The sequence below is a fragment of the Lacerta agilis genome, chromosome 4 (assembly GCF_009819535.1).
Source record: "Lacerta agilis isolate rLacAgi1 chromosome 4, rLacAgi1.pri, whole genome shotgun sequence".
NCBI lineage: Eukaryota > Metazoa > Chordata > Lepidosauria > Squamata > Lacertidae > Lacerta > Lacerta agilis.
In genome coordinates, this window is record NC_046315.1 from 7161097 (window position 1) to 7449454 (window position 288358).

General features: G+C 45.5%; 4 protein-coding genes and 2 non-coding genes across 11 annotated transcripts; 4 read left to right on the forward strand and 2 right to left on the reverse strand.

Annotated features, from left to right (window-relative positions):
- Nucleotides 1–34397: 34397 nt before the first annotated feature.
- P2RY2 (purinergic receptor P2Y2) lies at nucleotides 34398–65575 on the reverse strand. The gene is made up of 2 exons (XM_033145969.1): nucleotides 65384–65575; nucleotides 34398–36072 (listed from the first exon to the last, which is right to left on the reverse strand). Exon 2 carries the CDS (start codon nucleotides 36066–36068, stop codon nucleotides 34986–34988), a length of 1083 nt encoding a protein of 360 aa, XP_033001860.1. The 5' UTR covers nucleotides 36069–36072; nucleotides 65384–65575; the 3' UTR covers nucleotides 34398–34985.
- A 33017-nt stretch (nucleotides 65576–98592) lies between these two features.
- FCHSD2 (FCH and double SH3 domains 2) lies at nucleotides 98593–230872 on the forward strand. Of its 6 annotated transcripts, none has more exons than XM_033145973.1 (21): nucleotides 98593–98748; nucleotides 103802–103899; nucleotides 126474–126519; nucleotides 155936–156012; nucleotides 158214–158358; nucleotides 161427–161560; nucleotides 161851–161905; nucleotides 162974–163102; nucleotides 182324–182446; nucleotides 184469–184564; nucleotides 186815–186886; nucleotides 195513–195629; nucleotides 196105–196209; nucleotides 207550–207711; nucleotides 214294–214428; nucleotides 216652–216729; nucleotides 216901–217078; nucleotides 223759–223979; nucleotides 226460–226589; nucleotides 227920–228011; nucleotides 230248–230872. In XM_033145973.1, exons 1-21 carry the CDS (start codon nucleotides 98728–98730, stop codon nucleotides 230326–230328), a joined length of 2295 nt encoding a protein of 764 aa, XP_033001864.1. In that variant the 5' UTR covers nucleotides 98593–98727; the 3' UTR covers nucleotides 230329–230872. The 6 variants fall into 6 exon arrangements, with proteins under 6 accessions (XP_033001864.1, XP_033001862.1, XP_033001863.1 ...); XM_033145971.1 differs by having other exon boundaries at nucleotides 98594–98748; nucleotides 216652–216735; XM_033145972.1 differs by having other exon boundaries at nucleotides 98594–98748; nucleotides 216652–216735; nucleotides 227926–228011.
- Nucleotides 230873–255551: 24679 nt separating this feature from the next.
- On the forward strand, nucleotides 255552–263311 carry RPS3 (ribosomal protein S3). The gene is made up of 7 exons (XM_033145977.1): nucleotides 255552–255684; nucleotides 257140–257270; nucleotides 258652–258745; nucleotides 260019–260113; nucleotides 260844–261031; nucleotides 262683–262879; nucleotides 263237–263311. Exons 1-6 carry the CDS (start codon nucleotides 255655–255657, stop codon nucleotides 262874–262876), a joined length of 732 nt encoding a protein of 243 aa, XP_033001868.1. The 5' UTR covers nucleotides 255552–255654; the 3' UTR covers nucleotides 262877–262879; nucleotides 263237–263311.
- LOC117046167 lies at nucleotides 258797–258945 on the forward strand. Its single transcript, XR_004426531.1, has one exon. It is a non-coding gene; the product is annotated as a small nucleolar RNA SNORD15 (small nucleolar RNA).
- Nucleotides 260550–260699, forward strand: LOC117046166. The gene has a single exon (XR_004426530.1). It is a non-coding gene; the product is annotated as a small nucleolar RNA SNORD15 (small nucleolar RNA).
- Nucleotides 263312–266708: 3397 nt separating the features above from the next.
- SERPINH1 (serpin family H member 1) lies at nucleotides 266709–282765 on the reverse strand. Its single transcript, XM_033145978.1, has 6 exons — nucleotides 282631–282765; nucleotides 278783–278826; nucleotides 271869–272521; nucleotides 269848–269946; nucleotides 268643–268875; nucleotides 266709–267060 (listed from the first exon to the last, which is right to left on the reverse strand). Exons 3-6 carry the CDS (start codon nucleotides 272497–272499, stop codon nucleotides 266758–266760), a joined length of 1266 nt encoding a protein of 421 aa, XP_033001869.1. The 5' UTR covers nucleotides 272500–272521; nucleotides 278783–278826; nucleotides 282631–282765; the 3' UTR covers nucleotides 266709–266757.
- Between the last annotated feature and the right edge of the window lie 5593 nt (nucleotides 282766–288358).

Consider the following 288358-nt stretch of genomic DNA (forward strand, 5'->3'; position numbering starts at 1 on the left):
CAAAACAAAATAAAAAATTCCTTCCAGTAGCACCTTGGAGACCAATTAAGTTTGTTCTAGGTATGAGCGTGTGCATGCACGAAATTTCGTGTGCATGCATGTGTATTTGAAGAAGTGTGCATGCACACGAAAGCTCATACCTAAAACAAACTTAGTTGGTCTCTAAGGTGCTACTGGAAGGAATTTTTTATTTTGTCTTGTTTTAAAAATCCTAATAACAGTCTCACACTTCTAGAAGGCCATAGATTGTTTAATGGCCAAAGTCCTGGCTTTAATCGTCGACCGGTTTGATAGGCACGCTAATTGCAAAAATGAATCCGTCAACCACTGTTGCGAGACGATGGAATTAACTTTGAAATAAAAACCTGCAAGGAATGACTAGCCCTTACAAACACTGGCAGGTGAGTTTTCTTTCAAATGGGAAAGAATCACCAGACAGTTTTTAATATAGACAATAATATAGACAAGTGGCAAAAAGAAATTTCCAAATTTATCTGGAATGGCAAAAGACCTCGAATAAAACACAAGATATTGATAAATACTGTAGAAAAAGGAGGACTGGGCCTTCCGGACCTTAAGATCTATTATGAAGCTGCCTGTTTTATGTGGCTTAAAGAATGGTGTATACTCTGTAATTGGAGAACTTTAGACTTGGAGGGCCACGATTTGCGCTTCGGGTGGCATGCGTACTTAAACTATGGCAAAGCAAAAGTACATAGAGGCTTCTCTAATCATATAATAAGGAACGCGATATATACGGTATGGGATAAATATAAAAGATATATTGAGACAAAAGTACCTAGGTGGATCTCCCCCTTTGAGGCAGTGGCAATGAAACGAAAGAACAATGGAAAAAAAGAGTGGATTACGTACAATCTTTTGCTAACAGAAAGAGGAGATGAATTGGTAGTGAAAAAATATGAGGAGATTAAAGAATACTTATCAAGTTGGCTGGATTATTTTCAAATTAACGAAATATACAAACAAGACAAGAGGATTGGATTTGGGAAAGAGCCTTCAAAATTTGAAAAAGAATGTTTAAATACCAACTATAAAATAATCTCCCATATGTATAAGATGCTGGTAGAATATGTAGTAATGGATGAAATGGTAACTGTCTCAATGACAAAGTGGGCGCAATATCTGGGCCACCCAATTATGTTTGAAGACTGGGAGAAATTTTGGCAGGTTAACTTAAAATTTACTGCAAACCAGAATATAAGAGAAAACATGTTGAAAATGGCCCATAGGTGGTACCTCACACCGGCTAGACTCTCAAAAATGCATAAATGCGTTGCAAATGTTTGTTGGAGGTGCGGAGTGGAAAACGGAGATCTTATACATATGTGGTGGAGGTGCCGAAAAATTAAAGCATTTTGGGGGGAGATATATGACGAATTGAGAAAAATGATGCCAATCGCTTTCCCTAAAAAACCGGAGATGTTTCTATTGAGTATAATAGATAAAGAGATACCGAACAAATTTAAGGAAGTCTTCTTATATGCAACTGCAGCGGCCCGATTAGTAGTGGCAAAAGTTTGGAAACAGCAGGATGTACCAAATGTCGTTGACTGGCAAGTTAAGCTACAAGAACTGGCCGAGATGGCTCTACTTACGAACAATATTAGAGGAAAGTCTAAGCAGAGATTCATTGAAAAATGGGAAAGTTACAAAAATTATGTGTTGAAATATAACAAAAGTTTTGTTAGTATGCCAGCTTTTGAGGAATAAGGGAAGGGAGGTAGGATAAAGGAAGACGGTGGAGTAAATATATTTTAGAGAATGCATGGGACAGTAAACATACGATAAAGTGCTATGTCGTAAGCACTCAAACTGAAACCTAGTTGAAGCGAGGGGATTTGCCAGGAGGTCGGACACAAGGGTTGATGTGTATATATGTATATATATGTGTGTGTGTGTGTGTGTGTGTGTGTGTGTGTGTGTGTGTGTGTATATATATATATATATATATATATATATATATATATATATATGCTGTCTTGGTTTTTTTTGTTATTGTTTTTTTATCGTCTTTTTTTTTCTTTCTTCTTTTTCTTTTTCTTTTCTCTTTTCTCTTTTTTCTTTTTTGCTGTTTATTACAACTTTTTATTACGGTCACTACTAAATAGTTTTTTTTTTCCCTCTTCCTTGTTCACTTTTTCTTCTTCCTCTTCTTTCTCTTTTTCTTTCTTTTCCTTTTTTCTCTCTCTCTTTTTTTTTCTTTTCTTCCTTTTTATTTCCTTTCCCCCCCTTTAATATAAAAGGATGTGGCAAAAGGGAAAAGGTACAGAAGGATGAAAAAGAGACATAAACAATCACTAAGTAGGGTTTCAAACTTTATTAAAATCTTGTATTTGATGGAGCCGGCTTGGTAAATCAATGAATAAGATTCATATGTATAGGCGATAAGGACTGGTCACTTTGTTATTTGGAAACTTATGGGGGAACAAGTTATGCTTTCGTTGTTTGTTAATATGAATTTTCTTTTTTGTATAATAAAATTATGCAAATAATAATAATAATAATAATAATAATAATAATAATAATAATAAAAGAATCACCAGACAGTTTTTTTCTTTAGCTCACGATTAGGGAAACCTTTATATTCTGAGGGCCGCATTCCCTTTTGGGCAATTTTCCAGGGGCCACATGCTGGTGGTGGGGACAAAGGGAAGAGGGAGCAGAGTAATTAATGCAAATTATAGCTTTGTACAGTAGGGTAGTTTCTATGTAGACTTATGCGCCCTTCTCTGCCCTCCAGAGAAGCAAACGGTATATTCAGGATTTAAGGGCAAATTCTAGCTAGGCAAAAACTATCAAGGAGGGTGCAAAGCAAATCCCTGGGGTGTGTGGCCTGGGGAGCAACCCAAGGGCCAAAAAGAGAAGCATGGAGGGCCACATTTGCCCCATAGACCTGAGCTTCCCCTCCCATGTTTTTATCTTGCGACACCAGTGTCTACCTAAAGTTAATTTTTCTTTAATAGGAACGGAAACAGAAATAAAGCTAAGTAATATTTCAAAGCTGGTTTTTCATCGTAAACGAAAGCTTCCACCTGACCCAGCAGCATTCTTGGTTTCATAGCTCATTTGACAATTTACCTCAGCCAAATAATTGGTAGGCAGCTGACCACATTTGATCAGTGCGCCAACCCTCGCGTTTAAAAACATGTCATTATTTCCACCGGTGAAAATGGTTACGGTGTCTCTCTCTCTCTCTCTCTCTCTCTCTCTCTCTCTCTCTCTCTCTGTGTGTGTGTGTGTGTGTGTGTGTGGTGTGGCGTTAAGAGGACTCAAACCCAGCTCTTTCCATTCTGGGGACTCGACCATGACCTTCCAGATTGTTTTTGGCAAAACAGGGGCTTTCATGGCAACACTCGGCACGTTCCAGATTTGGCGTGGCAGCTTGGAGGGTGCCGCTGCTGCACACTAAGCAGGCGTACGGCGGCTGGGCAGATCACATCTGCAGAATTTCCTCCCAAGTGGCTATTTAGAGAGCTTTCGTTTCCTCCTCATGCCCCAGCTAGCAGGGAAGAGAGGCCCGGGTTCCGCTTTCATTGATGCCAAGGCTGTTGCACCTGACCGTCCAACAGAACACGGCAAGCGTGTTTATTCATCGATACTGCCACTGTTGCCGGTGTGCACTTCGGTGCAACACCATTCCCTCCAACATTTCTCTGATGGAAACAGGGATGTCCTATTCCATCGATCGTCATCATCATTTTATTATTTATACCCCGCCCATCAGACTGGGCTGCCCCAACAAATATAAAAAACGTAATAAAACATTAAACCAAAAACTTCCCTATCCAGGGCTGCCTTCACATGTATTCTAAAGGTTGCACGGTTACTTATCTCCCTGGCTCAGGTGTTGCTTAACTCCATACCTTCCGACAGGAAGTAAGAGCTGGACCATAAAGAAGGCCGATCGCCGAAGAATTGATGCTTCTGAATTGTGGTGCTGGAGGAGACTCTTGACTGCAAAAAGATCAAACCTATCCATTCTGAAGGAAATTAGCCCTAAGTGCTCACTGGAAGGACAGATCCTGAAGCTGAGGCTCCGATACTTTGGCCACCTCATGAGAAGAGAAGACTCCCTGGAAAAGACCCTGATGTTGGGAAAGATGGAGGGCACAAGGAGAAGGGGACGACAGAGGACAAGGTGGTTGGACAGTGTTCTCGAAGCGACTGGCATGAGTCTAACCAAACGTCAGGAGGCAGTGGAAGACAGGAGTGCCTGGCGTGCTCTGGTCCATGGGGTCACGAAGAGTCGGACACGACTAAATGACTAAACAAAGGGAAAGTGGGGAAACCCAGGATCAAATCAGAAACCGGGATGGCTACTGTAAATCTGGGATTGTCCCTGTTGAAGTTATTCTTTATTCAAGGCAATGCCTTGGATATAACTCAGCAACCCTTGTTCCATGCTTGCAACTGTTGTATTTGTTCTAACATTGGATATGCTGTTGCTGAAACCTGCCCAGGAAAGATAGCTAAGAAAATGAATGAATGTATGAATGAATGAATCCACAGCTGCGTTACACTACAATTTTTGTGTGTGTGTGTGTGTGTGTGTGTGTGTGAAGCAAACAGCTCCATAATCACTGCTTTATGAAAGGTCAGAGTTTAATGTTAGATGCAGCCTCAAGAGTGAAACTGTGCCACGAAAAAGCCAGCACAACCACAACAAATATGCCAGTGGTTCAAGTTTTGCATGTTTTGTGGAAGAGGGTGCGCTATTGCCTCTGTGCGCTGCTTGCGGGCTTATGGGGGACACCTGTCCTGGGAGTGCCACTTCTGAAAACAGGCTGCTGGACTGACAAGACGAGCCTCACATCACGATCTGTCCCCGAACGGCTCATTTTTCGTTCTTAAAACTCCCCACACATTCCTAAGCCACGTGTGAAAAGTCTGAAGCCGTTTGTCCTTGTGACATAACCATTTTTTTTTTTTTTGCTGCTACCAACAAAAACATAATTAAGACCTTTACTGGCTAAATTGACGTTATCGTTTTATGTTCCTGTGTCCTCGTTGTTTATCTCTTCCTCCCGGAGGAATTTGGGCTTCCTCGGAACAAGATGTGCCGAAGGGCTGGAGGGCTTGTGATTCTAGGTAACTTTTCCAGAGAAACTTGTCCGAGAATTGCTGCTTCTCTTTACGGAGATGAATGATTACTTTACATCTCGCTTGCCACCGCCTACACACGAAAACACACCCTTGGTTGTACTGACAACGACCTGAGTCACATGCAATGATTCCTCTCCCGACTTATCCAGCAGGCGTTCCCACCGAACCAACACCTTTTCTCTTTTCCTTTGATGATGTGCCGCTGATGTGGAAATTCACTACGGTCCAAAGTCAACACAAAACCTCGTTTTCAAGATTTCTTGGGAAACGGTTTCTCCAGACAGCTTCCCAGCAGGGCCGAGATTGATCATGCACAGAATCATAGAATTGTACAGTTAGAAGGGACCCCAAGGGTCATCTAAGCCAACCCGCTGCAATACAGGAATTTTTCCTCCCAACATGGGTCTTTTTTCCTTTTTATTGGCTTCTCACAATTTTATACATTTTAACTTTAACCATTTCAAAATAAAAGGTTCTTTTGGACCTTTGGACCTCCTTCCCTCCCTCTGTGGGTTCCATATTTAAGATTGCTGCTCAGAAGGTCAGCAGTTCGAAGCCCTGCGACTGCGTGAGCTCCCGTTGCTCGGTCCCTGCTCCTGCCAACCTAGCAGTTCGAAAGCATGAAGTGCAAGTAGATAAATAGGTACCGCTCCGGCGGGAAGGTAAACGGGGTTTCCTTGCGCTGCTCTGGTTCGCCAGAAGCGGCTTAGTCATGCTGGCCACATGACCCGGAAGCTGTACGCCGGCTCCCTCAGCCAATAAAGCGAGATGAGCGCCACAACCCCAGAGTCGTCTGCAACTGGACCTAACGGTCAGGGGTCCCTTTACTTTTGTTGTTGTTGTTCAGTCGTTTAGTTGTGTCTGACTCTTCATGACCCCATGGACCAGAGCACACCAGGCACTCCTGTCTTCCGCTGCCTCCCGCAGTTTGGTGAAACTCATGTTGGTAGCTTCAAGAACACTGTCCAACCATCTCGTCCTCTGTCATCCCCTTCTCCTTGTGCCCTCCATCTTTCCCAACATCAGGGTCTTTTCTAGGGAGTCTTCTCTTCTCATGAGGTGGCCAAAGTATTGGAGTCTCAGTTTCAGGATCTGTCCTTCCAGTGAGCACTCTGGGCTGATTTCCTTCAGAATGGATCATCGGTTTGATCTTCTTGCAGTCCATGGGACTCTCAAGAGTCTCCTCCAGCACCAGAATTCAAAAGCATCAATTTTTTGGCGATCAGCCTTCTTGATGGTCCAGCTCTCACTTCCATACATCACTACTGGGAAAACCATAGCTTTCACTATATGGACCTTTGTTGGCAAGGTGATGTCTCTGCTTTTTACCTTGTAGCGATCTTTAAATATTTTCGTTATCTTTTCTGCATCATATATTATTCATTTCTGTAATTGATTTTGAAATGATTTCCGATTTCCTTGAAGGACAGACTATGAGTGTTCAAAGCATGTTGGATCAATAACAGCTTTTTCATCTGCTCTACTGCTTTTTGCTTTTGTTTCCCCACTTTTACAGGACTTTCCTCACTGCTGATGTTCAAATTTCAGTTTCCCTGTTCTCTATTTCTGGGCTTCTTCATCTCCAAACCAGACTTGGACTGGACCATCCTACAAACAGAGAACACATATTCAATAATGGACTATCCTCGGTAATGGCCCTGTTAGATGTAAGAAATGGATCTCTTAGTGAGGCAGCAGGCACACTTTGGAACTCCCTGCCTATTGAGACCAGGCAAGCACCTTTGCTGTACTCTTTGCAGTGTCCGCTAAAAGCATTTTCATTTAGGCAAGCGTCTCCAGACATGCAGAATGTCGGCGTGTGCTTTAATCTGCTTTTCAGCCTATTGTTGATTTTAATTGTTTTCTGAACGTTTTAAATAGCTGTTTTTAATGGTTTTTACTGAATCATAGAGTCATAGAGTTGGAAGAGACCACAAGGGCCATCCTGTTCAACAATCAAAGCATTCCTGACAGATGGCTGTCAAGCCTCTGCTTAAAGACCTCCAAAGAAGGAGACTCCACCACACTCCTTGGTAGCAAATTCCACTGTCAGGAAGTTCTTCCTAATGTTTAGGTGGAATCTTCTTTCTTGTAGTTTGAATCCATTGCTTCATGCCGGCTTCTCTGGAGCAGCAGAAAACAACCTTTCACCCTCCTCTATATGACATCCTTTTATAATTTGAACATGGCTAGCATATCACCCCTTAACCTTCTCTTCTCCAGGCCAAACATACCCAGCTCCCTAAGCCGTTCCTCATAAGGCATCGTTTCCAGGCCTTGGACCATTTTGGTTGCCCTCTTCTGGACACGTTCCAGCTTGTCAGTATCCTTCTTGAACTGTGGTGCCCAGAACTGGACACAGTATTCCAGGTGAGGTCTGACCAGAGCAGAATATAGTGGTACTATTACTTCCCTTGATCTAGACGCTATACTCCTATTGATGCAGCCCACAATTGCATTGGCTTTTTTAGCTGCTGCATCACACTGTTGACTCATGTCAAGTTTATGGTCTACCAAGACTCCTAGATCCTTTTCACATGTACTGCTCTCAAGCCTGGTGTCACCCATCCTGTATTTGTGCCTTTCATTTTTTTTTGCCCTAGTGTAGTACTTTACATTTCTCCTTGTTAAAATTCATCTTGATGTCATTGACTAATTATTTCTGTAAACCACACTGAGGTTTGTATGTTTTTAACAATCAAGCAGTATATACATTCTTTGAAAAATGTAACAAAGACCTACATCGGCTCCTGGTACGTTTCCGAGACCATTTTTGCCTGTCGCCTAAAGCTGTATAATGAAGGCGCCAGGCGAACTTCCCTGGAGAGTGTTCCGCCAACGGGGAGCCACTGCAGAGAAGGCCCCATTCTCGTGTTGCCACCCTCTGGACCTCTCGAGGAGGAGGCACACAAAGGAGGGCCTCAGAAGATGATCTCGGGGTCCAGGTAGGTTCGTATGGAAAGAGGCGGTCCTTGAGGTATTGCGGTCCTGAGCAGTTTAAGGCTTTATAGGTCAAAACCAGCACTTTGAATTGGGCCCAGAAACTAATAATGGTAGCCAGTGCAGTCGGACCAGGATCGGTGTAATAGGCTGGGACCCTCTTGAGCAACCTGGCCGCTGAATTCTGCACCAGCGGAAGTTTCCGAACCGTCTTCAGAGGCAGCCCTACGTAGAATGCTTTGCAGTACAGTGGTACCTCTGGTTACGTACTTAATTCGTTCCGGAGGTCCGTTCTTAACCTGTAACTGTTCTTAACCTGAAGCACCACTTTAGCTAATGGGGCCTCCCGCTGCCGCTGAGCTGCCGTTCTTATCGATTTCTGTTCTTATCCTGAAGCAAAGTTCTTAACTTGAAGCGCTATTTCTGGGTTAGCGGAGTCTGTAACCTGAAGCGTATGTAACCCGAGGAACCACTGTAATCTAACCTTGAAGTTGGGACGCGGGTGGCGCTGTGGGTTAAACCATAGAGCCTAGGGCTTGCCGATCAGAAGGTCGGCGGATCGAATCCCCGCGACAGGGTGAGCTCCCGTTGCTCGGTCCCTGCTCCTGCCCACCTAGCAGTTCGAAAGCACAAAGTGCAAGTAGATAAATAGGTACCGCTCTGGCGGGAAGGTAAATGGCCTTTCTGTGCACTGCTCTGGTTCACCAGAAGTGGCTTAGTCATGCTGGCCACATGACCCGGAAGCTGTACGCCGGCTCCCTCGGCCAGTAAAGCAAGATGAGCGCCGCAACCCCAGAGTCGTCCGCAACTGGACGTAACGGCCAGGGGTCCCTTTACCTTTAACCTTAAAGTTAACAGAGCATAGACAACAGTAACTAGGCTATCCCTATTCTGATAGGGGCATAGCTAGGCCACCAGCTGAAGCTGATGGAAAGCACTCCAGTGTTGGTGCTGACCTTTAAAGCCCTAAATAGCCTCGGCCCTGTATACCTGAAGCAGCGTCTCCACCCCCATCATTCAGCCCGGACCCTGAGGTCCAGCGCCAAGGGCCTTCTGGCAGTTCACTCCCAGCGAGGAGGGAGCTTACATGGGAACCAGGCAGAGGGCCTTCTCGGCAGTGGAGCTCTTCCTGTTGAACGCCCTCCCTTCAGATGTCAAGGAAATAAACAACTATCTGACTTTTAGAAGGCAGCCCTGTTTCGGGAAGCTTTTCGTGTTTGATGTTTTGTTTTGTCCTTTTGTATCTTGTTGGAAGCTGCCCAGATTGGCCGGGGCGGCAGAATCAGTTTGTGGTATCAGAAATATTCTATTATTGTTATTAAGAATGTAGTCCAGCAGTCCACTTTTGAAAAGGGCCTTCTCCAGAAAGGGGAGTTATCTGAAGGAGACGTTGTTTATCAGAGGCAGGATTTCAGGGAATAGCTTCTTCTCTATCTGTGAGTCCATAATTCTTGCCATAAAGGCTCTGTTCTGCCTCCGCAGTTGGAAGCAGCAACGTTCCTGAAAGTCAGTTGCTAGAAACAGCAGGAGGGGAGAGTGATCTTGTGCTCATATCCTGTTCCTGGTCTCCCACAGGCATCTGGTTGGCCTCTATGAGGACGCTGGAGGAGATGGGGCATCGGCCTGATCCAGCAGGCTCTTTTTTCATACGCTCTTGCCATTGCAGTTTGACTAGCATCTGGTGTGGGCTGGCCAAGCAAACCATGGTTGAGGAATGGTACTGGCTTCACACATTACGCCAAGGCGTGGGTAAAGCAAACCGAGGTTCATGAGCCAAGAAAACACACCATGGCTTCTAATTCAGAATGCGGCAGCTAGGCTGGTGACTGGGAGTGGTTGCCGAGACCATATAACACCGGGCCTGAAAGACCTACATTGGCTCCCAGGACGTTTCCAAGCACAATTCAAAGTGTTGGTGCTGACCTTGAAAGCCCTAAACGGCCTTGGCCCAGTATACCTGAAGGAGCATCTCCACCCCCATTGTCCAGCCCGGACACTGAGGTCCAGCTCCGAGGGCCTTCTGGCGGTTCCCTCTGTGTGAGAAGCAAAGCTACAGGGAACCAGGCAGAGGGCCTTCTCAGTAGTGGCTCCCTCCCTGTGGAACGCCCTCCCATCAGATGTCAAGGAAATAAACAACTACCTGACTTTTAGAAGATATCTGAAGCAGGGGCGGAGGAAGGCTCTGCGCTGCCTGGGGTGGCAGCGTGGAGGAGGCGCCACCTGGGGGCGGGGCGTCCTGACGTTGCGTCGTGTCGTCATGACGCAATGTCAGGACGGAGTGCGCATGTGCAAAATGTCACGCGTGAACACTCCATCGCTGGGCCCCCGCCGCCGCTTCTGTGGCGACGTTGTGAGCCCGCCAGGTGAAAAGGTGGCTTGTGGGGCTGCTGCGCGCGATCGGCAGCTCCGCACAAGCCACCTTTTCACCCGGCAGGCTCGCAACGTCACCGCGGAAGCGGCTGCGCCGGTCCAGATGGAGTGAGTACGCGCGAAATGTGCTGGCAGGCGGGCCCCGCACGAGCCGCGGGGCGGAATGGCCTCGCTCCGCAGCTTGCTTGGGGGCCACCAGTGGGGTAGGGCGGCCCAAGTGTCACCCCCCTGGGAAACCCCCCCCTCCGCACCCCCAGCGATGCCGCTGATCTGAACGCAGCTCTGTTTAGGGGAGTTTTTAATGATTGATGTTTTATCGCTTCGTTATTATTATTATTATTATTATTATTATTATTATTATTATTATTATTATTATGTTGGTTGGCCACTGTGAGCACTGACGGACAAAGGGGGGCAGAGGAAACGACCCACCCCAGGTGCCATCCCTGGCAGGGTGCCATCGCAGCTGCCCCCGGGACGTGCGCCAGCCAAACCCCCGCCTGTTCTCTGCTCCCGGTGCCAGAGCATGTAGCTCCGCCACTGACTGTGAGAACAGGATTTGACAGGCCCCTGGCCTGAATCCAGCAGGCTCTTGTTGTGCTCTACTTGTCCTTCTCGTTGAAATGAATAACATGATGACAATATATCTCGCATGCTTCATTACACAAATTATGTAGGTTACATAGTTTTGCCACAGCAAACAGCAATAAGAATAGCATCGTTTTGGGTGGAGGGTGAACTGCAGCAGAACGGAAGCCTATACCGAGTAGAGAGTAAAAGAAAATGATGCCTTTGTAAATCCATAGAGTTCTCCTGTTCCAGCTTCCAGCCAGCCCTGCCCTTTTACAGGATACTCCATTCCACCTGCTCTCTGCCCCAAGGCCCATCCATACACTGACCAGGTCCAGAACTTCTGAGCTCCGCGATAGTGGAGTCTTGTCCCTGGCAGGTTTTCGGTAGGGTAATTCAACGACGAGAAGGTAGAAGAGCCCAGCTGCCTTCCTTTGCCCTCCCGCTGTGGCTAGCGGTCCCGCTCCATGGTCTTGGGTGAGTTTGCGCCAGAGTACTGGGCAAGATCCAGCTCTTTTCCAGGAAGGAGGACGGACTGGGAACCGTCGTTGAGATGGTATCAAATCAGAGTACAGTTCAGAGAGAAGGCATTTGCTAAACTTGGTGAAGAAGACGTGACCTCAGAAACGAACCCTTCTCTCCGAGAGAGAGACAAATCAGCCGGTTGAGAAGTGACCTCATCTTCAAATCCTTTCCCACTGGACCCTGGCCTGCTTTCCGTAAGCCTCCTTGAATAACAATGGATGTTTTTGTGTGTGGCTGGATCAGGCAAGCCAACACCGCACTGGCAGGAAGAAGGAAGGCAAGCAGAAATAACATCCAGGGAAGTGAAATATACTCGGAGTCAAGTGTGAATTTCATGCTCTTTATTCAGCTCATAGTAGCAAGGAATGAGTCTTTCCCCCAAAACATCTGCTATATATACTTTATTTACACAATGGGCCCCACGTGATTGGCTAATTCCGGGCTACTCCTTTAGGCCAATCAGGTTGTGGATTCACTTTCTCCAGGAGCCTGATTGGCTGCTCTTGCAGGCCAATCAGGTCGCTGATTCACTTCCACCTGGAGCAGGATTGGGTGGCTCCTGCTTTTGGGAATGCTTAGGAGTGTGGATGATGATATATTATTTTATATATCTCATCCAAGCTTGTGTTAACAAGCTCCAAACTTAGCAGAGTTCCATTCCCTTTCTAAAACACAGCAGAAAACAGTTGCACAGGCTTGCTAAAGCCTCAGAATAACATATGTATTCCAGGTATATTCCCCTTCTTCCCTCTTAAAAGTAAAGACACAACACTTCTCTTTAAAAGTATAAAAAATAGCCGGTGCCGGTCAGGAGGGGGGGGCTGTCTGATCGCGCCCGCCCACCCAAGGTGGCGGGCGCGATCCCACGGCCTCCTCCCGACCGGCACCGGAGCCGCGTTTTAAGGCTGCAGCGAGTGAACAGCAGACATGCGCAGTTGATCCAAGATGGCGGACGCGGACGACACCCCTCCCGACCGGAGCCAAAAGGTAAGCCTTTACAGCACATCTATGGCGCGCGGCTACTGTTCGCTCACTGCGGCCTTAAAACGCGGCACCGCGCGGCTCCGGTGCCGGTCGGGAGGGGGCCGTGGGATCGCGCCCGCCATCTTTGGTGGGCGGGTGCGATCCGACGGCCCCCCTCCCGACCGGCACCGGCACCGGAGCCGTCTTTATGGTCCAGCTCTCACTTCCGTACATTACTACTGGGAAAACCATAGCTTTAACTATACGGACCTTTGTCGGCAAGGTGATGTCTCTGCTTTTTAATATGCTGTCTAGGTTTGTCATTGCTTTTCTCCCAAGAAGCAGGCGTCTTCTAATTTCGTGACTGCTGTCACCATCTGCAGTGATCATGGAACCCAAGAAAGTGAAATCTCTCACTGCCTCCATTTCTTCCCCTTCTATTTGCCAGGAGGTGATGGGACCAGTGGCCATGATCTTTTTTTGATGTTGAGCTGCAGACCATATTTTGCGCTTTCCTCTTTCACCCTTATTAAAAGGTTCTTTAATTCCTCCTCACTTTCTGCCATCAAGGTTGTGTCATCAGTATATCTGAGGTTGTTGGTATTTCTTACCTTGCCTCTAAAAAGTCTCCAGATTTCGCAGTGCTGTTCTCCAACCAAAATAATGTACGCAAAAGATGTATATATTAGGGAAACGTTGTTGTTTATTTATTTATTAAATTTGCCTACCTCCCTCCCATCTGAAGATCACAGGGCGGTGCACAACATGAAAATACAAAATGAAAGCACAAAACACGTAATTAAACAAAAGCAAAACAAACCAGTAACCCCCCCCCCTCCGACAGACTCATTTAAAAGGCCGTAGAATGTTAGGTGCATAAAATGTTAATGGAAATAACATAGAAAACTGCATTAGATTAGGGCAATTTGCTTGCAAAAATGTGCACATTCATGAAAACTGCATGCAAAAATATGCCTACTGGGATGAATTTGCAGAATTCTCTCTCTCACACACAAATATTAATTTATTTTAAAAAATGGTTATAGAGGTTTCTGCAAAATAGAATGTTAACAAACAAGATCTGGTGACAATATACATAGTCCACATACAATGATAGACCACTACCAAAGAAATACAGACATAAAATACGGTAACACCAAAATAAATAAACGAAAGGTACGTGAGTGCATGGAAGGTAGTAACTGGAACTATTTATAACATAGACACCTAATGGTTAAACAAGACAAAGTAATAATAATAATAATAATAATAATAATAATTTATTTGTACCCCGCCCATCTGGCTGGGTTTCCCCGGCCACTCTGGGCATCTTCCAACAAAGATTAAAAATACATTAAAATGTCACACATTAAAAACTTCCCCAAACAGTAGTAAAAAACAAGAAGCCTTTTTACTGGGCTTTGTAAACCAAGAAATTTCAAGAGAAGATAGAATAGTCTTTATGTACGCCGCAACAGCAGCAAGGATTTTACTGGCAAAGAATTGGAAGACAGAAGAAATACTTTCGATTCAAGACTGGCAGATGAAAATGATGGACTATATGGAGCTCACTGAACTGACCGTGAAAATCCGAAACCAGATGGACGACGCGGTGGAGAAAGATTGGACTAAAGTTAAAGTATATTTGAAAAAATATGCCAAAATAAGTATTTAAATGCAGACAGGTAGAAATAGGTAGGCTCCAGATATAGAAGTTAGATTAGATTTAGTAATAGAGGAAGTAATGATGAGGCAGTTAAAATAAGGTAAGTTGATTAGAGTTTTAAGTCAGAATATAAAAAGGTAAGGAAATTACTGAAGATGATTTACAAGGAAAGCAGCCAAAGAGGATGAGAGGAAGTCAACCTACAATGTTATATAGAAGATTAGATAGGTTTAAATAGGTATTTTTGTTCTTTGTTTGGTCATATTGTTTTTTATTGTTTCTCTTTTGTGTATGTAGTTTTTGTGTAGTGTTTTTGGTATGTGTTATGTTAAAAATCAATAACATTTTTTATGGGGGGGAACTTCCCTAAACAGGGCTGCCTTGTTACAAAACATCAACCCTATTATATTATATCGGCCATATTCATTCATAGGCTGAGAGGGTCCTTGGACACGTCCCCCCGAACAAATGTATGAATGAATTTTTCACGAGCAATTTCACCAATCGCTGCAGAAACTGGAAGGACAGAACTGGAGAGAAACGGAGAGAACCCAGACTGACAGATTCCCCCCATCCCTAACCATGCTATTCACCAGGGGTCAGCAACCTTTTTCAGCAGGGGGCCGGTCCACCATCCATCAGACCATGTGGGGGGCCGGACTATATTTTGAAAAAAAATATATGAAGGAATTCCTATGCCCTCCCCAAATAACCCAGAGATGCATTTTAAATAAAAGGACACGTTCTACTCATGTAGAAACACGCCGATTCCTGGACCATCCACGGGCCGGAATGAGAAGGCGATTGGGCCGCATCCGGACCCCGGGTCTTAGTTTGGGGACCCCTGCTGTTCATTCTTTGTTCATCAGTCTCTGGAAAAGTCTTTGCTAAAACTGGAATTGCTCTAAGCAAGTTGGAGGCGAGAGTTGGCAGCCGGGTCCTTCTCATCACCCCACGCAGAGCTGTCCATCACTCAGGACAAATGTCCCATTTGTTCAGTTTTGAAGCCGGCCTCGGGCAGAAAGAGGGTCTGCGTGTTCTCTTTGGAGACAGGGCTTTCTGTTCCTTACAAATGCCCAGGGAAGATAGAATTCTGGAGTGGCGGTGGCGGGGGGAGAGAGAACAAAGAGCCTTTTGTGGCGCTTTTTAAAAAAAACACCCAAATGAGCAAATTTATTGTGGCAAGAGCTTTCGTAGGCTCCCTTCTTCAGCTGTGTGAAAGCTTGCGCCGTAATAAATCCATTCCGCCAGACTCTTTGTGTTTGTTTTCCTTGCTGCAAGAGACTAAAATGGCAGCAGGGCTCCAGAGGAAGGACTTTTCCCGGGTGTGGGTCACACAGATCTACAGACATTGCTTGAGTTCTCTGCCTCTGACTGCTGCACATTTGTGTGAAGTGACTCTCACCATCCTTTCCCCTTGGACACTGGGAATACACACACACACACACACACACACACACACACACACACACTCTACCTGGAGAAAAGACTGAGAGGTGATATGATGTTGTTTAGTCGTGTCCGACTCTTCGTGACCCCATGGACCACAGCACACCAGGCACTCCTGTCTTCCACTGCCTCCCACAGTTTGGTCAGACTCATCTTAGTAGCTTTGAGAACACTGTCCAACCATCTCATCCTCTGTCGTCCCCTTCTCCTTGTGCCCTCCATCTTTCCCAACATCAGGGTCTTTTCCAGGGTGTCTTCTCTTCTCACGAGGTGGCCAAAGTATTGGAGCCTCAGCTTCAGGATCTGTCCTTCCAGTGAGCACTCAGGGCTGATTTCCTTCAGAATGGATAGGTTTGATCTTCTTGCAGTCCATGGGACTCTCAAGAGTCTCCTCCAGCACCATAATTCAAAAGCATCAATTCTTCGGCGATCAGCCTTCTTGATGGTCCAGCTCTCACTTCCATACATCACCACTGGGGAAACCATAGCTTTAACTATACGGACCTTTGTCGGCAAGGTGATATCTCTGCTTTTTAAGATGCTGCCTAGGTTTCTCATTGCTTTTCTCCCAAGAAGCAGGCGTCTTCTAATTTCGTGACTGCTGTCACCATCTGCAGTGATCATGGAACCCAAGAAAGCAAAATCTCTCACTGCCTCCATTTCTTCCCCTTCTATTTGCGAAGAGGTGATATGTTAACCGTTTTCAAATATCTGAAGGGCTGTCCCATGGACGATGGAGCGAGCTTGTTTTCCGCTGCAGGGAGGACCCAAACCAATGGGTTCAGATTGCAGAAAAGAAGATTCCAGCTAAACATTTGGAAGAACCTTCTGATGGGAATAGCTGTTCCACAGTGGAATGGATTACCTTGGAAAACGCTGGGCTGCCCTTCATTGCAGGTTTTTAAATAGAGTTTGGGTGGTCAAGGATTCTTCAGCTGTGGTCCTTGCTTTGCAAAGGGGTTGGGCTAGATGACCCTCGGGACCCCTACATTTCCGCGATATTATGATTCTACCTTTAGGTCAGCGATGGGGAACCTCTGGCGCTTCAGATGTTGCTGGACTACAACTCCCATCATCCTTGGCAGGTGCCTCTCTCCAAAGGCAGAGGGAACAAGGTCAGGGCTGTGGCAGAGCTTCAAGTTTCTCGACTTTACTTATACATGGGCATTCACACCTTCCTCCTTTCTCAAGACCATTAAAACGATGGCCCTATGATCCAGATTTGTCCTCACCTCCTATTACCTGCAGAAATGAAAGCGTGTTTGATCCCCCGGATCAGGCCTAGGTTAAACTCTGGCCCTCCAGATATTTGGGACTACAATTCCCATCATCCTTGACCACTGGTCCTGTTAGCTAGGGATGATGGGAATTGTAGTCCCAAAACATCTGGAGGGCCGGAGTTTGCCTAGGCCTGCCCCAGATGTTCTGCCCCCCAGCTAATAGCAGCTCCGGGAGTGTGGGGACAAGGGAGGAGAAATCAGGACCCACAGCAGAGGATGCAGAGCATCAAATCTCCTCTGCACATCCAAATTAGGCTGCTTTTGCAAAAATAAAACTATGCTGGGAGCTCTGAGAAAGAACGCAGCTTGGCCCTAACGTCTGTCGTCCTTGAGACAATTACAGCTAGTGAAGGAACTTTGGATACATCTAGTTATTATGTGGTTATTCCAAAGGAACCACAAGAAATGCTCTTAAAATATTCTCTCTCCCTCTCTCTCTCTCTCTCTCTCTCTCTCTCTCTCTCTCTCTCTCTCTCTCAAATTTAACTTTGACTTTCTCCCAGGAAAGCCTATAGAGCAGAGCTTGCTGATAATCTTGGGTGAAATCTCTAGCCATGGTTGCTGTGAGTTGTCGTTCAGCAACATCTTGAGGGCCAAGTGTTCCCCATAGCTGATACAGTTGCCTGCATTTTTGGATTCTTCTTCGGAGTGTGGCTGTGGACTCTCTGTGGGGTGTGCAGCAATGGGAGGCAGTGTGGTGTAATGGTTAGAGCATTGGACTATGACCTGGGACAACGGAGGAAGTCAAAGAGAGAGAGATGGCTGTGTGCCTTGTCCTTTAGTTACCTGGACAGGTATGGTCACGGCCAGTAATGCGAGATGAGCGCCGCAACCCCAGAGTCGTCCGCGACTGGACCTAATGGCCAGGGGTCCCCTTTACCTGATTGTATTTCTGTTCAACAAGTACTTTGATAAAATACATATTTTGTTATGTGCAAATGGCTTTAGATACCTGTTAGGTCCATAAATTACCATATAGCGTATATTCAACTCAAAAAACCCCCGACAATTTCTTGTTGACAAAGGACAGCTGGACATATAAAGGACCCCATTACCTTCAGTAGCCTGGGGCCTCATCAAACCTAAATCCGGCCCTGGGGATGTGTGTAGAAGAAGAAGAAGAAGAAGAGTTTGGATTTGATATCCCGCTTTTCACTACCCGAAGGAGTCTCAAAGTGGCTAACATTCTCCTTTCCCTTCCTCCCCCACAACAAACACTATATTAGAAGGCATGTTCTCAAAAATGCTGATGAATTTCCTGGTGGATTTTCAAAAATAATTTACAGTCTGATGCGTCGAATGGAATTTAAGACTGAAAAAAATGAGAAACCCAAGACTGACTGATTCGCCCAGCGCTCATTCCCATGGAGTGATCTACCAGCCATGACCTCTATGCTCTGTCTCCACAGTTGGAGGAAACAATGCTTCTGAAAGCCAGTTGCTGGAGATCACGAGAGGGGAGAGGAGCTCTTGTGTTCGAATCCTGCTTGCAGGCTTTCCCATTGCAGCATCTGCCTGCCCACTGTGGGAACAGGATGCTGGACTAGACGAGTCGCCGGCCTGGTCCAGCAGAAGAAGAGAAGAAGAGTTTGGATTTGATATCCCGCTTTATCACTACCCGAAGGAGTCTCAAAGTGGCTGACATTCCCCCATTCCTTCCTCCCCCACAACAAACACTCTGTGAGGTGAGTGGGGCTGAGAGACTTCAGAGAAGGGTGACTAGCCCAGCAGCTGCATGTGGAGGAGTGGGGAAGCGAACCCGGTTCACCAGATTACAAGTCCACGGCTCTTAACCACTACACTACACTGGCTCTTCTTATGGAATGCTTTGATGGTGTTTCCTGCTTGGCAGGGGGTTGGACTGGATGGCCCTTGTGGTCTCTTCCAACTCTAGGATTCTATGATTCTATGTTCAGGAAGCATCTTGCTGCTCTCTGCTGGCGACAGAATCCTGCCAGCACCTCCCGCCTGATCCAGAGAGGCGATTCTTGCGTCCTTACGATCTTCAGAACGGGATCAGATATCACAGAGCTGAGCCCAAGCATGCCACTAAGTGACACATCGCCGGGGCAGGAGGTCAAACGCAGGGCGCGCCGGGGCTCTCTCCACCCCACCCCAGGGCCTTTCCCCGGGGGACAAGGCTTGTGGCAAAAGGCAACAGGACCACACATCTTCTCCACTCTAATTTCTGAACAGCGCAGCTGAGCCTGTCATTCTTCAGCCACCGCAAGGAGGGAGAGAGACCTTTTGATACAACACAGCCACGGCCATGCTGCCAAGGCTGTGGTTATCTGACGGGATGTGGCTGTGCTCTTTGCTCAAGCAGAATCAAGCTCTATGTCTGGAGAGGCTCAATTTTCTCTTTTTTTTCCCTGCCCAGAAGGGGATGGAATGAAAGGAGAGAGGGCTAACTTCAAAGAATCCGTGTTTTTTCTTGGAGGTAGATGGTTTGCGAACTGTTTCTGTTTCTGCAGAGACCAAGGGCTGGTTGACGCAATCTGGGTTTTTCTTCTTTCTTTCTTTCTTTCTTTCTCTCTCTCTCTCCACAAAAGCACAGCCTATTTTCCTGGGGCAAGCGCTTGTGCAAACAAGCATTGTGCCTGGAAATGTGCAGTTGCAGGTACAACCCACAGCAGTTCCTGTGACTGCCTGTACAGGCCAGGAAATATATTGGCCCTCGGTTATATGCAGGCAAACAGAAGCAGTTCTTCACACGCTGCGTGTTGCCAATTTGTGCGATTCATTATCACAAGATCTGGTGACGCTCAGAAGCTCATGTCCACCCTAGATGTTATGCGAAAGCAAACATAGGAATAGAGAAAGCTGCCTTCTGCCGTCTCAGAACCTTAGTCCATCTACTTCAATAATGTCTGCACGGACCGGCAGTAGTTCTCCGGGATTTTTCGGGCAGGGATCTCCCCCAGCCCTACCCAGGGTAGCTGGGGAATAAAGTTAGTACCTTCCGCACGCCACTAGCGATGGGTGAGTCATTTGATTCAGTTCACTATTCAAGGCGAACCTCCCTAATTCTCACGTTTTTAAACAATACACGAATCGAACCATGGCCATTCTTCGAAATTCACACATCTCCAAATTTTGCGACGCAGTTCTCCAGCCCAGTGATGTGTACAAAATTGCATATAGCAGGGTAAGGAGTGCAGGTAAACACCCCCAAATTACATTATATTAGGGGGAAAGTGCTTTGCAAAAATAAAAATAAAAAATAAAAATGTGTAGATTAGCCCAAGTAGCATACAAACAAAAAAAAGTAAATTAGGTTAAATCCGCATTAAAATGCTGATTGGCCACTGTGTCCGGTTAGCCACTGTGAGAACAAGATGAAGGATTTATATGTGCCATGGGCCTGATCCTGCAGGGCTCTTCTTATGGCTTTGTTTGTTCTGAGTTGGTGTAGCTGCCTGGATACATGCCATAAACCTACCCAGAATGATCTCCTCTCCCCCATCAGAATCTGACATAAACCAGCCTGGTTCAAATGCTGCACTGGTACCATACACTGAGAGGGTGACATCTTGGCCCAGTGCCAGATTTACATATAAGCTAAACAAGCTATAGCTTAGGGCCCCACTCTCTTGGGGGCACCAAAAAAAAAAATCAAAGGGGGAAAAAACTGGATGTACATTTCCAAAATATAAGATAAAAAAACAAATAAAATAAAACCTACATACAGCAACAGTGTTTTGTGTTGTGTAGGCTCCTATGATGTAAGTCATGGGCCCCGCCTGCTAGCCTGCTCCCTAAAATATCACTGGTTTGTTCCTTTCTATACACAGGTAAAACTCAAAAAAATAGAATATCATGGAAAGGTTCATTTCTTTCAGTAATTCAACTTAAGAAGTGAAACTAATACAGGTGAAACTCGAAAAATTAGAATATTGTGGGAAAGCCCATTTATGTAAGCAATTGTTTTCATTAGCTACTGGAGTTTAATATATGAGATAGACTCATGACATGCAAAGCGAGATATGTCAAGCTTTTGCTTGTTATAATTGTGATGATTATGGCGTACAGCTGATGAAAACCCCAGATTAACTATTTCAACTTTGGGGTTATCATCAGCTGTACGCCACAATCATCACAAAGGCTTGACATATCTCTCTTTGCATGCCATGAGTCTGTCTCATATATTAAACTCCAGTAGCTAATGAAAACAATTGCTTGCATAAATGGACTTTTCCACAATATTCTAATTTTTTGAGTTTCACCAGTATAGGGTGCCTACATTCTGCATCGACTGGTTGCATGGCAACATGGGCAAATGGCTTGAGATACCTATTAGGTCCATAAATTACCATATAACATATATTCAACACAAAAAACAGGGACGATTTGTTGTTGACAAAGGACAGCTGGACATATAAAGGGCCCCATTACCTTCAGTACCTTAGGGCCTCATCAAACCTAAATCCGGCCCTATCTTGGCCTGACATCATCAGGGCTGTATCTAACACACACACACACACACACACACACGAATAGTATATTTGTCACCCTCAAAGAAAAGGGAAGCGACACCCACCACTGCCTGCTCTGCCTCTTTGTGTTCATAGCTGAGGTGCAAAGGGAAAACGATAATACTGCTATCAGTGTGCCAGAGGCCATGGAGTTTGGACCTGCTGGAGCTTGGGCCAGAGATGTTGTTGGGGTGTCGCCCAGGAACCCCGAGTCCCTGGTCTTTTGCACCAGGCCGTAAATCTCCTCCTCTTCCTCATCCTTAAAAACAAAAACAAAAAATAGGGCAATAACCAACTAAGCATATTTGCCAGTGCAGAAATCAGCCCTGAGTGTCCACTGGAAGGACAGATCCTGAAGCTGAGGCTCCAATACTTCGGCCACCTCATGAGAAGAGAAGACTCCCTGGAAAAGACCCTGATGTTGGGAAGGATGGAGGGCACAAGGAGAAGGGGACGGCAGAGGACGAGATGGTTGGACAGTGTTCTCGAAGCTACCAACATGAGTTTGGCCAAACTGTGAGAGGCAGTGAAAGATTGGCAGGCCTGGCGTGCTCTGGTCCATGGGGTCACAAAGAGTTGGACACGACTAAACGACTAAACAACAATAACAAGCTTTTAGCAGCACAATGGAATTTCCCTGCCCTCTCCTCTCCCCACACATCTCCTGTGTGCCCCATAAAACTGGGGTTATGGGGTGCAGGGGGGTGTCACAGGGTGAGAGGGAAGTTCACAGAAGTTACATCATGCAACCAAAACTAATTGCACAAACATAACTGTTTGGTTGGCTATGGCCATAAAATGTCGAAGCGATGATTCTTCAACATAAACTTTGTTGGGCTGGTCATGTTGTGCAGATGCCAGATTATCGTCTCCCAAAGCAACTACTCTATTCCAAACTTAAAAATGGAAAGCTTAATGCCGGTGGTCAACAAAAGAGGTTAAAAGACTCTCTCTCAAGAGAAATCTTTTAAAAATGTAGCATAAACACAGACAACTGGGAAACACTGGCCTGCGAGTGCTCCAATTGGAGAACAGCCTTTACCAAAGGCGTCATGGGCTTTGAAGACACTCGAACTCAGGACGCAAGGGAGAAACGTGCTAAGAGGAAGGCACGCTTGGCAAACCCTCACCGTGATCAACTCCCGCCCGGAAACTTATGTCCCCACTGTGGAAGGACGTGTGGATCCAGAATTGGCTTCTACAGTCACTTACAGACTCACTGTTAAGACCATGTTCATGGAAGATAATCGTACTCAGCCATGACTAAGGAAGAAAGAAGAATATTTTCCTTTGCTCACAAGTCAGCTTTCCCTCCAAAGGCTAGCCAAAGTTTGCATTTCTACCAATGAATTATTAGCACATGCAACTTTTGTGCAAATTAGTTTCATCTTAAAGGAAATGATCTTAGAGGAGATTCTGACTAAACATCAGGAAGAACTTTCTGGTGGTAAGAGCTGTTTGACAGTGGGATGGTCTCCCCCGAGGGATGGTGGACTCTCCTTCCTTGGAGGTTTTTAAGTAGAGGTTAGATGCCTATCTGTCATGGATGTTTTAGCTGAGATTCCTGCCTTGCAGTGGGTTGGACTAGATGACCCTTGGGGGTCCCTTCCAACTCTACAATCCTACGATTCACTTCTTCACATTGCTACATCAGTTTGTAGTTTGGTTTTGTTTATTTAAAAAGTCCCCATGAAAATTTGTCCGTATTTGTCAGCGTTTCACCTACTATACAAAATTCATATGTGACTTCCCCTGATACACACATTTTTTGCAAAGCAGATTTCCTTGATGGAACATATTTTTGCATGTTGTTTTCACCAGCTATGCAGCAATATGGACACTTTTACCCTAGTGCATGCATTCTGGTACACATCACTTGGCTGGAGAATTTTATCGCAAAATTCAGAGAAGCATACATTTCCAGATACGGCTGTGTTTTGGTTTGTTTATTGTTCCAGAAAGTGTGAGTTGGTTAGACCCATCTCTAAGTGTGACCTGAATTGAAGTCTACACTGTCACTGTTGGGAATGCATAAGTGGCTGCAGCAGATTCCTGCCTTGCAGTGGGTTGGACTAGATGACCCTTGGGGGTCCCTTCCAACTCTACCATTCTATGATTCTATGCTCCTGTCTCCACAAAGAGAGCTGAAGATGGCCCAGATTCTTTCCAATTCTGCACGACTTGCTGTTGACCTACCACAAGCAAGAGTGCAATTGTCAAGGAGAAGTGGGGAACTTTGTATTACTCACCCCAGATTCTGCTTGCTTCAAATGTTGGTGGGAAAACCCACGACAGATTTCGAAGTCCTGGGCCTGTGCCTCTGAAATTGGATGGTGAGCAAAAGGATGAGTGGTTTGCTCTGCAAGGAGAACTTTCTCCTTTTCCCTTTCCCCCCTTTCCAGAAGTTCAGGTTGCTCAGAGAACAGCCTGCAAGCTCAGGGAACAAGCTGACCAAACAGGAAGGGGAGGCTGATTTGGGGATCATGGCCGTGAAGGTTGTTCGAGGTTTATTGACATGAGTCAAGATCTGCTTGTCTTAACCAGCTTCTTATTTCCCAACAGTGATGAGTATGTATCTGCCACAGTGGTCCTTGAATTCTGGTGGCAGCAACCAGCACTCTGATACTAAGACCCTCGTGGTAGAGACACTGGAACTACAGGCCACATGAAAACATCCAAGACCTTCAGCTTAAGTCAGCCTGCAGGCTCAGACCAACGGCCCATCTAGTTCATCGTCACGTTCTCAACATGCCCGTATGAAACCCACAAACAGGTCCTGAGCATGTAATAGTAATAATAATAATAACAACAACAACAACAACAATAATAATATATTTATATCCCACACATCTGGCTGGGTTTCCCCAGCCACTCTGGGCGGCTTCCAACAGAATATTAAAAACAATAAAACAGCAAACATTAAAAACTAAACAGGGTTGCCTTCAGATGTCATGCACACAAAAGCATTTGGAGGGCACCGGGTTGGGGAAGCCTGCTTTAAGATTCCAGGCAATGGCTGAGACCACCTGGGGATTTAGCTGGCGATTCCAAGGAGACTGAAGCTGAGACTTTGCTGGGCATCCATTCTGCCGCTAAGATACTCCTGTGCCTTCCAGTCGAAGCTCCCCACGTGCTCCTTCAACATCTGGGCTGCATGTGGGATCTTGGTTTCACGCCCCGGGGACTCGCTGTGAGCTAACAAGCGAGGCCGTCCAAAACCAACATTAGGGAACAGCCGCAAGCGACTCAGAGAGACTTCATTCACAAAAGCACGCACTGCGCCTAGCTCAACTTCCTCTCGGCTTCCTTGCAAAGCTTGGATTTCGGCATCTTTGCAAACTCGGACCATGATTAAGATCGCTCTGGTTTGTGAGTGCCACTCCTCTCTGCCCCACTGCCAAGTTGCTCCTCCAAATTCATTCTTCTGCTGTTGGAGGCCAATAATCCTGGACAAGCCCTGGAGATAAAGTAGGACGTTAACGTCCAAGGGCGCTGCTATTCTGCCAAGCTTTCGACGAAACTCGGGGGAAAAGGGGGGGGGCTTTCTGGCAACGGTGCAAGCAGGGTCTGTTATGGTTTCAAATGGTATAGGGGTCCGCGTGGTCAGATTCCTGCATTGTATGGGGTTGGACTAGATGACTTTTGGGGGTCCCACAAGCTCTATGATCCTATGGTTCTATGATAGAATTCTCCGTGAAATCGGTTCCAGGGAACCTTGCGCTGGCTGTGATTCGAGGCGATTTGGTGCACTAAGGAAACTGTTATGTACTGAGTTGAATAGGATCCAAAATGCAGCAGTCTGATTGGTCCTAGAACAATAGGATTGAGATTGCAGCAGTCTGATTGGTCTGCAGGAGCCACCCAATCCAGCTCCAGGTGGAAGTGAATCCGCACTCTGATTGGCATACAGGAGTATCCCAGAATTAGCCAATCACGTGGGGCCCATTGTGTAAATAGTGTATATAAAGCAAACGTTTTGGGGGAACTGCATTCCTCACTACTATGAGCTGAATAAAGAGCATGAAATTCACACTTGACTCCGAGTATATTTCAGAAACAGTTTCTTGCAGAATGAAAATATAGTTGTTTTATACAGAAGATTTGTCCAAGTTCGTCTTTGAACGTTGAAAAAGAAACCCAATGCCGCAAAACTCTTTCTGTTATTTACTTCTCATTTTCCTGCCGGAATGGTTTTGTCGCTTTTTGGTGCTGCCACCAAGTGGCATGCCTGTGTTTCAACACCCTAAATTTAAGAATATAGGTACCTAAATATACTCGTGAGCATTCTGAGTTGGATGAATAGGTCTCTGCCCAAGGTACCCATTTTGTATCACTTCAAAACTCATCTTACTTTTGCAACTGTTTTAGCTTTTTTAAAGTTATATTTTGCACAAAGCTTTGGGAGCTGAGCAGAAGGCAATGGACAAATAACCACAGCAATGAACTGTGAACAATGGTATTTTACATCACTTTGGATTTGATTGCTGCTGCGGCGGGTTCTTTTTGACGTTTCTAACGAATGTCAGCTTGTGTGTGCGAATGGGAGGTTTGGAACGTTGTCGAGACAAACTGTGCATGGATGTGGATGGATGAATGGAGACTGGCGGATATTTGTGAATGGATGGAACTCGTGGAAGTTGTCAGGCTGAGGTTTGAGAATGAAATCACCGGGCTGAAGCCAGTGAAGGGGCTTGGGTGGTGCTGCCAAATGGTAACCATGCTTCTCATTGTCTCTGCTCCCCCCCCCCGCTCCCCCCCCAACCGAGGGTGTCTGAAACTGGTGGGGTTTTTCTCAAGACCACTCCTGAAAGCACTAAAGAGAGCTGCCACGTCGAAGCAAAACAATATATGTTTCCAAACAGATGTCTTTCCGAGTACAGTGGAACCTCGGTTTATGAACTTAATCCATTCCAGAAGTCTGTTCTTAAACCGAAACTGTTCTTAAACCGAGGTGTGCTTTCCCTAATGAGGCCTCCCGCCACCGGGGCCCTTCCACCGTTTGGCTTCCATTCTTAGACCGAGGTAAAGTTCGCAAACCGGGACGCTACTTCTGGTTTTGCGGAGTTCGTAAACCGAATCGTTCATAAACAGGACTGTTCTTAAACCGAGGTACCACTGTACATCTAGCTATAGTGTCTATCCTATCTCTTTCTTCAAAGACAGATAATGGAGGATCTCTTTCCATATGAACCTACCCAGACCCTGAGATAATCTTCTGAGGCCCTCCTTTGTGTGCCTCCTCCTCGAGAGGTGCGGAGGGTGGCAACACGAGAACAGGGCCTTCTCTGCAGTGGCTCCCCGTCTCTGGAATGCTCTCGCCAGGGAAGTTCGCCTGGCGCCTTCATTATAAACCTTTAGGCGCCAGGCAAAAAGGTCCCTTTTTAACCAGGCCTTTGGTTGACCTGATCAACATCCTATACCCTTTTTAAATGTGGCTCTTTTCTGGGAGGGGGGGGTGTTATCAGGTTGTTGTTTTTAATAATAATAAATAATAATAATATTTATTATTTGTACCCCGCCCATCTGGCTGGATTTCCCCAGCCACTCTGGGCGGCTTCCAAAAAAAAAAAATCAAATACATTAAAATATCACACATTAAAAGCTTCCTTAAACAGGAATTATTCTGCTTATACATGTTGTGATCTTTCCTGTGAACCGCCCTGTGACCTCCGGGTATAGGGCAGTATATAAATTCAATAATAATAATAATAATAATAATAATAATAATAATAATAATAATATATTTTAAAAATCTGAGCCTTATGGTGTCCTCCCTGCCCCATATCAGGACACACAAAGGGGGGGGGCCTGGCTGAGAAATAATCAATTCATTAATCAATTCATTAATTCATTAATTCATTAATCGCTGCTGAGGTGTCCCACAATTGTCAGTCCCCGGAAGATGGTGTTGATGCCTCTCCAGCTGCTGCCATTGGCCGGGGACCACCTTGTGATGTCACAAAACAACATGGCGGCTGAGGGCAAAGAAGCTCCTCCCCCTGTGACATCACTGTCTCAGGCTTGGGCCCTGAAATCTCTGGTTCTGGGAGTGGCTGGTTTAGACGAAGATGATGGAATATGCTGAACTTGCAAAACTGACTGGCAGGGTCCGAAACCAGGATGAATCAAAATTCCAAAGGGACCGGAGTCAATTTGTGGAATATATAAGATCTAACCGTGGAAGTTTGAAGACACTAGCGGGATTGGAATGACCCTACGACATTGTTGGAAGGATTAAAGCAAGAAACTGCGTGATAAGATTGGACTAGAAAACCTGCTGATGTGACGGAGGGAAGTCATAGCTCGGCAGAGCGAGGATTTGTGTGTATTTGTATGTTTATGATTTGTTTAATTTAATTGGAAAATTTAATAAAAAAGAAAAAAAGAAAGAAAAGAAAGAAATCTCAGGTTCTGGGGTGCTCCCAACCTGACAACCCTAACCCAGGGCTGGATTTAGGTTCGATGAGACCCTCAGCTACTGAAGGGAATGGGGCCCTTTATATGTCCAGCTGTCCTTTGTCAATAACAAATGGTCGCTGTTTTTTGTGTAGAATATATGCTATATGGTAATTTATGGACCTAATCGGTATCTAAAGCCATTTGCACAAATTTGCCGTGCAACCAGTCCATGCAGAATGTCGGCACCCTATATATAGAAAGGAGCAAACCAGTGATATTTTAGGGAGCAGGCTAGCAGGCGGGGCCCATGACTTACATCACAGGAGCCTACACAACACAAACCACTGTTGCTGTATGTAGGTTTTATTTTATTTGTTTTTAATCTTATATTTTGGAAATGCACATCCAGGTTTTTTCCCCCTTTAATTTTTTTGGGGGCCCCCAAGAGAGTGGGGCCCTAAGCTATAGCTTGTTCAGCTTATACGTAAATCCGCCTGGTATAATACCAGCCGTCTGCCTGCTCAGGTGCAGAATGGGCGACTGGGTCGGAAGGCAGAGGAACGTTAGAATGGGCTGAAATTCAATGTAAGCAAAGGTCCCAGGAGGCAGAGTTGCAATGGAACTAGGTCTCGCCCAGACATTGTGACATGGTGTCTGGCCCTTCCCTATGGGCAGGGATGAATCTGGGTCAGCTCCAGAGAGGTGCGTCTGGGAGCTTTGCCAAGTGAGCACAGCGGTAAGCAGAGAAACATCTGCACGTTCTAGATGAGTGACATTCTTAGAGGCGTATGGTCTTGACTGGACGACAGAAGAGGCCGGCCTCTTTCTCACATTGTTATGTGATATGGCACACTAGGGGAAGAGTGAATTTGTCCGTTTTGGTCTCTCAGTTTTCCTAACCTACGTTCCGTTCTCCACATATCCACATGAGTTTGCGGCTTGCTTGTTTTTTAAATCCCTCGTGAAAATTCACCAGCATTTCAGTGTGAATTTCTTGCCATGGACTAATTTCTGTACGCGATTTCGCCTTACGTGCATTTTTTGCAAAGCAAAGTTATTTTCATTAACGCACGAATTTTTATGCACACTCTGTCCTAGTACACACATTCTTCTGCGCATTCCTTGACTGCAGGACTGCATTGCAAAATTCAGAAAAGTGCGGATTTCAAAGGTCAGCTGTGGTTTGCGTTGTGTAAAATGCATATACTAGTCAGAATGACCTACAGGAATTCATTATTAGAAGGGAAATTGCGTAGCAGAATTGTGCATATTAGGCAAACTTGCATTGAAACAAATGCCTGTTTGGAGAAATTTACATTAAAATGAAGTGTGTTTTCATGGGGACTTTAAAAAGAAAAAAGGTAACTGCTGTGGAAATGGGAAGAACTAAACTTAGAGGCTTTTGAGGGGGGGAAGTAAACTGTGGAAATTTCCCCTGTTAGGTTAACAATCAATGCCTCTTCTTCACAGGGAATTTTGAAAACTGTAGCTGAGGGGGATAGGGAGGTTTCCTAGACACCTCTCAGCACCCTTAACAAACTACAGTTCCCAGGGATTATTTGGGGGGAAGCCATGACTGTTTAAAGTGCTATTTAGTGCTTTTAATTTCTGGCATGAATGCCGCCTTGCTTGCATATAATGCCTCTATTAAAACACACCCTCAAAAGACATATAAAATCCTGGACACTGAGGTGCCCAGGAAATAGTCCATTTCTTCTTCTCTTGCTGAGCTGTCGAGACAGAGCAATCCAGGACAGCGCCAAAAAGACAGAGGGAGATTAGCGACGAAAATCTGCAAACTCCGGCTCAGCAAGTTGTATCCATCACGCCTCGGGTGACAGTTGCCTTGGAGAGAAACCCGGCGGCACAAACAGCAACACAACCTCCGAAATATATACTGGCACTGACCCAATGAGGAGGCAGCAGATCCAGGCTAGCCAATCAGCAACGGCGGACGGGAGAAGCGGAAGCTTGATGGACGCAGGCCGGGGGCTCCGGTTACGATCTGCTGTGGTTGCTATGGAGACGGTTGGCAGGCTTCGGCCTTCTGACCCAACAGGCCAATTTGGGGTTGGATGGGGGCTGCACGTTCCCACATCCCTCCTTCCTTGGTTCCTGTGTAAGATACAGCCTCTGCCATTGCCTTAAAAGCATGACACACACACACACCCGGGGTACCTCATTTTGGGCCGTGCAAAAGTGACGGCCAGTTTTTCTCCTTAGTGTATTCCCACACACACACCTCCGCAGCAAATTCCAGCCCGGACAGGATGTGTTGAAACTTCATTCACTCATGCCAAAGCAGTGATCTCTCAAAGACTGAAGGACATTGCTAGACAAGAGGACATTGCTTGTGTGAAACCAGGGATGTTTTGGGGGCAGCAGATCTTCCAGAATTCACCAGCCCCTTACCTGGTGGAAATCCAATATGTGGAATACCGCAGACTCCTCACAGCAGCAAGGTTAAACGTCCTGGAAACAGAGGTCTTGTTGGGAAGATACAAGGGAGTCCCATAGGCACTGAGAGTCTGTCCCCGTGCCTTGGGAATGGTTGAGTCAACCGAACACATTCTCCTGACCTGTCCATTTTATGTAGACCTTAGACAAAAACTGATAGCTCCACTCTTAGGCCACCTTAGCCTGGTAGATAGAGAATGTCAGGTTTCGTTTTTGGTGAATAATTTTACTGGTACCACAACCTTTGAGGTGGCCAAATTTCTTTTTTTGGCCCTTAAACGACATAAGGTTAAAATCGATAGTATCGATATGGGTCTTTATGTATAATCTACTTTTAGTGTTTGTTTTAGTGTAAACCCCTCTGAGTTGTCTCAGGTGTTTTAAAATTTGTATGGATAATGATTGTGTTCTGGCTGACGGTCGAATAAATTGTTGTTGTTGTTGAAACCTTGACTCTCCCCGTTGTGTTAGGCGGAAGAACTCGGCGTTTCCATCCACGCCAAACCCAGCTAATGGCATATTTGAGGCCCTGTGCCATCGATCTTACTAACAAAAGGAGCATCTGTTGTTTTGCTTAAGAAGAGGCCTGTGTTCTCCCGCAAGAGAGGTCTTTAAAGTTCGAAACATCCTCAGGGGGTCTTTAAGGGACTTAGGTTCCTACGCAAAGGTTCATAGCTCGGTCGAGTTTTCTCCTTGTGATGGATCGGAATTAGCCAGCCGTGCCTCCGGTTTGAAATGCACCCCCCTAAAAAAAATCTATTAATCGATTGCACTGGTTTTGTTTCTGCGACATTCTTCAAGGGCAGGTGGCAAAGGCTGCAATCCTAACCCAACTTACCTGGGAATAGAATCGATGCTCTAGATGCCCCCCCACCCCCCCGGTTAGAAAAGGAAGGTGAAGGTGAAATGCAGTGGAGAAAAGTGTGGAATAAACATCACTTGGCACGATGTTGTACCACCTCCGTACAAGCAAATCGGGATGAATGCTCAATAAACGCCGTATAACGTCCACACAAACTTTGTGAAGACAAATAGGGATGGATGCTCTCAGTAAACGGGCTGTCTAGGATGAGAAAAGGCACAGCAGTATTCCCTCCACCCTCCTTTTCACATACACATCGCAGAGATTTGGAGCAGTAGAGGACTACAGGAAGGAATCATAGAACTGGAGAGTCAGAAGGGACACCAAGGGTCATCTAGTCCAACCCCCTTATCCTAATGGTTCCATTTAAAATGGGGCTACACACGAGGCTTCCCAAACACTCACTGCAAGGGGTGCCATTTTGTGAGGGCTGCAAGAAGCTTCAGACTGAATCCTAGGGACCCTTCAGAGAACTGCAGTCTCACAGGGTTCTTGCGACGACAGCCAATACAGTTAAATTTGTGGGATGTGATCCATAGGGAACAGTCAAATACAGCATTCCTTGTTTTCCTAGAGTGGACATGCAAGGGGGTGTTTGGTCCAGCCAGTCGGAACTTCCTGTTTCCTCCTGGGCTGGGACATACTTCCTCTTGCTTGTGACTAGTGGTGGGCGTGACCTTACCTGCTCAGGTAACAAAAGCACAAGGCACGCAGCCCTCCTCTCTCTTTTTCTATCTTCCTTTCGTTGTGTGAACTGCGGTGACTGTCAGTCTGCAGTCCCTGGGATTAACCCCCCATATGGAGTAGATCCACATGTATATACTTTGTAACTAAGTCTGCCTTCAGGGATCCAACTGTGAACTGATGATGTGAGTAAACTTCTTTTATATACTTTAAACATGATTCTGGCGTGTTAATTATTTTAAGAGGTATATAAGGGAACTTACCAGCAATCTAATATGGAGAGGCTTAAACAAGCCTGCAACCAGCTATCTGCCGTGCGTTTAAAAGGGGAATGTAAAAGTCTGCTAAGTAAAAGAACTTTCTAGCGCAAGTTAGGAAGGATATTAATAAACAACATATCCTCTCCTTCCTCCCTGAACATTCCCACAAAATTGGTTTAAATGTGTAGTGAAGACATTCCCCCAAAGACCCAGAGACTGCACTTCTCTAGCTATGAGGTACCCACTGGGATGCCAACCCTTCTCCATGCAGGTGAATGCATCCTGGATTTCACCCTCAGATGCCACCACAACACTTTTGTTTGGGTTTCCCAAAATAGCTGAGATTTTATTCTTTCTTTATTTTTTTTACAAAAAAAAGGTGTCAGTCACATTTTCAGTCAACTGAATTGTCCCGGGCTTTTAGGGCACAGTTCCACCCCTCCTGCCACCCTACTCCTGTTGCCAACTTTGTTTCTTGCCCATGCCTTTTAAGCAGTTGCACAACCCACAGGAACTTAGAAGGCGACGTTTTTCTCCACCTGCATGCCAGGAGTCTCCTCATGCTCAATCCCTGCCAGTCGTGAAGGTGCGAAGGGCACAGGAGCAGGGCCGGTAGAAAAAAAAGATGGCAACCCAGAACCTTCCCCGCCCAGCTTAGTCTAAAACTCAGTTATGCAAAATGGTCAGCTATCTGTCTTACATGGGAAGGCTCTCCCCGCCATGCCTGTATAACCTTCCCTCACTATATTTGTTAATGCTAATAATAATAAATTTATTTAACCTCGTTATAGGCCACTTTTCCTTTCCAAGCAGCATACAATATTGAAAAAACAACACCACAGTAGGATCATAAAATCAGATGAAAAGACATCAACAACAGCAAAACAGACTGAAACTACTGATTCAATTAAATGCCTGATGAAACAGGTGCTGCAGCCTTTGTGGAGTTTTAGGCAGACGCAGAGGGAGAAGAGGAAGAGGAGTAGGAGGAGGGGGAGGAGGAGGAGTTTGGATTTGATATCCCGCTTTATCACTACCCGAAGGAGTTTCAAAGCGGCTAACATTCTCCTTTCCCTTCCTCCTCCACAACAAACACTCTGTGAGGTGAGTGGGGCTGAGAGACTTCAGAGAAGTGTGACTAGCCCAAGGTCACCCAGCAGCTGCATGTGGAGGAGCGGAGACGCGAACCCGGTTCACCAGATTACGAGTCTACCGCTCTTAACCACTACACCACACTGGCTCTCACCACACTCTCATAACACTGGGAGAGTGTTATGCAGAAGACAGTCAGGGGTGGACACTTTCTTGTGTCAAAGAGGCAGGTCACTCCAATATTTTGGAGCCACTGCAGTATGAAGGCTCGGGAACCGGGGCTTCCACACTTGCCTGCTGCTGATTCGGAGAGGGGTGTTCCTTCAAACCCACAAAGGGCTTTGCAGGTTAAAAACTAGCCCATTGAATCGGGCCCGGGAGGTGGAGCAATTTGTAAAGAGACAGCCAGCAGCATCCTGCACCAGTGGCGGTTCCCAAATTACCTTCAAGGGCAGCCCCACGTAAAGTGCATCGCAGTAGTCAAGCCTGGAGGTTATGGGGGGGAAACATGGGTGAGCCTGGGAAGGTTTCACCCAGAAAGGCACGCAGCATTGGGTTTAAATGAGAGAAAGTGCAACCAGCCAGGGCAGAAAGCACGGGACTCATTTTATCCTCACGACAACCCTGCGAGGTGGGACAGGGTGAGAGGCAAAAGCTTGCTCAAGGATACTGAGCGGGGGATCTCACCAAATGGTTGCCTGCATGAGGGTTGCCACTGGCTGGGACTGGCCTAGAGTAAGTGGGGCTCATGGGAGGCTGGTCTGAGGTTACTCTTGCATCTATAATATTAATAAAAATAATATAGCCACCATAAGCCACCTGCTGGGAAGTTAGTGTAGCAGCTTTCTAGGAAAGTGAGCCCTTTCTAGGAAACAAGGAAGTGGGCAACTGTGGTCTGACTGAACCGTAAATGAAATGATGAAACCATTTCTGGACTGTATGGCTTCAAGCTGCAGATGTTTTGGTGTGTGTGTGCATGTGTGCAATGCTGAATGTTCATCTAAATAAAAATTTCCCCTTGTATTGAGAACTAGATGCCAGAGGTTCTTTCAAGGACCATAGAGCCCATGGTTTGCATGCAAAAGGTCCCAAGTTCAAGCCTTGGCATCTCCAAGTAGGCTTGGGGAAAGCTCTCTACCTGAAATCCCAGGGTGAATCTACACACGTCATTTATAACGTTAAAATACGTTATTAAAATTTGACCCCAGAGGGTGCTGCAGAGCAGAGAGCCACCAGCAATGGAAAACTGCTATTCAGCATTCTAGAACATTGTTTTTTTTATAAAAAGGGTTTAGCAGATCAATGTCGATCCAGCCCCAGTAAAACTTACTGATACTGGGTTAGATAGACCAGTGGTCTGACTCTGTATGTAGCAGTTCTGTAGGTTCCGTTGGTTGTGGAAGAGTAATGTTTTAGCATTCAGACTTGTGACCCCCACTCCACACACACCCCCGCCAATGCAAACTGAAGTGGTGCAGTCTAGAAACAATTTCCCCATGTGATACACTGTTTGTATTCAGTGGGTCTAGACCCAATCCTTCGTCCATTATGCTACATTGCCTCTCACTACACACCTTATGTAGGATTCCCTATTCACACAACCCAGTGTCTATTGTGCCGTTGTCAGATTAGACAACACGCTTAATATAGTACCTAGCTCCCAAAACAACAACAAGTGTTGGGGAAAGAAAAAAGTGACGTGTCCATCACTTTTCGAACCGTTTCTTGCAGATGCAGGTTGAAAATACACTTCCGGCGTCTCACAGGTCGAGAACAAAACCCTTCTCCCTGCAACATGGGACTTTTTCCAACCGACACAGACAGGTAAGTAATACTTTGCAGACGGGCGAAGGCAAAAATGTCAAGTGCCTAAGACACAATGCGTTTTGCTTTCATCGCTAACTGGTCTCTGGCCCGCAGGCGGCAATTGACGGTGGTGTTCGAGGTCGTCTGGTTCTCGCCCGGCGCCGGCGTTTTGGGGCAGGCAAATTTCACAAACTTCTGCCCTGCCAAAAAGTACAAGATAGGGTCCAGGCAGCTGTTGGTGCTAGCCAGGGGCCGGGTGAGCTTGTACGCCAAGTTGATGGCGTCGAGAGTGGCGCAGCTGAGGTCCCAGTCGCGGAAGTAATAGTATAAGGTCCGAGTGATGTGGAAGGGCAAGAAGCAGATGATGAAGACCGCCAGGACGACGGCGATCATCTTGACCGACTTCTTCTTGGAGCTGGACATTCGGGTGGTGCCGCGGGTTGGCTGGAGCAGCCGGCGAGCCATCAGGGAGTAGCAGACGATGATGACCAGGAATGGGATGCAGAAGAGGAAGACCAGCATCACGGTGCTGTAGACGATGAAGTCCCCGAAGAGGTCCTTCGCCGACGTGTCGTGGCAGGTGATCTTGTCGCACCGGGGGCTCGTGGTGACAAAGTAGAGCACGGGCGACTGGCAGGCGATGACGACCGCCCAGACGGTGCCCGAGACCCAGCGGGCGTAGCGGACTTGTCCCCACTCCAGGGACTTCAGAGGGAAGCAGATGCCCATGAAGCGGTGGATGCTGATGCAGAGCAAGAAGAGGATGCTGCAGTAGAGGTTGGTATAGAAGAGGAAGCGCACGATCTTGCACAAGCCCACGCTGAAGGGCCAGTGGTTCCTCTTGGCGTAGTAGTAGACCAGGAGCGGCAGCGAGATCACGTACAAGGTGTCCGACACGGCCAGGTTGAACATGTAGGTGGTGGAGGCATTCCAGGTCTTGATGCGGAAGAGGAAGATGTAAAGGGCCAGCAAGTTGAGGCAGAGGCCCACCACGAACACGAGGCTGTAGGAGACGGGCAGGAGGATGTACTTGAACTCCTCGTTGAAGGTGCACCTGTAGGGGTCTTCCTCCTCGCAGTCGGCGTCGGAGGAGTTGGCGCTCGAGTTCAAGGAGCGCAGCAGGAGCAGCAGGGACGCATTCGCCATAGCCCTGGGGGGGAACCAAAAGAGGGAAGGTCAGAAAGGAGTATGAAGGTGTGCCAGTCATTGCTGGACTCCTAATATTATTATTTATTATTATTATTATTATTATTATTATTATTATTATTCTGAACTTAAAAATGGAAAGCGTAATGCTGGTGGTCAACAAAAGAGGTTCAAAGACTCTCTCGAGGCAAATCTTTAAAAAAATGTAGTATGAACACCGACAATTGGGAAACACTGGCCTGTGAGTGCTCCAGTTGGAGAACAGCCTTGACCAAAGGTGCCATGGACTTTGAAGACACTCGAACTCAGGACGCAAGGGAGAAACGCACTAAGAGGAAGGCATGCTTGGCAAACCCTCACCGCGATCAATTCCTGCCCGGAAACCAATGTCCCCACTGTGGAAGGACGTGTGGATCCAGAATTGACCTCCACAGTCACTTACGGACTGATGGTTAAAACCGTGTTTATCGAAGGCAATCTTACTCAGCCATGAGTGATCACCAAGGAAGATGGTGATGACGATGGCGATTAAAATAAGGATCACAGGATGGTTTACAACATAAAAAACACAAATTCATAATTACAAGCCAAACAATAAACCCGCCCGACAGTTTACTGTTGATTATTTAATCAGACGTATTTCAAGGAAGTCTTTAAGCGCAACATCCTAAAAATACCACAAATAAAAGTCAAATGCAAAAAAGCCATAAAAGAACAGCATAGATGATTGCTTGACAATATTTCTACACCACTTTTCATTCGAATGAACCCCAAAGCGGCTTACAAACAATAAATAACAGGATCAGTCTTCTGGTAAAGAGTTTGGCAACTCATTACCAAACTCAAAACCACAGAGAGACCTGGTCCGAACAAAGACATTGGATTCTTATCTCATTATACACGACAAAGCTATCTTTAGCCATCTCACCCCTTGCTTTTTCCTGTAAGACCAATTGCAGTTGTCAACAGTCGTCAACAGGTTTTCCACACCTATCAGCCAATCCCCCATTCCCACCACCCTTCTGAATAATACCCCTCCTCACTCTCTCACTATGTATAAGGGTCTGGTGACTTCTGTTTCAGTGTATTTGAAGAAGTGTGCATGCACACGAAAGCTCATGCCAAGAACAAACTTAGTTGGTCTCTAAGGTGCTACTGGAAGGATTTTTTAAATTTTGTTTCGACTATGGCAGACTACCTGTAACTAAAAATGGATGCGTTAGGGAACAGCACCCATCAAAAAGCGTATGTTAGTGAAAACGAAATACAGTGGTGCCCCGCTAGACAAATGCCTCGCTAGACGAAAAACTCGCTAGACGAACGGCATTCGCTAGCAGAAGGCTGCCCCGCAAGACGAAATGTCAGTGGGGCTGCCTCGCATTGCCGCTTCGCTAGACGAAAAATTCGCTCTATGAAGACACTCGTAGAACGAATTATTTTCGTCTAGCGGGGCACCACTGTACAAAGATGCATTGTGTCAGGCGAACTTGTTTTGCCAAAATGTGCCTTTTGTTAGAAGGAAATTCGAAGTAAAACGCTAGCAGATTTCCACGAGGGTTTTTAAAAGCAAATTGCATTGTCAAATGTTGCGGGAATGCGGAGATTCCCAACACGATCGGTGTAGCTCTCTTACAGGGATTGGCAAAACACCAGGAATCTCCGGATTAAGAGGAAATCCAGAGATTTATGGGGAATGGGGAATTAACGGAGTTCACAATCCACATTAAGATGAGATGAGGATGCGTTCAAGTAACCAAGGCAAAAGCAAGGGGTTGGGGTGGAAATTCCACTGTCATCACCCTTTTAACCCGAATTGCCAGTCCAATAAATGCTTGATGGCAGTTTATTGCCCCCCGCACCACTCATGACACTACAAATAATAATTTTTAAAAAAAATCTCTTTCTATTCTGGGAGTTGCACAAACAACATTCTTTCATTGTGCAAGAAAAAAATTCTTTCATTGCTCCCCATCCTTCCTATTAAATGGCTCTTTCCGGGTTCAGGAGCAAAGTTTGCTCTTTAATTATTAACTCCCAGAAGGTGCCGACCAGCTGTCATGCAGAGTGGGAAGATGAGAAAGCAAACAGGCTGGTTTTGCTGCATAAGCGGAAAGCTTTGCTCTGATTTCTAGAAGCAGCAGCCTAACCAGTTAAGGAGCCTCTGACTAGGCCAAAATGGACCAGGGTGGCCATATATGGACCACACTCCACGCCCCCCCCCCAAAAGAGAGGTTAAAAAAAAGACACAGATTCTTTTTGTGCATAGATACAAATTTGGAATTGACAACAATTTAAATAGAAATGTAGTTCTCAGTACAGTGGCAACAAAACTGTCAATAGCAGACCCTCCACGTGTCCCTATTTTCCAGGGACAGCCCCGGATTTACAGAAGACGTCCTGGTTTCTGATTTGACCCCGCTTTTCCTTAGCACATCCCTATTTTCATCAGTGAAATGTTGGAGGGTATGGAAAGAAACCCCTATTTCCGTCGGCGACCCCCGAGCCAAGGAGATAAGTAACTATACAACCTTTAGAAGACATGTGTACGTTTCCGGGCACAGTTCAAAGTGTTGGTGCTGACCTTGAAAGCCCTAAACAGCCTCGGTCCAGTATACCTGAAGGAGCGTCTCCACCCCCATCATTCTGCCCGGACACTGAGGTCCACCTCCGAGGGCCTTCTGGCGGTTCCCTCCCTGTGAGAAGCCACGTTACAGGGAACCAGGCAGAGGGCCTTCTCGGTGGTGGCGCCCACCCTGTGAAGTACCCCCCCATCAGATGTCAAGGAAATAAACAACTGTCTGAATTTTAGAAGACATCTGAAGGCAGCCCTGTTTAGGGAAGCTTTTAATGTTTAATAGATTATTGCATTTTAATATTCTGTTGGAAATGGGCGGAGTATAAATAATAAATTACTGATCGCCGAAGAATTGATGCTTTTGAATTATGGTGCTGGAGGAGACTCTTGAGAGTCCCATGGACTGCAAGAAGATCAGACCTATCCATTCTGAAGGAAATCAGCCCTGAGTGCTCACTGGAAGGACAGATCCTGAAGTTGAGGCTCCAATACTTTGGCCACCTCATGAGAAGAGAAGACTCCCTGGAAAAGACCCTGATGCTGGGAAAGATGGGGGGCACAAGGAGAAGGGGACGACCGAGGACGAGATGGTTGGACAGTGTCCTCGAAGCTACTAACATGAGTTTGGCCAAACTGCGCGAGGCAGTGGAGGATAGGGGTGCCTGGCGTGCTCTGGTCCATGGGGTCACGAAGAGTCGGACACGACTGAACGACTGAACAACAACAACATTATTCTTATTCTTATTATTGCTCTTAGAAAGCGAGTCACTTTGCCTACTTTGCCTTCTCCCAAGAAAACATTGCTGATTGCAGGTTGATGAGAAGACAGACGGATGTAAATTTCAGTAAAATAAGCAGGTACCTGTTGAGTTTATTCTTCTGCTTTGCCATATCAGCCTTCGTTCAGAACGGGAGCTGTGTGCACTGTCTCCGCTACCCGGAAATATGGATATCTCAGCTTTGCCTGCCAAATGGACACCAGGCAGGCAGATGAGGCCTCTGGAGACCTCCGCAGACCTTAAACACTTTAGTTTGGGTGAGGTTTTCGATGAGCCCACTCACGCGACAGTTCGCCTCGGTCTCGATTACGATCAGGCTGAATTCATCCTATGACTAGCGGAAATTGTTTATTTTTATGGATCAGGTTTTGAGCGTTTTTGGCGTAAGGTTGTTGGGGGATTATTTTGGTTGAAGTTGACCTCATTAGACGTCCAGGCTGGAGGGGGAAGCATGCGGGGAAACGTTATTATTATATAAACAAACCCTTTTATTTATTCATAGCGCTTTGGAGTGGCCTGGCTGCATTATGCAAATCAGGCATGTGCTTTGCATAATTTATTCTAAGCGGGAGAGGAGGCCCAAGGAGGGGTGCCGAGCGTAGGAAACTTTGTCTCCCATTTCTCCCATCCATCCTCCAACCACTTCCAGACTTGTTAGGTCCATAAATGACCATATAGCATATATTCAACACGAAAAGAGTGACAATTTGTTGTTAACAAAGGACAGCTGGACATATAAAGGGTCCAATTAACCTTCAGTAACTTAGGGCCTCATCAAACCTAAATCCGGCCCTGCTCGGCTTCTCCCAAGCACTGTTTTTCCACGAGGAAAGTCGGGGTAAGGATTAGGCACACCTAGAAGGCCAGTGAACAGATGTGTTGAGTTCTTTGCCAGGGAACATTCTGCATCCCCTTGACTTGGCAGGCAAAAAGAGAAAGGATCCATTGACCTGCCTCTTCCTGGAACGTCAAGAACATATGAGGAGCCTGCTGGATCAGGCCAGTGGCCCCCCTTTAGCCCAGCATCATCTTCTCACAGTGGCCAACCAGATGCCGGTGAGAAACCCACAAAAAGGATTCGAACACAAGAGCAGCATTCTCCCCTCCTGCGGTTTCCAGGAACTGGCATTCAGAAGCATCGTAGAGGCAGAATCCCACCATGGTGACCACAACCTAGTGGCGCGGCAATAAAACGACTGGCACATTTGCAAAGCTAAGCAGGGTCTGGTGTGGTTTCAAATTGGATGGGAGACCGTGTATGGAGATTCCTGCATCTGGATGACCCTCGGGGTCCCTTCCAACTCTAGAATTCTACGATTCTATGGCTAGCCGCCCTCGCCTTGTTGTATTCCGTGCTTCCTCCCATCCGCCAACGCAAGTGAGAGAACCATGGGGACACAGCGAGCGAGTTGCCTTCTGCTAAATCAGACCATTGCTCCAACAAGCTCGGTATTGTCTACACTGACAGGCAGCAGGTCTCCAGAATTTCAACCCTGCCCTCCCTCGAGATGGCAAGGATTGGACCTGGGAGCTTATGCCTGCAAAGCAGGGGCTGTTCCCCTGGGCCTTCTTGTGCTGCAGGCTGCCTGCACGTTTCTGAGGCTTTCTCTAGCACCACGAAGGCTAGGGACTCCAAAGAACGAGACGAAAGCCAAGATGACACCAAATTGGGAGGGGCGGCTAATACCCCAGAGGACAGGATCACACTTCAAAATGACCTTAACAGATTAGAGAACTGGGCCAAAGCAAACAAGATGAATTTTAACAGGGAGAAATGTAAAGTACTACACTTGGGCAAAAAAAATGAAAGGCACAAATACAGGATGGGTGACACCTGGCTTGAGAGCAGTACATGTGAAAAGGATCTAGGAGTCCTGGTAGACCATAAACTTGACATGAGTCAACAGTGTGATGCAGCAGCTAAAAAAGCCAATGCAATTCTGGGCTGCATCAATAGGAGTATAGCGTCTAGATCAAGGAAGGTAATAGTACCACTGTATTCCGCTCTGGTCAGACCTCACCTGGAATACTGTGTCCAGTTCTGGGCACCACAGTTCAAGAAGGATACTGACAAGCTGGAACGTGTCCAGAAGAGGGCAACCAAAATGGTCAAAGGCCTGGAAACGATGCCTTATGAGGAACGGCTTAGGGAGCTGGGTATGTTTAGCCTGGAGAAGAGAAGGTTGAGGGGTGATATGATAGCCATGTTCAAATATAGAAAAGGATGTCATATAGAGGAGGGGGAAAGGTTGTTTTCTGCTGCTCCAGAGAAGCAGACACGGGGCAATGGATTCAAACTACAAGAAAGAAGATTCCACCTAAACATTAGGAAGAACTTCCTGACAGTGAGAGCTGTTTGGCAGTGGAATTTGCTGCCAAGGAGTGTGGTGGAGTCTCCTTCTTTGGAGGTCTTGAAGCGGAGGCTTGACAGCCATCTGCCAGGAATGCTTTGATGGTGTTTCCTGTTTGGCAGGGGGTTGGACTGGATGGCCCTTGGGGTCTCTTCCAACTCTAGGATTCTATGATTCTATGTAGAGACTCTGGGCGCTGGGTCTCTTTGCCAGCCTCCGCATCCCATGTTTGTGCTGACAGCAACAAAGCCAGCATTGTTTCCCTGCCGCTCGAAATGCCACCCGATTGTTGACTCCCTTTGGCAGGGAGAAGCTCTCGGTTCCGAGAACCGGCCTTCCCTCTCGCCTTTCTCCAAATGCCTCGGAGGAGACCAGCTCCCTTTGTGAGCGGGTGCTGCGTGCCCAGGCATGGGATTCTTGAAATCCTGCCAGTCTCAAATAACATGCGAGGCGGAGAGGAAGAAGCCCGTGTCAGGCCAGGCCAGGCCGGTGGCTGCTCGCTACCCCACCATGGGCGCTAAGGGAACCTTCCCCAAACCTGGTGTCCTCAAGACGTATTTTGACTACAAGTCCCATCACTCCTAGCCAATGCTTGGGGGGATGATGGGAGTTGTAGTCCAATAAAGGGGCCTATATTGCATTTTGGTCCCACAGTGGCCAGTCAGAGAATCCCACAAGGCATGCAAAGGCAGTGGCCTTTTCCCAGTCACGATCCCCACATACATAGAGAATCTGCAGAATACGTTTAAGGCAGAATCATACCACTTTAAGGGATGCGGGTGGCCCACAGAGCTTAGGGCTTGCCGATCAGAAGGTCGGCGGTTCGAATCCCCGCCATGGGGTGAGCTCCCGTTGCTCGGTCCCAGCTCCTGCCAACCTAGCAGTTTGAAAGCATGTCAGAGTGCAAGTAGATAAATAGGGACCGCTCCGGCGGGAAGGTAAACGGCGTTTCCGTGCGCTGCTCTGGTTCGCCAGAAGCGGCTTTGTCATGCTGGCCACGTGACCTGGAAGTTGTCTGCAGACAAACGCTGGCTCCCTCGGCCTATAGAGCGAGATGAGCGCCGCAACCCCAGAGTCGTCCGCAACCTGACCCAACAGTCAGGGGTCCCTTTACCACTTTATACCACTTTAAACCAGTACTATTTTTTTCTGGGGAAAGAGGTGCTGGAACTCACCACAAACCTCTCCCTTGTTCTCATAGAATGGCAATGGCGCCCACCGAAAAAGTGCATCCTTTGGGCCTGGGGAGAGTTCTGGGGGTCAGAAAGAGAGATCTTGAGGGCCGCATGTGGCCCTCACAAGCAGGAAGAGCGCAGTTGCCCTCGGGTCCTGCTTGCGGGCTTCCCTGTTCTCACAGCGGCCAACCAGATGCCCTAGTGGGAATCCCATAAGTAGGATTCGAACACAAGACCAACTCTCCCCTCCTGTGGTTTCCAGCAACTGGCATTCAGAAGTATTGCTGCTTCCTGGCTAGTAACCACTGAGAGCCTTTGCCCTCCGTGAATTTATCCAATTCTCGTTTAAAGATTTCCAACATTCATTGGATTCCTAAGTATTATGAGAGAGGGAGGAAAAACTTTTCTCTGCCCCCTTTATCCAGGCTGTTCCTAAATTTATTCTATCATGTTACCACTTACTCGCCTCTCCTCTAAATTAGAAAGCACCAAAATGCTGCAATCTTTCCTCATAGGGGAATTGCTCCATCCCTTTGATCATTTCTTGCCTGTTTCCGAAACTTCCAACTCTGCAATATCCCTTTTTGAGGTGAGGCAACCAGAACTCTACAGAGCACTCCAAATGTGGTCACACCACAGCATCATGATATTATCAGCTTCATCTCCCTTTCCTTTCCTAATGTTCCCTAGCGCGGAATCTGCCTTTCTCATAGCTGCCGCACATCTTCATGCTACGACCCCAAGGTTTCGTTCCTAGTTGTTCACAGCCAGTTCAAACCCCATGAGCATATATGTTGTTGTTGTCGTTTAGTTGTGTCCGACTCTTCGTGACCCCATGGACCAGAGCACGCCCATTACATTTGATTGCATTCAACCTTCAAACTTTCCAGACACATAGAACCAAGGATAGCTCAGTCGCTTTGTTGTTGTTCAGTCGTTCAGTCTTGTCCGACTCTTCGTGACCCCATGGACCAGAGCACGCCAGGCACGCCTATCTTCCACTGCCTCCCGCAGTTTGGTCAGACTCATGTCGGTAGCTTCGAGAACACTGTCCAACCATCTCATCCTCTGTCGTCCCCTTCTCCTTGTGCCCTCCATCTTTCCCAACATCAGGGTCTTTTCCAGGGAGTCTCCTCTTCTCATGAGGAGGCCAACGTACTGGAGCCTCAACTTCAGGATCTGTCCTTCCAATGAGCACTCAGGACTGATTTCTTTAAGGATGGATAAGTTTGATCTTTTTGCAGTCCATGGGACTCTCAAGAGTCTCCTGCAGTACCAGCTCAGTCACTAGAGCTATCTTAATCTCCAGCTCAGTCGCTAGAGCTATCTCAATCTCAGGGCCGTGGGTCTGAGCCCCACATTGGGCAAAAGGTTCCTGTGTGGCATGGGGCCAGGCTAGATGACACTCGTGTTCCCTTCCAGCTCTACAATTCTATGATTCTGGGGTTGCAGAAGTTTATGTTTTGTTCCAAATGAATCGCCTGCTGGTTTCTGCAGATCAAGTAGCTGTTAAATGCACAGTATGAGGTTAGAGTGTGTTAGTTATCTGCCCAGCATGTCACGAAAGACTCAGGTTGCCAGACATCCAGCCTTGACCTGAAATTTCCAGGTTTGCCTGGTTCCCTTCCAGCTGGCAGAGGGAGGGCTGTGGGAATGCTCAGGGAGGCAGAAGAGGATATATTGTTTATTAATATCCTTCCTTTACTTAGCAGAGTGCATTCCTCTTTTCACAGCACAGCAGATAGCTTGTGTAATAATAATAATAATAATAATAATAATAATAATAATAATAATAATACTGGTAAATTTTTATTTATACCCGCTGTCCCTGGCCAGGGCTGGGCTCAGTGTGGCTAATACCAAATATGAATTACAATAAAACGTAACAGAAGAAAAACATCATGAACAACAACAACAACAACCAAACAATTAAATAGAATACAGCTTAAAATACAGCTTAAAATGCAGCCTCATTTTAGTAGTAGCCATTAAATCAAGACCATAAAGGGAGGGAATATCAGATATTCACCCGAGCCAGCAATCCATGCTGGTCCTACATGGGCCAGCAAAAAAGCCAAGGGAAAATTTATATACCAAATGCCATATAAGGGGCACAGCTGTCAACTTTTTCCTTTTTTTAAGGGAAATTCCCTTATTCTGAATAGGATTCCTCACAAGAGAATGGAAACGTTGACAGCTATGATAAGGGGTCAGAGTGAGTCTAAGCCGGAGGCCAGGCGGAACAGTTCCGTCTTGCAGGCCCTGCGGAAAGATGTCAAATCCCGCAGGGCCCTGGTCCCTTGTGAGTAAAGTATTGAATTGTATGTTCCTGGTAAGTCCCCTTTTAATCCCTTTTAAAAGAATTAACACACCTTGTGGGGGAGGAAGGGAAAGGAGAGTGTTAGCCGCTTTGAGACTCCTTTGGGTAGTGATAAAGCGGGATATCAAATCCAAACTCTTCTTCTTCTTCTCTTCTTCTTCCAAGATATTCCATCATGTTCCCCTCTCCCCGTTTTCCACACCTCCCTCCAAAAAGAGAAATTCAGTATTCCGTGACCAGTGAGCATGGGCTGCTTTGGGTATCCTTTGCCCTCTTTTCGGTTTGCTTTCCCCCTAAAGATTTTGTGAACTCCTGCAAACTTTGGGGTCCCCCCTCCCCACCTGCAGACAGCTCCCTCTTGTGGGTGGTGCATTTGGGGCACCCAAGTACAGGCGTTCATGAGAACCGGGAGAGTTATTAGTTTAGATATGATGATAAGAAGATAAGAGAATGGAAAAGCGAAGGAGAAAAAGGACCGGAGCCATAAATTGCAAACCCTAACAAGAAGAAGAGAGTGGAAAGAGCAAAGGACATGAGGTTAAGTGTATAGCAGATGAAAACTTAAAAGAACAAAGATAAGAAACTGATTTGCTGTGTCATCATGATATTCCTCTCTATTGTATACCAATCTCCCACAAAACTGTGTCCACAATTGTGGCTCGTGGCAGATCAAATGAGCAATAGCAATCCAGAAAAACGCATCTGAAACCATTTGTTGTTGTTGTTTAGTTGTTCAGTCATGTCTGACTCTTCGTGACACCATGGACCAGAGCACGCCAGGCACCCCTATCCTCCACTGCCTCCCGCAGTTTGGCCAAACTCATGTCGGTAGCTTCGAGAACACTGTCCAACCAGCTATCACTGTCCAGCTATCTCGTCCTCTGTCATTCGATTCTCCTTGTGCCCTCCATCTTTCCCAACATCAGGGTCTTTTCCAGGGAGTCTTCTCTTCCCATGAGGTGGCCAAAGTATTGGAGCCTCAGCTTCAGGATCTGTCCTTCCAGTGAGCACCCAGGGCTGATTTCCTTCAGAATGGATATATTTGGTCTTCTTGCAGTCCATGGGACTCTCAAGAGTCTCCTCCAGCACCATAATTCAAAAGCATCAATTCTTCGGCGATCAGCCTTCTTTATGGTCCAGCTCTCACTTCCATACATCACTACTGGGAAAACCATAGCTTTAACTATATGGACATTTATTGGCAAGGTAATGTCTCTGCTTTTTAAGATGCTGTCTAGGTTTGTCATTGCTTTCATCCCAAGAAGCAGGCGTCTTCTAATTTCGTGACTGCTGTCACCATCTCCAGTGATCATGGAACCCAATAAAGTGAAATCTCTCACTGCCTCCATTTCTTCCCCTTCTATTTGCCAGGAGGTGATGGGACCAGTGGCCATGATCTTAGTTTTTTTTTATGTCAAGCTTCAGACCATATTTTGCGCTCTCCTCTTTCACCCTCATTAAAAGGTTCTTTAATTCCTCCTCACTTTCTGCCATCAAGGTTGTGTCATCAGCATATCTGAGGTTGTTGATATTTCTTCCGGCAATCTTAATCCCGGTTTGGGATTCATCCAGTCCAGCCTTTCGCAGAAACCATTAGGAATAACCATAATGTTAATAAGCTAATGCAAGCCATCAAGCCGCACTGTAGCAAAAGAAACTAGCCTAATTTGACAGCTTAAGAGTAAACGGAATAATGCAAAACACAGACATGAAATAGGGGCATACTAACTTTACCATGTTGCAGAGGACGTATCCAAAAATTTGGATTGGAGACTCAGTCGTCAAACATCCAGGCACCCCACCCCATACCCCACCTGGAGGAGGGCAGACACTCCCATTCTGGCTCCCCTTCAAAGGCAGTGCTGGATTTACGTATAAGCTAAACAAGCTGTAGCTTAGGGCCCCACTCTCTTGCCCCCCCCCCACCAATTTCACTATTAATATATTCCTTCTTAATTGTTTTTCAGTTCAACAGTTACTTTGATAAAATACTTATTTTGTTATGTGCAAATGGCTTTAGATACCTATTACCGGTAGGTCCATAAATTACAACAGAGCAGGCACGTCCAACAACAGGTAGATCGTGATCTACCAGTAGATCACTGGACGCCTGTGGTAGATCACTGGTAGATCACTGGCTCCCCCCAAAGAAGCTCAAAAACTGGTTCACCCCAAAAAATCTCAACAACATCACCCTGCACCCCTAAAAACATGGCTTTCCTTCTCCCTGAAAAAAGCTCAAGTTGACTGAACCCCAAAAGGGAGTAGATCCCTGCCCGTTTTTAAGGCTGTGAGTAGATTGCATTCTCTTGGTAGTTGGCCACCCCTGCCATAGAGCGTATATTCAACGCAAAAAACAGCAACAATTTGTTGTTGACGAAGGGCAGCTGGACATATAAAGGGCCCCATTACCTTCAGTAGCTTAAATGTAAAGGTAAAGGGACCCCTGACCATTAGCTCCAGTCACGGACAACTCTGGGGTTGCGGCGCTCATCTCGCTTTATTGGCCGAGGGAGCTGGCGTTTGTCTGCAGGTAGTTTTTCCCGGTCATGTGGCCAGCATGACTAAGCCGCTTTTGGCGATCCAGAGCAGCGCACAGAAACGCCGTTTACCTTCCCGCCGGAGCGGTACCTATTTATCTACTTGCACTTTGATGTGCTTTTGAGCTGCTAGGTTGGCAGGAGCAGGGACCGAGCAACGGGAGCTCACCCCGTCATGGGGATACGAACTGCCGACCTTCTGATCGGCAAGCCCTAGGGTTAGGGCCTCATGAAACCTAAATCTGGCCCTGCTCAGTGGGGCCTTGCGCCCACCATTATTGGGGTCTTTCACCCCACACGGCAGCCATAACATTCCTTCCCCCCCTCTTCCACTAAGCAACATGTATTCCTCCTGCCCAGAGCCACGCGCAAAGCCTCAGAGCCACACTCTGAAAGTGCTGACTCCCAGCTCCCCAAAGGAGCAACTTTGCAAGCAGGGCCTCTGCTGTTTGCTCTCCACATCTGGCACTCAGAGGCAGACAATCTGTGTACATGGGTGTTCCTCTTAGTTTATTATATTTGATATATCGCATCACACACCCCAAAGTGATTTGCAGGACAGTAAAATATGGAGATACGCCATGCAGTGGGAAGTTCACACACCTATAGACATACAAAAAGCGCTCATCCCAAAATAAATATACCAATCTCCCACAAAACTGTGTCCACAATTGTGGCTCGTGGCAGATCAAATGAGCAATAGCAATCCAGAAAAACGCATCTGAAACCATTTGTTGTTGTTGTTTAGTTGTTCAGTCATGTCCGACTCTTCATGACCCCATGGACCAGAGCACGCCAGGCACGCCTATCCTCCACTGCCTCTCGCAGTTTGGCCAAACTCATGCCAGTCGCTTCGAGAACACTGTCCAACCATCTCGTCCTCTGTCGTCCCCTTCTCCTTGTGCCCTCCATCTTTCCCAACATCAAGGTCTTTTCCAGGGAGTCTTCTCTTCTCATGAGGTGGCCAAAGTACTGGAGCCTCAACTTCAGGATCTGTCCTTGTAGTTAGCACTCAGGGCCGATTTCTTTGAGAATGGATAGGTTTGATCTTCTTGCAGTCCATGGGACTCTCAAGAGTCTCCTCCAGCACCATAATTCAAAAGCACCATAATTTAGGGAAGGATTTAGGGAATCCTGAATGTTGGTGATTATTATTGTCTGAATTTAAATGTATAGAGTAAAAAAAGGTAAAGGTAAAGGGACCCCTGACCATTAGGTCCAGTCGCGGACGACTCTGGGGTTGTGGCGCTCATCTCGCTTTACTAGCCGAGGGAGCCGGCGTACAGCTTCCGGGTCATGTGGCCAGCATGACTAAGCTGCTTCTGGCGAACCAGAGCAGCGCACGGAAACACCGTTTACCATACCATAAAACTGAATAAAAAAGATTTATAAAGGGGGGAGGTGGAGAAGAAGAAACAGTGAACAGAAGCATTTCATACCACAACATTTTGCTCCAGTTTTATACATGGGGTGTCCAGCATGTTCCCTTCCTTCATTAAAAAAACAAAACAAAGGGCACTACTGCCATTTTGGAGCGGAATAACTCTACATTAAATGCTCATTTATGTCATTTTAAGAGCCATGGCTTCTTGCAATGAACCTCGGGAATTATAGTTCACCCATCACAGAACTAATTCCTAGCACCCTTAACTGACTTACAGTCCCCAGGATTCTTTGGGTGAAGTCATAAGCTTTAAATTCATGGTGTGGGTGTGACCTCAATCCCATAATGGCAAGTTCAGGTTGTGTAATTAAGAGTTTATTGGGAGGTCATGTGCCGCAAACCCACTTCCCACCCGAAGAGCTGGCTTTTAGCAATAAGGAAGGTGGCAGAAAACACACTGGAAAGTGTGAATCAATATTTGCTTTGACACAGGAGCATGTAACCTAAATCGGAACGCTCATTGAATAGCCAAATAGTCTAATCTCCCCACAAATAAGTTGGGATACTCACTAAATAGCCAACCTTTTCTAACCTCCCTGCAAACAAACAACAACAAAAAAACCAGAACAAATTCTCGTCTAATCTCCCTGAACACAAAGCAGAACTAATTCTCATTAAAGAGCCAACTTTGTCTCATTTCCCTGCAAAGGAATCAGGATGAATTCCTCAAGAAACAGGTAACCTGGAAGTGCCCCCTCCAAAACAAACAAACAAACAAACAAAATCCTTAAGTGCATCTTTTTCATTTGGTCTTCCTCCTTTCAACATCCTGTCTAAATTGGCCTCTTATCTTTGAAAAGTTCCTTCCCATCATTAAAACGCAAAACCCTTTGTCTTTCTCGGTGTTCCTCCCACATACCTGAGCGGCCTATAAAATCACCCCCACGCTTCGACAGCATGATGACTTTGACCTATTAAAGTAGTGAGTCACTCGACTTGAGACACAGGAGGGCAGAGAGAGAGAGAGAGAGCGCCTAGGAAGACATCTCTTCCAGCAGAGCCACAACACTTCTCAGATGACTGATAGTTGGGGTTGGGGTTGGGATTAGGGTTGGGGTTAGGCTTTTGGTTAGGGTTAGGGTTGGGGTTGGGGTTGGGGTTAGGGTTGGGATTAGGGTTGGGGTTATGGTTATGGTTGGGGTTGGGATTAGGGTTGGGGTTAGATTTTTGGTTAGGGTTAGGGTTGGGGTTGGGATTAGGGTTGGGGTTAGGGTTAGGGTTGGGGTTGGGATTAGGGTTGGGGTTAGGCTTTTGGTTAGGGTTAGGGTTGGGGTTATGGTTAGGGTTGGGATTAGGGTTGGGGTTATGGTTATGGTTAGGGTTGGGGTTGGGATTAGGGTTGGGGTTGGGGTTGGGGTTGGGGTTAGGGTTGGGGTTAGGGTTGGGATTCGGGTTGGGGTTAGGGTTGGGGTTGGGGTTGTGGTTAGGGTTGGGGTTGGGATTGGGGTTGGGGTTAGGCTTGGGGTTGGGGTTAGGGTTGGGGTTAGGGTTGGGATTAGGGTTGGGATTCGGGTTGGGGTTAGGGTTAGGGTTAGGGTTGGGGTTGGGATTAGGGTTGGGTTTGGGGATGGGGTTGGGGTTGGGGTTGGGGTTAGGCTTGGGGTTGGGGTTAGGCTTGGGGTTGGGGTTAGGCTTGGGATTAGGGTTGGGATTCGGGTTGGGGTTAGGGTTAGGGTTAGGGTTAGGGTTGGGGTTGTGGTTAGGGTTGGGGTTGGGGTTGGGGTTGGGGTTAGGGTTGGGGTTAGGCTTGGGGTTGGGGTTAGGTTTGGGATTGGGGTTGGGGTTGGGGTTGGGGTTGGGGTTAGGCTTAGGGTTGGGGTTAGGTTTGGGATTGGGGTTGGGGTTGGGGTTGGGGTTAACTGGTACCTGCTAGATGTTTCAGAGTGTTTTTGTTTACCTGATATATTTCAAACTGTTCAAAGCAGCCAGTACGCATGGATGTCTTTGAGCAACAGGAAAAAAGAGGTGCTTTTCAGTTTACTAATATGCTTTCTTTTAATAAAGGCTTTCAGAAACATTTTGATTTAGCAGACATTTGTGGATTTTGTAAGTGATACGGGCAGCTTAGAACAGCTGACCACATAAAGAAGTGGTTTCGGCTTGCGGGGAAACGTTGGAAAGGAAGCTTTCTATTTCTTTCATTTCCCTAATAAGGTCGTTAATATGGGCTGAGAAGCAGAATATCTGTGTGAAGTGGTTGGCCACTGTGAGTACAGGATGCTGGAAGCGATGGGCCCCTGGCCTGATCCAGCTGCAGCACTCCCCTTATGTACTTAAGGTCTCAGCTCATTCCTTGGCGTCTCCAGGTGGGGCTGGAAGAGACCCTCTGCCGGAGACCCTGGAGAACTGCTGCCAGTCAGTGGAGACAATATTGAGTTAGATGGACCAATTCACTCAATATAAGGCAGCTTTGCATGATCCTATGTTTATCATGCAAAAGGCCCCGGGTTCAGTCTCCAACATATCCATTCGGGGATGGGACAGATTCCTATCCTAAACCCTGGACAGCCACTGCTCAAACAGCAGACCCTACAAGTATCCCTATTTTCCAGGGATAGTCCTTGATTTACAGAAGGCGTCCCGGTTTCTGATTTGATCCCAGAATGTCCTGCTTTTCCTTAAAACATAAAGGGACCCCTGACCGTTAGGTCCAGTCACAGACGACTCTGGGGTTGCGGCGCTCATCTCGCTTTACTGACTGAGGGAGCCGGCGTTTATCCGCAGACAGCTTCCGGGTCATGTGGCCAGCATGACTAAGCTGCTTCTGGCGAACCAGAGCAGCACACGGAAACGCCGTTTACCTTCCCGCCGGAGCGGTACCTATTTATCTACTTGCACTTTGATGTGCTTTCGACTGCTAGGTTGGTAGGAGCAGGGACCGAGCAACGGGAGCTCACCCCATCGCGGGGATTCGAACCGCCGACCTTCTGATCGGCAAGCCCTAGGCTCTGTGGTTTAACCCACAGCGCCACCCTTAGGATGTCCCTATTTTCACTGGAGAAATGTTGGAGGGTATGAGACAATGGGGAGCTGACTGGACCAGGAGTCTGGCTCAGGGCAAGTCAGCTTGCTATGAGAGAGAAGCTGGCAGTAGAGTCTCGGAAAAGGACACTCTTGCCGTAAGATCTGAACATGCGCGGTAAGCAGAGTCTCTCCAGGAGCTGCTGAGGACACCTGGATTTGGGCCAACAGAAGAGAGTCAAGACCAGGCCACTTATTAACAGCCTGGGACAAACAAAGTTCATTTCTACACAAACCAAATCTTGTTTATGAACTGTAGTTTGCCAAGGCAACTTGTTGTTGTTCAGTCGTTCAGTCGTGTCCGACTCTTCGTGACCCCATGGACCAGAGCACGCCAGGCACGCCTATCCATCACTGCCTCTCGCAGTTTGGCCAAACTCATGCCAGTCGCTTCGAGAACACTGTCCAACCATCTCATCCTCTGTCGTCCCCTTCTCCTTGTGCCCTCCATCTTTCCCAACATCAGGGTCTTTTCTAGGGAGTCTTCTCTTCTCATGAGGTGGCCAAAGTACTGGAGCCTCAACTTCAGGATCTGTCCTTCTAGTAAGCACTCAGGGCTGATTTCTTTGAGAATGGATAGGTTTGATCTTCTTGCAGTCCATGGGACTCTCAAGAGTCTCCTCCAGCACCATAATTCAAAAGCATCAATTCTACGGCGATCAGCCTTTTTGATGGTCCAGCTCTCACTTCCGTACATTACTACTGGGAAAACCATAGCTTTAACTATACGGACCTTTGTCGGCAAGATGATGTCTTTGCTTTTTAAGATGCTGTCTAGGTTTGTCATTGCCGCTGCTGCTGCTGCAGAAAGCGGATGCACATACAGGCAACTAGAGGCCCTAAAATCATCAGGCAAGGCCTTGGTGGCGGTGGTGACACGACTGTGGGCTGCCTGGTTGGCACTCAGCAATGACAGGGTCTTTTCGCTGGTGGCTCCTTGTTTCCTGAATGCCTTCCCTTGTGAGGTGTGTCTGCCTCCTTCTTTGCTGTCTCACAGAAGGGATTTTAAAACATTCCTGTTACAGGTAAGTAGCCGTGTTGGTCTGCCATAGTCAAAACAAAATAAAAAATAAAAAATTCCTTCCAGTAGCACCTTAGAGGCCAACTAAGTTTGTTCTTGGTATGAGCTTTCGTGTGCATGCACACTTCTTCAGCAGTGTGCATGCACATGAAAGCTCATACCAAGAACAAACTTAGTTGGTCTCAGGTATCTGAATTTTGTGTGCAAGCACACGAAAGCTCATACCAAGAACAAACTTAGTTGGTCTCTAAGGTGCTACTGGAAGGAATTTTTTATTTTTTTATTTTGTTTTAAAACATTCCTGTTTACCCAGACATTTGTAAGGCTGAAATGTACTGTTCCTGGCAACTCTGAAACCACTGGGTGAATGTTTTTAAACTGTGTTTGGAATGTTTTTAGGTTCTTTTGATAATTTTGTTTAAATTATTGGTATTTGGGAGAAAGAGGGATATAAACTGAAATCATCATTATCCTCAGCTCTGAGAGAAAATCCTCAGTGTCCCTATAGGAGCAGGGTATGGGTCTGAAGCTACATAAAGCAGGTCTGAGTCTGTTAAGTAGGAGGCGGCAACCCGACCTGAAATCCTGGGGAGCTGCTGCCCGTCAGTGCAGACAATATGCAGCTAGATAGACCAGTTTAAGGCAGCTTCCCTATGTAGCCTGCCAGGAAGGGCCAGTTCCCACCACTAACAGATATATAATATATTCTGATTTTCACCCTTTGTCCTCCCGGAGGTTTTAACAAGATCGTAAAGACTCCTTGAAAACTAGAAATGTTTCGAGTCCTTGATGTTCGCCAGCTCCTCCTTCAATGCACACATGCGGAGACCTCTGCTCTGATTCCTGCTAAAGTTCCAGGGGTCAGCAAACTTTTTCAGCAGGGGGCCGGTCCACTGTCCCTCAGACCTTGTGGGGGGCCGGACTATACTGTATTTTGAAAAAAAAATAAAAATGAACAAATTCCTATGTCCCACAAATAACCCAGAGGTGCATTTTAAATAAAAGGACACATTCTACTCATGTAAAAACACGCTGATTCCCGGGCCGTCTGCGGGCCGCATTTAGAAGGCGATTGGGCCGCATCCAGCCCCCCGGGCCTTAGTTTGGGGACCCCTGTGCTAAACCATCTGCAAAACAGACTCTTAAATAGCTGCCGAGCCGAGGAGAAGAGTTGAGATATGGAAGTGGGCCAGGCCTTGTAGATACCACCGGCCGCTGCTGCAGAAAGCGGACGCACATACAGACACCCTAAGGGGTGAAGGACAGAGTCATGGGCCGGGGGTCAGCTTCACCTGCTGAACAGCAGCCTGAAGGGGGAGATGGCAGAGTGACTCCACCTGCAGCTTTACCCTCCAGAGGTTGTGGACTCTCCTTCCTTGGAGGTTTTTAAGCAGAGGCCGGATGGCCGTCTGTCATGGATGCCTTTTAGACAAGTTTCTTGCATTGCCTTTTAGACAAGTTTCTTGCATTGCAGGGGGTTGGACTAGATGACCCTTGGGGGTCCCCTTCCAACTCTACAATTCTATGAGATGGGAATTAGCTGGCTCCGTCTGAAAACAGAGCTCGCAGCAGCAGCAGTCAGATGCTGGAAACGACGCCTGTGAATCCTGGCCCAACCTTGCTGCTTCCCAGGTGTAGGGGGTGGTCCTCCCCAGGTGTCACCCTGACGGAGGTGACAAAGTGGCGGGCGGCACTCACCGCAGGGCCTGCAGCGTGCCCGAGCCACACATCTCGGGTGCCTGCAGGCTCCGTGCTGTCCGCTCACTGCCTCCCCCCCCCCGCAACTGTACCGGCGGCTGAGGCCCTGCGGCACACCCTGTCCCTATGGGTGCCACACGCCCTGTGCCATCGCTCCCTAAGGGTGCCACATGCCCTGCTCCATCCCTATGGGCGCCGCGTGCCCCGCCCCATGGGCAGTTCGCCCCAGGTGCCTGAGAGGCTTCCTGGACTCCTTCTGTACCCTTGGCTCTGTGATAATCTGAATTCCCTGCTGTGATCATCTGGAGTCCCTGACCTCTGGACTGTCGGACGTCGTATGCGAATTCTGGTCTCAGGCAAGTGTTCCTTGGGGACTCCTGGTCCCTGCTTGCTTGACAGCAGGACTCGGACGGGGCTACGAGATACGCCAGCTCTAAAACCAGTGAAGTCCAGTCCCTTTTACAGAACATATGAACATGGGAAGAGACCAGTGCATAAAAAACTGAAGTACGCAAATCTGTACCGAAGAATAAAAAAAGCTCCGTAACTGGATCAGGCCAAAGGCCCCATCTATCCCAGAATCCTGTTCTCACAGTGGCCATCCTTCGTTTGCAATGAATGGGAAGCAGCTTGTGGGGGAGAGGGGTCTGGAAGAATAGTGGGGTGCTGGCCCTCCACCCTCATTACTGCCCTGCAGGCAAGTGTTGTCCCCCACCACCACCACCCCCGCCAGGGATTGCAGCCAAAAGCCCTGCCATACTTCTGTGCAGACAAAGCAAACAAACTCACTCTGCGGGTGAACGACTTGTTTTGCCGTCCGGCTAAACGGAACATTTTGTTCAGGTTGTCCCACCCCCCCCCAAGGGTCGTCCCCCGAATCTCTGGGTATCGGAGGGATTTCTGCCAGCTCAGCTTGCCAGATCATTCTCTAGGGGGCCAGTTCACACATGACTTGAGTTGTCACAGTTTGGTTGCTAAGTGCTTGGGCCTTTTCCAAATGATGTTAGGCCTTTGGGCGGCAGGAAAGGGCATTAGCACAGCAGGCTTCCTGCCTCGCCCCCCCAAAAAATATTCACTGCAAATTGTGTGAAGCCTTCCCCCCCCCCCCCGCATCTGAGGTCTCCTCCAGAAAACCTGGTTTTTGAGCATTAATGATCATAGAATTTCAGAAGATAATAATAATAATAATTATTATTATTATTATTATTATTATTATTATTATTATTTGTACCCCGCCCATGTGGCTGGATTTCCCCAGCCACTCTGGGCGGCTTCCAACAGAAAACAAATACAGAAATATCAAACATTAAAAACTTCCCTGAAAGATACACTACACCCACAGCGTTCCCCTGATCCACCAAGCTTGTAACTCTGTCAAGAGAGAGAGAGAGAGAGAAAGAGAGGAGGTTCGTCTGGCATGACTTGCTTTTGAGAAATCCATGCTGGGTCTCAGATGATAACGATAATCCCACCTCCTTGCCTAGAGCAAAGACACCTTTCTGAGTTGGGCCCCATTACTTAACTGGAGCCATCCTTAAAGAAATCAGCCCTGAGTGCTCACTGGAAGGGCAGATCCTGAAGTTGAGGCTCCAGTAATTTGGCCACCTCATGAGAAGAGAAGGTTCCCTAGAAAAGACCCTAATGCTGGGAAAGATGGAGGGCACAAGGAGAAGGGGACGACAGAGGATGAGATGGTTGGACAGTGTTCTCGAAGCGACTGGCATGAGTTTGGCCAAACTGCGGGAGGCAGTGGAAGACAGGAGTGCCTGGCATGCTCTGGTCCATGGGGTCACGAAGAGTCGGACACGACTGAACGACAACAACAAAAATGCACTTGTGGGGGACGCGGGTTGCACTGTGGGTTAAACCACAGAGCCTAGGGCTTGCCGATCAGAAGGTTGGCAGTTCGAATCCCTGTGATGGGGTGAGCTCCCATTGTTCGGTCCTTGCTCCTGCCCACCTAGCAGTTCAAAAGCACATCAAAGTGCAAGTAGATAAATAGGTACCGCTCTGGCGGGAAGGTAAACAGCGTTTCCGTGCGCTGCTGTGGTTCGCCAGAAGCGGCTTAGTCCTGCTGGCCACATGACCCGGAAGCTGCACGCCAGCTCCCTCGGCCAGTAAAGCAAGATGAGTGCCGCAACCCCAGAGTCGTTCGCGACTGGATCTAACGGTCAGGGGTCCTTTTACCTTTACGCATTTGTGAACGGAGAGCGGGATTTTAATCCCGAGCCGTTGAGAAAGGGCAGGGGGGCCCCCAACTCACCCGCCTCACCCAGGGAAGAGGAACAATGAATGTCTTCTCTTCCTCGATCTCTCACTCTTTTTTCTCCAACAGTCTGGCCAGGCTGAAAGAGGAGCTGTTCGGTCTGAGAGAGGAACTATTAAACCTTCCTCATCCTGGCAAAGCAACTTCAAGGGGAAACAGCTAGGGAGGAAGACGGCATCAACGGAAATTAGCTTAGCGTGGAATTAATGGTGGGGTTATATAAGGGGAAATGAAATTGCATTTCCTTTTATTTCTAGCCTGTTCCAATCTGAAGACTAGGATAGGCATATCTATCTATCTATCTATCTATCTATCTATCTATCTATCCAGTGTGCTATTTTTCTATATATAAAAAGGTGCCAGAATGCACCATGAACCATACAATTGGAAGGGACCACGAGAGTCATCCAGTCCAACCGCCTGAAATGCAGGAACCTTTTGCCCAACGTGGGGCTCGAACCCGCAACCCTGAGATTCAGAGCCTCAGGCTATGAGCTATGTCTACCAACTATGTCTATCCCAGGTCTTCAATGTGTAATTCTCTGGATTTTGCAGAAGGTCCCATGTCCAATTGTCCAACCAAAAAAAGAAGAGAAATGAACATTATATGAGTGGTTATAACATGCAGAAATGCACTATGTTGTTGAGGATCGCTTGCAAAAGATGTGTCTTGGGAGAAACGGAAGGGATTCCTTGCTATTTTCTAATAGCAATGGCGCCCACCTGAGAGGTACTAGAACTGAGTTCCGGCTGGAAAAATAACCCTGTTTATCTATGTATCTATGTACAGTCGTACCTCAGAAGCCACTTTCTTGGGTTCCATGATCACTGCAGATGGTGACAGCAGTCACGAAATTAGAAGACGCCTGCTTCTTGGGAGGAAAGCAATGACAAACCTAGACGGCATCTTAAAAAGCAAAGACATCACCTTGCCGACAAAGGTCCGTATAGTTAAAGCTATGGTTTTCCCAGTAGTAATGTATGGAAGTGAGAGCTGGACCATCAAGAAGGCTGATCGCCGAAGAATTGATGCTTTTGAATTATGGTGCTGGAGGAGACTCTTGAGAGTCCCATGGACTGCAAGAAGATCAAACCTATCCATTCTCAAAGAAATCAGCCCTGAGTGCTCACTAGAAGGACAGATCCTGAAGTTGAGGCTCCAAGACTTTGGCCACCTCATGAGAAGAGAAGACTCCCCGGAAAAGACCCTGATATTGGGAAAGATGGAGGGCACAAGGAGAAGGGGACGACAGAGGATGAGATGGTTGGACAGTGTTCTCGAAGCTATTGACATGAGTCTGACCAAACTGCGAGAGGCAGTGAAGGATAGGCGTGCCTGGCGTGCTCTGGTCCATGGGGTCACGAAGAGTCGGAAACGACTGAACGACTGAACAACAACAACCTCAAAAGCTAAACGCCTTGGGAGTTGATCATTTTGGCTCCTGAATGCTGCAAACCCGAATGCTGTAGATACATACATTTAAAAAGGCCTGTTTATCTATGTATCTATGTACAGTCGTACCTCAGAAGCCGAACGCCTTGGGAGTTGAACGTTTCGGCTCCCGAATGCTGCAAACCCAGAAGTGAGTGTTCCGTTTTGCAAACGTTCTTTGGAAGCTGAATGTCCAGCGCTGCTTCCGCGGGTTCCAGTTGTGTGCAGGATGCTCCTGCAGCTAATTGAAAGCCGCACCTTGGTTGTCGAACGTTTTCGGAAGGCGGACGGACATTCGGAACAGATTCTGTCCAACAACCAAGGTACGACTGTATCTATCTATCGATCCCTTTACCCTAAGGTCCCAGGGCAGGTTAGGGTAAAACAAGTACAATATTTTTTTAAAAAAAACAATTTAAAACAACTTACAACCATTAAAATCAGGTGAGTCTTAAAAACGTAGACCACAAACGTCAAAAGCCAGGTGTGTCTTCAGCATCCTCCGAAAGCTGTACAATGAAGGTGCCCAGTGCCCCTTTGTGGGGGGGAGTCCCACTGCTTAGGGGCCACAGAGGAGGAGGAGAAGAGGAGGAGGAGGAGGAGGAGGAGGAGGAGGAGGAGGAGGAGGAATCCTAGAGTTGGAAGAGACCGCAAGGGCCATCCAGTCCAACCCCCTGCCAAGCAGAAAACACCATCAAAGCATTCCTGAAAGATGGCTGTCAAGCCTCTGCTTAAAGACCTCCAAAGAAGGAGACTCCACCACACTCCTTGGCAGCAAATTCCACTGTCGAACAGCTCTTACCGTCAGGAAGTTCTTCCAAATGTTTAGGTGGAATCTTCTTTCTTGTAGTTTGAATCCATTGCCCCGTGTCCTCTTCTCTGGAGCAGCAGAAAACAACCTTTCACCCTCCTCTATATGACATCCTTTTATATATTTGAACATGGCTATCCTATCACCCCTTAACCTTCTGTTCTCCAGGCTAAACATACCCAGCTCCCTAAGCCATTTCTAATAAGACATCGTTTCCAGGCCTTTGACCATTTTGGTTGCCCTCTTCTGGACTTGTTCCAGCTTGAGGAGTTGGAGTTTGGATTTGATATCCTGCTTTATCCCAAAGGAGTCTCAAAGCAGCTAACATTCTCCTTTCCCTTTCTGCCCCACAACAAACACTCTGTGAGGTGAGTGGGGCTGAGAGACTTCAAAGAAGTGTGACTAGCCCAAGGTCACCCAGGAGCTGCATGTGGAGGAGCGGAGACGCGTACCCGGTTCACCACATTACGAGTCTACCGCTCTTAACCACCACACCACACTGGCTCTCAGAGGAGACTCTCTCCTGGGCTGCCACCACAACTTTGGGCCTCTGAGGGTGGGGGAACTACCAAGAGGGCCCCCTCAGCCGATCTTGGCACACGAGAGGGTCTGTAGGCAAGCATGGCAAGCATCGCACACTGAAAGGCATGCTGCTACCTAGTGAATTGGGGTCATTAGTGCCAATGGGGCACTGCCCCACTAACCTGAGTCTGCCCTCTCGGACGCTGTGCTCCAATAAGCAGCTGAAGTGTGTCTTGCTTCAGATTACGATGCTGCTGGTTGCCAGGGGGGCAAAGTCCCTTTCAAGCTGGGGCTGCCCAGAGCTGCTTAGAGAGCAAAGGGACCAGGAGAGCAGTGTCTTGGGTGCAAAGGTCTCCCCCGCTTTGCAACATCTACACATCACTGTTATTATGACTCACATGTTACTGGAGTGGACTGGGAAAGGATTTCAGGACTGGCACCAGGTGGGAGTTGTGGTCCAAAACTTCACCATGTGGGTGAAAGCTATTGTAGGGACTGTGGCATGAATCCCATCAGTTTCAGGCAGTGCTGAAATAGGCAGGTAAAGGTAAGGTAAAGGACCCCTGGATGGTTAAGTCCAGTCAAAGGCGACTATGGGGTTGCGGCGCTCGTCTCGCTTCCAGGCGGAGGGAGCCGGCGTTTGTCCGTAGACAGCTTTCCGGGTCATGTGGCCAGCAGGACTAAACCGCTTCTGGTGCAACGGGACTCCGTGAGGAAACCAGAGCGCACGGAAATGCTGTTTACCTTCCTGCCACTGCAGTACCTATTTATCTACTTGCACCGGTGTGCTTTCGAACTGCTAGGTTGGCAGGAGCTGGGACAGAGCAATGTGAGCTCACCCCGTTGTGGGGATTCGAACTTCTGACCTTCCGATCGGCAAGCCCAAGAGGCTCAGTGGTTTAAACCCCAGCGCCACTCACATCCCTACCAAATATGTAGAGAAGGCACTGCACTGACCTATGGGCCCCATGTCCTTTAGGGGTCCTGTGGCAACAGATCAGAGTAATATTGATTTGATCTTGAAAGCTCAAACAAAAAAACGTATTAGCGGATCATTTGCGAGGGGCGCTCCGAGATTTCAATTGCCTAGAGGCCTCCACAGGGGTTAATCCAGCACTGACTGCAGGGCCAGGAAAGAATTTAAAGGGGGGTGGGTGGGATTAAGACAGGCATGGCCTTGTGCCCTGCTGGGGGCACTGGAGGCCCCAACCCCTGACCATTAGGTCCAGTCATGTCCGACTCTGGGGTTGTGGCGCTCATCTCGCGTTACTGGCCGAGGGAGCCAGCGTACAGCTTCCGGGTCATGTGGCCAGCATGACTAAGCTGCTTCTGGCGAACCAGAGCAGTGCACGTAAACACCATTTACCTTTCCGCCGGAGCGGTACCTATTTATCTACTTGCACTTTTGACGTGATTTCAAACTGCTAGGTGGGCAGGAGCAGGGACCGAGCCACGGGAGCTCACCCCGTCGCGGAGATTCAAACCGCCGACCTTCTGATCGGCAAGCCCTAGGCTCTGTGGTTTAACCCACAGCACCACCTGCGTCCAGAGGCCCCAACAGCTGCCCCCAAATGCCAGGCGTTGGTGCCACCTCTGGCCATATCTGAGCAACAGCCAGCGTAGAATTTGCTTTGGAGTTTGCAAGAAGTGAATCATAGAATCATAGAGTTGGAAGAGACCACAAGGGCCATCCAGTCCAACCCCCTGCCAAGCAGGAAACACCATCAAAGCATTCCTGACAGATGGCTGTCAAGCCTCCACTTAAAGACCTCCAAAGAAGGAGACTCCACCACACTCCTTGGTAGCAAATTCCACTGCTGAACAGCTCTCACTGTCAGTAAGTTCTTCCTAATGTTTAGGTGGAATCTTCTTTCTTGTAGTTTGAATCCATTGCCCCGTGTCCACTTCTCTGGAGCAGCAGAAAACAACCTTTCACCCTCCTCTATATGACATCCTTTTATATATTTGAACATGGCTATCCTATCACCCCTTAACCTTCTCTTCTCCAGGCTAAACATACCCAGCTCCCGAAGCCGTTCCTCATAAGGCATCGTTTCCAGGCCTTGGACCATTTTGGTTGCCCTCCTCTGGACACGTTCCAGCTTGTCAGTATCCTTCTTGAACTGTGGTGCCCAGAACTGGACACAGTATTCCAGGTGAGGTCTGACCAGAGCGGAATACAGTGGTACTATTACCTCCCTTGATCTAGATGCTATACTCCTATTGATGCAGCCCAGAATCGCATTGGCTTTTTTAGCTGCTGCATCACACTGTTGACTCATGTCAAGTTTATGGTCTACCAAGACTCCTAGATCCTTTTCACATGTACTGCTCTCAAGCCAGGTGTCACCCATCCTGTATTTGTGCCTTTCATTTTTTTTTGCCCAAGTGTAGTACTTTAAAGTGAATTCAGTTCCTGCGGGTATCCTCGTTTCTGCGCAAACCTTCCCCTCGCCCTCGCCGCAAACAAATTAAGAGATTGACGGCACCGTGACAACTCCAAGCAAATCCACGTCTCGCAAGAACAAAACCAGGTTTGGCTTCAATGATAAACAAATGAAAAGACAAGGTGGGGGGGGGGGTCAAGCCAAGGTTTCCAAAGCAAGGGATGTTTTTGTGTTTGTGTGTTGATGTGTTCTATGGAGTCACCTGATCCTTCCTTTCATCCTTCTATGAAAGCAAGCAAAGTAACTATTTCCTGCACGTATAACAATGAGGACGAGGTTTGTTCCCAGTCCTGTAGCTAACATGCCACCTGCGCCTATTTTGATTGCCCGCTGGGCGTTAAGACTCGCTCGAAACTGGATCGGATCATTTTGCAAGCACAGAGCCAATTGCTTTTGACATTCCAAAACACAATTGTGCTTTAAATACATAGGAAGCTCCATTTGAAAAGGAGCCGGGGCTGTTGCTCCACCCAGCTCGGCATTGTCTACCCAGACTGGCAGAGGTTTTCCAGGGTTTCATGGGCAGGGGGGGCCTCACCCAGCCCTACCCGGAAGTTTTAGAAGCTAGATGCTGCTGTGTGGCATCGTTTCATTCTGGCTTTCTGGGATGCAGGGAAACATGTGCTTAATAGTTCAAGTTGTGCCTCCAGCAGCGCATGCTACAAGGGAATTAAAGGAGACTGGCTCCCATTGAACACCTTGTACTACACTAAGTAAATAAGAGCTTAGCTCGAATTCCTTCTGTCTGGTGCAGGATGCATGCTTGTTGTTGTTCAGTCGTTCAGTCGTGTCCGACTCTTCGTGACCCCATGGACCAGAGCACGCCAAGCACGCCTATCCTTCACTGCCTCTCGTAGTTTGGCCAAACTCATGTTAGTAGCTTCAAGAACACTGTCCAACCATCTCATCCTCTGTCGTCCCCTTCTCCTTGTGCCCTCCATCTTTCCCACCATCAGGGTCTTTTCCAGGGAGTCTTCTCTTCTCATGAGGTGGCCAAAGTACTGGAGCCTCAACTTCAGGATCTGTCCTTCCAGTGAGCACTCAGGGCTGATTTCTTTAAGAATGGATAAATTTGATCTTCTTGCAGTCCATGGGACTCTCAAGAGTCTCCTCCAGCACCAGAATTCAAAAGCATCAATTCTTCGGCGATCAGCCTTCTTGATGGTCCAGCTCTCGCTTCCGTACATCACTACTGGGAAAACCTACTAATTTGCGGAGACGTCTATGTGCAGTTTGTGACAAACCTGTGGTCGAGCGTGTCATCCTTGAATTTATTTATTTGTTCGTTTGATCAAATTTATACATCCCTCAGCTGTAAAACGAAAACAAAAGACCCTCAAAGCCTTAACCAACCCGGTGCCCCCCAGATGTTTTGTGCTGGCTGAGGCTGATGGGTCCAAAACGTCTGGAGGAGACTGAGTTGGCAGAGCCTGCCCTATTCTATAGGGGCTGTGTGCTGCGTGTTTGACGGAATGCTGCAATATTATTTCTGTGCCTGGATCTTAGACCATCCTTAGAACCATGGGTGTCGCCAGGAATTATTATTTTGGGGGGAAACCAAACACTGAAAGTGAGGAGTAAGCTAGTTTTTCCACACACACACAAATGATCGTAACAGCGTCAGCACATTTTGCCTCAAATCTCAGGCTCACAAATACTAGGAAGTTTTTTTGTTTAAAGAAAGCTGGGAATCTGGGGAATTAGGGTTCATACAGAAAGAGGAAATCCCTGACTCCTGCAAACTATGGGTGTCCGTGTCACTTGAGCAGGTCAAGTAAATATATTTTAAACTCTCAGCCTGGACAAAAATCCCAATACAGTAAAAATGAAGAAACAACATCTCCTCGCAAACCCAAACACCCTGAGCTGAACAGGGAGGTAGCACAATAAGAAATCACAAAATACTCTTCCGAAACGTGTTTTTCCAAGGTCCGCCTGTGCCCTCACAGTGGCTCCACAGAGATTAGTAAAGGATTTGATTTGACTCATCAAATAGCTAACAGCTGAATAACTTTTTGTTCGGATTTATTGATGTCCAGATCTTTCCAACTAATCTCCACCCACACCTCTGCTTCCTAGCCCACCCACACTTGACAACCAATACAACACTGGGCTCAGAAGCACCGGGTTCAAATCCTGGTCAGACATGCAGGCTATTTATTGGGAAGCCTCGGGCAAGTCAACCTGTCAAGCCTACCTCACAGGGTTGTGGTGAGCGGGGAGTGCAATGGTGTAACAACCCCCCCCCCACCCCATTGCAAGAACCTAACGCCAGAGTTTATTCATGCTTACTCAAAAGGAAGCAGCCAGCAACATTAAAAAAGGGGGGGGGAACCCACACTTGTGCATCATAAATAAACCATGAATCATCATGAAATAAATCACGTTATCGTGCAAAATGTGACCTATGTTGCAATTACCCAAAAGGCTTTTTTTCTAAATCTGTTCATATACCACTTTGAACCCGCAAGGGCTGATGGCATGACCTTATTTTCAAAAAGATATTTTTTTTTTAATGGCCCTTTAATTGTTTGCTTTTTTTAAGTGTCCAGGCTGCAAACCGATCTAGGTGTTGGGTCCCATCTCCCGAGCAGGTCACAACCTATTTAAAACCGGCGGTGGACAAAACAGGAAACTAAAAATAGCGCAAGAGGGGGAGATCAACATCCCAGGAGGGATTAAGTTATCACAAACATGGGGGGGGGGGAGAGAGAGAGAGAAAGAGAGAGAGAGAGAGAAGGAAAAGACCCCAGATAGGATCAAGGGGAGCACTTCTGTGTGAGGAGGGTGGAAGTTTTTCACGGAGTGCCTGACCTCTGGAACTCCTTGCTGCTGGAGTGTGTCAGAAATGCACCGAGAGACGTTTCCCGCGAGCTATTCCGCAAACTGCAAACACACCCACCCGCAACTTACAGTTTCTGCTTTTCCCGGGGAGAATCTCACGATGCCGGGTCTCTTTCGTTTTCCATGCTCAGTTCCTTTCCCTGATAAAAGCAGGAGGAGGAGGAGGAATCGCCGGGAAATACAACACCCCAACCCCCTCTACCCGCCTCTCCTTGGCTTGCTTCTCTCTCTTTCTCCCTCGCGCTTGTCTCTTTCCAACCCTTCGCTTGTTTCTGTCTCGGTTTGCAAAAGAGACGCAGAAGCAACCGGAGTGGAGGCAGAGAGGGCGTGCCTGGTGCTGCGAACTGGCCTGCCCAGACTGGCCCCTGGGTGGGGAAGAGTACAGAAGAGGCTGCCCTCTCTCTCTCTCTCTCTCTCTCTCTGCAAAGATGAAGTTGCCGCCAGCTGTGTCAGAGTAGAGCCAAACGGCTCTGGGTCAAACGCCTTCGTAGGAAACAAGCCGGATTTCCCAGCCCATATTTCACAAAGGTCCGTATGTTGTTGTTCAGTCATGTCCGACTCTTTGTAACCCCATGGACCAGAGCATGCCAGGCACTCCTGTCTTCCACAGCCTCCCACAGTTTGGCCAAACTCATGCCAGTTGCTTCGGGAACACTGTCCAACCATCTCATCTTCTGTCTTCCCCTTCTCCTTGTGCCCTCCATCTTTCCCAACATCAGGGTCTTTTCCAGGGAGTCTTCTCTTCTCCTGAGGTGGCCAAAGTACTGGAGCCTCAGCTTCAGGATCTGCCCTTCCAGTGAGCACTCAGGGCTGATTTCTTTAAGGATGGATAAGTAAAGCTATGGTTTTCCCAGTAGTGATGTATGGAAGTGAGAGCTGGACCATAAAGAAGGCTGATCGCTAAAGAATTGATGCTTTTGAATTATGGTGCTGGAAGAGACTCTTGCTCGCTGGCATATATCAGAGGCTGTGAAAGTATTGGACTGTGAATGCAGCTGGAAGAGATGTGAAGATCGCTCCGGAGTCCGAGACATGGGAAGTCCGAAAATTATAAAAATTTGGTATAATTGGAATTGTTTTAATTGGGAATTGTATAATTAATTTGGATTTTAATTTGATTGGTAATTGGAGATCTATATTGGAAAATCAATAAATATGATTTTTAAAAAAGAGTATGTATACAAACTCAATCACAGAATTGCAGAGTTGGAAGGGACCCCAAGGGTCATCTAGTCAAACCCCCTGCAATGCAGGGATCTCAACCAAAGCATCCATGACAGATGACCACCCAGCTTCTGTTTGGAAATCTACAAGGAAGGAGAGTTCACGACCTTCCAAGGTAGTCCATTCCACTGTTGAATGGCTCTCCCCATCCCACCCACCTCTCTCCCCCTTTTCTTCCTAATGTCTCAACAACAAAAACTGATTTCTAAAAATGTTAAATGGAAAAATACGAGAGAGACATTGCACTACCTTTGTAAATCAAGAAAATCTTTAATAAAAATATTTTTTAAAAACATCAAACATTAAAAACTTCCCTAAACAGGGCTGCCTTCAGATGTCTTCTAAAAGTCAGATGGTTGTTTATCTCCTTGACATCTGATGGGAGGGCATTCCACAGGGCGGGCGCCACCACCGAGAAGGCCCTCTGCCTGCTTCCCTGTAACTTTGCTTCTCGCAGGGAGGGAACCACCAGAAGGCCCTCGGTGCTGGACCTCAGTGTCTGGGTGTCTGGGCTGAACGATGGGGGTGGAGGCACTTCCTCAGGTATACTGGGCTGAGACAGAATCCTTCAACAATTAGTGTTAGCCGCCCTGAGCCCGGTTTTTGGCTGGGAAGGGCGGGGTATAAATAAAAATTTATTATTATTATTATATTATTATAACCGTTCCTCATAAGGCTTGGTTTCTAGACCATTGATCATCTCGGTCACCCTCCTCTGCACACCTTCCAGCTTGTCAACATCCTTCTTAAATGGTGGTGCGTCTAAAAGCAATCCGCTCACACGTTGCAAGAGTTGCCACATCTTCTATCCATTGATCAAAGGGGGTGGGCAATGGTATTGCCTTTCCAGGGAATCAATCTCAGTCTTTTGCCGGAAGTAAAGGCTCGAAGAGTCCATCTACATCGACCGGCTGTTGAACCCCATATAATTGGCGTGTGGTTTAGGATGTGACATTATTTCGACATTAATAATGTAACCCTTTTAATGTGCAACGGGCTTTCTATTCTTTGGACACCATCCAGGGATCGTTTATCACAGGAACAGGCAGTTTTAATTTCCCAGGAGCCTCTCCAGAAAGCTTCCCAGCATCTCCCACCACGCTGGCAGGGGTCTCTGCAGGAAGCGAGGGGCTTCCCACTCCCTAAATGTACTGCTGTGGGTTGAGGGGGGGGAGGGTCAGTCTGGATGACGTCCTGAGTCCCTTCCAATCCTTGGAATCCTGTCCCCAGCAAGGGTTAAAATCTAACAGAGGAGGTTGCTGAACTGCTCAGACAAGTTTCTGGCCAGGTCAATGACCTCTTAGCTGGCCGCTCAAGTATCCTCCTCAGCATCCCAAAAGAATGAGCTTGGAGACCTAAAAGCAAGTGATGGTGCTGTGCTGGCCAGAGGGTATCCGGGAAGCGAGGTCCAAGTCCGGTCCAGAGTTTGGAGAGTCGGCGAGAAGTCTGTCCAAAAGGAGTTGTTATGTAATAAGTTGAATATGATCCAAAATGCAGCAGTCTGATTGGTCCTAGAACGATAGGATTCAGAATGCAGCAAGCTCGACTGAGCGAGCCGGTTGCGCCAGACCAAACGGCCCCATCGCATCCGGCAGCCTCGGAACACGAGCCAGAACCCGAACCCCTGACCAGGGAACACCCCAGGCCGCAACGCATACGTAGGCAGCCGGCGTACCTTGAGGACTATGAATGCAACCTCCCGGGCAGGACTGGAACTTAGAGGGGAGGGGTGTTATGTACTGAGTTGAATAGGATTCAGAATGCAGCAGTCTGATTGGTCCTAGAACAATAAGATCCAGAATGCAGCAGTCCGATTGGTCCTAGAACAATAGGATCCAGAATGCAGCAGTCTGATTGGTCCTAGAACAATAGGATCCAGAATGAAGCAGTCTGATTGGTCCGCAGGAGCCACCCAATCCAGCTCCAGGTGGAAGTGAATCCGCAACCCGATTGGCATACAGGAGTATCCCGGAATTAGCCAATCACGTGGGGCCCATTGTGTAAATAGTGTATATAAAGCAGACGTTTTGGGGGAACTGCATTCCTCACTACTTTGAGCTGAATAAAGAGCATGAAATCCACACTTGACTCCGAGTATATTTCACGAGTCAAGGCAGGAAACCAAGCAAGGTCAAGTACAGGAACACAGGCAGAATCTGGCAAACAGCAATGTTGCTCCCGCAACCTGGGGCGGGGTCCGACAGCCTTTTATCTCTGACGAGGTAATGGCCGGTCCCGATCCCCCGACGACTCACCACCCTGTCTCACCCGAAGGTGAGCCCTCCTCCTGCGAGTACTCAGGTCTCTCCTCCTCTCAGACCCGAGTCTCTGCAGCTCAGAGACGCTGGTGGGTTACTAGACCCAGGGGCCGCCTCATCCTCTCCTGACCCAGCCGGTAGTGGAGCAGCTGTCAGTGATGACCCAGCCGACGGCAACGAGGTATTCCCCGCACCTGGAGCCAGGGCAGGCTCAGGGCAGGCCCCTGACTTGGCCCAGCTGGTGCTTGTTGCAGGGAACCTGTGTGCAGACTGGGGCTCTTCAGGATCAGGCCCTAGACTTTGTTCAGATGATGTCTGGGGAAGAGGACCCTGCGCAGACTGAGACTCCTCTGGGTCCGAGTCCGAGTCCGAGTCCCAGGCCATCACAGGTGCTCATAACGAGTGAGTCCTCTCACCTGTCTGCTGGGTAGAAGAACAAGGGCCAGAGTTGGATGTCTGGGCTGAGCTGGAAGCCGGAGGCATAGAGACCTGCTTGCTCTGTGCTGGATCCAAAGTTGTGTTTTTAAATATTTTTCTGGGAGCCGTCCAGAGTGGCAGGGGCCACGCTGTAAGAGGGGCAGCCTATAAATACAGCGTCACCTCGGTTTCTGAACATATTCTGTTCCGGAAGACCACCCGGGTTCCGAAACGTTCAAAAACCAAGGGCCTGCAAATTTAATTGAGAAAATTGAGAAGAAGAGTTTGGATTTGATATCCTGCTTTATCGCTACCCGAAGGAGTCTCAAAGCGGCTAACATTCTCCTTTCCCTTCCTCCCCCATAACAAACACTGTGTGAGGTGAGTGGGGCTGAGAGACTTCAGAGAAGTGTGACTAGCCCAAGGTCACCCAGCAGCTGCATGTGGAGGAGTGGAGACGCGAACCCGGTTCACCAGATTATGAGTCTACCGCTCTTAACCACTACACCACACTGAGAAACACTCAGCGGAAGCCATTTGACTTCCGAGGCACGTTCAAAAACGGAAGCATTTACTTCTGGGTTTTCGGCGTTCGAGTTCCGAAACGTTTGTCAACGGAGATGTTCAAAAACGGAGGTACCACTGTATCATCATCATCATTGGTGAGGGGCCACCTCAGAGAGACCCCCTTCTGGGGGACAGATATGGAGAGAGACAGACAGACAGACGGGGGAGCAAGGAGAGAAAGTGGGGTAGCTCCGCCCATCTTTGGTTTTGCTCCACCCACTTTTGACCCCGCCTCTGCTGGCAGTGCTGCCCTCTACAGGCCACCCTGATGGAATGCAGCCCCCAACAGAGAAATAGGTCCCCACTTCTGCTTCACACAAAGGTTACGGGGAGAGAAAACGCCTTCTCCCTTTTCTGACAAGTGGTCCGAAAGTGGGGGGGGGATAAGAATTAGAAACTAAAACGGGCTAGTTGTGGGTTTCCCCCACTCGTACTTCCTGGTCAACCAGCAATCCAAGGAGGATAGAGTTTGTTTTTTGTTTTCATTTTTCTTTTAGGGGCTTTTCTCAGGAAACTACAAATCAGGTAGCCATCCTGTTTTGCTGGTTTCACGATTGTGGCAGTTCCTGTTTCTGTATCTACGGGAGTCCTACGCTGGCAATGAATTTGAGGTTGTGCACTGCGAGCTGGGGAAGAAGGACTGCGCCAACAGAGCCTGCTCCTCAACCAGGCCGAGCTCAGCTCACCCAGAGTTGCAAAATGAGCAGCACGCGTCATGTGCTTTGCCGGGGGTTGGACTAGATGACCCCTTGGGGGCCCTTCCAACTCTATAATTTGATGGATACCCATGCATTCCTCTTCACCTGACTGAGATGTGCCCTTGGACTCGTGCCTCTTGCTCGTCTGGCTGTGGAACAGAGAGGGGTTGTGTGCAGAAACTAAATTCCAATGGAAATCCTCATTGCATATTTTACATGGCTGTTTATTTGCATGCATTTCAGGTCCTGTATACCGGAAGGAGCGTCTCCACCCCCATCGTTCAGCCCAGACACTGAGGTCCAGCTCCGAGGGCCTTCTGGCGGTTCCGTCGCTGCGAGAAGGGAGGTTACAGGGAACCAGGCAGAGGGCCTTCTCGGTGGTGGCGCCCGCCCCTGTGGAACGCCCTCCCACCAGAGGTCAAGGAAATAAGCAGCTATCCTATATTTAAAAGACATCTGAAGGCAGCCCCGTTTAGGGAAATTTTTAATATTTAGTGCTGTATTGTTTTTAACACTCGATTGGGAGCCGCCCAGAGTGGCTGGGGAAACTCAGCCAGATGGGCGGGGTACAAATAAATTGTTGTTGTTGTTGTTGTTGTTGTTGTTAACAACCAGTGTGCTGTGGCACCCGGGGGTGCCTTGAAGGATGGTCAGGGGTACCACAGACAACCCTGGCCTCTGTCCCTCTTTCCTTCCCTCTCTCCTTTGATGGCCTCTCGCGTCTCTGCCTCACAAAGGCTTGCACAGCTGTTTTGTTGCAGCAGCCCTGGCTATAAGCCCTGCAGGTGAATGGTGCCTCTGGGGCTGGCCAGGGGGTGTTTCCCAGGTCCCTGTGGGGCAGTGTGACAAGGCATCTCTCTTTGGGACGGGAGCAACAGCTGCGGCTGCCCAGAGGACACCTAGGAGAGGGGAGAGGAGGCTGAGGGAACCCTCCCCAGGGTAGGGTGTACGAAAAGGGGTGAGGGGCTGCCAGCTCTGCAGGCAAGGGGGGACATAACTGGGCTCCTGAGCCCCATGGGGGTGCCGCAGAAGGAATGAAGGTGGCCAAGGGAACCGTGGACCCAGGGCCGTCTTAAGTAAATCCGGCGCCCTGGAGCGGAGATCCCTCCGGCGCCCATCGCGCTCCGCCAGGCAGGGCCAGGCGCAGCGGGCAGCCGGAGGGCACGGAGGGGCGGGTGGGGACACTGCCAGCTGTGCTCCACCTCTGCCTGCTTGGCCAAAGTGGCGGCGCAGTGCTGCCGTCCAGGGAGCCCTGGCTGCAGCGCCGACGGGAGGCTCGCCAACGGCCTCCCTGTGTCCGCAGCCCGAGAGGAGGTGGGCGAGAGTGGCGCTGCCGGCGGGGCTGGAGGGTGCAGGCCGTGGCCCCTGCGTGGACCCGAAAAGGTTGAAAACCTCTGGCTTAAGGAGGCAAATTGGTAGGTGGTTCCCCACTTCATTCCCCAGCCAAAAGCAGATTTGCAGAGATATGTCAGCGAGCAAAGGGCTCGGTTTTGTGGCTCCGGGTGTGGTTTCTTTCATCCTGCCTTCAAACTTTTGTTTCCCTAATTTGGGTTTGATGCAAGAAGAAAAACCCAGAGCATGAGGTTTTTAGAGGAAGCGTCTCCCAGCAGAAAACACCGGCGGTCAAGGGGGCGGCGGAGAAAGGAGTTCCACTTCTTCTTTCCACCAGCTGCCAGGGAGAGAAGAGGAGCCGGAAAGGAGAAATTGGAGGGGGGAATTCAGAGGAACGTTCCCAAGTCTTGTTATTAGCAGCCTCGTGCCAACCTCCAGAAAGCTAGGCAGCTGCCTTCTGCTGAGTTAAATCTTTTCTCCATCTAGCTCAGTGTCGTTTAGGGCTTTCAAGGTCAGCACCAACACTTTGAATTGTGCTCGGAAACGTACTGGGAACCAATGTAGGTTTTTCAAGACCGGTGTTTTGTGGTCCCGGCGGCCACTCCCAGTCACCGGTCTAGCTGCCACATTCTGGATTAGTTGCAGTTTCTGGGTTACCTTCAAAGGTAGCCCCACGTAGAGCACATGGCAGTAGTCTAAGCGGGAGATAACCAGAGCATGCACCACTCTGGCGAGACAGCATGCGGGCAGGTAGGGTCTCATCCTGCGTACCAGATGAAACTTGCAGATAGCTGCCCTGGACACAGAATTGACCTGTGCCTCCATGGACAGCTGGGAGTCCAAAATGACCCCCAGGCTGCACTCCTGGTCCTTCAGGGGCACAGTTACCCCCATTCATTCAGTAGTGGCTGCCGACAGTCCATAGCTATCAACCTTTCCCTTTTCTTTTAAGGGAAATCCCCTTATTCCGAATAGGATTCCTCGCAAGAAAAGGGAAAAGTTGACAGCTATGACAGTCTTATTCTTCGTGAATTTGCCTTATACCTGAAGGAGCGTCTCCACCCCCATCGTTCTGCCCAGACACTGAGGTCCAGCTCCGAGGGCCTTCTGGCAGTTCCCTCACTGCGAGAAGCCAAGTTACAGGGAACCAGGCAGAGGACCTTCTTGGTGGTGGCGCCCGCCCTGTGGCACGCCCTCCCACCAGATGTCAAAGAAAAAAACAACTACGAGACCTTTAGAAGACATCTGAAGGCAGCCCTGTTTAGGGAGGCCTTTAATGTTTAATAGATTATTGCATTTTAATGTTCTGTTGGAAGCCGCCCAGAGTGGCTGGGGAAACCCAGCCAGATGGGTGGGGTATTATTATTATTATTATTATTATTATTATTATTATTATCCTCTTAAAACCATACAGGTAGGCAGCCATCACCGCCTTAGATTACTTTCCACTTTGTGAAGAAGTTCTTTCTGTCGTCCGTCCTGAATTGTTAGTTTCCCTGGATGTCCCCAAGTTCTGAGAGAAGTGCGGCCGCTAGAATGTTAATAGGAGAACACTGAAAAGGAGAGGATGTTCCAAAACTACAGGAATGGCATGTAAAGCTTGGTAGAGTTAATGAACTTGGCAAGAATGACAGCAGCAATTAGAGATATCTCAAATCAAAAAGTGACAGGAGAATGGAAATATGTAGAGGAATATTTGAAAAAAAGGAGTTGAAACAAAATTGGTGATCTGTCTGGAGTGACTCACGCACAGGAATAAGGTAAATATAGTTATAAATAAAAAAAATTTTTGAGGAAACATATGTATAAAACAGCATTGACATAAGTATTTGTAAGGAACATGAAGTAGAACTTTAGGAAGTCTTTTAATTTGTAATTTTTACTTCTATTTATATCTTATTTCTATTTTGGGCAAATGGATGTGAGCAGTGTGATGAAGTAGGGTAGCCTACTTTTGCTTTTGTATTTTTTGTGATTTCTCTTTTGCACTTCTGTAACTTTTTTCTGTTTTCCTGATTTTTTTTGTAATTTCCTAATTTCATTTGTAACAATGTATTAATGTGTGTATGATTATTTGACTATACTTTGGATTATATTTTTAAGAACATCTCAATAAAACTTATTTTTAACTAAAAAAAAAAAGAGAAGGAGGAAAACGTCTTGCTGTCCACGTCCTTCTTGTCATTCCACTTTACCCTACTATTTTTCCTAAACCAAAGAAACCTCAAATGTCATAACCTTCCCTCACCCCCCCCACCCCCAAAGCGGGATTCTTCCAGCCCCGTGGTTGTTTTTGTTGCCTTTTTCTGCCCGGCCCAGGAGAGAGAAAAATGTGAGTACATGCTTACAAAACAGTAGAGGGGCCATTGGACTACAACCTTAAAATAACCATAATTGGCCCCTGCGAAATGATGCTTTTGTTTGTACTCAGCCACCGCAGGCATTCATTCGCGTTGGTAAGTCTGTTTGTCGGCCTGTTTGCTTGTAATGTGCAACAACGCCTGGAACGTCGAGGTGCAGGATTAAAGTCAGGTGACACATTTCTACATGTCAGGACTGAATGCCAACACATTCTCCACACCAGTGCCGGATTTACTTATAAACTAAACAGGCTATAGCTTAGGGGCCCACTCTCTTGGGGAGGCCCCCCCAAAAAATTAAAGGAAAAAACAACTGGATGTACATTTCCAAAATATAAGATAAAAAACATTTTGTTATGTGCAAATGGCTTGAGATACCTATTAGGTCCATAAATTACCATATCAAATATATTCAACACAAAAAAAACAGTGACAATTTGTTGTTGACAAAGGACAGCTGGACATATAAAGGGCCCCATTACCTTCAGTAGCTTAGGGCCTCATCAGACCTAAATCCAGCCCTGCCCCACACCCCCATTTCCAAAGGAGCAGGGGAAATTCAGCCCCGCAGAGTGAGGCTTCCGAAGAAAAACTGATGTCCCCTTTCAGCCTTCCATATTTCATGTACAAATCCCAGCTCAAGACTTGTTGTTGTTCAGTCGTTCAGTCATGTCCGAGTCTTCGTGACCCCATGGACCAGAGCACGCCAGGCACACCTATCCTTCACTGCCTCCAGCAGTTTGGCCAGACTCATGTTGGTAGCTTCGAGAACACTTTCTAACCATCTTGTCCTCTGTCATCCCCTTCTCCTTGTGCCCTCCATCTTTCCCAACATCAGGGTCTTTTCCAGGGAGTCTTCTCATGTGGTAGCCAAAGTATTGGAGCCTCAGCTTCAGGATCTGTCCTTCCAGTGAGCACTCAGGGCTGATTTCTTTAAGGATGGATAAGTTTGATCGTTTTGCAGTCCATGGGACTCTCAAGAGTCTCCTCCAGCTCAAGACATCCACTCTCAAATTCGAGGTGTGATTCTCTTGCATTGTTTTTGACCTATCTTAGTAGAAGAAGAGTTTGGATTTGATATCCCGCTTTATCACTACCCGAAGGAGTCTCCAAGCGGCTCACATTCTCCTTTCCCTTCCTCCCCCACAACAAACACTCTGTGAGGTGAGTGGGGCTGAGAGACTTCAGAGAAGTGTGACTAGCCCAAGGTCACCCAGCAACTGCATGTGGAGGAGCAGGGACGCGAACCCGGTTCACCGGATTACGAGTCCACCGCTCTTAACCACTACACCACACTGGCTCCCCTGGCTTAGGTGGGAGTAAGTAATTTAAAAGTCCTGCTCGTGACCCTGGAGAGCTGCTGCCTGTCAGTGTAGACAATGTTGGACTAGACGGACAAATAGTCTGGCCTGCGACAATAGATGTTCCCATGTTGGGGAGGGAACCGCTTTGGTTGCAGAAGGCTCCTGGCTGGATGCCTAACCTCCCCCCCCCCCCCAGTTTAAAGCATCAGGTTGCAGGCAGGGGTGGAGGAGAAATCTGACTCGTTTCACATTTAAAGGTGAATCCTAAGCACTTCCCGAAAAAAGAGGTGAGCCGAAACACAGGAACCCTCACTTCTCTGATTTTTGCATGGCAGCTCGACAGCCAAGTGATGTGTGCAAAAATGCATATGTGCCAGGGTAAGGCATGCATGCAAATAATAGAATCACAGAATCTATCAGGTGCTTAATCTCGGGGTTGTGAGTTCGAGTCCCACGCTGGGCAAAATGAGAGCCTGCGAGAAACCAAAACTGACAAATTTGTACATCCTTAGCCATGTGACGGCTTCCACTATGGCAATCAATCAATCAATCAATCAATCAATCGTCCTCCTGTTCCCCATTTTGAGCCTGGCAACCCCTCAAGACTCATGCATGAGGCTCTTAATCTCATATTGTCTCTACACCTTTTCACATGCAATCTCGCCTAAGATGCACATTTTTTCAACAAAGAAATACAACACATTATTAAATGCCATTTTCGCAGGTGCAGAACTGAATTTGAGGTCGGAAGAACGAAAAATGGAGAGAGAGGCTGCATTCCCTCCAACATTTCTCTGATGAAAATAGGGACATCCTATTCCATTATTATTATTATTATTATTATTATTATTATTATTATTATTATTATTTATTATTATTATTATTTTATTTATACCCTGCCCATCTGACTGGGTTGCCCCAGCCATTGCAGCCGACTTCCAACATACATAAAAACACAATAAAACATTAAATATTTTAAAACTTCCCTACGCAGGGCTTCTAACGGTTGCATAGCTACTTATCTCCTTGACTTGGGGGGTCGTATAACCACACCCTCCAACATTTCTCCGGTGAAAATAGGGACGTACTACCATACTTTCCAACATTTCTTTGATAAAAGTCGGGACATCCTAAGGAAAAGCGGGACACTCCGGGATCAAATCAGAAACTGGGACAGCTTCTGTAAACCCAGGACCGTCCCTGGAAATTAGGGACACTTGGAGGGTCTGAGACTGACCGGTTTGCTCATTCCTGATTGCAGGGAAAGGCCTTCCCTGCTTGGGAACCTAGAAAGCGAATGTCGGAGAGCAGAGTATCCAGGTGGGGTGGCCTGTCTGCAGCCTATTTTGCTTCCTAATGCGATTGTCCTTCCCTGTGGTCCAAGCGAGAGCCATTCCCATGCAGAGCCGCCTTTCCCATAGGGCTTAGCGGTGTGTCACGCCAGGGCACCAGCCTCTCAGGGGTGCCCCAGCAAGTGGGGGAGCTGCGCAGCTTTGCCGGCGGCCTCCCCTTACCCTACACGCTTGCCAGCTGCGCCCCACCAACCATAAGGCTGGCAGGCATGTAGCTTTCCTCCCAAGCCTCTGCTGGGATCGCTCTCCTCCCGAGGAGGGAAGCCAGTGTGGTGTAGTGGTTAAGAGTGGTAGACTCATAATCTGGTGAACCGGGTTGGCGTCTCCGCTCCTCCACATGCAGCTGCTGGGTGACCTTGGGCTAGTCACACTTCTCTGAAGTCTCTCAGCCCCACTCACCTCACAGAGTGTTTGTTGTGGGGGAGGAAGGGAAAGGAGAATGTGAGCCGCTTTGAGACTCCTTCGGGTAGTGAAAAGCGGGATATCAAATCCAAACTCTTCTTCTTCTTCTTCCTCCCGCGGAGGCTTGGGAGGGGCGCAACTTCCCTCCCAAGCCTCTGCGGGGATCGCTCTCCCGCAGCGGCATGGGGGAGAGTTATGCCACGCCACCGGATGGCTGGCAGTGCGCAGCCACGGCCACCCCAACACTATCCGTGGTACTTTGGGGGCGCTGCGTGGATCTTTGCACTCTGGCGCCGCATCTGCTAAAGACGGCCCTGTCCCCATGTTTTCTGCCGGCTGCTGCTGCCTTGTCAGCAACGCAGGGGAAACAGGAAAGCTGTACTGCTTAGTAAGGGATGAAATCTGAGCCTTCTGCACACAGATTAAATCCACCAGGAGGCTGCAGAATGCTGTTGCGTCATACCATTGACTGGCAGGGCCTGATGGTTCCATGCCCTGCGTTGGGGTCACTATTGTTTGTCATAGCTGTCAACTCTTCCCTTCCCTTGCGAGGAATCCTATTCGGAATAAGGGAATTTCCCTTTAAAAGGGGGGGGGGGGAAAGTTTGCAGCTATGTTTGCTGGAGCAGAGGGGCCGAATCGCTTCGCATTTTCACATCCTCGTTCGTTTCGTTCCCTCCGGCGTTTTGCCGTCGTCCGGCATGCCCCCCCCAAGCCACAATTAACTAAATGATGAACCCAAATATACAAGTGGTACAAGTTGGTTCACTTTTAAACCTGTACAAGGATTGTACAAAGGGAAGAAATCACACTCTGGGGAAAAATTCTGGGAAAGGGACTTGAAGTTTACCGTATGTTATTCTTTGAAGGAGAACTACGTGATTCACGGACAGGGCCGGCGCGTCCATTTAGGCAAACTAGGCAATTGCCTAGGGTGCCAAAATGGAGGGGGCGCTGGCCAGGCTTGGGCGGGATGGGCTAGCCAGCCCCGTCTCGTCCATTGGGGCTGGTGGCGTGGCACGCCAGGGCGCCGCCCCCCCCAGGGGCGCCCCCGCCACCCCGCCGGCATACCGGGCGGCCACTCCCCAACCTGCCCCCACGGGCGAGGGGGTGGTCGGGCACTCGTGCAGCGGCGGCACAGCCACTGCCACCCATGCTGCTCCCGGGCGGGCTGCGAGCCAGCTGCCCAGCCCCGTCTTCGAGCACAGCGAGCGAGGGGAGTCGCGTGGCCCCACGGGCGGGCGGGCGGGTGCTTGCGCCACCCATGCTCTCCCCTGGACGCCCCGGACGCAGAGGGGCGCCGGAAGGATCGCTGCACCACGGCGGCAGATGTGCCTGAGACGGCCCTAGGGCTAGCAGCAGCTTCTCCGCTGTAGCGGAGAGGTGCTGCTTGCCCCCTACACCACCCCCCAGCTCCCGCTAAAGCAGGATTTGGCAGGGGTAAGCGGCAGGATGGGCGAGCTACAGCGGAGAAACTGCTGCTTGCCTCTCCACCACCCCCAGGCTCTGGCGGGGAGGGGGGGGCAGAAGGTGGTTCGCCTAGGGTGCAAGAAGCCCTAGCGCCGGTCCTGTTCACGGATGGTATTTAACTCCGAGGAGGCTTGCTCAGATGTATAAGACTGGGGGAAATATTTCATACAGAACTACGAGGGCGAAAGTTGAACAGACCAGTGGTTGTAAAAATAAATGAAAATTAAATAATGAAGGATTAACATGGGAATGGTTTATTAACTAATTAAGAAATGCAATGTGATATTAGACGATCAGCACTTCGCGAAATTCAAAGCATGGGAAGTCACCCAAAGATATATAATTTGGCATTTATATTTGGCTTTTTGGATTGTGTTGTAATTTGGAATGTTTTGATGTGGTTTTTATTGGATTGTTAAAATGGAAAACGTAATGAATATTATTATTTTTTTTAAAAAAAGACGTATAAAACTGAATCAGATTAGTGCTGGAGATGCAAAGAGGTGGAGGGTATGTTCTTTCATATGTGGTGGACCTGTAAAAGGGTAAAAGAGTATTGGGAAATGATCTATAATGAATTGAAAAAAATATGTTTAAAGTACTTTCCCCAAAAAACCAAAGTGCTTTCTGTTGGAGGTAATTCAGACTGAAATTCCCAGGTGTCAAAAAAGGTTATTTATGTATGCCACTACTGTGGACTATGTTTTGTTAGCCCAAAAATGGAAAATGAGTGAGGTCCCAACCAAAGAAGAATGGCAACTTAAGTTGACAGAATATGCACGATTTGCAGACTTAATATAAAGTGTAAGAGAACAAGGAGGACACACGTTCAAAGAAGATTGGAAAACGTATATTGAGTACATGGGAAATAATTGTGTAGCACTGAAAACGCTGGCAGCGTTAAGATAAATTCAGCAGTGCAAATAAGTTTTGATGGGTGCAATGATGGAATACTGAATGGTTTACTTTTTGTAAAATATGCAGGGATTTATGATGTGTAAAATGAACCATGGAAAGAGAAGAAGGGAAGTCACTGATATCTTAAGGATGCATAAATGAGTATTTGAAATTGTAAAACAGAAAATTATACAAACAAAAATTATATAAAACAAAATGAATAAAACGGGCGAAATCACAAAGTTCCGGGCTGCTTGAAAGTTGGCACACGACCTCGATGGTTTCCTGCTGGCCCAAATAAAGATCTTGTTTTGCTATTAGCAGGAGGAAGGATGATTTAGCCACCACCAGAGATGCACTCAAGCAATTTCCTGATGTGCAACTTGGGAATCTTTCTGGGACTTGGCAAGGATTGCGGTAATGGTGAAGATTTCAGCAACACCTGTGGGAAGGAGTTCCATAGTTTAATTACGTGACCTTTCTTTTATCTTTCCTGAATCTTCCAACCTTCAGCTTCATGGCGTGTCCAGGAATTCTAGCGTTATGAGAGAGGAATAAAAAAAAAAATGCTTTCTCTGCCCATTTTCTCCATACCATGTGTAATTTTATAAACTTCTATCTTATAGGCTGTTACTCGCCTTTTCTCTAAAGTAAAAAGTCCCAGGCGTGGACCAGAACATTACACAGGATTGCAAATGCAGTTGCGGCACAGATTTTCATAACGGAAATGCGATATTGAGAGAGCGAGTTCTCCATCATGGAGAGCACGTGTTGCGGAAGGGTTAACAAGAAGGGCTAGACAATGCTACCATTCAGTGGATTTGTAACTGGCTGACTGACTGAAGCAACATCAACATCTCCCTAGCAACCAGAGGGGCCCAATCACATCTGTGGCCATCCAAACTAACCCGCCCAGCAACAAGGGGTTAGAATCATAGAATCATAGAGTTGGAAGAGACCCCAAGGGCCATCCAGTCCAACCCCCTGCCAAGCAGGAAACACCATCAAAGCATTCCTGGCAGATGGCTGTCAAGCCTCCGCTTAAAGACCTCCAAAGAAGGAGACTCCACCACACTCCTTGGCAGCAAATTCCACTGCCGAACAGCTCTCACTGTCAGGAAGTTCTTCCTAATGTTTAGCTGGTATCTTCTTTCTTGTAGTTTGAATCCATTGCCCCGTGTCCGCTTCTCTGGAGCAGCAGAAAACAACCTTTCTCCCTCCTCTAGATGACATCCTTTTATATATTTGAACATGGCTATCCTATCACCCCTTAAACTTCTCTTCTCCAGGCTAAACATACCCAGCTCCCTAAGCCGTTCCTCATAAGGCACCGTTTCCAGGCCTTTGACCATTTTGGTTGCCCTCCTCTGGACATGTTTGTATATTTAGCACTTTGTGGCTAAATATACCAACAACCATACGCCATCGATAATTGCAGACTTCTTTTGTCCCATTCTGGGAAGGGGAGCAGCAATGCAAATCCTCCTTTTGTGACAATGCACCCCCAGCCTCCCTGGCCCCACCTCAAGTAAACATGACTTGATAGGTCCATGAGAGACTTAGTGGGGCAACTCCCAGGACTGGAATGTAGCAGTTGAAGGACAGAACCTCTTCAGAAAAAGAAAAGGAAGGGGCAGCACTACTTGTCAAAAATGCATATACACCTGCGCAGAAATCCCAGAGTCCTGCAATGAGCACCTGGGTAAATACTACACATGGTAAAAGGTAAAGGGACCCCTGACCGTTAGGTCCAGTCGCAGACGACTCTGGGGTGGCGGCGCTCATCTCGCGTTACTGGCCGAGGGAGCCGGCGTACAGCTTCCGGGTTGTGTGGCCAGCATGACTAAGCAGCTTCTGGCGAACCAGAGCAGCGCACGGAAACGCCATTTACCTTCCCGCCAGAGTGGTGCCTATATATCTACTTGCACTCTGACGTGCTTTCGAACTGCTAGGTGTGCAGGAGCTGGGACCGAGCAACGGGAGCTCACCCCGTCGCAGGGATTTGAACCGCCAACCTTCTGAACAGCAAGCCCTAGGCTCTGTGGTTTAACCCACAGCGCCACCCGCGTCCCTACTGCACATGGAGGGAGAAATAAAAGCATTGGGTATCATTTGTGCTGGCCAGAGCTGATGGGGGTTGCGGTCCAAAGGATCTAGAGAGCCCCAGGTTGGCGGAGGATGGTGTAGATGACGCTTTCTTGAAACAAATTGCTGCTGTTTCTTGAGAGTATATGAGTAGTAGTGGGGGACTTCCAACGACCCTGAGACATTCTGGAAAAGAAAGTCCGCTAAGCATGGATCAATGTAACAAATTCCTGGCGTGCCTTGCAAAACAACTCCCTCTTTCAGCAGGTGGAGAAAGGAGAGGGGGGGGTCGTCCCTCGATTTGACCCAAACCAAATAAGGAAGATTTGGGGTTGACACGCCGGCAACAGCCGGGGTGCAGAAGGTTACAAACAGGAACGCAACACAACGCATCTAGGGCAGTTCTGGTGTGCAACCCTTCGCAGGATGCTTCACGCACAATTAACTATGTGAAATATGCTTCCGGAGGAGGGGGGAATTCTCCAGGTGCTGCTCAGCTTTCGTTGCACCAGCTGTTTGAATGCGGGAAAATGTATCCTCAAAGTGGAAGATCTCCAGTTCTTGGGCAATGTGTTTAGTATCAGCAAGAGGAAGTTTTGCATTGCCATAGTTACACAATAGGTTTACACCCCCACCCACAATGTGTTTGTTCTGTTTGTTGTAAGGATCCCAGAAGTCTGCTTCGTAGTAACTCAGAGCAGGATGAATCAGTCTTTTCAATTATTATTATTATTATTATTATTATTATTATTATTATTATTATTATTATTATTATTTTATATTGTTGGTGTTTTGACCATCATGGTCATATCAGCCACAGAAAAATAACAACATATACTGGTGCAATATTGAAAAACACCATTGACCAAAATGTTGTCGTCTTCTTCTTCTTCTTCTTCTTCTTCTTCTTCTTCTTCTTCTTCTTCTTCAAATATAAAAAGGATAAAAAGAATAAAACAAAACATATATTAAAATGCAAATGGTTAGGAGAACTAATACATTTCAAAGCATCCACATACATTTTAAAATCAAGCTATCCGATTAAATCATTACCATTTGCAACATTCGTCTCAGTTAGATTTATCCTTCGCTCTTGGGCTGCCCCTGCAAATGTCGTCTGTCACCAGCTTGTCAGAATCAGACAACAAATATGGAATGTTTGCTTGATCATCAGTATAAAGGTTTCTTATTTAACAACTGCAGAATAAACTTTGCCTGTGGTTCAGAATGCAAGAGGCAGTATAGTAAATAATGATAAAGATCTTTTGAATTGTGGTGCTGGAGGAGACCCTGGAGAGTCCCATGGACTGCAAGAAGATCAAACCAATCCATTCTTAAGGGAATCAGCCATGAGTGCTCACTGGAAGGACAGATCCTGAAGCTGAGGCTCCAGTACTTTGGCCACCTCATGAGAAGAGAAGACTCCCTGGAAAAGACCCTGATGTTGGGAAAGAAGGAGGGCACAAGGAGAAGGGGACAACAGAGGATGAGATGGTTGGACAGTGTTCTCGAAGCTACCAACATGAGTCTGACCAAACTGCGGGAGGCAGTGGAAGACTGGAGTGCCTGGCATGCTCTGGTCCATGAGGTCACGAAGAGTCGGACATGACTAAACGACTAAACAACAACAAACAATTGCATGGGCAGCACATAGGTGCTGTTCTACCAGATTCTTTCCATAAAGTCCTCCTAAATATCAGTTTTCCTTTAAACGTATCTTCTGTTTTTCGTTTTATTGGTTGTTGTTTTTTTGTACATCGCTTTGAGACAATTGTGTAGAAGGCGATTAATAAATTGATGGTGATTATCACAATAAATTCTGATCCTAGTTTATTTCCCGCAGAGGTCTGGTGAAATGTAGCTTGTGTAAATAGGTGAGCAGCTTACAAAACGCTCTGGCTTCTTCCAACAGCTTAGGGAGCCATACAAACCCAAGATTCTCCAGGATGAGGAAGTTACTGGAGGAGGATAACAAAAGCTTTGCTGGTAAACAAGGATGAGCGTGCTGAACTTCTCTGCAACTACTGGAATCATTATGTTAATTATTCTTTCCAGGCCATGTCTGAGATAGGAGTTTGCACCAGGGTCACAGACGAAGGTTTAGTCATTCTGGCCACATGACCTGGAAAAACTGGCTGCGGACAAACTCCGGCTCCCTCGGCCTATAGAGCGAGATGAGCGCCGCAACCCCGAGTCATCCGTAACTGGACCTAACAGTCAGGGGTTGTTGTTGTTGTTTAGTCGTTTAATCGTGTCCGACTCTTTGTGACCCCATGGATGCCAGGCACTCCTGTCTTCCACTGCCTCCCGCAGTTTGGTCAAACTTATGTTGGTAGCTTCGAGAACACTGTCCAACCATCTCATCCTCTGTCGTCCCCTTCTCCTTGTGCCCTCCATCTTTCCCAGCATCTGGGTCTTTTCCGGGGAGTCTTCCCTTCTCATGAGGTGGCCAAAGTACTGGAGCCTCAACTTCAGGATCTGTCCTTCCAATGAGCACTCAGGGCTGATTTCTTTATGGATGGATAGGTTTGATCTTCTTGCAATCCATGGGACTCTCAAGAGTCTCCTCCAGCACCATAATTCAAAAGCATCAATTCTTTGGCAATCAGCCTTCTTTATGCTCCAGCTCTCACTTCCATACATCACTACTTGGAAAACCATAGCTTTAACTATACGGATCTTTGTCGGCAAGGTGATGTCTTTGCTTTTTAAGATGCTGTCTAGGTTTGTCATTGCTTTCCTCCTAAGAAGCAGGCGTCTTTTAATTTCATGACTGCTATCACCATCTGCAGTGATCATGGAACCCAAGAAAGTAAAATCTCTCACTGCCTCCATTTCTTCCCTTTCTATTTGCCAGGAGGTGATGGGACCAGTGGCCATGATCTTAGTATTTTTAAAGGAAAAGAGAGAGAGAGAACCAAGTTAGCACTGTATTCCATCAATTCAATTCTTCGGCGATCAGCCTTCTTTATGGTCCAGCTCTCACTTCCATACATCACTAGGTACAGTCAGGGATACCTTTACCTTTACAGCACATCAGTTATTGTGTAAGTTACTACTATGGAATTTCCCATTTTGGTGTTTTACAGCTCCCATTATGGAAATACGTCTGTTGTTCTTGCAGTTAAAATTTCTATAAAAACTGCTTTTTGAAGAAAAGCTAGTATAAAAAACAAAACTCAAGGGTGCTGCACAGGGAGGACGACCCTTTTCCAGTCTGAGGGCCACATTCTCTTCTGGACAACCACCCAGGGGCCACATGCCAGTGGTGGGCGGGGCCAGAGGCAAAAGTGGGCGGGGCAACACATGCAAATTTCACTCACTCTACAGCAGGCTACAAATCCTAACCCAGCGCCTTCTGGCACATACTTTGGGGCAGCAGGAGACGGTAAGGTTATCAAGATGAGCAAGAGGCATGGTCCAAGTTCAGGATCACGTCGCAGCCAGCTGAAAATACCCAGGATGTCAAGTAGGGCCAAGGAGGGCTCTTGCCCAACTGCCTCTGGTTCATTTATCCCATAATCCCCAACATCTTGTTTGGAGTCAGAAACCCCTTGGCTCCTCAGTTGCTCAACCCTGCTTTCCATTCCCCTTCCTTTCCGCTTTGGCCTCTCTATTGTCTGTTTTTGTAGACTGCAAGGCCCTCGGGGCTGAGCCTCATCTTCTAACTCAGTGGTCCCCAAAGTGGGTAGTACCACCTAGTGGTTGGGGGTGGGATGAACAGTGCTAAGAGGCAAGCGGGCAGCAGGGGGCACTGGAGGTGTAAGTGACCATGAGATTTGGAAAAATCTGGTATCGCTGGATCAAGTTCGCCAGTTTTGTTGAACTGATTAAACCAGGGGTCGGCAAGGTTTTACCTGCCTGGGCCACTCAAGTCCCACACGTAATTTCCAGCATCTGGGCATGCGCAGACTGGTTAAACTGCCCCCATGGCTACTTGTGGCCCATGGGCCGCAGGTTGCTGACCCCTGGATTAAACAGTGGTTTCAGCCAGATTTTGAATGAACGTGCAATTGATTGTTACTGTTCCAAATTTTCTTGGGTTCTTGTTTTCCTGAGAGGGTTGTGCTTTTCTGAATAATGGCTTTTATAGGGTAGAGTGGAGAGAACCGGGGACGAGTTTATGGGACCAAGAGCGCAGTGGCCTGAAAAGGTTTTGGAAACCACTGTTTAACATTTATGTGATGTGCCACTAACATGGATGGAGCAATATACAAGTTACACAAGGCAGGAATCTTCCTGTGCTTGTTAACCATGGCAGGTCACTGGATCCGCAATGCCATTTGCAGACAGGATATGCCACCTCTGTTTCTCAGTGGATTAATAAGTAACAGGGAACTCGTTGGGGCGGATTTCTCTGTTGTTAAGGAAAGATTTGGATGTCCAGGTTGTTGTTGCCCGGCCAGAGATGTTTATAATGCTAAACTTCGGGCAGGGATGTATCTAGCTTACCTGCAGTACATGTGAAAAGGATCTGGGGGTCTTGATGGATCACAACCTTGATATGAGTCAACAGTGTGATGCAGCAGCAAAAAAGCCAATGCAATTCTGGGATGCATCAATAGGAGTATAGTGTCCAGATCAAGGGAAGGTATAGTACCACTCTATTCTGCTTGGTCAAACCACACCAGGAGTCCTGTGTCCACAACAACAACAATTTATTTATTTATACCCCGCCCATCTGGCGGGGTTTCCCCAGCCACTCTAGGCAGCTTCCAGCAAAATATTAAAAACACAATAATTCATCAAATATTAAAAGCCTCCCTTCAGATGTCTTCTAAAACTCAGATAGTCGTTTATTTCCTTGACATCTGATGGGAGGGTGTTTCATAGGGCGGGCGCCACCACCGAGAAGGCCCTCTGCCTGGTTCTCTGCAACTTCACTTCTCGCAGTGAGGGAACCACCAGAAGGCCCTCGGAGCTGGACCTCAGTGTTGGGCTGAATGACTGGGGTGGAGATGCTCCTTCAGGTATACTGGGCCAAGGTAGTTTAGGGCTTTAAAGGTCAGCACCAACGCTTTGAATTGTGCCCGGAAATGTAATGGGAGGCAATGTAGGTCTTTCAGGACAACACTGGTGTCCATTGTACCACATCGCTTTACAAATGCAGGGACAGTGACTGCAACCGACCCAAAGTCTGCTGAACCCAACCTGATTCTACAAAGGACCCACAAGCCCTCCATCATCCTGAGAAAACACCTGAATCCCAATTTTGATTTATTTCATCCTTTGGTAGATTTACAAAAAGAAAAACACACGCCAATAAACAAATTTTGGAAAGCGGCAAGATCAGATATGGATGCACAAAGTTTCCTCCGCCCTCAATCAAGGCTCCTTGCACTCTGCTCTGCTCCCCCTTTCTTCTCGTCCAGGGTGGCCCTGTGCCCTCTGCCTGCTCCTGAGCTGGTGCGTCACGCAGGGCTGGGCCTTGGCTTTGACAATCTCTCCTCCTCCTTGCCTGCTCTCCAGCAGCTGCTATGAGATGCCCAAGGGAGGAGGTCGGAAGCACTAGCCATGGAGAGGAAATGGGATTCTCCCTCGCAGCCAGTGGCGTAGCTTTTCCGGCCTTTGGGGCTGGTGGGGGGGCAGCCCTGGGCCAGCCAAGAGGAAGGGGGAGGGTGCGGCCGTCTGCCAAACACAGCTCCACTTCTGGGTATTACTGTGGGTGTGGCAAATTACAATTTCCTTAATTCTTTTTCTCGTGGGGAGGAAATGTGCTTTAAATGCACGCTTTAAAACAGGCATAGGCAAACTCGACCCTCCAGATGTTTTGGGACTACAACTCCCATGATTCCAAGCTAGCAGGACCAGTGGTCAAGGATGCTGGGAATTGTAGTCCCAAAACATCTGGAGGGCAGAGTTTGCCTCTGCCTGCTTTAAAACAAAACAGTTAAGAGTTAGAGTTCTGCTAGCATCGCAGTTCCTCAGGATTTGGCTCCCTGCCCACTTTCTCTGGAAGTTCTGGGCCGGATTTAGGTTTGATGAGGCCCTAAGCTACTGAAGGTAATGGGGCCCTTTCCATGTTCAGCTGTCAACAAATTGTCACTGTTTTTGGTATTGAATATATGCTATATGGCAAGTTATGGACCTCATAGGTATCTAAAGCCATTCACATAACAAAACGTTTTTTAATCTTATATTTTGGAAATGTACATCCAGGTTTTTTTTCTTTAATTTTTTGGGGGGGCCCCCAAGAGAGTGGGGCCCTGAGCTATTGCTTGTTTAGCTTATACGTAAATCCAGCACTGGTTCTGTATCTGAGTGAGGAACAGCAGCATCTCACCGCCAGCACACAGCTGCCTAGATGCACGCCACAGCCTGCCACTTCACGCACCGCAGCCACCCATGACATATTGTGAACTGCTGAAAGCATATTGCACGGCAATTACAGTGTCTAGTATGTTTTTAACTGGATGCAGCAACACCCTCTTGGCTCTTAAATCAAGGCAGGGCGTTTCACACCAAACAGATGCATCATCACGCAGCAAGAAAGAGCCTGTAGGAATGGGCAAGAAGAACGTGCTTGCAGTTGCAGATGACGCTCACAGACAATAGGCGCATGCCAGTATATTTATTAGTATATAAATTAGAAGATGCCTGCTTCTTGGGAGAAAAGCAATGACAAACCTAGACAGCATCTTAAAAAGCAAAGACATCACCTTGCCGACAAAGGTCCGTATAGTTAAAGCTATGGTTTTCCCAGTAGTAATGTACGGAAGTGAGAGCTGGACCAGAAAGAAGGTTGATCGCCGAAGAATTGATGCTTTTGAATTATGGTACTGGAGGAGACTCTTGAGAGTCCCATGGACTGCAAGAAGATCAAACCAATCCATCCTTAAAGAAATCAGCCCTGAGTGCTCACTAGAAGGACAGATCCTGAAGTTGAGGCTCCAGTACTTTGGCCACCTCATGAGAAGAGAAGACTCCCTAGAAAAGACCCTGATGTTGGGAAAGATGGAGGGCACAAGGAGAAGGGGACGACAGAGGATGAGATGGTTGGACAGTGTTCTCGAAGCTACTAACATGAGTTTGGCCAAACTGCGGGAGGCAGTGAAGGATAGGCGTGCCTGGCGTGCTCTGGTCCATGGGGTCACAAAGAGTCGGACACGACTGAACGACTGAACAACAACAAAAGTATATTTTCATCCCTGAGAGTAAGAGTATGCCATCTCGCATGGGGAAAGGTGGATGCAAGACGAACAAGTTCCTTGCGATCTTTGGGCCAAATTCCACAGCCCTTTGCGTCCTGGCCAGGGTGCCTTGTTAGGCAAGAAATTTTATTGCTGACTCCGCCAGCGTAATCTGAAAGCTGAGAGGGTCGTTGTGATGGAGCGGCTCAGAGATTCAGAGAGAGCAGAGATCAGGGTGGAAGGTGGCTCAAATCTCACGGCTGCCAAAGAAGTATTTCAGCCCTCTTCTGAAGGTCTTTTAACAACGTCAGAAAAGCCCACCTGGTCCATCGTCCTGTCGTCACAGTGGCCAGCCAGATACCTATGGGAAGCACAGAGTGGAAGACCACTCACTTGCCTGCTTGCAAAATAGAAAATTCTTTCTAGTAGCACCTTAGAGACCAACTGAGTTTGTTCTTGGTATGAGCTTTCGTGTGCATGCACGCACATGAAAGCTCATACCAAGAACAAACTCAGTTGGTCTCTAAGGTGCTACTGGAAAGAATTTTCTATTTTGTTTCAACTATGGCAGACCAACACGGCTACCCACCTGCCTGCTTGCAGTTCCCGTAAGAGCCTGCTGGATCAGGCCAGTGGCCCATCTGTAGTCCAGCAATCTGCACTCTGGGTGGCCAACCTACAAGCAGGATCCGAGCACCAGAGCTCTCTCCCCTCCTGCGGTTTCCAGCAACTGGTATTCAGAAAGAAGCATTGCTGCCTCAGACTGTGAAGGCAGAGCTGAGCAATCCTGGCTCAGAAGTGATTGACAGCCTTAACCGCCCTGAATGGTGGAGCTGGTGCACACAACCATATTTAAACTATTGGGAACACACCATACAGTTAAAGCACACAACTCCCCTAAAGAAGCCTGGGAGCTGTAGTTTTGTTATGGGTGCTGGGAACTGTAGTTCTGTGAGGTATTCTGGTCTGGAAGGACCAGAAGAGAAAGATTGTCAACAATGAATCTCTCGACCTGACAGGAGCAAACATGGACCAATGGTACCAAGTAGTATGGGAAACAGCCCTACTAGAAAAACTAACCAGTAACCTGAAACTGACACGGGGACAAACGGAAGAAGACACCTTCACCCCCGTATGGTTCCCCTTCATCACACACACAGCCCAACAAGACAATGACAAAAATCTACCGACAGCATACAAATCAATATGGCTAACCTGATCCAAAACACCCACCCACCCCACTCACACGGGAAACCAAAGATCACCACAACCAACCACAAATGAACAATCACACCCTACGCCAACCCCGACCTCTCTCACCGCCAAAGGAGCACAAGCGAACAACAGAGAACCTACACAAACAACGCTGACACCAAACCCTACTCATATTAAGTAAAATAGAAACATCGTCACCCCACCCCACCTATCTCCCCATCCCACCCACCTCTTTCCCCTTCTTCCTAATGTCTCAACAACAAAAACTGATTTGTAAAAATGTTATATGGAAAAATACGAGAGACATTGCACTACCTTAGTAAATCAAGAAAATCTTTAATAAAAATATTTATTTTAAAAAATGAATCTCTCACATTCTGACAAATTTTCATGAAGATTTGTCAGCAATTTAGTGCAGATCTTCTTCAAGATAGCATATTTTTTTCAATGCAATTTCCCCACATATATTGCATTTTTGCATATTTTCACTAATATATGCATTTCTATGCACACTTTTTTTTGGTGGGGTGGGTGGCGCTGGGGTCTAAACCACAGAGCCTAGGGCTTGCCAGTCAGAAGGTCGGCGGTTCGAATCCCCGCGATGGGGTGAGCTCCCGTTGCTCAGTCCCAGCTCCTGCCAACCTAGCAGTTCGAAAGCACAAGTGCAAGTAGATAAATAGGTACCGCTCCGGCGGGAAGGTAAACGGTGTTTCCGTGTGCTGCTCTGGTTTGCCAGAAGCAGTTTAGTCATGCTGGCCACATGACCCGGAAGCTGTACGCCGGCTCCCTCAGCCAGTAAAGCGAGATGAGTGCCGCAACCCCAGAGTCGCACGCGACTGGACCTAATGGTCACCTTTACTGCACACTTTACTTTAGCATATGCATTTTTTAAAACATCACTTTGGTGGGACAACTGCATTTCTGAAAAATGCCAATTTCACAGGACAGCTGTCTGCCTGTTCACATTTCATTTGGGAAAGTGTTGATTTGGTAGGTTCGCCTTTTCAATGCAAACTTTCTCCTTCAACCCTCAAGAGAAGAGTAGCCAGGCAAATGGCAGTGAGCCTTTAAACGAAGGACGTCACATTCAGAGGTGAACCAAGGAGATAGTCCACTTGATCTAGGATTCTGTTTTCATTTTCCACTTGCGGGTCTACCTCTCCCAAGCCAAACATTTAAAAACCCATGAGAGATCTACGACTAGAACCTGACGCTGTGTTGCAGATGTTTCCCATGGAGAATAATCCCGCTACCAACACCCAAGGAACATAAATATTATGAGTCAAAGAGTTAACAGCCAAGCTAGCAGGAAGCATGAACGGAATTGTTGCAGCCAGGCAGGCTTGAAATAAGAACAAAAAGGGTCTTTCCAGGCTGTTACTATTTTCGGGTGAGATTCCATCGCATGCCAGCAAATTCAGTTTCTGCAATTATGGTCTATGGTGTGTTAGGGTTGGGGGCTCATCAGTCTGGGAAGGTAGCCCAGATTGTACCCAAGAACACCTGAGTAACACCCTGAAACATACCTTTTCCAGGAACCGCAGCCCGGTTCCCCCCCTTCTTCTCAGCCTCAGTTTCCTCTATGTAAAATGGGAGCAACAACCTAAACCACAGCACTGAGGAATGTGGCAGAATGGCTATTCGAGTACTTCATTCTTTCTGCGTCCAACTGACATGTCGACACATTCTTAAATGACAGTCTCCCCCTTTATTTAAAAACAACAACACCGGACAGGGATCATGTGACGAGAAGCCATCCCAAAGGTGCAGATTGTCCTGCCATGGATATGAACAGATCAGCAATGGTTTCACCTGATGGATGCCTGCCTGTTGAACAGCTGCCTAACTTTGCAGTGGTGTGGAAACTGTTACGGAAATTATGGGGGGGGGGGTCACCCAAGCAAAGTCTCCTCCTGAGTAAACTCATTTTGGGTATGGAGTGATGCCCTTAAGGGAACCCATCTCTCCGCCATGATCCAGTAGGTGAGAGACCAGTGCACAGGGAAATGCCTCAGCAGGTAATCTCTGGGTGCTTCAGGAAGCCACTGGGCTAATATCCCTCAGCTGGAATCCCATTGTTCTCTCCCAGATAAGTGCTCAAGGTATCCTTGCCAATACTTAACACCAATTCACATTGGCCCAGGGCTATCTCCCTGATATTGCTCTGTTTCCCCCATATGCTAATCTTGTTTTTCCTATATGTCAATCATGTATAACCCTTCCCTTTAGTGATGTAGTGATGATGTAGTAATGGTGTTTCCAAACTGTATTCTGGGATATGATAGGAGTTTTTAAAAGTTCTTGTAACGCTGTTCTGGGTGTGCAGTTTGACTGTAACCTATTGCGCAATAAACCCTGTCTTGTCCTTTGCTCCAGTGGCTGGACTTCTTTTATTTAACTCCGCAGAAACCAGTGGGCTTATCCCTAAGGGCCAGGTGTCTGGGCAGTCCTACACCTGGGATTTTTCTTTTACAAAACCACGCTAGCATCAGCAGAAAGTTGAATCCGTAATGTTCAACACTTTACCAATCAGTGCTCCTTAAATACGATTTCATTTTAAACATCAGAAATATACCTTGCTGGCCTTTGGTTTGTGGGAAAAGCTCTCCCTCATGTGGCGAGAACCAAAACAACAAGAGCTGGGGGGGGGGGAAAGGATGTGGAGTAGCTTGCACAAAACAGCAAACCATGGTTTGGGCAGAATACTTAAGCTAACAGGTTTCCCAAATCATCATCATCTTCCCACCATTGCTCCAAGGGGTTCAAGGTGGCATACTTTTGTGCTTCTTCTTTGGCGATCACTCATAGCTGAGTAAGATTGTCTTCCATGAACACGATTTTAACAGTGAGCCCCTAAGTGACTGTGGAGGCCAATTCTGGATCCACACGTCCTTCTACAGTAGAGACACAGGTTCCTGGGCAGGAGTTGATCACGGTGAGGGTTTGCCAAGCGTGCCTTCCTCTTAGCGCTTTTCTCCCTTTCGTCCTGAGTTTGAGTGTCTTCAAAGCCCATCACACCTTTGGTGAAGGCTGTTCTCCAACTGGAGCGCTCGCAGGCAAGTGTTTCCCAGTTTTAAACAATGAATGAAATAAGTGTTTCCCAAATGAAAATAATGAACAGAGTTGGGGCAATAACACAACCCTGTTTAACACCTGATCCCACTGTGAATGGTTCACTTTTGAGAGCCATTGTTATCTGCAATTGTTGCTGTCATATTATCATGGAGGAGCCGAATGATGTTCACAAATTTATCTGGGCAGCCAATTTTCAGAAGGACAGTCCGCAGGGCATTACAATTTAGTGTTGAAAGCCTTAGTCAGGTCAATAAACGCCATATAGAGGGGTTGGTTTCGCTCTCTGCATTTTTCTTGAAGCTGTCGAGCGCACACTTCCCAATGTGAGATAGCGTTTTGCCTCTCCTCAATTTCAGCCCATTCTAGGAGCACAGGAAGCTGCCTTAGATCAGGTAAGCAATTTGAAACATTAAAATGTTTCAAAAATGATGATTTAAAGAGACTTTGGGTCCTGCCAGATACACCTTTTATTGTGCATTCATGAGGATTTGCTCTCCTGGTGGTCTAGGAGCTGGTTGTACGTGATCCTGCTTTCAACACATCTGCAAACATCTCAGGGCGGACAGGTTCCTGACCATTGCACGCCCTATAGCTTCCTGCTGAATCCTGCAACTTCTCAAAACACAACTGCCCTGGTTTACTTTTTGTCCTGTTTCTGTTTTGCTCTAGCGTAAGAGTGCCCCTCCAAATAGAAATAACACTGGGGGTGCATCGCAGAACTAATAAAGAGAAATGGTGCGTGGACTGACCAGTAGAAATCCACCATTCATGCAACGGGTGACATGTTGCAGACTCCCCCCCTCCCCCCCCGCAAAAAAATCCCCACTCATCTAGAGGGGCTCATCTCTGGCGGTGTCTTCTCAACTCCAGACAAGATCCAACAAATCTAGTCTGTGACCCGTTCCTCTTCCACACCTAAGACACAAGACTCATAGCTGTCAACTTTTCTCGTCTTGCGAGGAATCCTATTCAGAATAAGGGAATTTCCCTTAAAAAAAGGAAAAAGTTGACAGCTATGCACAGACCCCAGCCAGGTGAGGAGAGCAAAGTCTGCTCCTCCTTCTAGAAGCCTCACTAAGTAAGAGGTTCGCTCGTCACAATGGAAGCGACTGGAAATATTACCTTTTTGCATACAGAACTGCACCGCCAGCATTGCTGTGTTATAGCAGCCATGTTGGTGCAGCTGCAGGTGGGTACAGCTGTGGTGATGGGGCTGGCGGCGAGGCGGGTGCAACAGCAGGCACAAGAATGAGGTAGGGGCATCAGAAAGTTTTGCCTACAGTGCCAAAATGTCGCAGAGCGGCCCTGGTAGAAATCCCTGCCTGTGCAGAACTGGAATGTGGCCTACTGCACAGGGAGAGTCACAGCAAACAACAATAACTACTAGTTTAGAGGAGGCCTCTATAACTTTTTGCACAAGGATTACTGTTCATTAATAATCAAAGTTGTTTTATGTATGTTAAATCAATCGAGAAAGGCGCTGGACCTCAAGCAGAGATGGGACCTGAAACCAGGTCTATTCCCGCCTCCGCCACTTTTTGGAGAAAACAGCCCATTCTTTATCCATCTTCCCACTCCTAACTTGCCCTTTCAAGCCAGGGATTGCTTTAAGGGCTTGTGTATAAAACCATCAATTGATCTGTTGAGTCCATTATCTTATGGAGTTGCTCTTCACAGCTTTGCCAGCAGGCAACTGAGAATTCAATGCCTCTTATTGTATTTTAGCATGAGCTAGTGATCTACAAAAGATTCTTTAAAAGGCTGCCAAACAGAAGTCTACAAGCCACTGTGGGCAATGACGGGCAGAAATACACAAATACACTCGTTTTTGTTTTGCTGTTAAGGGGGGGGGGGAGACACAGTGGGAAATTCTGACAGCTAGCAATTTTGACAACGAAACCAAAGAAATAACCCTGGCAACATATGCCCCCTAGTGGGGAAGCTAGCAAAGAGAACAAGATGATAAAAGATCTGGTTTTGTTAGGCAAGGTTGGAATAAAAGGTAAAGGTAAAGGACCTCTGACCGTTAAGTCCAGTTGCGAATGACTCAGGTTGCGGCGCTCATCTCGCTTTACTGGCCGAGGGAGCCGATGTTTGTCCGCAGACAAGTTTTTCCGGGACATGTGGCCAGCATGAATAAGCCACTTCTGGCAAAACCAGAGCAGCGCACGGAAACGCTGTTTGCCTTCCCGCCGGAGTGGTACCTATTTATCCACTTGCACTTTGATGTGCTTTTGAACTGCTGGGTTGGCAGGAGCTGGGACTGAGCAACGGGAGCTCACCCCGTCGCGGGGATTTGAACCGTCGACCTTCCGATCGGCAAGCCCTAGGCTCTGTGGTTTAGACCACAGTGCCACCCGCGTCCCATTAAGGTTGGACTAGCCACTTATAATTAGTACTTTGCAAGAACTGGATTACCTATCCATTCTTAAGGAAACCAGCCCTGGACAGATCCTGAAGCTGAGGCTCTGATACTTTGGCCACCTCATGAAAAGAGAAGACTCCCTGGAAAAGACCCTGATGCTGGGAACAATTGAGGGCACAAGGAGAAGGGGACGACAGAGGACGAGATGGTTGGACAGCGTTCTCGAAGCTACCAACATGAGTCTGACCAAACTGCGGGAGGCAATGGAAGACAGAAGTGCCTGGCGTGCTCTGGTCCATGGGGTCACGAAGAGTCGGACACGACTAAACAACAAGAAGAACTGGAATGGTCAAGTCCCACGTATAGGAGCCAGCTCCTAGGGGCTGAGATCCTTGCGCCCCCCCCAATAAAATATTTGAGAGGGCTGCCCCTCAAAAGTTGATGGACATTGCCATTCAAATAGGTGTCTGTGCACTGTGTCATGTGATCGATTGTGCAGGGCAGGGCTGCCCAATCAAGTTGGCACCCCCGATTCCATGTAATTTGCTTTTTGAGTTTGCCCCAATGTTTGGACCTCTGTTACAGCCTGGCAGATCCTCACCACTATCCCTTCTCCTTACAAAATGACAGACCAAGACTGAAATCTTACATCCCTTTTACCTGAGAGTAAGCACTATTGAATTCATTGGGACTTTTAAGTACTTTTGAGTAGATACAGTTAAGGTTGCACTGCCTTGTTTATTTAAAGAGAAGCACCATGCATGCAAAATCCTTGTCATCTTCATGTAGGGCGGGGGGGGGGGGGAGCACCGCCTTAAAATCTGAAAGCCACTGTGGTGTAGTAGTTAGAGCAGTGATTCTCAAACAAGCAGCATATTGGGAAACAAATAAAAAAACACACCTACTGCTTGATTTATATCACAGAACACAACTACTTTATAACATGATCAAGGGACATCCAGGAAGTATAAAACGATGCAACTTGAATCATCCCCAAAATAGAATTATAAACAAGCCACTTACATATATATTATACTTGAAGTGTGTATACAAACTCAACGAGAGATGTGAGCTTTCTCATTTATTAGGTCTAATTTTGAGACACTCCCATCTCATCAACACAAAGAAACCTTTCTCTTTTCTGATCTTTCATATTTGTCAGAGTTGAAGATCCTTGTTCACAACAATATGCTGTGGAGAACTGTAGAATAGCCAATGCTCCTGCTCTCATTTGAAAAGATATATACAAATTATATATCTCCATACAGGTATTCTGCAAATTTAATTTTTTTTATAATATCCTATATGACATTGAAATGTTTCTTTGGTCGCCCTTGAATCTTCCCACCGCACTTGTCATTCCCTCCTGCCACACCAATTTGGCATGCCATATTCTTTGAGAACCAATGGGTTGAACTAGGAGACCAGGGTTCAAATTCTCACTTTGCCATGAAGTTTTCTGGGTGGCCTTGGGCAAGCCTAAGATACTTAACAGGGTGGTGGTGAGGATAAAGCAAGGAGGGTAACTATGTACACCACCTTGAGGAGCAGGCTTGCGCAATCTGTTTATCCAGTACACCTCCACCACTGGTTTTGGGATGCCGGAAACATGTAAGTTGGCCATACCCCATTGTTTCTCCAGAGCTACTACATTTTTAAAGATCTGAATTACGAAAAATAACAACTTTTATTTTAAATTGACCCTGAGTCTACAGCCTCAGTATAAGGCAGCTTGCCACGAACGCATCGAGGCTTACTACCCCGCAACCACAAACCGAATGACCGAATTCCCAGGCAATTGCACGCAAGCTCCAGCAGCGGGACCTCAATCCGACCACACGTGCATAGATAGCATCTGCAAGTGTACAGTATCTCGCTTGCGCCTCACAGCATTCACGGCGTCTTTCCGCTAGGGGGCAGCAGCAGCTAAGCCGGCTCTCGCTGTTTAAGCACGCTCGCACGCGCCAGCCAATAGGAAGGCGGGGCAGAGTCGGCGCGCGCGTTCCAGGGCGAAGGCGGCGGATTCTCCCCCGCCCACTCCCTCCGCCTGTCAGTCAAATCAGAGCGCGAGCGCCCCGCTTAAGCCCCACCCCTCAACACTCTCCCGTGTTTCCCCGCCCCTTTCTCTCCCCGTGTTTAGGTGGCCGTCTGAATCGGCAGGATGCGGGGTTGCCTTGGAAATACACCCCCCTTTTGGGAACGAGATAATGAAACGGAAGACGGAAAGCATTCGCGTTCTCTTTATCTCCCCGCGCCGCCATCCCTCCCCCACCCCCGTTGTCACGGATGTGAAGCGAGGCGGGTCCCCCTTCACACGTGCGAGGCGCTTAAAAGCCGGTCCCGCCTCTCTCACACCGACACTGGCGAAGAAGCCACCCCACTTTTTTTTAAAAAAAATCCTTTTTCGGTCCCCTCAGTGAGTCGGGCGGGAGCGCGCGCGCGCGCGCCTCATTGTCCGCCAGTCACGCCGCCTCCCCATCCCGCTTTCCTCCCCTCACAGTACTCTCATCTCCTCACGACGCTGCGGGAATCCGTATCCCGCTCCTCGCCTTTTCTCCCCCAACAAATCTCTCTCTCTCTTTCTCCTCACGCACCCAACCCACCGACCCATTACTCGCTCCCCTCAGCCCCACACACGGGAGGGAGGAGAGCGCGCGCACTCCGTTAGCTGGGCTGCCTCAGTGAGAAGACCCCGGCGTCGCCGCCGCCGCCGCCTTTTATAACCTCGCCCTCTCGTGCGTGTCCCGCGCGCGCCCCCGACGCGAGGACTTTCTGCCTTTCTCTCGCGCGCCAAGCTCCGCCCTCTCTCGCCCTAGAGGCACAGACGCTCGGCTCCTTCCCTTCGGCCCTGAAAGGCGGCGGCGCGGAAACGGGAGGGCCGAAAGCCGCGCCCCCTTTTCTTACCCCCACCGTGCCGTAGCCACGCCCACCGCTCGCCCGCCCTCCTTCTCTCTCCGCCCTGGCCACGCCCACCCGCAGATCCATCTCTCTCTCCCTCTCGCTTTCTGCCTCTGCCGCAGAGAGAGCGAGACGCGCCGGGGACCGAGCTGGGCCGGCTTCGCCTCCTCCTCCTCCCTCCTCCCTCCCTCCTCCGCCGCCTCTCGCGCCGCCGCCGCCGCCGCCTCCTCGGAGCCCGACCGTTGCCTGCTCCCCTCCCCCTCCAGCTCCCCTCAGCAGAGCCGCTACCGCCGCCGCCGCCGCCGTTTGGGGCGGGGAAGGGATTGATGTGGAGGCCGAGAGCGGCAGCGCCGCCGCCTCCGCCATGCAGCCCCCGCCGAGGAAGGTGAGGAGGAGGAAGAGGGGGGGGGAGTTGGAGGGGCCGGTCGCGCGGGTGGTGGTGGGGGAGAGAAACTGAGGTAAAAATTAAAAACGGGGGGGGGGGAGGAAGGAGGAGAGGTGCTGCCCCCTCACAGGCGAGGGGGGCAGGTTGAATTGAGGAGGTGGGGGGATGCAGAGAGAAAGACAGCCTCGGTTGCAAAAAGAAGGGGGGGTGCGTAATGATGTGTGGGGAGGGAAAGGGGAGCGAATGAGGGGTGGTGGTCCGTGCTTTATAGAGGTTTAGCGTGGAAGGGGGTGGGGGGGGGGAGGAGAGGGTCCTTGAAGGCCCCGTGGGGAGGGGGGTAGAGGGAGGGAGTGTTATAAATGATTTGAATTTGGGGTGTGTGTGTGTGTATATATATGTGTGTGTGTATGTGTGTGTGTTATAAATGAGTTGCATTTTGGGGGGTGGGGGTGGCACACACCGCAGCAGGGGCTGCAGAGGTGTCGCCTGTGAAACTGGATTTCAGGGTGCGGGGCATGGCAGGGTTGGCTCTGGGGGGGGGTGGAGGGGGCAGCAGGGAGGGAGGTGTGATTGGGGGGGGGCAACTGGCTGTCAGGCAGGCTGCAGGAGCCTATGAATCGTGATGCAGGTGGAAGGGATGCTTGGTGTTGCAGGCCAGAGGGCAAAGCCACATAGGCTTTCTTTTTTGGCGGGGTGGTGGGGGTGGGGGTGGGATCTTGGGGGAACAGGAAAGGAGGGTTGCAAAGGTGCTATTTGTGTGTCTGCTTGGGCTGCAGTGTTGGTTGTGGCAAAGGTGGCATAGGGCAGGGAGGTGCAGAAGACAGGCATGTGGTTGGGTCTCTTTCCATGAATTGAGGCTTTTTTTAGCGGGAGGTGCTGTGTACAGTACAACTTGTGAACGTGAGCAGGGGTTGCTAGATATATTACTGAGTACCAAAGGGGTACTGGTGGAAGGTAGGTTGCTGTCCCTGTGGGACAACATACACTAAGCGTTTTGGAGGTTGGATTCAGATTGCAATGGGTGTGGGTTGGTAGCAGGTTGCCTTGGGGCATGGAATTAGTGGGGCCTAAGGGTGCTTTTGACATACTGAGTTTTTTGGTGTGTTGAGTGTAGGATGGGTTAGTACCATGCAGGCTACCTAACAGTAAGGGGCCGTTGGCACAGTGAAGGGGGCACAGGGCTTTGCAGTAGTGCCATATGCTTGTAGCAGAGTTGGTGGGGGGCAGTGTGTAATTGGGATGGTTGTAACAGCAAGAGAACTCAGTACAGCCAACAAGCAGCTGTGAGGTGCTGGAGAAAATAGTTGCAGTGAGAGCTGTAGGGATTTTGAGGGTAGGCTGCAGGTGAATGGGAAGAGTGGCAGAATATGATTGTTAGGGAGGCAAGTTAGCATCAAAAGTGTTAGAAGGCTGTGGTGGACAGCTATGGCGATTTGGTCTGTTTGGTGAATGTCTTGGGGGTCAGGTTGCTTGTAAGGGGGCAGGTGGCCTGCCTTGGTTAGATATGGGGCTAAGTGCAATTTCTGGTGGATGCTAGCTGTCATAGGAAGTTGGAAACAGACTGGGTTAAATAGGAATGATCAGCACTACAGAGAGCAGGGAGAGTGGAAGGTGGCATTCTGGTATAAAAGGACTAATAAATAGCTGTATGGATGCTTGATTTGCTGTGAGTCTGGAAGGCTGGTGCTGTTGTAGGGTAGGTTCATGTGGGATCACAGACCAGGCCACAAAAAATTGTGTGGTGGATGCTAGCAGGGGTTGTAGCTCCATTGCAAAGCACCTTCTTTGCATGTACCTGTACAAGGCCTCAGAGGTTTGCTTGCAAGTAATTGGCCAGGAGGCCTGCAAAAGACCTTGGACAGCTGCTGTTCATCTCAGTGCATATGGACAGTGCCAAATAGACTAGCAGGATACCGAGGCAGCTCCGTAGGGATATGGGATGCAGTAGCAAAGTTTGGTGACTTTGTGACGGCGGGGGAAAGAGGAACTGGGTTTGGATGACAGCATTATAGAATAAAGAATCATTGTGGTGTCAGGTGTCCTAAAGTTGACTTTGACTACATTAGGATGTTAGGAGGTTGGTCAGCTGTTTGCATTGCAGTCATATGATTCAAGAGCTCTGGTAGGTCAGGACAGCACCATGCTAAAGCCTCTAAAGAAATAAGAGAGGATTGTAGATTCCTTTTTTTTGTGGTTCTGTTGCAGCATCTCTGGTGTTGGCACCCAGTGCTAGGGATAATCACTTTGAGAACTTGGGCAGTGAGTTACGGAAGGACTATTAATAGCAATTCAGTCTACAGGACACGGATGAGGGTGTGTGGAGTTAACCATTTGTGATATAAAAGTGGGAAGGAGTAAGTCTCAAGACCTTACGAGCCCGGCTGGATCAGACTAAGACCCAATCTAGTCCAGCATTCTGTTTTCACAGAACTATGCACTGTGTGAAGAAGTACTTCATGTTGTATGTCCTGAATCTTGATAACCAGCTTAATTGGAAAGCCCTGGGTTCTAGTATTATCAGACAGCATGTTTCATGTGATGCACAGGGTTGGGGATAAAAAAAGAATTCAAATAATGCTTTTGGTAATATTAGGCGTGGGGTATATGTCTTGGTAAGAGTTGAGGACATTACCCTTGAGATGTCGGGGCCTGTTTACTAGAACTCTGTAAATTGCTGCATATATGTGTGTGTTTAAAGTGGAACTTGGATGCGACCGAATATATTGGAGGGTGTGTGTGTTTGAACTGTGTAAAACAAAAAGCCTGAACTCCTCAGTGCATCAAGATAGCTTGTTATGTTTGGGGGAGGGAAGAAGGGTGCTTTTCTCTGCCCCTCTCTGTTGTTTTGAGGGTGGACTGGGCCAGGAAGCAGAGTTTATGTTAAAGGCCATTCTAGTTTCCACTCTGTTTATATTGCATGCAAGTTTATGCATTGTGCACTGTGTTTCAATTTCACAAGGGGATTTTATCTCCATTCCATGGGTTAAGGCAGCTATGCTTGATGAATTTATTTTTCGTGCTGTTTGGATAAAATTCGAACATGTTCAGCTTTTTGGTTTTTAAAAAAAGAATACTGGATTCTCTGTTTGTTTAAAAGCACTAAGTCTTGGCTAACTGGGCATAGTTGTGTTTTTCTAGGATTGGGGCATTCTTGTTGCTGGGGGAATATTTTCAGGGTTGGGATTGCCAGAAGAGGGGGAGGTGAGATTTCTGTTGCCTAGCGGATAAGATTGGGAAGATTGCTTTTGCTTGAGGGAAGGTCTGTTTCCCTGTTTTTGTTCTTTTCTTTTATTTCAGAAGAGTTGTGTTTTTTCTCTATATAATGATCTGGCTCAACATGATGCTAAAAGCAAAAAGGGTTAAAAGGTTTGAGCCTGTGTCTTTTAAAAAATGTTTGTGAATTTCTGTGGTGATGCCTGTAACGAGTCAGTCCAACTCCTGTCATGCTGCTAAGCGGCTGCTTGAAAAAAAAATGACCTCAACATGATGTATTGTTTCGACACAAAGGTACATTTGACTGCTATATTCAGAAAACATCATTTAGTGTAGTGAAATTGTTAAGAATGCTGGACTCTTGACTGAGATAATTGCATTTAAAGGTTGATGTTACATGGAGTCAACCAATGAGAACTTTAGTTGCATCAATTTCACTGTTCTACAAATCTAATTAATAAAAATAGTAATAATGATAATATGTCTCTGAATACCAGTTGCTGGGAATCGCAGGTGGGAGATATGTTAAACCCATATCCAGCTTGCGGGCTTCCCAGAGGCATCTTGTCAGCTATCCTGAGAACAAGATGCTGAACTAGATGGACCATTGGCCAGGTTCAGCAGACTCATCCTGTGTTCTGGTGTTCTTCTTAAACATCCTGAGTTTTGGAGTCCTTTGCCTCTTTCCCCTCAGTATTTGCACACTCTTGCTTCAAGCCCTACAGAGCTGAATCTCTTGTTGCGAGTAGGTCCGTGCTTGGATGTTTAGAGAGAAGTGAACATATTGCACGCAGTAGCAGGAAGCAGTGAGAGGCTGTAGGTATGAAAGTTTAAATTCAATACAGTGTTTAGAACAGAGAGAAATAAGGACTCACGTAATTCACATTATCTGCATTTTAAGAATAATTTTGAGAAATGTTTCAGTAAGCTTTTTTGCACCTTGGAATTCTGAGTGCCCTCTCCCTCCTTGTTTGTTCATTGCCAACTTCATATGTGACCTGATTGCAAGGTGACATCTCAGTAGCTCAAGACTTGAGCCTCTCAGTTCTCTTGATTGTTTGACTGTTTAGTAATCTGAAAACTTTGTTTGCGATACCATTCAAAGGCAGAGTTTTTTGCATTGTGCCAGCTTGAGATATTCAGAATAGGATATGCAAATGACTCTACTTTGGCAAATGGTATGAACTTAAAAACTTGCCGATGTTAGTTGCTACCGTTGTCAAATTATAAAATGAGAATATTGTGGATTAGGGATCCATAATTTTTAGGTTGGCTCACTAGTTGGCCATTATTTGTCTTTGCTTCTAACTTGTCCTCAAGGTCCATAGTACATCCTGGAGTAGCTTGGCTGAGTGGGAGAAGAGATTTGGAAAAAGAAAGGGGTGTTTTATGTAATACCAGATTTGGGTAAAAGTGTGAGAAACGTGTGCCTTTCTGCCTTCTTCAGAGCTCATTGCAATAGAGAAGTGGCTTCTACTCTTCCTTAGTGGTGGTGTCATTCGGTGCTAACATTTAGTCTACTTGCTTCAAATCTCAGCATGACATGAGATCTGCTCCTCAAGTTTACTGCGGTTCAGAGAAAATTTAGAGGAGGGGTATGTTTGCTACATGGTGCTTTCCAGGAGGGTAGACCATATAAACAGATTGGTGGTGGGCATGCTGCCTATTCTACAGAGTTTGGAACTGTAGTGTTCAGAAGTAAACCAAAACATGTCACTGTTCGTGGCACTTGTAATATGAAATAATATGTTCCAAAATTTAGCATCTTGAGAACCAACTTTACAAGAATAAAACAGATTTTAAATTACACCTTTTGCTATATGTCTTTTTATTTTTTAAGGTGAAAATCACTCAAGAGCTAAAACTTATCCAGGCTGAACAGATGACAAAAATTCAAGCCAAACATCAGGCAGAATGTGACTTACTTGAAGATATGAGGTAAGGCTACAACAAACACTCCCAGATTCCTTTCAGAGCTCCTTTTTGGAAGAACATTTGGGTTACAAAACTCCGGGAACTGACGATGGAATTTCCTTTTGGATTTCCTGCTTTTAGACTCTTAAAGCATTGACACAGCTGGAAATTATAACTGGAACTAACACAATGCATACTTCCTCAGTTTGAAAGAGGGTTGGTTATAAATATGTGTCATGAACAATCCAGGTTGTTTTGGCAATATTCTTATAGAAAGCTCTCTGATGCTTGCTAGCTTTACCTTACAATGTTCGGGAGTGGTAATTCACCTAAACTGCATTTAACTAACTTTTCTTAATTCAGCCTTTATGCAACTATCCTTTATGTTGATCAGTACTGTACAAAATTTGTTTATAACCTGATCTTAAGGAGGAATTTCTTGTTCTTAGTGTTTGTGCATTTTATTGTCAAAGCAACTATGGGGAGTAATGTGTATCTTAGAAGCATCTGGGGAAATAATCAATGGCTCCATTTAGAGACCATTGATTTCTAGGATGGACATGTTGAGAAATATTTAAATGTCAATAAACCTGTAGCTGCCCTTTCCTTTCCCTCTCAGTACTGTGTTTCACTAACTGCAAATTCAAAAAGATTACCTAAGCCTTACATATCAGCACATAGAAAAGGTGGAGGTTTGTGAGAGATTAGAAAGTGTCAGCTTGATAAAGTCCTATAATCTGTCAGTACTTCTGTATCACTGAAATTCTTCTAAAAAGCTCCATAGTCTATGAAGATCATTATCTTAACTAGTTAAACTTGCTTTTTATGGGAAATATTGCAGCATAAGGTATGTAAAAATAGCGAATATGCATTCTTGGTGAAATCAAACTTAACCACAGTCAGGTTGATTTGAGTAGGTTGTTTATAGGGATTACACAAGGGGTCAGCAACCTTTTTCAGCCATAGGCCAGTCCACCATCCCTCAGACCATGTGGTGGGCCAGACTATATTTTGAAGGAAAAAAGGAACGAATTCCTATGCCCCACAAATAACCCAGAGATGCATTTTAAATAAAAGCGCACATTCTATTCATGTAAAAACACCAGGCAGGCCCCACAAATAACCCAGAGATGCATTTTAAATAAAAGAGCACATTCTACTCATGTAAAAACATGCTGATTCCCGGACTGTCCGTGGACCGGATTGAGAAGACGATTGGGCCACATCTGGCCCATGGGCCTTAGGTTGCCTACCCCTGGATTACACTTTATGACTGCGGCACTTGGTTGCAAGTCCAGGAACTCTTCTCTCAATACTTTCTATAACATGACACTCTAAGGTTGTGATAACTAGAATATGTAATCATAGGGTCATCTAGTCCAACCCCTGCAGTGCAGGAATCTTTTGTCCAAGGTGGGGCTTGAGCCCACAACCTGGGATTAAGAGTCTCATACTCTACTGACGTTCTCTGGTCCATGGGGTCACGAAGAGTCGGACACGACTGAACAACAACACTCTACTGACTGAGCCATCCCAAGCAAATATGTCTATTGTAATATATGGTAAGTGATTGTTTACAGTCTTCAGCCTTTATCAAACAAAAGACCTGTGCAGGGCAGTCTATAGTTTCATGAGGGATGTAGCTGCAGCCACCCCACCACCCACAAACAAATTCAGGATTCCCTGGGTGGGGGGCTCCACGTTTTACATGGAATGGCAGTGTAGAATTTCTCATATGATAAATTGGGGTAACTTGCATTCAAAGTTTCAAATATGCCCCTAAAACCTGGGCATTTGTAAATTCAGGCTTACATTCTGAATAGTTCTTTTCTGTGTTAGTTTCTGGAGCATTGCAGTGCAAGATAAGGAGGAAGATAACAGGTGCAAGCTACATAGAGAACATCTGCAATAGAGGATTCTTTACCAGTGCTGATTTGCAAAGTGTTTCAGTTTTAGTTTATGAAAAGTATCTGCACCTGGCCTGCCGTTGTTGCAGTTGGAGTTTGATCTCTTCATTATAGCAATCAAAGGTTCAAGGTTCTTTGGAAAGAGCAAAGGATCTGGCCCTTTTCCAGTTTTGCTTGCTTCAAGAGGCTTTGGCAGGTTGAAGAAATCCATCCATCCAGCATATGAGTGTTGGGGAACCTCTGACCTTCTGGATGCAGCAGCAGCTAATATTCTTCCAATGCTTGTCAACCATCCTTGCCCTCTTCATGTGTTATAACTAGCACGCATCTCTGCCCCAAGACTGAGGGACAATCACAGTCAGTCCAACTTGCACAATCTCATACAAATCCAGTTGTGAAACTTTTGTAGGGAAACAAGTATCCTGCCTAATAACTGCTAGATCTTGGTTCATCTGCTTTAGACTGTAGCTACCTTTTTTAAAACAACTACAGCAGCAGCAACAACAGAGACCTGGGCAACAGCAAACCTTGTCTTTCTGGTGGGTAGAATCACATGCCCCCTGAAATCCAGATGGGGTGGTTTAGTTATATTTCAAATTCTCTTAAGATTCACTAAACTGTAGAGTGTACTGTTAATTAAGTGTCAGCACGCTCTCCTTGTTTTTCCTCATCTAACTTGTTAAATATGAGCTGAAAAATCTGTTCTCTGCTGACAGCCAATTTTGGATTCTGTTCTGTTACTTTTGAAAGATAATTTGTAAATGCCTGAAACATAAGTGATCTGATTTTTCCAACTGTGCTTCAGTTGTCGTGTGTTCCTATCCTGGCTGTGCTAATGTCCATTCCAGATCATAAAAGTTTTTGGACTGCTTTTAAAAATTCTTTTGTAATTTTGGTGTCAAATATGCACTGCTAATTATTGCAGAATAGTTGGCACTTCTACACTTAAATGTAACTAGCAATTCAGAGTCAGCACTGATGATTCAGAGCAAGTAGAATTCAGGGGTTCTCTTAGCAGAACAGAGGTACACGGACAAAAGCGCATATCTGATTTAACATACGGACATTTCTTCATGTGTTAGTTTTGTTTCTATAGTAAGTCTATTGCTCTTATTATTGAGTTAATAATTGGGGGTCATCTTACACATGGATGGTGAATGCACAAGGGTTCAGGTTCATGCTTGGGCTCTGGCATGGGTGGCCTGAGTTCAGACTCTGGCTCTGCCCCAATTTCTTGATTTGGGGTTCAAAAAAATAAGGGTTGTCGCTATCGGTCTTATTCAAGGGGGCATCTTATACATGGAAAAATACGGTACTTAAAAATTCAAATTCAGATAACTCCTAATGAATGGATTTCTGCACCTATTGAGCAATGGAGGGTGATAATTTATGCTCTTCCGCAACTGAGATAGCAATAGAGGTGACAAAATGTTGCAGCGTGGATAGTTTCTGTTCAGGGTTCCTGCTATTCCATCCCCCCTCAACCCCCCCCTCTCACCCACACCCATACCCACACCCCGGTTATTCAACAGGCTTTGGCTGTTGAGCTGAGGTGGGGGCTTATGTATGTTCTTTTGCAAATTTTGAGGTTCCATTTGTGTGTGTGTGTGTGTGTGTGTGTGTGGTGCCATTTTTGAATACATAAGAAGTGGCACTTGGGAGAATTGGGAGCTCTGTTAGCATAGATGATGTGCAACTGAACTTGATAAATGAGCTGTGTTCTTAAAACTGCTACACAAGTTACAAATTTATGCTTTAGCAAATGTGATTAGTAAGATTGAGAACATTCTACAAATGTGCACACTTTTTTTTTACTCTTGCATTTTGTATGGGGAAATGGAGGTCCCTCCAGAGGTTGCAGATCTTTTTCTGAACTAGCTCCTTCTTCAGTTGCCTTCTATAATGTAAATACACAAGGAAAATGTTTTGTTTTAAACATGAATCTTAGTTTACTGTGCACTGTAGTTTGCAGGAATTTTTAGTAACTAGCCGCATGGCATATTGTTGTAGAATAGATGACTTCTTTTGAGTCTTACTGTGCTGTCCCAGATTTGACTTGGTTCAGAACTGTGTTTGTAAAGAGTGATGTTTATTTTTAACCATCTTGCTTGTACAAAAAGTGAAAGTAATCTGATGCTGGAATTTGAAGTGATACAAGCATGGAGGTGTGGATTTGGCATGGTGGCTCATCCTCACAGAGGGACAGAAGGTTGCTTGTCTCAGGAGTATGTGTCATGGCTTGTTTAAAGATGAGCCAACACTCTCTGTTATGCACCAAAGCTTGCATTTAATAATGTGCTCCAAAATTAATTCAGTTCTTTTTAGTATTTCTCAGTGGCCACTTGGCTGTAAACCACATCCAGATTAAAATCATAAAAAGCCCACCACTCACAGATTAAAATATTAAGTCCCCAGCAACTTCAAATCACAGTTAAAATGTATAATTTAGAATGGGTTACCCATGCCATCCACCGGAAGAAAATGTCTACTAAAACTGAAAAAGTCTTCAACTGCCAGTGAAAGAGGCAGGCAGGCCTTTCTCAAAATGCATCCTAAAAAGTGGGGGCTGTTTGGGAGAAGACCTGGCCTGAGCTTACCTGCTTGAAGGAAAGGCTGGAAAATGAGGCCTCCCAAGTTTAAATATGGAGGTGCATTCAACAGGTGGTATTCCTTTAGGACACACAGGCCCCAGAGCTTAGTCCTAGCGTTTGCTCTCTTTGCAGGGCTTGGGACCTTTAATAATTCACTACAGTAGAGTCGCATCTTAAGCACTTTTAACTTGGGTTATTTCAACCATACGAGGTTGAAGGCTGGTGACTGAAATCCCACAAGTTAAACGCAAGCAAGGCAGAGAGCTTAAAAGCTTTTTGTGCTGGTAAAACCTGCTGCTGAAAGAGCTTTTAAGCTCTCTGCCTTGCTTTGTGGGACAGGGAGGGCAAGGCCTTTTCGGCACGCTGCCTCCAGTGGCCCCAGGATGCTCCCTGGGGAGTGTTTTCCAAGGGTTTAAATATACGTTATATAATTTTATTTGTAAGCTGCTTTTCCATGGTTCAAACCATGCTCAAGGCGGCTCACAGCATGAAGAAACACATGTAATTACAACATAAACAAACTATCCAAAAATACACAACCAAATTGAACAATTTCCACATAAATCATAATATCTAAAAAACAAAAAATCAGTAACAGCAACAAACTCCCCTAAGCAATACCCGAGCCCAAGAGTCTGTTTATCGGCCTATGTTTTGTAGCTGGAGCCAGTTTGGGTCCTGCCCTCCCAGGTCTTCCAGGACTCACAGCCATATGCATTTTTGCATATAAGTGGAACCCTTGGAACCAAACACCTGCATAAGATACAATTGTATTGTATTCTGTCCTTGAATACTGAGATAAAACTAGTGGTGTAGGCTACAGCCACACAATTAAAAACTTGCCCAGCATTCTGTTTCCAGCAGAGGCAAGCCAGAGGTTTCTGGAAGTTCATCAGATGGTATGAAACTGATGACTGTCTCCAGCATCTGGCAATCATAAATTAAGCATGTTACCTTCAGAACATTAGGGTTCTTTTCAGCTATCATGGCCAGAGCTATTGATAAAAAGACACATCTTCCATTAATTTCTCTATTTCTTTTTTAAACAAACTGCCTGACTTAATGCCAACCACTGAAATCCACCCACCACTTCCTGAAGCTTTACCATGTCTTCAGAGGAAGGGAGTTGGTAAACATGAAATAGCCACATGAAAGACAGAACACACCCACTGCAAATAAGACTCACTCTTGTACTGATTCTTCATGAGGCATTGCCTGAACAGAGGTGTTATTATTGAAGCTTTCTCATGGATAATGTGCTTTTTTGACCACTGACTTACTGTCTATCTTTTTCACTCTATGAATTGAGCTAGTGGGTTATTTCGGGTTGTGTGTATGTGTTTTGACAGTGCTGGAACTGAATAATAGTTAAATTGAAAGGAACCAAGGCACAATTTGGCCATCCAGTTCAACTCTTGTAACTTGTGACCCATCACACCAAATGGGTGGGTCAGTAAACATTTTGTTCTTGCTGCCCACCTGGAACTATAATGCCAGGGGGATTGTCAGGCATCTGACACACACCCCAATATATGGCTGGCTTGCAGCTCGGTAGGTCACAGATTGTGTAAGACCCACCTACCATATCCTCTGCCCAAATGCAGGGCCATCCATCCACCAACCGAATAAAGCCCAGCTCCCTTACCATCTTTCCATTAATTTTATTGGCATGGCATCCATCTGTCTCCAGAGAGAATGGAGTGTACTTTTTTGGGGGGAGGGGTTGAAGTCAAACCACTGCATTAGTAGCACTGAAGTGACCTCCCTGAGGCAGAAGCCTGGGCAGAACAATACATTTGGTACCAGCTTGGCTGCAGGAGTTGCTGGAAGGAGGCGTACAAGGCACCATCCAACCATCTTAGGGACTGCACTCTGGATTTGTGTAGGGTTTACTCCTTAGCCTTTTCTTCTCTTGAATATATCCCACAAGGCAGCAGAGGTTGAGGATCCGTTTTCCTTTCCCCTGATGGGCTACCTTCCCAGGTTGATGAGCCTTGCCCCTCACTTCCCTCTACAGCTCGTGCAGAAACCACCTTCTTGACCATTGGACCCACTATTGGTCTTGTCTGTACAATCCGCCAGAGCCTGTCTTTGAATGCAGGGATAGTCCTTAACTCACTGAGGGTTGGCTACCCTCACCTGGTTTAGCCGGCCAGTCAAAGCTATAATTTACTATGTAGTAAGGTAAAGGTAAACGGTAAAGGACAGTTAAGTCCAGTCAAAGTGACTACGGGGTGCAGCGCTCATCTTGCATCAAGTTGAGGGAGCCAGCGTTTGTCCGCAGACAGCTTTCTGGCTCATGTGGCCAGCATGACTAAACCACTACCAATCATTCTCAAAGACATAAAAGTTTGGTGAGTTATCCTTCCCTCTTTTATGTCACTGCAACTAAAATAAGTGTAGATAAAGAATACTTGCTTATGTGGTTTCTGTCCAATAAGTATCTCAGTAGGAGGGAGGAATAGATTAAAGTATCTAAATTTGGGAAGAGCCTAGTCCTACAGAAGTTTGAAATTATGGGGTGAAATCAGAAGGTGCTACTTACTGCTAACTCGGGTATCTTAAGATAGTTACAGTATTCTGTATTCTAGGGCAGCAAATCATGTTTTGATTATTGGGTATATGTCTTAAATGGAATAACCTGTCATTGATGATGTACCTAACAAAATAGGTAGCCTTAAGCATCAAAGCAGAAACATTATTTTATTACATTGTTGTAACAATGTGTTAGTTAACAAGTGACACAGATTCCAAGGACTAATTAGAGAAATTTGTTCAAGAAATAGACTTCAAAATTAAGATGCCTGTTAGACATAGGCTGTGGCATTGTAGAGACTCAACATGGGAATAAAAGCAGTTATTGAATTCAATTTTCTCTTAATGTATAGAAATTGAAGAACAGGGTGAGAAAGGGGTACTTGGAGAAAAACTCCTACAAATAAAATGTGCTTTGAGTAACTGTAATTCACATCTTCTTTAACACATATCTTAGCAGCTACAACTTGGTTTACCATGTGAAAAGGATCAGAGGTGAACATATTAAGGTCTTCTGCTCTTTGAGTAGATGTTAGTAAAAAAGCAATTCTTTCCACTAATCAAAGTCATGGCTCTAGAAAGAATTATTGAGACAGATCAGATTTCTAGGCTCTCTTTGCACTGAAGGTTTTTCCAAATACTATTGATGTTTACCTTGTCCTGTTTCCAGACACCAGCAATCTAAATTTCCTTTCCTTTTAAACTTTCCAGTTACAAGAAAAGCTTCTGAGTCTGCCTTCGAGCTTTAGCATTTTTTGTTTACTGTAGAAGAGGCCGCCTTGTGTTCGGCGTAGAATGCACCTGAGCATGTAGTGGAAACCTTGAAAGCAAATACGTTCAGCTGGCAGGCACAACTTAATGTGTTGCGTGAGCCACAGAATACAACATGTACAGCAAATATGATAAACAGGGATCTGTGATCAGGAATCTGATTAGAGGAAAGAGGGAGGAAATTAACAGAATGCAATACTTAGTGGCTGAGTTGTGAGACTATAGCTTGCTGTTTGATTTGCATCTCTTTCAAAGCAAATGCTTTAACAATATTGAGCAGGGGAAATCTTGCATTGAAAGGACATTGATGCATAGCATGGACAAAACTCTGGATTTTGCTTCTTTTTGAAGCAATTAAATCAAAACTGTTGGTGCTTTTCAGTCGTACTCTCATTACAACAGACAGGTAATTTTTGAAAAACAGATAATATTTCCTAGGTTTCTTTCCTTGGGGGCACCTAATGCAGTTTCTGCCACTCCTTCATTCTCCACCATAATTATTTTCTTACTAATGCCAGTTCTTTTCTTTCCTTTTTAAAAAAAAACTCTTGAAAGAAAATCATCTACATCTAGCAATTATTCTTTATTATAGCCACCAAACTATTTTATATTGTAAACAACTCTGATCTTGGGATGAAGATCAGTATAGAAATGTAATAAAGAAACAAAGAAACAAACATTTTACTTATTTGTTGGTAGCCTCTAGACTGTTCTTTGTGCCGGAGTTTGTGAGTCCAACCGCTTTCCCTATTAGCCTTAGGATATTTGGAACAGTAGTAGTTTCAGGGGTGAGATCATCCAGCATTTTTTTCTATTCTTACTAGAACTTTTTAGCTTAGGTGTTACAGACATATGCTAGTCAAAACCCTCCGTGTAACTTCAACACCATTGGCATTTCAAGTTCTCCGAAAGACATTCTGGCCACTAGTTTGCTTTTCTACACTTGATCTTAGCCAAAAGGCTTTTCATGAAGCTGTTTTGTTTTGAAATGGAGCAATATTTAGATCACACAGGTTGCCATTTATTTGTTTTGTTTATTAATTAAATTTGTATACCACCCTTCATCCACAGATTCTCAGGGCTATAATAATAAATCTTTATTACGGTCATAGACCAGCAAGATTCTCAGGGCTGTTCTCAGCATAATAAAATATAAAATCACAAAAAGTACAATAAAAACTGGAGCAGAAAAACACAAACCAATAACCCATCTCCCTCTCTCCATACATCATTGGTGGTCAGAGGATGCAGCTTGTTTGATAAGCATGCCATATGCATACTGGATCTGTTTCAATCGGGACTTAGGCCTGGGTTTGGCACAGAAACTGCTTTGGTCATCCTGTATGATGACTTCTGTTGGGAGAGAGACAAAGGGACCATGCATTCGCTCCATAAGACGCACAGACATTTCCACTTACTTTTTAGGAGGGAAAATGTGCGTCTTATGGAACGAAAAATACACTCGCGGTGGCATTTTAGCCAATATTTGGAACTATGGGTTGGACCCCAAGAACCATGAGTGGAGTTCCATTTGTGAATGAGGCATTCCTGCCCCTTCCCTTCTGGCTGTACAAATATGGGGCAGTATTTTTGCTAGTACAAGGGTTAATGCTCACGTAAGAGGATTTCCTGTTCCCCCATTAATTTCTCTGGAGGGTTTGGGGGCACCACATAATTACTTTAAAGGGGTGTCGGGGGATGAAAGGGGAGATAATTCCATTGTTGCACCAGCACAAGAATTTTCCTTCACAATCTGCTTACCACTATGTTGAATATAACCCATGGTTTCAACCAGCATGTTAGATTTTCTGAGTTGAGTCCATACCGTTGCCCTGGGGATTAGTGAATAACATAGATGGCCTTGGCAGTTATAAACCCTCCAACCTGGCACACGGCACCCTTTTAAAGAAAAAATATACATTTACTTCATTGTGTATAACTAATATGTCATATGCATCGTTAACAATGATGGGGTCCAACCCTCCTTTCTGGCAAGTTTAAATGTTGGTTGCAAATTTCCATAGTGGATATTACAGTGTTTCTTGCTATAATTCCTATAGATTTTATCTTGCTTTGACTACAGAATACCAAAGAGCCAGACTTTTGTTTATCTGAGACATAAATTGGCACCATGTGGTGTAGTATATCCATAAAATGGTTGATGTATAGGTGACATGTTCAGAAATTATGATAACACAAGGGGGCAGATACCACGTGGTTCTCCTTTTTCATTGAAGTGTTTGTGAAGCTTGCAGCTGCTTCAGATAGAATTGTGTGTCAAGTTAAAACTGCACCATACCGGTATGCTTTTGGTATGTGCCATGGAATGCTTTGACTTCATGAAACAGTACCTTCTTTTATCATCTGCAAATCCAAACATCAGTGAGTACTGTGACCTTGACTGCGTGTCTTAGCTGTAACACCTTTGCAAATATCATAATTCAGTTCTATGTCCATACAACTGTTCTTTCTTTTCTAATGTCATGTGACTCTACCAGAGTACACAAACATTGGATCACGAGTGTAAGCTACTGCAGCTTAAAATTTCCATTCCTTCCAAGACCTGAACAGATACTGCTTGGTTATCACTTTGTGGGCTCATACTTCTGCTGTACTGTAGATCTGTGAGATGTAATGACCAGGAGCTAGGGATGAGAAATGAGGTGGTCAAGTTGTGGAAGACTCCAGATTGTTCGTGGTGGCGACGAACACAAAAGGATTTCAAAGAGCTCCAAAATGATCTCCTGAAACTGTGTGCGCAGGCAAGAAAATGGCAAGTGTCATTCAGTGAAAGCTTAATGCGATGCACACTGAGACAAAAATGCTTCTTTCAACTATACACAGATATAGACTAAGTTGATGGTGGCTAAGCAGGAAAGACCCTGATGTTGGGAAAGATGGAGGGCACAAGGAGAAGGGGATGACAGAGGATGAGATGGTTGGACAGTGTTCTCGAAGCTACTAATATGAGTTTGGCCAAACTGCGAGAGGCAGTGAAGGATAGGCATGCCTGGCGTGCTCTGGTCCATGGGGTCACGAAGAGTCGGACACGACTGAACGACTGAACAACAACAGCAACAACAAAGCAGGAAAGAGGTCTTGGGGTAGTGGGGGATTGTTCAATGGAACGTCAACGCAGTGCACAGCAGCTGTGAAAGGCAGATTCCACACTGAGCATCATTAGCAAGAAGATCAAAAATAAACCCACATTGTAATGCCTTTATATAAATGTATATCATGTTCACTTTTAGAATACTGTTTACAGTTCTGGTTGCTACACCTTTAAAAGCTTGAGAGGGCTATCATGCTCATGTCCTGTTTTTGGTTGGGTGCTGAGAAGAAGATGCTAGACTGCATAAGACTTTGGTCTGTATGGTTTTTCCAAGATTCTTCCCACCTGTGCTTTCTGGTATGGCAGTGGATGTGTTGTGTGTACAGAAGCCTCCAGGTTCACAGAGTGCATCAGACAAATGCTCCATGTCGTCCAGGTTCAGTACAAGAAGCTGGGTTTTGCTTTATGAGCTGTGAGCACTTTGGGTCCTTCCTATTTTTGGAAGATGCCGTCCTCTATGTGTTCCGTTGTGATCTTGACCTCTCAGCTTTGCTTCAGGCTTGTATTATGGGGTATCCTGCAGTTCTGGCATTCCTTCTGGAGATTTGCCAGTAAACTCAAGCACTTCCCAGAAGTGCTGCAATACATTTTTATTTGCACTGGCATTTATAATTGGAAGGTTATTCTAATCCTAATGCTATCTTAGTACATTAATAGGTGCATCTGATGGTTGTTCGCTGTGGACACAGGAGGTTCCTGAATCACAATGAATGATGACATTTCTTCCTTGGAGGAAAGAGCTGCATTTATGCTCGACTCAGAAAGGGATACTGGATCACATATGCAGTTTGCATGCAACTCTATTCCAGGGTTGCAGGTCTTTGCCACCAGAGGAGGCACTTGATAGTTGGACCAAGTGGTCAGGCGGCTGTTGAATTCTCTGCTGGAACTGGTGAGATAGTAGTATCAAAACTCACATGCTTGCTCAAATAAACTTTATAGGTTCTTAAGGACGCTCAGACTTTTTGTTAACTCCCAGGATTGAGGGGAGCTTTAACAGAAAATACCTCTTCAGTGGTTTTGCCAGTTAATATCAGATACCCAGTGGCTGTTTTCCAGTGTTAAATATGTTGGTGGTACATGAGTCTCCAAAGCTTGTGGGGTACAGGTAGCATAATTTGGAGTCCAGGCATTGAGCCAACCCTTGAGTTCATCTGGTGATATATATAAACAATACAGTATGTGAAGAGATAACCCATTGGATTGTTGTATCAGCATTCTTGGTAGAGGGACAGCACTAGCTATTGCCTGCTAATTCTTGGAAATATGAGAGAGGATTGATTTTGTAGAAATGACTTGTATTACTTTTGTTCTTTGTTCAATAAAAAAGTTAATTAAAGGGTAGCTTAATACTGTCTAGATCAGTGATGACCAAACTTGGCCCTCCAGCTGTTTGGGACTACAGTTCCCACCATCCCTGACCACTGGTCCTGTTAGCTAGGGATGATGGGAGTTGTAGTCCCAAAACAGCTGGAGGGCCAAGTTTGGCCATCACTGGTCTAGATGAAGTAATTACCAACAGCAAAAGCCAGTCAGGGCTTTTATGATGTATTTCTAGCATACCGGTATTTGTCATTCCTTGTATATAAAATGGAGCACATTTGATACTAGCAGCTTTCATTTTAATGCAAGGAATTCTATGGTTACCTTTTCCCATCGCTACCTCACCCTGCCCCTCCCCTCTGGGAAAAACCATCAGTCTTGGTACTCCATTGTGTCTAGGATGAAATGTTCTTCTAAGCATTTGATGTACTCCAGTGTCTTTCTGATGAAAGCAGAATTGCTGCCTAGGATTTACTACTTCTATTGCTAAGGGAATTCTAGATGCCCCAATCTGATTTTTTTTAAGCTTTGTTGCCAGTAGCAACACATTCTAATCCTTTACAGTATGTGGCTTATCCATTTTTAAAACAGTTACACAGACTAGAATATTTTTCCTCTTGGCCTTTACATATATATTCATGCTGCTGGGGTTAAAAGGTTTTATAATAGAACTTACAAGTCCTAAATAGATATGGTGTCAGGACAATAGAATCTGACTTCTGCATGCAAAATCTTGGGTGACACAGTTTCTGTGCTAAAACAAGACTTCATTTAATTGCTTCTAGTAAAGGTATAAAGCCAAGTTTACAATTTCACAGTGTTGTAACTGACTGCTACCTGTCCTGTATTGTTGCATATGGCTTCTGGTCAGTAATAAATGACAGCCAGGTAGGAAGAATAGATGTTTCATACTGGTTGAACCTTTGTGTTAAACCACAGTGTAAAGACAATGGTTGGGTGAAGGAGCTGTCAGCCCCCATATTAATTGACCATCTTTAGTTTTATTTTCCAAGGAACTGAACAGGAAACCCTCCATGGCAGAAAGATTTACATAATAGCCTTTATAGGGGTAGTTGCTTTTTAGGATTTGGGGCAGTAGAGTGAACACAGTGTGTCAAAGACAGAACTTCATTTCCCAACTTAAGATGTAACTTGCTGGACCTCTTGAAACTAGATGGCCTTTATTGTGTGTAATGGCCTAATATTAAATATCTGTAGGTGATCAAAGGAAAACAACATACGGTATCTTCTGCTTGGCAGCAGAGAAAGCAGCTGTGTGCACTATTAAAGTGTTTTATTCTTTGGAACCTGAGGCAGTCTAGGTTATATAATAGTCCTTGCATAACAGAACATGAACCAACAGGAAGGAAATATTATTTCTCAATGTAGACTTTTTGTTTGCATTTACAACCTGGTAAAACTTTACATATGAAAAATCAACATGACCTTTGCAGCATAGGACCAGAAGGAAAATAATTTCCTGCATTACTTTTAAAACTTGTCCTGTACCTCTGAAGAATCTTGGAAGCATTTTCAAATGTTAATAGTGTAAAAGAATTAAACAAGCAAAATCTGCGCATTCAAAAGCGCAGAGGGTGACATCCAGAAATGAAGCCACAGCCAAGTGGTAAAACAGCAGGCAGGCTGGAGGAATGGCTTCTTGTCAGCAGTGAGCTTCACTTGTTCCAGTTCCAGGCATCCAGAAATATTTTGCCAAAACGTTGCAAAACAACAAATAATCCCAAAGTTTGTTTGTTTGTTTTAAAACTGCCTTTTCCTTTTGGAGCCTTGAGGTTCATGTGTGCTCTGCACTGCTAACCTTTTAATAAGCATAAGCCGAAGTTCCCAAGCATTTTCCTCAAGCTGAGGGCCAAGGGCTTAACATTGGAGAAGTTTCTTGTCAAATACTGCAATATTCATGATCAAATAATGCAAACTGACAAAAAAAAACCCAACACTGTTTAATGTGGGGGTGTAGCAAAGCGCAATAGTGTGCAAAGGTTTTCCTGTAGAAATGGTTTGTGGGTGCCTGTTGAAACTTGCACAGTCAATTGCATATACATTTGTTGAGGGATACAGGTGAGCTACACTGGTAGAAACAACACTTTTGAGATTTAAGGACCAGTTCATGCATGTATACCATTTCTTACAGTCAGAGCTTGAAGGCTTGCAAGCCAGTGTGTAAACTCACTACGTTGAAATACCGCGTGTGATGGTTCTGTCTCTGCTGTGTGTTTTGTAATGGCTCATAAGCAGTGCTTTTTTCGGGGGGGGGCACAGGGGTACGCATACCCCTAAGCATTTTGTGAATCTAAGTTTGGCCTCATTGAGGGGCAGTATTTCAATATTAGTAGGAAAATTAGAGTAACCCTAAACATTTTCTTTTCTTTTTTAGAAAAGAAAGCACTGCTCATAAGCAAACTCAAGTCATCAAATGACGTGTAAAGTAACCCTAATAAAGCTGGAATAACCCTTGGTGGTTGTATTCAGGGGTCCATAATTTGTGGTCACCTATATTTTACTCCTCCCTAGCTCAGTTTGAACCCTTGTGCCTGCTCCACACAGGCATTAGTTTCTTTTTTCTTTTTTAGTAAGAATTTATTGGATTTTAATAATAATAAGCATACACAAAATACAAATACAAACACTACAAAAATGCAAGACAAAATACACACAAACAAAACACTTATTTATCCATCCTTATCCTTTTTATAATCCTAAATTTGGGACTTCCTCACGTCCTCTCTTCTGCGTTCATTTCTAATCTTCTTTAGTAACTTTGTAACCTTGTAAAATCTTCTTTCTTACACCTAATCTTAATCTTACAATTATAATCAACATATCTTAAATCTTATTCTTATCAAACAAAACATCAAATTCCATATCGCAACTTCTTATATCCTCTCTTAACTTAACTTTCTAATACTGTAGCCTATATTCCTTCTGATTCCAATTTCAGATATTAATAAATCACATCTTAACAAATACCTAAATGTTTCTTCCAGTCTCATACACCGTTTTCCCTCTGGTTTCGGAGTTCCGTGGTCAGCCTTTATAATATCCCCTTTAAATAATCATCTTTTACCCCACCCCCCTCCTATCCATCGCAACCCCTCCTATTACCTTTCCCATCCCCCACAGGTCCCCCCCCCAAACCCACCCTTTCCAGCTCTTCTTTTTTCTTCCATTATTTCCTTCAAGCTCAATTTTATACTTAGTATTCTTCGTTGTAGCTTCTCCTCCAGATTGTAGCTTTCTTCTTGGTAGGTAGTTGCTCTGGCATCGTCATAAAGTATCTCTCCTCTACTCTCAGCTACATATTGCATTTTCCATGGTTGTTGTTCTTGAGTCCTTGGGCTCTCACAGGCATTAGTTTCATCACATCAGTTTGGTATTGGAGAATGGCTTGGGATCCCAAGAATGTTTCAAAAAGTGGAGGCATCGTCAACTATAAGGGATGACGTGCCTCTTTGTTAGGCCATTTATTTACGGATTGAGCATATATCTCTTCCATGCGGTTCCTTGAAAATCTGTCATGTGGGAGAGGTTGCAGGGAGTGGGAGGCAGACTGAAAAAGACCATGTCAGGGCATGCCTCATTTGTACTGTTGTCGGCGGCACCCCCCCCAGCAACACAGGGTGATCCACCATCTACTACCATGTGGGGCAGATCCTGATAAGCCTCCCCCCTTTTAATATTTTACTGTTGTGTATATAATTGAATGTTAATTGAAAGCTGCCTTGATTAGATTTAGATTCAGAAAGGCAGGAGATAATGGTAATAAATAAGGTTTTAAAAGAAAACTTGGATAACTAACTTTTAAAGTTGAGAGTGATGGCAGAATGGCAACTAGTGTTGGAAAAATTAGATCCGGAGACTTTGAGTCACTGGGAAAGCTTCATCCTTTTGAAAACAAGTGACAGCACAGACATAGAGAAGCTTCCCTTTGGTAGCAAGTCATGTATTTACCCATGTTTTATTGCCTTACAATTGTAAATGAAACAAATGTGTTTTTCCTTCAGTTTCTTTCATTGGATGTTATAGTAAAGCCGGTTGGAAAAGTCCACATGTCTTAAAAGAATAAATTCCTTTTTATATTTGCTAGACAGGTGTAGTACTACTTACCGGTACTTTTCCTGAACTCCGACTCAGAGCATTATATACAGGTGAAACTCAAAAAATTAGAATATAGTGGAAAGGTTCATTTCTTTCAGTAATTCAACTTAAAAGGTGAAACTAATATATGAGATAGACTCATGACATGCAAAGCAAGATATGTCGAGCCTTTATTTGTTACAGTTGTGATGATTATGGCGTACAGCTGATGAGAACCCCAAATTAACAATTTCAGCTTGGGGGTTTTCATCAGCTGTATGCCATAATCATCACAATTATAACAAGCAAAGGGTTGACATATCTCGCTTTGCATGTCATAAGTATCTCATATATTAAACTCCTGTAGCTAATGAAAACAATTGCTTACATAAATGGACTTTTCCACGATATTCTAATTTTTCGAGTTTTACCTGTACATGTGAGAGAAACTTTAAAAAAGACTGACTGCACTCAGCCTGGTATAAAAATCTTGGGGGACCATGGAGAAAACCTAAAGGGGAAAAGATAGCATTTGACAACTCTGGCGAAAACTGTGAGCAGACTCTGGCAGCCCCAGCAGGTATTTGACACTGGACTGTACAGATGGGTGTCTTGCATTCACCAGTTGAATACAAAACTAGAATCAGATACGACTAGAATCAGATTGTGTACCAGAGCACGTGAAAGATTCTCCTTGCCAAATGAGGTTCTTCCATACTGTTAGTATACCTGAGAAGATCACCACAATCATAATCCTGTTCATTTTGAAGTCTGGGTACTCTGCTTTCGTGAACATGCTCCTTTCTATTACAGTTCAATGCCTTTATTAGCTTTTGGCCCCTGCTCCACCGTAACTTTCTAAAACTTTACAATCCCAACCTGATTCCTGCATTGAATTTCAGTTTCGCTTGAATTTGAAAGCTACAAAACACAATCTACTTTCACAATGAGTGGCAGCGAGCTGTGTATAGAACTGGAGTGGTACAGTCATAGCTTGGGCTTTTTTTCTATGCCACACATGCCAAAAAATAGTTGGCCAATTGTGTTATGCGGTAAATGGTAAATTTAAATAGTAATTGGTAATTATTTTAAGCAAAACAAAATCATACTGCCTTTCCACCCTGCAGTGTGAACTTCCTTAAAGAGTCTTTATAACTGTAAATTACATAAATTATAACTTGTGACAGTTCTTGGTACAAGGCAGAAAGCTGGTTTATAAACACAGTATTAAAACAGACTCAAAGCCACAAAGCTCTCATCTAGCTGAAGCTAGTCTTTTCCATTCATTTAAGCAACCCTTTGCTGCATCTTGAATTAAGATCTTGCAGTGGCATTGCTTTATAAAGGCATCCATTTCAAGATGGTGTGGAGAATATTATATGTTAATCAGGGCTATAAACTAGCTCGCCAGTTGCAGTACGCACACACACACACACACACACACACTGCTTACTTGTTTTGGTATAAGGAGGAAGAACTCTTTTAAAAGCCAGACCACATAATACTAGTTTCCTCCACAGTTATGTATAGAGGGGGAACTAATGTATTCCCCTCTTACCAGTTTTAGGTGATTCCCATGGTACTGTTGCTAGCCTTTCTGTTCCCCTGGAAAGTCCAAAATGTATCTTTGAACATATAAACTACACTTATATGAAGCATAGTGCAGCTAGCTAGCAGTTCTTAAAAGGAAAAAAAAGAGTATTTTTGGCTTCCATCATTCCATTCCCATTGGATTGCAAAAGCTTCCCCCTAACACTTGTGTATGCTTTTTCTCAATGCTTCCTTTGTCCTTCCCTAGTATTTTATTTGTAGAAAGAGGCAGGGGGCGGGATCCAGCAGAATGAATGGTGGGGACAGCAAGAAACCTTTGGTAAACCATCTTATGCAACAGATTTTTAGCCTATTTTAGAAACTCAGATGTATAAGATAGGCGCCAAATAGCTCCTTAAAACCGGTGTTACAGTTGTTAAAATGGAACACCTAGTTGCCATTTTTGAGCCAGAAGGCCCGAAAATCGCGTTTTTCAATATAACTTTTTAGTTCCTGAAATTCATTCTGATTATGCAGATAAAATATAATGGGTAGAATTCTACAGGATGACTCGCTAGTGTGTGAAAATAGTCAAAATCCAAGGATCCCCAAGCATGCATCTCCAGATGGCGGATACTTCAGGCGACATCCTGGTGCCTGGGCGTCTTCACTTGGTTGCAAGTGGTCGATAGCCGGGTGCAAAATGCAGCTGGTGAATTTCAAAAGCTACTTTTAACTGCACATTAGGAAGTCATCCAGTGTGAACGGGTCTGTTGTTAATTGTCCGTCTCTGGACACATGCATGGATTATCTCCCTTTCTCCCAATGTAATAGCAGGGACTGGTTGGAAGCGCACCAGAAATGTCCTGACTATTGTGCTCTCTAACCTTGGCTCATGCCTTCCTGCTCTTGCTATCCCCTGTGTCCATTCTACATCAGTCTCCTGACATGGCTAATACCTCTAACCATGTTTCTATCCCCACCCCTTCCATTTTATTGATTCTAGGAGTTCCCCTGGTTTTGAAGTCTTTGCTGCTGTGAGAAGAGGCCTTCCCTTCTCAGAGAGCACGGTGGAATCTCCCTTTTAGGGCAGAACTGTCAAACTCATGGCTGCCTGTTTTCTATTAGCAACCAACAGAGCGCACAAGACAGAGACTCAAGCTCTTGTTTTGAAGTTTACCTGGGGCTACATAAATTATATTTATTGAGCACCTGGCAGGCTGCAGTACAAGACCGGCATGTTACAGCTGAGGCCCTGTGGGGCTGCTGGCTTGGCAGGTCTTCCCCAGGAGCCATCCTTTATCTAGCAAATCTTAATGGGGCAGTAACAAGAAGACCAATGCATGTTCCAGAACATGACAGTATCACTTAATTTCTAATGAATGAGTTGTATATAACATACCCACCTGAATAATTTGCAGAGGAAACCATTTTTGTACCAAAAAAATGACATATTTTCTCCCCTGGGTGACATAGGTTAACTGTTACACATACTCTGTTTCCAAAGTAAAGCCTTTTAAAGCATTTATATGTTTGGGTTTTGATTGTTTTCTATCTTGGCGAGCACTTGAGAGGCAGGTGGATTGTTGGGGGCAAGAAAAGATGCGTTGCGGAGTCCTGAGGACCTGATGTAACTATAAGAGAATATATGGCTGCACATCACCCTACCCAAAGGCCATTGCTAATTTCTGTCCAGACCTGATTCCTATGTGAGCAGCTTCTCCTGATGCCTGCATATTGTCGCATTTTACTCTGCATCCATGAAGCCTAGGAGGTTGCTTTTTAAAGGAGGCCTAAGACGGGTACATGATTTTATCCTTGTGCAAAGGTGCCTTCCTGGCCCTGAGTAGTTCATGAGGATAAATGTGAACTTAAATCTGCCAATAAAAAAATAGGCAAAGCATTTTCCTGTAAAATAAAACCGTTTGCTTTTTCTATGTGCTCTTATAGAACAAATGAAGGTAAACATTGGGTGCATACTGCAGAAATACCGGTACCTCTGATAGGACAAGGTTTCCTTACTTGACAGATTTCTTGAAAACACCAGCTTCTGCCCCAGAGACAAGGTTGGGGGGGGAATGCAGTTTACCATTTTTATCCTCCTTTTGTAGCAATTATTAATGTCGAAGTCATGCATATAAAACAGCAGTTATGAATACATGTGCGTAATGCATAACAGATGGGGGAGGGGGTTGTGCAAGCAAATGGGGTCTTTCCAGGATTTTAATGAGTGCTACAGAAGGCTTTTGTTAATATATAATGCCAAACATTCTCTACTAGAATGCTGGTGAACGAACAAGCCCCCTCCCCTCTCTTGAATTAAACTGTTAAATCTGAAATTCTTGACATTGTACAAATGTGGAATGTCAGATTACTCAAGATAAGACAGTAAATGTTTTAGATCTGTGACTTTTCCCCCTGCTGCTAGCAGAGGTTCTTTACTCTTGGGAAATCTGACTCTTTAAATCTTGTTTCTCTTGATGTCTTGTAATAAACGTCTAGATGTCATAAGAGGGTTCCTGTATAAACTGTCCTGAGGTTAAAAAAAAGAGAGCTTTGTATATATCTGTTTAGGGATGTCAGTAACACAGCTGGGAACACAAATCCTGAAAACATAAATGGCTGGTACTGTCAATCTCCAGTATTGCTTCTTCCTAAGTCAATTCTTTGCAAAGAGAGAATAAAATGCAATAGCTAGTTCATGCTGCAATTAAATATTGGGGGCGAGAGGGGCTTTTTCTGTACGTTAGAATAGCATTGCTACAAAGCAAGATTTCTAGCATACTGCTTGATAATGATTCACAGGGGACAAAAAGAAAGTTTTTAGTCGTAGTGCATTCTGTGCAACTTAGTGTATCTGCTGTCTCAGGAGACAGGAGCATTTGAATTGGGTGCAAAGCAAACTAATTTGAGGTTGTTTGAGGGGCAGGGAGCCTTTTGCTATAAAATGGATTAAGACGGGCGGGGGGGGGGGAATCAGTTTCTGCTTCAGCTGTGGAAATCCTTACCTTGGGTGTTAAATAATTTTCAAAGTGACTAATTTGGAATGCAGAAAACATTTAGTCGAGGCATAGGCAAACTCGGCCCTCCAGATGTTTTGGGACTACAACTCCCATCATCCCTGTCCACTGGTCCTGTTAGCTAGGGATGATGGGAGTTGTAGTCCCAAAACATCTGGTGGGCCGAGTTTGCCTATGCCTGATTTAGCCTATTTGTACAACATGCCTTAGGTTGTTGTTTTTACTTTGTTCTGTATTTTTTGGAAGGTAAATCAAAATGCTGCCTTTATTGGCATTTCTAACAGATGTTGTCTATTCTGTATCTTAAAAGCTGCTTGACTCTTTCGCAAAGGTAGCATGAACACTGCTCATAGATGCTGTATTCATTCCTGCAACAGAGCTTCAAGTTATCTTGAAGGGAGACTCATACAAAGCAGACTTCTATGAGAGGAAACAAGCATGAATTGAACTTACGTTTCAAGTTAGCTTCTAAGGGGGAAATCCTCAAGGCTTTATCACTGCTGTTGGTTTATGCTTGGGGTGGGTGGGACAAAAGTTTTAAGCTAAACTGTGAGCTATAGTTTAATGCAAATTTGTGTAATTTGCATAATTCTGCAACTCCTGCTCTTGCATAATTTATCATGCTTTTGCCAATCAGAGGAGGGGCAAGGACTTACGAATAATAACTCCATGCTAAACACTATATTCTGTACTCCTGCAGAATTGCAGGAAACACACAAAGCCCTGACTATATATTTCATTCTGATGTTGCTTTTATGATTGAGAATTTTAAAATATATCTTGGAATGTTCAGGTTATTACTTGACATAACCTTTACTGAATTTGCTGAAAAGTAGAAAACTGATAAAATAAACATCTATAAAGAGTGAATGTCTTTTCACCTCTCAGCTACGACTTGTTCATTTACAAGGAATAGAATTGTAAATTGACATGCAGAATTTCAGTTTGCATTTCTTAAAAAAACCCGTCCTGGTGCCCTAGAGAGTGATTTAATTTATTTTAACTTAAAACCTTTGAAATTGTTATGCTTGCCTAATATTTATTTGTCGTTTGCATCCAGTCATTGCTACTGATGAACTTAGGAAATGGGAAAAAATTCCTTGGAAAAATGAAGCACTGGGAAATTTTCCATTTCACTTCACTGACAGTAAGGGGATCTATGCCAATGTAACTGAAACACGGCATTTCTTTGCGGGGATGAGAGTCTTATACTTGGAAAAGCTGGCCAAACACGCTAAGGATAGAGCTGGAACAGTTCCTTTCAAAAAGCCTAGGTGTGGCTCAGCTGGGCTGGTTGAAATAGTTTGTTGCATCCCCAAGAACTGTCCTCCACTTGAGACGGAAGTGCTTCTAAACCCATAAGCCGCAGATGCTAGATAATGTTTTAATCATTGAACAGTTCATCATCCTAGTTACAGGTAGGTAGCCGTGTTGGTCTGCCGTAGTCGAAACAAAATAAAAAAAATCCTTCCAGTAGCACCTTAGAGACCAACTAAGTTTGTTCTTTTCAGAAGTGTGCATGCACACGAAAGCTCATACCAAGAACAAACTTAGTTGGTCTCTAAGGTGCTACTGGAAGGATTTTTTTTTTATTTTGTTTCGAGTTCATCATAAGTGAACTGAGCTTATGCAGATCTTATTTTTAAAGTGCATCAGTTGCATTTGCACTGTAATACTCTCTGTTTTGATGACATTTCCTTCATGTTTCTTGTAGGATATTCAGTCAGAAGAAGGCTGCAATTGAGAGAGAATATGCACAGGTAAGTCACAGAATAAATCTGTGCTGCTTGTCTCTTTTCCACTACTCCAAGTATCCTGCTCCCCTCCCATCCAATCAAAAAAAAGCCCGCCCTGGTGACATGGCCACTGCCAACAAGGCAGACCCAGAAAAGGTAGCAGCGGTGCCACAAAAATGAGGTACAGAGAAACTTACTAACCTCCACATTCCTGGCAGTAGGAATGTTTTTGTTGTATACTGGGTCTTGCTGGTGATCTATTCCCTCGCCTCAGGTGTAAGACATTTGGGGTTCCTTCTTCCAGTGCACTTAAGACAGGGGTCGGCAACCTAAGGCCCATGGGCCAGTAGCAGTCGACGAGGCTTGTCTAACCGGCCCATGGTGACCCCTGCTCTTACCGGCACGGCACGGGGGCCAACTTCCAGGTTGATGGCGCCTGTGCACACGAGTGCTCCTCCACCCCAGATGTGCGCCGGAAAGAGCGTGTGTGTGGGATGGAGAAACGCCCGTGCGCATGTGCACACGCTATTTCTGGCACACTTCTGGGTCAGAGGAGCGCCGGAAATAGCATACGCGCACGGGCGCTGCTCTGACCCAGAAGAGCGCGTGTGCGCACACGCTCCGGCGCATCCTCCAACAGACGGAGCGTTGACCGACCCATCCTCCGATTAAGGTTGCCGACCTCTGACTTAAGAGGTGGGAAAGAGACTTTAGAGACTTTGTGCTACAAGGCTGGGGTTGCATAACGCGGCCCTGCCTTCAGTGTTCTGCACATTGTACTCTATTCTTAGTACACTTATTGCTTGATCCAGTGTGGTGCTGTTGAGTAGCTCTGGACCTCTGCAACCTAGGGATAAATCTCCTTCACCGTGAAGTCCCTAAATAGCTTTGAGAAATACAGTGTCTGTCTCATTAAAACAGAAATAGGGGCACTCTTCTCAGGCTCTTTTAAGAGGATGGATTTCGCGAGGAATTGGATATCCTTTGCACATTATATCTCACATGAACAATAAATAATATCAACAGCACTACTAAAAATGCTGCACGGATGCACACATTTAACTATTCTGGTTTAGTTTGGTGCAACTGAACTATTCATGTGCCTGCAAGTGTCTATGCTTTGCTGGCATGCAGACCATCAGCTTGTTAGGCGAATTCGGACACTAAATAAAAACATTTTCTATTCATTCTGTCTGCAACATGTCTGAAATTCATTTTCATTATTTCTGACAAGGAATACATGTATAATGCCTGCTGGTCGCAGTTCTGTCAGACTTGTCACATTTTTTCCCCTTTGTGTCTCCCCTTCTGCTATCTTACGGTCTGTCAATTACCAAACATTTATCTTCAGTTGTTTGTTGTTTGAAGGCAAGGGAAGAGTTGTTGAGGGGAAATGTAGCTTGCCAGTAAATTTTGAGTGGCATGTTGAAGACCACAAGCAGTGAAGAATAGACCTCATCGTGAAATATTTGGCTTCAGCGAGTTCCTCTTATTGCCCCTTCTATCGGACAGAAATAGTAACCTTTTTCTTGCTCTTCAAGAAAACGAAATGGTACAGATGAAATAAACTGCTTTGTGTGAGTTCTTTGGTGCTGTGCCAACCATGTCTTGTTGGAAACAAAGAAATGGCAGTGTTTTGTCATTTAAGTCCTATAATAAAACATACTGAATTGCAAAGGCTGTACTCTTTCATGGTCAAAAATGTGTCGATTGAAGGAACATGCGCCAGCATTTCTGAGCAGTAGGAGACCTTGAAGCAGATTGAAACATGAATTGGATGGAATAGGTCCGTCCTTCAGGCCTAGGTGCTTGTGTGTAGTCCTGCTGGGGCCCTTTTCTGTAGCAGTAGTTAAACTATAAAGTTGGCCATGGTTACCGTACATTTACTACAAACTAAGCCAGACTTTTATTGACCATCCTAAGGACGCCCCTGACTTAGTGAGCAGGACTTTATAAGAGACCCCACCAGATGCATTGAATGGCTATAAGCACAGCTGAGCAAGATGGTTTGAACAGTGCTTTTTTTCTTAGTCTCTAGGTAATATAAGGGGCATAGTGAACTCCTTAAAGCCTGTTTCCCCTCACTGCAGTGCTAGAAGCAGTGCTTTCAGTCACAGAGAAATCCAGAAAGTGTTGACAGCTAAAGAAAACAGAGTGAATGTTTAAATTAAATCTGTTGTAAATGATTATTCAGTATATAAGGTCCTAAGTGTACAGTAGCTGACTTGTTTGGCTTCGAGCAGATAAAAAGCCCTTCTATCAGCCCAGCTCTCCAGCCTTACCCTCCCAAGGAAAGAAAAAGGGGGAGAGCGGAAATGTAAGGGTGGCCAAGTCGACTCAGGAAAGTGGCCTGTGCCAGCTGCCAAGTAATAAAAAGGCAGGCTCCTAATCTGACAAATATTTGCTACCTGCAGAGAGAAGTTCCTGTAGGGCCAAAGGTAGTGGGTTATATTTGGCTGACCATGGTGATAGCCGCAACGCTGCATCTGCCATTGTCATAATCATCTTAAGCAATTCAAGATCAAATTCCCATACCTCACCTGAAGTGTAAACATTCCCTTGGATAGCCTTCCTTCATTAGCGAAGCTAGGAAACCCCCCTCCCTTTATTTATTTTTTTGCAAGTAATATCATTGAGATCTGAATCCACAAGTGTGACTTACCGGTAAGGCTGCAAATTCTACGCAGTTCCTAGGAGTTTGTCTTATTGAACTCCATGAGGATTTCATCTCAGTCAGTGTGCGTGAGATTGTAGTGCGAGGCAAGCTTAAGATACGGGTTGCTGTCCAGACAAGAAAAATACTTACTGAAGGAAAGTATTGGATTTAAGCTAAATTCCACCTTCTGCATCTTTCAGTTACAGGACTTTACTGAACTTGTTGGCATAACATGTCATCTCTGTCTAGTAGAACTTGCATTCTCCAGCTTTTCATTGATCCTTTAAGAATGCTCTTACAGGATAGGCACACACATCCATTGCCCAGTGATCTGATGACCACTCCGTCTTGGCTTTGTTTGAACATATTGCATAGAGTGGCATCAATTTCACGTGGATACCCATTTGGACATCTTGTTGTTGTTCAGTCGTTCAGCCGTGTCCAGCTCTTCGTGACCCCCATGGACCAGAGCACGCCAGGCACGCCTATCCTTCACTGCCTCCCGCAGTTTGGCCAAACTCATGTTAGTAGCTTCGAGAACACTGTCCAACCATCTCGTCCTCTGCCGTCCCCTTCTCCTTGTGCCCTCCATCTTTCCCAACATCAGGATCTTTTCTAGGGAGTCTTCTCTTCTCATGAGGTGGCCAAAGTACTGGAGCCTCAACTTCAGGATCTGTCCTTCCAGTGAGCACTCAGGGCTGATTTCTTTAAGGATGGATCAGTTTGGTCTTCTTGCAGTCCATGGGACTCTCAAGAGTCTCCTCCAGCACCATAATTCAAAAGCATCAATTCTTCGTAATCTAGAGAACCTAAATTAACTCATATATTTAACTTAAGATGCATGCCCTGGTGGTTACTGTATCTTTAATGTGAACTGATTATAGTTTTTTTTTATTACTATTAGTTTTATTTATATCTTACATTTTTTTTCTTTATTAAATTTGCAAATAATAAAGGGGTGTGTGTGCTTGGTGCTTAATATTTTAAAATTAAAAGTCCAAATTCTTTGCAGTGGGGTGGTACATTTTTGCAACCTCTGAACTATTGCGTCATGGCTATTAGGCACAAGTTTGTCTTCTGCTAATGTCACAAGGAACAACACAGAGCATTGCAGATTTCCACTAGGACCTGTTTGGCATGTCCTTCCCCAGGATGTTCTGAGATTTCACTAAGCACTTCGAATATTGTCATAACTTTCTCTGTAGCCCTAAGGTCCTTTTATCTTTTTAAAAAGATTATACACTAATTTGAAGGAGCGCTGCATTTAGTGATAAGGTCTGAACTCAAGTTCAAATGGCCAGAAGACTGACTGCAGTGAGCAATGTGATCTTATTTAGCCACTACAATGGCTGGTTGTGTTGAGGTGGGGTAAAGGAAATATGCTTATTTTTTTCCTCCTCTTTCATAATTTCTGTGCTGTGAAGTCATCTGTTAAGGGTTTTAAATTGTGTATGAAAGATCATGGTTCGGATCCCAGGGACTGGTGAACTTCCTGTGCAAATGTTATTTTGTTCAGTGTGAGAGAGATCACATACAGCTTAATGTCTCCCGCACTAAACAAATATTTCATACACAATTTAAAACCCTTAACAGATGACTTCATTGTAACTCTGCTGGTTAATTGCAAAGTATAGAGAAAGAAGTCATGCATACACTGACATTAGGAATTACTGGCTGAAAGTCACACTTTCATTTCACAGAATGATCAGTCCTCTCGTTGTTGTTGTTGTTTAGTCGTGTCCGACTCTTTGTGACTCTGTGGACCAGAGCATGCCAGGCACTCCTGTCTTCCACTGCCTCCCGCAGTTTGGTCAGACTCATGTTGGTAGCTTCAAGAACACTGTCCTGTCCAACCATCTTGTCCTCTGTCGTCCCCTTCTCCTTGTGCCCTCCATCTTTCCCAACATCAGGGTCTTTTCCAGAGAGTCTTCTCTTCTCATGAGGTGACCAAAGTATTGGAGCCTCAGCTTCAGGATCTGTCCTTCCAGTGAGCACTCTCATGATCAGCCCTCTCAGCGGGTTATTATTTGGATAAAAGCTGCCTGAAGTTGGACTCTAGCGATGTCCAGAGGGCCAAAGGTTCCTCATCCCTGACATAGATTCATCAGGTGGGGAGTTATAAAAGTGCATTTCTGGCAATTATGCAGATGACCCAAATGAAAAGCCTTGAGTGCAAGGGCTGATCATCCTTTGGAATGAATGTGAGATCCTTCCCTTCTACCCGTCAGTCCTAAGCAGCAGAAAATGAGCATGTATTCACCAATCTACCTGATCTTCACACGATACTAATCAGAGGTCTTGGGGGACGTTAATTGTTTTCCTAAGTTACTTCATCATTCAGCCTTTGTCCCTGTCCTGGCTTAAGAGGAAAAACCTAATTCTATCTATTTCTTATGTCTATGAGCCCGTATACACGGTGCTAGTTTTCTAGAAAAAGAGGTGCCGAACACCTCTCTTGTTCTCTTATAATGGCAATGGCACCCACCTGAGAGGAGCTGGAACTGAGTTCTGGCTGAAAAACATCTTGCATGTACAGTAAGCCCACAACTTATGTGCATTTAACTTCAGCTCATTCAACTTTATGCACTTAGCATTAAAAAAAGAAATTAAAGAAATTAAAAGAGAATGGAAATGGGGTGGTCATTTGCGGGGCGGATCATTCCTGCCATTGCAGCCAGTGTGTTTTGACTATACATGATGTTAGCTTTAGGCACAATCCCTGGAACATATCCCCCATGTAAGTTGCGAGCTTAATGTATATGTAATGACGAAAACAGTTATTCGATTTTAGCTTCAGCGTGTTTTTTGCTCACGAGGAATGAAACACATATTTTAAAGAGTCACTTTATGTGTTTGCATGTCACCCTTTTACAGAAGTCAGAATAGTGCATGTAAGGCTTCCTTTTCACTTCAGCCCAGCCTCTTCCCACATGGAGAAACGTTTGTGGACTAATGCGAGATCTGAACTTCCAATAGTGAGCAAACTACTCTCACTTCGAGTAGTTTGGTTTTGGCGCATTGCTTTGACAGAGCTGTAGGGAGTCTGAAATATTTTTAGTCTCTCGGTAACAAGACACCAGTTTAATTACTCAGGTTTCCTTATCCACAATGGCTAGGTGATGGTCTTCCTTAGCAATGAGATATGGAAGGTAGCCTCAGTTCCATGGTTTATCTTGTAAGGTCACACTCAGCTTTGTACAGGAAGAAGGGTTCGATTTCCCTGTCTCTAAAATGTAAGACCCTTAGTACAGTCACGGGAACACCTTTGCCTACCAGCATATTATTGGACAGGACAAATCTGGGATGGAGAAGCAGGGAGTGCAAGCAAAGTCCCCTCCTGAAGATCTGTCTGTTATCAAAGCCTGTGTGTTGTCCTAGGCCGGGAGAGTACAATTGCAAATTCACACCATCCCTCAGTGGAGGAGACAGATAACTATGACATCTCACTGATTTTAAAAGTCTATCTGTAGCCTGCTGTTGGCATTCAAGCTGCCACTTCATACAAAATCACACTATTGCAACATCTGGAAATTCAGCAGAAGCTCAGTTTGTGTAATGAGATTCCTTTAATGGTCGTTGAAGATGGTAACCAAGTTATTGAGAGAGAATCAAGAGTGAGTAGACTTTAATTAAATATCACATTGGCAACAAGCCTAGAAGCAGCGCTTGGATTAAAAGAGCTGTGTTTGTGAGATACAGACACAGTGAATACTTTTATTATTATTATTAATTATTGCCATTGGCTTCAAGATACTCATGCAGTGCAGATGTTCAGTCTGTATACAGGTACAGGAGGAGTATTATTGCCAATTATTGGTGTCAGTTCTTTCTTCTTCTTTTTAAAATAAGTTTGCCCTGAAGTTACTTATTTTTTATATGGAGGAGATAAAAATCTCCAAACAAGCATAGCTGTGTAGACAAAAAGCTGTTTACCCCCGTGTGTGCATGTTGTGTGGACTGTATACAGGAAAATTCCTGGAAACCCCCGACAATTCCTTAAGGGCATAAGAGGTAAGGAGAAAACTTAACAGTTCCCTCAGTTGCCACCTGCTCGCTTCTTGAAAAAATGGAGTGCTGCAACACTGGAGTCATATGGGATTGCAGATCCTTCTTTATGAAGTAGAAAATTGAGTTTTCTATTATTATCATCCATTAAATTCTATACTGCCCCTTCATCTGAGGATCACAGCGCCATTTGCAATATAAAAAACAAAAGTACATAACATAGTAACAAACAGAAACAAATACACACAAAGTTTGAAAGGCCACAGATTGTTTAATTAGCCAAAGGCCTCGGAGAAGAGGAATGTTTTTGCCTGGCACCTAAAGATATGTAATGAAGGGGCCAGGAGGGTCTCCCTAGGGAGAGCATACCACAAACGGGAGACATTGCAGAAAAGGCCTGCTCTCATGTTGCAGCCCTCCATGCCTCTTGTGGTGGAGGCACATGAAGAAGGACCTCTGATGATGATCACAGGATCTGGGTCAGTTTTCTAGTTCGTGTAAGAAGAGCCGTGTGTGTGTGTGTGTGTGTGTGTGTGTGTGTGTGTGTGTTTCTGCATGTTTGAGGTTACTATGTTTCAATCATGGGATGAGTTTCCTCAGAGTGTGTCCCAGCAAACTGTTTGTGAGGAATTGGTCCTCAGATTAGCTTTCGTAGCTTCCTTTACTTTCTCCATTCTATTGACAAATCTCTGCAGCGCCCTCTTCTCCCTTTAGCGTCTTCCCATATACAGTTTCCTGTTATTGATGGGACTTCTGTATCACACTGGAGTGCTGAGCTAGTGGCTGAGGGAAGAAAGTGGATAGTGTTGTGCTGAGATGATCAGTGTAAGCATATATTTAGGGAAACTACTGAGTGTGATATTAGCATCAGCAGTTTGTGAATCTCTGTTTTGATTTATTTTAAGGCAAATTTCTAAATCTTACAGTTGTGGTGATCTATTTGAAAACCTTTGGGCAATATCAGATGAAATCTCTGAATCCAGAAAAGTGATTCAAGGACATGCTGATTGAGCTACAGTATGTTCCAGTAAAGGAGGGTAGCTGAATGCAAAATTTCCTTATGGATTCACATCCACATGACCTAGTGACAGTCAGTGGCTTAGACCTACCCTCCATGAGTCACTTCTATCACTCACGGAGACTTATGTAATGATAGGTGCTGGTCTGAACTTTCTACATGCTTTATTTCTATGGATCATGGCATTTTGCACCCGGCATGAGTTTAATATGAAATATACAGCTCATGAATGACCTGTGACTTGACCTGGAAAGAACAGTTAACATCCTGATCCACAATAGTTGCAAAAGAGAGAGAGAGAGAGAGAGAGAGAGAGAAATCAGCATACTAATCCTTGTATGTTCCAGAAAGGTTTAATTATCACTCTCCTCCAAGCAGAAACCAGACTTCATACAGATAATGAAAGAGTTTTAAGGTAACTTAATGATTCAGGAACTGTAAAGGTGAAGTTGTGGTCTTCACAAAATTAAGGTCATGTCCTCTTCACTTCACACTCACCTTACTAAACACAGTAGTGAGCTAGAAAGAATAAACAACAGTTTGAAAGATGTTATGTTATTCTCTCACTAAGAAACCCCCTCCCCTCTCCATAGAAGTTAGAGTCAAAGTAAACTTAAAACCCCCCTCTCCATTTTAAAATTGCTAGTCAGCACACAAACAGAAGCTCTCTTGGCCACCTCCACTCATACAGCAGAAGGCAGCGATGGCCTAGAAGGCTTTAAAAGAAGATTAGACAAATTCATTGAGGTGAGGGCTACTTGCCACGATGGCCACGCTCTGCCTCCACAGCTGGAGGCAGTAATGCTTCTGAAAACCAGTTTCTGGAAACCGCAGGAGGGGGGCGGGCCCTTGTTCTCAGATCTAGCCTGCCAGATTCCCACAGGCATCTCTGGCTGGCCACTGTGAGAACAGGATGCTGGACAAGGTGGGCCATTGGCCTGATCCAGCAGACTCTTCTTGTGTTAAGATGTGACAAAAGCTCTAAATGAAATCTATAAGACTCTTGGCAATTAACTTGGCTTTTTTTAAAAAAAATAAAAAAATAAATCTGAATTAAACCTGCCTTGGGGTTTCCCCCCCCCATTTCCTGCCAGCCATTCTAAGAAATGTTGTTTTCAGTGTAATCCTGGAAATACTTTGTTTCCTCCTGCTTTTGTAACTTTGAATAAAGGAGCATGAGGCAGTTAGAACTGTGGACCAAAAAGAAAAGTCCGGTTTTCGTGAAATAGCCTTTGTGGAGAGAAGAGTTTTTCCTATTCTTGGCACATCTTTCAGGGAGACGAGACACTGTCTGACTTAGCAACTGCTGCTGCTGCTGGCTGTTTTTGTTAAGATGCAGAGCTAGTGTAGTAACTCATGAGTGGAAAAACAAAACCTGAGTGAGAGCTGTCCTTCAGTAGCTCTGTGGTAAGGGCTAGGTTGCATGCCATTAAATTAAACTGGTAATTTGCTATTTCCCAAGTGCCCTTTGCCCTTGAAGGAAATTGTCTGGGGAAACCTTTACTTTCAATTCCTTCTTGCGGCTTCTCTGCGCAACTAGGCATTCCCCTGTTATCTTCCCATATTAGTTATGAAAGCCCCAATTCCAAAGACTTAAAAGTACGAAGAAAGAGCAGCCCCGTCCAGAGCAGCCCATCTTCCCACCTCCCATACTCATAAACACCTCTGTATTTTCAGGATTCAGCTACAGTTTATTGGTCCACATCCAGCCCATCACCACCTCCAAGAACTGGTCTAGCGCTTCAACCTCATCTCTTGGTTCAGATGGAGTAGAGAGAGAAATCTGGTGTCATCTGCATGTTGGTGATACCAGATTTCCTGATGACAGCTTCCAGTGGTTTCTGGTAGATGTAGAATAGCATAGAGGGCAAGACCGTAGCCTACAGGACGCAACAGATGAACTTCCATGGAGCTGAACAGTCCCCCTCCCCCTTGGGTGAACAGGGGTTTTCCTGTGCAATGACTGGGCATGAAGTCAGACTGAAACAGTTTCAGACAATCTGTTTCCTTCATACATGCCTGAAGCTGGGCTACCACCACCTGTGCTAAGAGGATATTTGGCATTTCTGGGTTCAGAGAAATCATCTTAAAGAGGGGACCTGCCACCACCTCCTTCAAGACAGATGACACAGTACCTCTGTCTCCTCCAGTGAAGCATCACTCACTCCCAGGACCAACCCTTTGGCTAGCTCCAAGAAGTCGAAGTTGCCATGGGTCAGGAAGGCAGGTGGTCAGCTGTACTTCCCAACATAACCCCACTATATCCAAAGATCTTGGGGGAGTTGAGTTTTCAGAGAACACGGTTTTTTAATGAATCGTGCTCTCCACCTTCAAAAGATTTTGAGTTGAAATTCCATTTAATGTCAGTGCTGTGGAATTCTGTTTGCATCGGAATTTTGAAAATGAACAGTTTTGCTATTTTCCAGTATGAACTATATGAACCGTGTTAAATCTTGTCTGCTAAGCTTGGTATTTAGAATTTGTGGGTGATAGTCATTTATATCTACCCATGCGTGGAACAGTTTTCCCTTCGGTCTCTTGCGTGTGCCCCAAATCTATTCCAAAGAGTTATGGAACTCTCTGGAGCAGAGGCAGGAAAGTCTCATAACTTTGGATATAGGTATCAGAAAAAGATTTTTTCTTCTTTATTCAAGATAGGCTTTTTTGTTTAATTTGTTTAATATTGGCTAGAATCCGAATAATTGAGCAACTAATTCTGTACTGGGGAGGGGCAGTTGGACCTGTGTGTGGAATGTTTGATCTGGTGTGTGGGGCTGTTCGCTATTGAAATCTAAAAGTCCCACATTTCTGCACCTGATGATGACTGGCATTGTAGTCTGTTCTTAGTGAGAGGGCTGCATATATATCAGCCAAAGGTACTTAAATTTTTACACTGTCCTTGAGTGAGATCCTTCAGAATTGGCTCTCGGCCAATGATTATCATAGCTTCAGTTTTGTCATCATTTACTGGAAATTCAGGAAATTAAAGAGCACTTGTAAAGAGCTGCTTGTTACTGCTGACCAGTAATTCATCATATTAAAAATCAACATGCCATAAGCAGCAAAAGATTTCATTCAACCTCCTTATTTAACTTTTATTGACCAATGTGTTCTCTAGGCACTTCAGTTTGTCATTTTGAACATGGGTTTATTGGTTCCTTTTATTTATTTATTTATTTTGCCAAATTATTTTGTGCTTGTGTGCTCAAACAATACCCCAGGGTATCTGGTTTCCTGGACAGCATTATATACTTCTTGTTGAGAATGCAAGTCCAGAGACTCCTCAAGAACATAGGAAGTTTTACATTTGAGTGTACACCTTTTATTGGTGATGACTGACTTGGGTTCCCCAAATTAATGCGGAATACGTTACAGTTGGAATTGGTAGGCTTGAGGGTAGGTTGAATCTGCAAAACTCTTTTGTGTCTAGGTCCTGTGGGCAAGGTGGGGAGCCTTTGTCAGCCTAAGGGTCATATTCCCTCATAGAAAAATTTTCAGAGGGCTGAATGCCTTTGGTGGGTTGGGCCACAGGTAAAACTGGAGAAAGCAATGGATGTGACTTCTGCCTTTGTACATCTGGCAACACTCCTGCCACTGCAAAATGTCAGAGGGCTGTGTCATTCAGATATGCCATGTGCATGCACACATACCGGTATATCCAAGCGAGGTGGAAACATAATCACTGTTCAATGACACATGCCAAGCCAGGCAAAAGTTCCTCCTCCTCCTCCTCCTCCTCCTCCTCCTCCTCCTCCTCCTCATAGAATCATAGAGTTGGAAGAGACCACAAGGGCCATCCAGTCCAACCCCCTGCCAAGCAGGAAACACCATCAAAGCATTCCTGACAGGTGGCTGTCAAGCCTCTGCTTAAAGACCTCCAAAGAAGGAGACTCCACCACACTCCTTGGTAGCAAATTCCACTGTTGAACAGCTCTCACTGTCAGGAAGTTCTTCCTAATGTTTAGGTGGAATCTTCTTTCTTGTAGTTTGAATCCATTGCTCCGTGTCCGCTTCTCTGGAGCAGCAGAAAACAACCTTTCACCCTCCTCTATATGACATCCTTTTATATATTTGAATATATCATATCACCCCTTAACCTTCTCTTCTCCAGGCTAAACATACCCAGCTCCCTAAGCCGTTCCTCATTAGGCATCGTTTCCAGGTCTTTGACCATTTTGGTTGCCCTCTCCTGGACACATTCCAGCTTGTCAGTATCCTTCTTGAACTGTGGTGCCTAGAACTGGACACAGTATTACAAGCGAGGTCTGACCAGAGTGGAATACAGTGGTAATATTACTTCCCTTGATCTAGATGCCGCCGCCTCCTCCTTCATACCTCCCCCACCTGACTGGGTTGCCCCAGCTACTCTGGGCAGCTTCCAACATATATAAAAACATAATAAAACATGCCCTTATACAGGGCTGCCTTCAGATGTCTTCTAAAGGTCATATAGTTACTCATCTCCTTGACATCTGATGGGACGGTGTTCCACAGGGCGGGCGCCACCACTGAGAAGGCCCTCTGCCTGATTCCCTGTAGCTTCACTTCTTACAGAGAGGGAGATTCTCACTGCTGGATCTCATTGTGCGGGCTGGACGATGGGGGTAGAGACGCTCCTTCAGGTTTACTGGGCCGAGGCCATTTAGGGCTTTAAAAGTCACCACCAACCCATTGAATTGTGCTCGAAAATGTACTGGGAGCCAGTGTAGGTCTTTCAGGACCAATGTTATATTGTCCCGGCAGCTGCTCCCAGTCACCAGTGACAGTGCAGAGCAGGACTTGTGAGGCTTGTGGCCTGGGGAGACACCCCCCCCCAAGAACTGTTATGGAGGGGCCTGGAGGGGCACATCTAGGTCTGAGGTTCCCCACCTCTGTTCTAGGATATATATGCCTGTTGAAAATATGATTTAAATCAAACTGATATAAATCATGATTTAAATCACTAGTCAGTAAGGCTTGATTTAAATCACTGTTTTCTACATAAAGACTAATTCTTGCTTAAATAAAGCATTTTATTTTTTTTTAAAAAAATCCGATTTAAATTTAAAAAATCTGATTTTTAAAAAAAATTTTTTAAAAAAAAAATCATTGATTTTTATCCACCCTGATTTGCATCCTGTCAGTTCTTGTTGCTCTTCACATGTGGCCTGACAGACACTGGTATACAATACTCATAGAGGCTTGGCAAAATTGTAATTCTGAAAGGAAGGCAAGTAAGGGAGGAGTTGAAATGAACCAAAGGAAAATTCTCCAACCCCCTGCCCAGCCAGCCTCCACAAATAAACCTACACACCACTGTAATTACCCGACAGGAGATAACATTGTACACATTTATATTTTTGCATCACTAAGCATATGCCATAAATATTTATATAGGGGTTCATAAATTATATAAAATCTTTGGAAATGCTCTTGATAATCATGAAACAGAGCTTTCGAGATGTATAGCAGAATTTGTTTCCTGCAGCTTCAGCACCGCTTTTGACCTGTGTTAACATGTCTTCTAGAGGTAGCACATCTTCTGTTTTGATCTCGCTCCCTCTCCCTCTGTGGCCCACCTCTCTTTCCGATTGTGCCACCATGCTGCTGTAGAACAGCAGGAGAAAGGGGAACTTGGGGAGTGAGTTGCAAGTAAGTTAATTTTGCCCTCTTACACTTCGGCACACACATGTCCGCAGGCAGGCCTGCACGCTCTCTTCCGCTCCCTCGCTCCTTTCCTCCCCTTTGGGGAACAGGCAGAGAGGGAAATCCTGGTTTGTTTTTCCACATGACTGGGAAACAATCGCTCTTTCCACATGGACCCCTTCTCCCATTCCTGGGAAAACAGCAGGGAATATTTGCATAATCGTCTTTAGTACTATTGTGGGCGGGCTCTGGGTGCCAGTGTGGAGGAGCAGACTGGCCACCTGTCCAGAACAAATGAACTTAGCCTTTGTGCAACATTTATCTCTGTTTCCACAGTGTTATTTCTGCGTAATGAATAACTTGATTAAAATATTATAAAACTAATCACTCAGTAAATGCCTGTGTTGGGTTTTTAATCCCCCCTTTCAAGGGAGCGAAGGAATTTCCTACTTCTGTGCTAGCACAATGATATTTTGAAGGTCCTCTCTGACATAGTTTTATAACTGCCTTTGTGAAATTATCCTTATGAATATTAATTAGGGGTGTGGGAATTGTGGGGGGGGGGAGAGAAGAAACCCCTCCAAACTTCAAAATGTTTTCTATAAATTAAGTGTTGTCCAGGATTCACTAATGGGCCAGTTCACCTATGCAGAGCAATTTAATAATAATAATAATAATAATAATAATAATAATAATAATAGAAAATGGGAAAAGAGAAAGTTGCTGGTAACCAATTATGGAAGATGATAAACTTCACTGATACTTCATTGCAGGAAGTAATTCTGTAACCTCAGAAAATGCTGGATATGAATATAATTTCTATTTAGCAAATAGAAATAAAAAATACCTACTACCCGGTAAATGCATCCATTTATTTATTTATTTTAACCTCATTGTAAGAGGCATGTGTAATGTTCCCCAGGTGCTTATTTGGCTAAGAAAGTGGGCTTATGAAGCTAGATCCGTTTGTACCTCTTTATAAAATGTAATCTATTGAGGGACCCAGGTGGCGCTGTGGGTTAAACCACTGAGCCTAGGGCTTGCTGATCAGAAGGTCGGCAGTTCGAATCCCTGCCACGGGGTGAGCTCCCGTTGCTCGGTCCCAGCTCCTGCCCACCTAGCAGTTCGAAAGCATGTCAAAGTGCAAGTAGATAAATAGGGACCGCTCCAGCGGGAAGGTAAACGGCGTTTCCGTGCGCTGCCCTGGTTCGCCAGAAGCAGCTTTGTCATGCTGGCCACATGACCCGGAAGCTGTCTATGGACAAACGCCGGCTCCCTCGGCCTATAGAGCGAGATGAGCGCCGCAACCCCAGAGTCGGACACGACTGGACCTGATGGTCAGGGGTCCCTTTACCTTTACCTTTAATATTTAATGTTAGTTGCTTGTGCTGTGTGTGTGTTTTGTTTTGTTTACTGTGGGGGGCACATTAAAATAGAAACTATACCATTTGGCTGTATGGATTTCCACCGCATCATTCTGACCTTTCTATGTAGCCCCTGTTTGGTTTAGTCATTAACCCTCTTAAGAATGATAAAATGCTGCTGATCTTCGAAGCTGAATAACTGCATTACTTATTGCCAAACTATATTAAGACATCAAGTTGAAATCCAAATACAAGGACTGTTTATATTTAAAGAGGTATACTATAATATTTCTAGCCATCCGTTTCTCTCGCATCAATATACTTTTATCTATGTGTACATAGATTAAATGTAATAAATGTGTAGATAGATAAAATGTAATAAGGGACATGAGTGGTGCTGTGGGTTAAACCACAGAGCCTAGGGCTTGGCGATCAGAAGGTTGGCGTTTCAAATCCCCGCAATGGGGTGAGCTCCCGTTGCTCGGTCCCTGCTCCTGCCCACCTAGCAGTTCGAAGTAGATAAATAGGTACCGCTCCGGCAGGAAGGTAAACGGCGTTTCCATGCGCTGCTCTGGTTCGCCAGAAGTGGCTTAGTCATGCTGGCCACATGACCTGGAAGCTGTCTGCAGACAAACCCTGGCTCCCTCGGCCTATAGAGCGAGATAAGCGCCGCAACCCCAGAGTCGGACACAACTGGACCTAACGGTCAGGGGTCCCTTTACCTTTTTATGTGTACATGTACATGCACACATAACACCCAGTATGTACGAATTAATTCATGTCACTAGATTACACTCGATAGCTGACTTCCTGACTATGAACTGACTTCATTAGAAAGTATATTTGAGAAGCTCTTGAAAGGACACAAAAGTTGTCTGATGCATGATGTTTTTTGTCACCGCTTCCTGATGTAATTGCAGACCGATTATGCATTGATGTGTCTCAGGTTAGTACACTTTTATGATAAGGCAGCTTTTTAAGAGCTGCCTTTTGTACTTGGATAATGAAGGGTTTGCAGTAGCATAAGCAATTGTTTGACATGGTTACTACAAATGGTACAATGTCTCCCACTTAATGCCACTTTTTCCGATAAGATTGCTTCATGAATGTTTCAATATAACATCTCTTTCTGGGATATAGATTTTTGTCCTTTTTCTGGCCTGGAATAATAGAGCATCCAAGCTGTGGTCGTTAGAGATGCAGCAGATAAAAATATAGGGGGTCTTTGTATTATACTAGGATTCAGGCCAAAGAGTTGCATACTGGACCTGACAATGATCAGGATGGCACACTTTTGGCAGGCAGGGGAAAATATTACTGAGAGAGCCAAGCCAAGCCGCGTTTTAAGACTGCAGTGAGCGAACAGCTGCGCTGCTGTTCGCTCGCTTCAGTCTTAAAACACGGCGCCGCAGCTCCGGGAGGGAGGGAGGGGGCCATGGGATCGTGCCCGACATCGGCCCCCTCCCGCCCGGCAACGCGGCGCCGCGCGGCTCCAGGAGGGCTTACCTTTTCGCTGCGGTCGGGAGGGATGTTGTCCGCGTCTGCCATTTTGGATCGACTGCGCATGTCTGGACATGCGCAGACATGCACAGTCGATCCAAAATGGCGGACGCGGACAACACCCCTCCCGACCACAGCGAAAAGGTAAGCCGGCTTACAGTGGTACCTCGCCAGACGAATTCGTCTTGCGAAAAACAGGCATAGACGAATTCGTCTCGCGAGTCAACTAAAAACTCGCAAAACCCTTTCGTTTTGCAAGTTTTTCGTTGTGCGAGGCATTCGTCTTGCCACTGTACAAGCATTTTATTTAGGAATTTCTTCAGCAGAAGAACTTCTCTTCTCTTATGGTACATATGTTTTGGTTGTTTCCATTTTTTGAGATTTGAGAGTTGCTCTGTGTTGCTTTAGGAATGCTTCTGCTTTTATGAAGGCGGTACTTTCTGGTGTGGTTTAATAATTTTTGTGAATTTATTTTGTATCTTGTATTGTTGCAAGGCGCTTTTGAGGGTTTTTTGTGGGGGGGAAGTAAGATGCAAGTTTTAAAAATAGATATAGTTAAGTAAACAATGACAACTGGGGACTGGCTGGCACATAAGTGAATACGTAATATCTATGTTTGTCTTTAAGGTGGCACAAGACTCCTAGTTTATTTGCCACAGTGGAATAACCTCAATATTCTATTCCGGAAACGGTTACAAATTGTTAGATTACTTCCCCAAAAGCTAAAAACCTGTCTACCTGGCGTGCACACATTCAGGGACTAGAAAAATCTGAAAGCGGTCAATGAGTATGTCTCCCTTGAGTACCCTGAAGACATAAGAGATTTTCATGATATCTAAAAATCTGACATTTCCTGATGTTTTGCATGAGGAATGACTAATTTCCTGAGCCTGGATGGCTGAATTTCTCCCACCTCTGTCATGATGATATTACCCTCTCTCCCCAGCAGCTTTTCCAGGAAGATCCTGTTCTCCCAGACTCAGTACGCTTACAGTTCATATAATCATATAATCATAAAACTGTAGAGTTGGAAGGGACTCCAAGGGTCATCTAGTCCAACCCCCAGCAATGCAAGAATCTTTTTCCTAACGTTGCGCTTGAACCCATGACCCTGAGGTTAAGAGCCTCATGCTCAACCAGTAGAGCTATCACAGTTGGTTTAGCCAAGGACCATCAGATTAAAAACTATGCCAGGATTCTAAAAGTAGAAGCCGTGTACATGTATGCATGCTGGTTTCAATCCAGGAGGCACTCTTTTTCTTTACAAAATGAAATTTACCCCAGAGGCCTTGAGATAATCTCTCGTTTTTGAATGGGAGAAGTGTCCTTTAAGGTGAGTGAGCACATGACTGTTCTTTGACTCTGCCACCCCAGATTAGACTTTAGCCCTCTTGGTTCTTGATGGGAGGGGGCCGTGTCAGGTAAGAAGCGATGCAGCTTGCTCTCCTATTCTGGGCTACAGAGGGATGGCAGGGGCCAAGGTAACCCAGAAAGATGTGTAATGTGGCCCTTGGGCCTGAAGGTTACCTACCCTGGGACCTTAGGGTGAAGGACGGGTACAAAATATAAACATATTCATAATCCCTGGTTTAGTTGTCTTTTAGGCTTGCTTCTGTTATTAAACCAAACGCCAAGCACAGAGCAAGCCAATATTTCCAATAGCAGCCATGAATGTGCCTGTTTTCAGAATGCAAGCTTAAGCTGTGCAAGTGTGTTCTGCTGTAAAACTAGATTTTGTAAAAGGCGAAAGATTTATGCAATCCGAAGAGAATGAAAATGATATATAGGTGGTATTTAACTCCGAGCAGATTAGCAAAGAAGTATAAATCTGAATCTGATGTGCGTTGGAAATGCAAAGAAGTAGAAGGAACATTTTGGCATATGTGGTGGGCATGCAGAATAGTCAAAGAATATTGGGAAACGATACGCAATGAGATGAAAACAATGTTTTAAAGAACATTCCACCCCAAACCAGAGGCATTCCTTTTAGGAATGGTGCAGACAGAGGTACCCAGGAGTCAGAAAAACTTATTTATGTATGCAACTACAGCAGCTCGGATTTTGTTAGCCGAAAAATGGAGGGTGAGAGGGGTCCCTAAGAAGGAGGAATGGCAACTTAAAATTATACAGTATGCAGAGTTAGCAGGCCTAACAAGCAGATTAAGAGAGCAAGAAGATCAAGTATATGAAGAGGAGTGGAAAATCTTTGTGGAATATTTGGAAAATAATTGTAAACAAGTGAAAATGCTAGCAGGATTGAGGGAAATTAAATGGGGTTTTTTCAGTATATGCAGAAATTATGGGAACATTAAAAAAACATGGAAGGGGAAGAAGGGAAGTAGATGAATGTGGATATTTAATGGTAGAAATGTATATTCGAAAACTTTAATAAAAAATTATTTTAAAAAACTAGAGTTTGGAAGCATTGTTTTCTAGACATCTTAAACAAAAAGTACCTAAGTACTTTCAAAATAATGCAAACTTGGTTAGGCGATGAAGTAGATAGCCCAACACTGATGGGTTAAATTTGACATCCATATGGAAAAAATAAAGTAAGGAAATCCACGGTTAGAGCAGGGTGTTGCACTTGTGGAAAGCTTGGTGGTATCACCCTTTCAGCTGTTGCTTTTTATGCCATTTAATTGTAAGGTCAGCTTTCTTAAAAAGCACCTTATGGTCAGTTCAGTATGTGAGTAAAATGTAAGTTACCGTATTTTGATTTGTTTTTGCAGTTAGAGCAGAGTGCTGCTGACTTTGCAACTTGAAATGATAAATATTTTCAGACACATTTTTCCTCTGCCAGTATTTTGACACCTAACAATTCTATATCCTGGGGTGTTAAAGCTCGTTACCTTTGGAACTGGAATGCAAACACATCTGCAGTGATTACAAGTCTATCAGGTATTCAGTAATGTAGGAAAAACAAAGGAGGCATTTTCTATTTTAAGAGAACCTCAGGGTTGCATTGGCCACAGCTCTTTTAAAAGGAATCTTTTTAAAGTTGCTCAACTCTCGCTTTATACTGACATAGCTCAAATACTTAAGCTGTTACAGTGTGTTTTTATAAGCATGTCCTCTAATCATGTGTGAGATGAAGGGAGCTTTTAAGGGAGCCTTTAAATACATTTTAAATTTGTTTCAGTGGAATTGGGGGAGAAACACTTGGGTTTTAGGGGGTGTATGAGATGCCTTCACACCGTTGCTTAGACATATTTGTCTAGAAAGAGCACAGATTAGAAAAAGCACAAATAAGAAGGAGTCAGTATGTTAAATATCAGAGTCAAGAAATAAGTGAAAATCTTACACCAATGGTTAAGCACAAACTCCAGCTAATCCTGTGTAAAGCTCCAATTGGGTATACCCAAAACAAGCATATAAACATCTGGCAAAATGACAAGGTGTCCGCCTTTACTACCTGAATACCACCATCTTTTTGGTAATATGTTGGCTTGGTTAACACACACACCCTTTCCACATAGTATTGATTTGTGATATGACCACTTTAAGGTATGGCATGAGAGGCTGGGTGTTAGGATATCAGTTCTCCCCCAGTGTGAGGAGGAACCATCCTTTCCCTGGCAATGGTTCTAGGATGATTTGATGGGCATCCACATCAAAGATGGTTCTGATGCTTTCTAATGTCCTGAATCCCCACACTGAGCAGCTACCAACCTATAAAGCATGGAGTACCAAAAGGAGAAAGCTGCTTTTTGTAGCATTAGGCTCACATTCTTCTTCCGTTTCCTATGTAGTTGCTCAACAATACCTGTATCTGCAGTTGGACTTCAAATCAATATACTTCCCCCTTTTTACTTGCTCCTTTAAAAGGGGGGGCAATGTATGTCACAGCAAATGATCCATTGATTGGTGGGCTACTTAAAAATGAGGCTGCAGTTTAGATTTAATTTTAAATTGTATTTTAATCTGTATTTTAATGAATTGTTTTATGTTTTTGTTGTGATTTTATTGGTGTTAGCTGCCCTGAGCCCGGTTTGGCAGGGAAGGGCGGGGTATAAATAAAAATTTATTATTATTATTATTATTATTATTATTATTATTATTATTATTATTATTAAAGCAGGGGTCAGCAAACTTTTTCAGCAGGCGGCCGGTCCACTGTCCCTCAGACCTTGTGGGGGGCTGGACTGTATTTTGGGGGGGGGGGTGAACGAATTTGTATGTCCCTCAAACAACCCAGAGATGCATGTTAAATAAAAGGACACATTCTACTCATGTAAAAACACACTGATTCCCAGACTGTCTACGGGCCGGATTTAGAAAGCGATTGGGCCGGATCCGGCCCCTGGGCCTTAGTTTGCCTACCCATGATCTAAATGGGTTGTTTTGGAGGATTTGAGAGACTTTCTATGAAAGGATGACCAGCAAACATCAGCCAAGCAAGAAGGCTGGCAGAAAAGAAAGCTAGGAAAGTCAGTGTTAAAAAGAAATGTAAAATACCATGCTGATGAAAAACAGAAGCTAAAGGTTCCTTTCACAGGCTAGCAGCAAGTCTTCTCTGAAGGCAGAAGTGGTTGAGCCATCTAAAGGGTGGGAGCTCAGCTGAATAGGATGGAAGAAGGAATGATTCAATATTCTCAACAAAGTCTCCCTCACCACAGCTCAGTCCCCTGATCCTGACACATCCTTCTGGGAAACTGCACTTAATCTTTCCCCCTTTTTTGGTGGTAAAGTAGTTTTCATTTAATTTAAACTAGAATTTAATTTAAGACAGAATAGACTTCCATTCTCATCCGGGTGGGGGTTCTGAGGTGCCTGGAGGAAGGATGAATTCTGAGGCAGTTGAAAAGTGTGGAAAAGTAAAGGGACTGATGACTTGATTAGGGATTACCCGGTAATACTCAACGTGTGTCATGTTCTCTGTCTGGCCTCAGTTTCCCATCTGGCATTGCCTGGGGACCTGTAGTCGTCTGCTGCAGGTTCCATCCAGGCCAGAAGATGTGACTTTACCAGAGTCCCTAGATGTGGAGGGCGCCCCCTGGCGTGTTCCTTGCCCTTGCACGCTAAGAGCCAGGGACTGCAAAATTGGGCAATGGCCCTTAGCTGGAGTGGGATTAACTGCAGGTCCAGACTAGCCAGCTTTCAGAAGACAACAGCTCTCTTTGGGGAGTTCTAGCCAACACCTGCCACAGTTTCCTTTGTATCTACTACCTTGCCTGTTGTGATCTGGCATAGTCCATTTTCACTTTGCGCCATGTCACTCCATCAATGAAAGGACTCTAGACAGTGCTGATTGGATTGCCTCCATTTGCATGCTTGCTGACACTCTCAAAGAAACCCTAAAAGATTACAGAGGCCAGAATTACCCTTGCAGAAGCCATGCTGTTTCTGCCTTGGCAAGGCACATTCTTCCATTTGCTTCCTGGGTCCATCCTTAATCATGCTTTCCACCCATTTTCCTGGAGCAGACATTAAGATAACCAGCTGGTAGTTTCTTGGATGCCCTCTGGGTCCCTTTTTCAGAAGGGTATTACAATGCCCACTTTCCAGTCCTCTGGTCCAGAAGGTGATCTTAAAGACAAGTTACTCCCCCCCCCTTTATTATTTTTTTAAAGATCACCATTTTCACATTTTAGGACTTTGAGAACTCTTCTGTGGTTGCCACCCAGACCCAGGTTTTAATTTGCCAGCAAAGCCTAGAACTTCATCTCTTGTCACCACTCCTTGCCTCAGTTCCTCCTTCCTGAGAAAGTTCAAGCCCAGGAGTATTATTGTTGATGAGAGGCTGGCACTGAGACAGTGGCTCACCGTCCTAAAGTCACTCTCTGTTCATGGTTGAGGTGCTATTTGAACCAGGGACTTGGTAACCTGTGTCTCTGTTGCTACACTAAACCTGTTGTGGGAGAATGGGGCCCCACATGCATGTAGCACATAGAGATCAGAGCTCCCCTGGACCAGTCCAGGGTAAAGGTAAAGGGACCCCTGATCGTTAGGTCCAGTCGTGGACGACTCTGGGGTTGCGGTGCTCATCTCGCTTTACTGGCCGAGGGAGCTGGCGTACAGCTTCCGGGTCATATGGCCAGCATGACTAAGCCGCTTCTGGTGAACTAGAGCAGCTCACGGAAACGCCATTTACCTTCCCGCCGGAGCAGTACCTATTTATCTACTTGCACTCTGGCGTGCTTTCAAACTGCTAGGTTGGCAGGAGCAGGGACCGAGCAATGGGAGCGCACCCCGTTGCGGGGATTCGAACCACCGACCTTCTGATCGGCAAGCCCTAGGCTCTGTGGTTTAACCCACAGCGCCACCCACGTCCCATCCAGTCAAGGGTACTGTTAACCAAACCAAGAAATAACCATTAATTTGGCTAGCTTGTATGTACTGTGTGATACGGCAAAGTGTTCAGCATTTCATGATAGGTATTTATCACTGGACTTTGGAACAGCACACACAGTTGCAGCAATACCCTCATTTAATACAATGCAAAGAGAAGACAAAGCAAAAAAAAAAAAAATCCACCCACTTTTATATTTGTTTATGGCTATTATAGAAGCAGTGTGTTGCAGAAAAGGATATCCGGAAAAGAAGTATGAAAAAAAAACTTCTTTATTTTGCACTGTAAATGTTATGTGAGAGATCTGGAGCACTTTATAATAAACTTTAAAAGGTTTCCCCGTGGAAGGCGCAAGGCCAAATGTATCAGATTTATAGTAGTTGACAGCATGGCTATTTTCCAAGTCTTGTTCAATGACCTTCCCGCTGCCCCCCTGGAGAGGGGCTTGTTTTCCTCACACTACCATCAAAGCTAACTCCCCCCTTCATATGCTTTAATAAAAGAAATAATTGCATTTGGAACCACAGCATGGTTCACCTGTTCCATTTTCATAACCCATATTTGGACTTGTTTGTGTTTTTAAAAGAACTGCCCGCATGGCTGGATTGGGTAGAGCAACAGTACAACTCTCTCACCAATTCTGCCCCTGGCATTCACAAACTGAGAGTGGCTTCATGTGGTACCATCCCTTTTGAACCCAGGTGCAGCTATGAATGGACTTCCTTGGAAGTTGGTGGACTCGCCTTCCCTGGAGGTCTTTAAACGGAGCTTGGGTGGCCATTTGCCAGGGATTCCTTAGCTGTGATTCTTGCATCCGCAAGGGGTTGGACTAAATGACCCCTGGGCTTCCTTCCAGCTCTATCGTTCTCTATGTGCGCATAAAACAAAAGGGCCAGCCCGCGAACTTCTTAAGTGAGATCGTTGGAGCTCCAGTTCCTTTCCTTCTACCACCACCCCGTAACCCTTTCCTTTCATTACCTACCTTGGTCCTACTTGCAGAGAAATGGCGGGGAGCCTGGGAAGATAAGCTTGAAATCATAAAAGGCTGTGACAGGAGTGCTTCCCTTGGCAACAGCAGGTATGGCTGGAACCTCTGTAGGAGAACTCCAGGGTCCAGACTTGAGAGGCTCTCTTAAGAGTTTGGCTGTACAGTAAGCCTGTTCCTGGCAGTAGCAGTGCATCGAGTGGAGCAGTGCATCGAGTGGAGCAGTCTGGTGATACTGCTGCTTCAAGCACATTCCCCGACCCCATCTAATTAAACAGCTGTGTCAGTGTCAGGGGTGGCAGCCTTAGCACACAAGACACCTCTAGTTCTTGCACTGCCCCACTTCAGTGGGGATTGCATGTTCACCTGCATACAAATTTACTTTTGGCAGAAAGCTAAGATTCCTGGCATAACCTTTGCCTTCAATCCTTGTTAGTGACGCATGCTCACAGCCGTACAGCTACATGCAAAGGAATTCACAGCTAAGCATCAGTGCTTTGCTTTGTGTGTGTGTGTGTGTGTGTGTGTGTGTAAAGTTTGTTGTTATTATTATATTTTATAATGTACTGTATATAAATCAGAGAGAACGCTTATGAAGCACAAGTACTTTACTATTCCTTCAAAACAATGAAACCTCTAACCAATTGTACAGATAATTGTATGGTTTTTTGTGGTGCAGGATTTCATACTGTTGCATGAGTTCATACTGTAGTAGTTACTCTGTTGCAATAGCATCTGCAGTTATTTGCAAGGTTTTTTAAATATCCATTAGTAACTCATAATGGAGGAAACAGTATTGTAGTGTTTGGAGAGAGAGAAAACATTTCTTGAAGTTTTATCTTGGAATGTAGAATATTGTTACTTCAGTAGAAAGAAGGCATTGAAAGAAGCATATTTCCAGCTTCTTGCATAGTATTTGCAAAGTGGTGGTGGATTTGAAATTCACATTTACAGTATCTAGTGGACATCAGCCCAAAATTTTTGTGATAGGCAGCTTTATAAAATAGCCCCTTAAAAGAAAAATTAGTTAAGACTTTGATGAATAACTACAAAATTATGTAGTGGCTATAAATATACATGTAAATTCACTCACCTAGAACAAGAACATTTTTACAAAATGCATTAAGGTGGATTTGGAAAAGGAACTGCTAACCAGCAATTTGGTTGTGCTTATTATATCAGAATTGCTAGCTGTAAATTGGATAATGTTCAGTAAGCATCTCTTTCTCTTCATGATCTGTTTGCAGTTCTCATATTTTGGGATGATGTGCACCCCAAGCACATTTTGGAGCTTTCTATGGAATGTTGACATTTAAAAGTTGTTTTATTGTTTGTAATCTGTAAAATGTGGGATGCAGGTGGTGCTGTGTTCTAAACCACAGAGCCTAGGGCTTGCCGATCAGAAGGTTGGTGGTTCAAATCCCCGCGATGGGGTGAGCTCCCGTTGCTCAGTCCCTGCTCCTGCCAACCTAGCAGTTCGAAAGCATGTCAAAGTGCAAGTAGATAAATAGGTACCACTCTGGCGGGAAGGTAAACAGCATTTCCGTGTGCTGCTCTGGCTTTGCCAGAAGCGGCTTAGTCATGCTGGCCATATGACCTGGAAAGACTGTCTATGGACAAACGCCGACTCCCTCAGCCAGTAAAGCGAGATGAGCGCCACAACCCCAGAGTTTTACGTGACTAGACCTAACAGTCAGGGGTCCCTTTACCTTTACCTTTAATCTGTAAAATAAATGAATTGTATGTTTTTAATCGGTTGTGAGTTGCCTTGGAAGGATTTAGTCCTAGAAAGGAAAAGACAATAAAATATCTACTTTTTATTTTTAAAACTTGCCTAGAGAGTTTTGGAGAAAGCTTAGGGCTTAGAATATTGCCAGTGCCCTGCATTTGCCCTTGAGAGTGTTCACTATAGCTCTGACGTGATGCTCACTTCTTTGAACAATTTGACCACCATATAATTCAAGATTGTCAATTGACTAGAGCAGGCAGCCTGGTCTATTTCTGTGCCTTTTAACAACAAATTGTTCTGTGAAAATCACCAGGTGAATCTTTTAATGGCATTATTATCAACTAATAGCTTCAGCTAAAGACACAAGAGCAGACGCTTGTCCGAAAGTTGGCAAACCTTGCTTTTCCATATTCTCCCCTGCAAATTCCACCAGGTTTTCTTTAATTCTGGGAAATGGGAAATTTTTGTGGATAAGGTTTAACCATTTGAAACATTAAATAGTTCGGAACTGTTTCCCATTTTGCCAGAGCATGCAAATGCAGGGAGGAAAACCAGAAAGAATATGGGTGTTGGTGCTACAGGAGGACAACAATAAAAACCTATATGGCCATGCTCTTTTGTATTCTGCAGTGGGGTTAAGTGATCTCTGAATATATTTAAAGATGGCCTGGGTATGGAGTCCTTAACAGGTGCAGCAGGTACTTCTGTCTGTGATAAAATTGCTAAGTGCACTGAAGCAGCTCAACTAGGCTAGGGCAGAGCATTCTGCAATTTAAATTCCAGTCAGAGGATGGCTTGGTTGCATCAAACAAAATGCATTATCTGGACCAGATAATTTTTCCTTAACAGTGGGGAAGGTTCATCACTAGTTTCTCATCTTCTCTCAGCTTAGCCTTATTAGGCTGTAAAGGTGGAATATAAAAGCACAGGCTAGAAATAGGAGAGCTCACTAATTGCATAGGAGGATATTTTCAGAGGAGCTGGCCTTTGGTACTCTTAACTTTCTACTTGACAGATGCATTGATCTTCAGCTTCCTCTCCCTCTTTTCCTTTGCAATAGTATCTTACGTGAAAGTTTAAGAATAATATCAGAGTACTATGCATGTTGTTGTTGTTCAGTGGAGAGGAACAAATATATTTTCCTATGACCAGTATAGAAGAGACCCATGATTTCTTCTGCTATGAGTTTATAAAACCTTTATCTGTCCATTGAAAAGAAAAAAAGGTGGGGCAAGATAAGAAATAAAAAGCTGAGTTTAAACACATGCACATCATTTGTGCCTATGTGGACATCACTCCCTGCTCCTAAGCCTGGCAACAGAGTGGAGAGGGTGAGAGAGGAAAGGGAGCTGGGGAGCATGTGAGCGCAGTGAAGGTGCAATGGTAATGCCCATCAACTGGGGGAGGGCACCCTAAAATATTTTATTGGGGGGAGGCAAAGAGCCCTAGGCCCCTAGGTGTCCTTGCCCACAATGGCTTCCAATGAGCTGGGGAAGAGCCCTAGCCCAAGCAGAGAGGCTGCAACTGCAGAAATTATCCCTGGAGTCAGGTCTAAAGAGGAATTATTTGGGGGGGGGGACACACCAAAGTGTTAAAGGATAAAAAAACCCTCCTCTTTATCCTGCCTGTCTTCTTTCCATTTTTCAAAGGCTTTTCACAGGTCTCATCTTGTTAATTATATATTCATGTGAGTATCTAAATGCAAATGATGTGACCGCTTGCTGCTCTGCCATTACAATTTCTCCATTTGCTTTTTTCAACAATCTAGGAATTGCCTTGCAGGCAAGCAAGCAGGCCATGGACTGTTTCTCCAAAGCTTGTTTTGTTTTGCCAACATCTGCAGTGAGGTAGCCAAGCACACCATGGTTAAGCGAGGCTGCTGGCTTCACACCAATGCCAAACCATAGTTGGAAAACGCCATGGTTCAAAAGCCAACAGTGAACAGTGGCTTCACATCATAGTTTATTTCCAGAAGAGAAACCAGGATTAGTTTGTAGGGCTTGATTTGGACATTTAAACAAACCACACCACATTTTGGCTAAATAAACCAGTGGCTTAGTGTAGTTACGTGTGAACCAGGCCTGTGTGAAATGCTGGTCATAACTTAGGCTAGTGCGGCTGAAGAATATGATACAGTACATATTCTCCAGCATTTGTGGGGATGGAGGATATTCTTGTCAGGACCATGATGAGGAGGAAAGGGTTAAATCTACATGTAGCATTTGAATTGCAGGGCAATATGTATCTAGCACAAGGTATTTAAGATTCTAAAAACAACGAATTAACATACTCAGGCATATACAGTATCAAGGATCTCATATATCTTTGAAAATTACCTTCCACTGAGTATTATGTGAGCAAACCCTCAGATTGAAATATTAGGGGGTCCAAAGGTTAGGCAACAGCACCTTTTAATTTCTAGATAGGAATAAAATCCCCCCCCCACCCCAGATTTTTTAGCCCGAATCTTTACAGTTGGACTAATTGGCATATGTACAATAATGGGATTTTGCCTTCATTTAAATATTGCAACCACGACTGTTTGAATTAAAAGGTTGCCAAGTGACCCACAAGCAAGTACTGAGCGCACTCCTAAGCCTCATGCTCTATGTAACTGTGCCAAAGGTTAAACTATTGGTAGATTTCCCAGTTGGAGCCAAACAGTGATGGTCTTTGTCTTGGGGACCTTTTGAGAGGAGAAGCAGCAAGTGTCCTTGAGAACAGAACAAGGAGGACCTTATATTATACATTTACTGCAAATACAAACCCACTGTACTAGTCTTCACTGGAAGAGAGATGCTTTTGCTGCCATTTATGGCTACGTATGTGAAATCCCACCCACCACCTCAAAAAATGTGCAGGCCTTTTAACAATTTGGGCGAATGACAGAGTTTTTATCTAGGTTCAGTAGTGCACAGTATTAGCTGGGTATTGGTAAAATCACAATACAGTATGATCTTTTCCACCCTGTTGAAAGAGATCATGATTGGTCTCGCAGTACTTCAGTTGCATTCATGCCCACAGTAGTTGTGATAGTAATTTTCTGGGGTCTGCCACATCTAAGCCCCTTGGTCTTTCTACTGTACCATATTGGCTCCATGTCATCTCCCCAATTCCTTGGCAACATTCCCACAAACCACTAAAAAAATTGGTCAGACAACCATGGCACAGAGTTGTGGAGGGAAATGTATTTTTAAAAATCCAGAATTCTTTATTACATTAAAATAAACACTATATTTACAAACAACCCAGTAATAAATCCTTAATAGGCCAGTCCTGTACAGTATATTTTAATGTAAGTCAAACACATTTCAACAGAACGTCTTCAACAGTCGCCTAATATAACATCAGAAAAACTAAACAAAACTGTTTTTAAAGGAACTTAAGGTCAGAATAAGCAACCATGCATAAAAAACAGGATAATAATATTCACCACTAAAGAGTCAAAGAAGGGGGAAGTTAAACGTTTACTTCAAATTTCCATTATAAGCAGCCTTCCTGGATAAACTGAAAAATTTCAATGATCACTCATTAAATTAATTTTAAAATCTGCATTCACAAATCCAAAGCCACAAAAATTAATCTCTGCAAAACTTATTGAAGTATTATTTATGGATACAATATTTTGCAGACCAATTGTTATAACCTACAACCAAATTTAACTTCATTCAAGCCTTTGGTGTGTGTATACGTGAAACCTTTTCCTGCTTCAGCCATAAGTACTTTATATAAAAGCTGTGTTACCTAATAGCCATACACTACCTTAAAAGGCATAAAGGATTTCACATAAACTGTAATTCTTTTATTGAAATAGTTGGATTTCTTTTACACAGATCACTAATAGTAATAAAATACTGTTAAATACACAGGTAAAATCTCTCTGCAAGGTTACCAACTTCATTGAAATTGACAGCAAAAAGCAGTCTTGGGAGTGACAGGCATAAACACAAGCCACTTTGGGGCATAGGCTTTTCATGAAACAAATGCAGCAACACAAGCTTTCATGCTACCAGTATTTAACTCCTGTCGTGAATGTGCACCGTGAAGCACCTTAGTAGCCGTCAGTGCTGTGATCCATGAGGGGATGCTGTGCCATTCTTTGAGGGTGTATATGGGTCTTGGGTTGCTGGTCCTGTTGGGATTTCAAATAGAGGGAATTCAACACCTCCTGAAAAACCACATTTAATATTTTGGAGAAATGCCAAGAGTCCAAATTCATTTGTAAATAATTCTCTCTCTCCCTCTCTCTCTCTCTCTTTTAAACAGGGCATTCAGAAATTGGCTAGTCAGTACTTAAAGAAAGAGTGGCCTGGAATAAAAGCTGAGGATCGACATGACTTCAGGTAATTTCAGCAAGTTCACATGCATTGCTGACGGCATTCCGTGCATAAGATCAAATGCTCTTTATTTTCTTACAGGTATTGTATATGGACTTGGATCCCAACTTGGTTTCTGTGGGTAGGAGCCATCCCCAGAGCAGAATTCTGGAGCAAAGGATGCCCCTGCTGGTGGAAGCAGGGACAACTTTCACTAATTCCCCCTTCCCCCTGCAACACTTGCATCCTTGGAAAACCTGCTCCAGATTTTTGTGACCCTCCAGAATAGTGGGAGGAGCTGTGGCGTGGGGCAGGAATTGAAGAACTTCTCTCCTGCCCCCTCCATCCCCATTCTGTCAGCCAAGTCTCTGCTGGATCAAAACCTTTTGTGCATTGAATGAGCCCTTTGTCAGAGGCTAAATTTGAATTGAAGCTATTGAAATTATGAAGTTCCATGGCTCATAAAGTTCTGGGCCTAATTCAGAGTGCTGGTTTTGGCCCAGAAAGCCTTAAATGGCTCAGGGCTGCAGTACCTCAAAGGCTGCCTCTCCTCATATGAACTGACCTGGACCCTGTGATCATCATCTGAGGCTCTTTTTTTTGAGGGCTCTCGGTGAAGTCCAGAGGGCAGCAAAACAAGAACGGGCCTTTTCTGTGTTGGCTCCCTGCTTGTGGGATGCTCACCCCACCCCCACCCCCCCACCCTGGGAGGCTCACTTGGCACCTTCGTTACATATCTTTAGTTGCCAGACAAAAACATTCTTTTTCTCCTAGGCCAGGGGTAGGCAACCGAAGGCTCGTGGGCCGGATGCGGCCCAATCACCTTCTCAAGCCGGCCCGCGGATGGTCTGGGAATCAGCGTGTTTTTACATGAGTAGTATGTGTCCTTTTATTTCAAATGCATCTCTGGGCATAGGAATTCATTCATATTTTTTTTCAAACTATAGTCCGGCCCACCACATGGTCTGAGGGACGGTGAACCGGCCCACGGCTGAAAAAGGTTGCTGACCCCTGGCCTAGGCCTTTGGCCAATTTAACAGTCTGTGGCCTTTTAAATTAGGAGGGTATTGTTTTGTAGGTTACTATGTTATGTATTTTTGTGTTTTTATATTGTAAACTGTCCTGTGATCCTCAGATGAATGGCAGTATAAAAAATAAGGGTGAGCAAATTTACATATGCTGTTGTGCTAAATGTGTCCCAGTTTCCAAATAAACAGTGCAACTTCAAGAAAGAAAAGAAAAGAAATAGATGTCGACCAGTAAAGCTTTTGTGATGGTGGATGTGAAAGAGCAGCTTGAATGAAACACTCCATTATTCTTTTTCACCTTTCTATCCTTTCTGTCTCTCATAAGCTTCCTCCATGGAAGCAACTTGCAGAAAAGTGGATCAAGAGTTTTCCCCATAATGCTGTATTACCTGGCCCAGGTGTGCAATGGTTACTTAAGGAACTAGGACAGCCATATGATGGTTTGAATATTACTGTAAAACTTGGAAGTCTCCAATATAATGTTCAAGTATAATATCCCTCTAACTTGTTCGTACTTAAATGAATCTGCTATGTTCGGTTCTGGTTGCCACATCTCAAAAACTATATTGCAGAGCTGAGAGAGGTTCAGAAAAGAGCAATCAGAATTATCGTAGGGTTGAAACAACTTCCCTGTAAGGAAAGGTTGCAGCTTTTTAGTACAGGGGAAAAGGAAAATAAGATGTAGATACAGTAGTGGGTATATAAAAATAGACATATTTGTCCAGGAAAAGGCACAGTTGATGCTGCAGCTGAAGCTGCTGATGGGCACTCTTTACCATGAAGGCTCCTGGATCTCATGGGCAGAGATGGTTCCATGGGCACTGTCTCCTTCAAAGACCACACCTTTATGCAAGAATATGCCAAATACCCCCTGGATCCACCTGCTCATTCCTCCCCCACTCTTTCACAGATAAGCCAGGAAGGGCAAAGGTCAAGAGGGCAAGTCATGGGATGGACAGCCAGAATCGCTTTATCCCCATAGTCAGGCCTCAATATCTGAAACTGATTCCACAGACTCGAATAAGACACCTCACCAAAGACAGAATTGCGGCAGCATGGGGATGAGCGATTTGTCCTCAAATTGCCTAGCAAGCTTATCACAGCAGGCCTTTGATGGTTCCAACAGCCCATTAACTCAAGCAAGTGATACCAACCTTTCCTATCTCTCTCTCTCTCTTCTTTTTTCTTTTTGCATTTTAGGAGCATGTATCCAGTGTGGAAATCATTTCTTGAAGGCACAGTGCAAGTGGCTCAATCCAGACTCAATATCTGTGAAAATTACAAGAACCTAATTTCTGAACCTGCCAGGGCAGTCAAGTGTTTTAAAGAACAGCAGCTGAAGAAGGTATTGTCCTAACAGTTCATCAGATGTTTCAAACGTTTGTGTTCCTGGGTGCAGAATTTGGAGAGAGAGGAGTGAGTGGGAGATGCACCCCCCACCAAGGTTATTTTGTTAAGTGCGTTTCATCTGAGGCGAAGGGGTTTAGCAATTGAGCCAGGTGACCTTGAGGCTTGTCTCAACTCTACCGCTCTTGAGATGATGTACACAGATGCTTTCTGTTGAAGTTAAAACTGAGTTTCTTTTTTCTCAAGCAACAAAGTACCATCATGTATTTTAGCTGAAATAGCTGGGGGAGAACAGGGAGCAGAGCGTGCTTTCTCAATGAAATCAAATACACCCCGTGCCACTGCAAAAAAAAATAATCTATGAAAAATAAGCATCTTTGGAGATAGCTTTGAACTTTTCCCAGTTAGACTGGGGTAGGCTTTGAATTTAAGGTGTGGTACCTTTTAAAAATGTTTGAGGAATTATTGAAGGATCTAAGGGTGTAGCGGAAATCGAGATGATTCAGCCACATCCTGTAAAGGCATCCCAGGCAGCTGGCCAGAAAAATCAGTACAGAGGCAACCTTGTGCCTTAATACACAAAGGGGGCTATTCTGATTAAAGGAGGCAAATGTTACTTTTCCTCCTCCCCCGCCCCCCTTTCCTCTTTTTTTTTTTTTTTGAGAAATGATCCAATAGCTGAAGGGTCAATTTCCTGGCTTTGTAGCAATATATGTATGGGTACCTGAAACATGTCCAGTGTGAAAGGTAGCAATTCATCAGTTTAGATGCTAATCCTCAGCTGGCTTTAAAGTGACATCGTGGCAATTAATTTTGCATTGAGTAAATGGGTTGCAGGTCAGTGTTAAGATAGAACTTAGTTCAAACCGTGTGTCGCTAACTCAACTGCATCTCATAGGGCAAAACAGCTTTGGGGAAAGGGCGGTGGAGAGGTGACAGGGGGAAACCATTTAACTCTTCCCCTAATCCCTGCTTTTCTCCTTCAAATCGCACCTGAAGCTGCTTCTCGCCTCCGCTCGGTTCTAGATGCATGCTTGGAAGAATAATCATGTCCTGAACTTGTGCACGTGTGCGTAAATGCAGTTGAAAAGCAGCAACTGGGAGAAGCTTATCATCCCTCTTTGATTCACTTCAAGTCACATCCTCCCAAATAAGCAGCTGCCTGGGTTTTGTCCAAAAGCATTTGTGTGTATGGTGTGTTTTAGTCCTAAATCTTAGGTGTACTTGTGCACCAGTGCAGCAGCTTCTTAAAGAATGCAGCACTTAATTTACATGTGTTGGACAGGTCAGTTTTAGGCACCTTGCGCACCAATATAGAAGTATGAGTTGCCTTTTGTATGCAGGCTCACTCTACCCACTCCTTTCTTTATGTCGGTTGGTTTAAAATACTTACCCGCTGCCCTTAATTATCAAATTCCAGGATGGTTTACGGAATGTATTAAGACAGTGTATATTAAATCAACAACAGGGAACATCACAGTAGAGAAACGAGCGCTGTAGAGAACTATAACAACGGTAGCGAACGACCACAGTAGAGAAATCTAAAAACAGAAAGATAGGTCTGTAACAGATGTCGGAACACAGTTGAGATGGGCACTTGTCATGCTTCAGGGGGGAAGTGCCAAAGGCTGAGTGTCACAGCAAGGAGGCCGCAGGATGTTCACATGCAGGTGACAGAACAACCAGGAGGGCCTGATGTGTAGATCTCAAGGGTACAGGAGAAGGTGCTCCATCAGATAAGCAGGCCTCTAGCTAATTAGCACCTTGTGCTTCAATAGCAGCATCTTGAACCTGGCCTGGTAATATCCTGGCAGCCAGTGTGGTTGTATGAGGACAGGCTTCTCGTAGGCTGCACCATGTAGTAACCTATCTGCTGAGTTCTGCATTCCCTGCAGTACCCTGAAGCAAAACTCCCCAGAGAGCACATTGCAGTAGTCAATCTCAAGGTTAATATTGCCATCCTTGACCGGCACAGACTGTAACTGGGACATCACCCGAAGCTGGTAGATAGCTCTCCTAGGCCCTCCCCCTCTTCCGATTTATCAAAAGACATTCTTGTATAAATAGCAGATCCGAAATTAATTATTGTACTTGTTCCCTGTATCCACAACGGTGAGGTCACAAGAAATGGCATCTATTTGTTGCTTCGCTTGCATTCTGCAAATTGATGTTGTAATTTTTCCAAGATATGTCAATGGGAATTTGGAGACCATTGTCATAGATCTGGAGAGACTGCAAATGGTAGCTGAATGCCTCTCTTGGAGTTCCAAACGTGACTTAAGCACACATTTCTTGTGTGTGTGTGTCTGTCTGTGTATGTGTGTGTGTGTGTTATGCAGGGAGAGCTGCTGTCTGAAAGACACACATTGCATGCCTTGTAGGATCTGTAATGTTCAAAAACCAGCACGTCACAAAGACAACTCTTATATGAGAACTTGCCTTGGGAAGATTTATGTTCTGGAGTGAACTTACTGAGAGGCAAGGTAACCTAGTCACACATATGCAGGAATCCAAGGTGAACCAATGATCCATCTCCACAGACGGTGCCCTACCTGGTGCTTCAGGGATGATCTCAAATAATGCTTGATGGAGAAACTCATCCCCCAGCATGTGCGGTCCCTGAAAATGGAGTCGTATTTCTGGCTGTTATAGCTGGCAGTGATCAATAGACCACCTTCTCTGTATTAATTCAGTGCTCTTTAAAAAAAACAACACACCATTTATCCCAGTGGCCATTACAGCATCCTATGGCCACGCTCACATGGAGTAATACTTTGGCAGCACAATTACTTGCTCTGTGCTGAGCATCTGTTAAACCTTTTTGCCATCGTTATCTTCCCAAGTATAACAGTTTGCACTGGCTGCGGTTACAGTCTGCAATGTTCCCATAGTAGACAATGTCAGCTTGCACCAGAATGTACAGAATACGAATACTCTGTGTCAATATGATTAGAATGAAAAGTTGTTGTTGTTGTTTTTTGAATTAGGGATACAGTAGTAACTACTGTTCTACTTTGATGATGATAGCAATAATAACTTTTCCTCTTTTGTGTGTTTTTTGTTCAGTGTGTGGACCAGCTGACCAGAATCCAGGCCGAATTGCAAGAGACGGTCAAAGATTTAGCTAAGGGCAAGAAGAAGTACTTCGAAACAGAGCAGATGGCTCATGCTGTCCGTGAAAAGGCCGACATTGAGGCCAAGTATGTAACAACGTGTCTACAGTTCCTGCGTCTAAATGTGTTTAAAATAGCTTTATGTAATGCATCCTGCTTGAATATTAGTGATGTAATTCAAGCTTGTAAACAGGCACTCTGCTGGTCACCTTTAGAATCGAATCCAGTTGCTAGGAAAGAGTTGTCTCCATTTTCTCCAGTGCTATGTCTGTGTTACATCTATATTGGGGAAGATAAGCATCTTCAGATGAGCTGCTTTCTAAATGTAATGCCTGTTCTAGACATCTGCTGATCGATTGTCTTACTTTCTGTCACAGGTCTAAACTTAGTCTTTTTCAGTCAAGGATAAGCTTACAGAAAGCAAGTGTAAAGGTGAGTGTTGCACAATATAATTCTAGTGATATATTGGGTCTAGAGGGTGAGCTAGAAATGTCCATAAAGCAGAGCCTCATTAAACTCGCCAAACTGTGACTAGGGCGGGCTTGTTTTCTAGTCGGAGGTGTAACAGTACATTAGAAAGAACCCTTTCAGAACAACCCGGGAATTTGAAGTTCTTAAGCATTTCTCATCAGTATCAAGATATAAGCTGTCTATAATCTGTGATAACTTTTTCCATCTCTGCCACAAGTCCAACTCTGACCTCTTCCCAGAGGAGGAAATACCGCCTAGTCAGTGCCAAACCCTTCCCACCTGCTGGGCTTAGCAAGTGGGATTTTAGCAGAGCTCTTGACTTGGGCCTGCTTACCTGATTATATTTAATTTGGTCTTGCTTTGCTTACCTCATTGTGTACAGCAAAGTGTCTCCTGTAGCTACTTTACCAGCCCAGTTGGTCTGATTATGGCAGGACAGTGTTGTTGTTTTTTTTGCACTGGGAACATTCTGTAATACACAATTTGCAGAAGGCAAAGGGGCAAAGACTCAGATTCCATCCCAGATTACAGTATAGGAGTGACAGGCAATTCCTGTTGCTGTTATGCAGTACTTATTCAACCTTCATAAAATATATTATTTATGCTCCTTACTAGAGCCATTTAGAGGTAGCGTGATGCATTGTTGTCCCCAATGAAGTTCTCAGTTAAAATCTCCACCAGTGACATTAAATAGCCCACTATGACACAAGCTTAGCCTTTTGTTTATATTGTGGGGATAGTGATCTGCTCTGTGGGGTTGTTAGTAAGAGAACATACATGAAGTGTTTTGAGCCCTCAGTACTTAGTGTATAAATGACAAGTCGTATTATATATTTGCACCCTGTTTATTTTATTTCAAAATTGTGTATCTAATTAGATTCTAGTCCATAAAGAAATGCAGCAGCTGTCATTAGAAAGATATACTGGGCTGTTAAACTTCATCCTCTTATTGCTTCACAATGTTAAGCTTTCATGTCTTAATTATTGCTCATCATTTGTTTACCAACTAATTTTGTTTTATTGATATAGTTAAAAGCACGACGGTCTGAGTGTAATTCCAAAGCTACTCATGCAAGGAATGACTACCTTCTCACTTTAGCAGCCGCGAATGCACACCAAGATCGCTACTACCAGACAGACTTAGTAAATATTATGAAGGTAATGGCAGATAAAATTTAGTCAAATAATTTATATTTCCCCCTCTGTGTTATAGATTCTGTTATATGATACAGTGTTGGATAATATAAGAGTGTTATTGCTTTGCGCTTAAGTTCATGCTGTGTCTTAAGATTTTGGAAGATTCAAAAATATTTTTATGCTTCGTTACTGTGTAATACCAGCCAAATAAAGCTGTAACTATGGCTAAACACTGTCATGTTACAAACCCCCTAGATTATGAGTAGAGACAATGGGTGAGTTCATATATCAGACCGTGCCTGTATGTGTTACTGAAGTCAGAGTATGATGTTTGACTTGATAGTTTGGCTTATGACCAGCTGTAAGCCAGCACTGGAAATCATAGTTGGGTTTTACAGGCCATTGTTGGTCCTGAGAAGATAGTCGGTGAAAGCAGATAAACCCCTCCAAGTCACTTTTGGATAGTGTGCATTTGAAAGCTCAAACCGTGATTTGGGTCCTAAACCTATGGTTAGTGCACATGTGTTTGGTGTTAACGTCTGAATTGAGCCGGTGTGGAACGTGATGCATCGCTGAATGTTGAATTGGGGCACATTGAGTATTCTGCAGCCTGGATCTAAAGAACTAGGGAATTAGTTCTGCTTGCTCAGAGAGCCTCTGGGCTTGTGGTTGCCCCTTTACCATGCTTTGAATTTTGAGTGGTGTCCCAAAGGCACTGTGGTCTGAATGGCATGAATGCTCCACCAAGAGAGCACTCCACTGGACATGCGCAAACCCCTTGAGCACACATGAACAGCATTTTTCAGAATCTCAGTCTGATTTATAATGTATGTCCACAAAATGGTGTTAAATGACTGAGTTTTTTCTACCCTGTCCCCAGTCATCAGCTGTCTGGTGGTAGGTTTGAATTGATCTTTTGTAAACAGTCTGGAGATTCTCCATAGTCTGCAGCATCTATTTCCATCCCCACCCCTGGCAAAAAAAACAACCAAAAAAAAACACCTGTGCAATAGTAATACCGGGCTTTGAAGCAATGTATGGCTTATTTATGGAACAATGATAGTTCAGAATGAGAAAAGTTTTGCAGGATCTTCGTAATGTATTTGGCTGGTAGGGGTTTAGTTTGGAGAACAAAGTTTGTCCCTGACCAGTCAGCTGTTAACTAAATAGCAGTTCATCTGGCGATAGAGGAGCAACAACATTGCAAGAAAAATCCGCAGAGCCAAGGCGTGCAGGGCTAAATGAATGTATTCTGCTTTTGTTTCTCTACCACTAGTAGAGAACGATAGCCGCCTTCTGGAGCTGGAGGCTAGATGGATCATCGGACTGCAAAACCTGACACTGGAAAGGTTCAAGGAATAGCTGAACTTGGTCACTTAGGTCCAGACTACATTTGAACAGAGCCAGGGAGAGGTCGATTTAAAGTGGCACAGATGGCCTTCCCTGCATCCACAATCCTTCTTTCTGCAGTTTTTCCCCAGCAGCACATAAACTGGGATAGCACAGTTGGTAGAGCATGAGACTCTTCATCTCAGGGCCATGGGTTCGAGCCCCACATTGGGCTGAAAGCTTCCTGCATTGCCAGGAGGTGGTGGGCTAGATGACTCTTGGGGTCACTTCCAACTCTACAGTTCTATTATTTTTACCAGCTGGGCCAGTATAGTCTTAGAAGATTTCGTAGACTTTTGCCCCCTCATCACTATTGAGCTCCTGCATTTGTGAACATGGCATTATACTGAGTTTAGGACAAAGCCTGCTGCCTGCCTTCCCCACAACCCCAGAAGCTCAAATCTCAACGGCGTCACTAATGACTACCCTTCTGCGCACAGACCTTATTGTGAGCCCCCGTGCGCATTTTGGTGGTGCCTGTGCAGGAGCTGTTGCTTGGACTTTGTCTTGGGGGTGAAATATGAGAACTGAGATGGGCACTCTTAAATCCCCAGACAGACAACTGTGCAGTGTGCTTTTCCAAATGCCATTTTAATTATTAATGCAGTCTGGGAAGATGATCCAAAAATCAATTTAATGTCACTTTTCCTGGAGACCATCCATGCCTCTTTATTTCTTAAATTATTTACGTGTTCTCTCTCTCTCTCTCTCTCTCACACACACCACTTTGGCACAGCAGAGCATGATGTAATTTTAGTTCTGTCATACATATTTGGAATACAAATGCGCTGGACCAAAAAAGAAGGAAGAAAATCCAATGATCTGGTTGGATTAGTAATTTGAAGCCCAGGATGAGCTTTCAAGGCACTTTGATTTGCAATATCCTTAAATCATAACTAAGCTGACGTGTTGTTGTTTTTATTCTAGCCTGTGCTTGTCTTCTTAAGTTTCATACAAATAATTTTATAACCTCAGCACCAAATACTTGAGCATATCTGATTTCCTTTTTTTTTTTTTATAAGAATTTATTGACATTTTTACTTATAACAACATACAACCTTAACCACACCTACATTTATACACATACAAAACAAATACAATTACACATCTAATACAAAAATTGCCATGATTTTTCTTCTTAATTAGACATCTCAAAAAAAAAATTTCTTTTTCCAATCTTGACAGTTGACTTCCCCTGCCTTTTCACCTTCGAGTTTATATCCATAATCTACTTTTTAACCTCTTCATTTAAAAAATTAAACTTAATTATATATATAAAGTAAAACATTCATCTTAATCTTCATCTTAATTTTAATCGTCTTAATCTATAAACTTAAACCACTTAAATTGACTTTATTTATACTACATCCTCATAAATCCTCACAAATCATCCTCATCAAATCTATCTCTTCTATCCTTTGAGCTGCTGCTAATAACATAAAAACTTGAAATATCTCTTTTCATGTTCAAACAAATAATAAACCAAACTATTGTTGACAGTGTTCACCCTCCGATTTCAAAATACCATAACAGATTGCTTTAGATTTTACTTAATACTTCACCCCACACCCCCTCTGTCCATTCTTCTTCTCCTGATGGCATCAGCACTGAACTTCCATGCAACTTCCCTCTCCCAACGTCCACAGATCCAGGCACAGTCCAAAGCTCTCCTTGCCACGAGCTCCGAGGTATCCAACTCTCCCTCTCTCAGCTTCTCCGGTTCTTTGTAGCATTCCTTTTCTTCTTGTAAATACCTTAATTCTCTGTCCCTGGCCCCCGAGCTCACACCTCGGGGACTGGATATAACAAATCTTAACATCGCCTTGGGGCTGCCACCCCCAACAAGCGAGTTTCTTCTCCGAAGTAGCTCATTCATTTCTTCCCATCTTTCCATCCATCCTCTCAGCTCTTTGACAAGATTTTCTTCCAAAGTGTCAAAAGTTTTGTAAGCCTCCTCTGTGGGCAGTTGGTTCCATTTCAGACCCCCACACAAGACTTTGACTTTTCTGTAAAGTAGTTCCACCTTCAAGGCAGTGAGCCTTTGTTCATCTGTTAGTCCAGAGTTCAATACCAGTTCAAGGACGAAACCCAGCATACTGGCAGAGGAGGAGGAAGTGGGTATCATATTTCTTCTCCTGTCTCTTTGTTCGTCGCCATTTTCCTAAGCTGGAGCGCAAACACCGCAACTTTAAATAGAGATATTTTCCGCTAGTTAGCTTCCCAAGAAAAAAGTTTGCCAGTCTCATGTATCGATTTTAGATACTTTATAACCAGTTCTGTGGCAGCAATCCCTCAAATTGGTTAAATTCTTAGGCTCGAAGGGAGGGAGGCAGGCTGCCTTTCTCCTTCCCCCCGGATCGTTCCAAAAACACGATTTCTGCCAAGATTGTTTACTCACGACCACCGGGTTCCTTTAGCTCCATTCTTCACAGGTAGAACTTAGACGCTCACCGCGGGCTTTGCCGCCGCATTTGCATCCCGGTTGGGGCATATCCCCGTAAGCCCGGCTCCGTTGTCCCTTCACCCCCACTCCCCCTTTACAGGGGGGCAGGGGAAGGGTTCGGAGCCTCCGCGGGCGCAGCCGGGGAGCCCAGGGTGCGGGACGCTCTTCCCGCACCCCAACCGGAGCCGCGCGCTGCGGTAGCGCGGCTCCTAACCCCCGGGATGGACAAGGCGCTTCAGACCCGAAGCAGCCTTCGACCACCCGGCGATGGCGTCGCCGCCGGAAGTGAACCCATATCTGATTTCCCATGAGTAATTTGTCTAGCGTCATACGATCAGTGGCAATATTTGTGTCTTCAGAGAATTTCTTTGGGAGTAGACGTTTGTTTATTTATTAAATTTCTGTGCTACCTTTCCTTCAAGGGTCACAGGGCAGTTTACAGTATAAAAACACAAAAATACACAACAACGAACAATTTAATAATCCCCCCCACACACTGTTTAAGGGGCCATAGATTGTTTAATTAGCCATAGGCCTGAGAGAAGAGGAATGTTTTCGTCTAGTGCCTAAAGATCTATAATGAAGGTGCCGGGTGATCTTTCTTGGGGAAAGCATTCCACAAACAAGGAGCCACAGCAGAAATGGCCTGTTCTTGTGTTGCCGCCCTCCAGACTTCTCATGTAGGAGGCACATGAAGAAAGGCCTCAGGTGATGATTGCCAGGTGTAGGTCAGGTCCTATGGGGAGAGGTGGTCTTTGAGGTGGTGTGGTCCTGAACCTTGACAGTAATGTTGCTTGTACTTTATGCAGAAATGTCCCACCCTTACACCTTGAATGCAGAAATTCAGCTAAATTTCCAAAATGCAACTAATCCAGAATGCGGCAGCTAGACTGGTGACTGTGGGAGCGGCTGCCGAGACCACATAACACTGGTCTTGAAAGACCTACATTGGCTCCCAGTATGTTTCCAAGCACAATTCAAAGTGTTGGTGCTGACCTTGAAAGCCCTAAATGGCCTCATCCCAGTAGACCTAAAGGAGCGTCTCCACCCCCATCGTCCAGCCTGGACACTGAGGTCCAGCTCCGAGGGCCTTCTGGCGAGTCCCTCGCTGCAAGAAACCAAGTTACAGGGAACCAGGCAGAGGGCCTTCTCGGTAGTGGCACCCACCCTGTTGGACACCCTTCCACCAGATGTCAAAGAGAAAAACAACTACCAGACTTTTAGAAGACATCTGAAAGCAGTCCTGTTTAGGGAAGCTTTTAATGTTTAATAGATTATTGTATTTTAACATTCTGTTGGAAGCCACCCAGAGTTATGTTATATTATATTATATTATATTATATTATATTATATTATATTATATTATATTATATTATATTATTATTAGAACACTTTGGTTAAAGAACGGACTTCTGGAACGGATTAAGTTCGTAAACCAAGGTACCACTGTATTGGGAAAAGTTGCATTTTGGAAATTTAGTTTCAATTGTATTTTGAAATTTTTGAAATTTGTATTTTGTATTCCGAAATTGTATTTTAACATTCTGTTGGAAGCCGCCCAGAGTGGGTGGGGAAACCCAGCCAGATGGGTGGGGTATAAATAATAAATTATTATTATTATTATTATTATTATTATTATTATTATTATTATTATTACCAGGAGGGCAAAGAAGGAATCAACGGGCATGGAAGCTGTTTGATGAAGATGTACAAAACTAGCCATCAGAGAAGGGGAGGGAAATGTTGAGGCCCACGTTACATCAAAACAACGTGGTGTCTGTGGTAGCAGGCGGGGGCTGCTACAGAAATTCTTAGTGATCCGTAAGAGATACCTCTAGGAACACTTAACCTTGTATCTTGCTTTACCTGGTCACTTCAGTTCTTGGGAGATAAACTCTTTGCCATATGCTCCCAGGGTTGCTCTTGCGTCCACTCAGACCTTGAAGACAAGGGGGTCCGGACTCTCCCCTCTTTCAGGACACTGCTGCCATTTCAGATTTGTGCAATCTCCAGTGTGCAATCAAGAACACCTTGTACTGTCCCAAACTTTGGAAACATGGGAACAAAACAGATGTGGCACAGCATGTTTTTCCTTTGTTACAAAAGGATCCATGGGAGGGCTGCTAGTTTTGATTGAAGGACCAGTATTGGGGGAGGAGAAGGGAGAAGAAGCAGAATGTTTAGCCCTCCGCGGCCCCTGCTGCTTAATGCCTCCATGTGCAGCCCCATACTGCTGTCAGTGGTGTTTTTGCTAAATGAAAATCTCTGGCACTACTTCAAGATTGTTTTGCATTTTTGCAGCATTTAATTACAATTATTTGATTCTAACCTCTGTGTTTCTCTTGTGCCGCAACTGTGATTTTGTACGTTCTATCTCTTGTCAGATTCCCCCCCCCCCCAAGTACAGGAATTTGTGCTGTGGTCCTTTCCTATCGGAGGGGCAGCTGCCCACTGATCTGTTTGACAGTGTGCTTGTTTGATGCCTGACTCGTTTTGCTGGAACTGATCCAGTTCAGAGATTGTACACGTTAATTGCTGCTGACGAGGTTTTCTGAGGAGATGCTTCTGTTGATGCATCTGCCATTGCTGTGACCTTGCCATTGTACAGATGGGTTGTGATTTTCCTTGAAAGCTGGCTATTCCATTCTTTATTATTTTCCGAAACTGTTGGGGGAGGTTAAATGCAGTACAGGCTTCATTCCTGGGGTGGGGTGGTATAAGAATCTGCATGGTTGCAATCAGGCCTAGGCTGCAGGATCGATTGTCTTGTGCAATGTCCTGAACATCTCAGTTTTACAGTTGCACTGGAAATCTTGGAAATGTGTCCTTGATTGCTGCTAAAGGTTAAAACAGAATCTGAGGGGGTGTTGCAGCCAAGACAATGACGGCTGCCTCTGATCGGGCTCAGCCTCCTAACCCCTACGGAATTAGTCTCCCTTGGATGTCAACTGGGCATTACCTCACCATTTGATGTACAATACTTCTTGGTTCGGAATATATGGACCTCGTCTCTTGTGCTTCCGTATTCTGAGAAGGTGAAGATTTTGTGTGTGCAAAATCTGCTGCTCACATCTTGGAAGGAAAATGGATCCTGTGACATTATTGTGTGTTGGTGTGTGTGTGTGGAATGCCCCCTTTCTCATCTCACTGAGTCAACAGTGTGATGCAGCAGCTAAAAAAGCCAATGCAATTCTGGGCTGCATCAATAGGAGTATAGCATCTAGATCAAGGGAAGTAATAGTACCACTGTATTCCGTTCTGGTCAGACCTCACCTGGAATACTGTGTCCAGTTCTGGGCACCACAGTTCAAGAAGGATACTGACAAGCTGGAAGATGTCCAGAGGAGGGCAACCAAAATGGTCAAAGGCCTGGAAACGATGCCTTATGAGGAACGGCTTAGGGAGCTGGGTATGTTTAGCCTGGAGAAGATAAGGTTAAGGGGTGATATGATAGCCATGTTCAAATATATCAAAGGATGTCATATAGAGGAGGGAGAAAGGTTGTTTTCTGCTGCTCCAGAGAAGCGGACATGGGGCAGTGGATTCAAACTACAAGAAAGAAGATTCCACCTAAACATTAGGAAGAACTTCCTGACAGTAAGAGCTGTTCGGCAGTGGAATTTGCTGCCAAGGAGTGTGGTGGAGTCTCCTTCTTTGGAGGTCTTTAAGCGGAGGCTTGACAGCCATCTGTCAAGAATGCTTTGATGGTGTTTCCTGCAATGGCAGGGGGTTGGACTGGATGGCCCGTGTGGTCTCTTCCAACTCTAGGATTCTATGAATCATTACAGCGAGCTACAAATGAGACCCTAGAATACACAATCACAATATCCTTCAGATGCTTGTCTCTCATGAATCCAGGGTAGTTCTTTTGTTTCCGCAACTGTTCCTCACAGAGGACTTAGCAGCTCCGATAGTGGTCAGAGAACTGCCTAGAGAGCTCTGGTTACGGGGCTGCATATAGCTGTGATTAATAAATACATTAAAAGTGGTGGTGCGATGTGACTAGAGTGTTGGACTTCAGCCAGGGAGACCAGGCTTCAGGTCTTGGCTTATCCATAAAACTCCCTGTGCCACCTTGGACCAGTCACTATATATCTCAGCCTAACCTACTGCACAGGGTTGTTGTGAGGACTGTATGCATTGCCCTGGATTCCTTGAAAGAAGAGCAAGGTCCTAATAAACAATAAAAGTCAAGTGCTGCTATAACAGCTGCCCTAGCACTCCTGCAGTTTTCACTGGTAAAGAAAGCAGTGTTATAATCGGTGTGGAATGGGGCTCAGCTAGTATTTTTAGCTCTGTTTTACTTGGATAACCCAATTCAGGTTGCAGTAGGGAGAGAACTGCCTTCTATCTAAACCTTAAAAAAAATAAAAACAGTAAATTTTGTTTAGCACAGGCATGAAATACCAGCACTACTTCTGAAGTCCCAGCAGAAACTGTGCATGTGTGTTGCAGTGTATCGACTTGAGAGATATCATAGAAAAGGCTTTGCATATGGCAGGTGTCCAAAGCAAATAGGCTTATTAATGATATTTTCCTGGAAAATGTTTGCTTAAGTATTTCTCCCCACACCCACCCAAGAATATGTTAAAGCAGGCCCTGTACAGAAGAACTGCCTCCACAAGGTTTTGAAACACGCTAGAAATAGTATCTCACGTGAGTCTTTTTTGTAAAAAAAAAAATTATTGAAAGTTAGAAAAAATACATAATTATATGTGTACTAAATATGAGTCTTTATACTTAGCTGTGCATGAAATCCCAGATTTACAGTTGTTTTGGTGAATTATACTGTTGGTCTCATAAAACACATTTCAGACAATGGGTTGTATCCAGTGTTGTTGTGGCGCCAGTGGAACCGACTTCAGCAGGGCTTAGCGCTCCTCTCCTCCCCCCTCGCAAGCCTGCATTGCACCTTTACAATCTGCTCCAGAGGATTGGGGGGGGGTCCTCTGGAGCAGATTTGGGGTGACTTGTGGGAGGCAGCAGGGGTGTTGTCTTAGCAGGGCTTGGCTCATGCAGAACTGGTTACAACCCAGTGCTTGTGTTGAAGAAAGTGACAAAAAGAAACTGCGGCGGTCTGCATAACATGGAGCTGTTTAGAGACTTTTATTGACGAAATTACCATCACATCTAGGGGGGGGGTGGGGAACCATTATTGTGAACTTAACAGGTAGTGCATGGGTAGGCAAACTAAGGCCCGGGGGCCGGATGCGGCCCAATCGCCTTCTAAATCCGGCCCACGAATGGTCCGGGAATCAGCGTGTTTTTACATGAGTAGAATGTGTCCTTTTATTTAAAATGCATCTCTGGGTTATTTGTGGGGCCTGCCTGGTGTTTTTACATGAGTAGAATGTGTGCTTTTATTTAAAATGCATCTCTGGGTTATTTGTGGGGCCTGCCTGGTGTTTTTACATGAGTAGAATGTGTGCTTTTGTTTAAAATGCACCTCTGGGTTATTTGTGGGGCATAGAAATTCGTTCATTATTATTTTTTCAAAATATAGTCCGGCCCCCCACAAGGTCTGAGGGACAGTGGACCGGCCCCCTGCTGAAAAGGTTTGCTGACCCCTGAGGTAGTGTCACAAGTCAGATTTTCTACATACCGTAGTCTTGTAGCGCCCCCCCCCCCCCAGTATGTACTATTAATCTTGTTTTGATTTTTTAAAAAAACAAACGAGAAGGATTGCCCAGACCTTTTGAGATATCTTAGAGAGGTGGCCCGATTTACTCCTCTCCCTTTCTGTTTGGCAGCTTGCAAAATCCCCTGTCTTCCTTCCGTTCCCTATTGATTTGTCTCTCTGCTTTTGTTTGTGGCATTTTAGGGGTGATGTGCAATGCTCGCTCCCCAGGGGGAGTGGGAACCTTAAACTGCAGGTTCTCTGTGCATTCTAGACAGTTTACAGACAGACTGTGAGGTAGTCTCAGCTTGGTCAGGCAGGTAGGTTCCTTTGGGGTGCTTGCTACACAATATTTGCCAATTGCTGGAATTCAAGGCTACTTGAATATACTGTATGTGCCCAGAAGCTGCAACAAGTATAGGAAGAGGCTGTCTTGGTACCCCAGCTGGCAGGTTCTTTCCCCTCAGAGGCTTGTTAGAGCGGCTTTTGGAGAACATGTGCCTTTTTAATCTGGAATGACTTTGAGCGGCCTTAGTGAGTGATGGAAAAATGCAGGTTTAAATGTTTCCTAGTTATAGGGAAGTTTAGGGAAGTTTTTCATGTTTACTGCTGTGTTGTGTTTTTAATATTTGATTGGGAGCCGCCCAGAGTAGCTGGGGAAACCCAGACAGATGGGCAGCGTATAAATAAATTATTATTATTATTATTATTATTATTATTATTATTATTAATTTCTTTTTGTGTGCTTTGGGTGTTTTGCTTCTTCAGACTACTTTCACAAGGGTGGAATTGAATTCATGTGTTTAGGGAGCCAGCCTTAAGGGTGAGTAAGAAGGGAGGTGAGCTTAGGTGTGAATGCATTTGCAAAACAGGGGAGAAAGGAAGGGCATCTTCATGTGTACGCTTTGGCGCAGCCCAACATGTGCTGAAAGTTCAGTGTCCTCCTCCTTGTTCTAGAACCCTGCCTCCCTCCCTCCCTTAAAATACAGTGTCACAAAAGACCTTTTTGCCTTTTCCAATGCCCTGCACTCAAGAAAATGAGAACTGACATCAGCCAGTCCCATCCCTGTGTGCTTCCAGATCCATGCCTTAACCTTTAGTAAGACGAGCAGTACTTTGGAGAGCTGGGTTCTGTTTGGTGCTAGATGAAAAGTGAACAAGATCTGACTGCAGAATGTTGAACTAGCTCCTTTGAGATGTGCCAAGGTGGGAGGAGGCTGCAGGCCAGCCTCTGCAAAGTTAAAGCGCTGTAGAGTTAAAGCTTCATAAGATCCAAAAAGAAAAATGGTGGCGTGTTGGCTTCTGGTGGCTAAAGAATAAGAGGGAAGCTGTCTCAAGGAATTCTTTGCATTTTTACATACTGTGAACTCTGCAAGTTTTGGCGGTGTTTCCCCAGTCAGATGCTTCCTCTTTCCACTCTGTACTGTTCAAACCTTCCTCTGTCTCTAAATCAAAAGACGATGAGCAAGTTCATAGTACTTCATTCCCTTGGGACATTCGTGCAGTCTAAAAGAAAGCATTAACCAAATAGTTTTATTTTTGTTGTGGGCTTAGTCTGTGTGTGGTTTTAGTGCTGGCTGTGTGCGAGATAAGCCCCAGTTCCTCACTCCCCTCCTGTTAAATGCCTCATCCAGCAAGCTCTCTGCTTCTCATCTTTTCTGGGTTAGCCAGCTAGCCCTGAAGGGAATGAACTTGTTCCTGGAGAGCCAGCAGCTCATTTCTCATTGGATTTTTGTCCAACAGGGAGATAGCTGTATATGTGACATATAGTAAAATAATAATAATAACCTGGAAAGCCCCACATGCCTTGCTTGCATTTCACTAACATGCAGTAATTAATTTTCTAATTTTAATTGCCTTATTTAGAGGGAAGGAGGGGCAGAGGGGTGTGCCCTGAACTCACTTGCCTGTCAGCTCAGGTTAGACACCTACTTATTTTTAAACTGTGTAATATATACTGCAGTCCTTTCCGCAAGCCCTTGGGATTTGGTGGTACATAAAACAAACTATTTAAAAATAAATAAAATAGATTCACTATAAATCTTCAATGGATGATATATTTCCTCTTTCCCAAAGGGATGTTTAAAACACACACACACACACACACGTAATCTTCTCCATTTCATTTCTTCTCTTTAGCCTCTGCTGTAACAGCCCCTTTTCCCTTACTCAGTCACAGCTTGGTGGCATAGCGTATTCTTTCATTTCTCCCCAATGTGCAGATTTCAGAATTTATTAACTACTTCTGCAGTGCCCTGCATCTATCTATCTGTCTATCTTTTCTATTTAAAATTCAGCCCAGCTGGTAGGAGTTCATGATTATTTCTCGCAACAGTTTTGGCATTGATTTCACAAAGGCAGTTTTGTCGTTCTTTGCGTTACTGAATGTTGAAGGAAGCCCGTGTGAAACACCCTGCCCTGGATGTGAGAGCAGATTGCTGATAACCGGGTGATTGCATCAGTCTTGTGGCATGCCTTTCAAAAAACGACCCATGTGATTTGTCAAACAGGTCATTTCTAGACTTTTATAATGTGTCCTCACCACTATTGCTACCACATCCCTACCCATCTTTTGTATATCTCTTTTCTCCTAAGAGGCAAAATATTGTATTTGGTCTCTAGGATCTATCTGGCTACTAGGCTTGGCTGCTTGCTTGCCTAAAAGCCTGGAGCAAACACCCCATTTGCCTCCTAATGTTAGTTTGTAAGTTAATCTGCCCCTAATGTTAGTTTGTAAGTTAAAAGATTCCAAATCAGAATGGTATTCCAGAACTGTTCTCCAGTGAAAAACAGAACAGCTATCAGGATTAAAGATAGGGCTACAAACATGTTTTGAAAGTTACAGGTAGGTAGCCGTGTTGGTCTGCCATAGTCAAAATAAAATTAAATTAAATTAAAAAATTCCTTCCAGTAGCTCCTTAGAGACCAACTAAGTTTGTTCTTGGTATGAGCTTTATCCAGTAATACAGCTTTGCTAACATTGCAAACTCTGATCAGTACTTGACACGGTGTAAAACATCTGAGTGAAACAGATTCTTCCTAGTGGATTTAGAGAGAAGGGAAATGGCTTGGTCAAGAGACAGGATAGCTCTTCAAGGCTGAAGGAAGTGCATGAGAGAGAGAGATTGAGAGAGAGAGGTGGTGGATGGAACAAAAGAGACTGAAAATTGGATTGCTATTTATCTATACCTATAAATCGGTTTTAAAAGACCATCTTGGGTGCTCTTCTGTGGCTTAACATTTTACCAAGCAGAGGAAATTTCAGAAAAAAGAACACCCATTGCTTTTCACTGTCCCTAGATTTTGAATTGTTAAAACATCTGCACTGGCTGTCAATCTGCTGTCAAGCCAGGTTCAGTGTCCTTGCATTCACTTACGAAGCTCTGAGCAACTTAGGTCTGGGTTGCCTTAGGCACCACCAGAACCCAGAACAGCTCTATCACTGAAGTCACCTGTAGGAGCATCACTGTTTGTCCCCAGTGGGTGAGGCTCATTTGACATCAGCATGAAACTGAGCCTTCTGTGTTGTTGGCCCGGTCTTGTGATGTGGAATGCTCTTCCAGTAGAGATTCACCAAGCGCCTTCTGTGTTAACCCTCAAATGTTAGCTTTGCCTCCAGGCTTATGCAGACAGGTTAAGGAAAACATTTTTCCATGCTATCTAGTGGTCTCCTGTAATTTTTGTGTTTTTTATTGTATTATAAATCTTTGTCTTGAGATCATTTTATGACGCTATTCAGAGGTATGTATACAGTCGTACCTCAGGTTACGTACGCTCTGGGTTGCGTACTTTTCGGGTTATGAACTCCGCTAACCCGGAAGCGCAACCCGACGCATGCACGTTTTGCGCATGCGTAGAGCGTTTCTCGCGGTTTTTCGCGTTTCTTCGGTCTGCGGATGCACAGAACGAATTGTTTGGGTTACGTCCTTTTCGGGTTACGTACTGTAACCCGGAACGGATTAAGTACGTGACCCGGGGCGCCACTGTAATTGCAGCAATTCCTCTGGTGGTGTGCATGTCACCCACACAAAGGTCTCTTATTCTGAGATAATAAAGCTGGATAGGAGCTTGCTAGAGTCCTTTAGGTATGGGATATCCCGTCTTACGAACTAAATGATTGCTGGAGTCCCTTGCAGCTGTGTTTCCCTAAAACGCTAAACTTTTGAAATAATACCTTAAAATGCTTGAGGGAAAATAGTATGGTCTCCAAAAGAATCCCACCTATGGTGCAGTCCATGACTAGATGCATACTTTTTAAAAGTCTTGATTGTTGGAAGACACTTGAGGTTAAAATATCTCTAAAAGGTGAAGCAAGTATTTGTTTTAGTTTGGGCCACAAACATGCCAGTTCAAAGTGCTCTACTCTTTCCATTATAAGGCACTCTTTTCAGTTGCCCAGAAATTGGCTGTCCAGGCTCAAACTTTCCATAACAAATATGTACCATTAGGCTGAACTGCTTGAGTTTTCTGCCAAAAAATAACAAAAATTCTAGCTTGGGGGAGGTGGGGAGAAGAGTAGATCCCTAGTAAGTGATGTGTGATGCTTTTGGTTTGCTGCAGGGGAAAATGTCTAAAATATGTAACAGATACACTTTTGCTAAGAGACCGAATTGCTGTGGAATGCAGCTACTAGCAATGAGCTTTTCCTGTTCATCCTTCCTTAAAAAAGAAAATGTTGGCCACCCCTCATATTTTCTGCTAGTCAGAGTGTTGCTGCTGATCTCAGCAGAGTTAAGGTATGTTAAGTTCATTATTAATGTCCAGAAACTGTTAAACTGGAAATTCCATTAAATACAAAAATTGTCCTAAGCAGTAACAGTTCCATTGACATGGTAATAAGATCAAGACTGTGTTTTTCAGGATTATAAATCTTTTCCTTCTCATTATTTGAGCGTTTTGCTCACTGTGTAGTTTGCCAGGCCAGTCTTAGGCTGGTGTCGCACCACTACAGCAGCAACACATGGTGCTGTACCCATCCCATGTTGTGCCCCTGCCCAAGTATAATTTGGACAAAAAGCGGGTTGTAGGGACAGAATGAGAGAAGCAGGCAGAACCAGGGGCTGTCTCTTGTGCAATGTTGCATTTCTAAAACACTAGCACAAAATTGTGCATACTGAGTGCTGAGGCTCATCGCCAAGGAGAGTCAGCACAATAAAGGCTTGTGTGGTGCCATTTCTTGTAGGATGTTGAATCGTTTTACACCAGTGCAGATATGAAAATACATATATGAAGCAATAGGTCCTAGAGAGTAAAAGATACAAGACAGATGCCTTTTTAGTGAGTATTCTTCTGGTGTGTGTTTGCCAGTTAACAACTAGAGGACATTATTTTTCTCTTAATCCGGGGTGTTTCTGTAACTCAAAAGCTTGCATGCTCTTAAAAGGAATAGGTTTGATTAAATATATAGATAGAACATTTGACCATGTGATGCCACTTTGTCCATTGGGAGAAAAAAGGTAGTTCTTCCATTGGAGTTGGAAGCAGAATCATGCACAGGGCAGTATGAATTCTAGGATTGTCCCTGTGATTCTAAGACTTTATAACAGAACTGCAATCCTGTGCATAGTAGCTCTTATGCAACTGCTGAAGATTTGAGCAGGAACTTTGCCTATGTCAAGGAGGAAAAGCTAGAAAGCACATTAAAACAGCATTTGAAGTCATGATAAAAACAGTACAAGTCCCACTGGAATTTAAGCCATTAAAAAAAGAAATACCTGCCATTTCTCTTGAAGCTGTTGGTTTCACTTCCTGAAAGTCCTATGGATTTTGAAACCCAAAACCACTGATGAACGGTTCTGTCTCAGATTTAGGAAGCAAGTAGTCGATGCGGTTAATGTTATACCACTTGATGAAGCTCTTACCTTCCTTAAACTCTTAGTCTTCCTCTAAATGAGTCTGTAGAGCAGCAGTTGTTTTAAAAGCAAGTAGTGGGTGGGAGTTGGGGGATCCAACTAAGTTAGCAAATACATTTGCTTTGCTAATGTTTACTTCTTCAGTCCTTTGTACAAGAAATGGTTCCTGACATAAGCTAAACTAGATACTTTTAAGTGACTTAGTCAGTGGGCTATGCCTTGCATCATCTCTTCCGCTGCCCCAGAAACTTCTGTCTATTGCAGGTCTCTGATTCTATGACGTCTCTAAGCATACACCTTTTTTCCCTATATAAATCATAAAATTGTAGAGTTGGAAGGGACCCTGAGAGTCATCTAGTCCAACCCCTTGCAATGCAGGAATCTCAACTGAAGCTTCTGTGACAGACGGCCATCCAACCTCTGCTGCCACTGTCTGCCACTCATTCCTAAGGGGGAAATGTGTTTGAGATGCCATTGTGGTGATGGGAACTCCTTTTCCGCAGAGCCTCAACGCGTCCTGGCATGTATGCAGAGAAGCCTCTTTGCAGGGGTGCCCTGTTACTTAGATGCTCAGAGACGCTGCATCCCCAGAGGTTCATGCAGGGCACATACAATGCGCCTCCAACCCACTCCCGGTTGCAGCCCTCATAATGACCATCAAGTGCTTCCTTCAGCCCTCTGCCTTTTGTTATATAATATGAATAGTTTTGTGGCCAGTCAAAATCAACCATTAAAACCCTGATGGAAGTGTGATATATTACATTATGCCTTTTCACACATTGTTAGCTTTTTCCTTTCTGAGCAGCTCTAGGATTTGCACTTAGCAAGTAAGTTTATTTTGCTCCTAAGGCTTTGCCGATCAGAAGGTCGGCGGTTCAAATCCCTGCCACGTGGTGAGCTTCCATTGCTTGGTCCCAGCTCCTGCCCACCTAGCAGTTTGAAAGCACGCCAGGGCAAGTAGATAAATAGGTACCGCTCCGGCGGGAAGGTAAACGGCGTTTCCGTGCACTGCTCTGGTTCGCCAGAAGCTGCTTAGTCATGCTGGCCACATGACCCGGAAGCTGTACGCCGGCTCCCTCGGCCAGTAAAGCGAGATGAGCACTGCAACCCCAGAGTCGTCCGCAACTGGACCCAGCGGTCAGGGGTCCCTTTACCTTTACCTTTACCATGGCTGTATACTTGCTTCGTATCTCTTGCTTGCCGTGAATTAAAAAAATCTTTTGAGTCCCTGCTTTATCTCAGCTGGTTGCAATTAAAGCAGTAGTTCAGTTCATATATGCTGAATGTCAGCGTGAATGTTCTCCTGTTTAATTAACTTCTCGCATGATCCAGGGATGTGTTGACAACCACTTTACACTGAACTTGAGAGATACCAACATCTTCAAATGCAGTATGTGAAATGAGAAAGCTGCAAACATGCTAGCTACAGATCATTCTCTTGCATATCTAGAAATAGCACTGCATACATTTTCACTTTGACAAACCTCTGGCAATTCTCTGCAAATTGGCAGAAGTTATAGCAATGAGCATAGGACTAAGTGAGAGAGTCAGTTTTATTATATACAGCCAAAGGCCTTTACAGTGGGCGACAGAGAATAAAAGGAAAACTGTCCTCTGAAATCATGCAATGTAACCTGTAGCAGTTTACAACATAAAAAGGAAATTTACAACGTTTGATTTTAAAACTGGAGTACATTCACATAGCTGGAATGGCTGCCAGCGCAAATTTGGCTACCTGGTGTGTGACATATAGATGTTTCTCTGTTGGGAGTTCAACTGTCACTTCCTGTGCAGATCGACCTGGAAGCCAGTTAACAATTGATATAAATTTTCCTCTGGGCGTTGTATACAGGGGGCAAATCAGCAGATAGCGTGTAATGACCTCTACCTGATTGTATCCATGTATACATTTGCGATCCATATGGGGAATTTCCCGATATCTTCCCTCTAAATATGCCAAGGAATCTGAGTACTACAAAGGCCCTGCATAGTTATGAGAAGGTCAGAGTCTCAAGGTAATAGGGCCTTGAGTGATTGGCCTTAATTTGGGGGTTGCTGTCTTGGTTGGCATCCTGATCAAAAATCCAATTTCTAAGGCCACGTGATTAAGGGGTTTTCTGAAGTCCATGAAGACTGTGTGTGCTGTAGGAAATGCTATGTGGTGGAGGGCACAAAAATGGGGGGGGGTCCCAAGGAGGGTCAGTTGGGGGCAGAGTGAGAACTTCCCTGTTTTCATCTGAGGAATATTGTAGGGTAGACAACAGCAAGGCTGTACTGTCTCAAACTGGTCCTTGAGTTCACAATCCCTAAATAGTTATGCTTTTCCATAAGGTTATTTGGGTAAATGAAAATAAAGAAATGTTGGTGCTTTGGGTGTTCTGTAAAGTTAAAATAATTAAAAATAAATATGATAGCTTATGTACTGCATTTGCATTTCACTTTTCCTCCATGGAGTTCCGTGTGGTATATATGCTCCCCCCCCCCCAATCTTATTTTCACAACAACCATGTGAGGTAGCTTGAGCTGAGAGGCTGTGAGTGGCCCAAGCCCACCCAGGGAGCTTCCTTCCTGAGTGGGGATTTGTTCTCCAGTGGCAACCCCAGAGTCTGCGACTGGACCTAATAGTCAGGGGTCCCTTTACCTTTATACCACAATAGCTCACTCTGGTTAACTGTTGTGGATATTACTAGCCATTCATGAATATTGACTATTCAGCCATGCTTAGGCCAAACAAGAAGTGATGTTTGAGATGCCTTCTGTGTCCTTTCTGCTCCTCCTACAGAGCTAATAGCAGCTGGGGGAAGGTAGGGTTTCAACTGGAGAAAGGACATGGGAGGAAAGAGTTAAACACCATATCCCAGACCACCATGTCCCATATCTTCAAAAAAAAAAAAAAAAAAAAAGCCCCATGAGGCTGCCAATTTTTAAAACCAAAACTGTGGGAGATTGCATTGCATATAGCTTAACCCTTTTTAGTAAGGCATTTGATAGCTTACCTTTAATGGTGTTACTTGGTTAATATGGTCATTGCTGATTGGGGTAGGTGGGGGTGGACTAGTCATGGTGGGGGCAGTGGTGGTGTGAATTTTGATTAATGTGTTTAAAGCACTTGAAAACCAAGGGCAGGTGATGCTGTGGTCTAAACCACTGAGCCTCTCGGGCTTGCTGATCAGAAGGTCAGCGGTTCGAATCCACACGACAGAGTGAGCTCCCGTTGCTCTGTCCCAGCTCCTGCCAACCTAGCAGTTCGAAAGCACGCCAGTGCAAGTATATAAATAGGTACCGCTGTGGCGGGAAGGTAAATGGCGTTTCTGTGTACTCTGGTTTCTGTCACGGTGTCCCTTTGTGCCAGAAGTGGTTTAGTTCTGCTGGCCACATGACCCGGAAAGCTGTCTGTGGACAAACACTGGCTTCTTGGCCTGAAAGCGAGATGAGCGCCGCAACCCCATAGTCGCCTTTGACTGGACTTAACTGTCCCGGGGTCCCTTAAGCTTTTACTTTCTGTGATTAGTCAACTACAATTTATTAGCAATTAAAGTATCCTTAAATATTATTACTCTTTCAAGTAAAAGCATTTATTAAGAAAACAAAATGGTTATTGGAATAGGAAATGTGTGTTTCTTGCAGGGACAATCACATCTGTGGATGAAAAGCTAAATATATTATTCAGGCCTGATATCTCCAATATATGTTATAGGTACATCTCCTTTGTTAAAATGCAAAAAAGTGCTTTTATTAGTCCCTATTGACTTTTGGAACACTCTTTAGTGCCAGCTAGTGGGAATAGATAGCAATTTCAGTTCTTTCGCAGGATGCTTATGAGCCCAAAATGACCAAGCATGAAGGTGAATAAATGCATTTTATTTAGATAGCGGATATTCACTCCACCAGATGAGCATGAATGAGATTTTTTAATTTTTTTTGCTTCTGTTTTAATGCAGGCTCTTGATGGGAATGTATCTGATCACCTTAAGGATTATTTAATGGCATTCAGCAGGACTGAATTAGAAGCATGCCAAGCTGTACAAAGCACATTCCAGTTTCTTTTGGAAACTTCCAGTCGGGTAAGTTTTTCAGTAAACTAGTTTTTGTGTGTGTGTGTGTGTGCCAAAATAGTTGTGAGAGGGTGGGCCCTGTGACTTTTTTTTTTCAAAAATGGGAAGAACCTGAAGAGGTCATAACCAGGGAACTAGAATACTCCACCACCACAATGTTAATACTAGCCACCATGAGAAGGGTGGCGGGGATGGAGAGGCCAGCATTATGGAGATGGCCAGCGCTTGGTAAGGTAGTGATTTAACGCTTGATAGTGAGCTTTAAATGCAGGAAGTCTGAGGTTCTGTCCGTGGTGTCAGTTAAAGATCTATAACTGCAGGGCTGAGAGACATGTCTTCCTGCAACACAGGATAACTGCTGCCAACCAGAGTAAGCGCTGGCTGGCTGGTGCAGTGGCCTGAATCTATATAAGGCAGTTTCATATACCTGGGAATAATTCGGAGCAAAAACCTAACACTGCCACCCTCTACTCCATTTCTTACAACAGGGATCTCCAACAGGTCAGGTCGATGGCAGCTCCCTGCGAGGTTTTGGTAGATTGCAGCTGATCAATGGCCCTCCCCCTCCCCCTGCCCTCCATTGTTGCACGATCTCCCTAAATGAAGCTCATCAACCTTGACCTGAACCCCTAAAAAAAGGGACTTCCCTCCCTAAAAAAAACTCAACAGCTTTGACCTGAACGCCCCCCAAAAGGGGTAGATCACTGCCAGTTTTTTATTCTGTGAGTAGATCGCAGTCTCTTAGGAGTTGGCCGTCCCTGTCTTAGAACAATAGCATTATCCCTTTGATTTGGAGCTCTGCGCTGTTATCAAAGTTGGCCTGGAATCCTCCAAGTTTAAAAGCAGTTACAAGTTCTGTAACTGTTTGCAATGCAGTTACAATGCTGCTTGAGTAATATTTTGCAGCATTGGTTTTTCCTAGGGTATGTTTCCTAGGGTATGTTTATATAGTCTCCCTTAGCTGGCAGTTTTAATCCATCAAATGGATTATGCATCACTTCTGCTCTATCCAATCACCTCTGCACAGGACTGTAGTTGTACAGGCCACCCAGGCCAACTGGAGGAACCCACATAAAACTTTATCTGCATTGCATTTGATACTGATGTGGTTAATCCACCCTTGCTGTCTGTGAAATGTTTGGATATCCCAAGATCGCGATGGTTTAATCTGGCTTCTCTAGTCTCTTCATAAGCCTTTTGACTTTCCGATACTACATTTCACTCTGAAGCTTAATGTTTTGCGGTTTCTAAAAATACAGATATAAATAACACACACTTACAACTCCAATTCAGTTTGTAGAGTTTTAAGAATTAAAATGCACCCTGATAAAGATGGCATACAGTATTGAGCAGGTGGCTGCATTTGATTCTGGGATCATATATGCATTCTTAAGTTTTCTGAATAACGTTCCCATTTAAGATCAATATGCATTCCAGCGATCGGGCATCTACAAACCCTGTAGACATTGCAATTCCAAATTTCCAGTTTGCTGCTGGGCCAGGTTTGAGGCATTTACATTAATTCAAAAACCCCTAAACAACTTGGACCCAGAGTACCTTAAGGATGGCCTGGTTCCAAAAGCTCCAGCTTGAAAGGCTGAGGTCCTCTGATCGGGCACCTCTGGTGGTTTCCCCTGTGGCCCCCAAGGTTCAGCTGGTCTTCATTCAGGGCCAAGCTTTCAGTGTGGCAGGCCCTGCTCTTTTGAACCCCCTACTACTAGAGGTTGGGCAGGAACCATGTCTCCCCTTCTGCATATGTCCTGTGAAAACCTTTTTTGTTTAGACAGGCCTTTACAAAATGTTTTTTTTTTAAATCCAGTAAGTATTCATTGGTCTTTTATTGGTATTTTAAATGACGCTCTTATGCTGTCTCTGTTGATTTCGTTTTAAATGTTGTGCTGCAGCTTGCAGAACTTCTGGTGTTGGCTTAACTATTGCAGTGTTACAGTTTCTTCAGTTTTTCTGTCTCGCACATTCTCTCTTTAATATCAGGGGGTAAATGCCTGTAAATGTATTCATTGTCTCTTTCAGGTAGTGCGAGATTACAATTTTCAGCTGTTCTTGCAAGAGAACTCCGTATTTCATAAACCGCAGTCCTTCCAGTTCCAGCCTTGTGACAGTGACACCGTAAGGGCATTTTAAAAAATACATTAATTCCACTCCTTTGTTCAATGCTTTGAATGAGCCACAATCCAGGGAAGCCGCTTTTGTAAGGGGAACAAGGTCTACGTGCAAATAAATTGTCGTGTGCAGTTGTCTGCGTGGGCATGACCCAAGAAATTCTACAATCCATACTTCTGCAGGGAGGAACACACTGATGTGCTGTCCAAGAGTTTTGCAACCTTGTATAGCCTATTAAGCCTTTCTTCAGCAGACAGGGAACACTGGATTGTTACCCAGGTGTGCTAAGGTGTGCTGAGTCAGGTGTGCTAAGCCTGTTAAAAGGAGTGGGCTCAAGTACACATAGTTGCTTTGGACAACAGCAAAATTTATTGAGTGCTATCCCTTTTCATGGGACGCGGGCGGCACTGTGGTCTAAACCACTGAGCCTAGGGCTTGCCGATCAGAAGGTCGGCGGTTCGAATCCCCGCAACGGGGTGAGCTCCCGTTGTTTGGTCCCTGCTCCTGCCAACCCAGTAGTTCAAAAGTACATCAAAGTGCAAGTGGATAAATAGGTACCGCTCCGGCGGGAAGGTAAACAGCGTTTCTGTGCGCTGCTCTGGTTTCGCCAGAAGCGGCTTAGTCATGCTGGCCACATGACCCAGAAAAACTGTCCGCGGACAAACGTCGGCTCCCTCGGCCGGTAAAGCGAGATGAGCGCCACAACCCCAGAGTCATCTGCGACTGGACTTAACTGTCAGGGGTCCTTTACCTTTTTACACCTTTTCAAACATTCAGATCCCATGAGTGGTGGGAGATTGGGATTATACCAACCTACCCCACTCAGGGTGTACCTTCCTCACCCAATACTGCACATTCAATTTAATATATCCATAGGGACCTTGGTGTCTAGGGCCCAGCACAAGTTCTCCCTCTTGGCCCCACACAAAACTGAGCTGTACAATAGATTGGAGTCTATTCATGCCGTTCCTTATGTAAATATGAAGTCCAACATGCAAATGTTGTATGGGGTGAATGCATGATGAAAGGTGGGGCCGGATGGCACAGTCCCATCCTCTGCTGGTGGGGTGGAATATCTGTTCATTTAGGCACATTTTTAGAGTATGGTAGCAGAGGGTCTAATTCATCTTCGCAACTGTACAACAAAGCTCTGTAACAGGTCCCAGTGTTTGCCTTGTGTGTTTTCCTTATATGTGGACAGCCCTTGCTTATTGCCCTTTTTTTAAAGGTTTTAGGTCCTCAAAAAAGCTTCCTAAATTAATTATTTTATGTTGAGACTGATTCGTAAATACAGGGAAGGCTGGGAGGAGTTTGCTGAAAAACTACCCTGTTTTAAGAAATGGTTGAGAACGGCAAATAAAAATTTCCAAATCGTACTGTCTCCCCAAATATTTCCAAAGGTCCACATTAAGCAAATAGCTCACCAGGTGGCTAAAGAGCAATTTTTGGTGCTTCTTACACCAAGGTAATAGAAAATACAGGTGAAACTCGAAAAAATTAGAATATCGTGGAAAGGTTAATTTCTTTCTGTAATTCAACTTAAAAGGTGAAATTAATGTATGAGATGGACTCATGACATGCAAAGCGAGATATGTCAAGCCTTTATTTGTTATAATTGTGATGATTATGGCGTACAGCTGGTGAGAACCCCAAATTCACAATCTCAACTTTGAGGTTTTCATCAGCTGTGCACCATAATCATCACAATTATAACAAACAAAGGCTTGACATATCTCACTTTGCATATCATGAGTCTATCTCATTTATTAAACTCCAGTAGCTAATGAAAACAATTGCTTACATAAATGGACTTTTCCACGATATTCTAATTTTTTGAGTTTCACCTGTATACCAATTTATGCAAAGTGTAAGTTTTTTTTTAAAAAAGTCCTTTCTTTTTGCAGATTTTTGATAAACCATAGTTAGCAAGGGGGAAGGGATCTGGGTTTGTGCTGTATTAGGGGAAAGGCAGATAAAAATTGGGTAAGCCTTGTTCAAAACAACAAACTTGCCCTTGAAATTCAGATGTTTTCTAACTTCATCCTCAACAAAAGATAAGTTAATTTTATATCTCTGACTTCTCCAGCACATTGTTTACATCAAGTCCAAGGGTATATAAAAGGCAGTGGGCTGAGTTTTCCCTGACTAACCATATTTGCCTAATTGTGTTTGCCTTGCAGTTCTAACTGGTGTGTGTGTGTATGTGTTTGTGTGTGTGTGTTTGTGTTTTGTCCTTGTGCAACCTTTGACATTCAGAGTTTTAATGCCGTTCAGCTGGTGGATATTGAGCCTTCACCTGTCAGTGCTCTGAGAATGACCTTAGTAGAGGTATATGGCAGCATCTGCTATCACCATTTACTGTCTCGTGGTATTGCTGGTATGCATGATGACAAGGACTGTTATGGTGCAATCTGCTTCCATGCATAAAGTGACAAATGAATGCATAACGTGTTAAAAGCCAGATTCCTACTGTCAAGATCTCAGAACTGAACTAAATTCTCGGAGGCCAGCTTAACTTTACTGGACCAAACAGCTCACAATTTATAATAATTCAGAATTTTGAAGTGAGATGTCAATGCACCATCTGATATCTAGAGTAGCTTTACATAATCCTGTGACCAGAAGTGCCCCCTTTCAGCTCCATGTACCCTTCTGGGAAAGCGGAATAAAACTATGGCTATCTTACCATACTCTTGATTTCAATTAAACTAATTAAGATATTTATATGTCATTTTTTCTGCCTTAATTGCTAAAGCGCCTGAGGCAGCATAAGTTGTCAGCAGTAGCAGCGAACAAATACTATTAAGATAGCAGAGTACAGCAGACAAAAATAATTCATCTGCTAGGACATCCTTCCCCAACCTGCTGCCCTCCAGATGAATTACAACTTCTGTCATCGCTGACCGTTGCCCGTGCTGGCTGGGGTCAGTGCAAGTTGCAGTGCAAAACATCTGGAGGGCACCAGATTGAGGAAGGCTGCCCAAGGGATTAAAATACCTTCAGCTGTGGCCAAAAGACATCTCGAACAATGGCCATCGAGTGGTCCCTGAATGCCATTAAAGAGGAAGCTGAGCAGAGCCCCTGGCGCAAGGTATTGCACAGAAAATGCCCTCTTAAGCACCCCAGTTAACTTCATCTTTGAAGGTACAGTGAGATACAGAAAGCCCCGTAATTAACTTGTCCTAATCATCAGGGGCCAGGGAAAGGATTGGGTACGGAGCTCAGTTAGCCCCCCCCCCCCAAAAAAAAAGAGAGGCAGGAGCTTCTGTAGTGTGAGCTCCATTATTGCATTATTGGGCCAGTACAAATGTATTCAGATACAGTACTTGAATTTTTTCTTTGGTTTTCATTATACTGAGGTTGACATAAAAGCAAGACAAGCCTTGTTTTGCTTTTCCAAAAACGCATGTCATAAAATTGGATCCAGGAAACTGATAGCAGGGGCCATATTTCTGTAAGTCCACATAGCTGTTGTTTCATTTTTGGCCATTTTACTTTCCTACTAAATTTCTTCCCGCAAGTCGTTCTTTGGATAATACTCAAAACCAGGAATTCTATATACACTCTTATTTTTCTACTCGTTAACCATCCTTGAAGTAGGGAAAAATATGCAACTGTTATGCATTTTAGTCACTTCATTTCCATTTTGTGTTGGAGCTGTTCGGAGCAAGTAGCTTTTTCGTGGGCTATGCATGATTATTTTCATTGGGCAAGCTGTGCAGTGAACATTACAGAGTAATCTGCTGACGTGAGCTAAAATCAAGACTTTTTTCTGATCAAAGACTAATTTTCCAATTAAATAAATAGTTCAACAGAACTCGGGTGCCTCTTCCTAGAGAGGTTTCAGTTGCTTAACTACAGAGCGGGGAGAGATAGAGGCATATGCAGGCCAACATTTATAGCTATTAAACTGCTGTGCCATTTTTCTGCTTGGAATAATTCAGCATGTTTTCAGGGTGCAAGTGAGAAGCCGGCTATCTCTTAGGACGTTTAGTAAATTCGCCTACACCATATAACACCTTCAGGCACCGAATGCATGTAAAAGGGGGTCAGTAATAGAGGCAGGTGACTCTCCTGCCGCCAACAGAGGGTTGTTGCTTGTTTTACCATACAGCTTCTGATCCAGCTCACTGTACAACAGCAAGCAGAAGGTGAAATTTCAATACACAGCCATTCTCAACTTGCTGGATTATCCCATTCACTTTGTACAGGGCAGGTGTGCCCCCAGTCTACACTCCTACAAGATTATCTGCCAACATTTGTATAGTACTGGGACTCGGTAAAGAATTGAGAACCTGCCCTGGTCACAGAAATGCTATGGAACATTGGGTTCCCACTCAACCGTTGTGCTACCCTTTGCAGGAGGACAGTAGATCACGTTTGAATGTTGTAAATCAGGGGTTGGCAACCTAAGGCCCATGGGCCGGAAGCAGCCCACGGAGGCCGTTTAACCGGCCCACGAGCCGCCTGCTTGGCGAGTCCCTGCGCTAAACCGGTGCAGCGTGATGCGGGGACTCTCTTCCGTGGCTCTGGAAATTGCTTCTGCGCATGCTCAGACGCCAAAAATCACTTCTGCACAGGTGCAATTTTCAGCGTCTGGGCATGCGCAGAAACGATTTCCGGCATCGTGCTGCACTGGCCCGGCGCACGGAGGATCTCCGCGGGAGTGATCCGGACCATGCCCGGTAAGCCTTGCCGACCCCTGTTGTAAATGGTACAAAGCAGGTGGCTCACACAATCCAGGACAGGCTAAAGGAGAATCTGAGTGTTGTGATTAGAAAGGATAAGACTTTGTCTTGAGGCCGAGGTTGGGGAATGGGGTGGGGGGTGGGGGGGGAGAGGCATAGCAAATAACAGAAGGCAGTGGGGAGAGCAAAGGGGGGGACAAAAATGGGCAAGATCAGAGGCTTAAAGGAGGTGGCTTTAACATAGCAATGGGGTTAGTGGGGTTTTTATCAAATTTTGTTAAAAGCAAATTGACTAAAATCAAATCCGAAACACAAAGCTGTCAGGAGGCAAGGTAAACTTAATCAGAAGTCCCCCAAACTGCAGTGCGCAGAGAACTTATTATGAAGCTCACTAATGCATAGATAAGCATATTTGCAACAGCATGGCAAAATATAGGAGGAAATTTGCTAGCTCTTTATGTTTCCTGATTGGAAATGGAGGCCCCTTCCTCAAACAGCATGTGATCCTGTGAGAAAATGCAATAAACAACTAAATCTATTGCCAAGATAATGGCCCCAAAGAGCTGAAACAATTTTTTTTTAAGCAGTTCTTTCCTGTTTTTGCCAAGTTGCTGCCTGTGATATTATATTCTGTACATTGGAGGTTGACTGCGTTAACCTTGGGGTATTGCAAAATTCACTTATGCCTGATCCACTCCAACCAGTATGCAGAATGATGGTCAATGCTGAAGTGTAGAATTCTAGCTGATACTAAATGCTACAGGTTTTATTGACTCATTTGTTCAATTTATATCTCACCCTTCCTCTGAAAGGAACCCAGAACAGTGAACACCAAGTGATAAAGCAATAAGCACATATTTAAAATACAGATTGGAAAAGATATTAACTTAAAGCAGGCTTCCTCAACCTTGGCCCTCCAGATGTTTTGAGACTACAATTCCCAGCATCCCTGACCACTGGTCCTGCTAGCTAGGGATCATGGGAGTTGTAGGCCAAAAATATCTGGAGGGCCAAGGTTGAGGAAGCCTGAAGTCTCCTTGGAATGGTGGATCAGAATCCACAAGTTATTTCTCATTCTGACCTAAAGGTGGGTCACACCAATGGCACCCCACAATTTTTTGGTGTTTGGTTGTTGTTTTTTAAGCAAGGGGGTGAAAGGGCTAAGGAAATAAAACACGCAAAAAGGACAAACAGTGAATGTGTAGGTTAATTTCTTCTTGCAGATACTGTGGGATCCCAGGTCTGAAATGGTTGAAAACCATCACTCTAACCCTTTAGAGAAAACCTGCAGCAAATGAAAAACAGGACTGTAAAGTGAGAGCCATTCTTCTCTTCGAACTTCCTTTAGGGTTTTCCGAAACTCCTGGGAAGGCGGTGAATAGATAAGGCAGAACAAAAATAGGATTATTAACAAAGTTGGGTATTTGTGCGAGGCCATGAGTCACTTCATTCTGTGGGACCCAACAGGCTTGTGAACACCCCCATTTAGAAAGTGAACTTTTTTTCCTTCTCCTCTTTGCAGTCATCCTTAGACAATCAAGGAGTCTGTAGTTATGTGCCAAGAGCCTTTCAAAGATGCTTCTCTCCCCCCCCCCTCCTCGGCACTAGGGATGCTTTAACAGGAACCTTTCTTCTGCTTCTATTTAAACATCTGCGCATTGCATGTGAGAAGTGCTAGATTCTAACACAGCTGCTGTGGTAGTTGGCTTGTCTACACAGAACGAGGAATTGTTGGGAGCCTTTGTGCAAGTTTTCACACTGTGTGCATACGCATGTGAGCGCTATTAACAGAAGAATACATTATCCCGCAGTGCCTTTAGAGACTCCTCTAAAGTAAAAACGGTACAGCGAGTGTCCCATAGCTAAAATAAAAATAAAATAAGCCACAATAAATTCAGGCTGAAAATGAGAAAGAGGTGCATCAGGGCAGTAAATTCAACTGTGCCTTTTTAAAAGGCAGAAGTCTGTGAACCCTAAATCGTGTATATTCTCCTGCTGTCAATGGTTGGGCCCTACAGTGGTGAGCTGTAGAAACCTCGCCCCATGTCTGTCCAAAGCAGTGACTGAGTTGTTTTGTTGTACTTTGTGTATGGTAGCTGGTGTGCAATAAATGCTCATTTCTGTTGGGAGTTTTCTGATTTTTACAATGATCAGCTAGTCGTTCCCTTTGCAGCTCTAATGAGAGCCTAGCATGTTGCTGGGTTGTTTTTTAAGACTTTGAGCCGTTCCTCTCTCAAACTCCTCACCATTTATGAGAAGATAGGTGAGAAATCAGGCTTTCTCCTGAATAAGTAGTCAAGCTTGCAACCCAATCCATCAATACATATTTGACCCAGTCTTTCTGCCTTTCTGTAAGACAGATGTTGTGCTTCTAATGGGGAACAGAGTCTCGAGACTCTGAAATGCAGGCTGCGGCCTGGTTCTCAAAAACAGAAGTTGAGGGGCTGAACAACTTCAGACTGTAGGTGGAATGTTCTTCTGCAGGCACAGAAAAATAAATAAAATCTATGCAAATAGGAAGGTAGCTTTAAAGGGGAATGGCTTGGCTAACATAAGAACATAGGGAGAGCCTGCTGGATCAGGCCAATGGCCCAATGTAGTCCAGCATCCTTTTCTTACATTGGCCAACTAGATGCCTGTGGGAAACAATGGAGAAGAACACCATCATTTTGGTGGCCCTTTTCTGAGCTTTTTACAACTCAACAATATCCTTTTTGAGATGAGGCGACCAGAGCTGTACCCAAATGCAGTTGCACCATAGATTATAAATTGTGATATTGGCACAATTTTATTATCATTGAAGAGCGTTTCATTATGCAGCCCTGACAAAGGCCCAGTTGCTATTTGTAAGTTCTGCACAATTGCCTGTAGTTCTTTGAACTAATCTGTTTGAGAATAGTGTGTTAGTTACTAACCTGGCTGGTAGTTTTGTCAAGCAGCCAAGCTGGTCTTTGGCTGAAGATGCTGTTAATGTTCACATCTGGGATCCCGAAACAGCATCTGACACTGAGTTATAATGTTGTTGTCGCCAGTTTAGAATTCTACTTTAGTGCTCCAGGCACAATTTCTGGCTTCCCTTGTTGCTGAATCATTTCACAATATATTTTGAGCAAACCATGCCGTTTTTGGCATCACTTCCTATCTCAGTGATGCCTGTCCATTCTCCTCCAGCCTCCTTTTTTGAGAAGTAGTAACACCCTTTTCAGGTAGGGTTCATTTGGCTAGATGGTTGTGCCACAGTGGGCAGCTGACATTGTGCCGTTTTGTGTAGGTGAGTGCCCTCTTTTGCTTTCAAAGGCTGAAGGGTTTTTTCAGAGCGCTCTCGCTGCAAGTCTCAAGGCAGAAAGTGAATCTATAATTAGCTCTGCTTTTTGGACTGTTGTTTGTCCTTTCAGGCCAAAATGGGGGAGGGTTTGTTTTCTTCCTCCTGGATGGAGTTGGAACTAAGATCCCGTAATAAACATTGGCACCATCTCAGCAAATACACATCCCTGCTGGAATTCAGCTAGCGTGGCTGGAGCCTAATATGAGCTTGTAGCCCACGCAAAAAAAGAGGGGCATTTCAAGAACTGTTGGAATTCTTATGTCAAGCAGGCCACAGCTGAATAACAATGGATTAGACCGTTATGTGTCCTGTGTTTCGAGGCAGAAACATGTTGTTCCTAGCAAGTGAGCTGGCACAGCATACCAGATTAGGCCACACCCACCAAAGTTTTCCCCGCAGTTGGAGACGTTTTCCTTGTGGTGCACAAGATGTGTGATTGGTTGGTTGAAATAAATGTTCCAGCAAAATCTACAACTTACAGAACAATAGGATTGATGAGCAAATCATACAGTTTTCTGTGGTGGGACACTTCAAATAACCCAAGTATCTTACGGCGCTGTTCAAGACGAACCAATGCATTGGCATTGTGGCACCTCAAGACAGTTAGTCTGTTCCAGCAGAAACAAACCAGCACAGCTGCCCTTCAGGAAATGTATTGGCATGATTTATAATTTATTTCAAAGACAAGCCGTATTTTCTTTTGCAGCCGACACTCAAAAGTGGCACACATCCTTGTCGGCATCCGCCTGTCTTAAGAGTGTTTGTGCCTCTTCAAGTCAAACTGTTGTGTTAGCAGCACCCTGGGACACAAGCCAGGGCAGTGTGTATGGAGGTCCTGGGCTGCCCAGACAATAAACCGCCCCCCTTCTTGGCCTCACTGAAGTTTATGGGGTGTTAGGGGAGGGGTAATACCTCTGGTGGGGGACACGTCGTGCTTCTTCTGGAGTAGTTTATCCACCTTTGGTCCCCACCCTGCGTACATCTAAAAGCACATAAAACCATTAAGATCACTTGGCACACTTAACATTTTAAAGCGATGATTAGTTGTTTTATCAGGAATTGGGATGTGCCCCATCTCTTTAATTCCCATGTCTAGATGGCGGAAAAGAAACCTGTCAGTTGCACAGATTTTCCCCCCAAACAAGGGTGTTTGTCGCACAGCAAAGCGGGAGCAAATAATCAAGATGGTCAGTGAGTCTGTTTTGTTCATGGCTTCATCTACCAGATTTCATCATAAGATAAAAGGACAGTTTCTATAATTAAATGCACACAACACAGGAAGAACCTTTTTCAACCCAGGGGCCATCTTCCCTCCTGGGGGGGTGTCATTTGTTGGTAGTAGTTAGGGCCAGAGGCATAATCAGAATTTAAGGACATATTGTAGCCTAGCAAACAAATTCATGAAGGGTATGAAGCAGGGCAAGTGCAGGCTGCAGCCCCTGGGGAGAGTCCTGGAGGGCTGCATTTGACCCCAGGCCTGAGGTTTCCCCAGCGCTGGTATAAAACATTAAGAAAAATTAATTAGTGGAACAACAGGAACACCAATTGAAAGCCACCAGAAATACCCAGACTACCCCAGTGATGCAATGGGTCAGTGTGGCTGTGGGCAGGATTCCTTCATTGCAGGGGGTTGTACTAGATGACTCCCTACAACTCTGCAATTTTATGATTCTATCAATTTAGTTCTGAGACTTTTTTTTATTTAAGGAATAAAAATACCTGCCTGGTACTGAATATATAAAAAGGTATATGCCAAGCAAGCCTCTCAGGCCGGGCGGGGGGGGGGGAGAGAGATCCACTGGTGGCAACAACCGTTGCTTAGGGGAGAGTTAGGGGGTTTCTTATAGAACCTTTAAAGAGGAGACTAGAGCCATTCATAATTGTAGTTTGAAGGATTAAAGTGGATAGCTCTTGGATTTTTCTCCAATAGACGTAAAAGTCCCTACTCATGGGGGAGGCGGTAATGGGCGCAATCTTCCTGCTTTAGAAGGAACACTTTTTTTGCATCTCTGCAAGATGATCTGATGAAGGAGAAGGGAGGAAGCCAGCAACTGTTACAGTGGAGAGGATTGCCCCCCCTCACCCCCAGCTTCTGGACCACTTGTGCTTTATGCGGTTCTTTGGATGATTGAGACCTTTTCCGTTTTGGGACATGCAGGAGCTCAGGGTTGAATGCATATCCCTTTATCATACAGCCCACCCCAACCCCCCATGCTGTCGGCTTTTGCAAAACGTGGCTGTCCCATCATGGAGCCATTGCCTGCGATGCGAGAACCATCCTGTAATGGTGCAAGTAAAGCATTGCATGCGCTTGTCAGCTGCTGGTAATTACTGGGGTGGGAGTGCGGATCAATACCTTGCTTTTGCCTTGACTAAATGCATGGCCTACTTTGGTAAGTATTCAGGGTCTTTGTGAAATCATTTTTTGTTCATGTGTTCACCAATCTCGTGAAAGCTTATGAAACATTGGGAAACGCAATGCAGAATAAAGTTTAGATCTCAGTTAGATCTCAGCCCCCAAATTCCCTCTTTGCCTGAGGCATTTTATCTGCTCTTTGTTTGGTTCCTCTGCTTCAGAAATTTTATCGTATTAAAGATAATTCGTTTTCACTTTACAGCAGCCTCTTTTTTAAAGAAAAGAAAACAACCCGATCTTGCTTTTGAAAAGCATTAAAGAGCAAATTACACTGGTTTCAGTTTTTTCATTTCCCCCATGACAAAACTCATGGACAGACAGCAGGGCTTTTTCTGTGTTTAAAATTTGCTTGTTATGTTCGGCTTCATGTAACAAGAATCTGGGAAAAGCCCTTTTGCGAAGTCTTGTAAGTGAGTTAATTAACATTTTTCGGATGGCTACATAAAGAAGGATGTCACAGGTGGGAAGGGCCAGGCCTAGGAAATCCCCTCACTCACTTTCCTTTCTTGTATGTGTGTGTTTCAGAGTAGACAACTGGAATCTGAGACCGGAACGACAGAAGAGCACAGTCTGAACAAGGAAGCCCGGAAATGGGCGACGCGTGTGGCAAGAGAGCACAAAAACATTATTCACAGTCAACGGGTGGGTTGAAAATAAAGAAGATTATTGGCGGCTTTTTAACTGTCCTGTTCATCCAGCCACCTTGGTGAAGCATTACACCACTCATATTCCACTTCGCCGATTCTGTCATTCCATGAGGAAAGGAAACACCTTGCTTGGGATATATATTCCAGCTTGTGGCATTCCACATAACTCTGGCTTTGGCCTTGTTTGTCCCAACAGATCACCTTTTTTCTTCAATGTGCTTTAACTGGGATGTGTAAAAATTAACACATGAACTGCATAAGGGAATAAGGGAGAGCAGCGAAGAATTCTCTTCTTCCCATTTGTGGCTGTTTGTAAATCAGGATGGATGTCCACCCGTTAAAGCCTTTGCAAAGGAAGAGCTTCTGCACGAGGTTTGAAGTGACGTTTCAGATCCCTTCCAGAAACAACAGTTCAATTAAAAACACACCAAATGTTTTTTTTCCTCCCCTCCCCTTCCTGTTTTTGGCAGACTCTGGAAGAATTAGAATGCCACGGGTCTGTGGTGTCTGAGCAGAGCCGAGCAGAACTGGAACAGAAGATAGATGAAGCCAGAGAGAACATCCGCAAAGCCGAGGTGAGAGGAATGTTAGCTCCAGCACTTATCTCTGATGCTTTAGGGCAGTGGCTCAGATTGCAGCAGCTAGCAGGTCGTCTTGCACCAGCGGCACATTTTTTTTAGCAGCTTTCTCGTTGTGTGTGCAACGGCTTGAAACATGCAAAAGGGTTCATAAAATCTGTTTTAGATTGATAAAATGCAGAATAAACATGAGGCTGTGAGACGAGGAAATAGCTCTCTTCCCCCAACCCCCCCCCCAAAAAAAAACTGGGCAGTGTTGTGTTAAGGCTATGGTCACTGATTCAAGACACCTGTTGGCAAAAACAAGAACTGATGCTGCCAGGTTTCTTGGCTGAATGGGCTGCAGTAATTAAAGCAGTAGAGGGGAGGACTCTAATTACGTTGGTGATGTTAACTCCCAGGTAGTTTTGACAACTCAACTTACTAGGTGCAAATTGCTACTGGAAAGGAAACTATTTTATATATATTTTAAAAAAAACTTCCCCATGCTTTACCACCTAACATTTATCAGAGTCGAGTCTATGTGTTGCCAGTAACAGTTCTCTTCCAACTGATCCTCAATCATGCTTCACATGTGCCGTCCTCTCTGAAATCCTGCAGCCTTTGTCTGTGTGTGTTGCAGCTCAGTGCCTGGGCCTATCTTTCAGCCAGTGTGGTGTAGTGGTTAAGAGCGGTAGACTCGTTATCTGGGGAACCGGGTTCGCGTCTCCATTCCTCCACATGCAGCTGCTGGGTGACCTTGGGCTAGTCACACTTCTCTGAAGTCTCTCAGCCCCACTCACCTCACAGAGTGTTTGTTGTGGGGGGAGGAAGGGAAAAGAGAATGTTAGCCGCTTTGAGACTCCTTCGGGTAGTGAAAAGCGGGATATCAAATCCAAACTCTTCCTGGTGCTGGCATATTTTTTGCTGCTAACTTTTCACCTCTGTGCCGACTTGTGCGTGGTTTTCAGCCCATATTAATAGAGTCTAAAATTAACCTAGTCTGTTTTGGGGGAGAAAATGAGGAAACCAATGAGAAAATGATTTCACACCTTCAGTAAAGCAAAGCAGCTTGCTGCTGTCATGTGCCTCAGTGCAGAAAACCTTTGCGAGGGAGGAGGAGAGGGCGAAAGTATCGAATGTCGACTTTCCCCCTCAAAAAGGAACGCAAGGGCCCTGCTTGGAACAGACCAAAGAATCTGGTTCCACATGCTGCCAAGAAACCCATAAGCAGGTCAGAAAACAAGGGTTTCTTTTTACTGTTTTTGCAAGTTGGTTGTGAGTATCCACCATGCCTCTGTTTCTTTCTTCATCCTCTTTTGGCATCCGTCTGTCTCGAGAGACAATGCAGTGCACCTCCAGGGGTGAAGTCAAACTGCTGGAGAATCACAGCGACTGCTGTGGCTGCAGAGGCTGGTAGCTCGTAACTGCTGCCTCCTGCATTGCTTTTACTGCTTTAACAGCACAAAAGTGACCTCTCTGGAATTCAAGCCTGGTCAGTGTGTATGGAGGTCCTGGGCTGCCCGGACAACAAGACCCACCTCTCGCCCGCACTGATGAGGTCCAAAGGAGAGCAGGACATTTAGCACCAGTTTGGCTGCAGGAGTTGCCGGAAGGAGGCGTACAAGGTGCCACCTAACCTTCTGAAGGGCTCCACTCCGGATTTGTGCAGGGTTTACTCCTTAGCCTTTTCTTTTCCCGAAGATGTCCCATAAGGCACGGTACGGGTTTTCCCTCTGGGTTTACACCCATACCCTTCCTCAGGAATGGGTATAGCTGCAAGGCACCAAAGGTTTCGGTTCAGAGTTTTCCTTCTCCTAGGTGGGCTCCCTTCCCAGGTTGACGAGCCCCATCTGCCCCGCATTTCCCTCTATATCATGGGCAGAAACTGCCTTCTTGACTGTGGGACCCACCCTTGGTCTCATCCATTCAATCTGCCTGTCTTCATATGCTGGGAAAGTCCCTAACTCACTGAGGGTTTGAGACCCTCACCTGGTTTAGCTGGTCAGTCAAAGCCGGGCTGTGGTCTTACCTCCCTTCAGTACATTGTTGTTTAGTCATGTCCGACTCTTTGTGACCCCATGGACCAGAGCACGCCAGGCACTCCTGTCTTCCGCTGCCTCCCACAGTACATTACTGCTTTTTATCTTCCAGTGTAGATCATGGTTTCTGTGGCAGCCCATTTTTTGTTGCATGAGTTTTGGGAGTGTTTGCCTCCCATGTACAATGATAAAAATGCAGCGTGCTGAGTAAACCTTATTTGTGTTGTAATAAATGGGTTTCCACCAAAGCTGTCATGAGTTACCTGCTAACTTGTGGAACAAGTAAATATTTGTAAGGGGAAATGGCTGGAAAAGTCCACTACAGCACTTGCAAAACAGCTGCTAGTAGCTGTTTATGGTTGTACTTTATTTCGTTTCTGCATAGTGCTGTTTTTCTGCATGCATCTGCTCAGACAAAATAATGAACTGTCTTGCTTTTTGTGAAGTACTTTGCTTCCCATAGTTTAATATTTAGGCAAATCCAGGCTTAACAGAATTTCAGGTGTTGTTTTTCCGCTAGTAAATCATCTCCTAGGAATGTTGAACTGAGTCATGTTACTGGTCAATTATGTTCAGAGACGCACATGCCTAAAATTAGATGTCCAATCTCACCAAAGCCATAATACTGCTTTTATGAAATCCGCTTTTAAAACATTCTGAAGAGCCTTGCTGCATTAAGTAGCTAAAAATGATGTGCTTGTCTGTACATTGATGGGCGAGTGTTGCTTTGCAAAGCTTCTTTGATCAGAAGCTAAGGAGTAGCATTAGGTTAATTGACTTGGCTATGTTGATTTTTCACTAAATTCCAGAATATAATGGCAGTAAACTTTTCCAGTGAATGGTGACCTTCACCAAACTTGGATACAAATTATAGCATCGATGCAAAAGTATCTAAACTAACATCACCCACCAAATTATAGAAGGTCTGGCAAAATCTTGCCTGGAGACTGCTTTTTAAAAAACAAACATCCCCTGTTACTGCTTACCCATAAGTTTGTATTGTGCAACATTCACTTAGCAATCTTGTGTGTATCCGTATATTTTAATAAATCACCAAGTGCAGGAAGCCAGTTCATGTTTCCCCCCCCCCCCAGATAATCACTTCAGAAAACTGAAGAGCTCTGCTGTGCCCTGCTCCGGCTTCTGGAAGTTATCCGTGTAGCTTTTGCACACATCAGCATCTCTTTGCAGCTCTGGGAAAGAATTTTCCCTCTCCTGAACATTTGCCATCGCATATCTGCCCCACAGCACTGCTGGAACCGGCCTTCAGCACCTATTTTGCTGTTTTGTGCTGATGTGCAGGAATAGACAATGGAATATTGTGTCCTAACGACTTGAATCAGCTGGTGCAGTAGTTTTTAGCATTCATTTGCAATGCAGGGTTGGGGAACCTGCAGTCCTCAGCCTAATTCCAAACACAGTCTGCAAGCGATTGGTTCAGGCTTGTGGCGGCGGCAGCAGCCTCTCCATCGCCCCACAGCTTGCTGGGCAGGAAGGTAGAGATGCGGAAAGAAAAGGGTGTGGTGGGACACTGGCCACTGTGATCTATGGCAGGTTACCCTCCAGGAGAGACCCTCTACAGAAGAAAGGTTGCTTCTGTTGTCCTATTATCCTTAAGTCTTTTGCACTGAAACCTCTGAGGAGACCCAAAACTGCAAGGAGCTTAGTTGTATCAGGGGTTATCCAGTAGCAAGGTGAATAATAGATTTTATGAAAGCCCATTTGTGTAGGGGGGAAAGAGGCCACCTTATTGCAATTCAGGTTGGTCCATCTAGCCCAGTGCTGTCTGCACTGACTGACAGGCAGTGACTCCCAAGGGTTTCAGGTGAGGGTCTTTTCCCAGCCCTGCTTGGAGATGTCCGGGATTAAACGTGGGACTTGCAGAGCAGGTGGTCGGCCGCTGAGCTGCAACCTTCCCACCATGACCTATCAAGCGCAGCCACAGTGGATTATTTGGGGCAAATTCTGGCATTTCTGCAGAGCAAAGGCAAGCGCTGCCAGTGCTCCAGGTGGATGGAGTACAAGCCTGAGAAGAAGCAGTGGAATCTTCTGCAAAGTGCAGGGGGGGGAGGGGGTCCATGGAAGGTGCATTGGGATTATTGGAGACGACTGTAGCTCACTGGTAGAGGATATGCTTTACTTGAAAAAGTCCTCAGGTTCATTTTCCAGGTAGTTCCGGGGAAGTCTGGTGCCTGAAGCTCTGGAGAACTGCTGTCAACTAGTTCAGTTGACAGCACTGAACTAGATGAACCCAAAGGTCTGACTTGTGGCTTCCTATGTAGATGGTGAGAGAACTGAAGTCTTCTACAGCCTGGCCCTAAGGAGGTGACAGAACTGACGGTAGCTCACTGTGACTTGTTTGCAAAGCATTTTGAGGACAAAGTTGCTTGCATCCACTTGGAACCTTGGCTCCATTGTTACAGCAGATGAACCTCAAGATGTGTAGAGAGCACTGTCTAGTCGTATTACATTGGATGAGTTTCTGTTAGTGAGGCTCGAAGGCATGGACAAGGTGCTTCGATCGGTCAGGCTGACCGCATGCCCTTGCTTCAACTGGTAGCCCAGCTGCGCCCCTCTCTGGACAGGGATAGGCTAACAGCCTCTGAAGACAGTTCAGAAACTTCAGCTGGTGCAGAATTCAACGGCCAGGTTGCTCACCGGGTTAAGACGATCTGAGTATATAACGCCAATCCTGTGTGGAGAGTATCAGAGCCTGAAGGGTTAAATGCTCTGCTGTGACGCACTGGTCACTGTGTGGGCAGTTCACATACGGGCTTTTGTCTTTGTCTGTGTGAGCTGTACTTTTTGGTTTCGTTTTCACCGACCGGAGCAGTCATGGAACTGAGCACTCCGGGAGAAGATTTATTGTTTTGTAAATAAAGTTAGCTCGTTAAGAAGACAACGCTTCAGTGAGTTATTACTGGGCTGCCTTGGCAGTTACACACAAGCTTTCGCTGTGGCTTTGAACTCTGCTAATAGCCAGGGGTTGCCAGGCATTAAAAGCAAAGCAACGCAGTGATAGCGTGCCGGACCCTGGTATACGCTATAGATTGTGGAACACTCCATTTCACAATCCAGCATCCTGGCCCGACCACACTGGCTGCCAATTAGTTACCGGGGCCCAATTAAAAGTCCTGGTTTTGACCTAGAAAGGCTTAAATGCCACTGGACCACAATATGTCAAGGACCCATATGAACCTACCCGGACCCTGAGATCATCTTCTGAAGCCCTTCTTCATGTGCCTCCTCCACGAGAGGTCTGGAGGGTGACCTTTTCTGTGATGGCTCCCTGTTTGTGGAATGCTCTCCCCAGGGAAGCTCACCTGGTGCCATTATTACATATCTTTAGGTGCCAGGCAAAAGCATTCATCTTCTCCCAGGCCTTTGGCTGATTAAACGATCTCTGGCCTTTTAAAGTGCGGAGGGATGTATTGGTTTTTATTGTAACTATGGTATGTATTTTTCAGCTTTTGAAAAATGGAAACAGTCCTGTCAGGGGCGTAGCAAGGGGGGCATGGGGGGGGCTCCTCAAGTTCCATAATGGAGGGGGTGACAAATTATCAAGGAACAATTACTGCCCTACACGGGCAGTTCATAAAAAACTTTTTTTTAAAAAAATGCCTGCTCCAAAGGTCTTATCTTACTATACTAGGGATTATATACCGGTAGCTATATATGAAATTTCATGCATATCGGTTAATATCTTGATCCTCCACCACCAAAATAGCTGTTCACTTGGCTGTTTTCCTATGTCGTGAAGGCTGAAATTTCAGTTCAGGGAGCACTTACTGTTCTCAACCCTAACCTTGTGGAAAGCCATCTAATTAGACTTTAATTTGATTTTGAGATGTTTTTAGGAGGTGATTTAATTATTGTTTGATTTTATACCAATGTTATGTATCTGATGTTAGCCACCCTGAGCCCGACTTTGGCCGGGGAGGGCGGGATATAAATAGAAGTTTTTTATTATTATTAATTGTTATATATTTATAAGAAAATATGAAATAACGTAAAACCATTTGGGGGGGGATCAATGGGGGGGTGACAAGAAATTTTCCGCACCAGGTACCACCTGAACTTCCTACGCCTCTTGAGTCCTGTGATCCTCAGATGAAGGGCAATATAATTTTTATAACAACAACATTCCTTGGCACATAGGTTAGTGTAGAAAAGATTACCTGAGGATAGAAAGTTGTGACAAATGGTGTGTTAAACCAAGACTAGGAAATCAGACTGGGGAGGTCTAATTTCTTGTGGACGATGAAATTCAGTTTTTGATTTTGATTGTACGTGGAAGAGGGTAGACTAGAAATGCAGAAGGAGAATCTCCCCACCCCTTTGCGAGCTCATTCTCATCTTACTTCATGAAAGGTTCAAAGTAATTACTCATGTTACAAAATCTGTCCAAAAATGTTTCATCTCAACAGGTTAGGATGCAATGTAACTATTGTTACTGTTTTCCTTTCCTTCTGGAACAGATTTTTCTGCTTCTGTTGCAAACTCATGATTCTGAGAATTATGCTGACAGGAAAGGACAGTTTAGACGGTTTCCTTGTAACATGCTTAATTATTTTAACTCATTACCCTGAGGCTTGCTTAATAACAGGAAAGAGTGACAGGCCCCATATTAGACCAGTGTGGGCTCACCTTGAACTGGCTGGGCAACCTCTAATCTTCTGGTCTGAATTCAGGATGCTGATACCAGGGCTGTCTTAAGCAAATGCGGCGCTGGGGTGCAAAGATCCGCCCCTCCCCCAGTTGCCCAGTCCCTGGCGCACAGGAGGGCGGAGCCGGCTGGCTGCCTCAGCATCTCACTGGCTTGGTCGGCGCAGAGCCTCCCACAGTAGAAGAGCCCGCCATGCCGCTCCAACCGACGGGCGGGCGCTTCCCCAGGCTCAACTCTCGGGCCCCGGACTCTCCCTGAGAGCCCGGCGCCCGGGTGCCCCGCACCCCTAGTGCCTATGGGTAAGACGGCCCTGGCTGATACTTTCCAGTGTGGTGTAGGGGTTAAGAGCGGTAGACTCGTAATCTGGTGAACCGGGTTCGTGTCTCTGCTCCTCCACATGCAGCTGCTGGGTGACCTTGGGCTAGTCACACTTCTCTGAAGTCTCTCAGCCCCACTCACCTCACAGAGTGTTTGTTGTGGGGGAGGAAGGGAAAGGAGAATGTTAGCCGCTTTGAGACTCCTTCGGGTAGCGATAAAGTGGGATATCAAATCCAAACTCCTCTTCTTCTTCTTTAAAGCAAGTTTGGGGAAACTGTGACCCACCAGAGTCATTGGGTCGCAGCTCCCACCTCACTGATTGTTGGCCAAGCTTAGCAAGGGGCTGATGGGAGTTGCAAGTCTTAGCATCATTTAGATGGGCACAGATACCCCCCTCCTTGCTTTAATTGGCCTTGTCCCGATATATTTGAAGGGCGTGCCTTCACCAGTATGATCCTTCCCACTATTTGAGATCTGAGGATGTATCTGTGTTCAGGCTTGCTCTGCTGGAGCATGCAGAGGGTGGTGCTCTCTCTGTGGTTGTTCCCACGCTCTGGGTTGCCATCTTCAGCGAGAGATGTGGGTGACCTCACTGCTAGCTTTTTAGCTTCGAGTGGAGGCTGTTTCTTTTTTTTAAACAACCCTGCTGCCAACATGACGGCTTCCGCTGGTGGAGCTTGCATTTTTATACCTGGGATTTATACTGATTGTGCCACTTCGCAAGGGGTGTGAGAAACTGTCTTTCTGTGGTGGAAGTGCGTTGGTTCTTCCCCACCTGAGGTACCACTTCTCCTAGGAGATTATCAATCTTGCGCATGCACAGAAGAGACCGGCCATGTTCTCAGCAGCAGCTCCTCTTAACTTGGTCCATGGGTCAGGATGCACATGTAGCGGTATCTTACCGGTTCCTTGTTTCCTCTTCCTGCCTTAGATCCCCGGCATTTGAATACGAGTTGAAGGCAAACGGTGTGTGGGCACGCATTTGCTGCCGCATGAGAGAATTCTGATTTCTCGTCTGAGAAGTTTGCCCGTGAGAATCGGCATCTGCGGCATTAAATCATTAATTCGATGGTTCAACGATAAGCAACATTGCCTGAGTGGCTGCGACACAGAAACCTTTTCCTGGTTCAGTAGCCTTGCTCTTTCCCACAGAAACCCTGCCCTGAACTCTTGCTCCCATCATCCCCTCCCCTCTTCCCTCCGTCCAGTCCTTAATAGGAGTATAACCTCTCTCTTTTTTCACATGGTGTATTCCAGTGCCTTTTAGGTTGCTGTTCTTGTTGAAAAATACATGCTTGTCACTGTCAGGCCTTGCAAATTGGGGTCAGTGAAATGGGAACCTCTCTCCCCACCCCCTCTGATTCAAGGGCACGCTACTATGAAGTCTGCTTCCCACGGAACGTTTAAGCGATGCTGGATTGGTCTCATGAGTCACTTCCTTGTCTAAATCATCACATGGAAAGAGTTGTTGTTGTTGTTGTTTCTTCCTATTTCTGGAAGGGATGGTGGGCACTGGCAAGCTTGCTCCCAAACCAGCAGTATGCCTTTAACCCTTATGCAGACATCCTGCCGCCAGGTGTCAAATTTGATGGTGATCGTGCCCCGCCTCACCTGACATCCTCGATCCTGTAGTGAAGATCAAGATCTTTTGATAATCTCTAGACTTCTTGTCCCATGTGAAGTCCAACATGTGGGTATACAGGGTAGAGGACCAAGGCAACTTTAGGTGCAGCGTATATGGAGTAGGGGGGTATCTGTGTGGGGCTTGGGCTTTTGTTAACGGCAGTGGTGTGTTGTAGGGTTCACAGTTTGCTCTCTGTGGGAACCCTTCGTTTTTATTTGGTAGATAAATCAAGGTGGTATATGGGGAGTGTCAACAACACTTATGCAACTTTCATCAAGGAAAGAACACTGAGGTTTTCTGGAATAGCATTTCTGTTGAGATACAACGGGTGCCTCAGTTTCTGGAAGCAGTTGAATACATTGGGAGCTGCCCAGAGTGGCGGGGGAAACTCAGCTGGATGGGCGGGGGGGGGTATAAATAAGTTGTTGTTGTTGTTGTTGTTGTTTGTTTGTTGTTCCTCCTACAGGCTTTCCCTGTCGGATGAATGTGTCCACTTGCTAGGGTTTTAGTCTTGTTTTAAATGCATTCGTTGCTTTTGTGTTTTTAACTCCTGTGTGTAAATCACCTTGAAGGCAATGAATGAATGAATTGTGGCAGTAATTTTTTTCTCCAGAGGTTGCGCTAACGTGGGCAAGGTGGCCCAGACACTGCCCACCCAAGGATAACATTGCAGTCCATGTCCTAGTTGAGCCATCCTTTTCTGTGCCACTTCTGGGCCATCTCTTTGAACTTTGGGCAGATTTGAGAGAAGAGAAACTTCAGATCCTTCCAGACTGCTTTGCTGTATTTAAAGTTTCCGAAGAGATGGTTGTAGTACTGGCAGTGAGCAATGAGATGAGTACAGTAATGTGTGAAAATTATTCCTTAGTCTTTGAGTTTGAAAAGCAAGGGTTGTTTGCTCTCTTCTGCTTTCCTTCTAGTTTCCGAAGCTTTTAACACTTTGCTCTAAGGTTTTGACAGCGTTTGAAACTGCCTTACATTGAAATCAGGCTATTTGTCCGTCTAGCCAAGTAATGGCAGCTGCTCTCCACGGTCTCAAGCACAGAAAGAGGGGTCTTCCCCAGTCCTACTATAGAGTTCCTTTTAGCTGGGCCGTACCAGAGATTCAACACAGACCCTCTGTATGCAAATCATGTTCTTAACCACTGAACTGAGGCCCTCAAACCACCAGCAGATCTCAGAATTCTGAGCTTGTATTATTCGGATTTTTATTTTTCTATATGCTGGGGGGTTGCACAGAGCTATTTTTTTAAGAGCTACCTTCAAAAGTCCAAAAGGGTGAATGTGCAGAGTTGTGATCTGTACATCTCCCCCTGCACACACAGTTTTATTTGTATTGTAACATACTTTGGAATCATATGATGAAGGGCAATCTAGAAATCATTTTCTGAATAAATACAGTATTTTGGCAAATGCTTCCATCACTCTGTACAGATGCTGCAGAATGAAATTTATTTATTAGATTTCTATCGCTCCCCATCTCCCATTAGTTGCGATTCCTGCATTGTCGGGGGTTAGACTTGATGACCCTCGGGGGCCCCTTGTAACTCTGCAACTCTGTGATTCCCAAAGGAGCCCCCGAGGTGGCAAGCAACCAAGCAGGAGAACCAAACAATAAATAAAAGACTTATTTAAATCAACCCTTTAAAAGCAGTCACACCCCCTCGCAGCTAATCATTTCAAGATTACCAGGGACAGTCTCTATCAGCCATCAAATGCCTGAATGAACAGGAGTGTTTTTAAATTCCTCCTGAATGCTAATAATGAGGGAGGCAGGTACAGCTCACCAAGGAGGGTGTTCCACAAAAGTTGGAACTGCCACCATTAAGGCTTTGTTACGGGTCAGCGCCACTCAGAACTGGCACCGCGGGGCAGGACCCTTTGCTGCTAATCGAAGGGCCCAAACTGATGGGTGGCAGGGGAAACAACTCTTTTAGGTACTTCATTCAAAACCAGATCTTCTTGCCGACATCCGGCCAGGGGCGTGGCAAGCGGGGGCGGGCCACCCCGGGTTCCATAGTGGAGCAGGTGACAAATTATCAAGGAACAATTATTGGGAGTGGGGGTGGGAAAAAATTGATATTTTTTTTAAAATGCCTGCTCCAAAGGTCTTATCTTACTATACTAGGGATTATATAGCGATATATGAAATTTCATGCATATCGGTTAATATCTTGACCCTCCTCCACCAAAATAGCTGTTCAGTTGGCTGTTTTCCTGTCATGAAGGCTGAAATTTCAGTTCAGGGAGCACTTACTGTTCTCAACCCTAACCCTATGGAAAGCCATCTAATTAGACTTTAATTTGATTTTGAGATGTTTTTAGGAGGTAATTTAATTATTGTTTGATTTTATACCAATGTTATGTATCTGATGTTAGCCACCCTGAGCCCGACTTTGGCCAGGGAGGGTAGGATATAAATAAAAAAAAATATTATTATTATTATTACTTGTTATTATTCCTTTGTAAGAAAATATGAAATAATGTAAAACCATTTTTGCGGGGGGGGATCAATGGGGGGGTTGGCAAGAAATTTTCCGTACCGGGTACCACCTGACCTTCCTATGCCTCTGGGGGGGGGTTGACAAAAATGTTTTGCCCCCGGGTACCAATTTACCTTGCTACCCCCCTGCATCCGTCTTCCTCAAACAAGTGCCTCAGGAAGTGCAAGGAGCCTAATTGCTTTCTCTTTTCCCTTCCACCAACAGATAATAAAGCTGAAAGCAGAAGCTCGACTCGACCTTCTGAAGCAGATTGGGGTTTCAGTGGATACCTGGCTAAAAAGTGCAATGAATCAAGTCATGGAGGAACTGGAGAATGAGAGATGGGCCAGCCTCCCCACGGTGGCCAATAACGGCTCTTCGCACTTGGTACATTCCTCTTTGTGACGTTTGCCTTCCCCCCCCCCTTTCCTTTTGAACCCTTAGTTACAGTCAGGCATCCCCACAGTGCGTCTGCGTCTCATCTGGTACTGGTTAAGTGGAACAGATAATTGCGGATTGTCAGTGGGTGTCAGAAACCATCAGAGGTGGCTGTTTCCATCTTCAGCCCAGCATATCTGTGAGTGCGTATTCCAAATCAAAATGGAATGGAGGGCCATACCAGTAACAGGAAAGATGGAAGAGGGCTGGGCCAAAAGGCGTGGTTATGATTTAATAAGTATTGATGTAACATAATTGATCTCCCCCAAAATGGGGCTTTCCTCCTCCCTAAAAAAAGCTCAAGAACTTTGACCTGAATCCCCCAAAAAGGGGGTAGATCACTGCCAGTTTTTAATTCTGTGAGTAGATCGCAGTCTCTTGGGAGTTGGCCACCCCTGGCTTAGCACATCTGTTCCAACGCATTTCATAGTCCAGACAAAGGTTTCACAATAAACTGCAGGCCACAGGCACATTGCTAAGTAATCCCTGTGAGGGGCATTTTTTGTGGGAGAGATGGGTGCAAGAGAGAATAAGCTCTCCTGCCCACTGACCAAGTCCTCCCATGGATGTGCTTCTTTCCTCGCCTCCCTTCCTGCCACATTCCTGTTATCTCTGCTGTGGATCACTCTGGAAACCCCGCAAGGGTCCGGTGGGTTCTCTCAGCACCGTCCCTGAGAGCTTTATTTCTGCAGATGGTTATAATCAGAATTGCAGGTCTAGATTCAAGTGGCCGTTGCAACTGGTATCAAGGTGCACATTTTCCCCCTTACATTTATATCACACCGTTCCTCAAAAGAGCTCAAAGTGACACATGTCACTCTCATGCCTTTTCCTCACAGCAACCCTACGAGAGCAGGTTGCGCTGAGAGAGGGACTGGCCCGAGGTGACTCACGTGGCCAAATGGGGGTTTTGAACCCTGGACTCCCAGCTCCTAGTCAGACACATAGCCCCCTACACCACACTGGCTTGACAGGGCAATATTGGGGGGGGGGAGAGAAAGCCACTTTCTTCCAAGGAGCTTACAGTATACATTTTGATGGTGGGTGGGTTGGGGGTTGGAAAGGATGCAGAGGCTAGGCTAAAGAGGAATATGAATGCGCACAAATGGATTTAAGTGAATTTGGGCTTTGTTTCTGTTGGGAAGAGGCCTGGGGGGGATTACGCCTTAGATCTCTTTTCACCGCAACGCAGAAAAAGAAACATCTCATTCCTCCAAGCTGCTCTCTCCCACCCCCTTTCATTTGGCTCCCCACTTCCCTTCCTGTTGCAAATCCTGGATCCGCCCCAACTCTCTTCGTCTGCCCAGTGCAGCATGCCAGCAGTTGGAACGGCATCTATAGCCGTTGCCAGTCTCTGACAAACTGGCAGATGCTGGAGTGTGGGAGGATAAAAATCTAATTTCCATTTCCCCCCTTTGACACACAGTCCCTCCAGCCAGCTTCCTGGCTTGCCCTTGGCGGGCATGCTGGAGTTAGCTAGAAGCTGGCATTTTTTACAGCAGTTAAAGGTGCGAGTTTCCAAAATAAAAATACCTAGCTGTCTCATTCTTGCTCTCTGTTGTACATTCCCTAGGGGCACGTGTGATTAAAAAAATGACAACAGCAAAGCTATTTCTGCCATTCTTTACCAAACGTAGCTTAGCAAAGGTACATTTGTGTTCTTTGTATTTGCATTTGTAGACCATTTGTTTTAAGCGGTTCTTGACAGCTGTGTGCCGAACAAATCCTAAATAAGAGAATAGCGTCCCTCAAAACAGATTGAAAGTTCAATATTTAACCTGTCAAAATGCTTACTAAAGAATCGGTTTCCAGAGGGTTAGCAGTGTTAGGTTGTTGCAACAGCAGCAAAAAGATGGTGGCGTTTTAAACGCCAGCAAACTTACTATGGCATAAGCGTTCATGGACTATAGTCCAAGACTGTATGCTATTATAGAATCCATTTCCCAGTAGATACTCCTTTGGCCTGCCTTCGTAATTGAATGCGTTGTTGTTGTTTAGTCATTTAGTCATGTCCGACTCTTCGTGACCCCATGAACCAGAGCACGCCAGACACTCCCGTCTTCCACTGCCTCCCGCAGTTTGGCCAAACTCATGTTAGTAGCTTCGAGAACACTCATTAGGTGGCCAAAGTATTGGAGCCTCAGCTTCGGGATCTGTCCTTCCAGTGAGCACTCAGGGCTGATTTCCTTCAGAATGGATAGGTTTGATCTTCTTGCAGTCCATGGGACTCTCAAGAGTCTCCTCCAGCACCATAATTCAAAAGCATCAATTCTTCGGCGATCAGCCTTCTTGATGGTCCAGCTCTCACTTCACTACTGGGAAAACCATAGCTTTAACTAGATGGACCTTTGTTGGCAAGGTGATGTCTCTGCTTTTTAAGATGCTGTCTAGGTTTGTCATTGCTTTCCTCCCAAGAAGCAGGCATCTTTTAATTTCGGGACTGCTGTCACCATCTGCAGTGATCATGGAGCCCCTGAAAGTAAAATCTCTCACCGCCTCCATTTCTTCCCCTTCTATTTGCCAGGAGGTGATGGGACCAGTGGCCATGATCTTAGTTTAATTTAATGCGTAGAGAGGGATAATCTGACTGCACAAACAGCCCAAGTAGTCACTTGTGGCAGCAAAAACGTTTCCGTGCGCCAGTGAAGCAACACGAGACCTGATGGATTTGATGATCCCTTGCAGAAAGTGGCAGAGCTCTCCAATGGATCACATGACTCAGTTGTCTCAGGGCAGGAAAACCTCATGCGTCATTGATCAGGTTGTGCAGACAGCAGCGCTTGTAATTTCATGTTACCTTTGCTTAGTTCTTCATCTGCAGGTTGTGCAGAGCTTTCGTCAGTAAGTCATTTTACTGCAGGCTCCCTTTGAAAAAGCAGTGAAGGCTAGTGGGTTAGGCCCTGCCACCACTTTCCAAGCACTTTACAACCTAGATCAGGGGTCAGCAACCTTTTTCAGCCATGGGCCGGTCCACTGTCCCTCAGACCATGTGGTGGGCCGGACTATATTTTGAAGGGGGGGAAATGAACGAATTCCTATGCCCCACAAATAACCCAGAGATGCATTTTAAATAAAAGGACTCATTCTGCTCATGTAAAAACACGCTGATTCCTGGACCATCCGTGGGCTGGATTTAGAAGGCGATTGGGCCACATCCAGCCCAATGGCCTTAGGTTGCCTACCCCTGACCTAGAGGATGTAGCGGGAGAGGTGTGGAATTGTCCCAGTTGCTGGTGCTTACTTACTGTGTGTGGCAGATTGTTGCGGACAGCCAACTTTCCCATACACTTGCACAGGAATGTAAGACAGGAGAGGGTTGCCCTTTATGAACGCATAGGTTCTTGATGATTTGTTTTAGAAAGATCGAGAGATCCAATTAGAGTATCAAGCATACATTGATTTGTTATTGACAATTTGAGTGTGGTTTCGGAATTTCCCCACAATAATAACTTCCTCCTCCTGCCCTCAAAAATGACAATTTATTCCAATTCTAGTTTTCCTATATCCTGAATACTGCGCATTGCACATTTAAGCTCCTCTCCTCCACCCTCCTCAAAATGTTTGAGCATATTTTTAAATGAATGATATCCATCCAAAATGTTTGAGCATATTTTTAAATGAACATCCAGAGTTACTCATACTCTGAAAAGACAATTGAAATAAATGAACTTAAGTCTATTCGTTTTGGTGGGTCTCTAGGCTGTGCATGGCTTCGGGTAGCTATCACCCTGTGTTTTTAAGTATAACAAAGGTGTCTGTAGGCATAATCTGGTTGTGTTCCACGTTTTATAGGACTACAGGCTGCTGAACTGGCAATAGCAATTGCAGCAGAGTGGAGCCAGCTTCTAGCCTGTGATATTTACAGACTGCCAGCAGTTATATTGCACATTAAAAAATAAATAAATGCAGGCTTCCAATTTGTTGTTTAAAAAAAACCCATTTTTGGTTTAGAATCTAAACTTTCAGTAGAATGCCCAGTACACTTCCTGTTCAATTACATCCTGCTAGCATTCTTTGATTTATTGATTTATTTCTTAAAATGTTTATTCTGCTTCAAAGTGATGTTTTTGAAGCATGAGGGGGCACTGGGGACATGTCTACGCTCTGCAGGTTGGCATTTCTTTGACATTCCGGTTGGGATTCCAGCCTCCCTGTGCAGGAGGCAGTGGCTTCCAGGCTGTTTTAGAGCTGTGCATATGCTTTGCTGACATCCCACTGCTCAGCCTCACTCGATCAAATACAGTCGCACCTTGGGTTTTGGAACAGCTTAGTTCCCAAACGTTTTGTCTCCCAAACGCCGCAAACCCAGAAGTGACTGTTTTTGGAAGCCGAACGTCCGACGGGGCTTCCTGCTGCTGACCACAAGCTGCGCTTTGGTTTCTGAACGTTTTGGAAGTCGAACGGACTTCCGGAAGGGATTCCGTTCAACTTCCAAGGTACGACTGTACTCATGTGCACACAGAGCCACTTTATAATGTTTGGATGTGACTCTTAAAAATAATAATAATCTTTCTTTTTTATTTTACAATGCAAAATTATTTTTAAAAATTCAAATACATAACCATATACAGAGATTCCTCCGAATTCTCAGGACTTGCCCCCTCCCTGGAGTCCCGTTTTAAACTGCATCTTCTTCCACACTCTAACTATTATATCAATGCATATTTTCCATGATAATTGTTACACTACAAGTGAGATCAAAATCCTGCCTGACTCTTGTCACACCTCCTCCTTGACTTACCTGGTGACAGTTTCTCCATGGAATTGGGAGATAATGCCCACCACAACTAACCCTACTGCTTGATTTGCACATTTACTTTTCCCTTGCATGAAATACAGACGATTCAAGAAGCAGCAAATGTTGTCACCCTAGTTTCTGAATTAACCATTGTACACGCAGCACCTTGGAGGCCAGTTAAATATTTTTGGATGACTGCATTGCAAGCTACTCAGCGTAGGTGATTGTGGTAAAAGGGCCCTACGTTGCTGCAGAATCCAGGCTCTTAATACTGTTTTCCCACAAATTATTGTAAACCCAAAAGAGCTTCTTGGTTTAAAAAGGAGATCTCCAAATTCAGGACTTCCTGGCCTGAAACATCTCAGGCATTTAGGGTCCATAAATCCACTGGATAATCTGATTGTCAATTGCCTCTTCCTGTGGAAACTGAGGGATAATTAACATACTCTTTTCTTAAGGCCATATGGGTTGCAAAACTTGAAAGTGCTACTGGGAGAAGTTTTGACCCTAAGGGCTTAGAACAGGCATCCCCAAACTCAGCCCTCCAGAGGTTTTGGGACTACAGTTCCAATCATCCCTGACCACTGGTCCAGTTAGCGAGGGATGATGGGAGTTGTAGTCCCAAAACCTCTGGAGGGCCAAGTTTGGGGGTGCCTGGCTTACAATGTGAAAGAATGAAGCATGCCTTCAGTTTTCAATTCAAGTAATGTTATAAGTCCTCCCAGATATCAGAGGTTTGGGAAACTCTGGCATAAGGACCAGACCACTGGAATACCAAAAGATCGGAAATGCAAAATAGAGTCATTTCTGTTTGCTGGCAGCACTCTGCACTGTCTGTGGTGCACGCTGAAGTTGTCAGCAGTCACATTCCGTTCCTTTGAGGATGCCGAGCCAGGCTTGTCTGGGGAGAGTTGTTTCCAGGATTTTTCAATTGATGGAAGAAAAAGAGGAGATTTCTGACTCTCTTTGTGCTACAGCCTCTCCCTACGTACAAGAAAACCAATGCTTTTCTCCAAGGATGGTCAAACTGAGACATGGCAGGTCCTGCAAGTGATTCGGGGCTTCCAAACAAGGAGGTGGAAGATTCACATGCGTGGCCATCAGAGAGGTTTGCCATCCTCAAAGCAGTGCAGCTGCTTCTGTATGTAGAAGAGGGAAGGAGAGAGAGAGACACAGAGTGAATTTCCATAGAAGGGAAGGAACACACAGGCCAACTTGTCGGCCGCTTTCTAACTCATTCATGGAGAAGGCATACAAGGCAATTTACACCTTTTTGATTTGGTGCTTTTTTTCATAACTGGCTGCACAGGTGGGATAATATCCAAGGTAGAATCCAAGGTGAGAGCCAGTGTGGTGTAGTGGTTAAGAGCGGTAGTCTCGTAATCTGGGGAACTGGGTTCGCGTCTCCGCTCCTCCACATGCAGCTTCTGGGTGACCTTGGACTAGTCACACTTCTTTGAAGTCTCTCGGCCCCACTCACCTCACAGTGTGTTTATTGTGGGGGAGGAAGGGAAAGGAGAATGTTAGCCGCTTTGAGACTCCTTCGGGTAGTGATAAAGCGGGATATCAAATCCAAACTCTTCTTCTTCTTCTTCTTCTAGAATGAAATTATTTGGGCAGCAGTGGTGTCTAAACAGCTTCTTGGCAAATAATGTTGTTATCTCAACAGCTCGGTCCCCTTGCTGCCTTTGCTTTGGGATCCTCACTTGGCAAGTGTCCTGCTGGTGTTCCCTTTAGGTTGTAGGTATAATTGTGACGGGTTTTTTCCCCTCTTCCAATCTCTCTCCTATTAGCTAAATGTTGACATGGAAAAGGAAGAAGGGGAAGAGCTAGAAGATGGCATGGATGCTTTCGATGACAGCAGCTCCAGTCCTTCTGGTACGCTCAGAAACTACCCGTTGACCTGCAAAGTTGTTTACTCGTACAAGGTATGTAAAAGGGCGGGGTCTTGTTGGTAAGCAAACGACCATAACCGACTTTGACATCAATGAAGCCTCAGCTGTGTTCAGAATCAAAGCATCATTAGTAGACCTCAGTGTGAAGCACTAGGTTTAGGTTAGAATGAATCCACTGGATTTGGAGGAAGGGACTGTTGTGCACCGGCTCTGGCTACCTTTCAACGCAGTTCCCAAAGAGATTTCCAAAAGTGGGAAAAGCTATAGTCCTTTTTGGTTCTCCACTATAGAGAATGTGGAACATAGAGCTTCATTTTAGAAATAAAAAAATACCTTCCAGTGGCACCTTAGAGACCAACGAAGTTTGTTATTGGTATGAGCTTTCATGTGCATGCACACGAAAGCTCATACTAAGAACAAACTTACCGTAGTTGGTCTCTAAGGTATTACTGGAAGGATTTTGTTTGTTTCGACTACGGCAGACCAATATGGCTACCTACCTGTAACTTCATTTTATAGAGCGGCTTCAAATCCAGAGCACATACGGCATTCATCTAGCGGAAGCTGCCCCGCAAGACGAAAAAGTCAATGGGGCTGCTTCGCAAGACAAAAAAATTTCGTCTTTTTTTTTCGTTTAGCGGAGCGCAGCTGTCATTGCCGCTTCGCTAGACGAAAAAAACGCTAGATGAAAAAATTCGCAGAACGAATTATTTTCGTCTAGCGGGGCACCACTGTATAAACAGATCGGATTTTTTAAAAATCATTTTTATTTGATTTTACAAATATAAAATTGTAACAATCCAAATGCATATCCATATATAGAGATTACTCTGAATCTTGCGACTTCCCCCCCCTCCATAGGTCCTATAATCAACATTTACCACTGCATATTACGATGTTCCATACTCTATATCATCAATCCAAATTATCCATGGTATCCGTTACATTACAAGTGAAATTAAAATCCTCCTAATGCCTCCATCTGCTTGCAGTGGTCTCCTAGATATGTTACCAATTTCCCCCTTCCTTTTAAAAAAGTTTTTGTCTTCTTGGTTCCTGAGTTTTCCAGTCAGCTTTGCCATTTCAGCATAGTCCATCAGCTTAGCTTGCCATTCCTCTCTGGTAGGGACTTGGTCTTCCTTCCATCTCTGGCGGATTTTATTATTATTATTTTTAATGATCAGGTACAAATACAAGGTGAATTTGCGGGGGGGGGATGCACACCCTGAGGAAATAGGTCTCTAGGAAGCATGATAATTAACTGCACCTGCTTCATATGGGAGAAGGTACGCTTTCAGTTGTGAATGGATTTCAAGAAATTGCTTGACAGCTGCTTTAACCAGGGAGCAGTGCCTACATAATTGCATGAGTATTTTTCATTTTCCTGTATATTATATCCATTCGAAAAAAGATTGGTTAATGAAGAAGTTACATATCTTTCTACTAACGGGTGTTGAACTAATTCGCTGATGAAGAATTCAACGAAACAGTAGTTGTTATCCGGAAACACTGTTCAGAGTTGGACATCAGAATTGGACATTTGCTGATTATACAAAGCTTCACAGCTTGTTCTCCGCCGGGTGAAGTCTGGCACCGTGATTCGTTTAAGGACTTTCAGAGACTTCCGTTTGTTAGTTTTGATGTTTTGAATCATTCCATAAAGTTTTTCATATTGTATTTGTTTCTGGTCATCGTGTTGCTTTTGATATTGCCGACTCACATTTTGCAACACAGGGGTTTGTTTGTTTAATCAACCAGGGAGCAGCAACTAGGACTAGGGCCAGGGCCTTCTCAATATTGGCCCCGACTTGGTGGAACAGCCTATCACAAGAGACCAGGGCCCTGCGGGATTTGGCATCTTTCCGCAGGGCCTGCAAGACGGAGCTGTTCCACCTGGCCTTTGGGTTGGTTTCTGTTTAATATTTATGCTTCATCTTTTATTGGTGGGATATTTTGAAATTGAGACCTGCAGTTTTAATTGAATTTTTAAATTTGTATTTTAATCTGTTATTTTAAATTGATCGTTTTTATGTTTCTTGCTGTGATTTTAATTGATGTTAGCCGCCCTGAGCCCGGTTTTCTGGCTGGGAAGGGCGGGGTATAAATAAAATTATTATTATTATTATTATTATTATTATTATTATTATTATTATTATTATTAATCCTTCCCCTGCTAAGATTGACTCATTACAAGTTGCGTTTTCCTGAGCCTTGGTATCTATATGCCAATATATTTATCGCTCTCCTTCACCACAGGCTTCCCAGCCAGACGAGTTAACCATTGAGGAACATGAAGTTTTGGAAGTTATTGAAGATGGAGATATGGAAGATTGGGTAAAGGTATCATTTTGCTTTTCCTGTCGTTGTGGCATGTTGAAAGGGCCGTGGAGGGTGGTAGATTGCCCCTTTTTTAACGGCAAAAGAAGACAGAAAGGTATATATATATATGCTCCTCCATCCATTTGCCCCCTTCTCTTAAGCCTTTCATTTTCTCAACTCCCTCAGGCACGGAATAAGTCTGGCCACGTGGGCTACGTCCCAGAGAAGTACCTGCAGTTCCCAACTTCCAACAGTCTCCTGAGCATGTTGCAATCACTGGCGGCATTGGACAGTCGTTCTCACACTTCTAGTAATTCAACGGAAGCCGAGCTGGTCTCAGGGAGCCTCAACGGAGACTCCAGCGGTGAGTGCCGGCAACTTCTGGTGTTCTGCAATGAGCTCCATTCCTTCAGGTGGCGAACGTTTATTCCATAAGTTTTGAGTCGCACTCCTTTCCTACTCAAAGGCAGCTTGCAGATTGATTAAAAAACGCCAAAGATAAATGGAAGGCACACTGGAAGCAGTGTTTAAGAACAAATTCGTTTGCCGAAAGATAAATGGTACATAACACTATCAAACCTATAGTTACGTAAATTCAACTAACAAATATACCCACAATGTAACTGGCTGTTACAGGTGGGTAGCCGTGTTGGTCTGCCATAGTCGAAACAAAATAAAAAATAAAAAAAAATCCTTCTAGTAGCACCTTAAAGACCAACTAAGTTTGTTCTTGGTATGAGCTTTCGTGTGGTTGGTCTTTAAGGTGCTACTAGAGGGAATTTTTTAATTTTTTTATTTTGTAACTGGCTGTGTTTAACTACAGTGGTACCTCTGGTTAAGTACTTAATTTGTTGTGGAGGTCTGTTCTTAACCTGAAACTGTTCTTAACCTGAAGCACCACTTTAGCTAATGGGGCCTCCTTGTTAGAGATTTCAGTGACCTACTGCAGAAAGGAAATGCAGCTGTTATCTATAAGCAATTAGTAGTTGGCAGAAAGCCCAGATTGCTCTCTCTCTGACCATTAGCAAGCACCTGTGATTGGTCAGTGGAGTACTTAAAGAACTCAGCTTTCACTGAGAGGGTGTGGTAGGTGTTCGTGTGTGGTGTTAGGTTGATGAGAGAGAGACAGAGAGAGGAAAAGATTTTATGTTTTGTTTCTTTTATTTTGTAAAGTCTGTAAATAGTAACTTATGGATGCTAGTTGCTTCAATCAATAAATACTGCATATAGTTATCCAGTGAGTTGCTGAGTTCCTGCGTTGAGCTGTCTAGTCAATTTCACAACAGCCAGAAGCTTCCAGAAAGTCTGCGTCTAACTCTGCGGTGTCCAGGAATACGTTATACTCCTGACACTAAATCCCAAAGGTTATGATTATCTTAAGAGGTTATGGGCCCAGACTGTGGCTGGTGATTGGCTGAAGCTGGTGAAGCTGTGGACGCGTGGAACTGCACAAGACAGACAACAGCTGCAGCGTGTCATTGCTGGATGCTGTGGATTCCTGTGTTCTCTCTCGGAAGCTGTGAGTAGCTGGTTCCTGGGTTGTTAGGAAACATTGCTCTCAGATGGCTTCTCAACCGTTTCAGATGGCGTTTGAGCGTCTGAATGACCACAACTACTTGCTTTGGTCTGAGCGTATGCAGGCTGTGTTACAGAGGGACCATCTCTGGCAGGCAGTAAATAAGCCACCTGCAAAGCCTGATGATGAAGATCAGGACAGAGACCAAAGAGCAAGGGCCACCATAGTCTTGGGGCTGGAAGACTCTCAGTTACCGCATGTGAGAGGGATTAAGTCGGCAAAAGGCGTGTGGAAGGCGTTGAAAGACCTTCATGTGCGTGAGACAGCAGGTTCCAAACTGTTTCTTCGCAAGGCATTGTATAAAGCAATGTTGCAGCCTGGAGTTACAATGCAAGATCATTTGCACAGTTTGCAGATGAAATTTGTAGCGCTTCAAGAAAGAGACTGTGTATTAGACCAGCAGGAGAAAGTGTCTATAATTTTGAGCTCTCTTCCTGAAAGCTGGGACAATCTAGTCATGACATTTGAAGCGATGAAAGGAGAAGATTTGACTGTTAATTACGTAACTGGGCGTTTGCTGGAAGAATGGCAGAAGCGGGAGGACAGGTCGTTAATTTCAGAGGCTTCGGCAAGCGGTCGGCTTGTAAAGAATGCAAGCAGCGTTCCAGAAGGGAAGCAACAACAACGTCCGTGTCCGGCGTCTGGTGAAGAGTCCGCTTATGCTGTGCGTCGGTGCTATCGCTGTGGGTCAACGCGGCATTTGAGAAAATGGTGTCCAGAGGCGGCCAAGCAGCAGCAGCGACAGGAGCAGCAGCAGCGTCAGGAGCAGCAGCAAAGACAGAAGAAATTCTTCAAACGCACCAAGTCAGCGCAACTTGTGACTGCCGTGGTTAAGTGTGCTGATGAGAAACAGACTGTCTGGGTGGTAGATTCAGGAGCTTCTCGGCACATAGTAAATTCAGAGAAAGTTTTTGTTTCTAAGGGCCAAACACAAAGCAGTCAGGTAGCTTTAGCTGATGGGAGAACTTCTGAGGTACATTCAGGGGGTTCTGTATATGTTCCTTGTCTGCGTGAGTGCCTGGAGAATGTGCTGTATGTACCATCACTAAGAAGCAATTTAATGTCAGTTGATTGTTTGCTTAAAGCTGGGTTTAAAGTTCATTTTGAAAACAACAGCTGTATTATTAAAAAGAATGGTGAGGTTCTTGGCACTGCTAAGCCAGAAGGTGGTTTGTTTAAACTTAAAGCTGGTTCTTCAGTTGCAGCAGTGGTCAGTAATTCTCAACCTGTGTTAAGCAACAAAGCTATGCATAACAACTGTTTACATTTACTGCATAGGAAGCTAGGTCATGCTGGATGGAAAAGTGTTTTGAAAATGCCTGAGTTAGCTGATGGATGTAAGCTAGAGAGTTGCAATAAGTATTTGGACTGCAATGTATGCAAGAAAGTCAAAATTTGCAGAGTTCCATTTCCCAGAAGTGATAGAGTAAGTGACTCACCACTACAGCTTGTTCATTTGGATGTAATTGGTCCATTTGCTGTAAGCAGGGGTGGAGCACGTTTTTCTCTAACAATTGTGGACGATGCAACACGTTTTTCTTGGGCCTATCCCATGAAACACAAGGGAGATGTATTTACCAAATTCAAAAGCTGGGTAGCATCAGTGGAGAGGTTTTTTTCTGTTAAAGTGAAAAGAATTCAGAGCGATCGTGGAGGTGAATTCATGTCTAATGCTTTCAGAGATTGGTTGCAAAAACATGGTATTGGGCATCGGAAAAGTAATGTTTTTAGTCCGGCAGAAAATGGTGTGGCGGAACGCAAGAATAGATCGTTGCAAGACATGATGCATTCAATGCTGGATGATGCTGGGTTACCTATGTCATATTGGGCTGAAAGTATATTAACTTCGTGTTATATTCAGAATAGGCTGTTCCATCAGACTATTGGTACTACTCCTTATTTCAAATTGTTTGGTAAGAAACCTAAGATAGATCATCTACATGTTTTTGGTTCTAAAGCGTGGGTACAGATTCCAAAGCAAATGAGAAAGAAAGGGGAGCCTAAATCTAAGCAATTAATTTTTGTAGGCTACCAAGAGTTTTCAAAGGGTTACAGATTTGCTGAAGGTACTAATGGAATTGTGATATCTAGAAATGCCAAGTTTTGTGAGCACGCTGGCTGGGAGAAATTGCATGCAAACACAGAGGTTTGGTTTGATTCCCAAAGGTTTAACAGTGAAAAAGAGACTCAGAGTTCAGAAACTGTGGGGGAGAAAAGTGCTGAGTCATTATCTCCAAAGCAAGAGTCAGATCAGTCATCGCCTGTTCCTAAGCAACAGCAAGGGGGGCGAACGTCTGAGGGGGAAAATGAAACAGAGGAAACTTTTACTCCTAGGAGGTCACAGCGAGAAAACAAAGGAGTGCCTCCGAATCGTTATTGTTCTAGCACAGGCAGTGTATGTAATGTAACGATAGAGCCTCAAAGTTTCCAGGAAGTTTTAGCATTGCCACAACAACAGGCAGATTTGTGGAAACAAGCCATGAATGAAGAAATGGCATCTCTTAATGAGCATGAGGTGTTTACACCTGTGGCAACACCTAAGGGAGTGAAGGTGATTGGGTGCAAGTGGGTGTACAAACTTAAACCTTTGGTTACAGGAGGATACAAATACAAGGCTCGCTTAGTAGCGCAAGGTTTTTCTCAAAAGCCTGGTTTAGACTTTGATGAAACCTTTGCACCTACAGCTAAAAGTGAGAGTGTCAGGTTACTGCTAGCCATAGCAGCGAAGCGAAAGCTTAAAGTCAACCATTTTGACGTACAAACCGCATATTTACATGCACCTTTGAATGAAGACATTTATCTTGCTGAGCCACCCGGGTATGAGACGGGTAACGGAGTGTTAAAACTCAATAAAGCTCTTTATGGTCTTCGGCAGGTCGCGAGATCTTGGAATAAATGTTTACATGCAGCTTTAATTTCATTCCAATTTCGACAAAGTGTAGCTGATAACTGTGTCTACGTGCGTGGGACTGGTGACAAACAAGAGTATTGCCTTGTGTATGTTGATGATTTATTACACATGAGTAAGTCAGACAAACAAACTAAAGCATTTGCTGCACAACTATCCAAAAAGTTTAAAGTGAAAGATCTTGGTTCAATTAAGTCTTATCTAGGTCTGGAAGTGTGCTGGGCAAAGGATGGGAGTTGTTTAATCAGTCAGCAGAGCAAAATTAAACAGCTTCTGGCAACATATAACATGCAAGACTGTAAAGGATCTGCTATTCCTATGGAACTAGGATTCATTAAATCACTTCACACAGATGAAAGTCCTATGTTTGAACATCCTGAGTTATATCAGTCAGCAATTGGAAGTTTAATGTTTCTGAGTCAATGGTCAAGACCTGATATAAGTTACACAGTGGGAATACTTAGCAGGCAGGTATCAAAGCCATCGCTTAATGCCTGGAAAGCAGTGAAATTTTTGCTAAGGTATTTGAAACAAACAATTGGCCATGTGTTAAAACTTAGTTCTGCAGGAGATGAACTGTTACATTGTTATTCAGATAGTGACTGGGGAAATTTACCGGATAGAAAATCTGTTACAGGTTTGGTCATTATGTTTGGAGGGGCTTTAATTGGCTGGAAGTCAAGGAAACAGAGTATTGTGAGTGTTTCTTCGACAGAATCCGAATTCGCGTCGTTAAGTGCGTTATGTTCCGAATTGACGTATTTCAAGCAATTGTTAACAGATCTGAATGTAAACTGTGAAGAGCCAATACAAGTTTGCATTGATAATCAAGCGTGCATTGCCTTGAGTAATACTGAAAGTTTTAAATCACGTTCAAAACATGTGTCAGTGAAATATCAAAATGTAAGATGCAGTGTACAGAACAATTTAATTTCATGTATCTATGTACCAAGTGATCAGAATGTTGCAGATGTGTTAACAAAGCCATTGAACAAAGTGAAGAACAAACAAATGTGTAAAAGTTTGGGTTTGCTTGATGAAGTGAGTTAAAAGAACTCTGTATATGCACAGGAGTTAATTGCTACGATAAACAGCTGTGAGGGGGTGTTAGAGATTTCAGTGACCTACTGCAGAAAGGAAATGCAGCTGTTATCTATAAGCAATTAGTAGTTGGCAGAAAGCCCAGATTGCTCTCTCTCTGACCATTAGCAAGCACCTGTGATTGGTCAGTGGAGTACTTAAAGAACTCAGCTTTCACTGAGAGGGTGTGGTAGGTGTTCGTGTGTGGTGTTAGGTTGATGAGAGAGAGACAGAGAGAGGAAAAGATTTTATGTTTTGTTTCTTTTATTTTGTAAAGTCTGTAAATAGTAACTTATGGATGCTAGTTGCTTCAATCAATAAATACTGCATATAGTTATCCAGTGAGTTGCTGAGTTCCTGCGTTGAGCTGTCTAGTCAATTTCACAACAGCCAGAAGCTTCCAGAAAGTCTGCGTCTAACTCTGCGGTGTCCAGGAATACGTTATACTCCTGACACTAAATCCCAAAGGTTATGATTATCTTAAGACTCCTGCCGCCAGAGCATGATTTCTGTTCTTATCCTGAAGCAAAGTTCTTAACCTGAAGCGTCATTTCTGTGTTAGCGGAGTATGTAACCTGAAGCGTATGTAACCCGAGGTACCACTGTATATGAATTCTTTATATATCTTATAAACATACCTCTTTTCACATTATCAAATTTAGTAGAAGCAATTAAAGACCAACATTTGAACAGGAAATACAAACAGATCAGCTCTTATATACATAATGTCCAAATATAAGTTTTTTTGTGTTCCACATATATCTTTACGAACACAAGTGTCAGATGCAACAACTTTAAGAAGCAGTACTTGCAGAAAATGAACTTTTTCTTTGTTGTGTTCCACATATGCCTTTGCAAAGTATAGTTGCATACAGCCAAGCATACTATGCTGATGAAGGCCAGCAGAGCGAAACATGGTATTATTCCGGGAATCCTTGCCTTAAGTTCTTTCGTCTGATACCTGCATACAGCAACTATATTTTGCAAAGGCATGTGTTAAGATCTTTTGTATCTTTCGTCTGATACCTGCATACAACAACTATACTTTGCAAAGGCACAGCCAGTTACATTGTGCATGTTGCTGAAAGATAAATGGTAGCCCAAATGATCTGTAAACCTCTCCCACAATCACCGCCATTGTCCAGCTTTTTTCACCGGCGGAAAACTTGCCTGATCGTTTTAGCCTGCTGCTTCAATATTTTTGCTGTATTCTGTAACCTGTTCTGGGATCATAAACCAATGTAGGGCAGGATAGAAATTGAAGTAGTAAGTAAGTAACAAAACGAGCACACTCCGCCACTTAAATCACTGCTTTTTACATATGACCCCCCCCCCCCAAGTCGTATATCTGTGCTGGAAAAAGCTCCAGGAGCCACCCTTAGGATTCCAGCAGAAACTTATCTAGGAAGCACATTCAGCCAAAATACGTTTCAAACCTTGTCAAATACTTATAACATGATATTTGCCATTTCTTCCCCAGTATGTTTTGTAAAAGCACTTTATGATTACGAGGGCCAGACAGACGACGAACTGTCCTTCCCAGAGGGAGCGATAATCCGGATCTTGAACAAAGAAAACCAGGATGACGATGGCTTCTGGGAAGGGGAGTTCAACGGATGTGTCGGGGTCTTCCCATCCGTACTAGTAGAAGAGCTAACAGCCGCGGAAAATGGAGAGATTCAGTGCGTTGTGGATGCTCAGGTATGGGAAGAATTTTGCCCGCGTCCTGAATGGGCATGCATGGGACTGGACAAAGGCTTGGTCAGCCACAATGTAATCAGCAATTGCCACATTTCCCCTGTTTCACTAGACGGTTGTGCTTTTCAGAGAGTGCCCTTAACGCTGTAACAAAGGCAGGCAAGTATCTTGGAGCTAATCTCTTCCTCTCCTAGCTCAGGAGCCAGGTGGCGTACTGCTTTAACACTGGCAAGCTTTGATTGCTGCCTTTGTCGAAAAGGTCTGCTTGCAGCATTCCGCACAATGACACGTCCAGCAGAGGTGTAATATTTGAAAGAAGCTCCACCTACAGAGGTGCACAGCCAAAGCAGCAGGGTTCAGTCCCATTCATCTTGGCAAGATGCAAAGCCCTTCCTGATTCCAGAAAGAGCTTGCATGGAAATCCCTCTCCTAAAACAAAAGTTCCTCCCCGCCCCCACTCATTTTAGCAGGGGATCCCATGTAAACCCATTTCTGAACCCCTGCTACAAAAGAAGAAGGGGGGAATATTCATTTTAACAGGTGATACCAATGCAGATGTTCTGTAAGCTGTCCAGAGTGGCTGCGGAAACCCAGCTAGATGGTTGGGGTATAAAAAATAAAATTGTTGTTGTTGTTGTTGTTAATAACAACGACAACACCTTCCTGATCCAGGAAGGGATTTGCATCAGAATTGCCTGCTAATTCTGATGCAATTAGCAGTGTGTTGCGAGGTGCTTTGAAATCCTGAATGTCACTGTGACATCAAGTGATGGACAGGTGGGCAGCTCCCTCCACTGATCAGATTTGACCTGTGATGCCAGCCCCGATGAGAATCTGGCCTGTGGAGCCAACACGGTTTCCCATGCCTGCTCTACAAGGACGAGACCACATTATGGGCTGACAGAACTAGTAAGGATCACTTATTTCAGTACCTCTGTGCTACTCAGTCTTTGTACGTGCTCATCAAAGCCCCCGGGGGGACCTTTGTGGAAGTTGTAACAGCTGCCTGATCCTAACTTTTCCCCTGCGATTCAGGGCAATAGCTGCTTGTGAGATCTTTAAACGCCAGCGTAAATGGGAGGTTTTTGGAGAATTGCGAATGAAGGCCCCAGCCCTTAGCTTTCTTTGCCCGAGTCCATTTAATATTAACCGTGCTTCGAACATTGGCAAAGGTTAACAGCAGATGTGCACAAAGAATGAAAGGAGTGGTGAGGGGCAAAAAGGAAATAAGCAGCAGAAGAAGGAAGTTCCCCGTCTCCTTCCTGTAATTAATCTCTGTGTGGTACATTGAGAGATCAAGCAGAGCTTGGCAGGAGGAGAGTTGCCAGTTCTTGCATTTCCAGCCTAGTGTGTTCATTTCTGAAAAATGTGCCTTCATTTTGGGGTAGTGAGTCAACTTTTTTATTGTTGAACTTGCTTCCTTGCTTTCTGTTACATTAAAAACGTCTTTTCCTTTGTTTGTTTGTTGCCTCCTCTTTCTCCAAGGAGTGAAGGGTGATGCATGCAGGGCTATTTTTGTGAGCCAGCTAGGCTGAAAACGCACCCAGTGAACTTCGTGGTCTTTATCTTTTACACCGCTTCGACTGCTTTGCACTATGAAGCAGCCTGTGCATTTGTTTAAAAAATAAGAATAGTCAAGCGGGGATTCGAACTCGGGTCTCCGCTGTAGCACACTGATTCACGTGGCAAATTGCGTGCTTTTGGCCACTTGCATCTTTCAGTTACTTGCCACGGAACTGGACTTGGCTGCAACTCCATGCTGCATTTACACACATGAGGGGACACACTCCTTTGACACTTCTTAATTGGCGGACAGGCCTGTAGTCCAGAGCTCTGTGGGTTCTCTGGTACACAGGGAGATCTCATTGAGCAAGGAGCTTTGGGGGGAAGCTCTGCAAATGCCATGCAGATGTGCCCATGAAACCATCTCCAGCTGTGGTGTTATCTCCCTCAGGAGGTCTGCATGAAACCCTCCTGGCTTCCTACAAGAGAACCTTAAAATTGTTTTATTCCGTTCTGCTTTTTAGTGTAGATTTTTTTTCTAGCTTGATATTTTATATATCTCTGCTGTTTTTAAGTAATCTCAATTTCCGTGTCTTGCTTTTAAATTTGTTTTAAGTGCATTGGGTTTTTTTAAAAAAATGTTTGTTGTGCTTTTGTTTACATAATCGTGTCTGCCTTTCTTCCCCTTTTTTCCGTGAAGTCAAAAGCAGCTTGCAAAGTAATCCTTTTAACTTCTTGTTTGCTCACCTTGAATCACTGTGACAAAACGGTCTTGGGTAGTATTCATAAATACAAAACATTTTTGCTAATTGCAGAATTATGGTGAATGAATGAATGAATGCTTCTGTTCCTGTCGTTTGAAATGGTTTGTTAAGATAACCCTGAAAAGAGTCTACTATGCAGGTGCGACGCTTTGTAGGCAGAAACTACCCGGTTTACTTTGTCACAGCTCTTCCTACTGTTTATTCCTTGTACTGCAGGTATCTCCATCTCCAGCACCCCAGAATTCTCTGGCGCCACTGCCGCTCTATGACCAGCCTCCAACCAGTCCTTTCCACAGCCCTGATAAGAGAAGCTCCCAGTATTTCCCAAGATCTCCAACGACAAATGGTAAGAGAGATGAAAGCTCTAGCGCCAGTGTTCCACCTAAACATTAGGAAGAACTTCCTGACAGTGAGAGCTGTTCGGCAGTGGAATTTGCTACCAAGGAGTGTGGTGGAGTCTCCTTCTTTGGAGGTCTTTAAGCAGAGGCTTGACAGCCATCTGTCAGGAATGCTTTGATGGTGTTTCCTGCTTGGCAGGGGGTTGGACTGGATGGCCCTTGTGGTCTTGTCCAACTCTATGATTCTATGATTCTAAGATGAAAGCGTGGGTGTCTCTGTGGTACCCTGCACGGGAGAATAGCCAAATTTTGTAAGGTGATGGAGCAGGTTTAACATAAGGTTGTAGCAGGGAGCGATGCAAACCACTGGGGTTTGCCCTTCTGACTTTTCAAAGTCCTGCAATCAGTCACTTAACACAGTATAATGCTATGCACCAGGAGCTTGGGGGGGGGGGGCAGCGGCAGTGGATAACCAGAAAATAAAGTCTCTCAGAATGTTAAATTTTGAATGAGGTGTTGTTCTCTTACGCGGCCACACAGAAAACACACATCCCTGAAGTTCGTGAATCTCCATTGCAAAAGGAAAGAAAAAAGTCTCCCCAAAATTAATGTTCTTACGCGAGACTTGAAATCCTAAAGTTATCTCCACTCAGCATATGTCAGTGGTGCAGCCTGTGTGACCGATTTCATCTAGGAGCAAATATTGTCAGGGACTGGCTGGATGAGGGAGGAGGAGTGGGGGGGGGGGTTCCCTGGGGAAGCCTGAGAAGAGGAAGGCTCAGAGCCCAGGAAGTGGTGGTGGTGGGGACACTGAAGACAGGTCAGAGTTTGAAGGGAGGGGGGCTGAATGGTTGGATGCTGAACAAGCAACAGGCTGGAGTGAGAGAGAGGAAGAAGAGGCAGAAAGCACTGCAGACGCAGGACAGGCAGCTGGGGAGGAGGTGGGGGCTGAGGCTACAACAGATTATCAGGAGCCAGCCAGTCCTACTGTATTTGGCCCCCCTCCTCCCTTGTCTTACATGGGCACGGAGTGCTTTGTGTGGAGCAGAGCAAAGACAACCAGAAGCACAGGGAGTCCCTCCCCAGGAGTGTTTAAGACTGCTGGGAAAACAGCCGGACGGGGAGGTGACTAAGGGGGAAGTGGGAGGCACAGATAGTCAGTTATGGCAACTGCTTTACAGGGGCCAGTCTTGCCCGTAGGTTTATCTGTTTGTATTCTGCTTCCTTGAATAAAGGATCAACTTTACTGCTCATTTCTGTGCTGACCTGCAGCTGCACCAGTCCTGACATACGTTTGTTTTTGTTTTGTTTCTCCCCACCACCGCCACCCCCCACCAATTTCAGAAAACAGCTACACTGCAAACTCTCCTGGATTCTCTCAGCCACCACGACCTCTTCCCGAAAGCACTTCGTATGGCAAACTGAGACCAGTAAGTTTTCCAAATGCACCACAGAGCTACAGAAATTGAGTGTTGCTGCTTTGACTCCCGTGGGGTAAACTGCACTGGGCCCAAACACAAACTGGGTTAGAAAAAGTCTGCTGCACGCTGCACCTTTGGGCAGAACTTTGTCATTGCATTTCATTGGTGGCCAGCCTGAGATACGGTTGCCACAGGTAGCCGAGTCTTCTTGGATAAGAGGCTTGTAAGCTTGGTTGTGGCACCCGTTCTCCTCTGTTCCTCTACTTCCTGCTCCCCAGTTCAGTCGACCAGAGAAAAAGGTTGCCCTGAGCAATGCCAGCGGCCAGGGGGTTGGCAGCAAAAGCGGTGGCCAGCATTGGCACACAGTCCTGGCAACAAGGATGCTGTCCTAGAGACAGAAGATGCAGCAATGATGCCAGGCTAATTGTCATGATGCCAATGGTGCAGTCCTGTGGTGACTCTGTGGGGCTCAGGAACCTTGCAAGTTTTTTGAGTGCTGGCAGGGAGCATGTGCAGTGACAGGAAGCGGCAAATAATGGCAGGACCATGTTCTTTCGCCCGTCCCCCGTCCCCATCAAGGCTGTGCTGGAGCAGTCAAGCAGATCCCAGGGGCAAGGGTAGAAGAGGAGTTTGGTGGTGGATCACCCTTCTTCCACGATGCGATGCCAGGAGGTGTCCAATCTTTCACACCACAAATGTGGAAGGCATTAGATGAATGAAGAGCCATGCTAAGTCAGACCACAGATCCAGCTAGCCCAGCACGCTCTTTCCAACAGGGGTTGGCTGCCTGCTTGCAGAAAAGCTCCCCAGTAAGGCATAGCAACAGTAGTCCTGTTGCTATGGCCACAGCATCTCATGTTCAGAAGCAGACTGAATGATGATGATGATGGGGCTTTTGGTTTTAACTGGAAAAGCCTCAAAACCAGTATAGCACTTGAAGTGGTGTCCAGCTACACTTCCTGCTGCGTATCTTGCTTCTCCAGTGCTTTTGCAGAGTTGTTCAAACTTCAAACTTCTTCTTGCGCAACGGTATGTGTGCCTTTCTTGCCAGCAAATAAACTCCCACAAAGTCTGGCTTGTTTCAAGTCAGCAAGCTTTAATTACAAGCATGTATATCATGGAGCTTCTCTCCCGGGCTTACGGAAGGCATGTCGCCAGGTCAAAAGCGAAAGCAGGACTGACCAGGAAATAAACAGTGCGTCACATAAATCACATAGGCTTCGCATACAGCAGAACCCCGGATGCTGTGACACATCTTCCCTGTGGGAGGGGCATACTGTTGAGCTTATTTAACCCTGAAAGCTCCAAACCTCAATAATAATAATAATAATAATAATAATAATAATAATAATAATAATAATAATAATTTTAAATTATTATTTATACCCTGCCCATCTGGCTAGGTTTCCCCAGCCACTCTGGGCGGCTTCCAACAAAATATTAAAATACAAAAGTCTATTAAGCATTAAAAGCTTCCCTGAACAGGGCTGCCTTCAGATGTCTTCTAAAAGTCTGGTAGTTGTTTTTCTCTTTGACATCTGGTGGGAGGGCGTTCCACAGGGCCGGTGCCACTACCAAGAAGGCCCTCTGCCTGATTCCCTGTAACTTGACTACTCGTAGCGAGGGAACCGCCAGAAGGCCCTTGGCGCTGGACCTCAGTGTCCGGGCAGAACGATGGGGGTGGAAACACTCCTTCAGGTATACTGGACCGAGGCCGTTTAGGGCTTTAAAGTTCAGCATCAACACTTTGAATTGTGCTCGGAAATGTAGATGGAGGTTCCATTTAGCTCTCCTGGCACGATTGGCAAACCATCTCGTAACTTTACCCTTGATTTGTGGCACCCTTTGCCACCACTGCTGTAAATAAGGAAGTGCGCCTCCAGTAAAATAGGGAGATAACTACCAAGAACTTTGCTGAGCACCCCAACCACCAGCAGCTCGTGGTAGAAGGAACTATTGATGGCTGCTAGCCATGATGGCTGCGCTCCGCCTCCATGGTTGGAGGCAGTGATGCTTCTGAATACAAGTTGTCAGAAACTGCAGGAGGGGAGAAGAGAGCTCCTGTGCTTGCCTTCTTGCAGGTTTTCCACGGGCACCTGGTCGGCCACTGTGAGAGCAGGATGCTAGTCTAGGTGGGCCATTTGCCTGATCCAGCAGGCTCTTCTGTTCTTAAACTGCATGCATGAGGGCCATGGTTGGCTCGGTGCTCAGGTTGGTTTCTCATGCTCAGTTTTGACTGTTTCAGGTGCGAGCTGCCCCTCCTCCTCCCACCCAGCATCGTAGGCCGGCAGAGAAGATTGAGGATGTAGAAATCACCTTGGTGTGACCAGCGGGGACGAATTGCGCAGTAGTGCTACAATCAAGGCCAAATGTTGGCGACGTTTGGTCAGCTCTCATTCTTGGGCACCTTTGCATGATGATGATGATGATGATGATGATGATGATGATGGAAGAGACTTTTTTTAAAGACGAGAAGCGGGAGGATTCTCCGGGGACGTTGACGTGGCGGTGGTCCCTTCTTCCCACGGTCATTAATATTTTGTGCCTTTTAATTTGTCGCTGTTTGGTTCAACTTTATATATCTGCCATCCTTACTCCTTTAGCACAAAAAAAGCAAGCAGAGGAACGCCTTTGCAGCTGAAAAGCTGGCCGTCTCAGCTTCTGGCGGAGGCTTCTGAGAGCTCCCCTTTCCGTGCCGCTTACAGCCAGTCTACAGATCGCAGCTTCCCTTGCGGCACCAGTTCTGCAGGTTGACTCTTCCCCGTAACTGCTGCCGCGTGTAGCACCACGAGTTAAGGTCTCCTTCCTCGTCGCATCGGACACATTGAGACCTCTCGATGAGGGAAATGGGGGGGGGGGATTTTTAGCGGTGCTTGCAGGCTGTGGCAGGAACAGAAAGTCACCGCAGGAGTACATTTCTGCAAGGCGGAAGCAGGTCATGTAGGCCAGCCCATAGTCTTGCATACATAAACCATGTGCATTAGTACAGTATATTACTGTTGCCATAGGAATGTGTCAAAAAAACATTTCTTTTTCCTATTCAAGTAGCGTTACTTATCTGATTAGGTTTATTAATCAGAATGTATGGGATAGAGGAGGGGATGCACACAAGTGTAAATTAAAGGAGGGGCTGGCTCCTCTCCCTCTCTCTCTTTCTCTCCCTTGCCCCAAACAAAAGATGAAACAAACAAATGAAAAAAAATCCTACAACTAAAGAAAAGCACTGCAGATCATATTGGGGTTAATTACTTCCGCGTGCACCTCTTTTCGTAATTAACCGCAAAACCCGAGCGCTAAACGTTCCTTTTGTATTGATATTTATGCAGTGCATTTAGTAATAGAGCATCTACTACTACAGAAATGCTGACTTAGTAGCAACAACATGTTTTCCTTAGGATAAAACTGAATAAGCAGGATTCTCATCGTAGAGCTGGAAGTAGCTGTTCATTTCCTCTTTGAGAGGGTTTCCCCCCACCCCTCCCCTCCTTTTGTACTTGTGCCTCTTCTTGCCCCAGTTATTGCTGTGTAGTTTGCTCTCTGACATATAGCAGTATATTTTGGACACTGGAACATCCGGCTAGAGTTAAGAAGTTTAAATGTTTAGAATATTGACGTGTGGTGTCTAGCTTTAGTGTTGGGTAGTGCTAGCTCAGAACTCCGCACGAAGCCCAACGGCCAGCCTCGGACCCAGGGGGGCAGAGGCGGCCGGAGACGGACAGTCCTTTGATTTCTCCTCCTCACCCCCAATGGCGTTGAAAGAGGCACAACGGCGCCGTTGCCGCCTCCTGCGTGTAGCACTTGTTTTGCTCGTCCAGCTATCGCCTCTGTTCCAAAACGCTTTCGACTAATTCCCCCACCCCACCCCCCCACCCCGGCCAGCTCTGCAAAATTTTGAAAAGCCTGCTTGGCAGAGGAAATGGCACCGGGTCAAAAGAAATTGACGAGGCCTCCGTCTTGCCTCTCTCTCTCTCCGCACTTGGGACTAGGGGTAGGGGAATGGCAACCATGCCCCCCCCCCCGAATCAAGCTCAGAAAGCCAGCCCTGGGGTCTTGCCAGGTCTGTCGCCTCACTTTTGATGGTGGAGGACGGAAAGCAGCAGCAGCAGGGGGGGGGGCAGCTGGGAGGCCCCTTTCAAACCCCGGTTTCTCTCAGTGAAAGCCGCTTGCAACTTTCAAGAGAGGCAGTCGTTTTGTAGTTGAAGATGATTAACAGTCAGATGGGGAGGGGGGTGTATTTTGGGGTGAAATTAGTCTCCAAAAGGGCAATACTCAAGAGGGAAAAGGAAGAAGGGCAACCGTTTAAATCAAATTCCGTCCCGAGTAGTTTCCAACCAAAGGGCTGGAATATATATCTTTAAAAAACCACCTACAGAAATGTTCTTGGAGCTCATCAAAAGAGCTCTTGTATGTTCATTCTCCAACCAACCACCCCGGCCCCCTGCAAAGCGAGTAAAACCTAGAATCCGTTTCCGCACTTTGTTGCCTAATGGAGTACATCTTCCTTGTTTTTTTCCTTTTTAAATTCCGTGGCTGCATTTCGTGAAATCATTTGACGAGATTTCCATCTTAAAACTTTGCACAAATAATCTTGGCCGGGTCTCTGGACATATGACTGTTTTTGCCAATTTTTTCCCCCTTCAGTTTGGTTGGCCTGAGCAAGGGAAGAGCTGTTTGAAGCATAATAGCGCCTTCTGCAGCAATTGCCAAATATCTGGCAGATTTCCTGTGAAGATTTTTTGGGGGGGTGGGGTTGGGGTTGCAGGGGGGGTGCTAATTCTATCCTGTTGATCTGTTTGAGGTCTTTTTAAAAAATGTTTATCAAACTTATTCTTAAGTTTTTTTAAAAACAACACAAATCCAATTTTTTAAAGAGCTGTACTGCATACATTTTAAAATGCTTCATGAAAAAACGATGCCAATAATATCAACATGTTCCATTTGGTTGGCCAGTTTCCCGCATCTTTTTTTTGTGTGTGTGTTACCCAGACTCTCAAAATTCAGAAAGTGTTATTTAAAAAAAAAAATTCTTCTTAGTTATATTTTAAAAATATTTTCTGTAAGAGCTGCTAATTTTTATTTAAAAAATAAAAGTTGTAAAAATACACCTCCTTTTTAAACTTCATACAGGGCATGCAATAGAACATATCACAGTGTACACTGACAGTACACTTGAAAGCAGAACTTTGAATGCTTTCTTTATATTGGCTGTAAAACTTTGTATTTATTATGTATAAAATGTTGAATAATAAAAAAGTGGCTTTAAATCATGGGCCGTGGCTTAGTGCATATTGAATGCTGAGGCATTGCCTTTCATCAAGCTCCTTGAACAAGTGGGGCACTTTTATAAAGGGATTTAACTATACGGTATAAACCTGAATGTCTGTAGGTGTCTTATCCTGAATCGGACCATCTCAGTTCAGTATTGCCTTGACTGATCGGCATTGAAAGCCAGTGTGGTGTAGTGGTGAAGAAGAAGAAGAAGAAGAAGAAGAAGAAGAGTTTGGATTTGATATCCCGCTTTTCACTACCCGAAGGAGTCTCAAAGCGGCTAACATTCTCCTTTCCTTTCCTCCCCCACGACAAACACTCTGTGAGGTGAGTGGGGCTGAGAGACTTCAGAGCTGCATGTGGAGGTGCGGGGATGCGAACCCGGTTCACCAGATTACGAGTCTACTGCTCTCAACCACTACACCACACTGGCTCTCTTAGTCTAGCATCAATCTTTCCCACCAGCCAAACGGACTAATCATTTGTTGCAAAGCAAATTCTGAGGTATTAAAAAAAATGCAAAATTTATAACCAGCTTATTCACCCTGTTCCATCAAGGGCAACACAACAACATAACCTTAATTGGGGTAGAATCTACACACATATAAAAACCATTCTGAAAATGTTTTTTTTTAAGCGGGTTTTAGAAAATACATTGAATTTTCCATAAGGCTCTCCATTGCCATCTAGTGTCACATGGTACATTGCACTTAAAACACACTTCAAACGTTTTATTTGCAGCTGTGTAGCTGAGTCCTGGGTTGCGAGAGAAAATTCAGGGTTCCAAGAAGTATGGCATACCAAGCTTTTGAATACAAGGTGTGGTGAGATTACTTGTGATACTACCCTCTTGCCTTGCAGGAATGTCAGGTTCGTAGACACACACTCCATCCGGGCAGGCGAGTCTGTTCCCATCTACAGAGGTGGTTCCTGGACCTCAGTGACAAAACTGTGGCCTCCCCACCTGAGGAAGCTGGGAGGAAGATTTCTGCTAGGGAATTCCCTATGAAGCGAATAAGTCTGCTAGGTGCTTTATGCTTGCACCCAGGAAGATTGGATCAGGGCCCAAATATCTGAGAGACCACCTCCTTCCCTACGGACACCCTACGGGGGGTGGGGGTGGTTAAGATCAGGAGCTGGGGGGTAGCCTTTTGGCAGTTCTACCTCCCTCAGAAGTTTGGGTTTGCAACGAGTGCAAAACACCAATGTGTGTGTGCGCGCGCGAGTCACACCATTGCTGGCTTTCTACCTGCAGGGTTGTTCTTTTCTCTTAGGTTTCTCATGGAAGAGTTTAAAGCCATCCCAAAGGGCCTTTTCAGTGGTGGCTTGCAGAATCGGCCGCCCCCCCCCCCCCCGGCGTGTGAAATGGGTCTGTCTTCCTCGTCGTTGACTTTCAGGAGGAAATACTGTGCGAAGGCAGCTTGCGAGATATCCTCTGGGATGGATTCACGTTAACCAAAGTGGATCTGTTGGGGTCCCGTTCAGAAACTCAGCTGCGATTCCTGCGTCGCAGTGGGCTGGACTAGATGACCACTGGGGGTCCCTTCCAACTCGGACGAATCTCTGCGGGCAGCTTTTTTTTTTTTGCTTCGTTTGCACATAGCAACCCCTGACTCAAGGACTCCTAGTTTTCTCGGAGTGCATTTCCCTTTCAATCCGTCTGTAAAAATGGTTCCTCTTTTCCCTCCCTCCCTCTCCTGCAATGCAGAGGCTCGTTCACATTCCGGTCAGAGCTTCCAATCCGTTTTGTAATCCCCCCAATTCCTCTGGGTTTAATGCTCGGGATAGGTCTTCAGCACCTCACGGTTCCTGCTGTGTAGATAACAGGCAGAGATCTCTCTCTTTCACTCACACAGTCAGCTTGCAGCGGCTGGAAGATTTATACCCAACTTTGCCCAGTTTCCACACTGCACAATTATTACCACGCAGGAAAAGCAGCTCACCCGCCACATCTTCCAGTGCTTATGGGGGTCTGCCCCACACTCTGTGCTGCAACCCCCTCCCCAGCCATTTTGGTCTCTTTTCTTCAGCTCATCGCTCCAGCTTTTCCACGCGTCGCGTAAAAAAACGCCTGGATTGTACCTGTGCTATTTCAATGGTGATCATTTTTATTGAATTTTCTGTTTTACAATTCCAAATAAACGTTTTGCAAACTTTTTAAAATATCCAATGACTTCCCCCCTTCTTCTCTTTCCACGGTTCATTTTACATTTTCATTTTTCATTTTACTGCCAGCGTTTTCAGCCGTATATATTCGATATGTTTTCCATATATTCAAAAGTGTGACGCAGCAATGAGTATGACATTTTGTTTTCGTACGACAGTCTGAACAACATCCCCCTGCATCCAGGCAACTAAGAGGCATGGCCAGAGTTCGAGCGCACAATCCAGCTTGGCAAAAGTGCTCAAGGAGGGAGCAAATCAAGCTAGGGCAGAATTCAGCAGCCAGGTTGCTCACGGGAGCAGGAGGGTCCTAGCCTATTACACCGATCCTGGTCCAACTGCACTGGCTACCATTAGTTTCCAGGCCCAATTCAAAGTGCTGGTTTTGACCTATAAAACAGCTCAGGACCGCAATACCTCAAGGGCCGCCTCTTTCCATATGAACCTACCTGGACCCCGAGATCATCTTCTGAGGCCCTCCTTTGTGTGCCTCCTCTTCAAGAGGTCTGGAGGGTGGCAACACGAGAACAGGGCCTTCTCTGCAGTGGCTCCCCGTTTGCGGAACACTCCCTCCAGGGAAGTTCGCCTGGCGCCTTCATTATACAGGTTTAGGCGGCAGGCAAAAATGTTCCTTTTAAACCAGGCTTTTGGTTGATCTGTTTGACATCCTATACACCCTTTTAAAATGTGGCTCTTTTCGGTGTGTGTGTGTGTGTGTGTGTTATTGTGTTGTTTTTATTCTGATTATATATGTTATTTTTTTCTGCGAACCACCCTGAGACCTCCAGGTATAGGGTGCTATATAAACTAACTAACTAACTAAATTTTTAAGGGGTGACCTGGAAAGTGGAAGTGTGGGAAGATTTAGTGTCAGGAGTATAACGTATTCCTGGACACAGACTTTTCTGGAAGCTTCTGGCTGTTGTGAAATTGACTAGACAGCTCAACGCAGGAACTCAGCAACTCACTGGATAACTATATACAGTATTTATTGATTGAAGCAACTAGCATCCATAAGTTACTATTTACAGACTTTACAAATAAAAGAAACAAAACATAAAATCTTTCCTCTCTGTCTCTCTCTCTCTATACTGACCACTTTCTCACACCAACACACTAACCACACAGCTCTCATACAGAGCTGAGTCTTTAGGAACTCAATTGACCAATCACAGGTCGTTGCTAAGGGTCTGAGAGAGAGCAGATCTGGGCTTTCTGCCAACTAGTTAATTGCTTGTAAGATAGACAGCTGCATTTCTGCACGTAGGCAATTCTGAAATCTCTAACAGGTGAATAGGTGTAGCCCGGGGAGGTCTCTGAAGGACTAGATAGATGTCATGGGCTGGTTGGACACAGAGGAAGGGTTGGGGGAACCAGCCGGGGAACCTCCAAGGGAAGAAGGCTCAGAGCCCAGGGATTGGTGGTGGGACAGTGATGAGTGGTCAGAGGGAGAAAACGGGGAGGTGGTGGTGTCGGAAGATGGAGAGGGAAAAGGGCTTAGTGAGCGGGGAGAGACTGTGGCAGAGAGGCGGCCAGAATTAGAGGCAGAAGCCAGAGCAGGAGAGGAGGAAGGCCGAGATACACATTATTATTTATACCCCCCCCCCAATCTGGCTGGGTTTCCGCAACCACTCTGGGTGGCTTCCAACAAAAGATTAAGAACCCCCCCTTCTTTAGTCTGTTTGTCAGCCTGTCTTTGGGGGGGGGCTTTTCTCCCCACCCCCACCCCCTCCCAACTGAATATTAAAAACAACACAGCATCAAACATTTAAAACTTCCCTAAACAGTTGTCTTTTAAAAGTAAAATGGTTGCTTATTTAACCATTAAGCAAAATAAGCACATGTTTAGGGCATCCAGGGAACCGGGGGGGCCACCGCAGAAATTTCCCATGGCTGGATTTTTAACATTAACGTTCACCAGTTGCTCAGCTAAGCGTTCATTTTCTCCGTTGAAGTATATTTATTTTAAAGAAAACCAACAGAACCACTGTGCAACAAGGCAGGCTGGATGCCTTTATCTATACCAGGTATGGAAGCAGATGTGTTACGTGAATTTAGTTCTGAGGATCTGACCAAAGACTTTGCAATTAGTAAAAGGAGGAGAATTTTATTCAAATCTAATTAAAGTGGAAGTCTGCAAAAAGAAACATTACTTTCCACCTTACTGTAGGTTTCGTTTTGAAAAAATAGCATTTTATTAGGGGGGGGGCACCAAAATATGTTAAGTGCTGTGTGCCTCTAAAGGTTTAATCCAGCCCTAGCAGGTGGAAAGGAGAAGGAAAGGGACGCGGGCAGCGCTGTGGGTTAAACCACAGAGGCTAGGGCTTGCTGATCAGAAGGTCGGCGGTTCGAATCCCCACAACAGGGTGAACTCCCATTGCTCGGTCCCTGTGCCTGCCAACCTAGCAGTTCGAAAGCACGTCAAAGTGCAAGTAGGTACCGCTCCAGCGGGAAGGTAAACGGCGTTTCCATGCGCTGCTTTGGCTCGCCAGAAATGGCTTAGTCATGCTGGCCACATGAACCGGAAGCTGTACGCTGGCTCCCTCGGCCAGTAACACGAGATGAGTGCCACAACCCCAGAGTCGTCCACCACTGGACCTAATGATCAGGGGTCCCTTTTTACCTTTACCTTTAGCAGGTGGAAAGGAGACATCTCCATGAGGGGTAGGACAAAGGACCCAGATGGTGAGAACCAGCTGGAACACCGATTTATTCTCGGTGGTGTGGCCCCTCTATGTTTGGGGCCCAGCACAGTTGCCCCATTATATCCCTCCCAATCACAAAGGCCTTCTGCTTCCATAAGCAGATTGTTCATAGAACTCTAGAGTTGGAAGGGACCCCAAGAGTCATACAGTTTATGGATAGGCAAACCAAGGCCCGGGGGCCAGATCCGGCCCAATCGCCTTCTCAATCCGGGAATCAGCGTGTTTTTACATGAGTAGAATGTGTCCTTTTATTTAAAACTAGTACATTAACCCTGTTAAATTAACAGGCGCTAGAACATATGTGGTCAAAGGGTTGCCCTAGCAACGTCGGGGACATGCGCAGAGCTGACTGAGCGGCTCTCGCTTATCTCGGGTTTTTTTTTTTTCTAACAACCGAGCAGCTCTCGCTTGACATCGCTCGCCTGCCACCACTTGTAACGGCCGCTGCCGCTTAGAAGTAAGTCCACGCGAGCGCCATAGCTGTCAAGTTTCGGATTTGAAAATAAGGGATCAGCAGTCTCACCTATCCCGGGGACAGTCACATGTCGGTGGTGGGCGGAGCCAGAAGCAAAAGTGGGCGGAGCAGCAATGTAAACTCCAAGCGGGCTCGGGCAAAGAGGAGGGCAGCCATGTGCTCCGCGCGACGGAGCCCCATCGTCTTCTTGTCTGATCCCATCAAAACAGGACAGGAAGCAGCAGCTGCTCAAAGGCAGCCAGGCTCCGCCCGCCAGCTAACCCTATTGGCCGGCTGAGGGGCTCGGGGGCAACGGATAGGGGCTGGTGCAGGGGGAGGAATACACCCCCCTGTAAGCACGGGAAACGGCTCCCACTTGCTTTGAGGGCTGAGGCTTTTCTCTCCAAGTAGGCGAGGTCTTCCCACCCAGTCCCTGGCCAGCAGGGGAGGAGCTGCTTCCATTAAAAACGGGAAATTTAAGGGAAATAAAAAATAAGGGAGAGCAGCGGGAAACTGCTTGAAATAAGGGAGAATCCCGGGGAAAACGGGATACTTGACAGCACTGGCGAGCACACACCCGCCGCTTCAACAGTTTCGCCCAGCCGCCCGAAGTCTCTGCGCTCCAAGTCCCAACGGCTGTCCGTGGGGCACATGCGCAGTAGCGCAATCCCATGGACTGGACGCAGAGACACTTGCACTTTAGTATAGAGGATGCATCTCTGAGTTATTTGTGGGGCCTGCCTAGTGTTTTTACATGAGCAGAATGTGTCCTTTTATTTAAAATGCATCTTTGGGTTATTTGTGGGGCATAGGAATTCGTTCATTTATTTTCTTTTTCCAAATATAGTCCGGCCCCCCACAAGGTGTGAGGGACGGTGGACCGGCCCCCTGCTGAAAAAGTTTGCTGACCCCTGCTGTAGTTAGTACAACCCCTTGCAAGGCAGGGATCTCGAACATTCAGCCCCCCATCCAAACTGAAACCATACCGGACCCTGCTTAGCTCTGCAAATGTGCTAGCAGTTTTATTCCTGAACCACCCATCAGCAGTTTGAACTTTGTTAAACTTCAGTAGGAACAGAGCAGCAATGTGCAGACACACATTTTTGGCCGATTAGGGAGAATTTGCACTAATTAATCAAGGGGGAAGGAACCGGGGAGGAGGAGGCATCCAGGACTAACTGCAAGCTTTAACAAGTATTAATTGCTTCTTCTAAAATCTTCTGAACTAGCCAGGTACAAATCAATGGCAAGGATGCAATTAAAAAATTGTTCTGAGCCCGAGGATTAATTTCTTTCTCAGGCATCAAGTGTATTGATTTTTCGGAAAAGCAAAAGCGGGAAAATGTTTTTATTTGGTTAACGGAAGCAAAGATGCCATTTTAGGCGGCGTTCTTTCCCCTGGCTGAAGTTTACTTTCACAAAGGTCTGCTTTAATTATAAAAGCGGGATTCCTGCCCTAAAATTCTGTTCATATGCTCTTCCCTAGGAAATAGCAGGCTGTTGTTATTTGTTTGATTGCACAGCCATCGCAAAGCAAGATACATAAAGCAAAACACGTTGCACAGTTAAAATAATTGTTAAAACTATTATTTATTTATTTGTTGGTTGGTTGGTTGGTTGGTTGGTTCAGTTTATATGCCACCCTTTAAGCAAAAGATCCCAGGGCAGTGTACAACATTAGAAACACATCACAAAACATCAATGATAAAAAATATAATAAAAACATAGTAAAAAGTGCGGGTGGCGCTGTGGTTTAAACCACTGAGCCTCTTGGGCTTGCCGATCAGAAGGTTGGCGGTTCGAATCCCCGCGACGGGATGAGCTCCCGTTGCTCGGTCCCAGCTCCTGCCCACCTAGCAGTTCGAAAGCAAATCAAAGTGCAAGTAGATAAATAGGTACCACTCCGGTGGGAAGGTAAACGGCGTTTCCGTGCGCTGCTCTGGTTTCGCCAGAAGCGGCTTAGTCATGCTGGCCACATGACCTTGAAAAACTGTCTGCGGACAAACGTCGGCTCCCTCGGCCAGTAAAGCGAGATGAGCGCCGCAACCCCAGAGTCATTCGTGACTGGACTTAATTGTCAGGGGTCCTTTACCTTTTAAAAAGTATACAGACTGACAGCCCAACAATAAAATAGTCTTTATAATAGCAGCCCATTCGCCCACCCTTTAAAGGCCATAGATTGTTTAATAGTCATAGGCCTAGGCAAAGAGGAATGTTTTTGCCTATTGCCTAAATACATGATGTTTCGGGGGGGGCCTCTCTGGGGAGAGCATTCCACCATCGGGGAGCCACCACAGAAAAGACCCGTTCTCTTGTACAAACTAGGCATTCTGTCCAATTAAAGATTTGCTCCACTGAAGGATTTAACTCGCCATCCCTGCAAACGTTTCCATTTTAATTTGCCGCTCTTGAAAGCAAAACAGGTCACCTTTCGAGAAATGCCAGTGCTCCCTAAGAGAAAGCTAATCAAGTACCGGATCGATCTGTCAGATGAGATATTGCCAGAGAAAATAAGAAAATATTCCTTTACGCCATGGGAGCGGCGAGAACACTAATTGCCAAAAATTGGGGGAAAGAAATACACCCGACAAAAAAAGAATGGGAAGACAATTTATTTGATTACAGTGGTTGTTGTTGTTGTTCAGTCGTTCAGTCGTGTCCGACTCTTCGTGACCCCATGGACCAGAGTACGCCAGGCACGCCTATCCTTCACTGCCTCCCGCAGTTTGGCCAAACTCATGTTAGTAGCTTCGAGAACACTGTCCAACCATCTCATCCTCTGTCGTCCCCTTCTCCTTGTGCCCTCCATCTTTCCCAACATCAGGGTCTTTTCCAGGGAGTCTTCTCTTCTCATGAGGTGGCCAAAGTACTGGAGCCTCAACTTCAGGATCTGTCCTTCTAGTGAGCACTCAAGTGATACCTTGGATTAAATACTTACCGTATATACCTGAGTATAAGCCGACTTTTTCAGCTCATTTTTTTGGGCTGAAAAAGCCGCCCTCGGCTTATACTCGGGTGAAGCGGGTGGCTGCAGAGGGACAAGCGGCAAGAAAGGGATCCTTTCTTGCTGCTTGTCTCCCCTGCCCTGCCGATCCCGCATCTGTGACTGCTCTCTGATCCCTCGTCCTGCAGGGAGGGGAAAGTGGGGAGAAAGCGTTCCTGGCCGCTTTTCTCTTCCCATGCCTTGCGCAGAGCACGCACAGCAGCGAGGGATTGGAGAACCGCTGCGCTGAGACTCTCTGATCCTGTGCCTGCTCTGCGCAAGGCATTAGGGAGGGAAAAACAGGGAGAAAGTGCTCCTCAATGCTTTTTCCTTTCCGATGCCTTGCACAGAGCAGTCACTGCTCTGTGCGAGGATCGCCTCTTCCTCCTCCTCCCGTCCCTTCTCCCCGAAGGGGAACAGAGGTAGCGACGGGGGCAGCGGGAGCAGGAGGAGGACGAGTATCGAGCAGGCGCGCGAGCCGGCTCAGCCCCAGAGAGCCTGTTGCTTTTGCCCCCATCCCATCCCAGCTCAGTCCGCCATAGAAACTGCCCACCCTGAAACTATCAACCCCTGAAACCTTCCCAGAATCTGCTCCCTTAATTCCTGCCTAAATATGCCCCCTCCCCCTGAGCCCTCCCTGTAAAGAGACCCTTTCTTTCCAACCCTTCCCTCTTAACCCCTGCCCATCCCAGCTCTGCCCACCCTAGAAATTACCCACCCTGAAACTTTCCCAGAATATGCCCCCTTGCCCCTGATGCCCTTCCTAAATATGCCCCACGCACCCCTTAATCCATCCTAGAATCTGCCCCCTCCCCCCCGAAACCTTCCCAATATATTCCCCTTGCCCCCTGAAATGTACCCACAATATGCCCCCTTGCCCCCTGAGCCCTCCCTGTAAGACACCCTTTCTTTCCAAGCCTTTTATTGGTATTTATTTTTATTTTTGAAATTTACCAGTAGCTGCTGCATTTCCCACCCTCGGCTTATGCTTAAGTCAATAAGTTTTCCCAGTTTTTTTGTGGTCAAATTAGGTGCCTCGGCTTATATTTGCGTCGGCTTATACTCACGTATATACGGTAATTCGTTCTGGAGGTCCGTTCTTAACCTGAAACTGTTCTTAACCTGAAGCACCACTTTAGCTAATGGGGCCTCTTGCTGTCGCTGCGCCGCCAGAGCACGATTTCTGTTCTTAAGCGGAGTTCTTAACCTGAAGCGTATTTAACCCGAGGTACCACTGTATATTGAACTGGCCAGATTGACAGAGGCAATCAGGGGTTAAACCAAGCAAAAAATCCAAAAAGAATGGTTAAAATAAAGAGAATATCTTAAAAAGCTGTGCCCTCGAATTAATGCTTGGACTTCTTTTCCATTAACTTCTGCAAAATAATTTATGGTACTTAAGTTAAAAACAGAAAGAAAAAGGTAATGATTAACTAAAAAGGAGACAAAACAAAATAAAATTAAAAATTCCTTCCAGTAGCATCTTAGAGACCAACTGAGTTTGTTCTTGGTATGAGCTTTCAAATTCAAATTCTAATTCTAATTTATTGCGGCTATAAGCCCATAAAATGGTATGAGCTTTCGTGTGCATGCACACTTCTTCAGATACACTGAAACGGAAGTCACCAGACCCTTAAATATAGTGAGGGAGTGGGGAGGGGTATTACCCAGAAGGGTGGTGGACAGGGCCGGTGCATCCATTAAGGCGAAATAGGCAATTGCCTAGGGCGCCAAAATGGAGGGGGCGCTGGCCAGGCTTGGGCGGGGGGTGGGGGCGGGATGGGATAGCAGCAGCTTCTCCGCTGTAGCGGAGAGGTGCTGCTTGCTCCCTACACCACCCCCCGGCTCTCGCTAAAGCAGGCTTGGGCGGGGGGGCGAGGGTGGGACGGGCAAGCAGCAGTTTCTCCGCTGCAGTGGAGAAACTGCTGCTTGCCTCTCCACCACCCCCCACCTCCCGCTAAAACAGGCTTTGGCGGCGGGCGGCGCCAGAAGGTGGTCTCGCCTAGGGCGCAAGAAACCCTAGCACCGGTCCTGGTGGTGGGAATGGGTGATCGGCTGGTAGGTGTGGAAAACCTGTTGACAACTGTTAACGACTGCAATTATTACAGGGTCTTACAGGGAAAGGCAAGAGTTGAGATGGCTAAAGATGGCTATGTCATGTATAATGAGATTAGAATCCAATGTCTTTGTTCAGACCAGGTCTCTCCATGGTTTTAAGTTTGGTGATTAGTTGCAATTCAGCCACTTCTCTTTCCAGTCTATTTTTGCAATTCCTTTGTATTAAGACAGCTACTTTGAGATCTTTTATAGAATATCCTGGGAGATTGAAGTGTTCTCCTACTGGTTTCTCTGTCTTGTGATTCCTGGTATCAGATTTATGTCCATTTATCCTTTGGTGTAGGACTATGGCAGACCAACAAGGCTACCTAGCTGTAACTAAAAAGGAGACAGTTTACCAAAAAGTATAAAAATGATAAAAGAACCGTATTGAGGATGAACGAGGTGGCTGTGTAAAGTAATAAAAGCATTCTGGGAAATGATATATAATGAATTGAACTTTTTATTTAAAAAAATAATGTTTATTTGGGAAAAAAACAACCCAGAAGCCTTTGTATTAAGAATTGTAGGTACAGTGGCACCTTGACTTACGAAATTAATCCGTTCTGATAGTCCAAAGGAGCAGAAAAGACTTTTTATTTATGCGGCAACAGCTGCACGGATGCTGCTAACCCAGAAATAGAAAGAAGACAAAGTTTATTCCAGAGAGAAATGGCAAACCAAGCTGATGGACTACAATGAAATGGCAAAACTGACAGGAAAGCTCAGGAACCACGAAGACAAACACTTTAAGAAAGAATGGGATACACTTATAATTTATTTAGGAGACCACTGTCAGCAGGTGAACGCATTGGCAGGATTTTAATAACACTTGTAATGTAGCAAATATGGACGATATGGAGAGATATAAAAAAATGGATTCTGAAATAATATGCAGTTGAAAATGTTGACAATAAGTCCCATGGGGGGGGGGGAAGTCTGGAGATTTGGAGAAATCTCTTAATGTGGATATTTACTTGGTAATGTTATAACTCTTCACTTGTAAAACAAAATAAAAATTAAATAAAAAATTCTTTCCAGTAGCACCTTAGAGACCAACTAAGTTTGTTCTTGGTATGAGCTTTTGTGTGCATGCACACTTCTTCAGATACACACGAAAGGTCATACCAAGAACAAACTTAGTTGGTCTCTAAGGTGCTACTGGAAAGAATTTTTTATTTTGTTTTGACTATGGCAGACCAACACGGCTACCCACCTGTAACTCAAATAAAAATTATTTTTTTGGAAAAAAACACCAAAAAAAAAAAAAGATCAGCCAAGAGGGGGCCCATTTTAATAGATCCATTACACTCAGAAGCTGCAGTCTGCTTGGGGCAGCAGGAGAGGGCCTTGTCTGTGGCAGCCCCTAATCGGTGCGCCTCCCCACAGAAGTGCTTAGGTGCTGCAGTCCTGAATAATCTGTTTGTAGCATTGTTGTAACGTGGGGATCGTGATTCAGCAAGTGATTTCAGATCTGACATAGCAGGCAGGAGACAGCTTCTTCATGTAACACTCTTTATTCAGATAAACAAGACTGGGGAACTGAGGAGAGGGATGCTACATTTATAGGGACAGAAAGACTGGCTAGAAAGGATACATTTTGGAGGGAACAAGCAAGTACAAAGCTGCCTTTTGGTGGGAACCAAAAAGACTGAGGATCCAAATGCAGCAACTTGAATGAACCAATAGTAGCTGTTCCTTCTGGAACAGGAAGGCAGTTACTTTCCCCTAATGTGAATACAGACAATAGTAATACAGATATGATAACCCTTGAATCAATACACAACAGTCATCACGCTAGTTCTGCATACACAAAGCTATTTCCAAACACCTCTATGGAAAATGGAGAAATCCACCCTGAGATCAGCCAGCAAAACCCAAATTATTTGACTGCTGCTATTTTGCTAAAGAGGAACTTCTAAGCTTTTTTTTTAATGCTCAAAGTCTGGGAGGACAAAAGACCACGAAAGGGCAAGAACTCACCTTGTTCCCACAAGCTGCGGAAGGCTTCAGAGTCCGTCCTCAGAGCTATTTCTGGAGCTTTTACAAACCCCAGAAGGGCTGGAACAACGAAGAGGGTTATAAAACCAAAAGAAAACAGTCTTGCTAACACCGCGTGATTAATGTCTGTGGTCCAAAATGCTAAATTGCTGCCTCCCAGTAATTATTTTTGCATTACCCAATACAAAGTTGGCTGTTTATTTAAAAGGATTTGCTTTACTCAAATGCCGTCCATTACAGGAGACCAAAAAATAGTGAGCACTTGCAGGATCAATAGAAAGCACTTTATAAATTTGTGGCTGGGGTCAATTTGATCCCCAATTAATTCACCGTTTTTCTTTTTTTAAAAAAAACACCACCCACTACCCACAGTGTTTAATCAATTAACTGGTTGATTTTAAAATTAAAACTGATGAATTTCAAAAAATAAATATTTTGAAAGGTACCTCCGATTAATTGGGCAGCAGACTTACTATTAAAAAAATATCTAAGTCATATACAAAAATCATGATTTTTGGGAATATTTATCTTTAAATCTTATTATGATTTATGTGGAAATTGTTCAATTTTGTGTACTTTTTGGTGTGTTTTGCCAATTTTTATGGCTGCTTTTGAAATTGTGTAATTTATTTTCATGTTGTAAGCTGCTTTGACATGGTTTTTGTGGTATAACCAGCCTCATCTAACCAACATGCTTAAGTCTAATTAATGCATGAAGGGGTTAATACCACAGAGTAAGCTGTCCTGCCAGGCTTGGCTAGGTCACTTCCCTTCACCTTGAGAGGAAGATAAAAAGTCTATGGTTATACTGTCAGTCAGCCAGAGAAGTTCAGAATGTGAAGAGGCTTTGAGCTGGATGCTGCAGCTCAGACTGCATGGCTTTCACAAGCCACTCTTGAGTTCCTATACCAGTAATTTAGGAAACGAAGCCAAATTTTACGGCCCGCGTTTTCTGACTGATGTGTGGGAAAGCACATGAACCTGACCTTTGAAGTGTTTGTAAGTAAATCAATTTTGAACTTAGCGAATGTGTGGTCTTTTTCTGTGGGAGGGGAACTCTGGAAGGTGCTTGATCATATTTTAAAAGTCTAACAGCCTGTATTTCCATGCTTTATTTTGTTGCATATTTCGTGATTTTACATCTCTTCTGGGGTTCTCTCACCAAAAACTTGGATCCTGGCATCCAGGAATTCTCCTTTTATGCCTATCCCCCCCCCCCCGCTTGCCACCAATAGTTTTAACAATGGAAAGGTAGCATGCAAATAAAGTGACGCAAAACATGAAGCTGGGGGAAGCATCGAGGTACAAACAGGGGAAATGTTGTTGTCTTTTTGTAAATGTTGTAAGAAATTAAGGTCTTTCATATATATATATATATAATAAATGTTCGTAAGTGTTCCAAGCAAACAAGGCCACGTGTTTGAAGCAGCACAGGAAGACAGGTTTGACAGCATTTTGACTCTCAAAGCTGACCAAATTTTTACCAAAATGGGTCTCTGCAAGGAAGGAGGGGTGAGGGATTTAATTGTCCCCGGATTTAAAGAAGATTACTGTTATGTATTGAAGTTCTCACCCTAGGCCACTAGGGGTGTGTGTATATAGTTCATTCTGCTGCTGTTTTCACTCAGGTCTGCACATGCAAATGAAGGATTGAAAAGTGATGTTCAGGGATTGGGTAACTACAGAAAGTAGTTACTGTTGCTTGTAGCTGAGTTCTATATAAGCAGGCTGCTGAGCTCTTCAACTCACTTCTGTTCCAGCCTGAGAATAAATAAGAGCTGCTTGGAAATCACTGTGTCGTCTGCTGTGTCCACCCACAACTTAACAATTACCATCTCAAAGGAATGGCCAGGCTACTGAGAAATGTGTGATGTAGCTACATTGTGATGTAGGTGCGTAGTATCTGGGATGTAGTATCTGTGGATGTAGTATCTGGCATAGTATCTGTGTGATGTCGGTGTGATAGTATCTGGGGGATGGGCTTGGGGCTGCAGCTCTTCTGTGATGTATGTGTGAGGTTTCTGGGGGTGGGGCAGACTCCAAGGGGGGATTTTTTTGAAATGTCTTTTTAAGGACAGGCAGCCCTTTGGGGTTCTTCTTCCCTGCTCACCTGTGTGTGAGGAAGGGACCCTGTTGCAACAGAACAATAAAGATCGAGCTTACTAGCTGCTTTGCTTCTAATTATTCTCTGGTTGGCCTCTGTTTTTTTACTCCTAACGATGGAGAACCTGCAAAAGGACTTCACAAGGGCTCTTGTGTATCCTATAAGGGAATAAGGGCAGATTTTTTCTTACAACATAAAAAAGAGATTTGCTTTCCCAGCAGCATTTCACTCCAAAGAGGTTGTTCGTTCTCTCTCTCTCTCTCTCTCTCTCTCTCTCTCTCTCTCTCTCTCTCTCTCTCAATTTTAATGCACCACTAAATGATTGAAGTGACGGGTGTGTAAACATAGGGAAAGGAAGAAGACGGAAAGAACAAGGAGCGATTAAGTCTGCATTTGTTCCGCTCTTTACACTGTAATGAAGCGGCTGCATTTAGACTTCGCCTGGGTTCACCCAAGGCCTGGAAAGCAGGGACCGCTGCTGCCATCAAGGACAGCTGAGTGGGGGTTAAGAAGCACGGCAAACAGGTTTCTCCGGGCCTTTCCATCTGTGGATGAAGCGGGTGTGTTATGTACTGAGTTGAATAGGATCCAAAATGCAGCAGTCTGATATGTCTTAGAACAATAGGATTGAGATTGCAGCAGTCTGACTGGTCCCAGAACAATAGGATTGAGATTGCAGCAGTCTGACTGGTCCCAGAACAATAGGATTGAGATTGCAGCAGTCTGATTGGTCCCAGAACAATAGGATTGAGATTGCAGCAGTCTGATTGGTCCGCAGGAGCCACCCAATCCAGCTCCAGGTGGAAGTGAATCTGCACTCTGATTGGCATACAGGAGTATCCCGGAATTAGCCAATCACGTGGGGCCCATTGTGTAAATAGTGTATATAAAGCAAACGTTTTGGGGGAACTGCATTCCTCACTACTATGAGCTGAATAAAGAGCATGAAATTCACACTGGACTCCGAGTATATTTCACGGTGGCTGCTGGACTGGTGAGGAGGCCAACGGTTGGTGGATTCCATTTCAAGAAGTCATGGGTTCCCCCAAAGAACTCTGGGAGTTGTAGTTTGCTGGAGATGAGTTGCTGTCCTCATTAGGTCTGGCATTTCTGCTCAGACCATTTGGGCTAATGAAGAGTTAACTCCCATTGTTGGGTGTGATTTATTGCTGGCTCATTCCTGAGCCTAAGCGCAGCTTCCCGTGTTCCTATGAACTGGGAGATTCAGGGAAGAAACTGGAGGTTAGGGGGGTGGCAAGGCCCATGCGTCTATCTCTTATTCCTCCTAAAATCCGAGTCTAGTCGAGAATGCACTAGTGCAATTTCCCCTCCAGTGAACCTGCCACCTCTGAAGCCAAGAGGCAGGTTGGCATCTGTGTTGCAACAGCAAGAATTATGACCCCTCATCATTTCTGCGGAAGGGACGTTTTCTGCTGCAGATGGTCTGGGCAGATAGGCAGCCTGGCCGTTGAGATGCAGGGGCCCTTTGCCAGATGAGGTTGTTTCCAAGAAGGAATAAGGATAATAATAAAAGACATGCCACATATATATAGTCAAGAGTCAGCATCCGCTGAGTGTTCGCATGATTGAAGAGGAAGCGGAAAAGCGGGTTTCTTAAAAAGCAGAACAAGTTATAAACTGAAACGCTTGCAGAAACAAAAAAAGGCGAAGATGGGACGTCCGGCCTGGAAGACAGATGTTGCTCTATGAATTTCCAGAAGGGCAGCTGTGGAGAAAATAGCTAAGGGTCTTGTGCCATCTCAAAGATGAGCACATTGGTGGCAGCATAATAAGCTTTTATGCACTCGATTCCACTTTGGTCAGATGCAGGAGGAAGTTAAATCTTGTCTGGCCTTTATTCCAAGGGTGTGTGGGGGGGCAGAGAATCACATGGTGGGTGTTGAATGGCAATGAGATGCAAAAGTTACAGTCCGTGATCATTACAGCTAAAGTGAATCAGAATCAGAAGTATCTTTATTTGCATCAGCCACTGTTGTCGTTTAGTCGTGTCCGACTCTTCGTGATCCCATGGACCAGAGCACACCAGGCACTCCTGTCTTCCACTGCCTCCCATGTTGGTAGCTTTGAGAACACTGTCCCACCATCTCGTCCTCTGTCGTCCCCTTCTCCTTGTGCCCTCCATCTTTCCCAACATCAGGGTCTTTTCCAGGGAGTCTTCTCTTCTCATGAGGTGGCCAAAGTACTGGAGCCTCAGCTTCAGGATCTGTCCTTCCAGTGAGCACTCAGGGCTGATTTCCTTCAGAATGGATAGGCTTGATCTTCTTGCAGTCCATGGGACTCTCAAGAGTCTCCTCCAGCACCATAATTCAAAAGCATCGATTCTTCGGCGATCAGCCTTCTATATGGTCCAGCTCTCACTTCCATACATCACTACTGGGAAAACCATAGATTTAACTATACGGACCTTTGTCGGCAAGGTGATGTCTTTGCTTTTTAAGATGCTGTCTAGGTTTGTCATTGCTTTTCTCCCAAGAAGCAGGTGTCTTCTAATTTTGTGACTGCTGTCACCATCTGCAGTGATCATGGAGCCCATGAAAGTAAAATCTCTCACTCCCTCCATTTCTTCCCCTTCTATTTGCCAGGAGGTGATGGGACCAGTGGCCATGATCTTAGTTTTTTTGATGTTGAGCTTCAGACCATAATTTGCTCTCTCCTCTTTCACCCTCATTAAAAGGTTCTTTAATTCCTCCTCACTTTCTGCCATCAAGGTTGTGTCATCAGCATTTCTGAGGCTGTTGATATTTCTTCCTGCAATCTTAATTCCGGTTTGGGATTCACCCAGCCCAGCCTTTCGCATGATGAATTCTGCATATAAGTTAAATAAGCAGGGAGACAATATACAGCCTCGTCGTACTCCTTTCCCAATTTTGAACCAATCAGCCACTAGCCATAGCAATAAAATAAAATACAATGTACTGAAGATAGAGGTAAAAACTTAACTGTACAAAATACATTCTGGTGTTTTACATCAATAACCAAGAACCTTATTCTAATTTCCCCTGCTATTTTTTTTTTTGATCTGCTAGGAGAAAGGACACAGTAGTAATGGGTTGAGCGATCCGGCATGGATAATAGTAGAGGGGTAATAACCTCATTCCTCAAATCTTTATAAAGACTGCAAGCTAGAAGCACATGAGCCACTGACTCAATACTGCCATCTCCACATGGACATAACTCTTTTTCCAGCGGAATTTTTTGAAACCGAAATATATTTACACAGCATATTGAATCTTGCGCAAGTGAAAGCGCGTCGGTATTTTGGAATTGTTAAATTTTGCAAATAGGGCAGCAACGTATCAAATTGACTAGGTGGGAAATAATCATACCACGGCCAAAATTTCCTTATCGTGGCCAAATTATTCTGTCGCTCGATATCATATAGGTGCTGTCTAATTAAATGATTTAGAGCTAAGGTGTCTGACGAGTAAGAACACTGATTAGGTTCAAGTCAGGAACAATGTGAATGGCACGTTCCCCCATTTTCTGTGCTTACACTGCAATTTTTAAGATTTGCCTTGAGGGGATCTTCGGTGTAGTTGCTTTGGAAGACAATAATCAGGCATCCGAACCACACGACCAGTCCAACGAAGTTGATGTTGAGAAATCATAGTTCCAGTTACAGGTGGGTAGCCGTGTTGGTCTGCCATAGTCGAAACAAAATAGAAAATTCTTTCCAGTAGCACCTTAGAGACCAACTGAGTTTGTTCTTGGTATGAGCTTTCGTGTGCATGCACACGAAAGCTCATACCAAGAACAAACTCAGTTGGTCTATATTATAAGGTGCTACTGGAAAGAATTTTCTATTTTGTTTTGAGAAATCATGTTGAAGGAGGTGCAGTCGGGGATTGAACCTTCTGCATGCAAAGCAGGTGTCCTGCCAACTGAGCTTGGGGCCCTTCCTCTGAAAGCAAGAACGCTGCGCTCCCTTCTAAAACCCACTACACGCCGCGGCTTTCTGCAGAGACCTCTTTCTCGGCGAACAAAGATGGGTCTGTGTTGGAGCCGTCTTTGCTTTGGCAGCGGAGAAATCAAGGCAGCCTCGCATGAATATTCGCGTGGTCCAGATAAGAAAGTCTGAAAGGGGGGACTATGGTCTGCTTGTTTGCCCTTGCTGGGGACAGGATACGAGCCTGTAATTATCTTCGCTTTGTGTTTTTGCCTCCTTGACCTTCTCCTCTTGCTCCGGTTGTGACCGACAACCAAGGAAAGCAGCCGTTTATTTACTATATACTCTATTCGTTGTTTTTAAGAACACGAAAAGAGCCCGGTGGACTCTACGATTATTAACTCTCTACCTTCCAAATGGGGGTTATGAATGAAAATCTTCCCTTTTAGGAAGGCACTACTCATTCTCTCTCTCTCTCTCTCTCTCTGCCCCCTCTCTGTTATGTACTGAGTTGAATAGGATCCAAAATGCAGCAGTCTGATTGGTCCTAGAACAATAGGATCCAGAATGCAGCATTCTGATTGGTCCTAGAACAATAGGATCCAGAATGCAGCAGTCTGATTGGTCTACAGGAGCCACCCAATCCAGCTCCAGGTGGAAGTGAATCCGCAACCTGATTGGCATACAGGAGTATCCCGGAATTAGCCAATCACGTGGGGCCCATTGTGTAAATAGTGTATATAAAGCAGACATTTTGGGGGAACTGCATTCCTCACGACTATGAGCTGAATAAAGAGCATGAAATCCACACTTGACTCCGAGTATATTTCACTCTCTCTCTCTCTCTCTCTCTCTGCAATGTCCAGTATACCTGAAGGAGCGTCTCCACCCCCATCGTTGTGCCCGGACATTGAGGTCCAGCTCCGAGGGCCTTCTGGCAGTTCCCTCTCTGTGAGGTTACAGGGAACCAGGTAGAGGGCCTTCTTGGTGGTGGCACCTGCCCTGTGAAACCCCCTCCTTTCCAATGTCGAGGAAATAAACAACTATCGAACTTTTAGAAGACAACTGAAGGCAGCTCTGTTTAGGGGAGTTTTTAATATTTGATGTTTTATTCTGTTTATAATCTGTTGGGAGTCGCCCAGAATGCCTGGGGAAACCCAGCTGGATGGGCGGGGTATAAATAAATTAGTAGTAGTAGTAGTAGTAGTGGTATTTCTCTCTAACAGGAAGCCCCACTTTACAGGAAGTAAACCTCTGCCTGGGGCAGAGGTGCCAAGTTCCGCCCAAAATTGGGGGGACTGGTTGCGTGCATGTGACATTGCATGTGTGACATCATGTGTATTGGGAGGCGGCCGCGAGGCCCACGGCCGCTGTGGGGAGGCCCAGCAGAGCCCGGCTCCTCAAGATTGGGGGTCTCTGCCCCATCCCCACATTCTTTGGGGCTGAGGTGTCATTGGGGCAGAAATGCAGCTAATATGTGAACCACAGAGATACAGCTCAGAGCTAGAACATAAGTTGCTACATGGTGCAAATGACCACACGTAACACAGGTTCCCAACATGCACACTAACACAATGTAACAGAATCAGAACTTAATCAGCAGAAATTGCCAGTGCTTATCGCTCACGTGTATTAAACATGAAATGAGGTAACGATGTATATGACTGGTGGAAATTGAAATGCTTTGTTTGAAATTTTATAAATACCACTGCCTGGACCCACCAGGCAGGGTTGCAGTTTTGCGGAACGATCCGACTGTGACCTATTGCTTTGCAGTAATCAACCTTGGGCTCCTAACTCCTCACGTTTCTGAGTTTCGTTGGCGTAAACTCAGGAGATAAGCTATTTTCTGGCTTACAACGGGAGCGTCGATTTCAGCTGAAAAGGAGGAGGAAGCAATTGGGCCACGGAACCAGGGACAATCGTGGACGATGGTGAGCTGTCGGTGGCTCACGCTCTCTCCTGCTATGTGTGACCCTGGTGGCCCAGCATAGATCTGATGCTCGAGACCAACCCTTGGCTGTACGTCACTAGAGGTTTGTGGGCCTCTTGTCTTCTAGGAAATCTTCTCTCTTGATTGTCCTCTCATTGAGGAAGCCCCTGATCACCTTCTAAGGAAGCACAGAGTCCGTCCACCCCCATGGAAAATGTGTCTAGTTTGGCTAAGCAAAGCATTAGTCTTATTCTGCAGGAAGGGACTGCCCCATTGTGGTCATAAATTGAATTTTTCTTTTAAAAAAGATACACGGAATCATGGAATTGAAGAGTTCCAGAGCAGTGTTGGAAACTCAGATACAGAAGCTAATCGCCATATGGCACCTTAAACCTAGGTTACGGTCAGCACAATGAAATAGCTAGGCACCATTTTTTTTTTACAATGAAATTTATTATTATTATTATTATTATTATTAGGCGGCTATTATTAATTTCATTTCTATACCACCTTATATTTTAAAGGAAAAAAAACCTCAAAGTGGTTTACAGCACATCAAAACATCAAATAAAACAATCCAGAATGAAACATATTCGGGCTTCAAGGAAAATATTTCAGATCCTTCTCTAAGGGGTCAAAGACAGATTTAATTTAGCCCCATGTTGCTTCTTTGACCTCCATGTAGCTCAGTATTGTCTGCACTGACCGGCAGCAGCTTTATGGGGGTTTCAAGCCGGGCTCTCTCCTCCCACCTCTTACCTGAAATTGTTGAAAACAGATGCTGTACTAGTGGAGTGGCAGCTTTTCCTCTTATTGCATCGGAATACCTGTTTACTCTGGAGGAGGCCAACCAGATGCCAATGCAAGTACACAAACAGCTTCTCCATTGCCGGCTGTCGCTGCCGTCTGGTACTTAAAGGTATACTGCCACTGTTACTGGAGGTTTCATTTGCCCAACTATTAGCCCTTCATATTCTATCAGGTATAGGCAAACTCGGCCCTCCAGATATTTTGAGACTACAATTCCCATCATCCCTGACCACTGGTCCTGTTAGCTAAGGATCATGGGAGTTGTAGTCCTAAAAACATCTGGAGGGCCGAGTTTGCCTATGCCTGCATTATATGGTCATACTTCCCTCAAGTGACTAATGCGCACAGCTATGTCTGCTGCTATGAATTATTTTTGCGAAAAGAAGGATATCAGACTTTTCCAGTACGCAGTGGCTGCAGCTAGAATTCTTCTAGCACAAAAATGGAAACAAGAAGAATTACCGACGAAAGAAGAATGGACAGTGAAATTGACGGAATATGCAGAAATGGACAAATTGACGGGAAGAATCCGGGAGCAGCGGGACCAGAAATTCATCAAGGACTGGTTAAAGTTTACGAACTATCTAAAAGACAATTTACAATTAAATACGCTAATAGGACTTCAAGAAGTTTTGTAGTTAATGTGTAGAACTATTATTGTAAGTATGATAGTAAAAATAAGAAGGAATTTTTTGATAATGTAAGCAATGGTTGATTAAAGAAATATAATGCTAAGGTATAATTTAGAAAGCCATGTGAAGGGATTGAGGGAAGTCATGGCTTGCAAGCCAAACGGAAAATGTATGAAAATGTTTGTTTAAATGTAGTATTGTAGTAGTTTAGTGTAAAAAATAATAAAAAATTATATATATATATATATATATATATAAAAGAATTATTTTTGCGCTCGTTTAACAATATTTCACTCCTCGACCTCGCAAAGTCTGGCCAAACTCCTTTTCATTTTAAAAACACGCAGAAAGACTACATTTCCCATGATGCACTTATGGTGACCACCACGGACCAATGGGAAGCAGCGAAGGGACGCGACGAAATCCCACATGCGCCACGAGCCACGCTGCGAAGGAACGTCAACTACGTTTCCCAGCATGCAGAGCGGCTCCCCGCACGTGACACCCGCGAGCCAACGGAGAGCGGCCTGCCTGCCCTATAATCCTCCGCGGCGGCGGAAGCGGCCTCTTTTCCGCCCGGGCTGCTCGGCTCAAGATGGCGGTGCAGATCTCCAAGAAGCGAAAGGTGAGGGAGCCCGGGAGCCGGTGCGAAGCCGCGGGGCCGGGAGCCGAGAAATGACGCTAGGATGAGGAGCAGAGGGCCGTGCTGCGGGGTTTGAGGTTTCCGGAGGGGCCGGCGGCGGGGCGAGACCGGCGGATGGACGTGGATTGAGGCCGGTCTCCCCCCTCTCCCGGCTGGGCCTGGCTTGAAGAACATGGCGGCAAGGCAGAGGCCGGGTGGGCCCTGGACAGGACGGGCTGGGGGAGAAGAGAAGGGCCCTCGAGGCCCCCAAAGGTTTACCCAGGAGTATATCTAGAACACAGGAAACTGCGCCATGCCCCACTTAGCCCATTGGTCCGCCTGGGCCTATATTGCATGCACTGGCTGGCAGCAGCTCTCCAGGTTTTGGGGAAGGGGACCCTCAAAAAAGCACCTGGAGGGGCCACTGGGGGTTGAGCCTGGGGCTTTCTGCACGCAACGCAAGGCCTCTCGCTGCTGAGATTCGCCCTAAGTGTTGGAAAAAGGGTTTTTTAAATGGAAAAAGTATAAGCAGCGGCAATCTAGTACCAAATTCCTATTCCCAAATAAATAAGGTTCTATGTCGTCTCGGCTAGATGCCCTTTGGGGAGAATAGAAGTATCTCGGTGACTGGCATTTTTGGCAGGTATGCTGCTTTTCCACGTGGAGGTTCTGTGGAGCTGTCAGGGCTAAGAGCAATTCCTAGGTTTCTCCCCGAGGTGTCCCTGGGAAAGTAAATGAAGTCCTGGATGACCAGGAGTTTTTGCAGGAGGAGGGGACTTCTTGCAGGGGTGCATCCTGTTTTAGTGTCGCTAAACCATTATTTTCCTGTTGCATGCAGCTGCCAAACAGGCAGTGCTCCCGAGTGTACTGTGACAGGGTAGTACATTGCCTTCGTGGCACGGTAGACAAAAGTACAAGGTTTCTGCTAAAAGTTTTCTTTTTAAAAGTTGCAACCCGGTTTTATGGACAGCAGGATCCAGAAAAAATGTGTGTTTGTGCACCCCCATCTACATTGTACATTGAAAGCAGGATCATACCACTTAAAATAGTCAGAGCTTCCCCCAAAGCATCCTGGAACTAATTTGTTCAGGATTCTGAGAATTGTTAGGACACCCCTATTCTCCTGTAGAAAACTACAGTTCCCAGTTTCCTGCGAAGATGGATTGATTGTTAAACTACTCTGGAAGTGTAACTCTATATCACTTAGCTAAGGTTCTTCCAAGAGTCACGGCAGAAACCTGGGTGGTTCTTAATCAAGTTCATCTCCATACTGAGTGAATTTTTGAGCCTTTTGGTTATGCTGCACATGCACTGGGCAGGATTGGTGCACATCAGGCCCAGCAGATGGTACTGTAACTGCTTATAGATTATTATTATTTTTTAAACGAGATTTTTTTCCCTGGGGTTTGCAGGGTTAAACTGCTGCTGGCTTCTCGTAATCTGTTTTGCTCTTTATAGTTTGTGGCTGATGGTATCTTCAAAGCTGAACTGAATGAATTCCTGACTCGGGAGCTGGCTGAAGATGGCTACTCTGGCGTGGAGGTCAGAGTTACCCCAACCAGGACAGAAATCATCATCCTTGCAACCAGGTGACTTGCATCTATGTGTCTGGGGGTGGGATAACTCAAGTCTGGCGGTGTGTTCATATAGGGTGGTTTGACTGAATCCAGGAGGCAGTTGAAATATTTAAGCCAGTACCTACTACAGACAGGCAGGAAAATTGGGTGGGTCTGTAAATGTAGGGCTCATGTATTTGAAAACCACCATATCTGCAGTCTCCCAAGCATGCGAAGTTGGGGTTGGAATATAGGAAGCTGCCTTTTACCAAGCCAACCATTGGATCATCTAACCCTGTATTGTCAACACTGACTGGCAGGGATTTTCCAGAGGTTAAGACAGAGAATATCCCTGGCCCTACGCGGAGATGCTAGGGATTGAACCTGGGACCTTATGCATGTATAACATGCGCTCTGCCACTGCAGCCCCTCTTCTGCATTTTTACTGCATTCCTGTTGAATAGGAATGGTTTCTTCCTGAATGTTTGAGTTGGATCAGAAGAGTTGCTGTGGTTTTCACGGGCGCAGGAGCCATTTGGACTCACTTGGTTATAGATCCAGATTCAGACAGTACTTTTCCATGAACTCTAGGGTGAAATACTGATCTAGATTGGCCTTCTGCATGTTGATGCCCTCTGACTGGTCCCTGACATTCGGTCATGCTGGCTGAGGCTGATTGGAGTTGTGATCTGTGAGGGTAGGGGTGGCCTAAGTGCCGCTGTACCTGGAAATCTAATCCATGTTGGGTCAAACAACATGTTTCTAGAATTTCCAGGTTTTTTCGCAGCAAAAATTAATGAGGGATTCATCAGTTTTAAGTGTAGCTTAGTTCCTTTTTAAAATGTGTGTTTTTGTTTTTCCAATTCATTTTATGTTGGAAATTCTATTATCCTTCCTGTTAATGGGTCAGGGACTGTATAATAAAATTGATTTAATTAAGAGCTAGGCCTCCATTACATCTGCTGCAAATAATTCGGTGTGGGGAAAAAATGGCAGACCCTTCCACCTGCTTGGTGACCCAAGGGCTGCTTTTTGCTCAGCCTACACTCACATGATCAGCTCCTTTAACATCTCTTAATGTGTTAAACTTCGGCAGTGTTTTTTTATTATATTTATTCTATGAAAAGAGGAATACAACACACACTTAGTTCATACTACAGTGCATAACAACACAACATTAAATTATATTAAAAGAAACTGGCAGTGTCAGAGTTAGGAAGGGACAAATAATTGCTTTTACACACTGTTTCTGAAAGGGGAAAAACCTACTGGATCAAACAACCCGCCTCCTACATTCTCAGTGCTGATAACTCCTAGAATACCCCATGTTATTTCAGCGATTTCAAAATGTAGACTAAAATATCTGAACATCTTAAGTGAAGACTTAACGCCTTGCCTTTGCTTCTTCTTTCAGAACTCAGAATGTTCTGGGCGAGAAAGGGCGCCGTATTCGTGAGCTGACTGCTGTTGTCCAGAAGCGGTTTGGCTTTCCCGAGGGAAGCGTTGAGGTAATGGCTGCCCCAGTTTTCACTCTCTGCTTATTGTGTGCCAAGCTCCCCCTTCGGTGATGATCTGATGACGAGTCAGAAATGGCCACCCCCCTGCTCAGAGTAAACAGCACAGCGCCACGTTCTGTGGTGCCGTGTGTGGGTGCTTGGGCAAAGGTGTCCTGTTCATTGGATGATCTTGAGGCATTTGTCTGAGAAGGGCGAGTCAAGGTTTGGGAAGTATTTCCTCAAACTGGTTTCGATTTATTGATCTAGGCTGATGTGATTTTTAGCGATTGCTTTCACCTTTTAACGCCACGAGAATGGGGTTTGTTTTTCCGAGACAAGAGCAGCCTTGTCTAGCCAGCCACCCTCCCTCCGGTTGTCAGTTGTCCGCAACTTCTGTCAGTCCAGTATGGCCAGAGGTTGTGTTTGATGGAAGCTGGATCCCGAAACATCTGGAGGGTTACAGGAGGCTAGGTTGGAGCATTGGCTGCAAAGGTCAGAGGATTCAAATCTTCTGGGTGGATGAGGGTTAAAATTAGCAAAGCCCCTAACCATGTTCAGAATTGCGACTCTAAAACAAATTTGCGAACTTAATTACCCTTTCAAGTTTCATTTAGCTGCTGGACTCGCTAAACACCTATGTTAACCATTAGTGAGCTGTACAAAGCTGTAAGAATCTACTTTTATGCAACAACCATGCTAGCTGGGGATGCTGGGAATTGTAGTTCAAAACATTTGGAAGGTGCTGGGCTGTGTTAAGAGAAGTTCTCAGCCGTTAGCTTCTCAGCTAGTGCTACGTTTCCATCTCTTGCGTATATGCCCCTCTAGGGAATCTCTCTTACAGTTAATTTCTTTTTAAGTTTTTAGCCCCTTTGCCCCTTTTGTGCTTGGCATGTCCGGAATGATGCTTTTGCCCAGTATTGGCCAAACAGGTTGAGTCACTTGGTTGAGCTTTCCGTAGACACTTTTCACCCTTGAAAGCGTCTCAACGGTGGCATCTCCAAGTTGGCCAACTGTTCTGGAACCAAACTGGCTTTTAAAACGCATCTTCATGACACTGCACAAGGCACAGCGTAAGTGGGCCCTGCACTGAAAACTGGTGTGTTTATGGGATGCCTTGGCTCAGCCTGTGGAGTGGAGGAAAACCCCTACAAACCCTTAAGGTCATGTATGTATTTTCAGAGAGTTCATGAGTGCAAAGTGAAGATAAGCCTGTAAAGCAACAGCGGTGCCTGCAAACCTAAACTTTTGCAAAAAATGGATAAAATGTTCCTGCTTTCTTTTACAGCTGTACGCTGAGAAAGTGGCCACGAGAGGGCTGTGCGCTATTGCTCAAGCAGAGTCGCTGCGTTACAAGCTTCTGGGGGGCCTTGCCGTCCGTAGGTAAGCAAGCAACACTCAGTCTAATCATTTTGCAATATTGTTTAGGTAACGGTGGAGTTTTAATTGTACCTCTGCAGAAGTTTATAATCAACACACTGGCCTGAATAAATCCCACCTTAATGCACCTTAAAGTTCCCCTCATCTCTGCACTGGTGCAGTTGCTCCTTTCTCTTATGCATAATGGGAAAAATTATTTATGTAGCGTGATGTTTCAGAGGACAAGCCACTGCCCTGCGGAGCTTGCAATCTGATGTTGTATATAGGGAAAGGGAGAGCAGAGTGGGGCGACCCTGACCCGGGCAAATTTATGCCACAATGAATTTGTGAGATTCTTGTTCCTACTCAAGCTAACCTACCTTGCCAGATTCCCCCAAAGTACGGCCTCTTCCTTGAGTGTGGTTGAATGGCAACCCTTGTAAGAAAGAAAGAAAAATCCCTTCAGTGATGATACGATGACGAGTCAGAAACGGCCGCCATCCTGCTTGGAGTAAACCACACTCTGCCACGTTCTGTGGTGCTGTGCTTGGGTACTCCCAACAGAGGCGTCCTGTTCATTGGATGATCTTGAGGCATTTGTCTGAGAAGGGAGTGTTGGGGATGAAGTCCAATGTTGGAAGTCTAGGGGATTGGGGGGCGCGCACGTTGTCCTGCTTAACTTAAGCGACCCAGAGCAATAGATCAGAGGAGAACGCCCAGCGCAGTTCAACGGAGAGTTTTACTTCCCTTCTAGGGCGTGTTACGGTGTCCTCCGCTTCATCATGGAGAGTGGAGCCAAGGGCTGCGAAGTGGTGGTGTCGGGAAAGCTCCGTGGCCAGCGAGCCAAGTCCATGAAATTCGTGGATGGCCTGATGATCCACAGCGGAGACCCCGTCAACTACTATGTCGACACAGCTGTCCGCCACGTCCTCCTCAGGCAGGGTGAGTGGGGCAGGCAATCTCCTAGGCAGCCCCCAGTTGGCTTCCTTGTTCCTAAAAAGATTCTGGGCCTTCTGTAACCCCCCGCTGCTTCATAGTCTAGCTGGGCTGGTTCCCATGTTGCGTCAAGCCATGGTTTGGCAGTAGGTCAGAAGCGGGGAACCTTTGGCTCTTCCCAGCCTCCTTGAGTGTTCCCTTCTGGAGGGCCACATGCCAGAAGTGTAGGGGGCCAGAGGCAAAAGCGGTAAGAACAAGGGATGTTGTTACATCTGCACACTGGGACCTTCTGTGTACTCTTAACATGTCCCTTTCTACCCTGAATCCAGGGGAACAAGGGGCATTATCAAGAGTTCACAGCAAGGGCCAGTGAAGGGTGTGGTCTGGAGAGAGACATCCCAGGGGCCAGATACAGAGGGCTGCGTTTGGACCTAAGGTTTCAGACTCCTGCACTAGATGATTGAGCCTTCAAGGACCTTTGGACTTACTGGTACCGCTACCAGTTTTTTGGTTTGAGGCAAACAATAATTTGCTGTTTTGTCATAGCTTGCACCTGTCTTGCTAACAGTGCTAAAAAAAAACTCATTTCTTATCCTAAAGGTAAAGTACCCCTGACAGTTAAGTCTAGTCGCAAATGATGAGGGTTGTGGCGCTCATCTTGCTTTACTGGCCAAGGGAGTCTGCGTTTGTCCATAGACAGTTTTTCCAGGTCGTGTGGCCAGCATGACTAAGCCACTTCTGATGAAGCCAGAGCAGCGCACGGAAATGCCATTTATCTTCCCCCCGCAGTGATACCTATTTATCTACTTGCACTTTGACATGCTTTCGAACTGCTAGGTTGGCAGGGGCTGGGACAGAGAACCAGGAGCTCACCCCGTTGCGGGGATTGGAACCGCTGACCTTTCAATTGGCAAGCCCAAGAGGCTCAGTGGTTTAGACCATTGTTCCCCAACCTTGGGCCTAGTTGCTGGTTGGGACAAAATTGCACACTGTGGTTTGCCTCAAACCAAGGGAAGGAATCATCATGTGTTGGGGCAGGGGAGCAGTGAAACTGTAACTCCTTGAAAGGTCAGTTTCACGGCCTCTGAACCAGCCTGCAGAAGTGTCTCAAGGGTCCTTTCTGGTTTGTTTCTTTATTTTTCATACATTGGTGCAGAGGTGTGAGAGGACAATGTTCTGAAACATCAAACCCCCTAATACTGTGAAAGGGGGATTGCCTGATTGGTCTCTCTCTGCAAAGGACAGCAAAGACTAAGACAGAATGAAGTCCTAGGCCAGGGGTCAGCAAACTTTTTCAGCAGGGGCCGGTCCACTGTCCCTCAGACCTTGTGGGGGGCCGGACTGTTTTGAAAAAAAATATGAACGAATTCCTATGCCCCACAAATAACCCAGAGATGCATTTTAAATAAAAGCACACATTCTACTCATGTAAAAACACCAGGCAGGCCCCACATAACCCAGAGATCCATTTTAAATAAAAGGACACATGCTACTCATGTAAAAACAAGCTGATTCCCGGACCATCTGTGGGCCACATTTAGAAGGCCGTATCCAGCCCCCGGGCTTTAGTTTGGGGACCCCTGTCCTAGGCTGTGGGTGCCAGAGGAGTCTCTCTGCCCAGGCTGCTTTTCTTGACAGTGTCTCCTTTTTCCTCCAGGTGTGCTGGGCATTAAAGTGAAAATCATGCTTCCCTGGGACCCAAGCGGGAAGATTGGCCCCAAGAAGCCCTTGCCAGACCACGTCAGCATTGTGGAGCCCAAGGAGGAGATCTTGCCCACCACCCCCATCTCGGAGCAGAAAGGCACAAAGCCAGAGCAGCCCCCCATGCCGCAGCCCGTCCCCACGGCATAAGGGGTGAGTCACTTTGCTTTACTCCTTACGGGTTGTTGGGAGAAAACGTTGGGTGTGAGCCACCGTGTAAAATACAGCACTTCTTGGCTGCATGTTGTTGCTAGCGTTTCGTAGAGGGCAATCGGGTTTATTTAATGCTTTATAGCTGCAGTCCACCAGATGTTGCAGGACTACAACTCCCATCATCCCTCACCACTGGCCTTGTTGGCTCATGGGAGCAGGAGTCCGTCAACCTCTGGAGAGCTACAGGTTCCCTGTACCTGCTTTACAGGGATAAAACACAGGCCGTTAACCCCAGGGATTGTGTTCATGGTACAGGTATTAACTCCCCACTCACTAATTCTTCTGTTTCTGTTGCAGGTTTAAAAACATCTGGAACAAAGAGTTTGGTGTCTTGTACAAATATCTCTTTAATAAAATCAGAAAAAGACAACATGCTGGAGGTTGTTTCTGTTACCTGCACACCTTATTTTTTTTGCCTGGCCAACCAATATCTGAAACTTTCTAGTTTTGTTCGTTTTGATACCCCCAACTCTGGTTTCACCTTTTGAGTCTCACCCATGTGTTGAAAAGGATCAATGAACATTCTCATTAGCACCGACCTCTGTCTTCTCCAAGCTGAAGGGATAGTGATTTTGCTCTCCCCCATTGGTTACAGCCGCTGCTTAGTTTCTGCCCCTTTTTCTGTAACTGTTTGAGATTCCAACCAACCAGAAATTGCGTTCTAGCCGTGTTCCAGCACGGTTTGCCAAATCAAATTTATGTGCTGACGTCACTAGCTCAAGCAAACTCCATTGGAGGAATACTTCCTAGATGTTAGCAACGTGAGCAATCCTAGCTCATTGAGATCAATGTATGAATCAAAGCAATTTCTTAACCCTTTTGCAGGGATCCCTGTAAAACCGATAGAAGTAGAGAAGGGGTGGGAAACTTGAATTAGTCTGACTCCTAAGCGAAACACCTGCTGCCATTTTGACTTGACACTCGTTCTCTTGCAGCAAAACGTCTGTGTGGAATGTGCTTGTTCCAGGGTGCCAACTAGCCAGTCATGCCTTAGTTCATGCAGGTCTAGCTGAACATCCTAATTTTCAGATTTTTTAATTTTCAGTCTGCATTGTGTGACCGCTGAGCGTGCTATGTTTTCATTGGGGTGTTTTCTGCTTCTAATTTATTCCATTTTGTATTTCTGTAAATTTTGAGGATCCCCCAGGCCTCCTGACCCCTCCCTTATTGTGGGTGCATAATACTATTTGGCTAGGGAAGGATTTGCACGGGCAGAGGAGGAGGTGTGCTGTTTTCACACCCCACCCAGGCAGGTGTTGCCATCGCTGTGCAGATCCTGAGACTGGCTGAGAACCCCTTGACTTGCTTAAGGCTAGCAGGCGAGGCAAGATCGAAGCCAAGCATACTCCGCAGATTGCTTTCGTGGGTGCTGGCAGTATCTAGGACCCCAGCACAAGAAATACTTTGGCTGGAGCTGCTGCTTGGAAGTCTCTAAAGCAGCTGCCCAGCCTGTCCCAAGTCTTCCCTGGATCAGGGCTGCTGTCTTGTGTGGCCAGCACACCTTCCCTCACTTGCTTACAGGCAGCAGCCCCCCTGATCGATTTAATAGCCGGTTTGTGGTGACCCGTTTGGTCACTGCTTTGTGCACAAGTCCGGGGGGACAGCATGAACTGTGTATTGTATGCAATTCAGTCCCATGGGAAATAAGATTGCTGCCAACGTGTATGGCTTGGCTTAAGAAAAATCAGAGTGTATAACAGGGGTCAACAAACTTTTTCAACGGGGGCGGTCCACTGTCCCTCAGACCTTGTGGGAGGCCAGACTATACTTTGAAAAGCCCTGCTAAATTCAAGGGCTTTAGGACGGGTCCACGATCGCTGCAGATGGTGACAGCAGTCACAAAATTAGAAGACTCCTGCTTCTTGGGAGAAAAGCAATGACAAACCTAGACAGCATCTTAAAAAGCAGAGACATCACCTTGCCGACAAAGGTCCGTATAGTTACAAGCTATGGTTTTCCCAGTAGTGATGTATGGAAGTGAGAGCTGGATCATAAAGAAGGCTGGTCGCCGAAGAATTGATGCTTTTGAATTACGTTGCTGGAGGAGACTCTTGTGAGTCCCATGGACTGCAAAAAGATCAAACCTATCCATTCTGAAGGAAATCAGCCCTGAGTGTTCACTGGAAGGACAGATCCTGAAGCTGAGGCTCCAATACTTTGGCCTCAGGAGAAGAGAAGACAATCTGGAAAAGACCCTGGTGTTGGGAAAGATGGAGGGCACAAGGAGAAGGGGACGACAGAGGATGAGATGGTTGGACAGTGTTCTCGAAGCTACTAACATGAGTCTAACCAAACTGCGGGAGGCAGTGGAAGACAGGAGTGCCTGGCGTGCTCTGGTCCATGTGTTGAGATTTCCATTCCACCTTAAGGGTTTGCAGACATGTTACTGTTGTATGTCACATGTCTGTTACGTGCCAGCACAGATTGCTGGGACACGACTAAATGACTAAACAACAACGGGAGGAGTCACCGAAAAATATTTTATTGCAAAAAACAAATCGTACGACAAAAGGTTTTGTGCGACCATAGAAAATAAAGGCATCTGATACTTGCATTCACATAACACAAATCAGTCATCTCACAATTGCGCTTCCCCTTGTTCTTTTCCCCACCCAGACCCTCTTCCCAAAGTGTGTAATAGCACCAGGATTCAGTGTGTGAATTGTTCACTGTAAGGCCCATGTGTTGTGTCCAATGCCGTGCGGCCACCCACCTCTGGGCTTTTTCTTGGCATTTTATTTTATTTTATTTTGCTTCCTTGCCTTACTACGCGAATGCTGCTAGTGAGGGCCAAGAGTTGCCAATGTTAACTCCAGTAAAAGGGAATGTCAACAGTGGGGAGCCTCGGCGCAAAGGGAGAAAAGAAATGGGAAGGTTAACGGCAAGGTTAAGGTTAAAAGCTAAAACAAGGCACCCATCGCCAATGCAAGCTTCAGCTGCTCGTTCCTTCAATGATGGATGTAGCCTCTTAGCAGGAAAGGCACCAGAGTTCGTTACTAAGGGGACATTACAGGAGTTGGGAATCCTAGCAGGGACGTGTTTATCCGGAAACACAAGGGGGGACCAGAGTGGTTTTTTATGTAACCGATCACAAAGAACTGGAATCCCTTTTCCGCTTCAGAAAATGTCTCGACTAAGAAAAATAGTGGACTTTTCAGCTGACAAACGAATGCACTAATGAGAAATCCTTTTAATTCACACCCCCGCCCAATGACTACTTGGTCTCTGTGTACCTGAAGAAGTGTGCGTGCACACGAAAGCTCATACCAAGAACAAACTTAGTTGGTCTCTTAAGGTGCTACTGGAAGGAATTTTTTTTATTTTTCATTTTGTTTTGGCTATGGCAGACCAACCCGGCTACCTACCTGTAACTTGGGTCTTCTAAGTAACAGGTAGGAACTCAGAATTCCACCTATGAGTGATCAAATATTGCGTGTAGCTGGTTGTACCCGTGTTTCACATTTAACAGCAGCGAAAGACACCTACAAATCAAAAGGATCTCTCACCAGGCAGGGAATGCCACCCTGTTAGGGATCAGCTCACGAACAACAAAATTTGGGAGTTGTTTCCCCCTGTGGTGCCAGGGCAAGTCTTAAAAGAGGATTAAGGTGTAACGTCTCAAAAAAGTGGTTTCTCGGGGTGGCTCCCTGGGCTCGCTTCCTCCCTGACCCAAACTCCCCGCTGTTTTACAACCTCCAATATTTTTTTAGTGAGTTAATGGCATGGGTGCACCAGTTTGTAGAAGATAAACCATATCCCCCCCATTAAAAATAAAATAAAATGCAACCCAACACAATTGGCATGTTTGTGCTCACACACTACAATTCATCACGCATCTTGTCTCCTTTGGGTTTCACTAGCCGGCCGATGAAAAGGATGGAGTTGGTTTTATTGTCTTTGATCAGGAAAACGAACGGGTGGTCGGCGTAGAAGAGCTTTGGGTTTTTCATCTCTTCCCGGGCGTAGATGTCCCCTTCAAAGGGGTTCCCTTCCGTGTCCCACTCGAGGGCCGCAGCGTGGAAGACGTTGGAGAGGTACAGGTCCTTCTTGCCCGAAATCTTGGACAGGTCGGCCTTGTTTTTGTCAACGGCTTCTGTTAGGCCAAGATCAGCTAAGTGTTTCTGGAAAACGAGGACATATATATTATATTTCAATGAATTAATGCATATTGCTTTATCTGATCTGTTGTTTATTGCAAAGTTACAGTGACTTTTTTGTACTGGATCGGACTGTTACTACATTTGTGATCTTTGCTGTCTGTTTTATTGTTTCTTCAGCTTATAAACCACCTTGTGCATAGTAATATAGAAAGGCCAGTATACATAGATACTAACTCTGTGTGTGTGTGTGTATGAAACAATTTTATTTTTTTTCTAAAAATACAATTAGTCGAACCTTTTCCAATAGAAATTCCCTCGGTAATCAACTTCCCTTCCATGGTTTCTTGAAATCATCTATTATTGCTGCATATTATAATTATTCAATACCTTCTTTCCTTCACCATATTCTCAGAGTAACTTTTACTGCTGAGCTTACTCCGAACCTGCTAGCCTTTTTAACATGCTTACAATATTTTATTTTATTTTTAAAAAAATAATCTACAAACATTTTTCAATCCTTGAAGGCCGTCTTGTCTCGTTCTCCAATTTTACGAGTTTGCAAATTCAACATATTCCATCCATTTCAACTGCCGCTCCTCTTTCGTATGCCATTTGGGGGCATATAGTACTTAGGGATGTGGTTGGCGCTGTGGTCTAAGCCACTGAGCATCTTGGGCTTGCCGATCGGAAGGTCGGCGGTTCAAATCCCCAGGACAGAGTGAGCTCCCGTTGCTCTGGCCCAGCTCCTGCCAACCTAGCAGTTCGAAAGCACGCCAGTGCAAGTAGATAAATAGGTACCACTGTGGCAGGACGGCAAACGACATTTCTGTGCGCTCTGACACTCATCACAGTGTCCCGTTGCGCCAGAAGCGGTTTAGTCCTGCTGGCCACATGACCCGGAAAGCTGTCTGTGGACAAACACCGGCTTCCTTGTCCTGAAAGCGAGATGAGCGCCGCAACCCCATAGTCGCCTTTGACTTGCCTTAACTGTCCAGGGACATAACCTTGCCGACAAAGGTCTGTATAGTTAAAACTATGGTTTTCCCAGTAGTAATGTATGGGAGTGAGAGCTGGACCCTAAAGAAGGCTGATCGCCGAAGAATTGATGCTTTTGAATTATGGTGCTGGAGGAGACCCTTCAGAGTCCCATGGACTGCAAGAAGATCAAACTTATCCATCCTTAAAGAAATCAGTCCTGAATGCTCACTGGAAGGACAGATCCTGAAGTTGAGGCTCCAGTACTTTGGCCACCTCATGAGAAGGGAAGACTCCCTGGAAAAGACCCTGATGTTGGGAAAGATGGAGGGCACAAGGAGAAGGGGACGGCAGAGGATGAGATGGTTGGACAATGTTCTTGAAGCTGCCAACATGAGTCTGACCAAACTGCGGGAGGCAGTGAAAGACAGGAGTGCCTGGCGTGCTCTGGTCCATGGGGTCACAAAGAGTTGGACACAACTGAACAACAACAACTACCACCGTCCAGGGGTTCCTTTACCTTTTTACCTTTATACAGTACTCTCAACGGTTGCATACAGGAAGAGATTCCTTTCATTCTAGTGGCGTACAAAGGAAAAGCGCAATGCAATGCAGTGGTGGTACTCACGTGCAGATCGTGGCTGACTTCCAGGCTGACCTTGGGCAGGGAGATGGCGACGGCTCGCTGCTTCATCTTCCCCAGCCAGACCTTCAGCTGCTCCCGGGTCAGCAGCTTCTCCAGCCTCTCCAGCGGCTCCACGTGGTGGGGCATGATGAAGATCATGCTAGACAGCTTGTGCGCAAGAGGCATCTCCACCATCTGCAGGTTCTCCGCCTCGTCATTGAAGTAGTTGTACAGCCCTTCGGAAACAAAGGGGAATGAATCGGCAGCCGCAGGGAGACAGGCGAGGGGCGAAGCAGGCAAGTGCGCAGCGGCACATCAATGCAGATCGCGCCATTCTTTTCTGGCAAGAATTTTTATTGGGGTTTTTATGGAGGCAAGGGAAAACAGTGCCGAGAACAAGGGGGAAAAAATTAAGCAACTAAGAGCAGTCGTGCTACTTAGGGTCAGGATTAGGGCTGGTAGATGTCTGTTTTTCAACATCGTGACAGATCACCGGCTAAACGTCACAATATAAACCACTTATAAACGCCATCTCCAACTCCTCGAAAGATTCCATCAATAGTGTCTCCTAAAAAATTGCAAATCCACACTGTGATCAGCTCCTGCCCGGAAACCTGTGTCCCCACTGTGGATCCAGAATTGGCCTCCACAGTCATTTACGTACAGTGATACCTCTAGTTACGATCGCTGCGGGTTGCGTTCATCACAGGATGTGAACGTGCCGAACCTGGAAGTACCGGAATGGGTTACTTCCGGGTTCGGTGGTTTGTGCATGCACAGAAGCACCGAATCGCGCTGCGCACATGCGCAGACGCGGCGCTTCAGGTTGCGCTCTGCTCATGTTGCAAACGGGGCTCCGGAACGGATCCCGTTTGCAACCAGAGGTATGACTGTACTCACTTTTAAAACCGTGTTTATGGAAGACAATCATACTCGGCTACGAGGGATTGCCAAAGAAGAAGACGACTATGGCAGCATTGATGCCATGTTGCAGAAGATACCCACAAAACACCCATCTGGAGGGACCCTACATTCCATCCTACTTGGCTACGAGGGATCGCCAAAAATACTGATATATCACGATGTCTGAAATAAAGATGGAGCCATGCAGAGGCGAACGGGGCAATGTCCTGAAAAGTGCTAGTAGTCTAAAACTGAAGCTTTTCCAGCCAGGAATGAGGCTGGCCTCCTTTGCCAGGCTCTCTTACCGGTGCGGTGCATCATGGGAATGCCAACGGTGTAGGAACGCGTCACCATAAAGCCACGATTGTCCACCATCTTGTGATGGAACCTCTCGTCCCAGTGAGCTGCAGAAGCAAAGAGATGAAGGAAGACCGGTGAGCAGCAGGACGGACCAGTTTGTTGTATCTCACGCATCTGATTCAATTGCGTGCGCGTACACACACCCCGGCCACAATTCAAAGAACACACAGCTGGTTCTTGCTTTGTACCCGCGGTTTCAGGCATTTCAAGAAGCCAAACCCAGAAGCAAGGAAGTTGCACAAAACACAGCTGCTGGCATTTTGACTGGCACTTGCAGGCAATGCTGTTTAACACTATTTATTCTGTGCCATCTTTACATTAGCAGGCCAAATCCACGGTGCTTATATTAATACACAAAGCCCTTAGCAGCTTGGGATCCAGGTATTTATCTGAGCGCCTCTCCCTGGGCCAGCCAGCTTGCACCCTGAATGGATGCCCTTCCAACAATAGGAGTTGCTCAATGAATGGCGACTCAAGAACAGGGCCTTCTCTGTAGCGGCACCGCAGCAATGCAACTCCCTTCCCCCTAAAAGGAACCACAAGCCACCACACTGTTGACATCTCTCGTTCTTGCATGTACCCAAAGGCCACACTGAGAGTATTGCCAATCTCCTGTGACAGCCCTTTACCAATTGATTGATGTTCCTCTGTTGCTGATACTTTCACAACCCGAAGGAGTCTCAAAGCGGCTAACATTCTCCTTTCCCTTCCTCCCCCACAACGAACACACTGTCAGGTGAGTGGGGCTGAGAGACTTCAGAGAAGTGTGACTAGCCCATGGTCACCCAGTAGCTGCATGTGGAGGAGCGGGGAATCAAACCCGTTTCACCAGATTACAAGTCTACCGCTCTTAACCACTACACCACACTGTTGACGTCTCTCGTTCTTGCATGTGCCCAAAGGCCACACAGAGAGTATTGCCAATCTCTCGTGACAGCCCTTTACCAATTGATTGATGTTCCTCTGTTGCTGATACTTTCACTACCCGAAGGAGTCTCAAAGCGGCTAACATTCTCCTTTCTCTTCCTCCCCCACAACAAGCACTCTGTGAGGTGAGTGGGGCTGAGGTCACCCAGCAGCTGCATGTGGAGGAGCGGAGACACGAACCTGGTTCACCAGATTACGAGTCTACCGCTCTCTCTCTTTTTTTATATCTGTCTCTTTATTGTTTAAAATCATACAAATCATACAAATAAACACACACATCACATATATTCACATCTTCACACATAACTACTTACATACTTTTACATCAAACATAAATGCTTACATACATAACTATCCACACTTGCACTAACACCTTCTCAAACCTCCAATTATCCTCTCTGCATTTCGTGATATTATAATGACTTAATTTACAGCTATAATTTCCTTTTATTATTCATATTTTTCTTCTTTCTTCTTTCACTTTCTATTTGCTTGTTCAAAGGTTCAATCTAAGTCTGCTGTTAGGATTCCATTTATACCACTACCTAATAAGTATTCCTTAAATATCCTCCAATCTTTCCATACTTCCTGCATCATCTGTCTTCTTATTTTACCCGTTGTTTTGGCTAATTGCAAATATTCTAACTTTAAGTTTTGCCAGTCTGCTATTGTTGGCACAGCCTTATTTTACCATTTTCTAGCCACTAGCATTCTTGCTGCTGTTGTGCCGTACATACATAATACTCTTTTTGTTTTTTCAATTTCTTCTGGCAAAATACTTAATAGGAGCTGCATGTGGAGGAGCGGAGACGCGAACCCAGTTCCCCAGATTATGAGTCCACCACTCTTAACCACTACGCCACACTGGCTCTCTTTGGTTGGGACCTCGCTCGTTTTCCATTTAAGAAACCCTTGGCTTCATTCAGCAGGGCTCTTCCTACAGGCCGAACAATTCCACCGCTCCTATCTGGATCCCACACGCTCAGCAAGAGCTCAGGGCTTGCACCCCAACCCACCCTCCCCGCTGGCTTCCACTTACGTTTGAAGAACATGGCGTTGACGATGAGGGCCCCGTCCGTCTTCTCCACATCCTTGGTGACCTCGGGCAGCTTGCCGTCGGTGGTCTGGGCGGCCCACTCGTTGATGGACTTGAGGGCGCTGCGCTTGTCGCGGAAGTTGATCTTGGAGTGCTCGTAGTTGTAGTGCTTCTTGCTGCTCTTGACGAAGTCGTCGGCGAAGCTGATGGAGCTGGGGCCGTACAGGCGGCTGCCCATCTTCCAGGTGACGTTGCGGGCCGTGGAGTTGCTGACCTCGCTCAGGAGCTCCGAGAGGCCGCTGTGGACGTAGTCGTCGTTCAGCTTGTCGGCGCTCAGCAACGCCTTGGCCTGCGAGGCCGTGCCGGCCTTGCCTCCCAGGGACACCAGCCCGAGAGAAGACGCCACCACCACCGGAGAAACCAAGATGTTCTCCATGTTCTTCTCCTTGGCCATGGCGTGGTAGAGGTTGAAGGCCAGGGTGGCGCTGCGGTCGGCCAGGGCGGCCGCCTTGTCGCTCAGCTTCTTTTCTCCGGGGGAAGCCTTCTTCTCGCTCTTCTTCTTGTCCTCCTGGGGAACGGCAAGGACAAGGGCGCAGAGCGCAAGGAATCGGATCATCCACATGGTGGCTGCCATGGACGCTGGGACCCAGCTGAGCCTGCAAGGAAGCAGAAGGCGAGGATCAGCGAGGCTGAGCCACCCCGTTTCCCCGTTCCTTCTCCAACCAGGAGATCTATTCTATGGGTGAAGAAAACCACCAGCGCTGGAAGGGCCTATGTAGGAAAGGGGTGTGGCTTAGTGGCAGGTGTAGGGGCAATCTATCCGGAAGACAATTGTATTTCGAGGAGTTTAGTTATCTGACATGGTTTTTTCTTCCTGCTTTTGTTTACATCCCCTCTATCTCTTGTTCTGCTCTTTGATGGCCGAGAGTAGCCTTTAATGTGTAATCTGGTGGAAGGAAGAAGCAATAAGAGTTTGGATTTGATATCCCGCTTTATCACTACCCAAAGGAGTCTCAAAGCGGCTCACATTCTCCTTTCCCTTCCTCCCCCACAACAAACACTCTGTGAGGTGAGTGGGGCTGAGAGACTTCAGAGAAGTGTGACTAGCCCAAGGTCACCCAGCAGCTGCATGTGGAGGAGCGGAGACGCGAACCCGGTTCCCCAGATTACAAGTCCACCGCTCTTAACCACTACACCATGCTGGCTCCCACTACAGCGATAACACACACACAGATGTTGGGCACCTTCTGACCTTTGGTGTACAAGCATTGGGAAGAGGGTGACTAAATCAATAACCTGTAGGTAGGCAGTTGGACAAGCCATACAGACTAGCTATCAATAATCTATACAGTGGCACCTTGGTTCCCAAACGCCTCAGTTCTCAAACAACTTGGCACCCAAACACTACAAACCCAGAAGTGTGTGTTCCGGTTTGCGAACATTTTTCGGAAGTTGAACGTGCTCCATTTTGATTGTTACGCTTCCGACCTGAGTGCCATCCTTCCGTTTGGAGTGTTACGCTGAGGTCTGTCTGTTTTTGCTATTTATTTTGCTTTTAATGGGTCTTTTTTTTGGGGGGGGGTGAATATGTGGAACCCAGTTCAGCTACTGATAGTGTGACTGCAGTACATTGTTTATTGCTTTCATTTTATGGATCAATGGTCTCGTTAGATAGTAAAATTCATGTTAAATTGCTGCTTGGGGGATTGTTATTAAAAGTCTGGAACATCACTTTCTATGGGAAAGTGCACCTTCGTTTTGGAACGTTTTGGTTCTGGAACAGACTCCCGGAATGGATTAAGTTTGAGAATCAAGGGAACGCGAAAACAAAGGACAATAGTTGATTAAATGCCTCCGGAATTTGAAGCACGGGAAGCCCCCTAAATAAAATTAAAATAATAATTCAGTAGATTTGGAACTTTTCTTTTTTATTGATAATTGGATAAATGATTTGGAATGTAATTTGGACTGTTTCATGTGATTCCGTTGTATTGGAAATTCTAATACTGCTGGGCATGACCAACTATGAAATCCCCAACAGAGATAGAACATTTTTTATGTATGCCACAACAGCTGCTAGGATATTGATAGCTAAAAACTGGAAAACTGAAGAATTACCAACAGTGGAATATTGGCAGATGAAGTTGATTGAATACATGGAACTCACAGAACTGACAGCGAAACTCCGAGACCAGAGGGAAGAAACGGTGCAGGATTGGAAGAAATTCAAAGACTATTTGAAACGACGTGAAAAGATAGATATTTGAAATTGAAATCAGAGGATATTTAAGGCTACAGTGATGCCAAAAGTTAGATTAAGATAGGATATAAGAAGTAGTTAGAAACAGGCTATGTTTATTTTTATTAGGATTAAGATTAAAGTTAAAAGATGATTATTGTTTATTAAGATTAAGATTTGCTGAGAAAGAAGATTTTATAATGTTATAAAGTTACTAAAGAAGATTAGAAATGAACACAGAAGGGAGGATGTGAGGAGGTCCCCAAACAATGTTAGGAATAAGATAAGGATAGTTAAATAAGTGTTTTTTGTAGTTTTGTAGTTTATTTTTTGTAGTTTTTGTTGTATTTTGTGTGTGTTTTATTGTTAAAATTTAATAAATTCCTTTAAAAAAAAGGAAATTCTAATAAATATGATTTGGCAAAAAAAAAAAAGTTTGAGAATCAAGGAACCAATGTAAATGAGATAGTTTTTGGACAAAGTTCTGAGAAGCTGATGGCTGCAGGGCTGTGCAAACGAAGGCTACCTGATCGCTTCGCCACTTCTTGAGGGCTTTCCCAGTGGCAGATCGAAGTACTTGTGTTTGTACTGCTTCTGAATCTCATTAAAAAGAAACACCTTGCATTTGGCAAGACAGCAGTCCACCTGCCCTGCATGCAGAAGGCCCCCGGTTCAACCCCCGGCATCTCCAGCTAGGGATGGGAATGTCCCGCCTGAAATCCTGGAGAGCTGCCGCTGCCAGTCAGAGTTGACAATATAGAGGTCCATGGATCAGCAGCGCGGCTCAGTGTAAAGCCGTATCTGGAATGCAGCATGTGGTTCTGGTCTCCTCATCTCAAAACGGTGATGGAAAAGTGGCTGGGGTGTTTTTAATGTATTCTTTCAAGGGGGCTTTTTTTTTGTTCCAGTGTGGGTTTTTGTTTGTTTGCTTGGTTGGTTGCAAGCTGCTGCAAGTCACCTTTGGCCAATAAATAGGAAGAGGTGCAAAATGAGGACACATCCCTGCCAAGGAATGGAGTTGAACTCCAGTTCCCATCAGGCATGTCTAATGGCTAGGGATGATGGGAGTTGTAGTCCAACCATATCTAAAGGGCCACTGGTTCACCAACCCTGCAAGTATTTAGGGCCACCGGGTTAGAGAAAAGGCGAGGAAAGGAGGAATATGATGGAGGTTTGCAGAGTTCTGCATGCTGTGGAGGAAGAGGACAGAAATTGGTTGCAATCTCCAAATGTCAACATGCAGCTATTTGCACTTCCTTGTAGGACCACCGGAGGGAGCCTTTGGATTCTGAGAAAGTTTGAGTATTTAACGGCCCCCCTCCCAAAATCATATGACAATCTTATTCCTCCCTTTAATTAAAAATGTGAGGTATACACTACTCTCCCCGCACCTGAAAAGGCTTCATTTCAGCATGCAAAATAATTAAGAATTAGCCACCTCCGGAAGAGCTCACCCCCGTGTTTCTGCACCAGCTGTTGTTCTGGGAAATACTTCTGGCTGAATGGTGTTAATTATTTATTTTAATCCCAGAGCACAGACTCAGGCAGCAAGGCAACGGGCAGCCTCTCCTAGAGGCAGGAGAGATTCTCTTGTGACTGCATCAGGGCTAACCGGGTGTTGCAATAATAAAACATCTGCAGCACACCTGTCCCAAATCCAATCTACGGCTACATCCCATCATCAACGGCCGCTTGTGACACCAGGCGAGGCCGATGGGACTTGTTGAATCCAACGACATGAGGACATCAGCTTTAAGGAAGGCTGGAACAGGTTGTTAAAACACAAATTCGGATTTGTCCGAACTGCCTTAAGTGCCTCAATGCTGCAGTATTAATGGCAGCAACTGAACTGCCTTAATCCCAGATATTCCCACTGGGGAAGGAAGCATCCTTTCGCCAACGCGGAGGGGCGAATCGATGCAGAGAGCTGCCACTACTGGGACGTTGTCCCTTTTCTCGATTCAAGAGAGGTTAAAAAGTAGTTGCTGAACGGGAGCGCAAAGCCAAAAGAGCTTGCTGGATCAGGCCAGGGACTCATCCGTGGGAAGCCAGCAAGCAGGATTCAAGCACGAAATACTTTTCTCCTGTGGTTTCCGGCAACCGGAATTCGTAAGCACTGCTGCCCCAAACTGCGAAGGCAAGGCACAGCCTTCATGGCCAGTAGCCATCGAGACCCTCTGTGAATTTGTCTGACCCTATTTTATTTTCATTTATTTATTTGGTTTTTTTTTTCAAATTACAGCTTTACAATCACATATCCAACATACAACATTAAAAACGAGATTCCGAAGAATCTCCCGGACTTCTCTCCTCCCCTTTGTGGGTCCTGTTGTTAATCATTTCCTCCTGCATCTTTTATGATAATCCAAATCTTTTACCTCTCCATTATATCCAAAATTCACCATTAAACTACAAGTGTTATTCCAATCTTACTAACGATGTTAACTGTTTACAATGGTTTTTAAGGCAAGTTATAAATCCCTCCCCTCCGCCCGTTCCTTATTAAAATTTTGGTCTTCCTGATTTCTGATTCTTCCGGTCATTTTTTGCCATTTCGGCATAATCCATCAACTCGATCTGCCATTCTTCTCTGGTCAGGACTTTAATCTTCTTTCCACCTCTGTCCAACCCTCTTTTAAAGGCCTTCAAGTTGGTGGCCATTATGACACCTGGCTGGAGCAAATTCTATAGCTAAACTGTGTGAAGAAGCAATTTCTCCTACCTGTTGCAAATATTCCAGTGTTCAGCTTCATTCAATGTTTCTCTTTGAATTTCAAAAAGTGCCCTAAATAATACTATTTATCTATTATTATTATTATTATTATTATTATTATTATTATTATTTAATTAATTACAGGGATGCGGGTGGCGCTGTGGTCGAAACCACTGAGCCTCTTGGGCTTGCCGATCAGAAGGTCGGCGGTTCGAATCCCCGCGACGGGGTGAGCTCCCGTTGCTCAGTCCCTGCTCCTGCCAACCTAGCAGTTCGAAAGCACGCCAAAAAGTGCAAGTAGACAAATAGGTACTGCTCCAGCGGGAAGGTAAACGGCGTTTCCGTGCGCTGCTCTGGTTTTGCCAGAAAGAGGTTTAGTCATGCTGGCCACATGACCCAGAAAAACTGTCTGCGGACAAACGCCGGCTCCCTCGGCCTGTAAAGCGAGATGAGCGCTGCAACCCTAGTGTCGTCTACGACTGGACTTAACTGTCAGGGGTCCCTTTACCGTTACCTATGATGATGCTGCCTTTCAGCAATCTGGTGCTCTCCATGGAATCTTAAGAGCTGGAAGGGACCCAGGGGTCATCTAGTCCAACCCCCTGCAAATGCAGGAATCTCAGGTCAAGCATCCGTGACCGATGAGCACCCAACCTCTGCTTAAAAACTTCCCAAGGAGAGTCCAAAACACCCAGATGTTTCAAAACACCTGGAAGGCGCCAGATTGGCAAGGGCCAGTTCAGACAAAACTGTTTTTGAGTTTCCACTCCGCTCCCGATTCTGCATTTTCCTTCCCTGATCCCATCTGGTGGGAGGTAGCCAAGACCTCATCCAGCAGTGCTCTGGGGCACCACGCCAAGGGTGGGGTCTGAGCTATGTACTCTGCATGCAGCAGAATAAACCAAAGCGAAGGAAGTGGAAGAAACCATTTCCCCTGCCTCCCCCCGGACATTCCATGCAGAAAGCTGAGGCGGGGGGGGGGGGAGCGAAGAGCCACGTAGGCAGGCAAAACAGCAGCAAAAGGCCCCCTGCAATTATCTCCTGGAAATAGCACAGCTTTCCACGTGGGATTGAATTATAGTTCCGAGCAATGCATATAGTTAAAAAGGTCTTTTGGTGGCGGTGGTTGGGAGGCAGCAGGGATGGAGATGGAGAAGGCTTATTATTATTATTATTATTATTATTATTATTATTATTAGTACCCCGCCCATCTGGCTGGGTCCCCCCAGCCACTCTGGGTGGCTTCCAAGAAATAGGTGCCACTCTTTCAATGGGAAAAGCATTTTTTTGGTGTTTTTTTCATTGGAAAAAACAATTTTGGTGGGTTTTTTTTTTAAACAAAATAAAAACCCCCAAAAACTTTACAACTTTCGGGGTATTCTGGTTTTTACGTTTTGAAATACGGCAACCCTATCTGAACAGCTATGGGCACCTAGGGCTTGCCAATCAGAAGGTCGGCGGTTCGAATCCCCGCGATGGGGGTGAGCTCCCATTGCTCGGTCCCTGCTCCTGCCCACCCAGCAGTTCGGAAGCACGTCAAAGTGCAAGTAGATAACTAGGTACCACTCCGGCGGGAAGGTAAACGGCGTTTCCGTGCGCTGCTCTGGTTCGCCAGAAGCGGCTTAGTCCTGCTGGCCACATGACCCGGAAGCTGTACGCCGGCTCCCTCGGCCAGTAAAGTGAGATGAGCGCCACAACCCCAGAGTCAGACACGACTGGACCTAATGGTCAGGGGTCCCTTTACCTTTTTATGAACAGCTGGGCCAAGCTAGCGATTATGGATACTTTTCCTGGGTCAGGTTGCCCTGTCTCAGGGCAAGACCAGAAGGCTTAAGTCTTCAAACCTATCCTTCTAACTCAGGTTCCTTAAAAGTTACAGGGCAAGCGTTTAAGTCTTATTTCATTTTGGATGTGTGGTGTGACAAATGTGGAGGGTTTTTGTTTTTGTTGTTCTTCTAAAGATACCTTGGAACTTTCTCTTAGTGTGGTCAACGTTTGGCTTTTTCATTCTGAAAAAAAACAAGACAAATCAGGCAGTTCCCTCAAGGATCCGAGAACATTTGCACAGAACAGATCAACAGGATGTTTTAGAAATTACAGTTCACACGTCAGCGGGCCAGGAAGGAGGGAGGAATCAGACGGCGATGCTAGCTAGGAGGTTTGGAGCGGTTCCTTTAATCGCAGGAAACAACTTTCTAGACCTCACCGTTCCAAGCGGACTTTGAAAGCGGAAGAGAACCAATCACAGAGCGACGCGGCCGCCCCTCTGGAATTCCTGCCTGTAAGGTCCTCCTTCTCGCTGCTTTGCATAGCCCCTCCCACTGCTACATGGCATAATGTGGCTAGGGCTTCCAAGAAAGAGGGCGGGGCCTTGGGGCCAGGTGGGCGGGGCCAGCAGCTGTGGAACTCCCTGGGACCGTAGATATGCGGGGAAAAGAATTTGGGTGCCCTCACTGAGTAACCCTCCTCCTTTTCTCAACCAAACTGATGGTGCTTCGAGAGCAATTTGTGAGATTTGGGGTTGGCAGCCCTGGGATTTAAACTTTTTTAGGAAATTAGTTAGCTACCAGCTTTGGAATGTTAAATATGCAATTATAAGCATTTCAACCCACCCTTTAGGAAACCGGTTAGCTACCAGCTGCGGAATGCAAAATATGGGTAGCGCTTGTGGTGTTTGCTACGCACTTAAATCTTAAAAATGCTGGTGCTTTGCCTCTATTGAGATGCTGCAGCCGTTTACCTGGGAGACCAGGGTTCGAATCCCCACTCAGTCATCAAAAGGTTCCTTGGAGCATATAAAAAGGTGTGGCAGAAATGAAATAAATATGTAACGTTTTCCAGAAGTGTGCTAAAACTTTCCCCAACCAGATGGGCAAGCTGGAAAATGCACAAATTGACCTCCGGCAGCTCATAAAGTCAACACTGCATGCATGCTTTGCAGTGTTCGCTCAGCGCTACACATAATGTAGCCCCTCCTTTGTCCCCGGCTTCCCCCACATGCCACGTAAACAAGCCCAGGCAAGACCAGACACAGGGAGAGTTAGCAATGGTATGCGGTGTCTAAACCAAAGCCGTCCGCACAAATTACCCCTCGGCAAAAAAAGCACTTCAGACAAATTATCGCCCACTGTTTATTCGTTCGCATCGCAAAATTTGGCCTTTCGTGCAATTTTGGTTTATTTTGGCAAACCGGCAAAACATTTTAAAAGGAGTAACCGGGCATGGGTGGGTGCGGGGAGAGAGATGCTGAGCTGTACAAAACACACCCATCAAAATGTAAGCCAGGGGTCAGCAACCTTTTTCAGCCGTGGGCCGGTCCACCGTCCCTCAGACCTTGTGGGGGGCCGGAATATATTTTGGGGAAAAAATATGAATGAATTCCTATGCCCCAGAGATGCATTTTAAATAAAAGGACACATTTTACTCATGTAAAAACATGCTTATTCCTGGACCGTCTGTGGGCCGGATTGAGAAGGCGATTGGGCCACATCTGGCCCCCGGGCCTTAGGTTGCCTAACCCCGATATAAGCCATTGTCCTAAATGTCCTTGCTATGCTGTTGAGACTGGACACGAGGGCTGGACACTTCCCTTATTTTTAAAGATAACCATTTTGGCATTCTGGGTTGGATTTCAGAGTTTGCACGAGAAACGTAACAGTGTTTCTCGGGTTACCGAAAGATCCGACCCTCAAAAGTTGAAAACGAAAAACAGATTCTGGGTTTGCAGCAGACAAAGAAACCGTTATGTGACAGCTTTTAGCAAAGAGGTAACATTTCGTTAGTTGTACATGAGAGCACAATGCACCCTTTTGACTTTTTACCTTTCCAAGCTTTGCTTATCAGGGGGAACTCTGGGTTCCCACGGCAAAAAGGGAGGCTTACACTTCTCGTAAGTCTGTCCGCTATGATTCTGGAACACTTAGATTTTGTATTTATTCATCCAGACTAACAAGGGATGACACAAACACTTCACACTGTCCAAGATGCTAATTCTGCTCTCTTTTTGGGGGGGAATTACCCCCCCCAAGTTAGTGGGGCTTGCACCTTTTAGCTGTTTTGGTCCCATGCAAGGCACTGATGATGACAACATGTTTAAAAATATATAGATATTAAGGGTACATTAAGTTAAAAGGAGCTGCTGCCTCCTTGTCCTGGTTTCTGGGTGCATCTGGTGATTTCTGTGAGAAGCAGGATGTTTGACCCCAAAGGACTTTGGGTCTGATCCAAAAGCAGATCTACTCTTACCTTTTAAGGCACTTTAGCTTCTCTCATGGGGTGTGTGGGTGGGTGTCTTTGATGTGTTTAGCATTGTGCCATCTCTGCCTCTTTCCACTTCTTGTGCCATCCCCAAATATTTAGCGGGTGCTTGCCCCTCCACCCCACATTTGAGAACTTTGGGTATGGGGGGGGGGAGAATAAGCCAACGTTTAACCTGGAACGCCCTCCCCCAATCTAGGCACTGAAGGCAGAGTATAGTACCACACCACTACCACAAAAAACCATCCCTTCTATGGGACCAGGCTTGTATAATCGGGAGCATCCTCCCCACCCTTGCTACTTTCTCTCCCCCCCCCCGGGGGGAGAGGCGGGGGTACATTTCCTCCAGCAATCTTTCCATGCAGTCAGCAGCAGCCGGGAGGAAACCGGAGCAGGCTTAATCCTGCCGGCAAAAGTCGCAGCCAACTAGCTTGCAAGGCCCAGGAATAGCGCTGGAGGAGGGAGAGAGACGGGGGGGGGGGAGGCGGCGGCTGCTCCCCCCACCGAGAAGTGCGACCTCGCGATCCTCCCTGCTCCGCCTGTTCTCCAGGAGATCCCGGGGGTCCCTCTCGGCATCCGCTCTCCAAAGCCGGGTCCTAAAGCGAGCGGGCGCGCAGGCATTACGCGCGCCCTGCAGAGCGCACGGCGAGGCGCATCCTAGAGCGCAAGATGCGCCGCACTTGAGCGTCGTCGAAGGTGGTGTTGGATTCACTAGAGAACTACTAGACCAACCTTGGCCTCTGGCTACATCACTGCCAGGAGCCCCCGCCTAAAGCATTTCGTTGCATAGCCTGGATAACACAAGTTGGTTAGGTTAGAGCCTGGTGCTGATAGAGCCAAGGGTGCAGGTTCGATCCCTGATTGGGACAGCTGCATATTTGTATTTTTCAGGGGGTTGGACTAGATGACCCCCAGGGTTCCCTCCAACCCTACAATTCTGTGATCCTGAATGGGGAGCCCGGAGGCGCTGCATGAAAGGCCGCCTTCCCCAAATAAGGAGAGCTCGACGGTTCAACAACGTGTCTCAAAGGTCCCGCCTGGTGGCGACGGAGGGGGGTTCTTTTGAGCGCACCCCCAAAAAGCCAGCAGAGTCAAATGGATCAGCTACAAAAGGAATCCAGCTTTGCAAAAAGGAGAGGAAACTGTCACCACCACCCCACGCCCCAGTGAAGTTCAAATCCAAGACAAGCTCCATCCTGAGCCTTAATCCGAATTCACGCCTGGAGCAAGCGGGCCGTTCTCCTGCCAAAGCCTCGGGACGACGACGGCTTCTCCCAGCGGGGCTTGCGCAGGAGAACCACCCGCAGGGAACGGACGCCTCGCCGTCCGGAAAGGGAGAGTCACTTTCCCAAAGGCAGGCTTTCCAAAAAGGGAAAGCTCTCAAACCGGCCCTAAGGAAGCTTCGCGCTTCCTTGGGAAGAAGTCCCGCTGAAGGTCAAGGGACTTACTCCCGAGTAAGCGAGCACTAGGAGCCATCAGCGGCGCCGCGCGCGCAAGCCGCGCCGTGTTCTCCGAGAGTTGCGCAAAAAGTCTCCAAAAGGCGCCCCCCTGCTCACCTCGGAGATGGCGATCAGGCTGCGAAAGTAAAGCCGGGCTTCTCTTTGCGCTTTCTGCAACGCGGCGGCCCGGAGGAGGGGGCTATATAACCCCGCGAGAGAAACTTCTGGAAAGTTGTAAGGGGGGGGGGAGAGAGAGAGAGGAAAAAGTGCTCTCCAGCTGCGTCTTTGCAGCAAAGGCTGCCCCCCCCCCTCCGCCCCGAGCAGCGCTCTTTTCTCTCCACCTCCCGCTGCTCCCTCCCGGCCCTGCAGGGTCCTACAAGGAGTCCCGTTCCAGGGAATCGGCTCCCTGGCGCACATATGTCGCTCAGCCTCCTTTTTCTCTCCCACGTCCTTCAAGCTCTCGCTGCGGTTCGGTACGAGAAGCGAAGGGTTTCCTTAAAACGCTGCGAACGTGACCTGGTTCTCCCCTCCACCCACCACCTCGCCCCCAGTCCTAAGTGGAAAGGCAAGGGCAGGAGAAAAGAATGGATTTTATGCATGTGCTGTTTTAAACTGTCCTTATAGTCAAAGCAAACAAACAAACAAAAAATCCTTCCAGTAGCACCTTAGAGACCAACTAAGTTTGTTCTTGGTATGAGCTTTCTTGTGCATGCACACTTCTTCAGATACACTGAAACAGAAGTCACCAGACCCTTATATATAGTGAGAGAGTGGGGCTGTTGACTTCTGTTTCAGTGTACCTGAAGAAGTGTGCATGCACACGAAAGCTCATACCAAGAACAAACTTATCTGGTCTCCAAGGTGCTACTGGAAGGAATTTTTTTATTTTTTATTTTGTTTTGACTATGGCAGACCAACATTAAAACAATACAACACTAGCCATTAAAAACTTCCCGATACAGGGCTGCCTTCAGATGTCTTCTAAAGCTTTTATATGGTTACTCCAGTGGGTGCAGAACGCTGCAGCGAGGCTCCTCACCGGGGACCTTGCCATGGGAGCATATTCATCCAGTGCTTTACCAGCTGCACTGGCTCCCGGTGGAGTCCCGGGTCAGGTTCAAAGTGCTGGTTCTGACCTTTAAAGCCCTATGCGGCTTAGGACCCTCGTACTTATGGGACCGCCTCTCCTGGTATGCCCCACAGAGGACCTTAAGGTCCACAAATAATAATAGCTTAAGGGTCCCGGGCCCAAAAGAAGCCAGATTATCCTGCACAAGGGCCAGGGCTTTTTCAGTGTTGGCTCCGACCTGGTGGAATACTCTGTCCCACGAGACTAGGGCCCTGCGCAACCTGACCTCCTTCCACAGCACCTGTAAGACAGAGTTATTCCACCTGGCTTTTAATCTAGCCTGATCCCCTATTCCTTTTCCCCTTCCCTTTTTTTCTGAAGAAACCTTTCTGTGTCCCTACATTAAAATTTCTCCCTGGTCTCCCTACTGGCCTAGCATGACTAACCTGGCCAGTTAGTCCTGGTAATCCCATTGATGTTTGTTTTTATGCTGTTTTTTACCTGTTTTTAAAGTTGTTTTTAATCATTTTCTTACATTTGTTGTTAGCCACCCTGAGCCCACTTTTTGCATCAGGAAGGGTGGGGTAGAAATAAAATTTTATTATTATTACTCATCACTTTGACATCTGATGGGAGGGTGTTCCACAGCACGGGAGCCACTACCGAGAAGGCCCTCTGCCTGGTTCCCTGTAGCTTCACTTTTCGCAGAGAGGGAACTACCAGAAGGCCCTCAGAGCTGGACCTCAGTGTCCGGGCTGAACGATGGGGATGGAGACGCTCCTTCAGGTCTACTGGGCTGAGGCCGTTTAGGGCTTTCAAGGTCAGCACCAACACTTTGAATTGTGCTCGGAAACGTACCGGGAGCCAATGTAGGTCTTTCAGGACCGGTGCTATCTGATCCCAGTGGCTGCTCCCAGTCACCAGTCTAGTTGCTGAATTCTGGGTTAGTTGTAGTTTCCAAGTCACCCTCCAAGGTAGCCCCACGTAGAGCGCATTGTAGTAGTCCAAGCGGGAGATAACCAGAGCATGTACCAGCCAGATGTTCCCCAGGAGAGAATGTGTTCCAGTTTAAGCAGGGCTTCTCAAAGGGTGTGGAGCATCACACGGGTGTGGCAGGAAGATTCAAGCACACTCAAAGAAACATTGAAGCATTAAAAGACTTGCCTCACAGTTTCCAGTGAATTTCTCTACCACTTTCTTTACTGCAAAACTATTGTTTTGGGACATGGGTTTGTCGCGCAAGACCTCCCAATTACCTATAATTGTGGCAGCCTGAATTTGCTGAAGACACCGACAGTCTGGGAAGGGATCTGTGTTATAAACTATTGTTTCATAGGCAAAACAATATAATATAAAATAAAAATCCTTCCAGTAGCACCTTAGAGACCAACAAACTTAGTTGGTCTCTAAGGTGCTACTGGATACCAAGAACAAACTTAGTTGGTCTCTAAGGTGCTACTGGAAGGAATTTTTTTATTTTATTTTGTTTTGACTATGGCAGACCAACACAGCTACCTACCTGTAATTGTTTCACAGGGTTCAATTTCTTTTGTAAACTGCATTGCATTTGTGCTTCTTTCTGGATGGAAACTGGTGCATGGAGAAAAATTAGATATTTGAAGCAGAATCAGTTACTATAAATGGCTTTAGTTATAAGATGTTAGAGTAAAATCGTATACTAGAAGTAATGTTGATGAAAGATGTATGTTATTAATTGTTGTAACAAGAAATAAGTATTATGAAGTAAGTTAGTTATTTGAAACTGTAATAAGAATAATGATGATTGATGGAAATTAGTTACAAAGTTACTAAAGTAAATTAGAACTGAACGCTGTTGAGAGAACGGGGGAAGTCCCCCAGTTAAGATTCAAACTAGATTTAAACATTAAGCAATAAGGATTTGAGTGTTCGTGTTTTGGTATGTATAAGTTTTTATTATTTTTATTATTTTTATTTTTATATCTAGTTTGTTGTTGTATTTGATGTGTTTCTATTGTGTTTCTATGTTGTATTTGTGATTTGTTTAATGTGAAAACCAATAAAATTTATATATATATATATAAAAGGAAACTGGTGCATGGATACTTGAAGCCAATGAATAGAATTAATCTGCCCTCAAATGAACTGAGAGCACAATCTTCATATATCTCCCTCGTCTCGTCTCCAACCAGCCTTTGCTAATGGGCATTATGGCAGATGAGAGAGACAGGAATGCCTCCCTCCTCCTCCCCTCCTATTGCCCATCTTTTGTGTCCAGCTGTGAGCGAAATAGCTTGTTTCATCTGTTCCCCATAATAACCGTTTATTACATCCCATGCAGTGCACAAAAATGCAATCATCTGGAAGCAGCACAACGAAACTCCAGAAAGTAGACAGGATAGTGAGGACATGCAGAGGAAGAGGACTACGTTCCTGATTCAATAAAATAAACTAAAAAATAAACCCCAATCCCACCCCAAAACAACAATAGCACACTGGGATTTGTCAGGGTTTTCATTTTCCACGGGGGAGAGAACCTCATGGGGAAGAGTTCCTTCCTGGCGCATGAGTTTTGTATCCCTGGTTTGGCCTCTTCCTGGTGTGCAGGTTTCCCCAATGTAATGGAGTTTTCGGCATGGGGGAAGCATTTGATCACATGACACCCGCTCCCAACTGGTCCCTGGAAGACTGTGCCATGGGAATCTCAGAAGACAGACCAGCCAGGAAGTTGGACGAGAGCTTTATTCTCTTTCCAGCAAGAACAGGAACTTAGCTGTGATTCCTGCATTGCAGGCGGTTGGATGAGATCACCCTTTGGGCCCTTGCTCAGCTCTACAAGAATTGAATCTAGGAAGTTTCTGGCCCCATCAGAATGCAGTTAGGTCCATTGCCACCTTGGGACGCTTCCAGACTCTTGGTCTCTTCAGGTTGGATTCAATCCTGCACCGTTAAATTTGGGTGGCGCGATTGGAGGACTTTGTGCAGCAAACCCACTTCCCCTGAAAGATCAGGTGCTTTGTGATAGGAAAAGTGACGGGGGGGGGGGGTCGCATGGGAGAAGGGGTGGGGCAACCCTTGTTTCGGTGCAACGTCGTCAAACCTCCCCGCGAACAAATCAGGATGAAGGTTCATTAAATGGCCGGCAGCATCTTATCTCCTTGCACACAAATCAAGATGGATGCTCCATTCACAGGGTCTTCTGGAAGAAACGTAAGTGACTCTTTCCTACTGAGTGTGATTGGGGAGTGAAGTGTAGGTGGGTTCCCATGAGGCAAGACACAGTGATAACAGCAAGAACCTTTGTTGAACTACATAACTTGGTAACAGGGGCAAAGAAACTGCTTATATACATTCCTGAAAGCCTGGGCCACTCCCACTCTCAACGTGATTGGCTGTCTAAACTTCCAAGCTGCGAATCACGACTCAAGAGTTCAAGGGCCAATGGCAGAGGTCCAAATCCTGAAATGTTCTGTGATTGGGCATTGTGTATCGAATCAGAACACAGGAGCTCAGAATCCTTAATCCAGACTCAAGCTCAGGCAAACACAGACAGAAGAAGAAGAAGAAGAAGAAGAAGAAGAAGAAGAGGAGGAGGAGGAGGAGGAGGAGGAGGAGGAGGAAGGGGAGGAGTTTGGATTTCATATCCCGCTTTATCGCTACCCGAAGGAGTCTCAAAGCGGCTAACAATCTCCTTTCCTTTCCTCCCCCACAACAAACACTCTGTGAGGTGAGTGGGGCTGAGAGACTTCAGAGAAGTGTGACTAGCCCAAGGTCACCCAGCAGCTGCATGTGGAGGAGTGGAGACGCGAACCTGGTTCCCCAGATTACAAGTCTACTGCTCTTAACCACTACACCACACTGAATACATAACAGGGAGCCCTTTGTCAAGATAGCCTCCTGGGGGCCATCATTCATTTTGAATCTCCAGACTCCCGAGCCCACCTTGATAGAGGGAAGGTCTGCAGCTCAGTTGTGGAGAACATGTTTTGTGGGTGCAACAACAACAACAACAACAGCTTCAGTCCCTGACTTCAGCAGCTGCCGTTCAGTGCAGACAATACCAGCCTAGATGAGCCACAGTCTGACATGGCCTTCAGGTTGCTTTCCGTGGCTTCTTCAGGAATGCCACCCCCCCTCCAGCAAAAAAAAAATCCTTCCTTCCTTCCTTCCTTCCTTCCTTCCTTCCTTCCTTCCTTCCTTTCTTTCTTTCTTTCTTTCTTTCTTTCTTTCTTTCTTTCTTTCTTTTTCTTATGCCACCTGATGTTTCCTTCTGCCTGGGAACACTGAGGGCATATAAGGACATCTCCTTCTCTTTTCAAGCTATTTTTGATAAACGCATCTCCAAGCTCTGCTTGCAGAACCAGATACGGATGCTGTTAGTTTCTCTAGTGCTCCCCCCCCCACTTTGAAACCAGGGAAGAGAAATACCGATCGGATCTTAAACCCACCTTTTCTGTGCAAAACACACGCAGGCGATGGAATCAAATTTTCAGAAGCCAGGCATTGCATGCTACTGTATTCTGTAAACTGTGTGAAACAGCTAGGCATTCATATTTAGAATCCTTTTTAGTGGTGGTTGCTACACTCACTGACGTGGCTGAGATGAAATATCTATTGTCTTGGTTTCAACAGGGCTAAATCGGAACAAACCAAAACCCACGGGAAACCCAATTGCCTTTCCGTTCCATTTCAGTGGGGCAAAACGGAAGTGTGGTGGCACAGCAATAAAACTGCTAGCACCTTTTGCAAAGCTAAGCAGGGCCTGGTACGGTTTGAAAATTGGGCCAGTTTCCTGCA

What these genes read in the sequence shown, in the direction of transcription:
- FCHSD2 (XM_033145971.1), top strand. Translation starts at nt 98,728, where the DNA reads ATGCAGCCCCCGCCGAGGAAG. An exon ending in ATATGGAAGATTGGGTAAAG is followed by an intron (nt 216,736 to 216,900) that starts GTATCATTTTGC and finishes CAACTCCCTCAG; the next exon opens with GCACGGAATAAGTCTGGCCA. An exon ending in AGTGCGTTGTGGATGCTCAG is followed by an intron (nt 223,980 to 226,459) that starts GTATGGGAAGAA and finishes CTTGTACTGCAG; the next exon opens with GTATCTCCATCTCCAGCACC.
- RPS3 (XM_033145977.1), top strand. Translation starts at nt 255,655, where the DNA reads ATGGCGGTGCAGATCTCCAAGAAGCGAAAG. An exon ending in TTCCCGAGGGAAGCGTTGAG is followed by an intron (nt 258,746 to 260,018) that starts GTAATGGCTGCC and finishes TTTCTTTTACAG; the next exon opens with CTGTACGCTGAGAAAGTGGC. An exon ending in GGGGGCCTTGCCGTCCGTAG is followed by an intron (nt 260,114 to 260,843) that starts GTAAGCAAGCAA and finishes CTTCCCTTCTAG; the next exon opens with GGCGTGTTACGGTGTCCTCC.
- SERPINH1 (XM_033145978.1), bottom strand. Translation starts at nt 272,499, where the DNA reads ATGGCAGCCACCATGTGGATGATCCGATTCCTTGCGCTCTGCGCCCTT. An exon ending in TCCCATGATGCACCGCACCG is followed by an intron (nt 268,876 to 269,847) that starts GTAAGAGAGCCT and finishes TTGTTTCCGAAG; the next exon opens with GGCTGTACAACTACTTCAAT. An exon ending in AAGTCAGCCACGATCTGCAC is followed by an intron (nt 267,061 to 268,642) that starts GTGAGTACCACC and finishes CTCGTTTTCCAG; the next exon opens with AAACACTTAGCTGATCTTGG.
- P2RY2 (XM_033145969.1), bottom strand. Translation starts at nt 36,068, where the DNA reads ATGGCGAATGCGTCCCTGCTGCTCCTGCTGCGCTCCTTGAACTCGAGC.